This window comes from Lepidochelys olivacea, assembly GCF_965140295.1.
Source record: "Lepidochelys olivacea isolate rLepOli2 genome assembly, chromosome: 2".
Classification (NCBI taxonomy): domain Eukaryota; kingdom Metazoa; phylum Chordata; order Testudines; family Cheloniidae; genus Lepidochelys; species Lepidochelys olivacea.
Genome location: NC_140412.1, coordinates 56,247,342 through 56,477,458, shown reverse-complemented (window position 1 = coordinate 56,477,458; position 230,117 = coordinate 56,247,342). Strand labels below are relative to the sequence as shown.

At 39.9% G+C, this 230,117-nt stretch overlaps 1 protein-coding gene and 1 long non-coding RNA gene across 6 annotated transcripts; one reads left to right on the top strand and one right to left on the bottom strand.

Moving 5' to 3' along the window:
- The first annotated feature begins 14,563 nt into the window (after positions 1 to 14,563).
- HNF4G (hepatocyte nuclear factor 4 gamma) lies at positions 14,564 to 95,796 on the top strand. Of its 5 annotated transcripts, none has more exons than XM_084621303.1 (10): positions 14,564 to 14,817; positions 74,637 to 74,808; positions 77,681 to 77,775; positions 82,176 to 82,282; positions 86,380 to 86,535; positions 89,305 to 89,392; positions 91,878 to 92,030; positions 92,186 to 92,422; positions 92,888 to 93,010; positions 93,454 to 95,796. In XM_084621303.1, the coding sequence occupies exons 1-10, from the start codon at positions 14,646 to 14,648 to the stop codon at positions 93,570 to 93,572; spliced, it is 1,422 nt and encodes a 473-aa protein (XP_084477429.1). In that variant the 5' UTR covers positions 14,564 to 14,645; the 3' UTR covers positions 93,573 to 95,796. The 5 variants fall into 5 exon arrangements, with proteins under 5 accessions (XP_084477429.1, XP_084477430.1, XP_084477431.1 ...); XM_084621304.1 differs by lacking the exon at positions 14,564 to 14,817 and adding an exon at positions 72,147 to 72,369 and having other exon boundaries at positions 93,454 to 95,795; XM_084621305.1 differs by lacking the exon at positions 14,564 to 14,817 and adding an exon at positions 74,454 to 74,477.
- LOC311516902 lies at positions 86,548 to 160,045 on the bottom strand. The gene is made up of 3 exons (XR_014710527.1): positions 159,922 to 160,045; positions 154,147 to 154,267; positions 86,548 to 86,697 (listed from the first exon to the last, which is right to left on the bottom strand). It is a non-coding gene; the product is annotated as an uncharacterized lncRNA (long non-coding RNA).
- Positions 160,046 to 230,117: the final 70,072 nt, after the last annotated feature.

Here is a 230,117-nt window from a genome sequence, read left to right as displayed (position 1 = left end):
TTAAATGAAATTAAATGAAAACCCAGACAAACCCAGCAGCTGTAGCAGGATGTGGAATCCAGAGGACTATTCAAAAGGTAGTAGAAACATCTGAGGAGCTTTAGCTCATTGAGTCATCTCCCAGGTCATCACTAAATAGTGCAAAAAACATACAAAGATCACTATGCTGTCACTTCTCTGGATATGTCTACCCAGCAACTAAACGCCTGCAGCTGGCCCATGCCAGCTAACTTGGGCACACAGGGCTCCGGCTGCGGAGCTGTTTCACTGCTGTGTAGACTTCCAGGCTCAGGCTGGAGCCCAGGCTCTTGGACCCTGTGAGGTGGGAGGATCCCAGAGCTCAGGCTCCAACCTGAGCCCAGAGGTCTACATAGCAATGAAACAACCCCACAAACCAAGCCTGAGTCAGCTGGCACGGGCCAGCCATCGATGTCGAGTTGCTGTGTAGATATACCCTATGTTTTCCTGTATGTTGTTAGTTAGATGACACACTCAGCAGTGGTTAGACTTAAAAGAAAGAGGAGATAGCAACTCATGAGAATACCTTGGAGGAAATCTGTGTGACAGATATGGCAATTTCCTGCAATATCCTGAACAAACCTTATTGAATTAAATTAAACCTTATTTAATTAAGTTTAAATATCTTAGGAATTCACTGTATTAAGAATGAAAATGTGTATGTATTATTGTAGAATTATATGTAACCACTCTAGGGAGGAGACCTGACTAACGTAAACCCTGGGAAGTGTTATCATCTTTAAAAGACTAATTTAAGCAAAGTGAACTTTTTAAAGTAAAGTGGGGATGAGGAGGGGACCTTTTCTCTGCTGATCACTTGTTACATGAGGACAGATCAACGCCCCTCACCACCACTGTATAAAGAAGGAACTCACAGATTCTCTGGGAGGAGGGTGCTTGTTCTGAGCCAAAGCAGTTATGTACTTGTAACCACACAAAAATCCCTTGGTGGGATTTGAAGGACCGTTCACCTGCCAGAGCCCTTTTCAGGGTTGGGCTGATCTCTGGTAAGCTTATTAGCATGTCTATGGCTCTTCATTTTAATATGATGTCTCTGAAATGCTTTACCTTAAAAATAAATGTGCTTGCTTAGAAAGGGCTGTGTGCTAACTTATAACTGTAGTAATTATGCTGTATAGTGCCTCTGAAGAGAAGGCAAAGCAGTTCAGCTTAGAAAGTCTGTCTTGCTGGGGAATATCACAGTGTTGGAGGGGAACTGTGCAGCCTAGAAATAACACGATCAGAAGGGAGAGCTACATGTCTCCATTCAGGAGAGGTAATGGCTGGGGAACTGAAAGCCTCAGAGTGGTGTCCTTGCTGGACCACAATGAGGAAATACAGGTGGCATAGCAAAAGGTATTTCAGAAGATTGACCTAACTGGATGCACTTGATGCCTGGAGTACTAATAGCTAATGGGATAGTGACTTTAGACTATGGTGCTAGTGAGCTTTTCAGGATGTGATCAATTATCTGGGTGTATAGAAAGGTGATTTGAGGCAGAACTGGAGACATAACAATGGTTTGGTCTTCATGTGGCAGGCTGTTCTTACCTTGGATGGAAAAGTGGGTATAAGAAACGTGTATATTTTAGAGAGGACTTTCTTTACAGAGACTTTCTCCCTCTCCAAAATAGAGGTGTATGGCAAAGTGCTGGGAACCAATAGCTGAGCCACCACTCTGGTCACTTAAACACCAATTAATTCTGCACAGGGTGAACCTGACAGGGCCTGACTAGAGAATTAGAATGGGCTGGGGCAGGACTAATGAGCAAATTGTCCCATTAACAAAGGAGGTATAAGAAGACCCAGGAATAGGGTGACCATATTTCCCAAAGGGAAAAAGGGAAAACCACTTGAGGCTCACACAAGTCCCTGCCCTCCTCAGCTCAAGCTGCTTGCCCAATCCTCCCACCCTCCCATGCATGGGGCTAGCACAAGCTGTTTGCCTGAGCCCCCTCCAACATGTGAGGCTGACCTTAGGGGACCCACCCACACACCACAAGGGCTGGCCCAAGCTGCCTGGTGTCATGGTTTGCCCGAACCCCACCATGCAGAGCTGGTGCTGCCAACTCTCCCCGCTCCCGAATGGTTCTCTGTGCCCCACTAAGGGGGCATGCCCCACTTTTTTGGCAAAACTGGGCATTGCCAAAAAAAATTGGCCACCCGGGACAGAGGTTAAAAAGGGGATTGCCCCACCCTACAAAGGAAGGAAGTGCAGGGGAGAGGCAGGCAGGCTTGTAGAGCCAGAGCCAGCACAGATCTCTAGGTAGAGATAGCTCTTTCCTTTCCTCTTCTTCTCTCGGCAGAGAACCACGGTAAAACTGAAACTGTCAATAATTATGGTGTATGGTTCAATAAGGTGGTGGGAGGAGCCAGCTTAAAAAAAACTGCACTGGGGTGTCTAACAACTGAAGGTCTTTGAGTCTGTGTAGACAGAGAAGAAGATAGGAGTGTCACCCTGTCACAAGGAGGTTACATCAAAACAAAGAAAAACTGAGATTTCCAAAACCATTCAGGGGCTTTAGCTCACATCTTCCAATTGCTTTAATGAAGGATATCTGTCTAAATCCCCTAAACAGCATTGCAAATGTTAATCCCTGTTCCTGTCATTTAACTATGTACTGCCAGCACATTACAAAATATCCTGTATCAGCCATGGGAGAATGGGAGTTAACAATCTATTTGCAGATCACAAGGTCTATCTTTTTTAAAATGATTGCGAGGGGAGCATTACAAAATGCCTATGGACTTAACCCTGCTCCTATTCAAGTCTGCAACAGTTTTGTCTGGTTTTAGAGTACACTGAAATGGAAGGGGGCGCCTTCCTCGTACCAGTCAATGCAAAGGAGGACGTGTAGGGGAGCACTCTACCCAAAGCAGAGGGAGAAGGGGAAATGTATCACTGCTCCCCACTTGCTCTTGCCATTGCTTCAGTGGAAGTAGGATCAGGACCTACAGTAGTAGATCATTTACATCAAAAATCACAGTCGGAATAGGAGCCCCCCTCTAAGAAATTGCCCAACATTTTCCTGCAGCCATATTTGAAGAAGGAAGCACCCTATAAACACTTATGCTTAGGGGAATATCCAGGAACAACCGTATTTTAGGTATTTGTACAGCTCTCCTGTTACCATTGTGTCCAAGCACCTCGCAGTCTTTATCTTCAGAACACCCTTGTGACAAAAAGAAGTACTATTATCTCCCACTTGAGAGGGGGATTGAGGTACAGAGACTCTTGCCCAAGGACAGATGGCAAATCTGTGAGGGATTTAAACCCAAATCTCCGAATCATAGGCTATCCCTGGACCATCCTTCCCTCACTAGACCCACGGTGACTCCATTAGTACTGTACCATGTTGAAAAACACACACATGAAAACGTACTTGTAATATTAATAATATTATTTTTTAAGAAACTCTATTTGAACTATTCACTGAATAGTTTTTCCTCCACTTTCCATAGAAATCATAACTCTTCTAGGATCTCACTACTCTGTTAGAGGCCTCTCATTATATCATATTTACCATACAACTTCCTTAATTCTTTTGCATATTCAAGGTCCTTGTGAACTGGTATTAGTTAAACAACACTTTCTTACAAATTGTGGCTCAGGGGACTGGAAATGGGATAAAGACTCTTTCACCTCTAGGACTATGGTTCAAATATCACTTATGTCACTACTAATTAAAGGAATGTGGGAGCCTATCTAAAAGTTCTTACTTTAGTTACTAATTGACTATAGATATATCATAACAAAGATGCCAGTGATGCTTCTATGTCTTACTGAAGGAAAATGGATGGTAAACTTCATTTGCAGCCCTCTGAGACAGAGTTGGGTGGACAGCTTGGAGAATTGTGTACTACTACTGCCCAAACTTCAGTTTCCAGGGCTGTCAGTCCATCCCCTTTCAGGAGCATTACGTTCACTTAAAAAAAATAATTTTAACAGAAAAGGATGTTATTGCTTACACTGAGGTCACTGAAAAGGTGATACCGCTCTCAGTGATGCTAATGTGAAGGTATAGGAGAGACGTGAGTTAATTGTATAGTTACCACTCTATTATTGATTTATGCTTTCCTGACATTTACAGAGAAATAAAATAGAGTTTATATTATGCATACTCTATAGCAAAATACAAGATGTGAAAATTATTGCACAGTAAGTCACTTTTCATTATCAAAGCTACTGCATATAAAGGGATGGTGTTAGGAAAATGTGTATTTTTTCTTCCTGTAGTTTCTTCTACTTAAGTCCACCAAATGAACCTAGATTTAATTTTACATTTTTTGGGCAGAGAGATGAAGAGTGTCTTATCGGCTTCATTGATCAATTCCCACCAATAGTCAATGGCTTTCTGAAGTGTCCTAACTCTGTGACTATGGTCACCATTTTAGTTTAGACACACACAAGGTCCTATATATTTATTTCAAAATTTGTTCCACACATTCTCTATTATTGAAAAGTAATCAGTTATCTCAGGCAGCAGAAGATGCATGAATGATATAGCAATACTAGTCAAAAGGTACTTATTTGCATCATAAGTGACACTCTTAGGAAACCATGAATACAATTTGTCTTTCCCTCATATTTTTTCTTCCCATTTCAATATGATCAGTAACTTGTATGTCTCTTTTGTTTAGTATTTAGGACATCAGACCTTCTAAAAATAGAAAATTCCTTGAAAAGCTTAATCAAAAGTCCTTTTCACTGGATCACATCTAAGGTTTAGCTTCAGTAGCATGCAAGGCAGCTACAGTTAATGGGTCACATGCCTCACTTTTCCATTCCCTACGTTATGCAAGGCTACATGAAGTGGGGAGCCAGGAGATGATGCTGTGATATTCAGCTTTTCAAAGGGGAAGCAGGGGAAGGGAAGAATGGAATTCATTTCTTACTGCAACCTTCTGTCATTAGAGTCAGGCAGGATAACAGATGAAGAATCTGGGATTGCATTCTATTCCAGTGGGTCAGCTGTATACATACAGGTTGCACGAATAATAGGTCTCAAAAGGTCTCCATTTCAGGACCCTGAAAAGATATGTCAGGATTTATTTCCGCACACAGACCCCAACCTCAGACCCAAGTGCTTACCTACGTTCCTGGGTTAGACCTGAGGAGCAGACCATGTACCTGGGAGTGTGCTCCCCATCAATCTGTGTTAAAGAATAATATTAAACCAAGATGCTGCTGTGAAAATACTGTTCTTTCCCCTATATAGTACTGTGTTTTCCCATCCACACTAGTAATTAAAACAGTTTTATACTACTAATGGTAGCAGAAGATTATAATACTACAGAGCTTAACTGTGGGTTGTGAAATGTTGATGAACAGGTGTGGTGTGTCTTTGCTTTCTACACAACATTAAGAATATGAGGAAACCCCAGGGACAAAATTGAGTTCCAAGTAATTGTTTGCTAACTATACAAACATACAAGGCCTAGCTACATATAGGCTATGTTTACACTACGCAGCACTTACAGGGTACGTGTAGTTACATGTGGCAGTAAAAAACACACCACATCTGCACATGTCATTGAAGTGGTCTGGTGGGTGGGAAGCAGCAGGGAAAGGCTTCACGGTGGCAAGGAAAGGCTCTGCCAGGGAGCAGCAGCAGTGAAAGATTGAGTCTTTCCCTACTGCTTCCCTGCTGCCTACTCTCTACCAGGGCCTTTCCCCACTGCCAGAGTCCTTACCTCTAGATATGGGGAGCTGGCAGAGCCTTGTACTGTGGTGAGGACAGGCTCTGGTGGGAGGAAGCAGCAGGGAAAGATTAAGCCTTTTCACACTGCTTCCCTTGCTGATTGCCCCGTGCTAGAGCCTTTCCCTGCTGTCAGAGTCTTTTCCTGAGGCTGGAAAAGGCTCCAGTAGTGGGTAGGCAGTGGAACACTACACAACTAAAAGTAGCAGTGTAAACAGGGAGACGTGGCTTTGGCAACTAGAGAGCCTTGAAGGGTATACACTCATGTACATCCCCATACCTGTCAGGCGTGTCTTCACTCTACTCACCTAAATTAAGCCTCACTGTCTGTACAGCTGTTCATACGAATGCTAGGGGAGCTACACAAGTATTTGCTCTACGAAGGGCAGAAATAAATGTGCAATGTAGACATAGTCATTATATACAGTTGTTCTGTTAGGATTTGGTGGCTTCTGCAATGAGAATAGAATGGGAGGTCCACTAGAAGGCTCCAAAACTATTTAAAGGGAAACTACTCAGTTACTATGCACAACAATTTTCCTGGTCTATGTCTGCAGTTAATTCACATTCAGCACCACTGAAGCCCATCGCTGACACTCAGGCCTGATCTGTACCAAAGAACTGAACCCTTTGTAATGAAACAGGTTGTATTGAACCAGTTTAATTACAAACAGCTTAGTGCATCTGTCAAGGTTCCTTCCCCACTCTAAACTCTAGGGTACAGATGTGGGGACCTGCATGAAAACCCCCTAAGCTTATTTTACCAGCTTAGGTTAAAACTTCCCCAAGGTACAAACTATTTTACCTTTTGCCCTTGGTACTTTATTTGCTGCCACCACCAAGCGTCTAACAGATATATAACCAGGAAAGAGCCCGCTTGGAAACGTCTTTCCCCCCAAAATCCTCCCCAAACCCTACACCCCCTTTCCTGGGGAAGGCTTGATAAAAATCTTCACCAATTTGCATAGGTGAACACAGACCCAAACTCTTGGATCTTAAGAACAATGAAAAAGCAATCAGGTTCTTAAAAGAAGAATTTTAATAGAAGAAAAAGTAAAAGAATAAGCTCTGTAAAATCAGGATGGTAAATACCTTACAGGGTAATCAGATTCAAAACATAGAGAATCCCTCTAGGCAAAACCTTAAGTTACAAAAAGACACAAAATCAGGAATATCCATTCCATTCAGCACAGCTATTTTATCAGCCATTTAAACAAAACAGAATCTAACGCATATCTAGCTAGATTATTTACTAAGTTCTAAGACTCCATTCCTTTTCCGTTCCCAGCAAAAGCATCACACAGACAGAGAGAGCCTTTGTTTCTCCCCCCTCCAGCTTTGAAAATATCTTGTCTCCTCAGTGGTCATTTTGGTCAGGTGCCAGTGAGGTTATCCTAGCTTCTTAACCCTTTACAGGGGAAAGGGTTTTTCCTCTGGCCAGGAGGGATTTTAAAGGTGTTTACCCTTCCCTTTATATTTTTGACAGCATCTATGCCAGTCATGCTGAATTAGTCTGTTTTGTACCATGTCCAAACCAGTATTGTTCTAAACTGTTTCACTTGTAAAGCCAATCCCACAATTCCCAGATCAGCTCCCAGAAGCAATGCATTCTGGGAGACTTCATAATGTGCTGCGAGACAATGCTAGGGAAGACAAATTGAACTGTTTCAACTTGCAGCATCCCTATTGGCAGCAAAATGGTTCACATGAACCAGTGAAGCTTAAACTGAATGGCAGTCTGTTTTAACTGGTTACTAGACCATTTGGGCAATTTTTGTATGTTGACCCAAAATCTTCTACAAAAATTCTAGGGTCTTTCACCAGTTTAACTTCTCTAGTGTAGACAATGCTGGACTTGACTGTCAGTAAAGAGTAATTTTCTAAGGCATGTCTATGCTACATAAGGAACCATTCCTAATTGAGCCAGTGAGATGGAACCAGTTTAAGCACAAATAGTTCAGTGTGTGAACACTATCCCTGACAATATTTGTTCCAGACTGTTGCAGTTTTGCCATGCTTCTGTGCTGGTGCAGTTTTTTTTCTGGTTCAGTTGCAGTGATCTCTGGGTTGGTATTCCAGAGTTACCAGCACCACTCCTATGAGCTGGAGATCATGGGAGGTTTGAAAGGCAACCAGTGCAGAGTAGGACAGTAGTGGGGGAATTACCTGAGCCATTTCAGTCTGACTAATTTCAGTGCAATCCACGCTGGATAAACTAGGTATTTATCTATACTGAAAATAAGTCTAATCCAAAAGATATTTGGCACGCTCTTTGGATCGCTTTTGTGTGTGAGTATGTACACAAAGCTACAAGTCCTTAGACTGGCTAAACAATACATAATCTCTGGCAGATGGCATTGCCAGTGTTTTCAGAAATCAAATATTGAAGCATTTAAAATAAAGATAATTGTACAAAATTGTATGCAATTTTGCAATTTGAAAAAAAAACCTATTCAAATATTTTAATTAATATATATATATACATTTTGCTAAATGTTTTGAATTAATGTTGTGGATTTTATTGTTCACACAGCTATATAAAATACTCCATACCATTTGGTTTGTATTGACTTCCTTGGATGAAGCCACAGTATCAACAGATTATATCTAAATATTATTTGTAGTTGCTTTTATTTAAAGAATTGCTTCCACCATAGTCCTTCTCTATATAAAACTATATGGGTATGTTACTTCATTAATACTACTCCAAGGGACAGTATTTGGCATTGTGGGGCATCTAGTAAAAAAAGTGATGGATCTATTCTCCATGCAAGTACTTCACTGCTATTAATATTAATGATAGTTATGCTAGATGAGAATTTGACCCCATTATTTCCATCATCTGAAGCCACACTTTTTTTCTGGGGAAGAAATGAACAGAAGTACTGACATGGGTGCAGTTAGGCATACACTTAAATGCTTTCAGGTCTGAGGCCTCAGTCTGTTTTATAGTCTATTTATGAGAGTGTATCTAAATGACCAATAATCTGTTTCCTTCTGCAGCCCCTGGAGAATGGTGTAACTTTGTTACACTACTCCAGGGTTTTGCTTTCTTTTTTAACCGTTATAACTGCTATTACAGGAAATTACAGGATTCCGTGGTTCTATTACATTGTAGGTCATATTGTATAACCTTCCTACACACTGTGACTGTAAATTTATCCATAGATAGATATAGATAGAGTGTGACTTTGTACATTTCTATCTATATTTCTATCTGTATCTATCTCTAGAGATAGAGACCCCTCCCTTCTTCCTTTCTGCTCCCCTCACTCTCCCATGGAGAAAACTATGAACTGGGGCTTCTTCCTCTTTGTTTTTGATCCTAGAATGAAATCAATGGCAAGGTATGATAAAGATGTGCCCCTTTAAGCAGGTATTTAACTTACCTTAGACAGAACGCTATTGATGTGTGTGCCTGGAAGAGGAGCTATAGAGCAGTATCTGGGGAGCTTGAGAAAGCTGGCATATCGTTTTCTGTTGTGCCCACTAGGTGGCATGTATAGGTTTCCGAATACCTTGAAGTTTGCGTGCTCTGGCACATTTGGTTCTTTGTCACACTTTAACTAACTGCACTGCGTTGAAGTGGAGTCAATTAACTGTCTTGTGACAATTACAACTTTCAAAGTTCATAACGTTAGAAAATGGGGAGGGTGAGAAGGGAATGGCTGGTTTCCCCTCCATAGCTGTTGCTAATGCTGGAAAATAGAGATTCTAAATTAATCTTAAAAAATACGAATACCAATTACCATAAGACCTGAGACTGTTTTGTTTCGGTGTTGGTACAATAAACTCTTGTAATCTGCAGGCATTAGCATAATCTTCAAAATATGCATTTAAGATCACCAGCGTCCTTTCTTGTGAGAACAAGATCCTTGTAGTATTGTCCTATCCTTTGGGGAGTCTGTCTTTAGGCTTTGAGGGGTTCATAATCGGGGTGGGGTTTTTGTTGTTGTTGTTGTTTTTTTTTTTTTTTGGTAGAAGTGCAATAATGCAATTTCTGTATTAAAGTGGGGTGAAGGAGCACTTAAGATTTTAATACTGAAAGTTACTACACACAGCTTGTTTATTAAAGAAGGGGGGATCATATAATTCACGCTGAAGTTTCCTTTTCTTCAAATTTAATGATCTAACTTGAATTTGAAATATTCTGGGGACTGGAACTGGTTTCGAATCATTTGATTCCCTTTGCCTGAAATCTATGGCTCCATTGTGTGGCTGTCTAGGGCTCTGGAAATGAACAACCCAAACCCCAGGTAAGGTTGCAGAAGTGTTCATTGCAGAGAAGGGTGTGTTCTGCAAATACAAACAGCACCCACAGATAGTTGCCAAGGGCACCTAGTACATCTTTGCATTACACCTTGAACCAGTCTGCTCCTATCACCTGGTTTTTATTGCACGTACCATAAATGATCATAAAATCTGCAAATCTTTCATGGATCCTGGCAATTAATACTTTAGTAAGGGACCTTTACAGAAAACAGCGTTTCTAATGTAGTACTTGAAAACAGCTCAAAGTGGTTTAGGGGCTGCATAATCTTACGGTTTATATTCTAAAAAGGTTTACAGCATTTGTACAAATAGCCCAGACTTAATTTTTTTTTTCTGGGTAAGAAAACACAGAAGGGCTTGTATCAGGCTCTCAAGTGCTCTGGAATCACCAAAACTGAACGCTCCCAAAGAACCTACTAGGTTAAACAAGGGTTTCTATTTATGGTTTCAACTAACTAAACAAAAATAATTGTCTCTTTGAACCGGTTTGGTCCTGATCATTTCCTGTATTGCACTTTTCAAACCAGCAGCAATCCGTGACCCTAGGTAGCTGCGGTTCCTGTCAGCCGTTTAGATGGCACTTGGGGCTCCTTCCACAGCTCTGTGTGTTAACAAATAGTAGAGGCTCCTGTGAAGAACTCAAGGTTTTGTAAGAGAATTGCCTACGCTGAGATAAACAGTGCCCAGCCCCGATGAATGATTTCCCAGGGATGGATCGGTAACAGGAAAAAACAGCCCAGGGAAGCGGGAGGATCAGTGCACCGACAGCAGCCATTCCCATTGTTTTTTTCCAACAGAGTGATTACCTTGGAAGTTTGTATCCCCTGAAATTGTTCGATTCATTTACAGCTTCACCTGGAGGTTAATGATCCTGGAGTTAAAACACAAGAAGCGGCTAAGCACCCATGCAAAGGCTAGTCCTATAGGTGAGCAGGAGTCCTGCCCCCTTTCTGAGGAGCTCAGTAAGCTCCCCCGGTTGAGGTCACAAGCAAAATGCGAGCGCTTGTCCGGGCAGGAAAACAGCCACTTCTCGCGGCAGACCTGCGAAAATAAACGATCGTTTTAAAAAGTGGATGGCAGCCGCCCTATTAAGGGGCGATGATGGAGTGAGTTGCTGGACAGGGGATGCCGGGGAGCTGCACATTCATTCTCGGCTCGCCTACAAGTGCCTCCACCCAGATCCCCCGGCAGCAGGGCGTTTGGGGGATTCGCTAGGAAAGGGTCTAACCCAGGGGGCTGTGCTGCGAACCTGGAAAACCCTCATCAGCGTGTCTAACACCGCAAAGGGCTACTGCGGCTTGGCTCCCGACGTTCAGTCCAACCTCCCAAGCCCTCCGTACCTGGCTGGGTGATGTAGTTAGAGATAGTGGGGAGGGGAGAGGGATCATGGATTCCGCTTGAGGAGATGACAAGTCTATAGGGCCATATCGTGCCATAATCACTTTTACTCTCCTACTGCACTCACGATAGCCTCCACTCCCCACAAATTTCCCCACGATCGACATAAGTACAAGACGCAGGTGCCTGGCCTATGAGGCAAACCAAAAAGGCCGCACAGTGACGCGATCTGCTCCGGTTTCTTGGCACGGTGGCTCTTTTGCGATCACAATGATTTTATTTTGAAAGTGACACGTGAAAATAACTTAGTAAAGGTAGAATGGCCAGGGAGGCTACCATCAAGATTCCACCTCCCCCCTACAGCTTCTTAACGAAATGGCAACGAAAATAGGCAGCAGATCGTAAAACTACTCTGACAAGAAACTAAAGTAGAAATGAAAACCGTGAGTGACATTAAGTTGAAATCAAATGTGGCCTTGTGTGTCGAGAAATATTCACTGTGCACAAATATTCACAGCTTATCAAAGACATTCCATCTCATCTTCTACAAGACATTTAGTTTTGATACAAAGTAGCAGCCATTCCCATTGTTTTTTCCAACAGAGTGATTACCCTGGAAGTTTGTATCCCCTGAAATTGTTCGATTCATTTACAACTTCGTAACAATTATTAAGTCAATTTGCATCTCTATCTTGTGATAAAGATTTGCCTCTGGTGACCAAGTGGCTTCACTGTACAAATTCCGTGCTAATTTGGAGAGAAAACAAATCATGTCCGCTCCTTTTATTCATATACCATAAATGACCATTAATAACTGGCATTACACGACTGGTTTAGATTATCAGATGTGGTTTGCAGCTTTCAGTCAGTAGCAGATACTTTTCAAACTGGCCACTTGCTTCTGCAGATTACCACAAACTGCATTTAAACCAGCAGCACTTGCATTTATTTCATTGTTAATATTACCCTGGCATGCAGAATCCCTAGCATTTTGTCTGCGGCAGGATAGGGACAGCATACACCAGCCTAAAATCTTCCAGAGTGAGTTTTACTGGCCTTTTAAAAATACCCTTTAAAATGACACTCGAGTTCTTGGGAGCTATTTACATCTTCCTTGCTGCATAACTGGATAATTATATCTGGTTATTAATGAAGTTTACTAAATGGTTAAATAGCCATATAACGTCCAATGCATTCAAAGTAAAAGTCGAATGCCTCTAATACTTTGATTCAGGATTTTCATGCAGAACGCTATTAATGAATTAGTATCACAACGAGAAAAAAGGCTTGGCACGATCCGAACGGTAAGAACATGGAGCAACCTTGCCGATTTCCTCACTGTGTAAACCAATAATCCTTGATCACATTCAAATACTAGAGAAAGGGTGGAACAATGACCATATTTTCACGCTTTTACTTGAAACTGGTTGTTTTCTCTGTTGTGACAGTGCCAATAAAAAAATCACTGGTCCATTCATATTTATTGTGATGGGATACAGAAGTGCTAACAAAGACAAGCTAAAGGAAAGCCCCGAATCTTCCTTTCCTAGGAAGACCTTTTCCCCCAGGAACTCAATAAGAAGACCTCTTTCTTGCCTGGTAACAGCTTGCCATATCCTGTTTTCAGTCACACCCGTGCGACCCCACAATGAACGATGCTATAGAAAACCTTCGATATTTTGCATCAAGATGATTATGTGTATCTTCTTGATGTCAAAGCGGCCGTAACGGGTGTGACTGAAGGGAGAATTTGGTTCCATGATAGGCTAGCCGTTAATTATTATTTGAAATAAATCTGCAATTTCCCAGAACAACGTCTGTTGTTATTTAATGGCTACTTCCTTGTGCCACAGTCTCTCCGAGGTGCTCTGGGTAAGCAGCTGAAGTTCCATCTAACTAGTATCCTTGATAAAGAGAATTGAGATGTTTTAGTTATGATACTTTACTGTTGTTCAGGGTTCTTTAAGAAAAACAACTCAATTTGTTCTAAAAACGATGCATTCAAAAAGAGATTCAATGAAACGGGAAGTAAGCTGAGTAAACTTCTGATCCAAGAGAGAAAGATTCAGCCCTTTGATGTACAAGGACATTGTTACTGCAGAACAATCGGGGAGGGGAAACATTTAAGGAGATTAAATGACTGCACGGGGTTAGTAACATGTTTGACTTGTTCCGATTAATTCCGAGGATCACACTGTTATTTAGGAGTTTGTGCTTGCGTGTTTTTGTGTCTTATCTATAAAAATCACAGCGGTGGCTTGAAAGAGATCAGAGAGCATTGTAGGGAGAAACTTCACCTAGATGTCTTGGGTCCCAGTGCTAAACACTTGTGATAGTAGGAATGTTCCCCTCACACGCCAGGGTTGCTAGGCGGAATAAAAGTATTTATTTCAGTGCAAATAAACAGTCAAGGAAGAAAATATCTCGAAATGACTGATGAGTTATTTGTGTGTTGGGCTGGGGAAACAAACATCTTTCTCTTCACTGAAGTCGAGCACCTTTGTGTGTCAAACTTCCATTACCCATATAGGGATTATGAAAGTAGCAACTAGGATCCATCCCTTTTCTATATGCTAGGCAGGATGCCACTCAGCCTGCCCTGGGTCTCCAGTTTAGAGTGATCACGCTGCCATGATGGGGAGTGCTGCTCTGCCTTTGCCCTGCTAGCTCAGCAGGAAAAGCTGAAAGTACCTTCAGTACTGCTGTCTTGAATTTGTAAAGGGGATCTTATTGACTAGGTGTTGGCGGGGGCAGTGGGATAGTCCCCAGCCAGGAGGGCGGGAAAAGTGCACGCGTGCCAGGTTCGAGGCTGGCCTTTAAATCCAATCGCTTTCTAGCCCCACTGCATGGCTATGTGCCCTGTTGCCAGTGGGGCGAATGGCTCAGTTGGGGGGGGGGGTGTGCCCTCTCAGAACAATGGCGCCACTGACTCCCCACCAAGCCTGCCGGGCTACCCCTCGGTGCGGCGGGGCAAGCAGGCGCTTGGCAGGTGCACGCCCGCCACGTGAGCCAGGGAACGGGCCCAGCATGGGGTTTTCGTGCAGCGCTTCTCGCCTCGGCCTCCCGGCCAGGAGCACCCCCTGGGGCCGAGAAAGCCGCTTCCCCCGAGGCGCTGGGGCTGCCCCCGCCCGCGGAAAGGGCCCGGGCCGTGGGAGCAGCCGAGCCAGCAGGAGCCGCTTTCAGTTTTCCTTGAGGCGGCTGGTTACTGTTTAACATCCCCACCCACGTTTCAGTTTGTTTAGTAAATCGATCTGATGCTCGGGCTCAGCCTGGTGCCCTGTCGCCATTGAGCAAAGTTAATATCCCCCGCTCGAGCATATGGTAAAGGCTTTGCCAGCGAAACCAACCCAGCTCCCGCGGCCCGAGCAGGACGAGGGGCCCCCTGGGGGTTGGCGGGAGCCGTTCCCGGGGGATGCCGCCGCCGCCGCCGCCCTGACTTGCCGAGCTGCGACGCGAGAGGCAACGGAGCCGCCGCTGTGGCCAGCAGCAGGTAAGTTTCACTTGTGAGCCGGGAGTAACTGAGCGCCCCTCCCCCGCCACGCCGCTGCCCTTGCTTAGCACAGGGGCAGTCGGCTTCCCGGCCCAGCGCCCCAGGAGCCGCCGCCGCCGCCGCCGGCTTGGCTCGGGCTTCTTGGAAGCGGCGCCAAGTGCAAACGCAAAAAGTGGCTCTGGCTGCGCGAGGGAGAACAATGGTTTCCTGGGGGGGCGGGTCACGAGCCTCTGGGCGAGCTGCAGAAATCCATTTTGGGAGGGTGCCGCTGCAGGTTGCGGGGGGCTGGGCCGGGCCGCAGGCGGCCCACGAGGCGTTTAACGTGGAGGGCAGGGAGAAAGCAGGGCACTGGCATATCGAGAGAACGGCCAACGCATTCCCACGACTCTAAACTATACTTGCTCTGGTAACAAGAGAGGGGAAGCTTTGCACAGGAAATGTGTTACCTTGTTGAGTTCCGGGCCTGAACCTCGTGACCACACGTGAAGTGGGCTGGTTTGTTATTGTAGGGTTGGTGATCACAATGACACTTGGGAATTATGGAGGGCCTTATCAGGGCATGCTAAAGCGCACCGATTCTTTTTCAAAGGTAAAAACATTGTCGCATAGGCGGGGGGAAGAGCAAAGAATGATCTAGATTTCACACACAGATACCAGGTCAAGTTTTGGGGCCTACCGGTGCTTGCAAGCTAAATAACAGAAGAACAATTAATGGTGCAGTCTATGATACTGGCTTCCATTCCTGGTAGTTGGCATGAGAAATAGGTTCACATATTTTATTTAACATCTACTGTGCAGCAAAAATAACATAATTCTTCAAGTTAGTTTTCACATTTGCTATGGTCAATAATACCCCATCTCCATGCTAATGTGGGAAATTTCGTTATATAGCTATCAAACACTGTCTTTTTTGTACTGTTGAGTGCATAATATGTATTTTAGAGTTACTGTCATTTCCATCTGTATTATGAAGCTAATAAAGTATTTTAAAGTGTCATCCATATTATTAATTGAGTTTCTGAAAACTCATTGTGTGAGCCAGATTGATTGTATTAAACAGTTTTCCAGGTTCCTGAATCTCTTGATTTTAGGATTCACTTAAGAGTCATTGGAGAAAAATATAAAGCACTAAATAATTCCCATGTCCCTTAAAAGTACTATTTTGGAGCTTTTGCAACATGCCCAAGAGAAATCTGAAACATTCAATTATATCCAGGTGTTGATAGAATATCATGAACAAGATATTGTTGATTTTTCCTTTTTTATTGTGAGAGAAATGATAGAAAACCTTTAAAATGGTCTTTTGTAACAGTCTACACTTCCCATCATTTCTCTGTCTCTGAAGGTTTGACAGGAAAAAAGCATTTAAAAGGGCTATTCGTTGTCTGGTACTCAGTTCCCTGTCCCTCTCCTCCTCTCTCACTGATGCATACCAGCGGCTCACCTCATACACATAAAAAATATTAAGGTGTTGGACAAGATTGTAATGCAGTTATCTTGTTCAGAATGTTATCCTTCATTTTAGCAACTCACACGTATGGAGCATATAGTTTCCTCCATTGGCTCCTAGCACAAAGCATAACTTTACCTAAAACTTATTCTTTATAAGAAAGGGGAGATTCTGGGCCAAATTCCGCTCAGTTACACTAGTGTAAATCCAGAGTAACTAATAGACCTAATTCACTGTTTTGCTACAGCTCTTTTGTGCCACAAAGCCATCTTCCTAACTATACTTTTCAGCATAGGAGGAATCTCCAGGAAATGGGAGCCAGCATAGTAGCTCTATGCCACCCTCAAAAGGTAACCCCCAGTATAGAAGGCATGGCTGGAGAAAAGGAAGCATGATTGGGGTGTGTGTGTGTGTGTGTGTGTGACCTGGCAATCCCGAATTACCTGATCAGTCCCTTATGGATGTGCACACTCAGACATAAATTATTATCAGCCCTGAGGCTGCTCTAATCTCTACTGGGGGTTGATCTGGATCCTGACCCGGGTGAGGGTGTCTAAAGGTGATGTAAAGACATCTTTGCCCCTGTGCTTCTTCAGGTCCTATGCCTAAGAAAGGGGGTGGCATATCCTACTTGATTTCAGTTGAGTCGCTGTGCAGTTGCACCAATGTAAATGAGAATTTGAATGTCAATTTGCTTGAAGTGACTTATTCGGAATTTTGGTGAATATATTTGTTTAGCTACAAAACCAGTATCTACTTTAATCTTCTACTGACTTGCTGTATAAGAGCCTGATCCTGTAATGGTTTGAGTATACTCAGCTCCCATTGCGTCTCTCAGCAGAGACTCAGATTTTTCAATGTTGGACCTGAAAAAGAGGACCAATACATATTTTTGATGTTACATATTTATATATCCAGTATTATATGTCCTTCTACATTGTTTTTTTTTGTAGATATGGAGAAAACCAAAAATATTTCTTAAGCTTTTATTAATTCTTTTATAACATGTGAGATCACCAGTAAAATCAAACTTTTCTTTAAGGCATCCAAAATTAGTAACACAGTAACTGGCATTTTTATTAATAACACCTGCTGCAAAAAAGGTGGTTCCATCTGGGGAATTTCTGAGTAGTCAGTAAAACATTGTGATTTCTGCTTATATGAAAAAAATCTGTTATATCAAGAATAAGAATAAGTATGATATGCAGATAGTTGAGTTAAGACTCAATCACTGGTATGATGCTATCATAGAATCATAGAATATCAGGGTTGGAAGGGACCTCAGGAGGTCATCTAGTCCAACCCCCTGTTCAAAAGCAGGACCCATCCCCAATTAAATTCATTCTGAGCCAAATAGATTTTGGTTTGGACCTCTTTAAAGTAAAATGGACAAGCTGAACTCCATTTGTTAATTTCTGCACCTGTGCTCTAGATGGTATATTCCATACCCTTTTCCCCCTCTTTCACTCCCTCTTCCCATAATACCATACAGTAATATAGCCTGTGGATTGGCTATTTGATAGCTTACTGGTTAGGCTATTTAGGGATCACACATTCTTAATTTTCAATAGTAGTAAGGGCCCTTTGCTAGCTAGTTTTACAGCTTATAAGGTTTTAAAGATCCTTTGATTAATTTCTTTTCACCTGTTATTTAATTGAGCAACTCAGCTGTATGGAAGGCCATCTTTTGCTTCCTAAGTAAGTTTAAAAGCAGGTAAAGAGATCCTGTTTACAGTGACGTTAAGGAGGAAAATGTAGGCAGAGTTGTATCTTACACAGCACTGCTTCTTGTTGCTGTCTGATACATAATGTTTGATGGCTACATTGTTCCACTGTTTATATAGACTTTATTAGAAGGTAAAGGTTGATATTATTTTGTGATAAATTGTCACTTCTTATCATAGATGGTGATTTTTTATATCTGTTATAAGAAAGCATTCCATAAGCAAATTGTATTTGTAACATACTATATGTTACACTTAACAACGGTATACACATTACACAGAACTTGTTTGGTGTGCGCATCATTCTGAATCATGCCTACATGTTTTACTATTTTAAAGTATCCTGTATCATGTAAAGTTTTGGGATTATTTGCATTACGACCAGAGAGTGTGCTTAATGAGCAGCATTTTTGACACATGAGAGATGTTTTAATGCTTCCTTCAACCGCTTTGTTTCAATCAATTATTTTTCATTTCAAAATTTCAATTAAAAAAGCAACAACAAAAAATTGGGTTGGATAGCGTATATAATGTCACAGCTGAAATCTATCAAACTGAAAGGCCCAGGCTACGTTTTCAAACCTTTTTCAATTGTCAATTTAAGTAAATTGAAAATGAAAGGTCTTGGTTTCAGGATTGGGCCATTGAAACACAAGCATGCTGCTTTCATTTTGTAGAAGGGCAATCTCCCGCCACATAGGTATTTTTAAAAGGTTCATTCATAATTCTCCCTTCACTGTTCTATTGGAAATGACAGAATTCATTATTTTGAGGTCCTGAACTATTTTTCTGCAACTCGGGTGATGAATTGTATGAAATTTAGTTCACAATATGACATGGCATCCCACAAGATTTTAAAATTCTCAGGTCTAGAGCCTTCCCTCTGTGGCACACCATTGGGAAGATCTAGAGAGCCTTAGTCCAGATCCTCTGCCCCATATCTCCCATGAAGTAACAGGGAAGGATCTCTATCTAGTATTGACAGCAATTCTAAAAAGGGGGCTGGCACTCATATTTGGTAATTTACCAGAGCTTTCCAGACTGCTGTTGCCTGTGTTAGCTGTCTGGAAAGCTCTGGTAAATTACCAAATATGAGTGCCAGGGGTGCTTTCTGAATATTCAACCATATATTCCCTACTACATGGTTGCCCTGGCCAACAGGATCCCAGCAGCAGAGGACACCTGCAAATAACTTTGCTCCTACTATCTATTCCTGCTGGGGCAAAATTTGGCTCCAAACTCTGGGCTAGATTTGAACTGGTAGCCTAGAGGAAAGCCTCCATAATTCCTTACAATCACATAAATCATTTACTATCCCATTTCAGTATTGGCCATCATACTGAGTGGTTTCCTAAAATCTCTTAATGGAAATGGTCTTCCTTTTTGGAGGCTTTGGTCAGACAGACATACAATGATTCTGTTAGATTGATTTGAGATCTTTTGGGTTGGCTACCAGTTCAGTAATTTTTTACAATGTTTGTTCAGTTGCTCTTCAGTCTGCACTTTTGAGAATGTCACCAGGAAAACTGAATTAATAATCTTTTTACTTTTGAACTATGCAAATACAATGGTTGTTTTTAATTGTTGACCAGACATTGCTGATAGCTGGTGCCTATGTAATATGTATGTATATATGTTTTCTCTGTCACTATTTAGGATATCAGTTACTGGTTTCTGTTTTGGATGTTTAGATCCCAAAATGCATTGCACTCTTTCATAAAGAACTATATTTTTAAGAAGCATTCACTATCTTCCGAGTGTCTTGTCACAGTTCACTTTTAACATTTTTCTTACTCTTCTGTTGTTGCTTTTGACTTTCATATATTTTTCTATTATTCTTGCTCCTTGCTTTGAGCTTCAGTGAGTTTCTATATTAATATTAAACATATAACTGTAACATGTGGTTTAGGTGAACTTGGAGACACATTTTTTGAGTCTCAAACAGATTTGAACTGCCAGAACTTGTTCTAACATAAATTCAAACCACAGCACTAGAATATCATAACAGGAATAATTTTGGCCATGACAATGCTGTTGACAAAAGAAATAGTAAGAACAAAGACAAGAGATACAATCAGCTTCAGCATCAGATTCTGCTTATTGTTTTAGAATCCTGTAGATAAATAAATAACCCCATCACAAAGGTGTACTATAAGACTTAAATCAATACAAGGAATGACTAGTCATTATATCAAAAGGAAAAGGAATATACATAAAAATGGAACAGAAGGTCCTGTATTAGAATTTGCATAGAAGATGATACAGATGAGAGATGACTGGAAAAACAGGGGGGTGAGGGTTAAGGATGGGGTAAAGGATTTATTGATGTGAAAACGTGGAATGCCATTTGTTTACTCTACCTAGCTTCTGGACTAAAAATGATACTTTGGAGTGAACTTTTTTTATTTTTATTTTTAGTGTGGTAGAATTAGGCCCTACTCTTAAATTATTCAGAACATATTTAAAACAAACTGACTTGATATTCTGCTATCTTTTATCAATTTATTAATATTATTTAACATTGAATATAGCAACATAGATTATAAAACCACTGAGGAATAATCCAATCTAGATTAGAAACAGGAGTTGAGGGCACTCAGCACTTCATAGGATCAGACCTTATTGAGAGGATGAGCACCCCAGAGAACTACAGGGGGGTTTTTTGTTTTGTTTTTTGTTTGTTGTTGCTGGTTTCTTTGGTAAATGCTAGTATTTGTGGGGAAATGGCAAACTGGCAGCCTTGGAGAATGAGAACCTCTGTTTGTAAGGTAATACCAGCATAGGTATGAACAGTGCAAGTTCTTCATACTGCTCCAAACTATGCCTCAGTCCTCAGCTGGAAGGGCCAAGAAGGTAATTCAATCTTCATGCTGTCAGTCCTTCTTCACCCTGCTGTATCTGCCAACAAAGGAAAATGTAACAGTGCATTTTATGATTTGGACACTTGTCCACGAGAAACTTGACTGAGATCAGCAACTCAATTTAAATTTTGAACAATATGTTGGCTAATGGCAAAATTTGAGAACAAGCAATTCTACTCTAGTAATGTCTTTTTCAATAGGAAGGCAATAAAGGCCCCTTTAAAAAATTGAAGAAACATGGGAAACTTTAAATCAGTAAATTTATAGCCCAAGGACAAGGAGGTACTAAGTGGGTTACTAAAAGCAGGAAGCAGCTGAAAAAGGAATTCAAATTTTAACAAAAATTTCACCATGAGTTTTGTACGTATAAAATTTAATAAGAGTTTTTATCTCCTTTTACTCTAATAGGTCAAGTAATTTATTTCCTGAGATGTATTTGAAGTTGAAAAAAAATAAGCTCGAAAATGAAATACGCTGCCAGTACCCTGGCAAAGATCACTCTAAGTATGTATGGTATCACACAGAGTCAAATGAATGTTTTAAAATTAAGTTATATAATGTAGCAAAATCCTTGGCAGGAAGAAAATGAGCACAGCTCAGACTGGTTCGGAGAATAATAACAGCCTACTGCAGCAAATAGTTTAACCCTTGGCACTCTACACCTTTAGTTGCTTCACATTTTAGGCTAGACCCATTATTTCCCACCAAGGTAGTGGCTGATCAGGGTGCATCATATAACAGCTGTCGCCAAGTATGTGCTGAATTGTTAAAACCCTCATGACATTAAGGTGATTCAGCAATCCGTCAAGACCATGTAGGTAAATGGACATGCAAAGGCTGTTGACCATTTGGTACTAACAGGCTGGAGAAGGCCTGGAAGAGTGGCTCTGCTCTGAAGAGTGACTATAAAAATAGCATTTTCTTATTCAATAGCTGTGATCTCTGTGGGTAATCAAAGTAGTAGTTTTTATATTTTATCATCAGTCTATGGGAAAAGTCTTCTCTCACTCAGGTCAATGTGGTTGAGGGGAAAAGCCCTAATCATCTCTATGTCCGACCAAACAGTCCAATAACAAAATTCCCCGAAGGAGGGTTATGTTGTACACTTCCATATACAGACTATATCTGTAGGATTAAGCCTTGTCCCATAACTACAGTTCATTTAACTGTGGATGAGCAAAGTAGCCCTATTATCATCACCTAGCTGAAGAACCTGACTTACCCTGTAGTCCTTCAGTGAGAGAGAGGGCATTTTCTCTGGCATTGGGGAAGCTGTCTTACTTGATAATGACTTACTTTCCACAGTAACTATTCAGTTTTCAATTATGATTTCCTCCCCATTGAATGAGGATAATGGTGTCTTTAAGGGACTAAATTCTCTTGCTTCACAACTTACCTATGGTCTGATCCTATTACCATTGAAGTCCAAACTCTAAGTGACTTCAGTGGGAACAGGATTGGCCCCTAAGATGGACACATGCCCAGTGCAAGTCTTTTGTAGTCACAGTGACTATAAAGGGACTGTAGTTTGCAGAGAACAAGCATTGTCAGAGAAACTGGCTGTATATGCAGGCTCATCCTTCAGTTTTGTGAGGGAATGAGGAATTTTAAGAGACAATCCAGGCTAATGGGCCATATGAAGAAAGAAGTTACATGTATGTAGATTTTGAGAAGACCAAAGGACCTATGTGTATGTGAAAACACTAAAGGGACCATCAATGCCTGCCAGTGAGAATGCATTTTCACGAGGAAAATATGTGAGTATTTTTTGGCACTAGTGTTGGTGCACTGGTGTAGACTAGCCACAGGCATTTTTACCAGCATGTTACTGTTCCTGCACATAGGTTACAATTACATAGTTTATAGCAGTAATGTAATTCCACTGGTGCTGAAAAACAATGACAAATTTTCCTAGTGTAGATAATGTCTGAGAGACAGTGTTTGTCTGAATCCTGCATTATCCATAGCTGGGGGTAAAATTGGTGGGTAATATGAGATTGCTAGTTGCCTGTCTTCTCACACTGATACAAAACATTTAATTCTGATATTGGTATCTGACATAGATCCCTGTTGAAAATCAATAACCTGCTTACAGCAGGAACCTTACATCTTGACCTAAACCCATTTAGAACCATTTTATATGCCACATTAGTCATGTAATTTAAGGGAGGGAACCCTCTCAACAATCTACTGTTAGTGTATTCAGTTTATTTATTTTTGTTTTCCAGCCATAAGAGATGTTGATAACACTACTTGCACCTGGTAGTCTAAAAACATTTGCGTTTACATATTAAATACAGCAAAGGTTCTCAAATTGAGGTCCATGGAGCTCATGGTGGTGGTCTGCAGTGTGCTGGTGGGTAACGTACTGCCTCCTCTTCCTTAGCAGCAAGAACTAAGTTGTATTAGCAGAAGGTAAAAATAATTATTTTATTTTCCATGTAAGCAGCTACTATAGTTGTCAAAGGGATGTTACACAATTGTACATGAGAAGGTAGGTGGTCTGTATGTGTGAATAAACTATAAAGGGTGGGAAAGTCATTCACCAGACAATCTCTTTATTAAAACATAGTTCACACTATGAAAAATTTAGAACCCCCAAAGTTTACCAATTGACATGATAAAGTGCCATTGATTTTTGTTAGGTTTCAGAGTAACAGCCGTGTTAGTCTGTATTCGCAAAAAGAAAAGGAGTACTTGTGGCACCTTAGAGACTAACCAATTTATTAGAGCATGAGCTTTCGTGAGCTACAGATGCATCTGATGAAGTGAGCTGTAGCTCACGAAAGCTTATGCTCTAATAAATTGGTTAGTCTCTAAGGTGCCACAAGTCCTCCTATTGATTTTTGTGCAAAACTTCCAGTCAGTTCATTGCAAGTTCTATGCGCACAGCAATGGTAGGATAAAGTGTCTACTTTTATTCATACTTTCAATTTGTAGTGGTGGAAAATCTTTGAAATTCCTTGCCGTAACCCTGGGGAACTACACTAAATAAAATAAATGGGAAAGGTTTGATTTTGACTTTCAAGAAAGCTGAAGATAGGCATTATCTGAGTTAGAAAAGTCTTGAGTGTCACATGTAATAAGTGTGTTAAGAAATAAGGTTTAGTATGCTTAAGGTCCCCTGTTTTCGGTTTTTATTTTATTTATTTCCCCCCAGAATTTATCGGTGTTTATGACTACAACAACAAAAACAGGTGAATATCGGTGGAAAAAATATTAAATAATTTTCTGGGTAAATATTGGGGTTTATTTTGCTGGACAGAGAGACAGGAGGAAAAGTATTCAGTAGTTTAATGCTTTGATGAATGGTATTCAGTGCTGCAGAACTAAAACAGAACTCAAAATGCAGTGCCACCTCTGAGTTTAATAAAACAATATATCTGTAATCCCCAAATAAAACTTTTCATTTGAATAAACAGTTTACTGTTGTAGACTTTTAGAACTATTACCCTGTAAACATTTATATTTAGTAATTGGGCCGTGCCATTTGCAGAGCATACACTCAACAACTTCATCCTCTCTCCTGTATTTGTTTTTTTAAAACTTCTGAATACTTCCTTGTGTTCTGAAATCTATTCTGATACTAATTTTCTTTTTGTTTCCATTTTTGTGTGTCAGATTTTTAAAAACTGTAGTTATCTGTTAGCAGCTTGAAATGTGTATGTGGTGGGTGTGAGATTCATCAGTATGTTCAGAGCTTGCGTGCATCCTGTTTGTTTATTCTGTGTATCTTCTAGACCAGTGGTTCCCAAACTTGTTCCGCCGCTTGTGCAGGGAAAGCCCCTGGCAGGCTGGGCTGGTTTGTTTACCTGCCGCGTCCGCAGGTTCGGCCGATTGCGGGTCCCAGTGGACACGGTTCGCTGCTCCAGGCCAATAGGAGCTGCTGGAAGCGGCGGCCAGTACGTCCCTAGGCCCGCGCTGCTTCCAGCACCTCCCATTAGCCTGGAGCAGCGAACCACGGACACTGGGAGCCGCGATCGGCCGAACCTGCGGATGCGGCAGGTAAACAAACCAGCCCGGTCCGCCAGGGGCTTTCCCTGCACAAGCGGCGGAACAAGTTTGGGAACCACTGATCTAGACTAATACATAGCCTTACTTCAACAAGCAGATTTGCATATATACACGGGCTAATGTATTATTGTGATACATTTATCTCATGCAATGTATTGTATTTTCCTAATAAAACAAGTTATTTTTTATATATTTGAATGATAGAAAAGTAGGATGAAAATTGGAAGAAAAACAAATAATACTTTTTCTTAAAACCCAGAATTTAAACAGAAAACAAAGGGGCTTAAGTATGTTTTATAAATATGGTGATGTCTATTTTTCCAGTGTCTTGAGATTTGCAGAAATACCCAACCATATACATGAATATCTAGTTATGCTTGTAAGAAAAAAGATACAGTATTATTTTTAGTAAATGTTTGATTATTACCACAAACTTACTTAAAACTGATACATTTTTAAATTATATGCATGTCTATGCTTTACTAGAGTCAGTCAGTAAAATGCCTTGTTTTATCTTTAGGAATTTCATTTAATTCATTAAAACCCTATTTGTGTTTACTCAATTGATTTTTATTTTTAAGAATGAGTCTCTACTAAAATAACAATGGAGACAATAAAAATCTCATATTTTGGGACTTCTTAAATCGGAGTTTAAAATAAGTAAATTGGTTGAGCTAGTTGGATAATCTGGTACTTGGTAACATACCTCTCAAATTTACCTCATCTTATCATTTATTTTAATCCCAAAATGATCTATGTTCTACATAAATGAGATATCCCATGACTTTCATTGTTGACAATTATTTACATTGAGAATAAAGAATCATAAAGCTGAGATAACAGAATTATTGAAGGAACATATCCTACAGCATTTTAAATTTCCTGCCTGTTTTTGTGTTTCCTTATTTTGTCACACATTGCATCCCACATTTGGCCCTAGTACACTTGAGTGTACCAAGCAGTGTTGAGCTTTCCACAGTTCACATGCACCTCCCAAATCTACAGGGTTATAATTAAAAAAATCCCCTTAATTAATGTGATGTTAACTCTTGATTTTTCTACAAATATTTTTCCATTGACTGACATAGCTACAGTCATACCTGAATAGTCTTGTCATAGTTGACTCAAGCTGTATGTGTGTGACAGTCACTTTAGAAATTGATATTAAGAAATAGGTAAGAGGTACAGTTACTTATAGGATATTTTTTGTGTGGCATAAGCTGGTCATAGATACCTGACTGTTTTGGAGCAGTCAGCCAGCCTTTGCAGGAAAGATGGAGAAAGTAGCAACTTGTTTATGTGTTAGCAGCAGCATGCGAAACTGCAGGATGCCATGTTGTTCCTATTCTGGCTAGACTAGAACTGCTGCTAAGTGCTCCCTTTAGAAAAGGAAAGGAAGGGATCCAGGAGGAATGCTGGAGGAGAATTCTTTCCATGTTTTGTCTCCTAGTTCCAGTCACAACCTCATTCCCTACCCTTTGAATGCAAGGTCTGTTCAAGGCTACTGCCAACATTTGTTGTACCCTGTCCATAACTGGTGGGTCTGTGGCACCAACAGTACAGAAGTGAGCTGGCTAAGCAGAAGTGCATGCATTGTATCTTTTCCAAGGGTGTAGCAGGGGCCACAATGTGTCTGGGATAGTGAGAGGGGATCCAAGGAGACCAGTGGTAGACAAGTATAGGAAACAGAGAGGAATTAGAGAGAAATCAGATCAGAGTCTGGAGCGAGCCTACTGAGAGTTTTAAAAGTCAGGAAGACCCTTTTAACCTGGATCTTGAAATGAATGGGGAGCAAGTGGAGTCATTTCAGGATGGCAGTGATGTGGTTGTGATTCTTTGTTCATGTAAGAGGGTGACTAACAGCAGTCTGTTCATGCTGAAGTTGGGAAGCTTGCATTTGGAGGCCACAGAATTACAATAGTCAGGGTGAGTGGAGACGAAGGCAGAGATGTAGTCAAGGCAATTGGTGTTCAAGTGCAGTGTTCCAGGAATGGAGAAGGCAGATTTGCAACCAGAGGGATTTGGGAAGAGAAGAAAAGGTCAAACATGACACTAACATTACTGAGAGTGGAAGCAAATCAAAAAGAAGAGAAGAGAAATAAAGGAGATGAAACTGTTTTGGGACACAAACCTGATACACTTTGTCACAGGAAGCTGAAAGGAAGCCATACATTTATTTGAACTGGACAGGAAGAGGGTGAAGAGAGAAAGAGAGAAGTCCTAAAGGGTGTTAAATATTTGTACAGTTGACAGAGCAAAAGCAATGGTTAAAATTATAGGGAGAGCATTGATGGCTCCAGTTGAAATGCCCAAGAGAAGTTAGTAAGATAATGATCAGAAGAAACAAGGTACATAGGCAAAGGCAGATTACTGATTTGTGGGGCCCTGGGCAAGAGCAAGTGGGGGTCCCTCCCCACTGCTTCTGCCTGAAGTCCCCCCAACACTCCTGCCAGAGAGCTGGGTTGGGGCGCGGGGGCTTCCCCCACCCACCCAGCAGTCCTGCTGGGGAGTGGGTTTGGGGTGCGGGGACTTCCCCCCACTCCCCAACTGGAGTGGCAGGTGGAGGGGGCAGGCATTTATTTTTTGGTACTATCTGTATGTAAGGCATTTCTTACTTGCTTACCAACACAGGACCACTATTCCAGTTCTGTTTATTTTTTAAAATAAAGTCCAGTTCAACCAGTTTTGTGATATGAAATCGTTAACCTGATTTTTAAACATTGTTTCAAATGAAGGGTACCAATAATTTTGTATATCTCAGAACTGTATATCTCATTTTGTACATTAGAGATAATTCAGTTGATTTAATTTTAAAAAATAATAAAAAATCAGATGGGGTCACTCACCATTCTGTTAATGAGATATTTGTGCCTGTCTTATAGACACAAGTCTTTCAATCTTGGGATGAATGTTTCAGAAGGATACTTGGAGCGTCTTTCCAATGCTCAACCATTTGCGGTATTTTGTTTTTGTTGCAGTCATCACTGAAAATCCAATTTCAGAGAGATACGTGGAGCGGAACAGGAGCAAAGTTTTGACAGTGAGTTCACTGAGTTGCGGGTATTCACTTCTGACTTTGAGCCAGAAAATAGATAGTCACTTTGTGAAACTGTAACTTCAGACCCTCATCCCTTGACAGTTCCAGTAACTTGTCCTCCAATGATGGTGACAGAGAGGTCTCAGTTTCTAGAGAGGAGAATGGATCACAAGCCCATTGCTTTCCTTTCCATGGATCAGAGTCTGATGGGAAATAGTCCTTGAACTTTTGAAGCATTGATTTTAGATGGGATGCAATTATTTCATGTAGGAGAGGCAGATCCACATCTTTACTGTCATCAATAGCCAGAAATGCAAAAGATGGGAACGTGTCATAACAGTTGCACCCCACTCTCTCTTTCCAGACTTTGAGCTTTTTTTTTTTTAGAGGCCGTGATCTTGTCAGCCAATACAAAGACACTTGACATACTTTCCTGTATAGAGAGATTGAGCTGATTGAAGTGATCAAATATATCTGCCAAATATGCAAGCTTGCCGAGCCGTTGTAAGTCCTAAAAGTATGCTGCCGGAGGAGACTTCTTTTGAGACAGAAAGGCTTCCAGTTCACATTGCAGTTCATACACTCGATTTAATATTTTGCCATGGGATAACCACTGCACTTCAACGTGTAAGAGTAAGTAATGGTATTTGGACCCCATCTCTTCACACATTGTAGCAAAGATGTGAGAATTGAGTCAATTCGCTTTCACAAAATTCACAATTTTAACAACCATACAGAGGACGTCATTAAGCTCTTAAGACAATTTCTTGGCTGCCAAGATCTTTTGAGGAATGAAGCAGTGTTCCATCACTCTCGCCACTAAACCTGAATGTCTACGTGTCATTGCGGTCGCTCTGTCAGTGCAAATTCTAGCGCAGCAGTCCCACTGAAATCCAGGTCCTGTCACCTACTTGTTTAGGATCCAGAAGATTTCAGCACCTGTTGTGTTTTCTAGCAGTTTTTCACAACAGAGTAGATCTTTGTGAAATGTGCATTCATAGGCAACAAGAAACGCTGTGTTGGATAAGTCAATGGACTTTTCTAACTAAATTGCGAATGAGCTTGACATTCTCACCCTTTCTATCAAGTGAGCTTCGATGTCTTCTGCAATATCAGTGATTTGACATGAGACAGTATCATTTGACAGTGGAATTCAACTCACGTTTTTGGCAGCTGAATCACCCAAGACTTGGTGATGGGCATCTATTACTGAAGGCACAATTAGTTCTTCACCAACTCTAAATGACAGCTCACATTTAGCTGTGTGTAGGGACAGCAGATATGATGCTTTTAACATTCCTTCATTTGATGTTACGGCAGTGTGTAGTAGTTTCTTTTGCCCCTTCACTTCATCCCACTTCCATTGGAAGAATTCCACTGGCTTTTCTTTTAAATTTAGATGCTTTTTTTCAAGGTGTCGAATCATTTTTGAAAGTTTCATAGCACTGTTGCTCAGAGTCATGCCACATACAACACAGAGGGTTTTTACGCATTCTCCATCCTCACTTGCAACAAACCCATACTTAAGATGAATCATATCACTGACTGAAGGCCGAACGTTTCCTTTTCTTTTCTAACCCTTCTTCCTTATCATGTTTGGAGTCACTCGCATCTCTATTATGTTTTTCTGAACTTTCGTTAGTTCCAAAAAATCAATCCAGAGTTAACTGCTTTGACAATGACATTATTTGGTTTAGCTGAGGTAAAAGTTTTACTAGAACTTAAATTTCACTTTCTGTTAACTACTTCCTTCCAACAAATGCATGTGCACATGCTTTGCATATCAGCACCATGGCAACTGATGTCAACCCAGTTGGTTTGTTCATTTACTTATTTATTATTTTTTAATGTTCAGAAATAATTGAATCAATACTGTGATGAAAAATATAAGTACATGTAAGGATGGTCTGAATGAACCTTGATAGCTAGCTGGGAGGGGGAGAGACTTCAGGAGCAAACTATATTTACATGAACACACCTACTCTGCCATGATATCCGGAAGATAGAGTGGTGTTGCTCAAAGTGATCAACTTTGGCTGGTGTTGGGTTACAAATCACTTAAGTACTAAATGCCATGGTAGTGAAATGTTATCAATGTTGTTGTCTTTATTGTATGAATAAAAGGGGAACAGAACTATGTGTAACCTGTCCCAAATGAGAGGAACCACAGCTGGCAGGGTGGCCAGCCAGAGCAAGTGCTCAGATGGTGGAGCAGCAATGTGCCTTCTTCCCCAGGTGGGAAGTGAACTCACACAGATGTACCTCTGAACCCTGGGTCCTCACTGCCCAAGGACAACCACTGTGAGTGGGGTGTAGTGAGGGAGCAGGGGGAGCACAGATAAGGAATTTTTGGTGGTAGAACTCAAGAACATGGGGCAGAAGGCACTGCTCCCCACACTTTGGGGTGGGTGTCCTGCTCACAGTTTTATGATTATGAATCCTTCTTGTGGCATTTTCCCTAATTAATGTCAGGTGCCTTCCCTTCTTTCATTAAAAGTTTCTTTTCTACACTCAGACTCTGTTCTTGCGAGTGGGGATGTATTGCCTCTCAGAGGCGCCCAGGGGTGGTGTGTAATTTTCCCAGGGTACTGGGTGGGGGCTCGAGCCAGTTCTGTGTTGTATTGTTGAAAAAGAACTCCTAGATATTGAACCTAGCCCTGGTTGCTGCCGGCTCCACCTGGCTGAAGGGGTACATACAAAAATATTTTAAATATTAATATTCTGTGTCAGGGAAATATCAGGGACTGGCAAGGAGGTCCATGGAGCAGTTGTTGAGAAACGCTGGTGTAGAGTCAGCAACTTGACCTTTACTGTACTTCATGGCAGGCACCACTGTCAGATAAAATATTTACTAATTGTAATGTGGGCTTTAATGGATCCTTTGCTCAAAACTTCTTAAGCATGTACACATGCAGTGGCACACATCCAGTACATAAAAGTTTTTGGCACATAAGTGTTTTATTTTTAGTGGTTTACAGCTAACCATAAGATTCTTCTTTAAGGGAAACCCACATGAGCAAGTCCTAAGAGTGAATGCTTTTTACTGGCTTTCTGGTTACTGGAGTTGTTTTGTAGCTGATGCACTTTATAACAAACAAAACTCAGGCTAGCACAACAGGGCTCTGGACTCTCAATGTTACCATAATACAAACAATTACCACTAGTGATAATCATGGTCCAATGGCAACAGTTTTGCCAGGTGAGCAAAAGGATGCTTCCTCACCTGATCAAGTTAAAAGGACCCGTCCTATGTCTATCTCAGCTGGAAATTGCTCTTTGCAGATTTTATGACAAGCAGCATTGTTCAACTATGCCAAGTTGCAACTAGCATTGATGCCACACTGTTCCTCAGAATGTCTGGTTTTGATGAACACTTTCCCACTCAGCAATGGCAAAGATGGCATAATCCTCCTCTAGATCCCAGGATTGGTTGTGGTCCACTGTCTCATTTGTGATTTTTTCTTTTTCATTTTGTTTGAGATTGAATTTGAGAGAGAGCTTTGTTCTGGACAGCAACTTATGGCAGTGGGCTGAAGAGATGAGATTTAACTGAATCATCAAACTAATACACAAAGAAAATATGTGAAAATTGAAATGGCAAGGTAGAGTGGCTTGGTTGTTGAGGTAGATAAAATAACTAGGTTCTCAGGGAAATGAGGTAGGGATTTTTTTTTTCTGAACTAGCTTTAGCTTGAACTGCAATAGCTGATGTAGAAAGCATAAACATTATAAAACTTGATGAAAATAGAAATAAATATTTGTCACCCTTTCTTTCATTATTTTGTGCTTAAGAATCTGCAGTTTTGTGATCCTCAGCCCAATGAAAATAAAACTAGTATTCAATGTGTGTACAGACAAGTGTGTGTGTGTATGTGTATATATATATATATATATATATATATATATATATATATATTTTCTTCCTTAAATGTGTGTGTGTATATATATTTATATATATATTTTAAATATATATATTTCATTTATTTACTATGGGACTTTGCCATCAGAACAGTTTTTGATGTTGGAATGCACATAAAAATCAGGAATACACTGAGAAATCAATGTCTCTTGCTAGTTTTTTAATGAGAATAATAATGTATTTATTTTTCTTCCTTTACCCTTTGGAATCACTGAGGCAAATTGTGACTGATCTTAGCAATTTCAAGTACCTGTTTGTGACTAGAAGAATAAAGTCAGCTTGGAGTAAACATTGCTGTGCTCCAGTACTGACACCGACATACCATATTGAGCTAAAATAGCCAGAAAGGCTGACAGAGCTTGCACGTCTCAAAGTTAGCTATCTATCCCCACTCCAGTGTGACTGGGAGCAGGGGAGCTACTTAGTTGTCAGTTAGCAAGGGATTAACTTCAGTCCAACTTCCTCCTCCTCTTGCTCAAGTACTCAGGGAGAAGCTGTAAGTGTGATGGCTTGGGGACAGAGGGAGAATACCTTTGGGAATGTTGGGCTTCACCTCAGGCTCCCAAGATTGGCCTGAATCCTAAAATGGGGAGTCTTGTTTCAAGGCTTGATCCAAAGCCTACTGAAGTCCATGGAAAGATTCTCATTGACTTTGGGCTTAAGATCAGACCCATAAAGTTTAATTTTTGAGGAAAAAGACTTTGTTGATGGCAACTGTTTTTCTACTAAGTTATTCCAATGGTTTATACCCCAAAAGAGTTGTACTTTTTGATTTTGTTCTGTTTAATTTTTAAATTCACTTGTATTTCCTTCTTCAGTTCCCTATGTAACCATGTCTATGTAACCATGTTTAGGTGGGGGTGGGGGGCGGAATGAAAGCTGGAGTCCCATGGGGCGGAGGGGGACTAAAAGGCCGAGCCCTGCTCTATGGAGGGTGCATAGCCCCAGCTCTGCAGCTGCGGGACACGGGTGCTGTCACGGTTCCTCCCCCACTCTGAACTCTAGGGTACAGATGTGGGGACCTGCATGAAAAACCTCCTAAGCTTATCTTTACCAGCTTAGGTCAAAACTTCCCCAAGGTACAAAATATTACCCCCGTTATCCTTGGACTGGCTGCTACCACCACCAAACTAATACTGGTTACTGGGGAAGAGCTGTTTGGACGCGTCCTTCCCCCCAAATACTTCCCAAAACCGTGCACCCCACTTCCTGGACAAGGTTTGGTAAAAAGCCTCACCAATTTGCATAGGTGACCACAGACCCAAACCCTTGGATCTGAAAACAATGAAAAAGCATTCAGTGTTTTACAAGAAGACTTTTAATAAAAAATAGAAGTAAATAGAAATAAAGAAATCCCCCCTGTAAAATCAGGATGGTAGATATCTTACAGGGTAATTAGATTCAAAAACATAGAGAACCCCTCTAGGCAAAACCTTAAGTTACAAAAAAGATACACAGACAGAAATAGTTATTCTATTCAGCACAATTCTTTTCTCAGCCATTTAAAGAAATCATAATCTAACACATACCTAGCTAGATTACTTACTAAAAGTTCTAAGACTCCATTCCTGTTCTGTCCCTGGCCAAAACGACTACAGACAGACCCAGACCCTTTGTTTCTCTCCCTCCTCCCAGCTTTTGAAAGTATCTTGTCTCCCCATTGGTCATTTTGGTCAGGTGCCAGCGAGGTTACCTTTAGCTTCTTAACCCTTTACAGGTGAGAGGAGCTTTCCCCTGGCCAGGAGGGATTTCAAAGGGGTTTACCCTTCCCTTTATATTTATGACAGGTGCTCAACCCTGACTGCAGCTCCCGCCAAGCCCCGTCAGCAACCGGTGGGAACAGCGGTAGAGGGGTGAGGAGGGATGGCCCTGTGAAGCTGCAAGGGGGGCACACAGCTGAAGCCAAAGAAGTCACAGAAGTCTGGTAAAGTCACGGAATCCATGACTGCCATGACCTCTGTGACTAAATCATAGCCTTAGTTATGAAAGTAAAAAAATTGCTTGAGCCCCGGCACCTCTTTCATTACAAATTAAGCACCACTTACACTGGGTAATTTGACTGGACTTGACTGCTGCTTTCTCCTTCCACCATACACCAAACAGAACTTGGAGCAGCACAGAATGGGGCTGTTGTTATTATTTCTTTATTTGTTTTACACTAGTGTCTCGAGACTCCAGTCAAGAATCTATGTATACACTGAATGAAAAGGCAGTTCCTGCCTCAAAGAACTTTAGTGAGTGATGGTACTATTTGCAAAATTAAGATTTCCATTGCAAACCTGACTTTCACAGCCCCTCCCCTCCTTTATTTACCAAAAAAAAAAAAAAAAATAGAATCTGCCTCACATTTCACATTTGTGTTCTTATGCCAGAGTGGGATTGGATTTTTCAAAATCCGAGTTAACTAATGACAGTTTGGGAAATGAGAGATTTTGAAAATTGTTCTAACTCATTTGGTCACATAGCAAATCATATGGTTGGATATGAACACTCAAAATTGGGAGTTAATCTGTTGGCCATGACAAGGACAAGTGCCTCTCCTCAGGAAAAGCTGGTGCTTAGATGTTTTTTAAATATATTAGATGAGGCTTATACATATTTTTGGAGGTCTGTATACTTCAGATCTTCTGATATCGGCCTGGTCCAATGTGGCCACCACAATGTCCATAATAATTTACTGGGCGTTGCAGATTTCGGGATCTCTGGTGACTTCTTACTGAATCCTTGCTCTTTGCTGTGACAGGTACCACACGATGATCTGTTTTTCTGATTTTGATATCTGCCCACTATGTATCTGACAGGAAATGACTGTTTTGAGTCCACAATGGACACTTATTTATCTGTTGTTATAGTTAAGCAATAGATTATATATATCTGAAACATCGGTGATATTTTCATCCTCTGAACAGATGACCTAAACTCCCTCATAGATTTCCACCATAACTTCAACAACCACCATGCATCCATCCAACTCTCTCCCTAGAACACTTTCACCTGCATCAACTTCTGGGACACAACAATAAGCTTCAACAATGGACCCCTACTGACAACTATGTACCAGAAACCCCTGGATCACCACACCACCAGTAACCACCAAGAGATCTGTTATATACAGCTTGGTGCTCAGATGCCATAGAATATGTTCCAAAGAAAAAGTCTAGGATACACATCTCAACACATGGAAGACTGCCTTCAGCAAACAAGGATGCTCCACTAAAGAAATAGATTATATCATAGAATGGGCCACTTAAATACCCCAAGAGAACCTGCTTCAAGAAAAAAAATACCACAGACACCAAATACACACCACTGGTTGTCATCTACCGCCCCACACTGGAACCCATGCGTGGTATCATCAAACAATTACAATCTATACTTGATAGGAACCACATCCTGAAATAAATCTTTCCTGAACCCCCTCTTCTGGCCTTCAAACAACCCCCCTGACCCTCAGTCTCACCAAGTTCATCATCAGAAGCAAGTTCCCCACAGAGCAGAACACGCCAACTCTGAAGCAGCACCAGACCCCGCCAGAACAACAGATGCAAAACCTGCAGACATATCTTCACTGCTACAATGATCAGTACCCTCCACCTTTCAAGTTCCATGGGTCCTATACATAACTATCACAACAGGTGATTTATCTCATCGTATGACATCTTCAAAAGACAGGCCTGGGAACTTAAATTCATAACTTTGCTGGACACTAAAAAACATGGACTTTACAGATACACAGGTTTTATAGCCCATTACAAGAACCTGTAACACACCTTGCTGCCTACTAACCTTCCATTGTTCTATGACTGAGGTGCTCGCCTCCAACATTTTAAGTGGTCTTCTACAACATGTGTGAACCCTTTTTTGCTTAACAGTCAAGCTTGTATTTAGCTTGAACACTCTGGTTTCCTTCTCCAGACCTGAAGTTGAGATCTATGATGCTCGGAAGCTTGTCTCTTCCACCCACAGAAGTTGGTAAAATACAAGATATTACTTCATCCACTTTGTCTCTCGCCTATCGTTAAGCAAGACAGCCAAGTTTCTTCCTTGAAAATCATGCCATTGTAGAAGTTAATTAGATCCTGAGTTAGTTCCTGAGTATCACAACTGGGTGATGAAACATATTTAGTATGAGTGAAAGTAGTGATCATTATAGGAGATTTATAACTTGATTACGGCAGTATTTTTATTAAGCGGCTAGTGAAACACTTTGTTATTGGTATCCTGTACAAACATCAGAGACACAAACAGCCCTGATAATTTCTGTGAGTCTTTCTACTGTTATTAGGTTGTGCTGTCAAACACAAACTGCTATAGTTTAGGTTGGGTCATCCAATATTTTCTCAGTATTTTGTTAGCAACTGGTCAATTGACCATAACAATTTACTATAAACTTAGGTTTTCTTTATGAAAGTGCACTGGTTTTATTAGATATGAATAAACATTTTGAAAGCAGGATTTTACTCTATGGTTTGATAATTTTCTTTACAACTTTATCTTAAAAATGTATTTTTTTGTATTGTGGTGGCACTCACTATGCTGGCCATTATTCAAACATACAGGAAGACACAGGCTTTATCCCAAAGAGCCTTTAATATGATGAATGTTTCTCTCTTTTCAACTGACTTTAAAAGCAAAACTGTTTTCCACAGTTAGCTTGTCTTCATTCTTATCAGAACAGTGGGGCTTTCCAATGACAGGATACTTGTGTGGGTGGAAACTTCTCAGAAGAATAGAGGACTTATCAGTGTTTGCTTAGGATCTATTACATTCTCAGCCATAAAAGTAGCTATGCTGTCTAAAGCACTCATAAATCTTCAGCCAGTCAAGGCTACTGTCTCTTCCTCATGCAATCTTGAATATAAAAATACTGCATGAATTTATTACATAAAATAGTTTTAATCTCAAAATAAATCACTTTCCTTATACCAGTTTTTAAAATAAAATTATAATTCAGTCTTCAAGATTGTTATGACACTTACAAGCGCTGACACACAATCTACCTGTGCACCCTACCTTAATATTGAAACCACCTGTGATATTGTTCTGGTGTGGAGTCACCAGATGGCACTGTTACATAACATCTTACAAGTTATTTTTCTTGGGGTGCAAGCAGTGTTCAGTCTTTGAAGAAATGCTGTATTGTTGTTAGATTTGTGATGCATATTACATTAAGGGAAGCTGTTGCAAACAACGAGGTAGTTGAAACTCTGCCTTAATATCTCTAGATAAAGTCAATTTTAGGGACAGTTCCTGAGAATTGGCCTTTGCTGTTGGGGCTGAGAGGGACCATCTCTGTTCCAAGACTGCTGTGTGTATATATAAATAAATAAAATTATACTAAGAAAATACCCAGATTCCATGTAATTAATTTCTCCTCTAACAGGAAACCAGCCTGAAAACCATGAAATTGCTGCAGCTCAGCAAAGGGTCTAGAATCATAGAACTGTTGGGCTGAAAGGGATGTTCTAGTATGTCCCTCCAATACTGAGGCAGGACCATGTGTACCTCGACTATTCCTAACTGGTGTTTGTCTAACCCAGTGGTGGGCAACCTGTGGCCCATGGGCCATATGCGGCCCATCAGGGTAATCTGCTGGCGGGCCGCGAGACAATTTGTTTATATTGACCAGCCGCAGGCATGGCCGCCTGCAGCTCCTAGTGGCCACGGTTCGCCGTTCCCAGCTAATGAGAGCTGCGGGAAGTGGTGCAGGCTGCAGGGACGTGTTGGCCACTGTTTCCGTATCTCCCATTGGCCAGGAATGGTGAACCGTGTCACTGGGAGCTGTGGGCAGCCGTGCCTGCGGCTGGTCAATGTAAACAAACTGCCTTGTAGTCAGCCAGTAGAATACCCTGATGGGACGCAGTTTGTCCACCACCGAACTTTAGTCACTACTGACATGGGTTGAAATCAAACAAGTGATCCCCATACTCCATTACCAGTTCTCAGAACCAACCAACACTCCTCTGTCTTGCATATTTTTATGACTTATACGTTGCTGAAACAAATGTTTAGTTTGTGCTAATGTTGGTCTGCTATGCACTCTTGCTTGAAAACAAAAAGACAAGAAATTCAAAATTTTTGTATTTTGACAGTAAAAAGGAAAAATACCCACTGGAGACCTACATAGAAAATACAGAACTTGAGACGTATTTTGCTCAGAAAAACACAGATATTCAAGCCAGGAGACACAAGATCATGCCTAAAGGTCATAAGACTGAGATGCTCTCCAGAAAGCTGGTAGCCTGTTTACACATCAAAACATAATCTAAAGAAGTTCCCAAACTTGTTCCGCTGCTTGTGCAGGGAAAGCCCCTGGAGGGCCGTGGCGGCCAGTACGTCCCTCAGCCCGCGCCGCTTCCAGCAGCTCCCATTGGCCTGGAGCAGCGAACCGCAGCCACTGGGAGCCGCGATTGGCTGAACCTGTGGACATGACAGGTAAACCGGCCCGGCCCACCAGGGGCTTTCCCTGCACAAGTGGCGGAACAAGTTTGGGAACCACTGATCTAAAGCATTTACTTTTTTACTGTTTAGTTTTCTCACCTATCTAATTTTTGCATAATCGACACACATAAATTTGTTACCATCTGATGGCTGCTTCTTGGAGTATGTGAAATTAATTTGTTGTCTCAATCTAGTTCCTAGTGGAGAAACCACCTTTACAACTGGCATCCTTGCTCACAGCCTAATTTTATCCTCTTGCACTTACAGGAAGTGAGTTAATGCAATTGATGGTGCGTAGTGAAGAGAAGCCTGCACTGCTGCTGCCAACAAAAAAGAAAAGAAAAACATTTAAAATTTAATGGCTTTTGCAAAGAGCTAGAAAGGTCATTTTCAGCAGAGTTTCTGTTTTGCTATCATCACATACGTCTGACTGGTTTGCACAGAGAACAAAAATGTCTTCAGTGTGAAGTTAGGCAATTTTTAAGCTAGTGACGTATGAAATAATTTCAAGTTTTCTTAGCACAAGACTGAAGTCCTTCCAATTGCCTTTTTTTCTATGCAAAAATAGCAAACTAAAATTACACATCTCAACATAGCAGCTACAAACAAATGCAGGCAATTAGTGAAACACAGAAGGAGAGATACCTAGGAAGTAGACCATGGTTTGTGACCCAAACATCCAGATAAGAGGATTGTTTCTGCTTATTTTACTGGACATCTGTAACAATGGCTTTTTGGTCACATACCCACTTTCTGTTTCAAAGTTTGTTGTGCCATGGCTTGTTTGGCTGCTGAGATGGATCCATCACCAGGAGCCAAGGTTGCTGCTCTTCATGCTCTCCATTATGAGTGTTGGGTGTGTGTTACTTCTGTCATTGCAGGAATATTCTGCCCGCATTCAAGAATCAGAGAGCCAGTGTTCTCCCTGACCCCCCTGTCAGACTGTCCCTTAGGAGGTTGTGACATGCAGCCTCGGTAAAGAGGATATCGCTTATTGTTTAGTACTTTGCCAGCTACTCCGTGTGCAAGCAGGAAAAATGTTATGAGGGTATTTGGTCAGTTTTCTCACTCTAGTTCTGTTTTAAGTTCCTGGTATAACCCACTGGTCTGTACGTTTATGTGTATCCCTCTGTGCCCAATCCATAGAGGATGTAAGTCTGCTGCAGTAGCTAGACTGTCTCTCTAGCTCAAGCAGTCTCTGCTTATGCTTTTAGTTCTGGAGGTCACTGGTTCAGTCCTTGGCATTGGCCAAAATGGCTGACATTATAATTATATAGAATTCTTTTGTAACTACTTCAAGGTTAATTGTCTTTGGTTCAAGAAGCTTGTTAAATTTTAGCACTAAGGTTTTGGTTCGTCTGCCTGTACGTCTGTGAAGTGGAGAGCCTAATAAAACTGATATGTTGCAATAATCAGTGCTATATAAGAGTTATCTTAAGCATGCTAGTTCCTTTTTTATCAAGTGCTTTTCTATTTGTACTGATTCTTTTCAATTAACTCATTTGTTTATGCATAGCAAGAGCTTGATGTGGTATGCTTGAATTTCTATATAAAAGAGAATTGCTAAAATAAGTCACAAATGAATTGTGGGCCATTATCTATCGTTAACTCCTCTGGAATTCCATGGTGAACAAATGGCCTTTTACAATGTGGTATTTCCATTGCTACTTGATATGTTGTACAATAACTCAGTTTAAAAGACATATGAGCTGTAGCCCAGTAAGAAAATAAAATCTTTCCTGTTTAATTCAAATAGGTCTGAACCAGCCTTGGACCAACAGTAAATCTTTTGAATTCCCTTTCCTATATTTATTGTAAATTTATTAACTGGATACATTATCCTTGAAGGAAACATCTACGCTTGTCCAGAAAAAGATGACTGGCTCTTTTCATAGGGTATATCTACATTAGATATTTTTACATCCAGTTAATTGAGTAATGTTGTAAAGACTAGGGTGGAGGCTTCCCAAATGTTTGTTCCAGGGTGCAGATATTTATTCTTTATCCTAGACTGAGCCGTAAGGATTGTCCACACCAGCTTTTACAAATGTGTTAGTGACTTCCAGTTCATAGACATTTCTTCTCAAATTTTGGGTAGAACTTGAGTCAAATTTATGTCAAATTTCACTATTTTTATTTTTTATTATATTTCATATTTCAGTATCTATGGCTGTAGTGAGAGAATGTCCTGTATAACATGCTCCCTACCAGGCCTGCATTTCAGACATAAAGAGTACTCTTTCCGTTTCATATTAATTTTCTAAAGACTAGTCAGTGCTTTGCACAGTGGCTTCCAACAGTTTATGGTCTATTTCTATCTTGACTGAAATAACTCAGAACATAAAATTATTGCCAGTTATTTCTTTCTTCAATCTAGGCATAGTTCCCTATATTCATGGCAATAATACTTTGCTGACCAATGAAATTAGTGTTTTAAAAATTCACAGAACACTAGAGAACTTCCCTGTTACCTGCAGACTTGTATGAATAGAAAGCCCAGAAGTACATATATTAACTTTATATAACATTCTGGATATCACTCTTTTCCATTTATGCTGATAAAAACTGTGTTCTTTTAAAAAAGCATTATGCAAAAAATTTACAGCATGATTCCTTCATAAAATATTCATAAATCCAAATTGTACAACCACATAGATTGTTAAAAATAAATAGTCCTACTATAAACTTTTAAGCACTCATTCTTATATATACTTCAGTACTATTGTTTTAACTCCCATGTAAATTGCAGCACATGTAAATACATAACTTCAAATTATTATTCACAAAATTACATAGTATTTATGTGAATAAATCTGCTTACCCAAGAATCCAGTGCCAATATTTGCTGTTAAGATTAGCTGCGGTATATGTTGCCAGCATTTCATTTTAACTGTGAATGGTTTTAATAGGGCAAATATGAAGGCAAACATAAAGCTACTGTATGTATGCACACTGTCTTTTTAAAAAGAATTCCTTTTATGGTAGTGAGCTGCAAAACAAAATCATTTCATTTTTTTGTTGCCAGTCAAATTTCATTCACATTATTAACGTTATGAATACTATATTTAAGTTTAAGACTGCTTTTAATTAGGTTTTGATCAAATGTTTCAACTCCATTATCCATACACTTTGTCCTGGTTCTCCTGATTGCTCCTTAGCCACTTTAACCTGATTCTCCTGAGCAGTCTAGAATTAGAGAGGGACAAAGATGACAGAATTACACACATGATCCCACTTCAGCCTATGTGGCACATTGTGTCTGTATCTCCTGAAAGACATAGCACAGAATCTGGCCTATTGTCACAGATTTCTTTCTTTATGAAAGAAAACTAGATCCATATTTTGGATCGAACACCTGCTTGATTGTTATTTTTATTACAAAAGAGTGCAAGTTAGAGAGTAAGTCAACTGTGTCTACACAAGGAATATTGACAAAAAGAACATTGATTTTGACCAGCCCAGTGTTTCCCAAACCTTTGAAACCTGCGTTTCGGTAAAATAAAGACCAATCATACAGTGCCCCTTCAATTCTCATATTCCATCTTTCATTCTCTCCTCCTTTGAAGCACAGTGCCTCCTTGGGTGGTGTGCCAAATTATGCACAACACTTTACTCTGGGCTCTGCATGAATGACATATTCAGCTCACAGGGAGAAGTGCGGGTAGGTTTATTATGATTATTTATTTAGTATTAATTATTATTTCAACAAACCATGTTATATGCACAATAACATACTCCAGGGTAGGGCTAGTTGGAAAACTTTGAAAAGTTGAATATTTGGATGAAAAATTGACTTGATTTTTTGCAAAATAGTTTTTGACCAGCTTTGCAACACGTTGGCTGTATTACGGAACCACATGATTTCCCAAGGTGTAAGTATATTTGCTGATTAATGCTCAGCCTGTAGTGTGTCATTGCTTACCTATTAAAAGGATAAATACATGTTCACCAACTAAGATAATTAATCTGTTCTGAATACTCGTTAGGTACCAGTTGGTTTACTGCACTCAGTACAGATTGCCACATTTTGAAAGAGACAGGCATGTTTAGAGAGTTCTCAGAAAAGGAACAAAAAACCCTTGGAAGGTCCTAAGGATGACCTTTCAGGAAATGATAAGGGAACAGGACAAATTTACTCCAGAAAAGATGGAAGAGAGATGTGAAAGGTTGTTATGATGAGAACTGGGTTTAATTATGCTTATTAATCAATAAGGGAAGAACAAGTAATAATTTATTTAAAATATAGTGGGGAAAAATGTAAGTTAAAAATCAGAAGAAGGTTAACAATGGTAAACTCCAAAGCCAGTGTATCAGAAGAAATATTCAAGCACCTTTAGAATAAACATTTATCAGGAATGCTTTGGGAACGATTAAATAAAATCTTGTCACGTGCTCCAGGATGGATTTAGATGATTCAGAAGATTTAGTCTCTTCTAGCACAGGGATAGTATGAAATTATAAGCCTGAAAGTTGGTTCCAATCAAGAAACCATCTAACTTTAAAACAATCCAGGTCTGGGTGAATTGTGTGTAGTGAATATATTATTTGATTTCTTTGAAACTCTTATATATTGAGTAACATATTCAACATTTCTTTTTAGTTTAGTATTTGCCCAGCTCTAGAACTGGTCAAGATCCATTCAAGAATAAGAGTAGTATATATTGACAGAATCATAGAATCATAGAATATCAGGTTTGGAAGGGACCTCAGGAGGTCATCTAGTCCAACCCCCTGCTCAAAAGCAGGACCAATCTCCAATTAAATCATCCCAGCCAGGGCTTTGTCAAGCCTGACCTTAAAAACTTCTAAGGAAGGAGATTCCACCACCTCCCTAGGCAACGTATTCCAGTGTTTCACCACCCTCCTAGTGAAAAAGTTTTTCCTAATATCCAACCTAAACCTCCCCCACTACAACTTGAGACCATTACTCCTTGTCCTGTCCTCTTCTACCACTGAGAATAGTCTAGAACCATCCTCTCTGGAACCACGTCTCAGGTAGTTGAAAGTAGCTATCAAATCCCCCCTCATTTTTCTCTTCTGCAGACTAAACAATCCCAGTTCCCTTAGCCTCTCCTCATAAGTCATGTGTTCCAGACCCCTAATCATTTTTGTTGCCCTTCGCTGGACTCTTTCCAATTTATCCACATCCTTCTTGTAATGTGGGGCCCAAAACTGGACACAGTACTCCAGATGAGGCCTCACCAATGTCGAATAGAGGGGGACGATCACGTCCCTCGATCTGCTCGCTATGCCCCTCCTTATACATCCCAAAATGCCATTGGCCTTCTTGACAACAAGGGCACACTGCTGACTCATATCCAGCTTCTCGTCCACTGTCACCCCTAGGTCCTTTTCCGCAGAACTGCTGCCTAGCCATTCGGTCCCTAGTCTGTAGCTGTGCATTGGGTTCTTCCGTCCTAAGTGCAGGACCCTGCACTTATCCTTATTGAACCTCATCAGATTTCTTTTGTCCCAATCCTCCAATTTGTCTAGGTCCCTCTGTATCCTATCCCTGCCCTCCAGCATATCTCCCACTTCTCCCAGTTTAGTATCATCCGCAAATTTGCTGAGAGTGCAATCCATACCATCCTCCAGATCATTTATGAAGATATTGAACAAAACCGGCCCCAGGACCGACTCCTGGGGCACTCCACTTGACACCGGCTGCCAACTAGACATGGAGCCATTGATCACTACCTGTTGAGCCCAACAATCTAGCCAACTTTCTACCCACCTTATAGTGCATTCATCCAGCCTGTACTTCTTTAACTTGCTGACAAGAATACTGTGGGAGACCGTGTCAAAAGCTTTGCTAAAGTCAAGAAACAATACATCCACTGCTTTCCCTTCATCCACAGAACCAGTAATCTCATCACAGAAGGCGATTAGATTAGTCAGGCATGACCTTCCCTTGGTGAATCCATGCTGACTGTTCCTGATCACTTTCCTCTTCTCTAAGTGCTTCAGGATTGATTCTTTGAGGACCTGCTCCATGAATTTTCCGGGGACTGAGGTGAGGCTGACTGGCCTGTAGTTCCCAGGATCCTCCTTCTTCCCTTTTTTAAAGATTGGCACTACATTAGCCTTTTTCCAGTCATCTGGGACTTCCCCCGTTCGCCACGAGTTTTCAAAGACAATGACCAATGGTTCTGCAATCACAGTCGCCAGTTCCTTTAGCACTCTCGGATGCAACTCGTCCGGCCCCATGGACTTGTGCACGTCCAGCTTTTCTAAATAGTCCCTAACCACCTCTTTCTCCACAGAGGGCTGGCCATCTATTCCCCATATTGTGATGCCCAGCGCAGCAGTCTGGGAGCTGACCTTGTTAGTGAAGACAGAGGCAAAAAAAGCATTGAGTACATTAGCTTTTTCCACATCCTCTGTCACTAGGTTGCCTCCCTCATTCATTGCGGGGCCCACACTTTCCTTGGCTTTCTTCTTGTTGCCAGCATACCTGAAGAAACCCTTCTTGTTACTCTTAACATCTCTCGCTAGCTGCAGCTCCAGGTGTGATTTGGCCCTCCTGATTTCATTCCTACATGCCCGAGCAATATTTTTATACTCTTCCCTGGTCATATGTCCAACCTTACACTTCTTGTAAGCTTCTTTTTTATGTTTAAGATCCGCTAGGATTTCACCATTAAGCCAAGCTGGTCGCCTGCCATATTTACTATTCTTTCGACACATCGGGATGGTTTGTCCCTGTAACCTCAACAGGGATTCCTTGAAATACAGCCAGCTCTCCTGGACTCCTTTCCCCTTCATGTTAGTCCCCCAGGGGATCCTACCCATCCGTTCCCTGAGGGAGTCGAAGTCTGCTTTCCTGAAGTCCAGGGTCCGTATCCTGCTGCTTACCTTTCTTCCCTGTGTCAGGATCCTGAACTCAACCAACTCATGGTCACTGCCTCCCAGATTCCCATCCACTTTTGCTTCCCCTACTAATTCTTCCCGGTTTGTGAGCAGCAGGTCAAGAAAAGCTCCCCCCCTAGTTGGCTCCTCTAGCACTTGCACCAGGAAATTGTCCCCTACGCTTTCCAAAAACTTCCTGGATTGTCTATGCACCGCTGTATTGAACTCCCAGCAGATATCAGGAAAATTAAAGTCATCCATGAGAACCAGGGCGTGCGATCTAGTAGCTTCCGCGAGTTGCCGGAAGAAAGCCTCATCCACCTCATCCCCCTGGTCCGGTGGTCTATAGCAGACTCCCACCACTACAGAGTAACATGCTATTCAGCACAAGTAAGGGCAGCAGAAGCAGGCTCTTAAAACATCTGCATATCCACAAGCATCCTCTCCAGGCTTTATCCAGATCCTCTGGCCTATCTATGGGACTTTGAAAAGGTTTGTGTGTATGATAACAGGTTTTATATAAATATTGACAATTAAAGCTGCTGAAGTATGTTAGAAAGAGCAGCTTCTGGCCATCTTGGGAGTGTACATACAGCCGAGGCACAGATCTCAGGGAAATATAGTCATGCTAGAAGCCTGGGTACTCTCAGCAGCGGAGACTGCATAAAGAAGCTAGCATATGTGTGTGCTAAAAAGTGTGGACCATACCTCTTGACCACAGAACCTACTTTGGAACATATCCTTGGAAGGTTTGGCCACAGAGAACCTGTGGAGGGTAAATTCCATTTTGTGAGGAGGTGTGGGAAAAGTGGTACAAAAGTTCTGTGCCTGGTCACTCCTTTTCAGAAACACATGCAAGAGAAGGCCTGAATTCTACCTAATTCCCAAATATTGTTATATGTGTTGTTGTTGCTACTACTTTGTATTATTACAGTGGTACCTAGAGGCCCCAACTGTGCTAGGTGCTGTACAAACATATTTTAACACGGTCTCTGCTCCAAAGAGCTTACAACCTCTAAAGAGACAAGATCGACAAAAGGGATATAACATACAAGTAGAGTGAACGAGTGATGGTTTGAATTTCATGTTAGCTCCGTGATTATTTTTAATGGGGTTTTGTAAAGTGTAAATAGAAAGACAAAAGGAAGAAGAGGGGATAGGGCAGGAAAGAAAGGGAGAAGGAGATAGGGAAGGAAAGAAGGGATCATTAAGGGAAGGTGGAATGAGGTTGAAGTGAAATGATTTTGCAGGAATATTATATCATGAGTAATATTGGTGAAGAAAGACCAGATTCCAGACAAAGATGAACTAAGTTAATTTTAACTGATATGGGAAAAGAGACGAAGGCCAAAAACTGAAGCTAGAAGTATTCAAACTGGAATAAGGTGCAAGTTTTAAGTTGTGAGGGTAATAACTATTGGAGCAGCTCACCAAAGGATATAGATTTTTGGTAGATTCTCTGTCACTTGTCTTTAAATCAAGACTGGAGATCTTTCTAAAAGATATCCTGTAGTACCACCACAAGTTAATGGTCTCAACAGAGGAATTACTGGGTAAAATTATATGGCCTATTTTACACAGGAGGTCAGACTAGATTATCATAATGGTCCCTTCTGGTTTTAAAATGTATTAATCTAGGATATCAATGTCTGACAAATTGTTAAGAAAGAATTGGGAAGAAAAGAACTTTAATTTAAAGTGTCTTGGTGGATATTATAAACAGTGAAATGAAGGTAGCAAAATTGAACCTAAATAGTTAATAGGTAAATGTGGCCCTTTAAATCAGAGAGCAATGGATATTATGTTAATGATAGCTTTTGGGACAACATCGTAGTGAACATAACAGTACCGACTATTTTTGTTTAAAACTTGAATTCGACTTTCCTTAAAATATTTTGAGAAGGGAAAAACAAATTGTTCATCTGATTCAGAACTACACCTTGTGATTTGAAGTACTCCACTTACCAGTAAAAGACCTGAAGAAAAAAAAAAGAGAGAGAGAGACATAGCTCTTCAGAAAATCCGTACTGCCCGAACTTGCAAGCCCTTCCTCACACAAGTTCAGGCAATATGGATTTTCCATATAGAGCTATGTAACTCTCTCTCTTTCTCCCTCTCTCTCTCTCTTTTTCTGGTCTCTTACTGGTAAGTGGAGTACTTCACATCACAGTTATGAATCAGATGAACAATTTGTATTTCCCTTCTCAAGGTATTTTAAGGACAGTTGAATTTCAAGTTTTAAAGAAAAATAGTGGGCACTGTTTGTTGTGTTCACTGTGATATTATTCCAGAATCTATCATTAATAGAATATCTTCCTATATGTGAGTCATCTGATTTGCGTGAGTAAGGGTTTGAAGTATTGGGCTTCTAATGACATTGGAAGTCCTAGCAAAAATATTGGAATCTGAGGCAGGGGAGAATTATTAGCAGTGAAGCTGAGCTCCAGGTATCACCAGGTACGAAGGTCTCTGTCATTAAGAACCACAACTAAATAAACATGCTGAGATATGATCACTTTATTGCTGTTCATTCATTTTATGTCCTTTTATTGCCCTACTAATGGCTATAGGATTAGGTGTGTAAGAGAGTTCTCAAAATGTACAAACCAAATAGGCATGTAAAAAGTGCATGCTTCCCACAGAGATTCTAACTTCTCCTAACCATGGATGATGGAGAGACTAATTTACCTTGCATTGATAAGAGGGGGTGCAGGAAGGAGGCCCAGAGGGACTTAAAGAGCAAGTCCATTTCTGGGTTTTATCTTCGTTTTGGTACAGCTGATGATTTTTATGCGACTTTATAGTGGCTCCAGTGGGAGAGACTGTGTTATTACAACTACTGCTTTTCCCCCCCACAATTACCCAGACGGTACATGCTCTGTGTATGAAAATATGCAGCAAAGAATTAACTTTATATCTTAACTCTTAAATAAAACCCCTCTCATCTCTGATATTGCTCAAATCAATCTGGGACGTTGGTGTAGTAGCTTCACTTCTGAGGACAGAGAGCACTGATGGGGCTGATAATTTTACTGCTTTCTACTTCGCATGCAGTAAAATTTAGCAGATCAATAAAGAATATAGTTTCTCAGCGGCCCTACAATTCAGACATAAAAATATCTGTTCCTGACTGAAGTCCTGTTCTACCTAAGTAACAGGAGTTATTTTTGTCCCTGACATCCAGCTGTGATTTTCTCTGGTGTCATTGACTTCCCAGGGGGAGAGAATGATGAATGATGCATAAGATTTCTAGTGAAATAAGAAGTTTTTGAATACTTAAGGAAGGATATTGTATTAGTTGAACCTAGAGGATTGTTATTACTAGGGAAGCCCCAAACTGACTTATTCTGATTTGGTTATTAGTAGAAAGTATGATGGTTGTTTTAGTATGTAAAAGAGGATTGATTATTCAGAAATTTAGAAGTAATCTGTGTGTCCTTTGTCTCTGTTAAAAAATGCAGATAAATACACAGTACGACTGCTTCAAAATGTTTTCTCCACATAGGGCCAAGTTGTGATGCCCTTGCTCATGCTGAATATTAATTTACACCAGAAGCAGTCCCATTGAAGCCAGTGGGACTGCACAAGCTGTAAAGTATTACTCAGAGGTATCACAAACTGCCCCTTCATCTTTGAAAAGAAGGGAAATGGTTTTATGATCTACCTTGATAACTTTATAAATTTCAAAACCTCCTGTACACAATATAAATTAAACGTGTTTTTTCATTGAGTGTTTACTACTGCAAATCCTGCTTGAGAATGTAGATTACCTAGCATCTAAGCATTACAGTCTTCAAAAGAGCAAGGGTTCTTTTTTTCATATTCTCTTTTGTGTCAACAGTTCTGCGGTTTAAAAAATATTTTGCCTCTTCTTCACTACATATAATCCTTCCAGATAGTATTTCAAGGCATGGCAGAAATTCTGTACCATTTTTTCCCCAAGTGGAAGAAAATCTGACATTGTGTGATGACTTAACCATTTTCTTTAAATTTCTCTATTAATCTTCTGCATTGCCTTTATAACCTGATACCAGAGTGGAAATGCTGCATTCTTAGCTTCTGTAATCCAAATGAAATAGCAGGATTTTACATTAGCAGCATAGTTGGTCTGTCTAGCATGGAAAAATTGTAGTTTAGCATTTGTTACTATAATTGGCTACCAGTATTATCTTTCAAGGTGGGCCTTAGAAAACTATACCAGCCCTCCATAATCAGTGCATATTGAACTGAATCTAGTGCCCTCTGTCATTTTTTTCTTGAATATATGAACCCTGATTATTTGCTGTATAGCTTCAATAACCTACTTGGTTACTAGAAGCTAGACAACTTACTGTCAATCCTGCCATGGACCCACATGTGGCTCTCCCCCTGAAGATAATGAGCATTTAGTGTGAAGGCTAAAGTCAGGATGCAGTTAGGTTCACCATGTGTTCCTGAAAACCATGAATATCCCCATTTAAAGTCCTCTTACATTGTCTCAGTTTGACAGAAAATGGGTGTTTTCTCCCATATTTTTTGAAAGCTCTTGGACAAGACATGTGAAGGAGCTGCTGGTGATCTCAGCTGATGAGATTGACAACAGACTGGCTGAAGGAATATGAACTCAATTACTGTCTCCCAACAACCCTTTGCCACACAAGGGTTCCCATTGAGCATTAGTCCTTTCCTCCTCCTGCTGCCAAAATCCTCCTCCACTCCTCAGAGAAATTTCAACCCAGAAGTGATTAGCTTCTCCAAAATTCAGTCTCACTATGTATCTAGCTTTATTTAACTTGTTGCTTTTCAGTTGCTAAGGGCTTTGAAACCATGAATTGCATTGCATTTGCTCTTGTTTTCTTTAAGGACCAATCCTGAAAGGTGCTGAGTGCCTGATATTAATAGGAGTTGAGTGATCAGAATCTTGAAGGTACAGGGCCTTAAATATCCATTTATTGACATCGGCAGAGCTACACTCAGTTATGCTGGCTGTATATGTGTCTCTTAAGTATTTAGTTTGAAATATGCCAGCTTCTGTCCAAATAAGCATGTAACTTTGTGTAACTACTGTCTATTATCCTTTAACTCTGTTTGTACAACATTCTTTGGACTTGTTGCAGTTTGATTTTTCTTTTGAAGGTGGCTCTGAAGAGGAAGAAATGATTAAAGTAGGACGTGTTGGTGGTATATATTTTATTTGCATTTCTAATAAGTGTTTTTCTGAAGTTGAATTTAGAAGGAGAGTGTACTCCACTGAAGTGCACATTGCTTAACTGCAGAATCTGCTAAATATGCGTAAGAATAATGCTGCCCCTATCTAGGCTCATTAGATAGCATATCTTGCTACGCCAGTTAATTACATATCAGCTACAATAACAGCATAATTTTGGTTAATTGCAAATCAAACTGAGGTCACAATGCTGCCATTTTGTGAGTCATTCCAGATTAATTGTCAATGGGAATATTCACAAAAGATTTTATTCACTGACTATTTTTTAAAAATCAGCTTTCAACCTATATTACACAAAAATGGAAACTATCACTGGGATGTTTAAAGGTAAAATCATGGCTGTGACATTAAAGTAATCCCTTTCATGATAAAAACGTGCAACATCTTACAAACATGCAAATCTTGTGAGTGCACAACCATTCAGTCCTCCTCAATGAATAATTTTGGGTAACTACTAACATCATCATATTTCCAACTGGACAAAATATTTATCCCTGCCTCTTTGCTACCCTTTGTTGATGTTTCATGTATCTATCCTTACATCCCTGTTAATTTCTCCATCACTCCATTATTGTGATGTTTCTGACCCTGTCTCCTGTAAGTCCTGGTCATTTTACAAATTTAACTTCCTTTCCCTCCATCGCCTCCTCCCCCCACATATCTATTAACTTCCAAGTCTGGCCTTATTTCTTGCTACTTTTGGTCTGTATCCTCTTCCATCTGTGTATTATTCTTCTCTATCCTCTTCCTGTGTCTTCTGTTGTATTTTGTTGGTGTGGTTTGGTTTTGTTTTTTTTCCCCCTTCCTTCCTTCTGTGAGGTCCCTCCAGACCCCACCTCTCTGCACTCCTTTTTCCCATCCCGTATTGTGTCTTTGTTCCATCCCCACCCTTATTCTCCTATAGGCCTCTCCTCCCCATCCTTAGCTTGATCCATGTCTCCTCTCATTCTGATTCCTCTGATCAAGGCCTGCACACAGGTCTGAAGAACATCCTCTCACTGAGCTGGGAGCCATTTCTACTCTTGAGTTCCTGCTACAGGTGCAGTCTTTGCAGCTCTCTGCTGAGCTGGAAGTAGACATAACTTCCACTTCCAGCTGATTAGGCGAGAGACAGCTGACAGGCGTGAGTTGGTGGGTAAGTTGTAGTGGCTGTGTGAAGCACACACAGAAGGATTAGTGAAAGATGAAAACTATCTGAGACCCAGGACAGTCCGTCCAAATCAGGACCATCCTGATAACTTACATATGCTTACATTATGTGCATATGCTTGGAAAGTTTCACAAATAGCCAATGGAGCCATAGTCCATTCGGAGTGGGTTTGAGTGGCATGATTTTTAGAGACAAAATAGGAGGCTAGGATAGAGTTAAGAAACACGTATGTAATGCATCATCCACACCCACAGTGCCATATCTAAGCAGAAAAATTCTACATGCTTTAGCACTGTTTAATACAAATCCAACATGTTATTAGCCACCTATTTTTTTGCCATGAACACTTGATCCAGCTGGACACAGAAACCTTAGATTTGTGGATTCCAGGTGGGTGACCACCAACTTTTGGATCCATCCAAGATGTAGGAGTGATGATAGGTGCCTGGAATGACAAAAGAGACTGCTTAAATACTACCTTCAGTCTCTAAAAACTAAAATGCAGTTTCAGATCTTTTCTCTTTGATTGAGTTTGACTTTGGGATCCTGAGGAAAATGTATACACCACATGCCTTGTCAAATGAATAACTTATTTTATACCCCTGTGACATAATACAGCATGCCAACCTGACTTTTACAGGTTTCAGAGTGGAAGCTATGTTAATCTGTATCAGCAAAAACGAGTACTTGTGGCACCTTAGAGACTAACAAATTTATTTGGGCATATTCAATCTTTATTCAGGCCTAATTTGATGGTGTCCTGTTTGTGAAATAATTATATGCCATCATGTGCCAGCAATGCCCCTCTGCCATGTACACTGGCCAAACTGGACAGTCTCTACGCAAAAGAATAAATGGACACAAATCAGACGTCAAGCATTATAACATTCAAAAACCGGTCGGAGAACACTTTAACCTCCCTGGACACTCAGTTACAGACTTAAAAGTGGCAATTCTTCAACAAAAAACCTTCAAAAACAGACGCCAACGAGAAACTGTAGAACTGGAATTAATTTGCAAATTGGACACCATTAAATTAGGGCTGAATAAAGACTGGGAATGGACGAGTCATTACACAAATTAAAAATTATTTCCCCATGCTAATTTTTCCTCCTACTGTTACTCACACCTTCTTGTCAACTGTTTGAAATGGGCCGCCCTGATTACCACTTCAAAAATGATTTTTCCTCCTGCTGATAGTAGCCCACTTTAATTGAATTGTCTCGTTAAAATTGATAAGGCAACCCCCATCTTTTCATGTACTCTGTATATATATCTTCCTACTGTATTTTCCACTCCATGAATCTGATGAAGGGGTTTTAGCCCACAAAAGCTTATTCCAAAATAAATTTGTTAGTCTCTAAGGTGCCACAAGTACTCCTTGTTGTTTTTGCTGACTTTTACAGTTACTTTAAAGGCTGCCATTTTCTCCTTCTATTCAGCAACAAGCCAACAAATGGGAGGAGCCTGGGCATTCCTCAGCGCCACCCCACAATCTCTTTACTGCTTTCTTTAGTAACAAACAAAAATATTTCTCAGACTTTAAACACTTCATTAGACTTTAAGCTCTACATGGTAGGGATTGTATCTGCATGTCTTCTTACAACTTCTAGTCCAAGATCTGCTTTGTTCCGGATTGGAGCCGAATGTAATGTAAATATTTCATAAGAATAATTTAGAAATTGCCCTTAGATTATTTTTAACTTATTTTTTCTGCAGTCAGCTTCTGAATAACCACCAAAGTTGTGTATTTTTATTTCATTTTTTCTGTAGACTACTTTTCTGTGATGGTGGAAGGATCACCAAAACCAGCAGTCATGTCACAGCTTGCTGAGAGCAAAACCTGCCTTTGAATGATGCACTACAGAACCAATTAGATAAGCCAAATCTAGACTGGAGATAGCTTCAGTATTTCTTAGTTTATAAAACACATATTGTGGTGCCCCCTCCAAATTGTCCGTACGATGTCCAAAAAAACCCTCCTATAAGAAAAGAAGAAAATCCTATTTCCCCTACTTTCTCTGTCTCTCTGTCTAGCTCCAGCTTCTAAGACTATCTGAATGACTAGTGTGCTGGTTTTGTAATAAAACATCAGCATGAACTAACCCACCCAGTAGCAGGGCCGGCTCTACCTTTTGTGCCACCCCAAGCGGCGAGGCAAAGAAAAAAAAAAGTGGCCTCTGAAGAAGGAAAAAATGAAGAAGCTGCAGCTGAAGGGCTGCCAAGAATCTGAGCGCCACCCCATGAGCGGCCGGAGCACCGTCCCCCTTTCAGATTTGCCACTCCAGGCACCTGCTTCCTTAGCTGGTGCCTAGAGCCGGCCCTGCCCAGTAGTGACCCTCCTTTCACCTAACTAGGCTCAGTGATCTCAGTTTTCTTGCACTCAGGCCTACTCACTCAACTCTTCCTGATTGCTAAGCAAACAAATTAGTTTTGCTGTTCTTGCTGATGAGACCGTTATTTGCCTGTGCCCCTTTTCTTATTTTTGGAAGTTCAAACACACAATTTTTTTTTCAAAGTAGGATATTTTACAATCCCCCCAAAACAGATCTGGAGTATTTAAATGCCTGTGCATTCACAGAAGTAAATGCCCTTGATGTGTTATGTTACAATGGGTACTTGCTCAAATGTCAGGTTGAAGCTGGGTTTTGTTATTCAGAGGAAATCATAATTTGTAGTTAGAAATAGTTAAGAAGGCAGCTAGTGGACTGAGAATACAGCTTACAACAGCCCCTTCTCTTTAACTGTGTGGCCTCTATACAGCAAAGATTACTCATACGTCTTTATAGCACAGTTTCAAAAGTTGCCAAAATGTAGGGTGCTACAGTTTTTGAATGTCCAACCAGAGGCACTTTAAACTAGCTAGGTGTGATTCCCCCCCCCCCCCCCCTTTGCTACTGGTGGAAGGTACCTTTAACAGGATAGCTTTATTTTCTAGATGAAAACTGGTCCTGTTAAATACATACATCACTGTGTTCACATTTCAATCTGTGTATATCCTGTCACTTATTGTAACTACTGATGCACGTCACCTTGCTTCTCTTGGGTTTTTATTAAACTTATTCTGAGAGACATTACGCTCTGATTTTTATTACAAATCGCTTGACACAGTGTCCACTATTGGTTGAACTGAAGAACCATGTTTGTTAGGCAAACTCTTCCCAAAGCTCAGGTTTTTTTGAGCAAGTGTCTTTAGGCAGAGTGTATATTGTCAGCAGTTATGAAGTACGCAAGGAAAACTGAGGCAGGATGTTCACTAGCCTGGGACTCAGGAGACAAAGCTTCAAGTCCATGCTCTACCATAGACATCTTGTGTGACTTTGGGCAAGACACTTAATCTCTCTGTGCCTTAGTTCTCAATCCCTAATATAAGGATCATTATTCTTCCCTACCACACATGGGTATTAGAATAAAGATGGTGAGGTCCTCAAATACTATGGTAATGGGGGCCACATGAGTATCTTAGATGGAGTATGACCAAGGGGATATTGTTGTCAACATCTGGATGTGTCCCTTTCTGTTGTCCAAAACATCATACCAGATAGAAGGGTGACATGTCCCATGTAGGGGAGAATTGACCTGTTTGCCTTCACCATTGGCTATTTAAGCATGAACACAGATAGTAACTCAGTGATTAATGCTATGTTCGACCCTTTTATTGCCACATTGAAGCTTTGACAAGTTTCCCCTGAGTAGATTTTGGTTAATTTCTCTGCTCCGTTGTTCACACCACAGTTTCCACATCAGTGAAGTTCCCAGGCTTGCAGTTTAGTCTGAGATTTCTCAGCCTGTGGTTTATTAATCTGTGATGTAAGTCATCTTAATTTCTAACACATCCCTACCAACATTTAAAGAGAAACTTTTGCTGATTTTGAACTAACTAAAATGAACATTAATGTTGTTTATTGGGATCAGCTAAATTAAATGCACATTGAGATTTCTAAATATTTACATTGTAAAGTTGAGCATTATGGGTTTTGTTCTTTCTAAGTGCATGCATAACATCCATTAAAGTTAATAGGATTTCTCTGAACATTCAAGAGGATATAGATTTGCTGAGGTTACACGTCCGATAAAAACGAAAATTACTTTGTTACATATTTATTAGCTATGGGTAAATAATGTCCATTTTCTATGAAAATTAATGGGTTTTGATCTCATGGTATTTTGGGAGCCTAATTTATGATTTTTGAACATTTGAGGTTGGTAATAGTGCATTTGCTTCTTAGGGAGCACTGCAGCATTTTAAGAGCTAGATTTTCAAAAATGCTGAGCTATCATTGCACCAGAAGCTGCTTGGTTTTGCACTCTTTGAAAATCAGGCCACTGTATTTACCTGCATAACTTGAGAAATGAGCTCTTTTGAAAATCTGGGCACTTATTTAGGGTGCTTACATGGAAACTACTGGGTGGTTTTGAAAATCTGGTCCTAAACATTTATTAAATTTATGCTTGGATTATGCCTGCTTTCATGTTCCTTTGTTTAAGTGACAAACTTTTGAATTTTCTGTTCCTTTACGGTACTTTCACTTAAACTTATAGTCTCAGTAATACTGTAACTTCTCATTATTAATCTTCTTGATAATAAAAAACTAAGAGAAGTTATCCAGCTAAGGACAAGCTCTGAAATTATTGACAACTGCACTTCAGTTGGTCTTTGTAGGAGTTAAGTGGTCAGTGGTGAGATTAAATTCTTTAAGCAAGAATGTGATGAGTCAGTTCAGGCACTAGTTAAAATTTAAAAATTTTAAGCATAGTAACTGGAACTAATGGATTCTGTTGACTACTCAGTGACTCAAGCTGACTGTTCTATAAGACCCAGAGTTATATAGTTACTAACATTGAATAGAATTCTATTGAATTTGTTTTGGAACATTACTTTAAACAGATTTTAACGCATTTTGCAAAGGATGAATTACAGAACTCATACAACTTGATATGATTAATTTATTACACAGGAAAGAGAGCTTCTAGAGAGGCTAATAAAATCACCTTCCCCTGCTTTCACCTTTTTAGATCTGTGTTGTTTTGTAGAGCAAAAGCAAGTTATTTTACTTATCTATGGGGGAAAAAGGAAAATGTGTCGCATTATGATATTACATTCTTACATTGTTTTTCTCAAGGTAAATGTGGATAAGATGCATGTAAACATTATCTAGCCATGTATATAAAACATTGTTTATGAGCTGATATGAGTAAAAGCCTGCTGAGAAGGATTATTTTCAAACTACTAATTACCTAGATATTCGTAAACTAGGATTTTTTATCTTTCTTATCAATACCATGATGTAGTTGTTCTTAATCTTGCTTTTGAACTCTCTCCTCTTTTCAATCTACTCTCCAGAGTGAGTCTCTGATTAATTTTTTCAATGTGTATGAGAAAAGAATAAGTTACTTGATCTAAGCAAATAATTAACAAACTCACTAATCACATGTCATTTAACTATAACTCAGCAAATCTATCCTAGGCTCACTGCAAAATTATATCACACAAAAACTCCTTGGCTGTTTCCAGACAGAAAATACTTCATGGATTACATAAAAATAGAGATGTTAAAGGGCAGGTATTTTAATATTAGATACCAAGGCATACATAACTGTTGTCTATTACCATATGTACAGGGAAATATAACTGAGTTCCTCTAAGCACCCCTCCCCTCCAATCTATAATTATCTACCTGTGCCTGGCTCAATAGATGGGGTTAGCAAATTTATGATTGATCAGGATACACATGAGAATGAAGACTCAAGATAGAATGAAGTGACAGGGTGCAACTTTACTAACATTAACCACTAATGGGGTGGAGGGTGGGGAAATCATTTGGATCTAGGGCAAGATTAATCTGCTTAAGGTGAGATGGCCACCAGGACAGGACAGATCAGCTCATTCAGTCTAATCTACCCATACGCATACACAGGGTTAATCCCCACTGCTGAATCTAATGGCCTTTCACAGCATCCACAAAGAAAAATGTAGATATAATGGAGGGGTATGTGGTCAATCTATGTGAGAGTTAAGACCTCCTACTGCCTCCCAGTTCAGAGGCAGCTACGCCAGCTGCCTTTTGGGATTACCCAAGGAGCTGACCACCTAAAACCACTCTTAGTTGCTGTGGAGACAGGCTACAAATTGTGACCTCAGCAATATCTTCGTTTATCCTGATGCTTACCTCCTCCGGTCAGGTGTTTATTTTTTGTTTTGTTTTTAGTACCATTCAGTTCCCAAATGTTGGTATCCTTTTTGTCCTAGCAAACCTGGCCTCAGTGAACTTGTGACACAGGAAACACACACACACACACACACAATCTCGTCCACAGGGGAAAATTTCTTACTGATCCCCATAAAAAGTGATCTGGCCATCTGGAAACCCAGCCCTAAAAACTATTAGAACTTATTGGAAATGCCTGCAATGGCAGCCACATGCCTGAGATGGCCTTACGCATAGGGAGAAGGGGAAGAGGGAGCCAATTATCTGAGTCACCGCCACCACACTGGCCTGTGAGCAGCTGCAGGAGGAGAAGACTTCTGTCCTGCTTCCCCTTGCTTCTCCCCACTCCCCGTATTGACCATGTGAGTGGGACGGATGGGAGGCTGTCATCAGATGGCTATGCCCTCCTCCCTTCACAGAAAGACCCCAGGGGTGGGCATTGTCAAGCTTGTCTTGCCAAATATTGTACCTCCCCCTCTACTGCGATGGAGATGAGCATTCTCAGGTAAAAGTTTCTCAGTCTTAACCGCTGACGTGCAATTATCTCTCCTCCAATCCTTCAAATTCCCTTCTTGTCACAAACTTAAAATGTTAATATCTCATTGAGTGCTGGTTGCTGAGCTCATCAGATTCTGGTGTAGTCAATGCAATAAGGATCCACCTTCCATTATATTCAAGAAAAACTACTCCTATCTTTATGGTGATATAAACATTTAAGGGATAATTTGGTTCATAGTATATAATCTAGCTGCTAAGTGAAACACAAAAGGATGTGCTAATGTTGTAGTAAATACTTTACATAAATTTCCAAAGGAAATATCTGGTGTTCTGTGCATACTGAAGTAATGGTAATGTGCTTAGTGATTATTTGGGTTAAAATTTGAAGAGAGTATGACACCGGAGCTTACCTTGTGGTCAAGTGGTAATATAAAGGGCTTGAATGCTGAGCTCGGTCCCTCACTAGCAGTTTCTCTTAGCCCTGGTAAAGAGAGAGCACCTTGCACCCCTCTCTGACTGTTCCCCTCTTGCTAAAGCAAGGTGTGCTGTAATAGGCTCTGGTGGAAGTTGACTGAATCTTTTTGACTGAAGAGAGTCACTGAAACATGAGGGTGATAAAGGAAAGAAATAATACCTTCCTTCCCTCTTCCCCCCACCCCAGAAAATCTTCAAGACTATGGTAGGTAGTCAGGGGATGCCTCTGACCACTCCTTACCATGGAGATAGTAGAGACATCACTCCTACCATTTCATCTTAAATACAGATTGTTATAATACTACACATCTTGGTACTGTGGAAAAGAAGTTTCTGGGGAATTAAAAAAACCCACACAAGTATATTGTCCAGCAGCAGTCAGTGTTACAATGCCAAGTGTTCTGGAGTGGTTCAGGAAACTGCTAGACTATAGAATGTAGCTGGTTCACTCTTAACAGTCCACTGATTTCAGTGAAGGGTTGATGAAGGTAGGAGAGCGTATGGGTCAGTGAATGAGCAGCAGCAAAAGGGTTTATTTTCACAGCTTCGGCTTATATAGAACTTTGGGTGGATACCTTATAATGAAAACCAAAACAGTCCATAATCACAAATGATTCATACATTTAAAAAACCCAGCAAGATAGCAGCAAAAAAGGTCATGCAGTCCAAAACATGACTTGTACTTTCCAAGTTGTAGCTTAACAGACATTCTATGTACTGCTTTGTGTGTGTAAGTGATCAATAAAATCAGGTAAGACAGATAGCTTTGTTTATCTTGACCTTACCTAGCAGATGTAACATTTTCCAATATATTATATATATATACATAATAGTAACATATATAATGTTACTATTATATACTGTTGTTGCCAAAACTCTAGGTCAGTCACAAACAGTAACAAGGTAATCAATAGTTTGATATAAAATTTATAAAACTTTTACACTAAGAATATGTTGTATCTACCCAGATCTGGCCGGAAAACCCTGTGGAGCATAAAAACCTGGATCATATTCCTTTAATACAGCCTCTCAACTACACATAGGACTAGGCCCTCAGCTGGCATCAGTTGAAAATTGTAAATTGAAATTAATGGGCATTGTGTGGCCAAATCTCATAGTCAATTTTGAAAAATCTCATGGAACCTACATATATTGCCATCCCCTGAATTTAGCTGGCAACATTTTTCAGACTGCCAGCCAAATTAGTGCTCAGTAGGGCATGTCTGCAGTCTCCAAAGGGTTAACAAAATGTGACTTAGCACAGGTAATACAGATTCTTTGGTTTCCATATATTTCTATTCGTGACTCTGGAGGTTACAGTGGAAAGATCTCAAAAATTGATTTATTATTAAGCCAAAGGTAGAAATGTGAAGACAATTTCGGTGTCTAGTTCAGAAACATGCAACATTAGTCTGTTCCCAGTTACTCCAAAATGAAAAAGCTCATCATTCTGCACTAAAAGTTATTTATTTTTGTCATGTGATACAATAGAGCTTTATGTAATGAATCACCAGTTCTGATGAAAGTAGGAGTAAGTTCAACACCTGCAAGAGTCTAGCATTTGCAGAATGCATGAGGGTGGTCTAAGTGTCTAAAAATGTATGTAATGGAAATAGGCTCAGCGTAGATTTATTTCCCACAAAGATTTGTCCTTATGTTTTACCTGGCATGGTTGTTACAGCTAATCTTACTGCCTAGCTTAATAGGTGAGCTGTGAAAATATTTCATTAAATTCAGTGACTAGCTCTGATTTGTGGTGGTTTTTTTCTTTTAACTCTCCCCCTCCCCCCACCAACTTTTAGGGCAAACTCACAATGAAGATACAACATGCTTGTATGCTCTCTAAAGTAAGCTAGTGGTGGTATTATATAGAGAGGTTTGCATTGTTTTTACTACCTTTGATCAGTTTAGTCGGAGCAGTTGTTCTGTATTTAATCCCATGAGTCAAATTGTTTTGCAAATTCCTTTAACATTAACCAGCTCAGAAGCCAGCCTTGTCCTTGTTTGGCTCTAGAACATTTATTTTTGCATTATAACGTTGCAGATTTTCTGTAATGTTTCAGAACTGAGAGAAGCCTGTGGACATTTTCCTGCCATAAAAGAGAAGTCCTTACAGTAGTTTCATGCACAAGAAAAAACATTATTTTGCACAAATCTAATACATTTAATACTGTAATGTCTTGGATGTACAGCTCTTTTAAGACCTAAGAGTCAAATTTTGAAATTTGAATTATTAATTACAAAACAGGTTGTAATTCTGCATCAACTCACTGTGCTACTACAGCCAACCCTAATATGTGGTACAAATGAACAATTTTCCACCTAATCTTTTTCCCTTTGATTAATTATATAATAATTAGGGATGAACCTGAGCCACAAATCTGGATTTCAGTCACCAAAGTTCAGAAATAGCACCCGTGGTCGTGGTTCAATACATGCTAAATATAGGGCCCCATTACAAAACGTGGCTGGGAATTGGGAGTTGCAGCCTTCCCGTGCCTTCAGTGCTGGCGGATGTTGGTATCTAGAGGTATCACTCTCCTTGTCATAAACGTGAACTGTTACTCCTCATTGGGTTCTGAAGTGGCTAATTGATTTTCTCCCTATTTTATTTATAAAACAGTATCATGTTGTGATGACTATGTTTGGGGTACAAGTCCTGAGGCCAGATGTAAAGTTAATAATGGGTGGTAACAACCCCATATTTACAGTTCCATTCTAAAATGGGCTTAAAATGAGGCACAAATTCCTATTTTTCTTTTAAGTAGGTGGCCCTACTGGTGTGGAATTTCACACATTGTTAGTTTTTATGCCTGTTGAATGTGTTTGTTGGCACATGCAAGATGATTAACCTTGATGGAAACACCCTCCCTAAACATTGTAATCGGAACTTAAATGCTGGCAAAGTGGCACTGTGACATCCATGATGAAGGTCCTGTGCTGTATCCGTTTATTGCAAAACACACAGCAATAAGGAAGCTGAGTGGTCCATGGGAGGATGGGTCATGGGATGTAGAGTCTTTTACTGCTATAAGGACAGGAGTACTTGTGGCACCTTAGAGACTAACAAATTTATTAGAGCATAAGCTTTCACGGGCTACAGCCCACTTCATCGGATGCATAGAATGGAACATATAGATATAGATAGATATTACATACAGATAAGTTGGAAGTTACCATACAAACTGTGAGAGGCTAATTAGTTAAGATGAGCTATTATCAGCAGGAGAAAAAAACTTTTGTAGTGATAATCAAGATGGCCCATTTAGACAGTTGACAAGAAGGTGTGAGGATAGTTACCATAGGGAAATAGGTTCAGTATGTGTAATGACCCAGACACTCCCAGTCTCTATTCAAACCCAAGTTAATGGTATCTAGTTTGCATATTAATTCAAACTCAGCAGTTTCTCCTTGGAATCTGTTCTTGAAGCTTTTCTGTTGCAAAATTGCCACCTTTAAATCTTTTACTGAGTGGCCAGAGTTCTGCCAGTTTTTGAATGTTATGATTCCTGATGTCAGATTTGTGTCCATTTATTCTTTTGCGTAGCTATGTCACCTCTCTTAATATAGCCCAGGTCAGTTGTGGCCAAAAGACATTATCTCCCTGGCTGTTTCCCTAGGCAAAATGAGCTGGTGATTTGAATCCCGTTCCTAGTGGGAAGTGTCCACATTACCAACCATGCTGTTTGATTGTCCTTAACTAGGATCCTGTTGTCTTTCAGGTGAGAGGCAAGTAATTGCACTGGCAAAACACTGGACTTCTCTCTCCTACTGCTGATTGGGCTGTCCCTCCAAGACAGGGTTGAAACATACTGGTGGGGCGAGGAAATTTGCACTGCTTTCCGTACAGTAACTGTTAAGCAGATAAATAGCGGCACTGTGATCTGGCATCTTTCACTGAATTAATATATCCTTTTAGAACAAGTTTGTGGCCCCACTCACATGGCTGCACAAGACGTGCATAAAGCTGCTCACAGCACTGGGGAGAAAGCAGGCTGTGCAGAATCACTGTGTCCCACCCCTCACACACGTGAATGGAAAGGGGCAGAGTGAAGCATCCATCACCACCAACACACCGGGCAACAGAGGTGTGCTGCAGCATTGGCGGATGTGATACATTGGGTGTAGACCTGGTGCAGTTTATTCTCTCTCCATAGCAGCGGGGTCCAGGGGGAGGGGAGATTGTGACTCACTGCCTCTGACTAAGGGCAAATGGATAAATCACAAGCTAGCCCCAGAAATGACACTATTTTAGGGACCTAACTTCGTCAATCTGGAATATGCCTAAAAGAGGATATAATAGTGCATACACTTTTCCATCTGCAGCTTTTAAAGACATGCTTTCAGTGTCCATTGTGGTTTGATTTTAAATAACTTTGATTTTATTAGCTTGTGTTCTATTTTACACCATGATCAGAAAGAACGATTAAATCTAATATAGGCAGAAGGACAATTAAGAGGCTTAATAGTCCTACAGATAAGATAGGATTGTTTTTTCCTAGTGCCTGTGTCAGTTGATAATGAGTTCAGATTTTTTTAAAAAAATGTACTTCTTTTTTTCTTCCTTCAGAATTATGCAGAATGTTTTTTTTAATCACATTTCTTACCCTGGTTTACAGAATCACTTCTCTCAAAGCAACATTTTTTAGCTGGACTAGTCATGCCATTTTTAAACTTCTGCTTATCTGAGGTTAGTACTTCCCTGCTGTCAGGGGTACATGGCTTAGCGCAGAATGTGAAAGAACATCTCAGGCTACAAGTTGCAAGGTCATAAAGAATTTGAAAAACAATACAGGTGTCTAATAATGTGAAAAGAATATCACTGTGGCTGGGTCTGAATGGTGTTAAACTTTATTAAGCTTGGACTGACAGTGAGTTGAAGCTTGCAGTCTATCTGGAGCTATGCATCTATCCTCAGCACCTCTGGTTCCAGGTCCATATTTGAATCCAGCCCAAAACAGAGTGATTACCTTTTCACATTTTTGTAATCATAATTTTAGATTGTATTAATTGTCTGTGACAAAATTTAGTCATTTTCTGTGGCTGAAAATTTGATGACTGGATTAGAAAAAACCGAAAGTTCTTTCTGAATGAATAATTTGAGTCAATTTTGGTTGTTCTGATACAGTGTTTGGGATGACATCATGGCCAGATTTTGCCATTGTTTTGGACAATGAGTAGTGCCTTTCTCTGCAAGTAGCCCCAGTGGAGTTAATATTTTTTTTTTCAAATCAGTAGGGCTACTTACATACTAAGGACTCTGTCCTGTAAAGACTTATGCTCATACTTAATCTTAGACATTTAAGTAGTCTCATTGTGTAACTTTGAAGCCTAAGGTGCTACTCAATGTGAATATGGAATCTCACCCCATAATTTCAACCACATATATACTATGCTGTTTTCCCCCACACTTTATCACTTAACCCAGGGTGGACAGCTGAGTTCCAGCAAATGACAATGGAGGATTCATTATAAATTCCTCTCCTTAATCAGGCAGAGCTCCCAGGATCACATCCAGATTAGCTGATGAAACTAGTCAAATTACGAGAAACAAGGTAGAATTAATGCTAGCTTGCATTGATCCCATGTATGAATATATGAACCCTGGATGGGAGAATAATTTAGCCCAAATTGTATCTTGACTGTAAAGGTCATATCTCTACTAAATGTCTAAATCCACGTTTGTGTAAAATTTCATGAATATATGACTTAATTTATTGTGATTTATGTAACAAAACCATAAAAAAGGACATTATAAAAATAACTGCCCTACTTTGGGCTGTACTTTTTGTTATATAAAAGGAATCTATTTAATGGGGTTTTAAATCATCACTACAAAGCATCAAGTGCTTCCTGCTCCTCTGTAGTCAGTGAAGACTCTGATGAACCAAAATGGATGAGATTCTATTGGGGAAGGCAGGGCTTGGTCATTTTATACACCTTTCATCTTGTAGCGCTCTGTTCAGGAAGGGTTCCCTGAGCCCCTGCCTATGAGGAGGATTGTGGGAGAAAGAGCAAGGATAGAAGGAGCAGGATCTTCAGGCACGGAGAGATACTGACAATTCTCCTTGAAGAGGGCAAAAGCACCAGCTGGATGTGCAGTCCTGAGGCTTCAATAACAGATGTCATGTTGGACAATGTCATGTTTGCAATGCAAAGTAAAGCACATTGGAAACATAATCCAAATTACACATATAAAATGGTGGTGTCTAAATTAGCTGTTACCACTTAAGAAAGAGATCTTGGAGTCACTGTGGATAGTTCTCTGAAAACATCCAGTCAATGGCAGCAGTGGTCAAAAAAGTGAGCAGAATGTTGGAAATCATTAGGAAAGAGATAATAAGACAGAAAATATCAGTTCTTTTCCCTCCACGCTTTAAAGTTAAGCAGTACCCAAGTCCTTGTAGCCTGGGGCTCTGAGCGTGTACTCTAGCTGTATACAATTATTTTATGGCCAAAAACTTGCTTAGTGTTGTATCCTTTTTTGATTCTTGGGCAATTTAAAATTTTGTGTGAAAAAGCTAGTGGCCATTTCTAGAAATATTACTTCATTCGAAATCTTCTCAAAAGCTTAGGCATCAGAACTGAAAAATCATTTTAGTTAACATTCAAACCTTTATGTACTATTTAAAGTAGCATGTTTATTCTACCAGTTTGGTGAATAATTAAATTATTTGCAATTATCTCACTGCAAATGTACAACTATTGAAAATCACTTTCAAAGTGAAAAGCTTAGAAAACATCAGATTATTTTAATGCATGATGAAAACACTTCAAAGAATTTTGCTAAACAAATGTGGTATTTCAGCTACAGATTTTTTCCCTCTAAATCTTTCAAGAAAATCCTATATCTGCTTTTTAAAAAGTTGGGCTTTGTTGGAAAAGTAAGTATGGTTAAAAGCAGAAATCCAAGTACCATATCATAAATGTAGAACAGTTCTCTTAGGGTCAAATTTTTAAAGGTATTTAAGCACCTGAGATTCAGATAGGAAATTTCAATGGAAGTTAGACAGCTAGGTGCTTCAAAAACACTTACCTGTGTCTATATGCACCTAAATACCTTTAAAAATCTGACCCTTAGGAGAGAAAGTCTTTCATGTTTCTAGACACAAAACATTTTAATGCCTGGGATCCCAATCCCAAGAATTTGGTAGAATTCCCAGATATCATAATAGTCTTCTCTTCTGGTTTGTGGTGTTCAGAAAGTCATATTGATTCTTGAGTGAAAGTGGAGAAGTTAAATAAAAGGTAACACATTGTATACTTTGCCTAATATTCTGGTTTCTGGATAGATGCAATGAAGCTTTGTTTTGATTGTGATTAAAAGGCCTGATTCAAGGACTACTGAAGTCAATAGGCTTCTCTGACTTCAATAGGCTTTGGATCAGGCCCCAACAGACTACATAATGCAACTGGATTGGCCTGGTGACACTATGTAGTGCAGGGGACTCACACATTGCAGCATGGTGTTGGGTTGAGGAGCAGGATGTCTAGAAAATAGATGTCATCAGCTTCTGGGGATCAAGGACCAGCCGTGTGTGTGTGCTGTCCCATCCATGGCAGGTCACTGGTCTGAAGAGAGCCACACATGGTTCATCTAACAGAGAAGTTGCTTCAGGGCATAATCCAGCCACTAACTGCTGGTTGGGGGGAGATTTTTCCACTTTGGGCAAATTATTTCACACTTTTCCACTGTGGGGTTCTTGTGCCTTTTTCTAAAGATCTGCTGCACTGGCTGTCTTCTGAGTCAGGCTAATAGTTTAGATGTTTGATATGGAATGTTTCTATGCATACATTTTTAATATAATAGTGGGATCAGTTGTTTCGACTATGGTGTTTCACTTTCCCTGCCCATTCCTAAGAAAATACAGATCTCTCAGCAAGCTCCAGGATCCATGTAACAAGATGAAGAGGAAGAAGTGGTGGGGACAGTAGGGGACATGCATGGTGCACCTCTGCCAAATAATGCAGAGAATCTGTATAAGTAGGAAAACATCTCTAGGAGACGGATTCAAGAGGCACCCTGCTCTGTGGGATACCCTGCAATGTGATGCCATGCTTGCTGGGATCCAGACAAGAGGATTCATGGATTCCTTGGCCAGAAGGGACCATTGTGATCCTCTAATCCACTGGTTCCCAAACTTGTTCCGCCGCTTGTGCAGGGAAAGCCCCTGGCAGGCCGCACCAGTTTGTTTACCTGCCGCGTCCACAGGTTCAGCCGATCGCGGCTCCCAGTGCCCGCGGTTCACTGCTCTAGGCCAATGGGAGCTGCTAGAAGCAGCACGGGCTGAGGGACATACTGGCCGCCACTTCCAGCAGCTCCCATTGGCCTGGAGCATCGAATGACAGCCACTGGGAGCTGCAATCGGCCAAACCTGCAGATGCGGCAGGTAAACAAACCGGTGTGGCCTTCCAGGGGCTATCCCTGCACAAGCAGCGGAACAAGTGTGGGAACCACTGATCTAATCTGAGCTCCTGTAGAGAACAAGCCATATAATTTTCCCAAAGTAATTACTATAGCAAATCTTTTAGAAAAATATCCAGTCTTGATTTAAAAATTGCTCCTGATGGAGAATCTGCCATAACCCTTGGTAAATTGTTCCAGTGGTTAATTGTCCTGACTGTTAAAAATGTATGCCTTATTTTCAGTCTGAATTTGTCTAGTTTCAACTTGCAGGCATTGTCTTGTGTTATACCTTTCCCTGCGATGGGAGTCCCAGATGTACTGAGGAGACACAGGACTCTGAGTGAATAGACCAGTGCCTCTGATGTATTCATAGGACTTTGGGGTTGGATGGATGAATTTTGAGGATGTTTTGAAAGGTTCCTCCTAAGAACATAAGAATAGCTATACTGGGTCAGACCAAAGGTCCATCCAGCCCAGTATCCTGTCTACCAACAGTGGCCAATGCCAGGTGCCCCAGAGGGAGTGAATTTAACAGGTCATAATCTAGTGATCTCTCTCCTACCATCCATCTCCACCCTCTGACATACAGAGGCTAGGGACACCATTCCTTACCCATCCTGGCTAATAGCCATTAATGGACTTAACCTCCATGGATTTGTCCAGTTCTCTTTTAAACCCTGTTATAGTCCTCGCCTTCAAAACCTCCTCAGGCAAGGAGTTCCACAGGTTGACTGTGCGCTGAGTGAAGAAGAACTTCCTTTTTTTTGTTTTAAATCTACTACCCGTTAATTTCATTTGGTGGCCCCTAGTTCTTATATTATGGGAACAAGTAAATAACTTTTCCTTATTCACTTTCTCCACACCACTCATGATTTTATATACCTCTATCATATTCCCCCTTAGTCTCCTCTTTTCCAAGCTGAAAAGTCCTAGCCTCTTTAATCTCTCCTCATATGGGACCCGTTCCAAACCCATAGTCATTTAGTTGCCCTTTTTTGAACCTTTTCTAATGCCAGTATATCTTTATTGAGATGAGGAGACCACATCTGTACGCAGTATTCAAGATGTGGGCGTACCATGGATTTATATAAGGGCAATAAGATATTCTCCATCTTATTCTCTATCCCTTTTTTAATGATTCCTAACATCCCGTTTGCTTTTTTGACTGCTGCTGCACACTGAATGGACGTCTTTAGAGAACTATCTATGATGACTCCAAGATCTTTCTCCTGATTAGTTGTAGCTAAATTAGCCATCGTATTGTATGTATAGTTGGGGTTATTTTTTCCAGTGTGCATTACTTTACATTTATCCATATTAAATTTCGTTCACCATTTTGTTGCGCAATCACTTAGTTTTGTGAGATCTTTTTGAAGTTCTTCACAGTCTGCTTTGGTCTTAACTATCTTGAGCAGTTTAGTGTCATCTGCAAACTTTGCCACCTCACTGTTTACTCCTTTCTCCAGATCATTTATGAATAAGTTGAATAGGATTGGTCCTAGGATTGACCCTTGGGGAACACCATTAGTTACCCCTCTCCATTCTGAAAATTTACCATTTATTCCTACCCTTTGTTCCCTTTCTTTTAACCTGTTCTCAATCCATGAAAGGATCTTCCCTCTTATCCCACGACAACTTAATTTACATAAGATCCTTTGGTGAGGGACTTTGTCAAAGGCTTTCTGGGAATCTAAGTACACTTTGTCCACTGGATCCCCCTTGTCCACATGTTTGTTGACCCCCTCAAAGAACTCTAATAGATTAGTAAGACATGATCTCCCATTACAGAAACCCTGTTGACTTTTGCGCAACAATTTATGCTCTTCTATGTGTCTGACAATTTTATTCTTTACTGTTGTTTCAACTAATTTGCCCGGTATTGACGTCAGACTTACCGGTCTGTAATTGCCAGGATCACCTCTAGAGCCCTTCTTAAATATTGGCGTTACATTAGCTATCTTCCAGTCATTGGGTACAGAAGCTGATTTAAAGGACAGGTTACAAACCATAGTTAATAGTTCCACAGTTTCACATTTGAGTTCTTACTCTTGGGTGAATGCCATCTGGTCCCAGTGACTTGTTACTGTTAAGTTTCTCAATTAATTCCAAAACCTCCTCTAGTGACACTTCAGTCTGTGACAATTCCTCAGATTTGTCACCTACAAAAGATGGCTCAGGTTTGGGAATCTCCCTAACATCCTCATCTGTGAAGACTGAAATAAAGAATTCATTTAGTTTCTCCACGATGACTTTATCGTCTTTAAGTGTTCCTTTTGTATCTCGATCGTCCAGGGGCCCCACTGGTTGTTTAGCAGACTTCCTGCTTCTGATGTACTTAAAAACATTTTGTTATTACCTTTTGAGTTTTTGGCTAGCTGTTCTTCAAACTCCTTTTTGGCTTTTCTTATTACATTTTTACACTTAATTTGGCAGTGTTTATGCTCCTTTCTATTTACCTCATTAGGATTTGACTTCCACTTTTTAAAAGATGCCTTTTTATCTCTCACTGCTTCTTTTACATGGTTGTTAAGTCACAGTGGGTCTTTTTTTAGTTCTTTTACTGTGTTTTTTAATTTGGGGTATACGTTTAAGTTGAGCCTCTATTATGGTGTCTTTGAAAAGTGTCCAAGCAGCTTGCAGGGATTTCACTCTAGTCACTGTACCTTTTAATTTCTGTTTAACTAACCTCCTCATTTTTGCATAGTTCTCCTTTCTGAAATTAAATGCCACAGTGTTGGACTGTTGGGGTGTTCTTCCCACCACAGGAATGTTAAATGTTATTATATTATGGTCACTATTTCCAAGCGGTCCTGTTATAGTTACCTCTTGGACCAGATCCTGCTCTCCACTCAGGACTAGATTGAGAGTTGCTTCTCCCCTTGTGGGTTCCTGTACCAGCTGCTCCAAGAAGCAGTCATTTAAAGTATCGAGAAATTTTGTCTCTGCATTTCATCCTGAGGTGACATGTATCCAGTCAATATGGGGATAATTGAAATCCCCCACTATTATTGAATTTTTTATTTTGATAGCCTCTCTAATCTCCCTTAGCATTTCATCATCACTATCACTGTCCTGGTCAAGTGGTCGATAATAGATCCCTACTGTTATATTCTTATTAGAGCATGGAATTACTATCCATAGAGATTCAATGAAACATGTGGATTCATTTAAGATTTTTATTTCATTTGATTCTGCATTTTCTTTCACATATAGTGCCACTCCCCTCCCCCCACCCCGCATGACTTGTTGTTGTAATTAAAGGGGCTTTTAAAGGAATTGTTTGATGGCTATTTTTGCAAGAACAGCCACCTCCAAATAGCTTTTCATTTTTATTATACTGTGAATGGTAGATCTTACTGCTGTAGTGTCTCTGGCATCAGGTAGTGCTGTTGCAGGAAACTTCACCTCTTGTACCCCAAGTAGCCATTTCCATGGCCCTGTTGGCCTGTGTGTGTTTGAGTTTTCCATGGCTTCATCCTCTGTCCAGGTCACCTAAGGTTCAATCCTCTGCCAGGATAACAAAAAGTCCATCTGAAATTCCAAATAAACATCTAAAGAAATGATTCTTCTGCCCATCTTGGGCCACGCTGAAGTTATCTGCTTCTTGGTCCCCACTTCTGGTCCCTGTAGAGTGTTCCCCTATGTTGGTTTTTCCCAGCAGGGTTTTCCCTCTACAGTAGAACCTTAGAGTTATGAACACTTTGGGAATGGGTTCGTAACCCTGAAATATTTGTAACTCTGAACAAAGCATTATGGTTGTTCTTTCAAAAGTTTACAACTGGACATTGACTTAAGACAGCTTTGAAACTTTATTATGCAGAAGAAAAATGCTGCTTTTAACCATCTTAATTTAAATGAAACAAGCACAGAAACAGTTTCTTGACCTTGTCAAATCTTTTTTTTAAACTTTACCTTTTTTTAGTAGTTTACATTTAACACAGCACTGTACTGCATTCACTTTTTTTTTGGTCTCTGCTGCCTGATTGAATACTTCCAATTCAGGATGAGGTGTGTGGTTGACCAGTTAGTTCATAACTCTGGTGTTCATATCCCTGGGGTTCTATTGTACTTCCCGTGTTAGGGACTCTGGCAGCTTTCCTCAGGGACCGTCCTTGTTCCTTATAGGCCCTTTTTTAGAGCCCTCTGCCATAGGAGCCTGACCTGCTCTCTGTGGGTCTCATCAAACCTGACTTCCCCAATCCTTTCCCAGAAGGGAACTCCCCTTGCTCCTCTTTTCTGGGTCTCCTCTCTTAGACTGAGTTCCCAATTTTGTTTAAGAAGTGCTCTCCCTGATTTCCCATAGCTGGGTCACCATTATAATTAGGTTTCCATCACACTCAGCAGCGGATAATTCTTTGATCACAGGCTACACTGAGCTTGACTTGCCTTAGAGGGCCAACCTGTGATAGATAGTATATAACCAGTCATTGAATGTAGCTAATTAAACACCTGCTAGTTAGTTTTACAGTTCTCTGCTGGAAATCTTTAATGTAACTGTATTGTACAAAGAGTGGGTTTTCATAATTAACTCCTGGGATCTTCATAAATGTATGGAATCCTGCAAAACAGCATTTAAGAGCAGCATGTGTATGGACCAAATTCTGCTGCCCTCCTTCCTCACTGCAAAACCTGCATACAGTGGCTTTACATCGGGGTTGAGGAGAAGGAATCTTCCCTTTAACATAGTGGCTTGGTGTAGCACTCTATGCAGCCAGTTCACTACCACTTGTGCAGGACATTGGTTTTGAGAGCAATTGGGAATGCGAGTATGAAGTCTTTCTACTCTGTGGTTCTGCATGTGTTTAAGGCCTTCCATGCTCACAGAGACTGTGTAGCAGGGATCCAGGGACTGGGCAGCATTTGGCACTATGTTGTTAAAATGAGCAGAATCAGCTGCTGGACAACCTTTTTAGTTTCCTTCAGAATTCAAGCCAATATGACTTCTGATAAGACTTGTCTATGGAACATTCTAAGATTATCACAAGAATTGCTTTGGTGTGCCATAAAAGAAAAAAGATATAGGCAGAATATGACATGCAGAAGCAGTTTTACAGCTCCTCCCATCGCTGCACATAAGTGGCACCGTTTACAGTTAACTTTGGATTATCAATCACTGATTGCCAGCAAAACAGAGTAGATCTCATCATACCGCATTTGTACTCTTGAGTAGCTTTCTTTTACTGTTTTCCCATTCAATGATGAGGCTGTCGGAACCAGTATTGGACATGGACATGGCAAACTACAGTGAAGTCTTAGATCCAACTTATACTACTTTGGAGTTTGAAACTATGCAGATTCTGTATAATGGCAATGGTGAGTTCTCATCTGCTCAGTAATGCAAAATCAAGCTGTGGGTTAATGAGAAAAAGTAAAACTGAGTAATGCTGTAAGGTGCTAGTTAAGTGTTTTATGAATAGAGCATTTGGGCAGGGGGGGTTATGGCAAGAAATCTGCTCTTTTACACTTCATCACTAAATCTAAGTTAATAAAATAACTTTTTTATGTTAAAGAAAATATAATACCAGTTATGTGTAAGAAAGTAAGTGAACTCCACTGTCATCAGTCAATTAATCAAAGGAAGAAAAGAGTGCTTTCAGCAGTTGTTTTATTTACTGTAAAACAAATGAATAACTAGTATTGACAGTTTGGGCATGAAGGTAGATTTTGTACATAACATTTAAAATGACAGAACAAAATTATCCAGAGGTTTGGGAAATTTTACTGATTATGGAGAAAATGATCTCCTTGCTCTTGCTGCCTAGTTTCTAATTGATTGGCTCATATTTTATTTGTATAATGTAATCCAGTCTTTCCAAATTATATATATGTGAACCAGAGAGAGTTTGTAATCACATTGACTTCTACAGGCTAATGTTTAGCTGGGAGAGGCGTTCGGTATTTGATGAGTGTAACATTTTAACTTAGGTTAGAATTGTTTATGATATGGGTTGTTATGCTATGGGTTTTTGTGACATTCAATTCATAAAAATATTGCCTCAACATGTAGCATGCTGTATTTAACTTTACCATAACTGAATATTCTACCACAGACATAAAGGAAATTTTAGTCTTTGTTTTAATTTCAAGGAATTACTTTAAAGTTTAGAACTGAAATTCATTAAGGATAAAGAAAGTATATTTAGCACTAGCTCAACAATTATTTTTATCTACTCTCAACCTGTAGACCCATTGCTGCTGTCTGTAGTTTGTTTTTTAAAAGGCAGAGCAAATATTTCAGCATTTGTGGAAAAGTTCATTTGTACTTGTATTTTGTTCCATATAACTGAAAAGTGTTCATTCTGCATATCTCACAATATAGAGCTTAAGTGGGCCTGTATAGGTGTGTCTTGAAACATTTGTTTCGATTTCTGATGCTTCGATTTCAATTTCTTTACAGCCAGAATAGTGAACAGAAATGTAGATTTAATTATTGATTCTGCCTAGAAGAAGAAAAAATAACATTTGTCATGAAAGAAAAATTTCCTCTTCTTAAGTGATTCTGAGGCTTTAAACATTCGTTATTTGAGCTTTAGACGGTTTCTCCACTTATTTGGTTTAAGAAAGGGGATTTCCTTGGTAATTAGTTATTTTTGCTTAAAATAACTCTTACGGATCTGTTAAAGGTATACACACACACATATATACACAGGGAAAGGGAAGTTAGGCAAGAGAAGTTTATATTGGTAATGCAGATGGTTGAATTATTAAGTGAAAATGATGAGTTGGCAACTTTTAATTCATATATTTATTAAATGTAATCTTATTCTGGTTGCAATTCATTTATGAGCTTATCTTAAGTAACTGTAAGAATCAGTCTACAAGGATGGTCTTACGGTTAATGCACTGATGGGGACTCAGGAGATCTGATTTCAATTCGCAGCTCTGCTATGTATTTCCTCTGTGAACTTGAGCAAGTATCTTAATCAGAGCTGGTCAGAGAAGCTTCACCAGAACCACAAAATTGAGTTGATTTCACCAGAATTTTATTTCAGATGAAAGCCACCGGGAGCGGTGGGGGGGAAATAACACTACGCCAACCCTCTTCACTAATTTTTTCATAAAATTTAATTCAGAACTTTTTAAAAAATACCTATGCCAATAATAACTGAGATTCTTTTCAGGAAAGCAATGATAATAGCCAACTATTGCTATGTCATGTGAACTAATTTATGGATGTTTTACCAGCTGACCGAAAAATGTTGTTTTGTACCAACGTCCCTCTTAATGATTTCTGTTAGCAAGGATGTTTAAATAGTTACACACAAATAGAAAGTTAGGTATTTCATGTACACTTTAACTTTCAAACCACATCTTTGAATCTGCAATAGTTTGGACAAAAAGTATTTCTTGTTATGAGCATCATACATTCTGATAACCAGACGTGATGGGTTTGAAAGGATTCATTAGAATAACAACCAGATGTAATTAGACATGCTGTCTTTGTATGATCTCTAAACGGAAAATGCTAATTAAAAGAGAAAAGGCCAGTTAAATCTCCATGTGAGTGTAAATTAGTCATGGTGGTGTGTTTGTTGAAGGTTTTAACCATAACTACATATGTTGTTCTTGTTCCTCATCAGACAGTTCTTCAGCAGAACCACTCAACATGAACACTGCAGACAATGGAGTCAGTGGACTTTGTGCAATATGTGGCGATAGAGCAACTGGCAAACATTATGGCGCCTCCAGTTGTGATGGGTGCAAGGGCTTCTTTAGACGCAGCATACGGAAGAGTCATGTTTATACCTGCAGGTATTTGAAATGTTCAGCTTGAAGAACTTAATTCATGAAGCTGGTGGCAAATCACTTTCGGATGTAATTTATACAGTGGATATTTTCTTTCTTTTTCAAACAGAATAAACAACACAGTGGACAAAACGTATGATTGTTGGTTTGTTAACATAATTGGAAAAAAATCACTTTCCTACAAATCACTGAAAAGAATTGTCTACACCCAACACCCCCCCCCCCAAACATAATAAATTAAAAATTAATGTTTACCTGTCTCTCATGAGGGAAGTCATACTCATTGCTATGAAACTCTTTGGTACATTTAAATGATGTGTAGGTGTTATACCAATAAAATAAAAACCAGCAGGATCTTATTAAAGGGGAAAAGGCAAAATGCCACATTTATTGTGAATACAGAAAGGATCATAGTAAGCAGTTAGTTATAGCTATAACATTCCATTCAATTTCATATTTATTCACACATTCATTCATACACGCACACATACACAGAGGTTCTGCAAGGTTGTTATCATCGTTACCAGCCTTAGAGTTGCTCATGCCAAGGCACTGGCCTGGTGGCCTGGACATGAGGAGGGAGCAGGGCCTTGTCAGATGCTCATCTGATGCTCCTGGAACTTGGTTTGCAGAATCAGACCCCAAATTTCTCACTTCCTAGAGTCCATTTTTATAGGAATTTCGTCCTATGCCAGTCTATGGGAATTGCTTCATCATGCTGTTGCTGAGTCAATCAGCAGATGGCACATTCCTGACAGCTCTGTGCTGCCAGATGTTCTCTTGTTCGTTGGTTCTCCCATCTTTGAGGCTGTTGGGTGGATTCCAGTCTGCCCTCCGGGGGTCCTCTGGTTATTTCCACTTGACGCCTTCTTCAGCCGATGGACACTGGATTCTTAGGCTGGCACCTCCCTGATCATTCAGTTATTATCCACACCAAGCATCCATCCACATATATCCTCTATCTCTATTTTAATCACAATTGTTAACAAAGCAAGATGAATACAACAAAAGCGCGGGGAGTCTCTGGGTGCTATTTCTGTTGTTACAGAGTATTGCTTTGAGTCTCTCTCTCTATGTGAGAAGTTGTTGTTACAAAGAATTGCTTTGAGAATAGACTCTGTCTTAGAATGTACTAACACAATTAACAGCTTGCAAGTTTCACACAGAGAGGGAGAGAAACAGCACCAAAAACCAAGAGACCTCTTAATTAGTAATACCCTGGAATTTAAACTATGGGGAATCAAACTTATTTGTGATTTTAATACAGAACTTCTTTAATATGATCCAACATAGGAAAAACAATAAAAATAAATATTACAAGTATTTAATAAGCATCTAGATAATCACATTTAAGATAGTATCTTTTAGAACGACCTACCTTGATTCTCCACTAGATACAGGTTTTATCATGATTACTTTTTGCTATTGATTGTTTCAGGTACCAGCACCAGGTGAAATACACCAGGACAGATCCTCAGGTGGATGACATTGGGATAGATCTGTTAAAGTCGTTAGTGCTAGATTAATTTACACCAGCTAAGGAACTGGCTCGCCATTTTTTGTATGTGAACATATCGAGAATTTCCTAAAAAAAAAAAATGTTTTGCTGGGTTTTTGATAAGCAAAATTTTGGAGATTTCTCACTAAACATTTGTTTTTCTATGATGAAAGAGAGTTTCTAAAAAGTGCTTAAGACCCATAAACCCTGATCCGAAGAACATACAAGAGATAACTTATCTGTAAGGAGAAAAGGAGTACTTGTGGCACCTTAGAGACTAACCAATTTATTTGAGCATAAGCTTTCGTGAGCTACAGCTCACTTCATTGGATGCATCCAATGAAGTGAGCTGTAGCTCACGAAAGCTTATGCTCAAATAAATTGGTTAGTCTCTAAGGTGCCACAAGTACTCCTTTTCTTTTTGCGAATACCGACTAACACGGCTGTTACTCTGAAACTTATCTGTAAGGAGCTTTGTGCTGTAAGGAGCTTTGTGGTGTTCTACTGTTCTTCTAATCACACTGTACCTTTCCTTTGTGGTGTGCCATAATGTATATAGACTAATAGGGAGACCTCCTCTGACCTTTACTTGGGCGGTCATCTGCACAGTACTTAGTTGAACTACACCTTCCAGCAGTCCTGGACTTTTGAAATTCTGGGACCAAAAATTTCTGTGTCCATTTGCAATGACAGCAGCTTGGTTCTTGTTCTGCAAATATTGCTTTCCAAAATTATTTTGTCCTGTCCTGAGGACCATCAGACTTTAATTATATATATATATATATATGCTTCCAGGTCCCTCATTGACTTTATGCTCCCCGTTTTAGTCATAGTTCCCCACTGTTATTTTTAAAGGGCTGCCAGATCTTTATTATTGACTGCCCTCTGGCACTTTTCTTTTCTTTTCTTCTTTTCTTTTCTTTCTTTCTTTATCCTTAACAAGGCTGCCTAGAACCCCTCTCCAGGTTATAGAGATCTCTGCTACTCATGCTATCATTTGGTTTAAGCCCTTTTTATCAACGTCTTGTGTCCTAAGGCTTCTGGCATAAATTATGTTTGTTTGTTTTTTATTTAAACCAAATATTGACATTAAAAACTATTTTTCATACAAAATATTAGCTGTGATGATGAAAAGACTAATGATATCTTGCCCATTAGAAGTTAGTCTTGCCAGATGTACAGATGGAAAACATTTTTCAAGGCTGAATTAAAGATAAAGATCAGCGAAGGCTGATAGTTGGAGACATTGTTTTGACAGGCCACATTAATTGTTGTCCTGCTTGCTAATCAGGACTGTGCTTTATTATTAATATTTATTTTATTATTATTATTTATAAATATTTATTATTTAATATATTTACCCTTTCTTATATCTGATAGATTCAACCGACAGTGTATTGTTGACAAGGACAAGAGGAATCAATGCAGATACTGTCGTTTAAAAAAGTGTTTTCGAGCAGGAATGAAAAAAGAAGGTAATAGATTGATTTATTACTTAACGTACAAAGAAAAATAAATACTTAATCTGAATGAGTGTTAAAACTTAGTATAAAACTAAAAGAATGTCACATTAGAATAACTCAATGAATAGGTAACTCGAGTGCCTTCACAAAGGAAGAGTGATTTTACTATTATATACTTCATTTAATTTTTGAAGTTCGTTAAGTTTTGAAGTTATAGTATTTTGTGCCTATAACAAATTAACAGATTCAGAATTGAGTTTGCAGCTTGAATATATCTTTGTAGTATGTGAATCCTAACTTCAAGTCCCAACACTTCAAACATTGTGAAAATCTGAAATCAGACCTAAGTTTGGAATCCATAAATTTAGGAATGTTCAGATTTGGAGTTTTGGTTCTACTCGTTTATAAAGATATGAAATTTGTGTCTAGGGTTTTGGTTGGTGACTACCTCTAGTAATAATTTTCAGTGTCAATCTGTTAACTCTTTAATTTAATTTAAAACTTGGAGGTGCATAAATCAGAAAAAGGTGTGTGGGGTGTGTGTGTGTGTGTGTGTAGTTCTCTGGTTATTAAGGTGACAACAATTTTTTGCAGTTATTAAAGACACACTTCGGCTATTCAATGAGAGATAAAATTATATACATTAAAAGTTCATGATATCTGTTTATCCAAGATACCAAATATGCTCTAACAACAGATGGCTAAACTACACAGATTTTTTTTTTTTTCAAAATAGACCTGTTTAAATTTGTGAAATGTTGGTGAAATTCAAGCAATTTACTGACTGCAAAAAATGTTGCTGCCCAGATTTTCACATTTCAAAGTTGGTTGCTTGTTATTGCTCACACAAGTTAAGTGATACTGATTATGGGCTCTGAGTCTACCCCATGTGGTCAAGGGGATTGACAGAAGCTCTTTGTGACTCCTTTTCTCAGATGGGGTGGCTGCAGTTTCTGTGCTTTTACTGAGGCAGTCAGATAATAAAGTTCTGGCAGCAGCAGCAGCGAGTAATTCAAGGCTACTCTCCTATGTAGTGGGAGTGTGGGATTGTCCCTTACAGACCATCAAGGAACTGATGGGGTACAGTGACCCTATGGGGCAGTTTCCAAGCTGGAGAGGTGAACGGTCCTTCTATCAAAGTGGGGTGCCATGGGAGAGTCTATCTCAGGCCTCGTTGGGGAGGGATCATTGTGTGAGGACAAAAGAGTATATGGCTTGGTTGGCATCCTGTCTATGTTCAAATAAGCAGCTAAAAATGGAGCCTTTTGTGGTTCCCATATTACTAGACTTATGTTTATTGTTTTACAACTTGTTCTGGCATGTTATCCATGTTTGGCATCCATCATAAGGCCAGTTTACAGCACGACTCTGTAACTTTACTGTAGTGAAGTGGGTTTACAGTGTGCTTCTGCAAGTACCTTATTAGGATAAGAATGGTTTATTGTGTAGTCTTATATGTTGTTTGGCTTTGCTAATAGCAAACATTTTTGTAGGAGAGGATTAAATGTATTTTCTTCTTGCAGTCACATAGTGAAATTCTGCTCTTATTTAGACTTGTAAATCTAAAATAACTCCATTAAGTCTCTGGAGTTGCTCTGCATTTACACTGGTATAATGGTGCAGAACTTGGCCTCTAGCATTCAGACCATTAAAATCCATAGTGATTTGAATACACTGCAGGATCCTTGTAAGAAAAATGTTGAATCATCTGTTGTGGCCCTCAACATTTTGCAAAAGTCAGAATTTCAAGGACACTCAAACCTTATAAAATGAATAGATAAAAAATGTGCATAACTTTTTTTACCAATTTTACACCATTTTTCCTATAAAACATATTGTCCTGGTTCTCCACTACATCTGAGCTATGCTGATTCAGAGCTGCCCAACTGCAGCATAAATCAGAATTGGAGGGATCCTATTCTAAATGACACTGTGTGTGCTGATGGTATATGGTCCCGCATATCATGGGAGGATTGAACAGAACAGAGATCAGTTTAGTCACATCCCCAGCCTGCCTTCAACATGTCACCTTCCCCTCATTATGACAGAGGTGGGAAAAATCAGCTGATGGAGGCTATGCCAGTCCTACACCATTAAAGATTTCCCTTACAGAGAGTGAATTTTCTGTTGGGAATCTCCATCCTGCTTAAGGATGCTTTAGCCTAAGTAAGCAAAGAACTCTATTGGACTGGTGAATCCAGTCCATTGAATCCTGTACATATGCAGTAAAAAGGTATTTCCTTTTGATTCTGTAAGTGGCCCTGTCACCCCGTGACTGGCCCCTGCAAGAGGAGATGGGGCCAGTCATACTTGTGCTATAATTAATTTGCTGCTTCCCAGCCTGGGGGGGCAGGACAGGACAGCCAGGTGATACTTTAATGGACACCTGGGCCTTATAAAAGGACAAAGAGAGATCCATTACGGTGTTAGTACCACAGGGAGTGTGAAGGCTCTTGTGGAAGGTCCTTACCCAGCGTCTGCAGGAGACTGGGTACTGCAGGGGAACCAGCCTTGGGGGCTGGTGAGTGCTATATAGCGGAGTGGGGAAAGATTCAAAAGTAGCTTAGGCCTGGTCTACACTGGGGGGGATCGATCTAAGATACGCTACTTCAGCTATGAGAATAGCGTAGCTGAAGTCGACATAGCTTAGATCGAATTAAAATCACTTACTTCGCGTCCTCGCGGCGCGGGATCTACGGCCGCCGCTCCCCCGTTGACTCCGCTTCCGCCTCTAGCCCTGGTGGAGTTCCAGAGTCAACAGCAGAGCGATCGGGGATTGATTTATCGCATCTACACTAGGCACGATAAATCGATCCCTGATAGATCGATCACTACCCGCCAATCTGGCGGGTAGTGTAGACGTGGCCTTAGAAAGGGGCTGAAAAGAGGGCCCAAAGGGCAGGCTGAAGTGAAGCCCTGGAGGGCAGAGAAACCATTTTGGTTTGTTTAGGACTTTTTCGTTCGCACTTTTGCTACCATTGAAGGGGTTATATTTATTTGTGACTTGGGTGAAGAGGTAACTCCAACACAGACTAGTGTGGGGACGCTGAGGAGACCCATCTTGGGGAAGGAAACCGAGGCAGGGAGTACTGGCAATTCGATGCTCAGCCAGCAGATGGTATGCCAACATTTAACTTTAGTATTTGACCATCAGTGTCTTGCTTCTTCTGGTCGCATGTAATGTTGACATTATTTTAATTAATTTTGTATTTAGTACCCTACTTTTTGAGCTACTAAATGAATGGGCATTTTGTTTCTCCACTTTAAAAAAAAAACACACATCATATTTCATCTCTACATGAACATATAACACTTAGTGTTTAACACTGCAAGACATTTCTTATTATGACTTAATAAGAGGCACATCAGTAAATGTCCTTGGCAAAAAAGCTAGTGTATCTCTGGAATAAAGTGTGTTCATTCATCATAGAAACTAAAGAATATTGTGCAGTGTAGCGAAAGAATATTTTACTGAAGCCTTTCATGCTACAACTGAACCAATGTAACGCAGAATCCTCCCCCTCAAAATAATAAACACATGATTGGAAATAAAACTGGTACTCTTAAAAGATGATGAGACTCCTAGTGCAATAAAGAAAGATGTTGATTAACACAATGCTTGTTTTCTCCTTGGCCTAACCTTGGATACGATTGAGATTTTAAGAAATCTGATTGATAGTTTTATTTATTCTCTTCTTTCCTGAATTAAAAAGTAAGCCTTTTTACTTAATAAGCCCTGTCTGTGCTCATTAAGGTTCCTTATCCAAAGCCCTTTATACCACCTTTCCTGGGCCTCATGAGACACAACCCACCTGCTTGGAATATTTTTGCTTAGTTAATGTTCTATAAACTGGCAGGAATTAACGTCTCTAAGGAGGAGCCCAATATTGCAGGCTCAAAATTACCTTACAAATGGATTAAGTTCATTATTCACTCTTGTTTCAGTGTTTCTCACAGGAAAGCATGAACAGAGGTATCAGAATTTCTGTGACTCAGACATTCTGTCAGTGATTGTTCTGTACACCCCTTGACCTAACTCAACAGGACTGGGATTTCTATATCATTAGGCTTCATTAATTAAGGATGGAAGAGAGGCCAGCCAATCAAATTACAGAGTATTGTTGAGTTCAAAGTAGAAAGTATGCAAATCTACTGTAATAAAGCCGATCATAAAAATGCTGTGTCTAACAACAATTAGAAATGAATAATTTTTAGTGACAAACAATATTATATGAATAAGAAATGTACAAGATTTCTTGTCACTCTTTCTCATGACTCTCTCAGAGCTGAAACTTCAAGGTCCTCTTTGGATGTCATACCTTGTGATTCATATAGTTATATAACAGCCCTCTGAAATTATGTTCAACCGCACTGCCTACAAGCAAATAAATGACATGATTATTCTTTTCTAGCTGTACAAAATGAACGGGACAGGATAAGCACAAGAAGGAGCACATTTGATGGCAGCAACATCCCCTCTATTAACACATTGTCACAAGCTGAGGCTCTTTCTCGGCAGGTACAGTGATCTACATGAAGTTATTTAACACCCTTTTAGATTATTTCATAGTTAAATATTCCCTATTTCTCATTATATAAAGCATAATTATTGAGAATACCAATGTTCTATCTGCTTCCAAAAATGAAATCCAGCTGCTTCTTCCTAATGTAAGACTCAATAATAAAGAACATACATCTATTTCTGATGGCGAAGCCAGTAAAGAAGGTCACTTAAGAAAATTCATCTTGTGTTAGGTACAATATGTCCCAGTTTTCTTCCTTAATATTGCTTTATGATCCCCTTACTTTCAAATTAAGTACTTCTCAAGCAGTTAGTGGCATCTGTCTGGTCCTTGAGGCTGGATTTTCAATGGAGCTTAGCAGAGATAAATGTCTGACATCCAGTAAATGTCAATGGGTGCCTAACTCCCTTAGTTAGGCTCCTTTTAAAATCACAACTTTAATGTTTGGATTTTATAAACCGTATTAAGGTTAACAAAAGGGGTCCAAATGCTGAACCTATTCACATCCTGGTTTTGAACTCTCTTTGTCTGGTTTGAACTACATTTTCCTCTGATTTCTTTTTTATCTAATCAGTTGTTGAGTAGAACAGTATCTGCTGCTTTCCTGTAACTCAAATAAATCATAATAATTGATTTCACACTCCCTTACCTCTTCATAACTTACTCGGAGGGCAACTGCTGCCATCTTTACTTCATGATTTCATGCTGACTGTTTTATACTGAGTGATACATCCCCAAAAGTTTTGTAATCTTGTCCTTTGTCAGAAGCTTTCATATGATGGAACTGTCTCTAAGAAATACCCATAAGCTGTAAAATTTCTTGGATCCTTCTTTGTTCCTTACTTAAATAAAATAATTCAATTAGCCACTTAATATTGCTAGGCTGGTACGAATGGGCGACCTGGTACTTTGGTACTACATCTGACTCTAGTAGTCAATGAAAAAGCCTCTTCAAAGGTATTTGAATTTCCCTTATTATATTTTAGAATGTTAGGCTTTAGGTAACTTTTAGCCAGGTCTGGTGATTTGTTGTTTATCTATTGTACAAATTAATTCATATTTCATATTTCAAACTCATGTTTACAAACAAATAAACTAATATTTCACCTCGGGCTCATGCTCAGAAGCCACAGTGATGGACACCTTAAAAATACATAGGCAAACAAACAAGTAAACAAAGATAAATATTTAAGGATAATGCCTTCTCCTTCTCTGGTAGATGCTAAGATGAATAATTACAGACAGGCCTGAAGGAAGTATGTTAACAACCCCAAACTCAAGGAAAAGTTCTCATCTTTATCTAACCCATACTTCGTGGCTTCTCCTTTCTCCATAATGTCCTAAATAAAAGCCCTAAATCCAAATACCCTTCACTTTGGAAAGTTTGGGTCCAAATTTCCATAGCATCTAGAGGTCCCAAGAAGAATCAGCTCCATAGTGTGCTAAGCACATTTGAAGACACAGTCCTGCCCCAAAGAGCTAAAAAGTGAAACACATAAGGTGTGACAATAAAGTGCCAGATAGCATCATGTGACCCTCAGTCAAACATGTGGCAAATTTAATATGGGCTTCAGAGAGAGATTTGAAGGAGAAGAGAGTAGGATAACAGGTCGGTTCAGGGAGAGTTTTCACATGTAAGAAGCAATGAGGAAGGGACAAAGATGTTTTAATCCTTCTCCTTTTAACTTTAGTGATTCCATTATTTATACAATAAATGATTCCAGGAGGAGCAGAGAAGAGCATGGTCTCCTTTGCCCCAATCCTGTAAGAGCTCCTCTGCCCCAAATCTGCAGGGTTAAAGCTACACCATTGTGGAAGGGCCAGGTAGGAGTGAGACTCAGTAGCATCTGCCTTCCCTCTAACTATCAGGGACACAGTACCACAAGATAATTCTCACCCTGTCAGCATGATTTTCCCTACTTACCCTTCCATGCTGTATGCTAAAAGAGAGGGAGGGTGGGACAGTGGACAATGGAGAGAGGGAAGGTCATGGTAGCATAGCCAGGAGCTGTGAAACCTCTGGGAGCGCAAAGATTCATATACTTTAAGGCCATAAGTAACCACTGTGATCATCTGATCTGACTTCCAGCATAACACAGGTCTTAGAACTTGACCCAGTAATTTCTGCAGCAAGCCCATAACTTCTCTTTGAGCTATAGCATATGATTTAGACAGACATCCAGTCTTGATTTAAAGATGTAGAGTGATGGAGAATGTACTATGTACTATGTCCCTAAATAAATTATTTTGACTATTAATTATCCTCACTTAAAAATCTGCAGTTTATTTCTAGTCTGAATTTCTAGTCTAGCTTCAGCATCCAACCATTGGGTCTTGCTAATGCCTTTTCCTGCTAGATTAAAGAGCCATCTTCTGCTGGAAGTCTCTTCCCCATTTACCTGTTTGGAGACCATTATCAAAACACTTCTTAACCTTCTCTTGGACAAACTAAATAGATCGAGCTTCTTAAATCTCTCACTATAAAGTATGTTTTCCAGAGTTTGCAACCTTCTTGTGGCTCTTTTCTGAACCCTTTCCAATTTTTCAACATTCTTTTTGAAGTTAGGACACCAAAACTAGACTCAGTATTCCAGCAATGGTCTCACTAAGGCCATATGCAGAGGTTACCGTTCTACTCCTAATTGATATTCCCCAGAATATTCCCCCAAGAATTGTATTCACCCCCTTAGCTACAGCATTGGACTGGGAGCTGATATGCAGCTGGTTATCTATAGGCTTGACAGAATTCATTTAAAAAAATGCAATAGAATATTGATGTTTATTTTTCACCATTCTTTCCATTTTTATTGATTTACAGTTGCAGGAAATTTTGGAGGAGTCAGATATTGGGGGGCAGGGAGGGTACCACCAATAATTATTGAATATCAGTAGACACTGAGATTCAAAAAGTTAAAGCTTTATAACTGTTAAAACACAAATTGTCAACACCACATGTCAAAATATTCAAAGTAAATATCCTTAAATCAAACCCTAATACAGTAAGTTCTCAAGCAGCTTTTTTCTTACTTTGTCTATCTGTAAATTTTACTTATTATCAATGGAAATATTTTTTTGTGTGTGTGGTGAAATCAAAGTTTACTGACATTAACAAATAAAAATCTTGTGAGCTCTGCAACATAGTGGGATTTCATGATGGGGTTTGGTAGTTGCAGTGTTAGAGACCCAATTCCTTTACTCCCTCCTTGGTAGTGAAACCACACTGTCCCCAATTTCCAAAGGGGGAGAGTAACGGGAGACTCTGTGTTTTGAAACTCAGTTGCCTAGTTCTTGTGCGGGTTTTTCTAGCGTGATGGATGCCATAGGTCTAAGTGAGATATTTTTCCTAGTTCAGCCTTACTTTTGTCTTCAGTCATCTTGCCTGTATTGCTTAATGGCAAGTTTAGTATTGTTCCTTTCCTTAGAAAGTCATTAAGAATTTGGCTCAGCAATCATACAAAAGCTTTCTAGCACCAGGCCCAGAAAGATTCCTCTCTCTCTGTTTCACAGAACACTGTGCACTGCAGGTGGTCTTATATACACTCCTATTAGTACATTTTCTGAAACATCCCCAGCTTCTATCCATACTGGTTCTCATCGTTACAAATCTTTCTGCTTTAGGCATTTAAAAATCCTGTTTCATCTTCTAGAGTTAATGATACTTATCTTTTCACTGAAAATACATATTTCCCTCTTATCTTTGTGTGCCTAGAACTTTATTACATTCCCTTCCCATTCCTTTCTTTCTAAAGTGAGGTAAATGTCATCCATTTTAAAGGCAAAAAAAATTTAAAATTAAAAATGTTACAAATAATAGTCATCTCTTGAAATGAGAAGATCTTGTAAAAATATAATAATAAAAATCCCACTATCATGGTAAAGTACACCATACTAGTAACAATGAGGGACAAACATTATCATTTACATGCATATTGGTCATCTATATATTGTCGGGGAGTTCGGCACGAATGTGCATGCTTACTTCCATGTGTTTTGGTTAAATATACTCCTCACCAGTGGAAACAGTAACAAATATGGAATACTAACAGGCTGTATTTTTTTTGTTTTGTTTTTTGTTTTTGCTTAACATGGCTAGATCCCTGTCTCGAGTCCTGGTGCTAGTACTGACATAAATGTAAAGAAACTTGCCAGTATTAGCGATGTCTGTGAATCTATGAAGCAACAGCTCTTGGTCCTTGTAGAGTGGGCTAAATATATTCCAGCCTTCTGTGAACTACCATTGGACGATCAGGTACAAAGCAAATGAACTGGAGAATAATGATTATTCTCCTTTTACAGTCATGTAGAAATATTGTGCAACAATTCATTGTCTGCCCTGTATGCTAGATCTCAGCTTTGAAGCAGATCTTGAGACATCACACAAAGAGATAGTAGAGGTTGAAGTGTGTTTCAGCTGTTGGAAAAAAGAGTAAAGATTCACAAACTGGAAATTTCAGAAACAATGTTTTGCAACTTTCATGTTCTGTTGGAACCAGAAACTTTAAAGGCATGCCAAAATTAATAATAACGGTTAAAAAAAACATCCAAACTCCTTTGAACCTTTCAGAACATTTGGTTCATGTTCACTTGCAACTGTTTGTGAAGACTGAGGTGGCTTGTTATTTAATTTGAACCAGTTTTCTTATCCTTGCAAGAAATATAAGTATGACAGTCTTGAGAAGAAATCAAACCTATATTGATCCCAAACCATAGAAAATAATTTGCTGTTGAATATAATATAATAAAAGATCCAAAATTTCATTTATAATGTGCTTATGTAAATTTTATTCTAAATTGACATGTCAACGGTGCTTGAGTTCTCTTTAGGGACAAAATAACTTTGAGTGAGATGTCTAAAGCTAATTCAAATGCCAGGTCTTCATGTTGTAATAGACATTACCAGGGGAGTAGGTAGGAATTTAAATTTGACCGCTCTTGGAGGGGCATGTTAAACACACATATATTATACAGATTAATATCAACACATGCACATATATCATACGCATAGATATAAACAGCAGTACACTCACCATTTCAACATGGCTCCGGGGCTGGAGGAGCTGTCAGCTCCTGCCATGGCCTCAGAGCCAGAGGAGCTCTCTCTCTGGCCCAACCCCCCCCGCCTTGTGCATGCCTCTGCACATTACTGTCACCAAGCAACTGATTGGGAGGTTAACTCGCTGCTCAGAGGGTCCTGATTTTGGTCTTTTAAATTGTAGTTCTACTCTGAAAGTGACCCTATAAAAATGTCATTGTGGAATTCCTCTGTACTGTCTCCTCAGTGTCAAACATTCTCTGTTTGTAGTAAAAAGACATGAAGGGTTCTCTCAGCACTGCAAACCCAGCCTTGTATCTGAGAGTGAAGCTGGGGACATTCCTCCTCCTGCATCTTTCCAGTAGTAAAGCTGTTTCAGGCCAAAGCATGCCCTTTCAAATTATTGCTTCCGTGATACCTGTGCTTACACTGGGTTTGCACAAATGTAGCAAACAATTCCGTTGACGATATTGAAGGAAGAATGGAATCAAATCGGTCTTTAGTTGTGTTGGTACTGTAGGGGCCACAGATGTAAGATGCAATAAAACTTGCTTTCATCACTTAAGCTGATATGATGGAACAGGAAAAAGAACAGACCTGCTGATTAAGAACATACCAACTTTACACTTTTCTGAATATAAGTGCACTTTAGAGGGTCACTAGCCAATAATTTTATGCTGAAAATTTGACCTACAGTACTTAGAACATAAAGTGAGAAATACTCCTCAAACTCCAAGGAAAACCCGATGCTTTGTTACTGAGAAGTTAAAAGTAATGGCTACTACTTTTGTATGATAACCTCTTGCTAATTGGCAACTAGCATTTACTTATCAAATAAGCTTCCTCGTTTTGTACACTTTCTTCCTGACCTCGGAGTCAACCTGGTTTATGAACAACAAGGTAAACAAAAAAATGTGTTAGCTCTGTTAAGGCTGAGATTCTGAAAGCTTTCTAATTTGGTTGCTCAGTTCTCTTAGCTGGCTTTGAAAATCCCAGCATAAAAATCACAAGAGAAAAATTCGTGTTTGCACAATGGAAACAAACAAAAGCCCCAAGAAAATAGATTTCATTGCCAAGCTTCTAAGAGGGCATTATAAACAATGGAATGTAAATAAAAAATGTAAAATGATAAACTAGTGAGTAAATTGTTTAACTGCTTTCCTGGTATGAATCAGGTTTCTTCTTTATTGACTATCATAAAGAGACCTTGTTCTATATATTTTGCAAGGATATCATTGTCTGTATTTCATAGTGAAACTGCCTGTTTGACAGCAAAATGGAGTACTTCTCTGTTATTTTTATTTTCAATTTTGTGCATGGTGTTTTTTCTTTTATTTCACTTATTAGAAGAGAGGTATTTTTAAAAAAAATGGTTGAATTACTCAGTAACATACTGTCTTCTGAAAGCTAATAGGTGGGCCTGGTATGGCACTAGGAAAATTTGTTCTAAGCCAAAAAAAAATCAACAATGTCCAGAAGGTTGGCTTTGTGGGGGAAAGAGACATCTCAAATATCTTTGTGTTTTACTGGATCAGGCTGAACAAAATACTGTACTGGATATTGCAAAATTCACGATAATAAGTTATGATAGCCTTCCTGCCACCGGTTCCTTCCATGTTGACTTAAAATCCAAGAACAAACTTTATGTAAAAGGAATTGGAAACTATGAAGTGCACATAAATATATTCAATGATAAACTATTTGTGAAATCATATTATGTTCAAAATTCAGTTTGTTCATATTGCTAAGTGATAACCGTGACAAAGTGACATAGTTTAACTCAACTACATTGAAATAGTAAGATATTATTATAAAATGGAACCATGTACCTTAAAAATTACTTGTGGTAGTCTGACTGGTGTAATTGCAAGCAACAGCACTCTGATGCCTGCTGCCGCTGATTCATTTTGTCCCCTACAGATAATCACATATTTGTGTTGATGTTATAATTCATGTTGTTAGTTTATGGGGGTTCCTGTTTTTAAGGTTGCCCTGCTAAGAGCGCATGCTGGGGAACACCTCTTGCTTGGAGCAGCAAAACGGTCCATGGCGTATAAGGACATTTTACTTTTAGGTAAACATTTATTTTGTTTTAATTAATAATTGCCATGTTATAGTTCACTAACAACCATATAATCAGCATCCTGATAAACAGTGCCCTCATTTAACTGGGACAATTGCCACAGCACAATGAGTGCAATGCACTCCACTGTCTTTTTAAACACTGCACTAATGGCATACCTAACACTGTACTTATGGTATGCCTACCTTATTGTCACGTGCCAGGTTTCAGCAAAAGCAGATGTACAGTCCCTTGCAAATTAAAATGGCTCCAGTTCTACTGACACCATAAACCTAAACCCACATAGGAAGTCCTTGCCAAATGGATCTACATACTTTGGTACCCTGTGTGGCAACATTGACTCATGTCACAACCCACCAGTGGGTTCCATCTGTGCCGGTACTTTTGCCTTCTTGCAAGGAACTGTCTCGGTGTCCCTGGACAGAAGCACCTAATGCAAGCCAGGGGTATAAAGTGTGTAAGGTCTAGGGGCAGTCCATCAGCCTTTCTTTATCAACTTTGTGCCATCATGTTTAGGGGACTTTCCACGGCCTGCTATGCTCATACTTGGGCTCTGGCTATCTGTGGTCCAATATGATTCATTCTGAATGTTATTGTACCAACCCTAGCATCCAGGGAATGGAGAGCGCTTGCTCTAGAGATGCTACTCACATTAGAGGCTCTTTCCTGTTTCTGGTCCAATTTTTTTCCTGAGTGCAATTTTACTGGAATAAACTGCCTAGTGAAGTGTAAAACTGACTCATCATACCCATTAAATTACTAAAGATATAAGTATTTGCTGTATTCTTGGGACACTTAGGTAATGAGCAGAACTGGTGTAAATGAAAGTGGTGGTTAGCATGACAAAGGTAAGTATATCCCACAGAAAGGACCAATTTAGGACCAGCTACTCTAGCTCTCTGAGGAAGAATTCTGTATAGCTGATGATTCATTGACCTAGTGGGAAATTATCATCATCTTTTGTCATGACAAAATTCTTACCCTTGTATATTATTCTCACAGGTCATTTTAATATACAGATAACTTTTGGCCAGAAGTTAAAGTAAGGTAGATTGCCGGTGTAGGCAGCTCCTCTGTCTCTGCTAAAAGCAGATGGAGAGCTTCCCCTTCTCTCTCTTGTTTAGAGGAGGCTTTCTCTGCTTCTCGTCAGCTGGTGAGTTGAGGACTTGTCAGGCAAGATGTATCAGAAGTGGAAGCCATGGAAGAAGTTGTTTCTTGGATGGGAAGTTTCTGGGTTTTGCCACTACTAGATGTAGCCGAAGCACTGGCTTCCCAGTAAAGAGTACCTCCATCAACCTTCTCTGAAGGAAGATATACTTTCCCTCTACTGATGATTCTGACAATCTAGCCCAGAATATGGCACTTGTTGGGGAGTTGACCCCATTTAATACCTTATAAATTTTCTTTATAAACATAATCCCCCTACTTACTCCAAATATTCTGCCTGGCAAGCCTCCAAAGAATTCCCTGCTTGGGTAAAATGATGGAAAGAAATATTAATTTTGTGTAAATTATATGAATATCTAAAATATCTTAGCCAACAAAATGGATCTGTTATTCCTTTAAATCAATGTGTACTGCATACTACCCCATATAATATAACACAAGCATCTGCTATTACATTACTTCATCGTTCTAAAGCTACATCTTATTTTGTTTCTATTCAACCATTTATTCCTATTAACTTCAGTGGGGCAATGATTTCACCTATTAACTTTTTCTTACTAGAATAAGCTCAATAGCATCTGTAGTGACTGAGCCAGTTGAAAATTGTAAATTCTTCAGGGCAGAGACTATATCTTTGTCCTGTGTTTATATAGTGCTTTGCACAGTGGCGTCATGGTCCATGAGTAGGATTCCCAGGGTTTATGGTAGTACATATATATATAATAAAGTACATAAGATTATGCTACCATAAATAGTAGCAGTCTGTTAGGAAGTTACATTTTGTTCCTCTCTTTCTCTTAGACAGGTTTAGAATTCTAAACCAAATAAATTAGAAATGGGGACTTATATTTTTTACACTCAATTTAAATAATTATGAGGACCACATTTTCAAAGTGGCCTCTTTCTAGCCTCTAAAACAGAACACTGACTTTTCCTAAGATTAATTGCCCGTGCCAAATCTAATGTGTCAAAATGGACTTGTGGGCCCAAACTATATAGTTAGATGGCTAATTGGATAACTCCCCAGTTTGTGCACACAAAAGGCCTTGAACCTGCAGCCATACTAATCAGTAACTATGCATATGGGAATACTTATATGCCTAAGTACTTACAGGATCAGAACTTTGTTTTGCACATATGCTTTCCTTGTAAAGAAACTTAGTTTTGCAGGAGGGAATGTTACTGTATGAAAAATTCAACATGCAAAAATCTGATTATGCAAAATTAAAAATGGTTTGGTTCACCTGGATCTGTAAATTTAAACCTTTGTGTAACATCAGTCCATATTCTGTTTTTTTTTCTCCTCAAGGTAACGATTATATCATCCATCGCAACAGTTCTGAAGTCGAGATCAGCCGAGTGGCAAACCGGATTCTAGATGAGCTAGTCCGACCATTCCAGGAAATTCAAATAGATGACAATGAGTATGCTTGCTTGAAAGCAATTGTGTTTTTTGATCCAGGTACATTTTCCAAAAAGTCTTTCAGATTTACTGTATGAATACACTGAAATTCACCTTTTGTGATGTAGCATTCATTAACAGTCTACATATTTGAACAAAGAATTTTTCACTGAAAGAATATGCTTTGACTTGAAGTATTTTTTCATTTTTTCAAGATGCAAAGGGATTGAGTGACCCATTAAAGATTAAGAACATGCGGTTCCAAGTCCAAATCAGTTTAGAGGATTACATTAATGACCGTCAGTATGACTCCAGGGGGAGGTTTGGAGAACTTCTGCTTCTATTGCCTACGCTCCAGAGCATCACTTGGCAAATGATTGAGCAAATACAGTTGGTCAAACTGTTTGGAATGGTTAAAATTGACAGTTTGCTTCAGGAAATGTTACTAGGGGGTAAGTGTCATTCTTTTTCTGTGATTTTCCACCATATCAACTTGATAAGCACTTTGGAAAAAAATGTTCTCCTCCCCCCGTTACCAGGGGACAGTGCCAATTTGGGGGGAGTGTTAAAGTCATGATAACATGGCTACTGTCCTGTCCCCCCACCTCCAATGTGTACTGTATGGTCCACAGCCATAGCTGAGTACCTGGACATAGAATTCCCCAAAGAGACAGACAGGGGAACCCTTATAGATATTGTAAGGATGAAATCCATTGTTAATGCAACCCAAGCAGTGAAAACAAATGTCATACTTATTATGGTTGAAGTCTTGTTAAATTGTTTAATGAATATGCAAAAGGAAATTATTCAAATTGCCAATCAAAATATTTGCTCTAAGGGAATGTAATTATTGCTGTGTAAATTGCTAGTAGCAACATGTTCATTTGAATTGATATGTGCTCTTCTAATTTTTGCAGGTACGTCTAATGATGCCAGTCATCTTCATCATCCAGTACATCCTCATTTAGCTCAGGATCCATTAACTGGCCAAACTATTCTCATAAGTTCAATGTCTGCTCCTGTACATACAGAACAGATCTGTAAGCAATTGCACATTACCTTTCTATCATAACATCTGACTGTTATGTTTAGTTAATTGGCAAATTCATTAAAATGGTGACCTATCAAAGTTAGTGTATACTTCTTTCATCATAATTTCTGAGATTTAAATAGTCATGCACTTAAAATAAATAAATAACTAAATAAATAAAAACACCACACACAGAAACAACCTCCTAAACAATACATTCTGGTTTGACATGAATTGAAAACACATGACACTGTTTTGATATTACCATTGGTTACAAATGTGGGTTTTTAAAAGTGAACAATACACAGGGCTTCTGATATTTAAAAATTAATATTTACCTTTAGCTGCTAACGCAGCTACTTTTTTAGGATACAGTAGTATGTATATCATCAATATGTATTTAGATTGGTCAAGAACATAATAATACATAGTTTCCCCTTAATTCTTTTTCAGCAACTCCAGAAACTCCATTACCTTCCCCTCCGCAAGGCTCTGGACAAGACTACAAAATGTCTACAAACCAGGCTACAGTCATAACACAGCAATCAATTTTAAAACAAAAACCATTGTGATAATTTTTTTTTTATTTTTATTTTTGTTTTCTTTTCTTTTACATGCACTGTATAAATTGTTAGGACACCTGGATGGTGGAAACCTCAGGATAGCAAATAAGGCCACCCCTTGACCCAAGGAAGTACAGGGGGCTGTTCTTATAATTCTTCTGTTTCAAAACTCAGAAAGCAAGGTACACTATTATGAATGATGAATTTGCCGTACACTTGGGGATACTGGTAGTCTTACAGCATGTGTATATTTTGGTAATGCCTTTGGATCATTGAATTGAACAGGTTCATTTTTATTTCCCATTTGTAGTTGTCATCTTAATATTGTTTATTTTAGATCTGTAAGTAATTTCTTCATTGAAATGTCACTTGGAACTAATTGTGCTTGTTTAGCTATGAATGGTGAACTTAAGACATGGATTAACACGAGCCAAGAGTTCATAAATAATAAAAGAGGAGGTTGTTAAATAAAACAGACGTATTACATTTAGAGTGAAAATACATAATGGATAGGAGGGTCTGTTTCATTAAAATAAATCCTAATGTGGGGATACCATGATCTGGAAGTATGACTATACCAGAAGAGTTAAGCGTGTAGAATGATAGCTGTCATGTTTACCTATCAGTTTATGTGAATACGGTAAAATGAGAGAACCCGCAACATGCAGCTGTGTGTTAAAAATGAAACATGAGTATAGGGAATGACTTTGATCATGCACACACACTGTGTTTGCTCACAGTTGGAATTTGTTATGATGATCTATTTACTGACTCAGAGAGAGGTTTTCATGCTATGCTTTCATTCATGAATTATTGACATCACAAGAAAATTTCTACTTCGCACAGTCTGGTTGTTCATAAGAGGAATGATTTTTCCTTTAATGGAGACTTTCTCCCCAAAAGCTGTTAAAAAGTGCCAAATAATGTGGTCTCTTGGGTTATTTTAATGAAATAACACATTGGAGTCAGAGATTCAGCAAAGAGATGTGACCTGGCCCAAATACCTTGGTTTATTATAACATCATAAGTTCATACAATCATCACAGGCAGCTAACTCCCTGACTCTTAAAGTGGTATACACACAACTGTAAGAACTTTTTGTCCTTTTTTGCAAACATAAAGCCACAAAACCATGTAAAACAATTAGAAAAAGTTTGAGTGCTGACTTGTAAACTCAGAATGCTTTAATGAGAATTCACATAACACCGAGCAGTATGTGTGTTCCTTTAGGGTATTCTGCAATAGTTGTATTTGTGGTTAAATCTGCATACAATAGCTCTTAATGTTCATCTTTTGCTTTTTAAAAAGTGTTTTCCTTTTTATTGGTCATTTTGTATTTTTTATGAATAAGCATATATTGCATTACTCTGTGGAGCAATAATGTCTCCTTTCTCATCTCCTTTATGATATGTATGATTCACTTTTTGATGATCTTGATCATACTCTCTTTGATGCCTAGGGGAGGTTTGCAATTAATTTCAGTGAAAGCAGGGATGTATCCCTTGTATGCAAATTGGACCATAGGCGCCGATTCTGTGGGTGCTCCAGGGCTGGAGCACCCACAGAAAAAAATAGTGGGTGCTCAGCACCCACCAACAGCCCCGCAGATCAGCTCCTACCTTTTCCCCCTCAGTGCCTCCTGCCTGCCAGTGATCAACTGTTCAGCAGCATGGAGGAGGAGGAGGAGCAGGGGCAGGATCTGGGGTGGAGTGGGGGTCCAGCACTCCTGGGGAAATCACGAAGTCGGCACCTCTGTATGGAACTGAGTCTTTTTTGAAACTACAATGTAGCTTTTAGGTGCTGAGCACATGCAACTCCCATTTAAGTGACTATACCTATTCCTACTCCTACTGAAGTCCATGGCAGAGCTCCATTGACTTCAGTGGGACCAGGTTCGGGCCTACTGACTTGAATGCACCAAATACTTCATGACTGAGGTCTCACCCTGTTTGGGTTCATTCTGTAATTTTCCCAGGTACGCTTTGTGAATGCCTCTATAACTGACGCAGAGCACAGCTTATTGTATTTGGTTCTTACACTGTATTTTAGACAGAGAATGTACAACAGAATGTTTTCACAAACTGCCAGAATGTACTGGATAAAATCATATACTGTAGTATGATATCTTGCTAAAGGATGTTATCTGTTTTATACAGTACATTGCATTTTTTTCAAATAAGGAAAACACTACTGTAATTTATTGGGATATGCTGATTTATTTTATAAACGTAACATTATTTTTGTAAACTTAATTATGCAAAAATAAAAAATGATTCGCTTTGTTAAACCTTAAATTATATTAAAATGAAATCTATATGTCTGAACTGTGATGTCATGTTTGTATGTCGAGCATTCAAGATAAAAATGGTTGCTGGAAATAACCATCAATCATCATAATTATCAATGCTCAATAAACAGATATATAAACTATGTGTATGTCAAATACGCTCTGTGGTAACTTTTTGGCCATTTACATAATTGCATGAAAAGACTGATGTAATTTTATATTGTCATATAAATAAGTACAAAAAAGTTACAAATCTGCATCTTCACTATATTAAAATCATATGGAAAATGTATGATAGCAACACATTACTTGCCATTCTGTAGCATTGTTTTAGTATTATATAGCAACAGTTTTCAGTTTTTGATCCTGACCCAGAAAATCATTCAAACACACACTTAGCTCAGTCCCTACTGAGGAAATCACTTAAACCCAGGCTTAACTTTAAGTCTGTGCTTAATATTAAGCATGTAAGTAACTACTGTTCTTGGATTGGGATAGTTTCCTGAATCATGGCCTTTGAAATTCTGTAGATTTCAAATTATTTAAACAGTTTAATTTAGTTGAAACTTGGTAATACTTGAATGTTTAGAAGTAGATTTCTTTCTTTCTTTCTTTCTTTTTTCCCCTTAAGATTCCTTGCAATGTATTTTATCATATTATCAGCATCTGTTCTGCCTTGGGCCAAATGTTCAACTGTTTGTCTCTTTATAAGGTGGGTGGGTGTTGACTGATGTTGATGTTGAAGATTTTTTAGGCCTTTTGAGCAACCTTTGTCTGCAATTGATGATTCCAGTTTAGGAATCTCTGAGCCCTTTACTTGCAATGCTGAATTGGATGCAAGGAGGGGGTAATTTGGACAAGAGAGATGTTCTCCCTTTTTTAGCTGGAAACACTACAGTAAGGCCTGATCCAAAATCCAAACTGAAGTTAATGTAATGCTAACAGACCCTGGTCATCCACAGCCAGGATCAAACCTGGGATCCCTGGAGCTTAATGCATGAGCCACTACTGCACGAGCTAAAAGACACACTTCTCTCTTAGCTAAGGCTGTAGCAGGCTTATCAATCTCTACCTGGTCTAGCCACCACTAGAGGGGAACAGAGCACCATACCAAGCAGGCGTGGGTTACATACTTCCTCTAGCTGAGGAGGCACATCCTGAGATTCAGAGACTTCCCAGTTGATATCCCAGATGAACCCCCACTTGTAATGCTGACAGATTCCGGCAGCCAGGATCAAACCGGGGATGCATGAGCCACTGCTGCATGAACTAAAAGACACATCTCTCTTAGCCAAAGCTGTAGCAAGCTCATCGATCACTAGCATTCTGACCACCACTAGAGGGGGACAGAGTGACACCCCAAGCAGACATGGGTTGGGTTACATCAATAAAAAGCATCCCATTGACTTTAATGGCCTTTCAGTCAGGCTCCTGTAGGGTTCTGTTATATTAATTTAAAGGAATAAATGGACCAAAAGAATCAAAGGTGTTAACATGACCCTGAAACTTTCCTACATACGTTTAAACAAACTTCAGGGTTTGGTATACAGTGACCTCATCCTTTTAATACCATGGCAAACACACCATAAACATTCTTTTTAACCTTTTATTAAAGATACAGAAAAATAAGGAAAGACAGTAAAAACACTTGAAATGTAAAGTGTTAAATAAGGGTTTCATTTTAACCACATCCCTTGTTCCCTTTCCCTTTAGCTGGAGAGAGCTTTTGGAAAGAAACTGCCTGAACTGACAGTCTCTTAGATGGTATTAAAGATCATAATAGCTGTCTTTTGGGGGAGACAAAAGAAGTCAGTTGAGATGTGCTGGAAAGATTGTTTTCACTGTTGTTAAAGTCTGATCCCGTTTCCTAGACCGTGAAACAAGACAAAGACACACAAAAAGAGAAAGAAAAGAACAGCAAATACAGAAAATGCAGCGTCTCTCTGGTGTTGACTCTCACTTGCAACCTCACTGCTAGAAAATCTAAGGCACAGGACATAGACTTATCAGGCAACCCAAGTCCTGGCAAACATTGGGCTATTCAAGGCATTGCTTTTTGCTGCCTCTTTCTGGTCACAGGCTCAAAGAAAAGTTGCAAAATGTGCAGTCTTGGTAAGCTAACCCAGACTCTTACTAGACAGAAGGAAAAAAGAGAAGAGATAGGAAAGAAAAGAAATAGGGTAGAGAAGGAAAAGGACACATGAAGAGGGGGACAAAGTCTCACACCCCAGGTGGGTGTTCAGGATTCAGCTGGAGCCAATGAAGATGGCAGTGTCATCAGGGTCCCTCTGTCTGACCCAGTCTGGTCAAGACATATCTCAGGATCAGGATGATGAAGGCACAGTGGTGGCAGGCTGGATCCTGGGTTACGAAAAGATGGTGAGGATGGTAGCCATGATGGTGAAGCCTGCTTCTTCTCTTTCTTTCATCTTTCAGTCAGCCAGCTTTTATGTTTCCCTCTGTCTGATAATTTTTACCCTCTTGAGCAGTGGTTCTCAAACTTTTTTTCTTCACAGACCACTTGAAGATTTCTGAGGGTCTCGGTGGACGACTTAATGATCTTTCCAAATGTTGTTTGTACCGTTAGCTAACTATTGTAAAGCACTTTGGATAAAAACGCTATATATAAAAAAGTAATAATAATTAACTATTTTTTGTTCTACAAATAAAAGCACACAACTCATATTTTAATATCAGTAGTCTTACCTTTCTAATGCGATGGATGTGCTCTCTTTTAGAATCATAGAATATCAGAGTTGGAAGGGACCTCTGGAGGTCATCTAGTCCAACCCCCTGCCCAGAGCAGGACCAATCCCAACAAAATCATCCCAGCCAGCGCTTTGTCAAGCCTGACCTTAAAAACTTCTAAGGAAGGGGATTCCACCACCTCCCTAGGTAACGCATTCCAGTGTTTCACCACCCTCCTAGTGAAAAAGTTTTTCCTAATATCCAACCTAAATCTCCCACACTGCAGCTTGAGACCATTACTCCTTATCCTGTCATCTGCTATGACTGAGAATAGTCTTCTCCCACTGCAGCAGCCCCTGAGCTAGGGCTGGGAAGGAAGGGGGTCTCTTCACCATCACAGCAGCCACAGAGCGAGGCTGGGAAGGAGGGCCATCTCTCCCCAACAGCCACAGCCCTGGAGCTGGGGAAAGTCACCTCTTTCTCTGGCCACCACAGCTCTGCAAGTCCCAAATTCCCCACACCCTGTCTTCTCATCCCACTGCCCCTCCCACCTACCCCCTGTGTGACTGCACTAATTAGGTGGGTGGCCCTTCATTCTGTCATGTGCGACCGCCCAGCCATGCACCTTAGAGGGAACTATCCACAGACCACCTGAATGGACCTTGCAGACCACTGGTGGTCTGCAGACCAGTTTGAGAATCTCTGCTCTACATCCTCTTCTTGAGGACCCCAATGCGGAGCGATAGGTGGAATAGCCCATCTCCTCTTTATTTTTACAACGAATTAGGCCTAATTTTCAACACACGAATCTTGGTTCATTGATTTCCAGTCTCATACTTCTCTTGTTTACCAAACATCATGAAGTTCGATAAAGACAAGTGCAAAATACTGCACTTAGGAAGGAAAAATCAAATGCACAACTACAAAATGGGAACTAACTGGTTAGGTGGTAATACAGCTGAAAAGGACCTGGGGTTTTTGGTGGATCACAAATTGAGTATGAGTCAATTATATGATGCAGTGGTGAAAAAAAGGTAATATTCAGGGGTGTATTATCAAGAGTGTTGTATGTAAGACACAGGAGATAATTGTCCTGCTCCACTCCGCCCTGGTGAGGCCTCAGCTGGAGTTCTGTGTCTAATTCTGAGCACCAGAACTAGGAGAGATGTGTATACATTGGAGATAGGCCCGAGGACAGGAACAAAAATGATAAAAAGTTTTGAAAACCTGGCCTGTGAGGAAAGGTTTAAAAAACTGGGCATATTTAGTCTCCAGAAAGGAAGACTGAGAGGGGACCTGATAACAGCCTTCAAATATGTTCTGAGCTGTTATAAAGAGGATGGTATTCAATTGTTTTCCATGTCCACTGAAGGCGGGACAAAAAGCAATGGGCTGAATAGCTAACGCTTACTGCAAATTAGGAAAAGCTTTCTAGCTATAGTAGTAGTTAAATTTTTGAATAGGCTTTCAAAGAAGGCTGTGGAATCCCCATCTTTGGAGGTTTTTAAGAACAGGTTGAACACGCACATGTCAGGGATGGTCTAGATTTACTTGGTGTTGCCTCAGTGCAGGAGGCTGGACTTAACGACATCCTGAGGTCCCTTTCAGCCTTCAGTTCTATGATTACATGTAGAGGTGCACTACATCCAGTTACAACAACGGGTGTTCTACTATATTTTTCCTCATCCACTTTTATCAGGACTGGGTCTTCTGGTTTAAGCTTGTGCCAGTTTCCAGCTGTGTTCTGACTTATAAGGAAGAAAGCCTAGACCTTCTAATTTTTGACATCCCTTGGGATTACAGCATTTAAGCAGGGTCATGTAGGGTGAAATTTTATCTCTTAGGGTATGTCTTCACTGCAGAGTTAAGTAGAGGTTTGTACACTTGAGTTACTTCTCTTGAGTTAGCCTAGCTCAAGTGAGAGGAGCCACCTTGTAAAATCACACCCAAGCTGCTGTGTCCACACTGGCACTCCATTCACTTGTGTGTGGAACTGTGACTTTTGAGATGTAGATCTCCTATTTCTTTGTGCTGCATTAAGCTGAGCCTCTCTTTGAATTCTTTCCCAGTGATTGTGGGAGCGCTTGACTGTCCTTTCTGGGCACACGCGGGGAATTGTGGAAAGGTGTTGGAGGACTAGAGGCTCTCAAGTGGAGTTTGCCTGAGTCCACACTGCAGAGTGGTCATGTCAGCAGCTGATGAGCTGTGCTTGCTCCAACTTTAGCCTATACCTCTAGCGGGACAGCCAACCCGAGTTAAAAAGCAGCACTATGCTCCAGCTGAGAGTTTTTGTGTATGGATGGGACTCAACTTAGGGGCAATGCAGAGAAGCCCTAAGGTTGGCACTGTTATGACCTATCAACCCAAAAAACAATATTAGCAATAGTTAAGTACATTTTTATTTAATGTTGTGGAACACTGCTGTCTTCCTTTATAATGCCCCCTTTTTTTTCTTGTTTGAATAACATAACTAAAAAGGAAAGGGTTATCACTGAAATCCAACTAGACATTTTTTAAAATATATAGAAAGCCTTCAGCTTTTAGAACATTTCAAGGCATTTCTTTAATTTAGCCCATGCACCTTACTGCATGAATAGAATGTTGCAGCCTATGCTGATATTTTAACAGCATGCAGTTTTTCTTCCTTTCTATTTCGTTGACCCCCTTCACAGTTGAATGCATTTTCATGGAAATGACTGTCCAACAAAGAATTCCATTTTTCTGATGCCTGCCTTTTTGTAATTTAAATAATATGAGCATCTGAACATAGAGATTTTGCATTAGGAGGCAATGGCAGTCTTTCCAACAGAGTTTATTCAATATATTTCCAACATCATCTATTCGAAGATATACTTAAGATGACCGTAGTCAGAGACTAATTTGCTGTGGTTTCCAAAAGTGGAGTGGATAGCAATAGTAAGAGTTGATAAAGAATTGCCATATAGAATTTTTCATTGTTTTATTAAAATTTTGTAATGAAATTAGTCTTGATCTGAAATGCAGTATAAAGAACAGTAATCTAAAATATGCAGACAGATGTACTATAAAATAAGCCATACTTATATGCTTAATTTATATACTTTGGAGTAGATTTTTCTCTTGCAATATGCAAATTAACAATCTATATTTTATCTCAGTAGCAAAATTATAATTTAACCTACTTCATAATCTGGGTTCCCTGTTAACCCCCTTTTTTTTGCATCTTGGTTAAATTACATCATATAACTAAATAAATTGAACCAGATACTCCATTATATATATCAGTTATATACCTAAAGGAGGAGGATCTGAGCAATCTTACTTAAACGAAGGTTGCAGGATTGCTCTCCCAAACTGAAAATCCAATGTACAGGCCAAATCTCAGGCTTAATGTTGTGTAAAGGTACGGCTAGAACTTCAGGTAGCAACTTTTCATAGTTCAGCTGTGGAAACATTTCTGGCACATACAGTTGGGACCCTTTTAGACCTCCTGGAATGTGCCTATTGATAAGAATCCTTGTGAGTTCACAGCAAGAGACTATGCAGAGGAATCCACTTGGACAATATCTGAATAGTGTCCACATCTACTACAGATAGTCTAGGTGGGTTTATAGAATGGCTGTTTCGAGAGTAATTTAGTACCCTTTTAACGTCTCAAGAGTGTAGCTTAGCGTCTTCTGGTAATGAATAGGTCTTGGGGGATAATACAGGCAGGTTAGTGTTATAAGTGAAAATCATAGATCAACTTTAATAAGAATTTGAGATATCACCTGAGCTTTATGAAACATGATGTGCCATTAACAGGGCCCTGTACATTCCACGATTCTGCATGTCTGAATTTGCCTTGAAATAAACAGCCAGTTGTCAAAATAAAGAATGCCCAGTCTTCTCTTTTGGGGCTGCAAAGAGTTCAAATGGCAGAACCTAGTGCTGATAGTTTTGGTCTCACATACAGACTCTGAGGAATATGCAGTGAACCCCTCCTGGAGACACAGAAGTGATTATGGTTGCTGATATCACCATATGAAATTTTAACGCACTAATAGATTTGGTCAGATGTCTGTGATCCATTATGCAATGTAACCACCTTTTCTTTTTAATTTGAGAAAGTAGCATGAGAAGAGACCTTTCCTGCTGTATCTATGTGGAACCTTTTCTATGATTCTTGTTTGGAGGAGGGATAAAATGTCATCTATGAGCAGTTTCTCATCAGAGGGGTCCCTGAAGAGGAAAGGTGAAGTGGGAGGTTAGGGGGCGGGCAGCACAGAGTGAAATTTGGAGGGAATTACCCTTTTTTACTATAGGGTTGTAGAGCTAGATATATAAACCCCTACAGACTCCTTAAAAAGATGAAATTGACGATGGAACATTATTAAACAATCAGAAGAAAATATTTTAATGTTACAAAACTCATGTAGCTCTGAAAGCTACACAGAAAAAGAAAGAAGAAATGTTAATAAACTGCCAATTGAAAAAGACTGAGACTCTATACACAAATCAATTAAGTAGATTACAAAAGGCTAATTTGGCAGATGACTGTACCTGTAGCGTTCAAGGTGAGAAAAGGTTGATTCAGATAACAAACAAAAATAAGTCTATTCATGGATAATTAGTCAAATAAATTGTTGCTGTAAATAGTGCAGCCATATCTAGTAGTGATCCTGTAGCTAGGAAGGGTAGAGAAGTTTACTTGGGGGAATTCTTGTTAGAAGTTTAATTTAGATTCTGTCCTTTTCACAGAAATAAATCTCCTTAATTGACATGTGGGGCCTTTAGAAAAGTGGAAGTGGTGCAGTTCTGATGCACAGGGAGACAAGATGCCAGGAGCATGTGAAGGGAATTTAGACACTTTCTACCCCTCAATGGCAGATATGTATTTCAAGGGTCTCCCTTTTTGGTATTTCCATAAAGGGATAATATGTAAGGTGAAGGTGACCATAAGGTGAGTTCCTAGATATCTCAGTGATGGCTGACTTAGAAATACTCTAATATACCCTTAAAGGACCATTACTACCTCTGCTCTGCCCACCTGGGAGATGGATTCATCCTCCAAAGAGGATGGATCTAGACTATTCTCAATGGTAGCAGATGACAGGACAAGGAGTAATGGTCTCAAGTTGCAGTGGGGGAGGTTTAGGTTGGCTGTTAGGAAAAACTTTTTCACTAGGAGGGTGGTGAAACACTGGAATGCATTACCTAGGGAGGTGGTGAAATCTCCTTCCTTAGAAGTTTTTAAGGTCAGGCTTGACAAAGCCCTGGCTGGGATGATTTAATTGGGGATCGGTCCTGTTTTGAGCAGGGGGTTGGACTAGATGACCTCCTGAGGTCCCTTCCAACCCTGATATTCTATGATTCTATGAGAGGCTGCAGCACTGGGAACTGTCAGAGATTGACAGCTGAGTCCCTTTCCCTCAGCCAAACAAATCATTTTGAGGGTGGAACTAGTGACAGGAGCCGTTTTGGAAGGCAGGAGTGTGAAGCAGCATCTCTCTGGTCCTGTGGGGAGAAGGGGAGCTCCAAGAATCTAGCCCTAGGATGGAAAAGCCTGAGTAAAGAACTTTTCACTTTGAAAACGGGGCCAAGAATAAAGGAAAAACTGCTTGAAAGGGGAGCATTGCAAGAAAGTCTCCTGAAAACCCTATTATCAGCTAGAGATAGCCAAGAGGCCAGGTGGGTGCTCAAGAAGGTTTTGGGGGGGTTAGTGGGGGGCCAAGGAGTGAAGATTCACCCAAGAGACTGTTGCAGAAATGATGCTATCTCTTGTGATTTTATTGTGAGTCTTGTGATGTTTTTCTTAAAGCCCCACTTTCTGGAGTCATGTGATTATGTGAGAATCTCAACTTTCATTTTTTAAAATAGGTAAGTTTCTAGCATTCACAACTATTGTTGTTATGTCCTAAAAATGTCATTTACTATTTTTTAATGTTGTTTAGTGTAACCTCTTTAATGGAACTACCCTGTATTCTCTCTCAGCTATGTCTTACCTTATCTCTCCTAGACTGAGAGTAAATGGGTCTGTTTATTTTGTGACCCCTGCGTATGAGCTGCCAGCACTAACCAATTTCTTGCACCACTGTTCACACAGGCTGAGGCTCAGGCCTGCTAGGGCAAGACAGGATTGGCGACAATAGCTGGAAAGATCATCAGGGTAAGGTAAGAGAGAAGGGCAGTGGATATGCAACTATGCAGCTTTCCCTGTAATTTCTGATACTTGCTGCTGAACACTGGCTACAGGGACTATTGCAGCTTTGGGAGCATGGTAGCAGCTACCAGGTGGGTCTTTGTGTTGCAAGGACTACTGTCACCTCACCAGTGCAAAGACCATGGATTCAGGTTTGACGGGGGAAGTGGGATTTTACCATATGTATAATTCATCTTTGCAAGCGGATAATTATCACAGTCTTTCGAGAGAACTATTTGTTTTAAAACTAGAAATGAATTAATTAACCTATATCTCTTGTACATTCATTGAATTTATAAATGTATCTGCTAAAATATTGATGAAAAATATTGTCTGTGGGTCACATCCTCAGCTGATGTAAATCAACATCTGACCCTATAAAACCACATTTATTAAACAGAGGTTTGATCCAGTAGTACCATGCCATTTTATTATCAGATGACCTCTTGTTTTAATTTATGAAGGTGATATTCGATTATGTCATGGTCAAGTGGAATGGAAACCCTGCAATAATGGTATCATTAGAAGACAAACAAGTATAACTACAACCCATCACCGTTCTTGTCTGAAGTTGTATAAAGGTTTATTTTGGTGCACTGTGTATTACAGGTTAATCCACAGTATACACAAACCAATGCACCACTTTAAACTCCATTATTTCATGGCACAGAGAGTTACACTACAACAAGAGCAAGAGACAAAGCTGTGCCCTGTCTCTAATATAATTTTCTTTCTGGGTAGAACCCATTGAGAGTTATTTGTTGACCTTTAAAATAGAATGTCAAGTTCCTTTAATATTTTTTAGATTAAGATGTTCAGGGATTCAAGTAAGAATGCTCAGAGAGTCCCCTTGCTGTCCTGTGTGGCACTCAGACTAAGCAGAGTCTGTGACTCTGGCTGTAGGGAAGGAGAATATATAGTAGGAGTGAAACACCGCCTCAGACATTCTATTATTGCTAGTGAGTGGCTAATTCACCCTCACAATCACCTAAATAGGTTTACTTTCTCCTACTTAGCTGAAGAACTCAGCAGATTGTGGAGCCCAGCACGCACTAGGCAACTTTCCCATAGATATGTCCCATTTACAAATTAGACATTAATTTACATGAGAGAGAGAGAGAGAAAATTATTTGGGGGAGAAAAACTGCTATGGAAAGATATACGTCTTGTGGGGTTAAATTAAATTCTGCAATGTCATAAGCAAAAATGGAGGAAAGAAGTAAGGGCCCTTTTATCCCTGCATGTATAGTAAGGATGGATCACTGCATAGTTCACAGAAGTGCACTAGGAGTTATGCCTAGGTAATGCGTAGGGTGAACAACACATCCCAAAGGAAATAGGCCTGTTGGGTATAAGTTGGGGCTACCCCCCAGGCTGACTAACACATTTGGGTCTCATATCCTGCCAAGTGTTGAACACTCTGACTCTGACTCCAATAGAGCATTTAAGCACATGCTTAAATTTAAGAACATGAATAGTCCCATTGATTTCTTTATTGGACTGGATCAAAGTAAGATTATTCACCAACTTGCAGAATGGAGCTCACAGTACCATTGGTTGCACTAACTACACTTCAGAAGAATCCATGCATAAATTGTTCTCTTCTCAAAATAAACAGACAAAAACCAGCATAACAACTTCCATGCATTGCAGTTGTCCACTCTGAGCCATCCTGCCTTGCTATGCTGGTAATATTTCCACTACTATCACCATGACTCCTTTGACTGTTGCCTCAGAATTTAGCCCTTTGATGTTTCCTTCATATCTACCCAGTTTTGGTTTTTGTTCATAATATATACATATTCAAGCTTAAAATGTACTGGAAATAAACCGAATACTAAATATACAGCCTATAAAGTAAAATAGTAAGGCTATGTTTTGATGCTCTAATTGATGTAGGTTACAAGAAGGAATATTTTGATAACAAGGTATCCATGCGTAATGACAGCTAGAAATACAGAATATTGGGAAAATCTGAAAAATAGTTTTGATGCATTCACTGTCTCTTATGTTTATTGACATATCACAAATGTGAGAAACCCTAGCTGTGTGGCTCGGGTGACTGGCAATAGCATATAGAGCCTTTCAACCCCAGGTCACCATTCACCATTTCAAATAGAGAACTGGTTAGTGGTGGTGAGAGGGTTTTTTGTTTTGGTTTTTTTCCTTATGTGAAATTCTTAGTGAATAGCCATCATGCACCCATCTCAAACTGGCATTGATCTGACATCCTCTCAGTGAGGCCAAGGACTCAATGGAGAATGGAAACTAAACTATGCCCTCATACTTTGGGCATAGTCCCTCTCAAAACAGACCACACTAATGAGAACTTCGCACTGCCACTACTTTTACTATACCTGTTTTGCGGATAAGTACTTTGTTCCCAGGAGCTGCCAACATTCACAAGCTCTGCATTTACTTTAAAAGTGTATGAGGGACAAACGAAGGAAAATATTAATTAACACTGGCAAAGCAAAGCGACAGTTTGTACTGACCGAAAAAAACCAAAAAACCCCCCAAGAATGAATAAAGGATTTAATGGCTTGTGTTCTAATGGAAAATATAACTTACTTCATGAGACTGTCATATCTGAAAAAAATGTGTCTACCATTTATAGTTTGTATATGGACAAAAAAAGGTTCATACAGTGGCAGTTATAAATCATTGAAAAGAGTAAGTTGAAATCTTTATAGTAGTAATGATATATTTTCCAGAAAAAAAAATGGAATTTTTTTTTCTTTTCCTTTCCTTGATTCCACATCACATCTAATATTTACTAGGTGATATTAACACACAGTCTACATTATTTTTATAATAGGTGTGTGTGTGTATATATATATATATAAAACCAGTTCTGGATATATATAAATATACCCAGAACTGGAAACAATACTTCAATTGAGGCCTAATCAGCGCAGAGTAGAGTGGAAGATTTACTTCTCTTGTCTTGCTTACAACACTCCTGCTAATACCTCCCAGAATGATGCACACTTATTTTGCAACAGTGTTACACTATTGACTCATATTTAGCTTGTGATCCACTGTGACTCCCAGATCCCTTTCCTCAGTACTCGCCATTCATTTCCCATGTTGTATGTGTGCAATTGATTGTTCCTTCCTAAGTGGAGTATTTTGCATTTGTCATTATTGAATTTCATCTATTTACTTCAGACCATTTCTCCGGTTTGTTCAAATCATTTTGAATTATAATCCTATCCTCCAAAGCACTTGGAACCCCACCCAGCTTAGTATCATCCACAAACTTTATAAGTGTGCTCTCTATGTCATTATCTAAATCACTGAAGATATTGAACAGGACCAGACCTAGAACTGATCCTTGTGGGATCCCACTTGATATGACCTTCCAGCTTGACTGTGAGCCCCAATAATTACTCCCTGGGAATAGCTTTCCAACCTGTTATGCACCCACCTTATAAAAGCTCCATCTAGGTTGTATTTCCCTAGTTTGTTTATGAGAAGGTCATGTGAGACAGTATCAAAAGTCTTACTAAAGTCAAGATATCTATATGATTCTATATTTCGAGTGCATTAGACTTAAACAACTGGGAGGCTAAGCATCGGTATCGGTATCTATGTGGATCAGATCCTCTAGTGTGGCTAGTGCAAGTTGGAGTGGAGGGAATACAAAGGTACTCCCCAAGCCCTCCCCTGATCCTAGGGTTATTGTGTGTAGAGCCAGCCCTCAGGCATAGGTTAAAGCAGACCTAAAACTACCTAGCTAAGCAGATAGATCCTTCTGCAAATCCAAAATTATTTCCAGCAGAATGTTGTAGGACAGTGGGGTGGGAGGAGGTATTGTTTCATATTCTCTGTGTGTATATAAAGTCTGCTGCAGTTTCCACGGTATGCATCCGATGAAGTGAGCTGTAGCTCACGAAAGCTCATGCTCAAATAAATTGGTTAGTTTCTAAGGTGCCACAAGTACTCCTTTTCTATTAGCCATGTAATTGACAATCTCCTCCCCAACCCTGATAGTGAGTACTTGTGGCACCTTAGAGACTAACCAATTTATGTGAGCATGAGCTTTCGTGAGCTACAGCTCACTTCTCACGAAAGCTCATGCTCAAATAAATTTGTTAGTCTCTAAGGTGCCACAAGTACTCCTTTTCTTTTTGCGAATACAGACTAACACGGCTGCTACTCTGAAACTTGTTCAATTTGGTTTCAGATTATTAGTGTCTTAATTGAGCTTCAGCCACTTGCCAGCAGAAATATAATTTTGTCCTCCATGTCAGGGATTACAACCCCATGCAGTCTCCTGCATAATTGTCAGGCACACTAACAAGAAGCTAGTGACTCCAAAACAGGTTCAGCTGATTGAATTTGCTATGGTGAAGTGAACAGGTAAATAGAGCACCGTAGTTGGTCCTTTCAAGTGACAGAACTAAGAGATGCTGCAGGGCACCAATGCAAATAAGCAGAAATCAGGACCTAGCACAATCTATTCTGGAAACAATGCTCCTCAGTGGGTTGCACGTTCAAATGCCCTGGCTCATGCTAGTAATGAAAAAGTAACAGGACAAAAACTATAGTCTCCTTCACAATGATTTACTAAAACCCAAAATGCCTTAAAGGTGAGTTAACAAAGCAACAGGGGATTGATTTAAAGGGACACGGTGAAGGCTTGTAGGACTTAATGAAAACCCAGTCCACTAGTCGGTTTACTTTTCCATTGCCTATGTTGATATTCTTACTGGAAGTATCCATCCTTTCCTGTTGCTGATTTTTTATTCGGAGTCTTAAATAAGCTGGGTACTTGCATTTTTAAAACCATATTTCTTTGAGTCATAGTGTGGACTGACCCATTAAGGGAGCTGGCATCAGGAAATGCCCTGTGCCTAATTATCCACCTCCCAGATTTATGTCTGGACTGTTACCTGGGTCAGGTGATAAAGCATCACATGATAGTACACTGGGTGCCATGCTTCCTGTAAGACGGAGTCTGCCATGGCACTTATATAATAAAGGATAGCTTGATAGGGAGGAAGAAAAACTTGCTGCAGTGGAGACAGATGGGTAATTGTAAAGAACTGTTAGGAGATTCTCTGCGGTGGGCTAGGCAGAAGGCCTAAAAAAATGGCCAAAAAGGGCTTAAAAGGGCTGGGGGAGGTCTTTCCAGAGAGGCCAGGGGTCTGGAGTGGGACTGGAAAAATTTCCCAGCTCAGAGGGAGCTGAGAGAAAGTTGGTGCTGGAAGCTCAGATACAAGAGTAATTGGGAATCCCTGAGTAAGGGATTTATTGGACTGTGAAACCTTGATGATTGGGAAGCTTGGAGGAGAAATAAAACCTGTGAATCTCGAGCTGGGGATGAAGAGTTGAAAATATTTTGTTGGACGTTTCCTTGCCCTGGGAAAGGGGGTAGCCTATACGGGTTATGTGGGCTAATCTATCTTTAGTTGGCCTGTAACTAGCCCATCAAAGAATGGGAGACTGAAGTCTGGTGCTGGAAGAGGGAAACTGAGGAAAAGAGCACCTCATACCCAGGTAATCCAGTCATATGTGGCAATAAAAATTTGCAGAGTGAGGAAGTTACCTGTGGGGCAGATTATGCCCAAAGTTCTGGGCATTAAGGAAGCCTCCTGAAAGTGGATGTCTTCAGCACCATCAAAATTGCTTCTATACCTAAGAGGCACTCCATGTTGTACCTATGTTTAAAAAAAGATGTGTAAGCTCTGTGGCTAGACTCCCTAGAGGCTAAGGAGCTTGCTGCTCCCATCTGTTGGTGAAAAGGGGGAACTTATGGTTACGGAGAGCTTCATTTGCATAACCTTTCTACTCAGACTTCTTTCAGAGACACTTTGGGAGTCACCATAACTTTTTCACAAGTCAGAATTGGTTGGGTAGTGGAACTGAAGCAAGAGGGGAAATAGGGAGGAGTGTATCCCTGCTCAAGGGTATTTTATGCTGCTGGTTCCCCAGTGCTGAGAATGCTGTGCTGTTGGAAGGGCTTTTTGATGGGAGACAAAGCAGAGGACAGTAGCAGAGCTGAATGAAGCCTGGTGAGGCCTTCTCCAACTCAGCCACTAAACAAATCTAAAATCATTATAGCTGAGTTAGGTGGTGGAGCCTCAGAACAGGACCAAGCAGCATTTCCCAGAGGACTGGAGAGAGGCCTGCCTGATTGCACTTCAGGACTCTTGGACTGTGCTACCTATGGACACCAAACCATGAGTGGGATTTAGTGGATGGACAAAGGGGAAGTGATGTGGTAAAGGAACACTTGCCTATTTGTGGGTGGGGAGCTACGTTAATGGATGCTATAAAAGTTAGCACAGGGGAGTGTTTTGTTTATCATTCATAGAGATAGATTATTGCTGGGTTATCCCAAGTTGACGCTGCGTTTCCGTTTTCCCCAAAAAACTTTCCTTGTTTCATACACAGATTCCATTCTTGGAAGTGGGGGAGTACTGCCTATTAAGTGTGCCCAGGGAGGTATTTAGGCATCACAGAAATTCTGGGTGGGGCTAGAGGTGTTTGTTACTTTTAAGAAGGACCCTGAGCTAATTGAACCTGGCCTTTGCCAGAAACTCCTGATAGAAGATTTAGATGTGGGGGACTTGTTCAAGATAGTCTGGGTTAGTACCCATTGCAAGTATATCCTGAGTAAACTATTAATTTGGGAAAGCAACATATTTTGGAAAAATATAATTTGAAAAATGTCAATAAATGTGTTGGAGGATTGGTGCACAAAATGCATATAGCCCCCAATAAATTGCTTTTAATTACAGGGATATCTGAGGCATACTATGAGGGCTCAAGCAAAACTGCGTGGAATGCATGAGCAGGTGCCAGACATGGGAGCTTGTGTTTAGGAGAGAGAACGATGCCTATGCAGCATTGTGGGTGCTGCTAGTTGCAACAAAGCCTCAGAAGTTATAAATGAAATAGCGGTGCAAGGTGGCTTGTGCAAACTGTTTGCCTCTGGAAGCCAACCCTACACCTGCACCAAATGATGAATTTTTAGAAAAGATGCAAGCCTTTTTGGTGAAAAAGGGAAAGACTATGGCTGACATGCCAACATGATTAGTTCCTAACCTGCAATCCCCACCCATTGGTGCTGCTGTGTTGCTTTATGTGGGCCAGGGCCCTGTCCATCAGTAAAGAAGGCTGTACAGCCCCATCCTAAATCAGCCTCCGATTGAAAGTTAAGGAGTATTATCTGGGATGAGGTCACAATACCTGGTGAAGAGGGTTTTGGATCATGGTTAGAACATGAAATAGCTCTGTTTCATACACAGACTACGTGTTTGCAAGTTGGGAGGGGGCTGGAGGAATTTGTTAGTTTTAATGCTATTTGTTATCTACTGGCAAAAGGATTATAGATGCTAGGAGTGATCCAGGCCAATTAGAATTACTGGGCTAATTGGATAAAACAATTATTAAAAACAGAATTATAAACAATCTAGATGAACATTGCATTACAAGGATAAATCAGCATAGCTTCTTGAAAAGGAAATCATGCCTTACTAAAGACCCTACTCAATGATGCACTTAAGTATGTGCTTCAGTGGGATTTAAACATGTGCTTAAGTGCTCCGCTGAACTGGGGCCTACTCTACTAGAATTCTCTTGAGCATGTCAACAAAGTAGTAGTAAAAGGGATGTAGCCTGATGCTGCTTTCTGATGAGACTATGACTTTGCACAATTCACTAGCTTAGTGTCACTTGCAGAGGGAAAAAAACCCTTGATGATCTCCACTTCTTTTCACTTTTTATGTCTAAAACAGAGTGAAGAGGGAGGCTTTTGTATGTTAACGTTCCTGAAGGGTGGCTTTGGTACATTGAATTTCCCATCACATGATTCAGATTGGATATTCATAATCTATTTGCAAACCTTAATACTTCCACTGACTGGAGAGTTGCATAAAAATATTAATTGAGCATTAGTCTTATCTTATTTCTCATACATAAAACTCTCCCATCTACACAAAAAGTGCCCCACAGCCCATACCCATTTTAGGGGAGGCCAAAACAAACTAAGAGGGAAATAAAAGCCACTTCACATTTACTTGGAAGAATATTACAGATGAACTATGGAATATGTTGATATGCAGAGCATTCCGAATTACAGCCCCTTCATGGAAAAAGTTCTGCTGAAGGAGAGGTGTACATTTGAGTCTATGTGTGTGTATATTCTTCACATGAGCTCTTAACAGGCTCTCCCTCCCATTCTCTCTGGATAAACATGGACATTTAGCACTTCCGACTATGCTGCTATCAAATTCTGTAAGAAGGCAGTGGAGCAGATCTTCCCTTATCCAAAGTAGGTTCTGTGGTCTGTTCCTGCACCCTTTGAACTCAATGTCAAAACTCCCATTGACTTTAATAGGAGAAGGATTTGGCCCTTACTTAGTAATTATACAATAAACAGGTAGCACACAGTGGAACATCCTCCTAATTTATTGGTTTAACTAGACTTGACATGTAAAGATAGTTCTAAGGAATCCTTGAAATGACACTCCAATAGATATTTCTGGCCAAGCTAACAGGATGCAATGGCAGATTCACTTTTATTTCTGTAATAAATTTCACCATAAATACTGGTATTAAAGGACAATATTTTCAAAAGAGTATATTAAAAATGGACAAAGATCCTGGTTATTTGACCTTACACACTTTAATTAGAATAGTCACATTCTCTGTGAATATCTAACTATCCATATTACAATTCACTCGTGCAGCTGAATAAAAACTAGATGACAAGGTATATTAGAATAGTAGCCACACACCACTCTGAATAATTGCTTTTTTTAGTATCGTTGAGTTTTGCAGCCAGTGGACACAGATCCAAGTTCTAGATTTTGAGGAGCAATTTGAATATTGAACGTTCAGAGAACCAGGGGAAGCTTTAAGATCTCCTGGAAAAAAATCTGATGTAGAAGAGAGAGCACATAAATGCAATATGGATGAAAAGTTACTTTTGTAGAAATTGTCATAAATAACAAAAAAAAAAAACCACCTTTCTGTGCACAAATGGTAACATCCCAAACAAATTCAATTCACTTGGATTTTGCTCAGAGCTGCAGCTGAATTTCCTTGAGATATTTCCTCTTTTCATATCTTTTGAGAAACATCTATCCCTCCACCCTGATGTTAGGTCAGGCATGTAAGGTTTGTTAGTGGTACCACACAAACCAGCACAACCGACTACAAATCGGCTGCTTGGTAACTAAACTGGGAACCCCACCACTCACCAAGTAGTTGCGGCTATGCCAGTTACTCCTTTGTGGATATTTTTTCATTCCAATGGGTAATGCTATTTGTTGCTACTGCTTTCCAGCCATTTCTTGGTTGAACAAAGGCTAGGGGAGAAAACCCTTAACCAAATGCACTGCAGAGAAAGCATTAGGCAGTTGGCATTGCAACTCATTCTTGATCCTCCAAGCCTTGGACCCAGTCAGTACCAATGAGAGGGGGGCTTTGGTCCTAAGGCAAGCCTCTGTCTCTTTATTTTTCCTCCTAGGTGTATGTGCTGAAGATTTGGATACAATAGTCATACGGTGCATGCTGGGAGCCTGGCGGCAGCCCGAGTGACCAAGCAGCCCTGTCAGGCTTGAAATTAACCATCTTTAAATGTGCTTGTAGGAATGTGAGTACAACGTGTGTGGGTATATCAAACAATCTCGAGGAGGTCAATGGCCCTAGAAAGACTGTCGTCATTGATAGAGTTGGAGAATATGGACACAAGAACAAATGGATATAAACTAGTCAATGGGAAGTTTAGACTTGAAATTAGACGAAGGTTTCTAACCATCAGAGGAGTGAAGTTTTGGAATAGCCTTCCAAGGGAAGCAGTGGGGGCAAAAGACCTATCTTGCTTTAAGATTAAACTCGATAAGTTTATGGAGGAGATGGTATGATGGGATAACATGATTTTGGCAATTAATTGATCTATAAATATTCATGGTAAATAGGCCCAATGGCCTGTGATGGGATGTTAGATGGGGTGGGATCTGAGTTACTACAGAAAATTCTTTCCTGGGTATCTGGCTGGTGAATCTTGCCCATATGCTCAGGGTTTAGCTGATCACCATATTTGGGGTTGGAAGGAATTTTCCTCCAGGGCAGATTGGAAGAGGCCCTGGAGGTTTTTCACCTTCCTCTGTAGCATTGGGCACGGGTCACTTGCTGGAGGATTCTCTGCTCCTTGAAGTTTTTAAACCACGATTTGAGGACTTCAATAACTCAGACATAGGTGAGAGGTTTTTCGCAGGAGTGCGTGGGTGAGATTTTGTGGCCTGCATTGTGCAGGAGGTCGGACTAGATGCTCATAATGGTCCCTTCTGACCTTAATATCTATGAATCAACGTAGGAGCCCTCTCTGAAAGCAGATTAGTTGACAGAGTCTCTCTACAAGAGATGCATCATACCTTCTCCTGGCATGGAAAAAGAAAACCGGACCACTGCAAACATGGGTTGAGTTTAGCAGTCAAACTTTCATTAGCATCCACAGCTGAATGTCCCATTCCAACATCAGAACCATCATTGAAAATATCTACCACAGGTGTCTTTGCTACACGTGCTGCAACATTTCCCTCTACTTATGAAGTGAAGGAATTGTTCTATCAGCAACTCAACAGCATCATCAGCAAGCTACCACCGGGTGAGCAACTCTATATATACAGGAGACTTCAACATAAGAGTTGGCTCAGATTATGAGATGTGACTGCTAGGTTTTGGCTACCATGAAGTGGGGAAAAATGAATGGCAAAGGGCAAAGACTGCTGGAGCTCTGCAGCAACCAGGTGGATTACCAATACCTACTTCCAAGGTGGTCACCACCTGAAGGTCTCATGAACGCACTCCAGGTCTGTACACTGGCACCAACTGGATTTATTTGTCACTCAGAGAAAACATCTATAGGATGTATTCCATTTTCACAGTGCAGTGTCACAGAGACCTTGTGCTTGAATGCTGCAAAATAAAGATTTTACTAGAGAAATTCCATCATACCAAACAAAGCTGTTGCCCATTCACTAAGATCAACAATTCAAAAGACCCAAGGAAGGTGTCTCCAATTCACTGCAAATCTCAGGAAAGCTATGTCATCCATTGCACCTCTCCTGAAGGCTGATGCAGCATGGAACACACTCATAATAAATATCCACATAGCTGCCACCTTAGCTTTTTGGTGAAAGACAGTATAAGGTAAAGACTGGTTTGCAGAATATTCCGAAGAAATGCTTCCAGTTACTGAAGCAAACACACAGCACATCTCTACCAGAACATGAACCTCTCTCCTGAAACATTTGCTATCCTCAGAGTTGCCAAGAGTTCATCGCAATGAACAACAAGGCAACGTGCTCAGTCATATTGGCTTGATCTGTGCAGGAAGACATAAATGACTTTTGAAAATGGATATCTAATATATATATATGATGGAATCAAGAAACTAATAGGTCCTTCAGCCAAGAGGATTCCCCTATTCAAATCTCTCAATGGAGACAATCATCACTAACAGAAGGAAACAGATGCATCTCTGGGTAGAATACTATCACAAATTCTATTTACATGAAACCATTGTTTTTGAAGTAGTGCTAATTCGATACCCAGACTCCAGACCATCAAAGTCTTGATATAGAACCTTCTATAAATGAGCTTGAAAAGGCAATCAAACCCCTAGCACCAGGAAAGACTGCAGGAAAAGATGGAATTCGAGCGGAAGTACTGAAACAATGACATGCTGTGCTTAAACATCTGCACAATGTCATACTTACCTCCTGGAGGGATGGAGGGATACCATGAAACATGAAGGATACCAACATCATAACTTGTACAAAAGCAAAGGAGATCTGAGTGATTGCAACAACTACAGACGAATTTCCATCCTTTGAGTTGCTGGCAAGGCATTCACATGTCATTCTCAAAAGACTGTATGTTCTTGTTGAACGTGTACATCCAGAGAGTCAGTGGGACTTCCATGCCAGTAGATCAACTATTTATGTGGACTTCATACTAAGGCAACTACTGGAAAAGTGTCAAGAGCAAGGAAAATCTCTCTACATGGCCTTCATGGATCACACAAAGGCTTTTGACCTGGTCAGCAGAATGGGCCTTTTCCGAGTGTTAGAAAGAATTGTGTACTCCACAATTCTCCTCAGTCTCATTCAATCTGTCCATGATGACATGAAGGCTACAATCCAGTGGTGTCAAACAGAGATGTGTTTTGGTGCCTACACTATTCTCTCTGTATATTATTCTCTCTCCATGTCATCATGCTTTCTCATCTAGCACCAAAGGTATACACCTCCAAATGAGATCAGATTGAAAACTTTCACCATTGCACATCTAAGAGCAAAAAGCAAAGTCAAGCACCTCTGGTTTTCTGAGTCAGTAGCACTATGTAAAATATGTAAATATTCTGTTTGTTGGAATGTAACAGCAACATGCACACAATGAAGCACTGCTTCAGCAATTTTACAATAGCTTTGCACTAGATTGTGATAAATTTGAACTAACACTTCGTCTAAAGAAGACAATGATTATAGCACAAGGTGTGTTGACTATGCCTGAATTTTCAATAGTTAATATTATGCTAGAAGTTGTGCACAAGTTGGGACATCTAGGATCAACTGTAGTGGATATCTTCTCTCTAGATCAATGGTCCCCAAATTTTTGATCACCCACCGGGGGGGCACGACAGGGGAGGAGGAGCTGTGATCTGGGGGTGGGGGTTAGTGGGACAGGACAGCAGAGCTGTGGGTACTTTTCTCCGCTGGAGCCATTGTTGAGTGCTCATCGGGGCTTCCGCAGCAGCTGCTGCTCTTCCCACCCCCCGGTGGCAGAGGCCGGTTACTGTGGGTAACCTGGCAACCCTAAACTGTGGCCAGGTGGGGAGTGGCAGCTGAGACTGGGGCTGGGTTAGGGCCGGAATGGAGCTGAGAGCAGAGCGGAACTGGGTGGCACTCCTTCCCTGTCTCCCCACCCCCAAGGGGGCTGACCTGGCCCTGCCGCGCCACCCGGGATGTTCCTCTGCACCCCCCTGTGGGAGTGCACCCCACAGTTTGGGGACTACTGCTCTAGATGATGAGCTTAATAATCACAATGGAAAGGCAGCTAACACTTTAGGTCAACTGAACAAGTGTGTGTGCAATAACAGGAAACTAATAAGACTCTGAACACCAAGGTATGGGTCTACCAAATGTGTGTCCTGAGCTCACTGCTGCATGGTGGTGAGACCTAGGCCACCTACAGCAAGCATAAGAGAAGGCTAAACAACTTCCACCCTCGCTGTCCTCACCATATTCTAAATATCAAGCAGGAAACGAAAGTTTCTGACACTGAAGTACTTGAGAAAGCAAAACTGCCAAATCTAATCACTGTTCTCAAGAACAGACATCTCCATTGGCTTGATCATCTGCACTGAAGATTCAAAAGGCTCTCCTGTATGGAAAACTTACGGATGTTCCAAAGCCACTAGACTGACCTTGGCTCAGATTCAAGGATGTATTCAAAAGCGATTTGAAAACTTTTACCATTGACACTAGAAGCTGGAAAGGTGCAGCTATCAACAGGCCACAACAAAGGGCTGCACCAGAGAGTCAAAGAGGCTGAAGAGAGGTGTTTGAGAAAGAAGAAAGTGAAGAGGAAAGTGCAGCAGGCCTCAAGTGACAGTAGTGCACCAGCTTCATCCTCTGGTTCTGTGCAATACTTCAGGGCTATTTGTGGTAAGGAGGGTTGCTCAAGAATTGTACTTCCTTGCCTCTCACAATGTGGAAGCATGACGCACAGTAACTGAACTGCTTTGACGCTTACACCATTGTGTTTCAAGATGAATGGCTACTATATTCCTCCCCCCTCCAACCAAACCCAATGAAAACAGCAGCTACTCTGAACCTCTAAAAATAAAGGTGACTGTATCTCAGGTAGAATCCCCACAAATGGAGGCAAACAAAATCAGAGGATGCTTCTGAAAATTTAACTTCCAGTGCATTGGGCAAGGCCATGACAGTGATTCAGTGTTTATATAAAACAGTAATAAATACCAGCATTTATATAACACTTTTACTATTCCATGATTGAAACACTGATGATGTTCAAACATTGCATACATAAATATTCCAACATGAAATAATTGATTCGCCCAATATCCCTGACAAGTAAGTATTTATTAGATTTACTTTATGGCTTAAGAAATTGAGGCAATTTTTATGGTAAAAGTTGATCCAACATTCATATCTTCACATCTTAATGAAACAATGCTGCGTTCCATGTCCTGGCAAGTACTGCACATTACGTGATAACTATTACCTTTGGCATGCTTTCATTACGATCGTGCTAGCCTGTTATTACTTTTAAACATAATAGAACACAGTAAAAGCAGGGTGTTGTTGATTTGATTCAATATTTCTTACTCCCAGTATTGGACCTCAGATAACTATAGGCTGAGTATTTCTTCTAGAAGTTACCCCCAGTAGTAGAATTGTTCTGAAAGCAGTTAATGTGGTCAGGATCACAGTATCCAGGATATAGGTCATAAGGAATCTCTGGAGGATTATTTAAAACCCTATCGCCACCTAATAAGAAACCTTACACTGCAGGAAGGCTATATAAAGCTCCTTTTGGAATGCTGCTTCCAAACTAGATGGTAGGGTTTTTTATTCAAGTGAGGCTGCAGGAACTGAACACAGTACATACGATGGGCCTCACACAGATGAGGATCAAAGAACCAGATTTGGTCTATGAACTTAGTAAACGTGGTACACTACCAGTTAGCATGCTCTTTTATTTACACATTTTTTATTTTCTGAAAAGGACAAGAAACTGTATAAAGAGGTAATGAAATCTGGAGCCATTCATTTCTAGGTCACTGGTTTGAACCTGGCCTGAGCTGTTAGTGACCGAACTTCATTACCTCAGATTGCTGTCTGATATGTGAAATGAGTTAGTGGTGGTCTCAGTCCAGTTCTGTCTAGGTACTTATAGCTCAGCACCAGTTCTAGTTATTCACACCTGAAAACCCATTGATATAGCTAGCAAAAACTGATATCCTTGTTCGCAGGATCAGTGAAGAACAAGGACTGAATGAACGTGGTGATTTTCTCACCTATAAAAGCAATCAGGGTCACAGCTGAGGTGTATTGTACAGTGAAAACTTTCTGATATATTTCTTCCATGTATTGCAAAGGTTCTGATTTTTAGTGCTCTCTGGTACCTTTCATGAACATTCATCATTCTTCTTTTTTAAAATAAGAAAAAAAGAAAAGATGTTTACTGCTCTTAAAGGAGTAGTTTTGGAGAACTTCCATAGGCATTTGGACAAATATACACATATGATGCTTATTGGGTGGCCAACTTACTATTTTCCCCATTTGAGGGGTTCTATTTTCTGTAACACGTGATAAACACTTTATTGAAGAATGACCCAAACAGCAGCTGAGACTAAACTGCAACATTTTATAAAATATGCATATTGATTTTAACAAATGCAAGCTTTTCAGATAAAAACTCTTTGAATTGTATTCAGTGTACCAAAAACGAACTTTCCTGACTTTGATCATAAAAGGCGCAGAAGATCTTGTCAGAGATGAAATGCAGCAGTGAAGAGAGGTGAAATATGAATGAAGTGACACAGCACTAGTTGAGCTTTGTTATCCTGGCTGGAAACAAGCACTTCTTGCTAATGTGATGGAACAGCTCAACAATTTTCAAGCACAAAGACTTCTTGAGGGAAAATTCAATAAGTAAGTTAACAATACCAAACAGTAATCAGGCCTTGGGGAAGCAACAGTATTGAAACACAACTTTTTTGACAGTTTTGAGTGTAGCTCTGGTGGTCTGTTTCAAAATCTGTCAAAAAGATGATAACTGGACTTAGGAGTCTAGTGTGGTTCTTAAACCAAATAATCTGGCTGCCTCTTTGGTATTAGTGCCTTTAGCAATTTAGAAAACTCTGCTTTTTGGAACAGAAGAGATGTTAAAGTAGAAATATGACTATGGTAAATGTAGACTAAAATTTTATGATGCTTTATCACATCCTCACTGAAATAGGATAATTAAAGCATCTACACTAAAATCAACAGAACTTGACTCCCTATAGCAATGAACAAGCATCAGAAATTTTTGCATTAACACTGATGTGAAAATTAGCAAATCCCATTCCTATCATTAGATATTAATTAGGGTTTTTTAAACCATAAACCTGCACCTCCACTACTCCAAAATAAAACATAAGCAATTTGGTGTACTTCCCGCCTCCAGCCTAAGTTATTGTACATTACAGATGGGCTCTGATAGGAAAGTGAATCATGGCTAAGTGAATCAATGGACCATAACAGACTATTAGGAAGGATGTTGTGGTCCATAGCATCAAATGTGTAGCCAAACAGCCTAGTGAAATACAAAATGTTGTGATCTGACTTGTCTCATTCTTGCAGTAAAACCCATGGGAGAGTTTCTGGGTGGATGGAAACTGTAAGTTTCCCCATCAGCAATTCCTTCATCCAGAGGTCAAGGTTTGCTTCACCTTCCTACAGGGTTCAGCCCCCAAATTCTTTGGATCCTGGAGTCCATCAGAAGTCAGGGCTACCTGTAACACATCTGCAGCTCTTCCCACTACTGCAGAGTTCAACTGAAGTCAGGCTGCCACAGGGATCTCCCCAGGAGGGTGTTGATTGTGAGACTGGGGGGAGGCGGGTGTCTGCAGGAAAGGTAATTAAGTCTTGGGTGGGGGCAGGCTATGGAAAAAAGGTAATGCAGCCTGGAGTTTGCGATCTGCTAATTAGATTTGCAATTCTGAGTCCTGTCAGATTCTTTTGCTGTTCCTGGATTTCTAGGCAGAAGTGGTAGTCAAGAATGTTCTTTTTCCAGCTTCATTTTGCAAGGATGTTGTGTTCTTTCCCTTTAGATGTGAGCCTCACCACTGTCATCCAGGCCTTTCTCACCAACAGGTATGGATTGCTGCAATGCGCTCTACATAGGACTACCCTTGAAGGCCATTCAGAAACTTCAGCTAGTGCAGCATGCAATTGCCAGTGACCCAAGAGCATTTCTTGCAAGTTACACCTAGAATTCTCTGGATGCAGATTAGTTTCCAGATATATTTTTAAAGTGTTGATATTTCAAAAATTAGTTACTTTTGCTACATGACAGTTACCGATCACATCATTTAGGGCACATAAACACTTAAAGTCAAGGACCTAAGTGTTGCACTGCCACCATATTAATAAACCATGTTTCTTTTCAAGTATAGAGAAATGCGGATTTCATCATAACACAACAACCTAATCTCTGATCCACTGATTGTTGCTGGGTTTTACTGTATTATTTTTGTTAGCTTGACTTTATTATTTAAAATGGGGTCTTTTTAGGGATGCTGTTAAATGGGACATATGTTATTTAATATATTTACCACCACCACACTAGAACCATGATTCTCTACCTCCAAAATCACAGGCCTCAACTGCCTGAGCTTAAAGCAGATCTCTGTTGGCTATCCAAAAATAACCCTAACATTCTAAGCTGCAACCAGTCACTAGAGATCAACATGCTTGTATGAGCATTCTCCGTCGTGGACACATATTTTATTTTATTCATTTATCTGTTAAGAACATATGCATATTCCTATCATGGGAGCTAGGTACCCTGACCACTGATTTAAAAAAAATTGAGGACAAAAATAATTAACAAACCACAAGAGCAGCACGTTTTTGGCTGGAAAGTTGACAGAAAAGGAACTATTTTGATCCATGGAAGATCATGAGTCAAGAAGTCCTTGCTATGGCTTTAGGAAAGCTTCAGGGGTTCTGGGAAACACTTGAACACACACTTAGCTTTAAGCATGTGTTTAAAGCACACTGAAGTCAATGCTGCTCCCTTGGGGTCTGATCCAGCACCCACTGAAGTCCAACAAATGCTCCTGTTGCTTTAAAGGGGATTAAGCAGAATCTTAAAGCTAAGCATGAGCTAAATGCTTTCCTGAATCAGGGCCAGAAATCATCCTTGCCAGAACCTCTCTTTCTTACATATCATGGGCCTGATGCAGCTCCACTGAAGTCAGTGAGTATGTCTACACAGCAAAGAAAAATCTGTGACTGGCTCATGCTAGCTGACTCAAGCTAGCGGGGCTTGGGCTGCGGGTTTGGGCTGGAGCCTGAGCTCTGGGACCCTCCCACCTCGCAGATCCTAGAGCCTGGGCTCCTGCCTGAGCCCATATGTCTACACAGCAATGAAACAGCCCCGCAGCCCGAACCCTGCCAGACCAAGTCAGCTGGCTCAGACCAACTGTGGATGCATAGTTGATGCATAGACATACTCAGTGGGAGCTTTTCTACTGATGTCAGTGGGTAGTGGATCAGGCTCCAAGTGCAGATTGAGCAGTTCTGCTGATCTATGCCGCAGCAGTATGGTAGAAGGGTTCCAGGCTGTTTAAGGTACCCTACAGGAGAGACCCTGCTCCTGCTGAAGTCAATGGGATCTTGATTGGGCCCCAAAACTAACCATAACAAAAATAACTAATCATTTTTCTCAAATACAAAATATTTTCTTCAAAAATATAAATATTGAACAACCTGAAAATGTGAAAGTGTGATAACAAGACAATTTTTTTTGAATTAGAGGCAGTCAAACTCCATTATGATTAATGAAAACGAATACCATAACATTTTCTCTTCCCCTCCTTTCTCTAGTGAGCAAAGATGGTTCTGTGGTTAGGACACTAGTTTATGAGTTGGGAGATCTGTGTTCAACTTCCTGCTCTGTGACAGGATTCCTGGATGACCTTGGGCAAGTTAGTGTGTCTCTCTGTGCTTCAATTCCCACTGGATATAATGGGGATAATAATGCTGCCTTACTTCAGAAGGCATCAGGGGACAAATACAATAAAGACTGTGAGGTACTCATGTTCTATGCTAAAGTGGTCCATCTAAATACAATAGATAGCTATCTAATACCACAGCAATTGGTGTGGTAGCTATGCACATGGGAAACCATTCTCATCTTTGATTAGCCATTCACAGAGACAGAGCTGCTAAATTAGATCAAGGAACTCAACTGAAATCTGCTGTAAGATGTTGTTTTCTTGCCCACCACTTTTCTGGAGGGTCTAGGCCTCCAACACAAGCCTAACCCTAAGCCATAAGTGAGATGCTATTGAATGTCTTTTCCCATACCTAAGTGGATAAAGGAACTGTGAAAAAACAATTCAATATGAGGTGGTATAATTACGGCATAAGACTATTGCTAATCTCCATCTTTCAGGTAATTAAAAGGCACTGCATACTCTTAATATTATGGCAAGAAAATATTTTTACGTCTGTATTGTCACAAAACATTTTCGCACTTGCAGTCAAATAAGCGTTTATATGCAAGGTGTTATTGTGCCTAAATAAAAAGGTGCAGCTGCACTGACTCAAACTTGCAGATCTATCTGTGAGACTTCTCAGGAGAATACCTTCCATTTTAATCGTATTATATGCATTATTCCCTTTCCCCCATCTCTTCTCTACGTTTTAATTCACTTTGTTGCTTTCTCTTCATCACATGGGTCTTTGTTTTCAAAATAAGCCGTTTGTGTGGTACCTTTTCAAATGCCTTTGGAAAATTTAAATATATAATGCAGCTACATTCGCTTTATATGTCATGCTAGCAATATCTTCAAAAAGTCTAGTGTATTTGTAAAGCAAGAGCAGCTCTTCTAGAATCCTTTCTGCATCTTGTTAACTAATCCCCTTGTCACCACCTCACTTTCACTTTCTTCTGTCACAAATTAATCCATCAACAATCTTGTAATTCGAATGATCTGGTTTCTCCCTTTTTTCATGAAGTGGCATTAACTCGTATTTGAGTTGTAAGCAGGCTGCATACTTCTCAGTGAACAAAATATAATCAAATCTTACTTCTCCAGGGTTTTACTGTGCAATGCCCTGTGGGGTGTTTAAGAGCCCAGACTGAGGTAACAAACAATGTGGCTGATCCAAAGCCCCTTGGAGTCAATGGAAAGATTCCCATTGCCTTTACTGAGTACTTCATCAGACTCTAGCGCCAGAGACCTTTCCTCCTCCATTGCTGTTGAATGGGATTGAGATACTAGAAGATGACCTGACATATGAGAAGGAGGGGGCAGTGGGGTTCCTTGACAGTCTGTTGAAAAGAGCATATGAGGGAGAGGCCAACCCTCTCGTGCTGTGCCCAAAAAGTCATCTAGAGTGAGGCATTATGGCTGCCCTCTCCAGAGTGACCCCAAAACAAAAATAAGGTGAGGGGATCTGTGGGCCTATTGGTGGAGATGGAATCTCATAAGAGGAATGTGGTGGTAAACACACTGCTTTTGTAATTAAACTGGTGAGATTTTTTGGCATGGTACAAACTGGAAATACCAAGTGCTTGTATCAGAGGCCTGGTATGAGGCCTGAGGCCTGGACTAAAGTAGTGGTCAAAACTTTGCTGATACAAAGCAAAGTAAAGTGGTGAGCAAGAGGCAGGCCCTGCTCACAGAATTTGGCAAGAACAGGGCTGATATTGCAAAAACACACACTCGTAAGAGGTTATAGTTTGATCTATAGATTATGAATAAAAATTCCCAGTTATCGCTTTGAGGGTTCCTTGCATTACTGCTGAATATAATAAAGCAGAATAAAATGAAAAGCAGAGAATAGAATAGAGGTAAGCAAACCCACTGGGCTACAAGGTGCTAAGCACAAAGCACTCACCAAACACATTCCAGATGGTGGGGCCAGAAAACCTCAATACCAACACATCCCCCAAAGATAACAGGAACATGCTGGCCCATCCTAAAGATAAGGTCAGGATGACAGCATAATGGATAGAGCTGTTTTGATCGAACCAACATATACAAGGTAATGGGTGGCACCTAGATATGTCAGAGGGGCAATACATAACTAGTTTGTATCGGTGTATAAAAAGTAGAGCTGTCAGTTAATTGCAGTTAACTCACATGATTAACTCACAAAAATTAATCACAATTAAAAATATTATGATTAATCGCTGTTTTAATCGCACTGTTAAACAATAGAATACCAATTGAAATTTATTAAATATTTTGGATGTTTTTCTACATTTTCAAATATTTGATTTCAATTTACAATACAGAATACAACGTGTATAGAGCTCACCTTATATTATTATTTTTTATTACAAATATTTGCACTGTAAAAATTATAAACAAAAGAAATAGTATTTTTCAATTCACCTCATACAATACCATAATGCAACCTTTATCATGAAAAAGGCAACTTACAAGTGTAGATTTTTTGTTACATAACTGCACTCAAAAACGAAACAATGTAAAAGTTTAGAGCCTACAAGTCCACTCGGGCCTACTTCTTTTTTCAGCCAATAACGAAGACAAACAAGTTTGTTTACATATATGGGAGATGATGCTGCCCGCTTCTTATTTACAATGTCACCTGAAAATGAGAACAGGCATTCGCATGGCACTGTGGTAGCCGGCATTGCTAGGTATCTACGTGCCAGATATACTAAACATTTGTACGTGCCTTCATGCTTTGACTACCATTCCAGAGGACATGCTTCCATGCTGATGACGCTCATTAAAAAATAATTAGTTAATTAAATTTGTGACTGAACTCCTTGGGGGAGAATTGTATGTCTCCTGCTCTGTTTTACCTTCATTCTGCCATATATTTCATGTTATAGCTGTCTCAGATGACAACCTAGCACATGTTGTTTGATTTAAGAACACTTTCATTGCAATAAAAAATGCAAGAAGGTACCAATGTGAGATTTCTAAAGATAGCTACAGCACTGGACCCAAGGTTTAAGAATCTGAAGTGCCTTCCAAAATCTGAGAGGGATGAGGTGTGGAGCAAGTTTTCAGAAGTCTTAAAAGAGCAACAGTCCGATGAGGAAACTACGGAACCCAAACCACCAAAAAAGAAAATCAACCTTTTGTTGGTGGCATTGGACTCAGATAATGAAAATGAACATGCATCGGTCCGCACTGCTTTCGACTGTTATCAAGCAAAACTCATCATCAGCATGGACGCATGTCCTCTGGAATGGTGGTTGAAGCATGAAGGGACATATGAATCTTTAGTGCATCTTCTGACACAGTCTACAACAGTGCAATGTGAATGCGTGTTCTCACTTTCATGTGACATTGTAAATAAAAAGCTAGCAGCATTATCTCCTGCAAATGTAAACAAACTTGCTTGTCTGAGTGATTGGCTGTAGTAGGACTGAGTGGACTTGGAGGCTCTAAAGTTTTACATTGTTTTATTTTTGAGTGCAGTTATTTTTTTGTACATTATTCTACATTTGTAAGTTCAACTTTCATGATAAAAAGATTGCACTACAGTACTTGTATTAGGTGAACTGAAAAATACTATTTCTTTTTTCTTTTTTACAGTAAAAATATTTGTAATAAAAATAAATATAAAGTGAGCACTGTACACTTCATATTCTGTGTTGTAATTGAAATCAATGTATTTGAAAATGTAGAAAACGTCCAAAATATTTAAATAAATGGTATTCTGTTATTGTTTAACAGCACAATTAATCGCATGATTAATCGTGATTAATTTGTTTAATTTCACAATTAATCACAATTAATTTTTTAATCACTTGACAGCCCTACTAAAAAGATACCTCAGAGGGAGTGTCTTTGGCTGGCACAGGGGATAATGGAAAGTCTCACCATTAACTGAGCTAGTCCATTGCACCAGGTATACATGTGTTAGTGTACCTGTAACTATTGACAACGATGACAAGTGCCTTCGCTACGAACTGAGTCTGTGGTTATTGGGCAGTTTGATTGATGTCTGCTGTACCAACTATCTGCAGAGAGTTGGAACATCACACAGAGAATACATACACACACACACACACACGCAGCCAACATCTAACAACATCTATCAACACTACTAAGAGGTAGAAGCAATGCAAACCAAAACCACTAGGTTTTGCACAGCTGTAGTCAGGCACCATTGACTAGAATCATAGAATATCAGGGTTGGAAGGGACCTCAGGTCGTCATCTAGTCCAACCCCCTGCTCAAAGCAGGACCGATCCCCAATTAAATCATCCCAGCCAGGGCTTTGTCAAGCCTAACCTTAAAAACTTCTAAGGAAGGAGATTCCACCACCTCCCTAGGTAACGCATTCCAGTGTTACACCACCCTCCTAGTGAAAAAGTTTTTCCTAACATCCAACCTAAACCTTCCCCACTGCAACTTGAGACCATTACTCCTTGTCCTGTCATCCGCTATCACTGAGAATAGTCTAGATCCATCCTCTTTGGAACCATCTTTCCGGTAGTTGAAAGCAGTTATCAAATCTTCCCTCATTCTTCTCTTCTGTAGACTAAACAGTCCCAGTTCCCTCAGTCTCTCCTCATAAGTCATGTGTTTCAGTCCCCTAATCATTTTTGTTGTCCTCCGTTGGACTCTCTCCAATTTTTCCACATCCTTATAATGTGGGGCCCAAAACTGGACACAGTACTCCAGATGAGGCCTCACCAATGTTGAATAGAGGGGAACGATCATGTCCCTCGATCTGCTGGCAATGCCCCTACTTATACGTCCCAAAATGCCACTGGCCTTCTTGGCTACAAGGGCACACTGTTGACTCATATCCAGCTTCTCGTCCACTGTAACCTCTAGGTCCTTTTTTGCAGAACTGCTGCCTAGCCATTCGGTCCCTAGTCTGTAGCGGTGCATTGGATTCTTCCATCCTAAGTGCAGGACTCTGCACTTGTCCTTGTTGATTTCTCATCAGATTTCTTTTGGCCCAATCCTCCAATTTGTCTAGGAGTAATTGATCAAGAAAGGAAAGGAGGATGGAAACAATAACACAAAGAAGTGTAGTTATACTGGGCAATCACTTTTCTTGAGTGGCTCTAGTCACTTGACCTTTGGCCTCATCTTCCACAGTGGGCCCAAAGTAGATGAATATTTGGAATCACCAGGCACTTGGTCATCTGGTGTTACATATGGAAAGAGCCATCCTTATTCTTTGTTGTGGTGCATCTTGTGCAGATATTTACACAACTGCAAAGTGAGTGTCACATTGATTTAGTAGCATTTTACACTCATTTTGCATCCACTTTGCACTGGTTTAAGTGATCACACAAAGTGTAGGGCAATGGAAAATCAGGCTCAAACAGATTAGGCAGAAGTAGCAATTTTAGCAGCAAGCTCTCCAAGACTGTGTACAAACAGGAAAATATTTATTAAAGTAAAGAGATCACAGCCATAAACTAGGGAAAGCACAGCAACAGAACATAATATACAAACAGAGTAAAATACACCCCCCCAACACATACACTTCTGGTAACTTTGGTTGTAGTTAGTCTATTTTCCTGCTGTGGGTGGGAATGTTCCACAGGTAATATACCCTTAGCCGCAAGGGTATATTACCTCACTCATCCACCAAACCCCACTTGTGGGTTGAACCAGTGAGTAGGAGTAGTCCAAGGGTCAGATTCACAAAGGCATTTAGGTGCCTAACTGTCTCTTTAGGCACGTAAATCCATCATTTAGGCATCATTGACATTCTCAAAACCACCACTAAGCTGCCACCTTACCCCAGGCAAAAGCTGCCTAAATCTTGATGTTGCCCCACAGCTAATGAGCTACTTGGAGCCCCAGAACAAGCCCTGGCAGCCCTGTAAAAGGTGGCCCCTAAGAAACAGCTTTGGCTGCTGTGATATGTATTCCCCTGCTAGTCTTTGCTGTGAGGCCCAATGGCCTGGTGGTTAAGCTGCTCATGTAAGAGATCTAGGTTTGACTCTCCATTCTGCCTAATTTAGAGCAGGAATTTACACCCTGTGGTGTATCCTAAACCCCTGGGTATTCTGAGGTGGCTCTTTCTTAGCTTATCTTGTTGGAGTTGTTCTTCTTGTATAAATAATTAAGTATTCATTGTGCGAGCGAGAGATTGGCTGTATAACTCAGTGTTTAGGGCAATCCCCTAGGAGACTTGGGTTCAAGTCTCTGCTCCAAATGAGGCAGAGCAGAAATTTGAATCTGGGTCTCCCATTTACCACACACGTGGCTCTAACTGCTGGGCTGTTGGCATGGGTCTCTCCACAAGAGAGGATTGATCTGTCCTAGGTGCGAATCTCAGGCTAAGTGCCTCCCTTTGGCCCAACAATCAGGTGCCTGAGGCCCTGTTCAGTGGGAGTTAGATACCTAAATATTTTGGGAATTTGGGCATAAGCTCCGCACCTTTTCTCTGCATTTCACTCCTGGCTAGTGTACGTGGGTCTCTGCTTAGCTTGCTAGATTCTGAGAGTCCCTTTCTTAGGAGCCTAACTTTAGGCTGAGAATTCCATTAGGCATCCAGGTTGCAATGCCTAAATACCTTTGCGAATCTAGCCCTTGCCCACTCTGGGCCTCAGTTTCCCCATTTGCAAAGTGAGAACCATAATATTTTCCCATTTTGTAGAGTACATTCAGAGAGCTGAATATAAAACACTGTTTGAGAGCAAAAGACTATTAATAATTATAGTTGTTAGAACTAGGTTGTAGACACTGCATGGACTGGCTCCAAAAACATGTTTGGGCACAGAATGAGATTTGTAGAGACAGAATTGGCACAGAGAGGCCAGACAGTCACAGCAGGACCCCACTGTTTATTATTGTTATTTTTCTGCTTTTATAGCTTTGTTTTTTATTTCAAGCACTAGGCATTGGATGCAAAGGCAATTATTGCCCCTGCATGGAAGTTGTGCTTTTTCATTTCCATCTCTTTTATTCTGGCAATTGAATTCTCATAGCTGACCCATCTTCCTTCTTATCCCTATAGGATATAGGCTTTTTCACTTCTCTCCCTTGCTCCACTCTATTGATCAGGTAATTTACATCCCTCCCCTTACTGCCATTTCCAAACTTCCCTCTGTCTAGCCTCCCATCTCTGCCAGGCAAACATTTAGTGGATACAGTCTTCTCCCAGAGAGTATGGCATTATTTCTGTATTTAAATACTGCCTTATATTAATAAATGGATGCATGATATGCAGAATTTTTGAAAAAATTCCCCATAGCTTATGATCTCACATGTAATATGAAGCTGGTTTTTATTATAAAAGTACATGGGATAAAAGCAGGGTTTGAGAAGTAGAAAATAAACAGATATGATAAACTGAGGGACGTTCATAGGCCAACTCCTAACAATGGTTTCCTTAAGAAATTAGACCAATAATAAAAGGATCCTGGAAAAAATACCTGCCCTTTTATATAAAGAGACAAGTTAATTGAAATCCCTCTTACAGAGTCCTAGGAGTCTGATTCTGATCTCACTTGCACCAGCTTCACACTGATGTAACTCAATTGATTTCAGGAGAGAGAGTCTTGATTTGAACCAGTGATCTGAGATCAGCGCCCAACCCCTAAAGCCCTAGAGCATTTCCCCTGTGTTCACTTTTACTTTAGCACTTCCTCCAATCAGGTACAAGCTGCTGTCTACTTAAACCAAGTCATCTGGTGACAGTAAGGAGCCACCCAAGGAAGCTCCAGAGAAAGACAAATCTCTTAAACAAGTGAGTAGATTCAGGTCCTACAAATGAAAAGCCTCATAAATATTCAAAGAGAATTTAAAACTGCAAAAAGAAGAATTAAAATCCTGAGGAGGAATAAAAAGTATGTTTGCTAAAAAGAATGACTCCAAATTCTGGCAAACTAATGAGGCCCTGGTTCCCACTGTAGAAAGCACCAAACTCTAAGTGAAAAGAGGCTGCCTAGCCTTCAGAAAGGGAAGCACAAAACAGAAGCTGTCCTTAATCAAAAGGACTAGAATACAAAAAGGTTGTGGCTTCACGTCTGTCACTGTTAAATTCCAACAAACAAAATATTTACCTATTTTACACAGTGCTACTGCCTCAAAAAACAAGAGGAGTGTTTGAACTCTGCTTGTTTTGGTATTAGTCCTTCCTTTGGTCCCAATCCTACAACTGGATCATACAAGCAGACCACAAGCTTCAGTAGGTCTGCCTGGAGGCACAGATCTCCTTGCAGAGATACATTTGCAGGATTGGGACATTCAGTGAGCGGCTGCATAGTTAACTGGAGCAAAAGAGCTTGCTGATTATTGCTTTGTTGGCCAAAGCAGCTGTTCTGAGTCTAATGTTGTTCCACAAATTCCCACCATACTATCCAGTCTTGAATTTAAGGATTTGGCATATGGTGTTGAAATAAAATCTGTCCTTAGGCCTTTAAAAGCAGGCCTTTGCACTCATACAGCACTTTGCGCCCTTTTAAATTTGCACCAGAACCAGATTAGTGAAAATACACCGAGTAGTGCCCTACTTCCATTTGATGTGGTAGATCACTGATAAGGTGCTCTCATAAACAAAGAGCTGCAGGCTATGTCATTGTCCCTTTTTTCCTTCATATCCTCAGCTCAGTTAAGAAGTAACGTGTTTTTCTTCATTCTGTCCTTTTATCTTCTATACGTTTCATGTGTCTAGGCACGCTCCCCTCCTTCTCCCTCCCCCCCATCGCTATGTTATTGTATGGGTGCTGAATGTTGATGACACGGTACCTAGTCTGGTCCTGTACAGTTATTTTTCTGGAAGCTTCAACTATGGGAATACCTGATCCATATATTTAGGAGTACTAGGTAGCTTAGATTACTGGAATACTCGTGGGTATTTTGGTGGTGTCCTATAAAGCTGTGCAAAACAAGGAAGAGGATTAAGTGAAACCGTTGAAAGGTGTTGTCACGGTTCCTCCCCCACTCTGAACTCTAGGGTACAGATGTGGGGACCTGCATGAAAAACCTCCTAAGCTTATCTTTACCAGCTTAGGTCAAAACTTCCCCAAGGTACAAAATATTACACCTTGGACTGGCCGCTACCACCACCAAACTAATACTGGTTACTGGGGAAGAGCTGTTTGGACGCGTCCTTCCCCCCAAAATACTTCCCAAAACCTTGCACCCCACTTCCTGGACAAGGTTTGGTAAAAAGCCTCACCAATTTGCATAGGTGACCACAGACCCAAACCCTTGGATCTGAGAACAATGAAAAAGCATTCAGTGTTTTACAAGAAGACTTTTAATAAAAAATAGAAGTTAATAGAAATAAAGAAATCCCCCCTGTAAAATCAGGATGGTAGATATCTTACAGGGTAATTAGATTCAAAAACATAGAGAACCCCTCTAGGCAAAACCTTAAGTTACAAAAAAGATACACAGACAGAAATAGTTATTCTATTCAGCACAATTCTTTTCTCAGCCATTTAAAGAAATCATAATCTAACACATACCTAGCTAGATTACTTACTAAAAGTTCTAAGACTCCATTCCTGTTCTGTCCCCGGCCAAAACGACTACAGACAGACACAGACCCTTTGTTTCTCTCCCTCCTCCCAGCTTTTGAAAGTATCTTGTCTCCTCATTGGTCATTTTGGTCAGGTGCCAGCGAGGTTACCTTTAGCTTCTTAACCCTTTACAGGTGAGAGGAGCTTTCCCCTGGCCAGGAGGGATTTCAAAGGGGTTTACCCTTCCCTTTATATTTATGACAGGTGTATTTTGTTGCATCCTGCAAAAGTACAAAACAATCTGTGTGGTTTTTTGCTCAGTGTCATTTTGTGAGCAAAGAAATCACAGCAGTGCATCAAAAGGAGGGGTGAGAAGGTAAAAGTTCAAAGCTAGTTTTCCGTGCAGGTGTGTTTCATTTGCGCAGAGTGAAGCAGAATGCAGGTTAAGTTGAACAAGCGAAACTTTATTAAACCCTGTGCACTGTTCTGTCCACATGGCTGCCTTGCTTTCACCTTAAGTACCTGATTTCCCTGTTTTCCTGATGTCTTGTCAATAACAGAACCTCAAGGGAAACTGGGCCCTCTGACTACACTGATCATGATACAAGTAGGCCCCAAAATGTTTACTTAATTTTACAGCTGGAGCCCTGATTCCTAACACAGAGGTGGTGGTGGGGTTATTGTCTATTCCTCTTTCCCTGCAATTGAGTAGCACTTTCTCCCTGAGCTCCCATGATATCCATCCCACCCAATCACTATCTCTCTAATAAACCAAAGTAAAAGAGGTACATGGCTTCCTCTGGTGCGTTTGTTTTAAGTTTGCCTGAATAGAATGTGACAAACAGCTCTATTTAAGAATTGCAAAGTATGTGTTAGAAATACACAGAAATCACCCATCTCTTTGCTAGTCTACAGTTGTTTGACTAGAGTAGGGCTTTAACGAAAAATGAAAGGCACAGACTATTTCCCCCATGTTGTGATTGTGGGTGATTAGGCTGGTATGTGAATGAGAGTTTTTCATCATCTTGTGTGCAGCAGAGGGGAAAATATTAAAATAAACCCTGTAAAATGAGGGGCAAACAGTGCAGCTTGCCAAAAATCTGCTGGGAGAAGAAAATGCTTAGATCAAGGAATGGGGTGGAACTCAGCCCTCCTGCAGCAGGATGTGGGATTTGGTTACCTTGGGTCTTGCACTCCCCTTGTTTACTCATATTTTTCATTCTCTGACCTTCTAGCACTACAAGTGAGCGTTACAGTCACACCAAGAGGGTTTGTCCATTTTTCGTGCCAGTGTAACCACACTGATGCAGTTGCACAATGCAAACCCCTAATGTGGACACACTGTAATCATGAGAAAAATGCCTTGCACAAGTGCGATTTACCTGAAGCTGGGATGAGCTACACTGGTGCAAAGCATCTACATTATTAATTTTCACTGCAGATAGATTGGGGTTGCTTCACCAGTGCAAACAATATAATCCAGTGGTGGGCAACCTGCGGCCCACAGACCACATGTGGCCCATCAGGGTAATCCGCTGGCAGGCCACCAGACTGTTTGTTTACATTTGCACAGCCACAGCTCCCATTGGCCGGGAATAGTGAACCGCGAGAGCTGCGGGCGGCTATGCAAATGTAAACAAATGGTCTGATTACCCTGATGGCCTGCAGGTTGCTCACCACTGATCTAATTGAATCTCTCACCTCACCCGCCCTTCCCTTTCCTGCCTGTATGGACATTTTAAGCATATGCCCAACTAAAAGTTCATGAGAGTACCGTGACTTGAATGAAACTACTGATCTAAAGTTAGGTACATGCTTTAAGCCCCACTTCATAAAAATACTCAACTCCCTGTCTAGTTCTAACCCAAGCACCTCTGGCCTGTCAGCCCAATAGCAAAGCAAAATATTTCTTAGTTTTTGTTGATTTTGATAGAATTTGGGAAATTTCCTCTCATCGTTTTGTGGAAAATTTGCATTGAGATTACACTCAAGATTTTAACTGCACATTGTTACATTTCTGCCATAGAAATAATAAAAAATAAATAAATTAAATAAATCCAAGTTTGGTGAAAGCATTAAAAAATATAAAGCAGACATTTCCCACAATTCTAGAGGGCAAGATCCTGTTGCAAACCTATATGTCCCCCTAGAATTCATTCACAGGGAATTTCAGGATTGGGACCAATCTTCTCAGGCAAGTTGGCTAATGCAGTAGTATAGAGAATCATCTCTACGCCTTAGCAATGGTAGCTTACAGTTTCTTGGTAAATAAGTTTCATGGTCATATTCAATACTTCAACCATCTGTATTCTACAGTTATATGTGGCAGGAGACAATAAGCATGTTTCTCAGTAGAAGAGTGTGAAAACATAGTGATCTATTTTACCATTAAAATCCCCACTATTCCTCAGTCACATTCCTAACGATCTTGACAGGGCAATAAATGTAAAAATATTTTAAAAGCAAGTGAAAAACCTACAATTTTTTTACATCTGGAGACTTAAGCAAACATATTTTAGTAAGTGGCAAACACATATTTGCATTGTTTTCAAAGACCTGAGTGTGTGTTTCATTAAATTCTCCTTTTTGGTATCCGTGCTTCAGATTTCATTTTATCTGTGAGAAATGTGAAGCTAGGATTTAATAATTATTTTACCTGGAAAGGTATGAAGTGAATTCCAGTGCCTTTTGTCTGATTAAAATCTTCCCTGCTTCTTTCATTAAAAATGTCAATATGACAAGAAAATAAAGTTTTGTGGGTTTTGTTGGGGGGGGGAGGGGAGAGGAGCGTATTGTATTTTCTTGTAAACAGTGAATCTTCCTAGCTGTAAAATTTAAATGCTTCATGCAAATGAAAAATGCAGACTCAGGTCAGCTATAGACAAATGTCAGTAGACTGGATGCAAAATGCACTGCAGGCAGCAAAGATGACATTTATCAGTCATCCATACATCAGTAACTAAAACAATTTTAGGGTTGTCTAGACAGGCATCTATTATTTCTTAAATTTAAAAGCTTTAGTAGAAAGACGAGTGAATGCTCTCTTTATATTTAGGTTTTTGTTTTGTTTTTCAGAAGAGACAAGACAGGGAAAGGAAAAATGATAGTTTTCAAAATGAAAAGTTCAAACTTGCTGATTTTTAGAAATATTTTCAGAGCACTGTATGTGTAAAGGAGATTTTGCTGATATATGCTTAAGGCAGTTTAACTGAATTATCAGTGTGTGCATGCAACATTGGCTGTAATCATTACAGTACAGCCCTGTAACAGTGAGCTTAATTATCATGTACAGTATTTAGTCTTTATGTTTGCTGCTTAATTTACTGTGTATAGTTAACACAAATTTAGTTGCAACCATTATGTCCTTTCATATCTTCTCCTTGTGAAATATGTTTACAAGTCAATAAGAAACAAACTCAAATATATCTCTCTCTCTAAACAAAATATCACAATTGATTATTCCAACAGGCTTCCCCTTGCCAGTTTCATCCACCAACCCTGGCTCCTGGAAACATTTATGCACATAGTTAATTTTTAAGCATGTGTGTTGTCTCATTGACGGCAACAGGACTGCTCACGTGTTTAAATTTAAGCACATTAGTAAATGTTTGCAGAACTGGGCTTTTCATGGTAAATTCCTTGTGGCAGGGTCTTTTGTCAGAATATCAAGCTCATTGTTGCTACTTACACTATATACAGAATTAAAATTATTTATGTAACGTTTCGTGCTATCAGAAATATATATATATATATATCTATATATATATCTCACAGCCAGCCTTAAGAATAAGCAGTGTAAGAAGCAGCCCTCTTCTTTCAGGAGGTCTGTCATCCCATAAAATCTCTATCTGTCTTTCATATCTCCTTCACCAGCAGGAGGAAACAACTCAGTGTCAGACTACTTATCTGGCAGCACGAAAATAAGTGCTGGAACTACTGGTGCTGGGGGTGCTGCAGCACCCCCTGGCTTGAAGTGGTTGCCATCATATACAGGGTTTACAGTTTTCAGTGGCTCTCAGCACCCCCACTATAAAAATTATTCCAGCACCCCTGAGCAGGACTGGAAGTTAGGTAACTCCAGGCCTGGTTTTTAGCTCCAGAAGCTTAGAGCCTTTCAAATTGTGAGTTCGGCCAGCACTCTTATATGAATAGCAGACATTTGGGTAGTGGAGAAACTCACTGAAAACAGATAACAAGGCAAATTATGCAGCTTCTTCTACTATGGGTTTTTAAAGATTGATCTGAATTAAAAAAGGGACGGAGGAGAGGCCAAGATGGAATATTGTTTGTGAACTAAGCATTTTTGGGTGTATTTAAAATACAAAAGCAGATCAAATAAGGTAAAGGTAAAGTCATCAGCTGAGACTGTTCCATATCGTTTTCTTCCGTTCAGCACTAGCAAAACTACTGTAGAAAACACAATGCCTATATACACGCTAAGGATTCCTTCTGTCAACAGCCCGTCTCGTCCCCAAAGTCTACCATGCCACCATCAGGAGAGAAAGGTTAGACAGAAGATCAAGGTTCTGTTCCCATTCTCTCATTGACATCTTGTGTCACCTTGGGAATTTGCTGAGCTCCTTCTGTGCCTCAGTTTCCCCATCTGTAAAATGGGGATGGTACAGAGGCTAAATTAATAAATATTAAGAACTCCTTGGCCCTTAGATGTACAATAGATTTGCAAATTACTGTTAACATTATGCTTTAACTTGGTCTGAAGTTATGGAAAAATTTATAGTTTTATTTTAAAAATAAAACCAAACTTATACTTTTTTGAGTACAAATGTTTAACAGTGTCTACCTTTTGCAAAGTTGTCTCCCAAGATTTTGGCAAACATTCATGGCTGTTAATTTCTTTGAGCAAATATTGTATGCACAGTAAAAAAAAAATCAATCTCCATTTCACAGAGTGTTACAAAAGACAAATCTATGATTCATACTGATGAGAAAAGTGCTTGAGGGTCGGAGGTTGGAATTCAGTAGTATGTATAACATTAGGTACTGAATACAAACATGAGGTTGAGGGTTCATCTCTGTTGTCCCTTTGGAGCTGTAAACAAAGTAGAGTTCATTTCCAAGATTTACAAAGTCTGGGCCCTTCTTCATTGATATTTATCAGAAAGGGCTGAGCTCCGGAGACTTTAATTTCATGTTGTAATTCTCCCAATTGTCCACTAGGTGGAGCTGCAACAATATTTTTTCTATGGTTATGATAACATGAAAATAGTTATGAAACAATCTGAAAGGCAATGTTCATCTTAACAATTCAAATGTATTCTTATTAATTTGTATTTGATAAAGGTTCAGAAGTCTTTTGTTGTATGTCTAGTTAGCCTGCATGTTACATTTAGAACACTTTCAAATTTCCTGTTTGATTGTGTCTTACTGTGAATTTTTATGTGGATATATTTACATTTGTGTTTATTTGTGTACATCTCTCTGAATGTATACATTAAAAACAAAGGATCAGCTATCTTCTTTGCATTTGCTATTCTCCTGAATAGATTGAAATGGTACCATGCAGTGCTCTGCCTAGTGCACGTGAAATACCATGCATTATTCAGCCACTGGCCAAGACTGTGTACTTGAATGATTTCCTACATAAAGCCCACTGTTCAGTATCCAAAACAGAGACATTGGGGACAGTGCTAACCATTAAGGAAGCTCCTATTCCATGTGTATACCTCCTGCTTAGCTTATTTTCAGTAGGAACTCCGCAATACCCATGTGTCACTGTATAGTTCCTAGTTAACATTTTTCATTTATGATCTTTAAGGGGGTAAGATGCTCCCCATGGTAAATGTTTCTAACACTGTGAGTAAAACATAGGGTAGATATACAAGTGTGCTCTCACTCTCGTGGTTGAGTATATTATAGACTCAGAACGGCCATTATCTAAGTCAGAGTGTCTGTTTTATTTAAATTCTCAACCTAAAGGTCCTGTAGATCTTTGGCTGCTTCTGGATGATCAGTAGACAAGAGTATTTATTCCGGTCTTTGCTTGGCAAGGAGGTTGCAAAATTTTCTTTCAGACTCTGGACCTTGTCACAGTTACCTAAGTTTTTGTCATCTCTGGATTGCATGGCTGCAGAGTGCTCTGCTTGGGCAATGCCTGTAGACCTCTTGGAGTTCTGTCAATGCAGCATGTGATGGCATGTTTACTTAGTGGTGGAAGCAATGTATACGTGTTCTCCAAAGATTGTGCTGGCCTCAGATTTGCTTCCAGTTTAAAGTTAATATGTTGGTTTGATTTATAAAGCGCTTTGTTAGTTAGATCCTTTGTAAATTAGATTACCTCTCTCTTGAGCGCAGGCTCAAACTTTTAGGCCTTATGGTTGAAATTTTGAAAGCTGTCTAGGGGACTTAGACACATATTTGGAATCCTGCTTGGAAAATCTCAACCTGTATGCATACATCTAGGGCAGGAACCATCTCCATCTGTGTTGTAGAGGTCCCAGCACAATGGATTCTGCCATCTTGACTGGGGCCTTTGTGTGTTACTGTATATAACAGTAGCAACCTGGGTTCAAAGTATTCTCCATGGAGAGCCCTACAGGCTGGAATTCACTTCTTCCTCAGTCTGATGTAGCCAAGTTTGACTTTCAGGGCAGAGCTCAAGGTGTTTCTGATAACCTGTTTATCTGAGCGGTTGTGTATGTATGTGGGGAAAGTTGAGTGAAAGGCATGGAGAGAGGAAAGGAGGATTGGCTAATGATGGTTGTCTGTCATGGTGTCTTGTCACTTTTCTTGCAGTCTGATGGGTGCATCTTGGATAAATGGAATAAATAATTTATGTCTCCTAATTACATATCTTCTCACCTGCATAGGGCCCAAGCCTGCTTTTTTTTTCGGCCCAAGACAAAAGCTCAGTAAGGACTGTGAGATTTTTATTGTCAGAGGTGCCCTGTCTCTGTCTTCTATGTGCACCATATCCCACCAGAATTGCAAGAAGAATGCAACACCATTGACTGTAATCACAAAACCTTCTTCTGAGATTCACTAGTTCTTCCTAGTAAAATGCAAATCTCAAATGTTTCAGAGATTTCATTGACAGATAAGTATCCATTGGGCTGGAAATCCTTCAAGATCATGTTTTTCTCCTGGCACTGCCAGTATGTCCTTGTTTCAGAAATACTGCATCTCATGGTGTTCAAATGCCTCCACTTCTGGAGATAACCAAAACCAAGAAATGTAGATGTAGGTAAACATACAAAAGAACAAGTGTGGTCAAAGTTTGGGCCTGAGTTTTTGGTGAAGGTTTCAGGTTTCCTTCGTATGAACCAAATGGCAATCCCTAGCGTAGTTACCACACTGCAAATGGGAGTCTGCATTGTACCTTTGTCCCAGTGTATGGCAATTATAGCAAGAATTGGGGCTTAAAATGTCTTTGTGCTGATCCTCTATGAAAATTCCTAGTGATCCATTTAGACCTTTCTCTTCCTGTTTAAAATAAACTCGAGGCTCAAGGCAGATGAACTGATGCACATGGGGCTGGTTCTAGGGGTGGGTGAGCAGGGCAGTTGCCTGTGCCAGTCACCTCTTTTTGGCTGAACTGCTTAGGGCTGGGGGAGAGGAGAAGACACCAAAAGAGTTTTCAGCCCTAAGCTGCTTCTGGCTGCATATCAGGCTACAATAGAAAGCAGAGAAGGATTCTGATTAAAGAGCTAACATGACTTTCTCATAACAGTAGAGATTGTCTACCTCCACACACCTTCTGTTTTACTTGAAACTCCATTTCTTAATTTATGTTTAAAGAAAGTGAAGCCGGTTTCTAAGCTGCTGCTCTTATCATGATGACAGAAAATGGGAGGAAAACCTCAGAAGTGTCAACTGAGCCCACAAAAAATGACCAAGAAAAATAGAAATCTGTTTGTGAATCTTAGACTCTTACACTGGAACTAAGCACATTACCAATAAGACTGGTGCAGGCTATATGAACAGTTTAAAATATGGTTGTCGTGGGTGCCGTATACATAATATCCAAGGGGTGTATAGATTAACTATTAACTTTAGAGATATTCAAGCAGGTGACCATCTGTAGGTAAAACATAATAAAAAGGGAAGAGTTAGCGATGAGAGAGAGTGCGAGATGGGACAACATGAATGATGAGACACTAATTCTGAGTAACAGTGGTGAACTTTGTAGGATGTATATAAATGTAATGCTAGTATTTTTTTTTAAGGTGGGGCTAGCCCTAGGCAAGGGCAACTGCTTCTAGCACCATAAATTAGAAGTCTCCTCTGATATCAGGTACTTGCAACTGAGCAACCCCTTAGAGTCCCTTAGGGCTTCTGAAGACCTTGCCTTGAACTGATGTATACATTTGAGGATCGGGCCCCATTTTAAGGCCCCAATCCTGCAGGTTACTTTGCTCAAGCGCAGGAGTCTGCTCCTGTGGAAGCTCCTTGCAGAACTGGAGCCTAAATTCTCTGACAGACTGGAGTGGATTGGGAATGGACAGCAGACTGACAGGAGAGAGAGAGACTGATAGGGCCCCACATATTACTTCACACAGAGTCCTGTAAAATCTATAATCAGGACTATTTGAAAGTTAGCAAGTTTGTATTAATGGCTTTCTCCATAACATAGGGAGATTATTCTGTAAATCTAAATTCCTTACTTAGTAATCAGCTCTATGTGGTGAGTGAGCTAGTAAAATACGCTTGAAGAAAGCAAACATCCAGATTTTCCAAAACAGCTAATCTAATTTCTCACTATAGAGCATGATAATCTAACACAGTAAATGGTCACTTTCAGACTGTGGCAGTTATTACTGTAAAGACCACTGTTATGGCTAAAATGAATTATTACTAAATATTATTACTCCAAAATTATTAATCGAGTGCAATAGTTAAAATAGGTTTCAGAGTAGCAGCCGTGTGAGTCTGTCTTCGCAAAAAGAAAAGGAGTCCTTGTGGCCCCTTAGAGACGAACCAATTTATCTGAGCATGAGCTTTCGTGAGCTACAGCTCACTGCATCGGCTGTAGCTCACGAACGCTCACGCTCAGATAAATTGGTTCGTCTCTAAGGGGCCACAAGTCCTCCTGTTCTTTTGATAGTTAAAATAGAGATTTTTAATTGGAATGACAATTTAGGTAAGTTAAAATCACTCATTTACAGTAAGACCTAGTAGTACTGGCCGTCTTTCAAACGTTTAGTCTCACAGGGAATACTCAGTGTGTATTATCTACTTTGGATAGAATACTGCAGAGGATAATACAGTATGGTATCTACAAGGCTATCGCAATTCATTAGCGTTCAGATGTGCAGCTTATACCAAACTGTATCAACATCATAAAATTCTGTTGCAGGCCCACAAATGTGTGACACCCCAGCATTAAGACTATAGGGTCCTATACATAACTCATGCTTATAACTGTTTTGGGTACAGGGCCAAAAACCAATGCATTACCTTGGAGACTGTAAGTGCTGCAATGCATCTTGGGGGCACAAGTGGGAAGGTTAAAGATGGAAGAACAACTTTGGCTCCTAACATCCTTGATTTCTGAAGTCACAAGTAAACAATGCCTCTTAATATATATCCATGCATACTGTCATATTTTCCTTTGAATAAATAATTTAAAGTAATTTGGAAAGGCAATATAGTACACAGTGGGTCTGATTTCCTGCACCCTTTACACAATGTGAATCAGGAGCGACTCCACGACCATAAATAAAGTTACACCATTGTAGGTAAGAAGAGATTCAGGCCCAATACACTGGAATGACTTAATATAGTATGAATATAGAAGGGAGCTGTTGATCCTCCGATCATTGCTATGATATATTGTAATGGTGCCTTTGACACCTTTGTCTTTTATTTCATCTCTGTATAGTACATGACACTTTTTTGTGCCTGTGAAAGGTGCTGAACTGACAGGCCTGGAGACCGACGTCTTCTGTTTAAATACATAACAGATAACATATAGAAAGACACAGTGAAAGCTTCATCACTTCCCTGCCACCCCCCCGCCACCCCCACTGTCTCTCAAACTCCTTTCCACTGAGCACCTGCAGGGCTCATAGGTTGTTTCAGTCTCCACTGTCATTCACTACTTGGCCTCACCACTAACGTTACCAGAAAGGACACCAGTTTGGTGGTGGTTTTATGTGGCCTCCTGCTTACTATGAATTTAGATAACAGCAGCTCATTTAATTTAGGTCACAAAATAGCCATTAGACGGTAATGTCTTTAGGTTACCAAATGACCTGAACCAGACTTGACCTGGAGATCTATAGCAGAGGTAATAGGCTCCATATCCTATATGCATTCCTGCTAATGTATGAATTTGTTCACTGTATGGTTAATGATGCATACAGGAAGAAAATGTTGCTCTCAGAGACACAGCAGGTCTCTATTCCTGCGCTCCCTCATATGTGTGGAACGCACAGTGGAAGTTAGGAATAAGTAGAGGGGAGAACATAGTACTAACACATAGTGGGTGCATGATAAAAATTATTATTGCATAGTATTAGCAAAATTCTTCTCTTGATTCACATACCACAGAATTCCCACTGGGAATATTGGAGTCAAGATCCACCAGGCAGACCAGAAAGCAGATTTCTAGCTTGTGTATGGAGTTTTAATAGTTTTACCACTCTTAATTTGAAAGCAGACAACTTTTTTTCCAAGTAGAATAATGTGACCATTTAGAAAGACACGGATTACCAAAACAGACCACGTTCTGGGCGTATGGCTTGCAAAATTTCATTTTAAAAATGTCTAGCTATTCTGAGGTTAGAGCACAAAACTCCCCCAAAGGTGGTCGTATTCATTTTAACACTTTCCCATGCCTGATTGCAAAATAATAGTCAAACCAATTTAAATACATTTTTGCTATCTAACTTCTCCTCCCCATTCCTCCCAAAACCTTCAGGGCTGGCTATTCTGTGTCAAGCTTCAAAGTGAAAAATAATTTTATGGTTAAGTTACTTGGCCCTGAAAAGGGAACCTGCTGAGAAAAATTTTGGGCAGAAACTATGTCTACATGTGTTTTATATGTTACCTAGTAAAATGAGGCCCCAATCTTGACTGGAACCTATGGATGCTATGGTAATATAAATATTAAATAATAGTACAGCATCATATGAATTGTGCAGCTGTACTATGCAAATTCTTCACAAATTTTTATCTTTGCACCTTTTCAAAGACGTGCATTCACCTATGGTAGTCATGGTTGAACTATTTTATTAAAGGTAAAGAATGCTATAAACTTAGATTTCCTATGTCTTCCACCAAATGTTACTAATTTTATTTTTTCAGATGTGAAGTGTCAAAGTGCCACTCTCACTGTACAGTTTATGTATACTATCTATATTCTACAAGAAAACCAATAATTTAAATAATATTTTATTGCAAAAATATGAATGTTTGTTTAGCAGAGACAAGAGTAATTAGCTTTTGGTAATCTCTAAATCTACAATAAGATATTCTGATGAGGTTAATATTCTTAGTAGTAGCATCATATTTCCCCTCTACTTATTCATGGAAGGTATTATATGAACATAGACTTAGAATAAATTATTTCCATCAGGACTGTGTTCAACTTAAGTATCTGTTTTGTGATTAAGGCCAAAACCTGCCCCGTATCATTTTTCACACTTGCATCTACTCATACTTTCAGACTTGTCTCAGCTAGATCAACTAAATTTTCCCTGAAAGATTGAAAACGTATCCGGCCACAGTCAGTCACAGTCCAGAAGGAATTCAGTTATTTCAAGAAGTCTCATTACACAAGATCCTTCTATTGCCTCTTGTTGTTTATCTTTCAGTACTATCACCTTTTACTACCCCTTCTTCTTTCTTAATTCAAATTAATAAAGTCCTGCAGTGAATGATTCTTCAGTTCCTTTGAAATTTCTTTTGAAAGAGTGAGAAGTCCTCAAAAATCACAATACTCGTAAAATGGTTGAGGGGGAAAAAAAACCTTTATTCTTTCCCATAGACTCAGTGACACTCTGAAGTTTCACATAATTTGCAGACTGCATCTCATAAAATACTGGCAAAATTTATTCAATTCAAATTAAATAGATGTAGCACAGAGTAATCTTTCTCTATTAAATATGTCACTTTTTGCAATTGTTTCTTAATATCCCTCACAGCTTCCATCTAAGATTAGCACTTTCTTTGCTGCCACAGTTTCACTAACCTACTGAATTATTCACTGAAGCATAACCTTCAGATATCAGGTTAGAAAGACCTTGATTATGGCAGGAAGTGAACTGTATAAACCATTTTTCTTTAAAAGAAAATTTCTCACTATAGAAAAGTCTGAAATGAGATAAGTATTAAATGTGTGTAAAAATTAAGTTCATAATTGATAGGAATTTACTCAACTGTGACATTCCTGTTATTTTGTTTATGATAAATTACAATAATATTTTTGCTACCCTAAAACAGTATAAAAACATGGATTTCATGGTGCTTATTTAAACTTAAGAAAGTGTATGCTAGGATATGCATTTTAGTTTTAGCTTTAGCATAGAACTTCATTGTGTATATTGTAGATTGACATTGCTTTAATATATACAGGCCAAAGATTATTTACATCCACCCTCTGATTTTTGCCCCATTTGCTGCAATTTATTTTTATGGGCTTCTCAGCACTGGAACTATGGTGACAGAATGGAAGGCTTCCCTACAGCAAACCACTGTTATTGACCATTATTTTGTAACAGCCCAGTGCTGAAAGGTCATTTGAACACCTATCAAGGAGACAACAGCTTCAAGAACACTTCCTTTTCTAGTGTTGAAATCCAGAAACTCACCACTCACAAGTCTGCTATTTCATGACCTGTCCAATGGCACCCAGGAGTTGAAATGTCCTGAAGTTTAGCAGGCTACAGTCTCTAGCCCTTAAAATGGTAGCTAGTAAAATGCCAGGAGAAACAACATGCTACACTTATTCTGCTAGTCATGAGTAGAAATTTTCAGGACTTTACCTAAAATAAAAATGAAATATTTTTCTTAACATAGGTGCTAATTGTACAATTAAGCAACTAATGCTAGTAATAACATTGCCCTTGTATTCCTTTTGCAGATGTCAGAGACATGGTACAGGAGGAAACTGAAGAAAATCAATGGCAAGACTTTGGACTATCAAATATCAGTAAGCTTGATATAGGATTTTCTGCATAGATTTGTCGACCATGGTTTGAAGAAGCAGAATATAAAACACGTTCTTCAAGGAATCAACTGCTTAGGTTTCGATGGGGCATAAGCAAATTTTCCTCTTTGCAAGGAAATATTTAGTTCATAAGATGTTTAAATCTTTTCCTCTCTTCCCCCAGCCCCTCTTTTTCAAAGTTAATTCTTGTGGTTTGTAGACCTTTTCAGAGAATTTAAAAGTGCCAGACATTGGTAGCTAACGCTGTTAGTTGCAACAGATAACGAAGTACAGTGACAAGATGTGCAGAGGATTCTATAAAATAAAGAAAATAACAACATACAGACAATTAAGCAGATAATTGTGAAAATGCCTTTTCTTTCAGAAGTGGATATTTATATATTGTTTTCCAAAGAAATATGAAAAAGGATGTTTGTGAGAAGCTTGAGATTTTGTTTAGTAGAAAACAGAAGTGAATCCAATCTAAGTTCATTTATTAAATATCAACATGTAAATGCTTTTTGTCCTAATGCTTTTACATGAGATATTTGTCTTATTAACAAACATTTTTAGCCACTGAATTCATCCTGTATTCATGTATCTTCACATACAATTATTTGGTATTTCACCTCTATATTTCTCCTGTGTTTATAATCACTTTACAAATAACATTAGTGTGTCTGGTGTTGAATTGTGGATAAAATATAAATGTGAAGAAATTAAGATTCTTGTGTGAGAGAGGAGGGTAAAATGTGTACTTACAGAAACTGAACATACTATTTATATATCTATAGGGCTAAAATCACTATTGGCATGATCTGGTGAACATTGTTCATTTTAATTTAGCTGTACCGACTAAAGCTATTGGTGAATTAGACCCAGAGTGTTAACAACTTAATTTTGCATTCTTGTCTCTTACTGACACTGGTTGGAAATCTAACAGGGTTTAGAGTAATTTGAACCAAATTAGAAGACTGTTATTTAAAAAAACAAATTGTGATAAATTAGTGTTGGTTGTTCATCCCAATAAATTGGACACAAATATTATTTTACTGTGTGCCTAAAGTGATTATATAATCCTGAGGCCTGATCAGAAGGAGTAGGTCTTTTCCATTTAATTGGAATTTCTTCAGAGATTTATTGTTTTGTCATCAAACTTGCAAGATTTTCTTAGGGAGGCCGTGTGGGCTGGGGCAAGCCATTTTTAAATGCTTTTGTTTACCCATCTCTAAAATGGATAAAATACTTTCCCACCTCAGAGGGATGTTGTAAAACTTCATTGTTCATTAACATTTGGAGGGCCTCAGGTGAATGGAGTGCCAATATTATATGAAGGGACATATAGACTTACACAGTTGTATTTGGATGATACATGTATTGGGAGTTTTCATCTTTGATTCAAAATATTTACCATTACACAGTGGTTTTATATTTAGAGTTAATGGGAAATCTTCATGTCATGAGAAATGAAAATGCAGGGGATACATATCATACATAAAGGAATTTGCAGTTAATCATTGTAGGACTTTTGGGCAATTGATGGATAAATATGGAATTTAGAGAATTGTGCTTTTTCAGATTTGTAGGCATTTGGAAGGTTAATAGCAGACATATATTATAGTGGTCACCAATAGCAACTGCTGTAGTTAAAGTAGAATTCAAACATCCATTCTAGCCACAATTCATTAGCTTAGAAGATGCTCAAGCAAATTCCTTTTGTGATGAAATTTTACGTGCTTGTGTGACAATCCTATATGTATTTATCTAGATGCTTGTATTGCTCCAATCACCACAGTATCCAAGCTCTTCACAAACATTAATGCACATAGTGTCAAAACACAGTTGTGAACTAAGGGAGTATTATTTTCCCCATTTAACAGATGGGGAGAGATTAAGACTTGTCAAAAGTCACACAGAAGGTATTTTTACACCAGGAAGCTCTTTACACCAATATTCCACACAAGGATGGACTACAAGCTGTCAGGAACAGTATCCCTGATGAGGCCATGGCACACCTGGCAGCTGAGCTTTGCGACTTTGTCCTCACCCACAACCATTTCAGATCTGGGGACAACTTATACCTTCAAGTCAGTGGCACTATATGGGTACCTGCATGGCCCCACAGTATGCCTGACTTAGAACAATGCTTCCTCAGCTCTTGTCCCCTAGTACCCCTCCTCTACTTGTGCTATACTGATGACATCTTCATCATATGGACCCATGGGAAGGAGGCCCTTGAAGAATTCCACCGTGATTTCAACAATTTCCATCCCACCATCAACCTCAGCCTGGACCAGTCCACACAAGAGATCCACTTTCTGGACACTACAGTGCAAATAAGGGATTGTCACATAAACACCACCGTATACCGGAAACCTACTGACCGCTATACTTACCTACATGCCTCCAGCTTCCATCCAGGACACATTACATGATCCATTGTCTACAGCCAAGCCCAAAGATACAACTGCATTTGTATCCCTCAGACAGAGACAAACAACTACAAGATCTTTATCAAGCATTCTTAAAACTACAATACCCACCTGGGGAAGTGAGGAAACAGAATGACAGTGAAATGGGTATCCAGAAGTCACCCTCTACAGGACAGGCCCAACAAGGAAAATAACAGAACACAACTGGCCATCATGTACAGCCCCCAGCTAAAACCTCTCCAGCGCATCATCAACTATCTACAACCTATCCTGGAAAACAATCCCTCCCTCTCACAGACCTTGGGAGGCAGGCCAGGCCTTGCTTACAGACAGCCCCCAAACCTGAAGCAACTACTCACCAGCAACTACACACCACACCACAGAAACACAAACCCAGGAACCAATCCCTGTTGCCTACTCTGTCCCCATATCTACTCTAGTGACAACATCAGAGGACCCAACCACATCAGCCACACCATCAGGGGCTCATTCACCTGCATGTCTACTAATGTTATATATGCCATCATGTGCCATCAATGCCCCTCTGCCATGTATGTTGGCCAAACCAGACAGTCTCTACTTAAAAGAATAAATGGACACAAATCGGACATCAGGAATGGTAACATACAAAAGCCAGTAGAACAATCTCCAATCTTCAATCTCCCTGGACATTCAATAACAGATTTAAAAGTAGCCATCCCTTCAACAAAAAAACTTCAAAGAGAAACTGAAGAGCTACAATTCATTTGCAAATTTAACACCATTAATTTGGGCTTGAATAGGGACTGGGAGTGGCTGGCTCACTGCAAAAGCAATTTTCCCTCTCTTGGTATTGACACCTCCTCATCAATCATTGGGAGTGGCCCACATCCACCCTAACTGAATTGGCCCTGTCAACACTGGTTCTCCACTTGTAAGGTAACTCCCTTCTCTTCATGTGCCTGTATCTGTAATTTTCACTCCATGCATCTGAAGAAGTGGGTTTTTTACCCATGAAAGCTTATGCCCAAATAAATCTGTTAGTCTTTAAGGTGCCACCGGACTCCTGGTTTTTGTTTTTTTTACGGAAGTTATGTGTCAGTGCTGGGTATTGGAGGTAGATTGCCTGAATTCCTGTCCAGTGTCTTGCTTGCAAGACCATTGTTTTTATCTTGTAAAGAGATATGTGTATACCCTCACTGACAGATCCCTTTGGCTTGATACAACTGTACCCATGCAGTGGGGACAATGTGGTTTCATGAGTGTAACTGGGAGAAGGATTTGGAATCTTACCATTGGATATTACTTGACTTCGGACAGGTTAATTTCTCAATATTAAATTAATGCTTGTTTTTGTATAGAGTAATTTAGATTTGCTTTTTATAATTGTCACTGCTGTGCTATCATTCTGTTCCACTCGAGAAATTAGGGTTGTCAGGTGTCAGGTTTTCGACCGGAATGCCCGGTCAAAAAGTGATCCTGGCAGTTCTACTCAATACTGCTGACTGGGCCATTAAAAGTCTGGTCAGTGGCGCAGTGGGGCTAAGCAGGCTCCCGGGCTGCCATGGCTCCACATGGCTCCAGTAAGCAGCAGCATGTCGCCCCTCCAGCTCCCAGATGTAGCGGGAGCCAGGGGGCTCTGCATGCTGCTCCTGCCACAGGCGCTGGCTCGGCAGCTCCCATTGGTTGTGAACTGCAGCCAATGGGAGCTGAAGGGGGGTGGCACCTGTGGACGGGGCAGCATGCAGAGCTGCCTGGCTGCGCCTCTGCATAGGAGCCTGAGGCGGGGGGGGGGGGACATGCCACTGCTTCCAGGAGCTACTTGAGGTAAGCGCTGCCCAGAGCCTTCACCCTGACCCTCTCCTGCATGCCCCAGCTCTGATCCCCTCGTTCCCAGTCCAGATCACCCACCTACACCCCAAACCCCTCATCCCAAGCCCCAACCCAGAGTATGCAGCCCCAGCCAGATCCCTCCCCCTCCCCCCCACACCCCAACCTTCTGTACCAGACTGGATTCCCCTCCCACACTTTGAACCCCTTATCCCCAGCCCTACACCAGAGCTTGCATCCCCAGCCGGAGCCCTCACCCCCCTGCCCAGAGCCCCCTTCTGCACCCCAAACCCTTCATCACTGACCCCACCCTGGAGCCCGCACTGTCAACCAGAGCCCTCACCCCCTCCCACACCCCAAGCCCCTGAGCTAGCCAGTTGAAAATGAGCAAGTGAGTGAGGATGGGGACAGTGAGCAACAGAGGGAGGGGGGAATGGAGTGAGGCCTCCGGGGCGAGGTTTCACAGGAAGGGCGGGAGAGGGGTGGAGCAAGGGTGTTTGGTTTTGTGTGAATAGAAAGTTGGCAACCCTATTCGAGATTGTTTTTAATACTATGCACATAGTTTTGTTTTATTATCTGATGATGTGAATGCTGCCTTGAAATCCTCAAAGGCTATGGCTATATAGCACAAACTATTCCAATATGTGTATTTGCGTACAGTACTATGTTCAGGAAGAAACAATACATAAACTACATCAATCAGAAATACACATTTGTGGGATGCAGGAGGGCTGAGAGAATAAACCACTGAACATGTTTTAAGTCCACTCTTATACAAGGTCAGTGTTTTGGACTTAATGTACGTTCACAGGTCTTCCCCTCCCCTTGTGCCTCACCTGCCCTCTCTGAAGGTTGAGTGCGTTGCTACATTATACGGTGGCCAAAAAGCAAGGAAATATGAAGGTACGTGAGGCTGCATTTTGCTAATGTTTTTCAATACATTTATACAGTAAAGCTCATTTATACAGTAAAGCTTAAGCTTGGTGGAATGTACTTCTTAGTGAGAACCGACATTTTACTTCCCCCCACAACTGGACCGAGACATTTGGGTGGTCTATGATTTGCCTATTGCACTCACATTTTCCTCCATTCAATGGAGCAGCAAAAGTCATTTTATACAATCAACGTGCTGCATGGTACTCTGCCATGTACAGGAGAGGCACATGCTCCAACAAGAGGCAATACACGGCAACTGTTCTAGTTCCTAGAAATGGGTGGTGCACTACTGATTTGTGGCATACCCTTGCAGAGGCTCCTAATAATGCCTCTTCCGATGCCCCAGATTTACTGCTATTCACAACGCATCATGTGCTCCAGTGCAGACTTTTGGAGATGAAATGTTGGGGATGCTTGACATTCACTTGCTCCAGAGCTCTACAAAGCGCAAGATGGCCGAAGTAACAGGGAGGGAACCTTTCGACCTCCCTGACACTTAGGGGCAGCCCCAGACTTGATGCGAGGACAGTCAGCTTTCAGTTCCACCACTGATGCAGTACCCTTTTCCCGGTGTCACTCCCTACTCCAGGCGAGATGGGAGAGAGAAGGAGCTGAAACACTGACTTAGATTTTTTGTCCAGCAGATCTTTCCCCCACACCAAGAGAATTTCTCTGCTGGGTATTTGTGACTAGGTTACGATCTCTTTACTCCTATCTGAGCAACATGAAAAGCTCTATAAAATCACTAGACAATCTGGCCCAAGATCCAAAATCACTGAAGGGAACAAAGGGATCTCAAACATTAATATTAAGTTAACATTTACCATGCAAAGGCCGCCAATAAATTGTAGTTCAAGAATTAACATCGTGGAAATAGAACATGCATGTCTCAGGTAAAGAAAAATCTCTTTGCACATCAAAGAATCAAGAAAAGTAGTTCCTGCTTTGGAGATGTGATCCTTGTGATGCTAGCAAGGTCAGAGGGGACCTGCTGTGTTGTGATAATTACACAAGACAAAATTTGCCTGTACATTTGACCCAAACTAACACCTATTTTTTAAATGAAGGGAATGCTTTGTGGCAGGATTAGCTCAGATATTGCTTCTCCTTTCTCTGCTTTATTGGCCAGGGTCCCCTGTAACTTCTTTCCCAGTGCTACATATCATTCCTTTTTAGGTGATGCAAAGTTTGTCATTTTTATTCACCTGTTGTAATCTTACATGTATAGGAACCAATATCAAATGCCATTCGATAGAAAAGGAAAAAAATCCCATGGTAATATGTTTGGTTTGGTGCCAAAAAAACACTTCAAGGCTGTTATAAGTGGGATTGCTTTCTCTGCAATGCAGTTCAGTTATAATTCCATTATAATTTTGGATGCTCCTTGATCCTACTTCAGACTGGTCTGTAGTATTGCCCCTCGACCACTATTGAAGGAGTCAGGCCTGACTCTGGTACCTGAGCCTAGACATCATGGGTGGTCGATCTCTCCCTCACCCCATCCATGACTGCTGGTCAGAGTCTGAGTAGGGGTTGAGCTCTAGTCATTGTGTGGCTGCTCCTGGGCACCGGCTGCTGTTCAGCCATCATCTGTACAGTGAGAATGGAATTCAGCAGGCGTGAGATGCCTAAGACACGGCAGAGTACTGCTGTTAGACAGGCTGCAGTCAGGACTGTGAGCGGCTCTACATGCACTCCACTGAATCCTGTTAAGGGGGAGGAGAGTCAGTGGAGGTGTGTGTCTGCCAGTGGAAACATCATGGGGAGAGATACTTGAGAGAATGGGGGAGGAGATCAGAAGGGAGGAGGATGGCAGGTGAGGGGAGAGACAAGAGGCGAACTTGGAAAAGGAAAGAGGGGCTAGTGGTTAGAGTGCTAGCCTATGACTTAGAAGACCTAGGTTCAAGTCCCTGCTCTACCACAGATCTCCTCTGTGACCTTGGACATGTCAGCCACTGTGCCTCAATTCCCCCATCTGTAAAATAAGGATAATAATGCTTCCCTACCTCAGAGCAAGAAGAAAGTGTGTGTGTGTAGGGGGTGAATGATTGAACAAGAAAGGGAAGCACATTGAGATAGTTTTTGGGGTTATTGGTGGGCTGGGGTGGGGAGACAAGAAAAAGTAATTTGAAGAGAAAAGACACCAAAGGGATTGTGAAAAGGAAAGTGCTAGATAGGAGAGAGAGAGAAAAAAATAGATTGGAGGGAGAATAGAAAAGAGTGAACCAAAAATAAGGGAGACAATGGGCTTAGTTAATTGCCCCTCAACACGGTCTCCCTTTCGCACTTGGTTCCAGTGGTAATTCTCCATTTTGATTACACGGAATGTCTCTCAGAACAGTAGAATGTTTCAAAACAGACGAAACTTTTTAAGTCTGACCACTCTAAATACAACTGCCATGTTACAGACTCAGCACACACATCCATTTTAATGGTATTTTATGAATTTTGAGCAATACTATGAGGCATGCCCAGCTGGCATCTTATTGTATTTGCCATGTATGATGCCTCTCTGAAAGGTTAAAATTACAGAAAAAGCTTTCTCTTTCTGAGCTTCACAGAAGGGGTTTGGGCCTGTTGCTCCTTTTTCTCATTAATGTAATAAAATTCATTTTGGTTTTACTTGTTGGCATTTTCAGTAAATCTTGTCCTGTACCTGATATCTCATCATAGGTTGTTCCCCCCCTCCATTTTCATATATATTGTGACAATTACATCTTTAAGGAAATCCTGGCCCTATTTAAATCAATGGCGAAAACCCCATTGACTTCAGTGGGGCAAAGTTTTTCACCCTTTATACCTAAATACATTAGAGTTCCTGGATCTATTTTCCTTTTCTGGGGTTTCCATAGAAACCCCCCCCAAATGTGTCTGAGAGTGCATGCCTCTAAATCCTTGGATGCCTTACAATATGATCTTTACTCCTTGTGTTAGACTCTAAGTACAGCAGCATCAGCTTCACTTACCCACTTTCAGTTGGTACTAGGTCGTCATTGTATTGCTGTATCATGTTTTCTGGGAGTGGCTCCAACATCTTGTTTGGGGCCTTGTAAGTCTTGGCAGCAGCTCTGCTTACACAGTAAAGATCTAGTGACAAAATGTAAAAATGACAGAGGCAGATCAGTTTAGAGGGTGGCTGTTTTATAGGTCACATGGAAAGATGTATTTCAAGCACAAAATAATATTTCATGCCACAAACTACAAAGTTTAGGGTCTGATTCAGAAAACCCTTACTGATATGGGGTTTAATTCTGCCACACTTACGCCTCCATCTTGCATCCCCAGTCAGACCTTGGCATAGCCTTATTGACTTAAATGTGTCTCCAGCTCTGCATAAGCACAGCGGTCCTCCTCCAGGAATTTGATTGCAGAATTGAGCCATGAATCCCACAGAGTAGTACATTACTCACATGAGTCACCCACAGGTATGGTATTACTCAGTGTGAGGAAGGATGGATGAGTGGGGACCATTGACTTCAATGGGATTACTCACAGTAAGGTTTGCAGGATCAGGCTCTTAGATTTTAAAAGAAGTCATTCATTTTTCAAAAATTACACAATAAAAGTTAATAGTACTGAATTATACTGGGCTTCTCAAACACAAAATTACTCACAAACTCACCCCCTCCTTTCAAATTGTACACACACACACATGTACACACACATGCACATTTAGTGTGTAGGGGTTTTTTTGTTCAAAATGACATTAAAAAGAGGGAATGTCAGTGTGAGAATAGGTGGACTTAATGGGTTAAAAACTGTGTAAATGTTACTCTAGTTAAATTACAGCTTGTTGTTCAGATGAATACTCTCCACTTCTCATATAGCTTTAAATTATGGACAAATGCTTGCAATTGTGAACTACCTACATTGTGGCTGCCTGTTCCCAGGCTTCATCAACCCTAGCTGTCCAATGGGATTACTGTAAGCTTTCACGGCAGTCTGCCAGCCACTGATCAGAAATTCATATCCCTGGATGTTAGATTGCTCTCTTTATTCCATCCTTGTGATGGCTGTGATTGCTGTCATGGTGTTAGGTTAGAAATTAGCATTTTGTGGCCCAAATTTTGCCATCCAGAACATAATCAGAAAAGAGAGAGAGAGAGAAATCAAAGAATAGTAATTTCATCTGTCAAAGAAGGGAAATGCAGTGCTACCATGATACAGATGTCTACGAAACTTAGGTCAGGAAATGTTGTGGTATTTATGGTCCTATTTGGCAAATGCTGAGGCAGGTGGTGCTTTTCTATTACCGCAGACCTCAGTTCATAGATTAATGGTTTTCCTCTGATAAAAAAATAGATAAAAATATCCATCGGTGAAACTATAGGTGGGCTTCAGAAACTCTTAAATTAAAAAAACAAAACAAAACAAAAAAACAAGGATCTCTAGCAGATACTTTCAAGGACATGCTGAATTAATCACAAGAGGCTGGTTAGCAGGAGGTCAGAGAGAGACTTCTTAGCATCATTTTGGGTCATATGTCTAGAGGCGATGGCAGTATGTATGTGCTGTATTGTAATATCCCCTTTCTAGTTTACTTGTCTAAGCCAAAAAGGATGAACGCATATTGCATAGGGCTGTTGAAAGGAAAGACACACTGGTAAATATCAATAGTTTTGGTTTTTTTTGCTGTTCTTTTAAAACAATCATATCTGACAAAGAAATAAAAATATTGCATTGTTTTTCACCAGTTTTATGCTATACTCACTAGTCCTTTTATTCCTTACATTTTTGTCTTTAAATGTGTAAGATTGGTGATACAAGCGTGCTTATTAAACAGCAGAGTAATATTCACTGATCAAATGGCTTTAGATGAGCATATCTTATTGTTCTAAACAAAGATCTTGTCTATTTACAAAACAATCAGGGCTTAATTACAGAAAATTATTGAAAGTATTTAAAATTTAGGGTAGATATATGGTAGGTCCTTTAAAGATAACTTGTTATTCTTTTTAGGCGATTCACAGACATGCTAATTTTTCCTGTCATTAACACTGAGCAAGCTGGAAGGATTCTGACATGCTAGGTGCACAGATTCTGTTAGAAGCCTTGATTTTTATCCACCCAAGCTTATCCGTCATCTTTAATCATGCAAAAAGCAGGATTACTTAATCATTTCATTTTATTGCGAAGAAAAAGAAAGCTTTACATTAAAATGATGACATGCAGGAAAAAAATAAATTGAAAATGATTATGAAGAGAATGTAATGTGGAGACTAAAGCTCCATTGGTTTTGTGATGCTCATTTAAAACAATGATCTAGCAAAGCCAAGATATAAAAGTAATGATGATGTTAGCTGTTGAAATAGAACCATCTTATCTTTGCATTTTAACATGCATCCTAACATGGTGTATCTAGCCAATTATAGAGAATAACCAAGAAAAAGACTTTCTATTTTTTCACCGACAAAGTACTCTTTTTGTGTATTAAATTCTACCTTTGTCTGATGTATGTGTATTTTAACATGCAAAATGTCGACATTCAAAACATGCTAGTGTTCAATATACATATATGTATTATTTGTTAATCTTGTAGACTAGGCCAAAGTGCACTCGACTACTGAAAATATGTTGTTCTAAATATAAATATGTTACATTTTTAGAAACTAGGAAAATTAAGAAATTATTCATGCACTGTACTATATATCTTTGATTTTTCATGTTTTTCATCCCAAGTCTATTTTGGAATTTATGCTCTTTAAATTATTGTTTAATAAGTATGCTTCATATTATGCTGTGTTTTCACTACCCATTTCTTTATTTTCAGATGAGTTTGGCATTTGAATTTATGCATTTTCAAAGATCTTAAATGGCTACCATGATTATGTATATTATAATTTAAGTTATTTACAGGAGTAGTAAAGGTGACATCAGAAGTTTGTAGCAACAAATCATTTGAGAAGGAAGAGGATTATAGCTTCATGAAGAAAGTTTGTTTCTTAAACTAGCAAACGATGAGACTTTTCTTTCTGTATTTCTAACAAGTGACTTTTTCATCAAAGAATATTTTATTCCACTGTGGTTCTCCATTTACAAACCCCTAGATTTTTAGGTCCTGGTCTGATATTTACATAAACTGGTGCATTAAATAAATAATTACATTACAAATCACTGTTTACCAATTAGGTCATTAATAATTTATCCTACTGTACTAAGCGGAGCAAATTTAAGGTTGAACACGCTAATGCCAAATTGTTTTAAGTACATTAATGTTTAATGTAATCTGAAAAATATCCTTCTTTCTTCTAATATTTAATACTGTATGTTTTTAGGTATCATGTATTCAATTTATTTAAAAAATATTCAATGTATGGTCATTTTCTCTACCCACACAATATAAACCTATACGTTATAATACAGAAAAAGGTTAAAAATAGTATATATCTATTGCTTTTCTAAAACCAGTAGTTGTGGAGCTAACCACAAACACATTGCTGCATTGTAACTGTATAATACTTGGCTTTGATAGGTGACTGCCTTTCATAAGTAACCTGGTAGCAGTGAAACAGTTAAAAGAGCAACAGAATAAATATGTACAAATTAAAGAGATTTTTGAGCGATCCCTAAACTTCCAGGGTTATCCTGTAATAGCTGTATATTATTTGCAGTAATTTTAATTTTGCAGAAGGGTATACATACAAGATAGGTTATGACATCTCAACACCTATGGATTTCTTGTGCCTGTCTTACCAAAACTGCTTTATAAACTCAGTTTCCTTGTGCTATTTTGAAGGTTATAATTACTTTTTGAAAGTAACTTTATAGCATTGTATGTACTAAAAAGCTATTTTAAACTGTTTCTTTTAAATAAATCCCATTTTTACTCATCGGGTTGGATGCTCTGATCTGCCTAGTGTGCCACCAATCTTTGAAATATAACTAGAATCATAAATTGAAAAATTAAAGAAAAATATGATTTAACATTCAACACTTAGATGACCTTGAACATTTTTAGGCACACTCACCGTTATTTCTTAGACTTTAACATAACAGTAATAAGAGAACTGCACGGCATACTGTCCTGTGTCTAGTTACTATCCCTGTGGTGGGTGAGGTAAAGTAAACTTATATTACACCTACCCTTTTTAGAAATATAAAACTAATCTGACTATTTCTCTGGACACAATAAACATTTCAGTACATTTTATTTTTAAGGTTTTGCAGGTGTTTCTATTCATCCTGCAATGAATGTAGATGGTACTTTATAGTACATAAATACATATAACACATATTTGATATTAAAGAAATTATGTACTGATACCTCAGGATAAATATTTAAGGAAAGTGAGATTATATAATTTTCTACCTTTTTTTAAAAATAAATCAATGGAAATATTTCTCTCTCTTTTTATGCCAGCTAAAGTTATGGTGTTGGTGTAATTTTTTGCTTAGATGTAAAACTGGTGATTTGCTGCAGGCTGTCATAAAACACTACAATTATTTACTAAAAAGACTTGGCCCCAGTCCTGCAATGACTGACTTAAATGACATTATTTGTGTCTGTGAAATAGTTGCAGGGATGGGTCCCTAGTTTGAACATAAGGTAGGACCTGAAAAACTGAAATAAAAAAATCTCCTAATGTCTGGATAGCATAGGGTGTTTTCAGTTTTGCTATTTTAAAATGTAGACTTCTGATTTGATGTGTTATATTCTGATGTATCTCTTATAATTTTTCTGGAAAGATAATGTTTTAAATTTAAAAAAGTACTCATTCAAATAATTTTACTTTTAGACTTCAAGGTCATTGACATGATCAAGTTGTTAGGTAAATTATGGCTCAGCTACTCTATAGTAGTAATTACATCTTTACACATCTTTGAACATGGAAAACAGAGATGATGATCAGAAACCATACAAGTATAGTCAGAGCAGTACGGATGAGTTACAAAAAATAGCAACAAATATAGGTACTATAATATTTAAGCAATAGGTGGCAGTGTTACCTAAATGCTCTTTTCTTTGAATTTAAAAAGGATGGGAGTACTTAAGAGGAACATGACATGTGTTTTACTTGTGCATAATTGCAGATATGTATAAACAAATTTAACACAGTACAGGATGTTTGAGAAAACTTTTCCTAACAAAGTTTAATTTAAGTATCCATCCTTTACATTACCTTAATTGTTTTGGTTCTACAGTGGTTATTAATTAAAATATTATATTGGAGTCCAAAATATTTACCTTATAGCTGTAAAATAAGTGAACAACATTTTCTATAGCATACTTTATTCAAAAGTGACATCATTTTCAACTTCATTAACTATGGTAGTAAACAACTACAATATTATAAAGTATGTGAAATAAATTATTTTTCTGGACATTTCCAATTTAAAAATGTAGAATCTATTTAATACAAGATCTAGTGTATAGCACTTCCATAGAACTTACTATGCACACCTTAAGAGTTTGTTTAGTATGTACAGAACAGTATCACCGGTATATGCTTAGAACTAGTCCACAAATCTTATTTCCCCACTGCATACAAGAATGCTTCCTATGCACATCTTCCAGAAAGGGATACAGAAACCAAAATAGGAGTGGCATCTCTTAGAAAAACAGATATATAAACAGACATTTTCAAATATACCAATATGCTTATTAATTTGAAACATAAAAGATTTCAGAAAAGGCAAAAATATATAGCACAAATTAAGAATATTTTAATTAGTTAAATTGTTTTTGTAATGTTTATTCATATGCCCATTTCATCATATAATAATTAAAATACCATACTGACCAATGCAGCTGCCATATTCCATACCATGTGCTATACTTCTAGGATACAGCTTTCATATAGCACTGCTCCAAGAAACACGTTCGTCAGTGTGTGCTAGCAACACCATTCTGTACTTTTTGCAGTTTTTTTTAAAGACGATGGATTTGCTATAGGATTTGTTTGATAATGAACCATTAACTATTTCTTATTGTATACCCCTTTTTAATCTAAAAAATAGCATGTTACTTGTAAGAAGAAGAAAGGTAAATGATAATCATGCTGGGGAAAGAAGATCGTGATGGATAGAAGCAATGATGAAATGTGTCTGATAGGGTAGTTTTCTTCTTTACCACCATTTCGTTGCTGCTCTGGGATTACAGCAAAATGGTGGCTACTTATATTTTATGGAAAATGTAAATTTTATAGTAACCTTTCTATAGAATCTAAATTGCTGCCTCCCTACACCCCTTTTATATTTCCGTGTAGAAATGAGTGTGTCAGATTTTCCTTCTGAAACTAGCAATAATGTGAATAAAGGTAAAAGCTCAGTAGCAAAATTATATGAGAATTCCCATGTACATATCCAATAATAAGACAAAAATGAATCCGATTGGAAGATGTTTTCTTATTGAAAATAAAGCAGAAGATTTTCATTAAGTGAGTAACTAAATTTCAGAGTTCTTTTCTCATCTTGCACAGCAGAAACCTATAGTAGCTGGTTGCAAACATTTCTGGTATTTGCTATGTATAACCTAAAGTCTTTATTTTCAAGGAAGTCTAATTAGTGGTAAAACTCAAGAAGAATTTAAGAGAGAGAGTTCCCAAACTTAGCTTTCTGCTACTATTGTTCTTACTGTCCCACAGTTGACAGATACATAGCGTGACAACAGCATTGTCCCCTTATCTATCTTCCTGGTTAGAGGGTATGGTGCTGTGGGCATTATGAGCATAGTAGCCACTCACCTTGTCATGGCTTGTGGTAATACTAATTGTTTTTCATAGACCTACTTTATTAAATGGAAGGGAGCTAGAATCTGTGACTAATACAACTGATTTAGTAACCACATATATTAAAAAAAGAACACTGGTAAACAAAAAGTAAAGGAGAAAGGAATAAATCAAGAGGTGATATGTTCTGGACACTCTGAAGGGTAATATACAGAATGTTTTATTTTTGTAATTAAAATGGAGTAGGTAGCTGGTATTGTCAAATATTTTTAAAATATGTTTTAAATTAAGCTTAATTTCATCTATATATAATTTTGATGTAATTGGCATTTAAAAGAAATATATATATATACAAACATCTAAAATGTTTCTACACAAATTTTATGTTCATATATATTACCAATTTTATATTAAGTTAGAATAAGTGCCATTTTAAATTCTGGACAATGAAAATTAATATGCAATTTCCAGGAATTATACTGATACTTTATTGTACAAATGCAGGAAGATGTCAATGGAAAATAGGTATACTTTGATATGATACTTTGATGTAAAGCAGGATATAGGGTAGTATATATATTAATACTACTTAGTCTTAGAAAATGGAAGTTTTCAACTTTAGGTAACAGGTACCACACTTGAAATGTTTGTATATTCTGTAGAATTTGGTATTCAGATGACATAAGCAGCAGAATACATAAAAGAACTGTTTTATCTCCAGAGGTGATGTTAACAATATTCAGAAAGAGTAAAGATGAATATTGAAATTTCCTTGCAGGCATGCACAGTATATGTTGGCTAGCAAACAATGCCAGCTGGAGCCCGAAGTGGTACTATGTTTCAAGGATCCCCTTAACTTCCACTTCGCCCTAAATACTTTTACACAAGTGAATCAATTGACTTTCCTATCAGTAAATGTTGACTGATAGTAATATGTAAAAACAACATTGCATTGGCTCATCACAAATGATTGGCTAAAATGAGATTATTTCATTAATTGTGTTTGGTTTATTCTAAAGTGTTCAAGCAGCAGTGAGGAAGCATATAATGGATTATTTCTTTGTTGTATTACCTTAAAGTAGTTTACATGTGAGACAGCCATAATCTTATATGTACTATAGGAATATATATATTCTGGAGGTGGGTATTTTTTGTAGTTTTTATATTACAGCTGTGCAATTGGCAGGTGTGTTGGTGATGATGCTGTAAGAAAAAGAAATTCTATTTAATATCGAGCATAAGAATGTACTGATGTTAAACTATGCAATCTGTTTTAAATCTACATTGGTCTTTTTAATATTTACAATACCTTTGCTTATTATATCAGCATGTTTATATATCATGCTGCTAAATACTTCACAATTCCATGTTACACATAATTTCGTCATAAGATGTAAAAAACATAGTAGTTATTCTGTTTTCAAGGTAAAAAGGAAATTGATGCACATCACACTATTGTTTCAGAAAAGAAATCATGGTCTTGTAAAAATCTGTGGCCAGTAAATTAATCCTCTCAGGAAAGGTATCAAAATCTTAAATGTAAAAATTGCATATGTTAAAATTAAATTTAGAACAGTCATACTAATGGCCCTACTATTCACAACATAATACATGTTGTTGTAGCACCAGAGTCTGATTATACTTCATTTTCTTAGGAATTTTACTATCATGTGACTTATAAAGTTGACTATTATGGCATACAAACATACCTTTAGCTTCTTATTAGCTTCAGCACATATCACAATATCATAAACATTTATAATACGCAGCAAGGAAAATTTTTCACATCAGCCTATCAAACCAGCAATATAGTCACGTCAAGCCAAAAGTTACACTGCTTTGGCCAAAACAATGTAAACTGAATCATATTAAATCCTATACATTTACAGTGATGCATGATACTGCTACTATAGACAGGGCCTGTCAGAGCTACCATTGGAAACCCCTTTTTTCAGAGGTTTGTAACTTTGCTGTTTCAGTTCGGATCAGGCTGAAATTTGACACAGAGATCATCAACATTGGTACAGTTTAGAAACAAACAAAATCAAATCAGTTCAGCCTTTTTTTTTTCTCCACAGATTTGCAACAATAATTATTTGTGGAGTTTTGTATAGTTGTGCATCTATTGGTGAAAAATGACTTAATTTTAAAAATGGAAAGAAAGAATTAGTATAAGTCCAGAATGTAGTATGAACTATTGAAATGTTTTTAAAAGCAAACCAATGGCTAAACGATTTTTAAAACCACTTCTGACAATGTTTTAGAATGTGCACACATTGGAAATAATTTTTGCTGTATACTACTATATTTCTTACTTTGGAAATTCACACTGATTTTAACAAGTATTAGGAGGTAGCTGTGTTAGTCTGCACTCACAAAAACAATGAGGAGTCCGATGGCACCTTAAAGGCTAACAGATTTATTTGAGCATAAGCTTTCATGGGTAAAAAACCCACTTCTTCAGATGCATGGAGTGGACCATGCATCTGAAGAAGTGGGCTTTTTTACCTACAAAACCTATGCCCAAATAAATCCGTTAGTCTTGAAGGTGCCATCGGACTCCTCACTGATTTTAACACAAGTCTGTGTACTATGCAGAGGACTGATTTTTTTGTTTTGTTTTTGTTTTAACTATGTTTTAGTGAATAAAGTTTCTAGTTGCTATGGTAGCCAACTTTTTATTCTACATGTTCAATGAAACCTGCATTACAGACTACCTCAAGTAAGCTATCCACTGTATTAACCAATCATTAAATATTCCTAAAGTTTCTTGTATGGTTTTATTTAACCCTTAGTTAAAGGCCCACCTAAAGGAGACAACTCTGGTCCCTTTTGATGAGCAAGTTTTGGTATCTTATAGAAGATTCTCTGTGTTTGTTTGATATTTGTGAACTAGCTTTAACTGGAACATAAAGAATATATAAAAACAGATTCCAATATTATTTACAAAAATGCAAAACTAATAAGTTAAGGCTGCTAGTTCTTTCTAAGTCACTTTTTTTTTTGGTACCAATATTTTAGTTCATACATTTTCCTATTAACATTTCCTATTAAAGGGTAGCCTTACATCAAATTTGATGGGGTGCAAGTTTGGTTCTGAACATGCTTAGTATTTATTTTTTGTCATGTCTTTAATGTTTGCATTTAAGAGCACTTTAATTTCCTTTTTCTTTATTTGATCAAGTTGTATGTTTGATATTGCATTTAAAAAGCTTTAATAGGGCTCATTTTTCAATATTTTTAAACTTTGTTTAGATGCTGGAACTTTTTTGCCATATTATTAACCTTTGCTGTGTTTTCTGTCCGTGAACAGATTATTATTAAACACTTTTAAATATAATTAATCATCCAGAGCAACAAAATAATTGTAAGTGAAAAAAGGAATACTTTCCTAGTGATACTGGCAAAGAGAAAAGCAGCACCATCTCCTTAGAGCAGCCATCATTCTGAATATCAGCCCATTTGTCGATCTACTTGTTCACTTCCATAAAATCTAGAGGTGGAAAAGACTAAAAGGTCATCTAGTTCCCCACTCTCTGCTAATGCTGAATTGTTTCCCCACTATATATTTGCTAATGTTTTGTTCCAGCTTTTAAATGTGCCTTGCAGTGTGTCGTTCTCTGATTCCCCAGGGAGATTATTCTACTGCCTAATAGATCTCACTGTCAAGGTTTTGTTTCCCCCACTGATATTTAGCCCAAATATTCCCTTTATGAATTTTGTCCCATTACTCCTAGTTATACCCCTTTTTACTATGCTAAATAATTCCTTTTTATCTATTTATGTGTTATCACAATGTAAGGTTGCTGTTTTGCTTTTTATGGAAATGGTCTCAAACTGGCAAGACCTAAAATATGCTGAATTAAATCTGCTATAAAAGTATTTAAAGACAATCACTATAACTTAAACATAGTGCTGTACTAGTAAGCTAAAATAAAACTGAAGTTTGAATAATTTTTGTTAGCTGAACTAAGAAATCCCTTAAAGGTAACATTGCATTTCTGAGCTATAACTCACAGTGATGTGATAGGGCCCAACTGTCCAACATGGAAGCCTACACTGAGCTTCAGAAACTGTGCACCTTGAACTGAGCATAACCAGTGCATTTGTTGTGGGTACACTTGGAGCCCACTTGTGGAAATCCGGTAATTGGACACTACAATAGTGAGCCCCATAAAAAACGTGCAAAATTTATAAAAGGTCTAATGAGCCAATATCCTTGAGCCAAATCAGCAGAGCTGAAAGTAAGCCAGTACAATGTACCGATAAGAAAGCCGCTGCCAGTACAGGCTGGTACACAGTCGATGGTAAAGCGCTGCCACGGCTCCTCCACATTAATAGGCTGCCATGGAGACTGAAACAATATCTGACCTAGTTAGAGCAGCCCCACGGGTGCTTTAACTAACAGCAGCCTCCCCAGGGCTGCCTATGGGTTTCACTGTATCACAGAATCTCTGTAGTGCTGAAAGCTCTGGCCAACCCCTCCCCAGTCTGCTTCCTCCTCTAACGCCTGTGTCAAGGTTCCTCCCCCACTCTGAACTCTAGGGTACAGATGTGGGGACCTGCATGAAAAACCTCCTAAGCTTATCTTTACCAGCTTAGGTCAAAACTTCCCCAAGGTACAAAATATTCCACCTGTTGTCCTTGGACTGGCCGCTACCACCACCAAACTAATACTGGTTACTGGGGAAGGGCTGTTTGGACGCGTCCTTCCCCCCAAAATACTTCCCAAAACCTTGCACCCCACTTCCTGGACAAGGTTTGGTAAAAAGCCTCACCAATTTGCCTAGGTGACTACAGACCCAGACCCTTGGATCTTAAGAACAATGAACAATCCTCCCAACACTTGCACCCCCCCTTTCCTGGGAAATGTTGGATAAAAAGCCTCACCAATTTGCATAGGTGACCACAGACCCAAACCCTTGGATCTGAGAACAATGAAAAAGCATTCAGTTTCTTACAAGAAGACTTTTAATAAAAATAGAAGTAAATAGAAATGAAGAAATCCCCCCTGTAAAATCAGGATGGTAGATATCTTACAGGGTAATTAGATTCAAAAACATAGAGAACCCCTCTAGGCAAAACCTTAAGTTACAAAAAAGATACACAGACAGAAATAGTTATTCTATTCAGCACAATTCTTTTCTCAGCCATTTAAAGAAATCATAATCTAACACATACCTAGCTAGATTACTTACTAAAAGTTCTAAGACTCCATTCCTGGTCTATCCCCGACAAAGACCAGCATATAGACAGACCCACAGACCCTTTGTTTCTCTCCCTCCTCCCAGCTTTTGAAAGTATCTTGTCTCCTCATTGGTCATTTTAGTCAGGTGCCAGCGAGGTTACCTTTAGCTTCTTAACCCTTTACAGGTGAGAGGAGCTTTCCCCTGGCCAGGAGGGATTTCAAAGGGGTTTATCCTTCCCTTTATATTTATGACAGCCTGTAACAGCATTGGGCTGTTTACATTGGCCTTGTGCTAGTCCTCTATAGGAGCAATGCTCCCCTGGTACCTTTTGATCTTATAGACACCCTGAGCACCATATAGGAGTTGGAGTGGTGGTCAGAATCAGCCCCTCCATGTGAACACGTGTCTTTTGTTAATAAAAATTCATTTTTTCAGGGTTTCAGCTATCCCAGCTGCAGGGGGCAGGAAGGGATTCCCCTCCTCTTCCCCTGGCAATGTATTCTAATTTTTGTTGTTGTTGTTTTTAATCTCCTGTCTCTGAAGTATCGGGGATGGTCATGCCTGGGGATGGAGAGGGGCAGAACTCTGAGGTGGCCTCGAGCATTCTCTCTCTTGGGTGCTTGGCCAACTGGTTCTTGCTCCCATGCATATGGTCTACCTGATTGCCATATGTGGGGTCTAGAAGGAATTTTTCCCCAAATCAGATCAGCAGGGACCTTAGGGTTTTTTTACCTTCTTCTGCAGCATGTGGGTGTATCTCATTTGCCAGGATTATCTGGGTATATCTCACTTAACCATCTCCCTGCCATGGCAAGGGCCTCAGATACTGGTTCACATTGGTCCCTCTATTCATTGCCTGTGGCACATAATTGTCAAGTCTTCTGGTCTAATTTTGCTTGTTAAGCATAGTGTGAGGGCCCTGGGTGGTGCGGGTGATCTGTGATATACAGGAAGTCAGATGAGATGATCTGGTGGTCCCTTCTGGCCTTAAACTCTATGACTCTAACATTCTGAAATCAGAGCTCTCATAAAGTTTGGGTGGGACATCAAGGAGGGAACTCATTATCACAGGGTACACTATTTCCTTAGAAGTCCACACAGAGTTTGGCAGGCTTTGAATCTGAAGGTGATGCTATTAGAGCAGCAACAACTTCACGTCTATATCAGGTATGGCCCAGTTATGGACAGGGGAGCCAATTACAGCACAGCTCCTAAAACAGTTATGCTGCCTGGAGACTGGTCAGTTATGAGTTTGAATATATGCACAGAAGCTCTTAGATCTATGAGGAAGGAACCAGATTTCCCTCTGAATCTCAGGGCATCTGCAAGAGACCAAATCCTTCCCACTGAAGGGTAAATCAGATGAACCGTGTACAATTTTCAAAGTTGTTTTTCTTCTACTCTGATTTTTCCAAAGTTGTCTATATTTTTATTGAAACAACTGCTGTGAGTGTCAGCAGCTTGAGGTTGAAAACTGCTGTTGAAAGTATTACACTGATGCATTGTACCTTCACTGTTACCTTTGGAATATTAGCCATTGTTTAACACATGATGTTCACAACATTGATAATTACCCATTTGAATCGGGTCTGATTCTGCAAGGTATTGAGTAACCTAAACTCCCAGTGAAATTAATAGAAACTGGCTTCTCAGCATCCTTAAAACTCATGACACATCTTGTTTTAAAATTTACCAGTAAATGTGTATATAGAGATTTAGGCATATCACATTAGTCACTCATGCTTGAAGAATTATAATTGTAATACCATTTTATTTAAACTATATAAACTGATGGGAAAGTTGTACAAAGCTTTTGCTGTATAGTTTTCTATTCTAAGTTATATGTATTGTCTAAGTCATACAAGTAGCATAAAAATTAAGGCTAAGGAAAATTGTTAATTTACAGAATTAAAAATTACTTTTCTGGCATATTTATTATTTTATTTTATTTTATTTATTATGTCACTTTGGGGATATGTGGTTAAAAAGAACAGATAATGTAAATGAAATCTTAGAAGCAGTGCTACATGCTTTACTTCACAATATTGTGTTCGTAGAACCCTTTCAGGGAATATTGTTTTTTGACAAAATATACTTAAAACTCTTCTGTGATCCCTTCAAACGCATAAAAGGTGCTCCTTGTAAACAGGTCCCTCTGCCCTTGTTCTTCAGACTGAAGTGAGGCTGTTGAAAGGTTTCTGAGTGATGGTGCAATGTTTTAAATTAAATATAGATTTGGGGTTCTGAGCCTGCTGAGTTGAGTGCTGTAAACATTGTAGGACCAATCAAAACAAACACGAGTGACACAAGTGATCTTCACTGAATCATTTGGCGTTGCTCTTGACTCTTTTATGGATGAACATCTTTTGTTTCCTGTCACAGAATATTGTTTATAAATTAAAAATCTGACTAGATACAAAGAGAGTTTATCACAGGATAAATAGCAGACTTTTAGCTCAAGCAGCTTTTGTACAAGTTAAAAAGTAAGCTCTACACAGCATGTAAGCAAGGAAGCTTTAGTATTTGGTACCATTGGATTTTCTTCGTGTGATTAAACATTTGCCGTACTTACTCAACCTATATATTCTCTCTATTTACAGTACACCATTTCCATCACATGCAGTCAAGTGTAACTTCCAAAATAAGTTTGCTGCAGCTGAAGAGTAGTACTAAGCATCTCAGGTGTGTGTTTGTGTTGGCATTTGTGGTGGCAGGTGTTAGATTCTTTGTTTGCATGGTGTGAATACATTTTGCATTGGTGGATAGCATCAAGAAATCCTACATTGTAATCTTTTGGAAATAGTAACTTAACATTATTCATGTTACTTAGCAAGAGAAATTTAAAAGGGACCACGCAGGCCAAAGCACCTTTCCCTTCCTAACAGCTGCAAAATGTTGTTCAGCTAGGTTATGGGACCATTTGCTAAAATGATTTGCAGCATTCTTTGACCAGAAAACATTTGCTTTGCTGGAGGAGGGAGACAGGATGGGAAGAATCTCCTTTCCGTTCTTCCTCAGCTCATCTTACCTGTCAGGTCTGGGGTGGAAGAGAACCTTTCCATATGACTCCAGATGGGAGATAAGACTGACCATGCACTACTGATTCCCAGGCAACTTGAAGGGTATGATCGTCTTGCTGATGTGGTTTCAAAAGGGGTTGTGGTAAGACAGGATTCAGCATAAAGGAGTCACAGTGCAGAAAGGGCACAGCGCTCCTGTAAAGGACCTCTGTAACTTCATGCCATATAGTGATTTTTTTTTCTTATTGCTGTTGCATAACAGCTGGTCCTCTCTCCTGCATTGGTCTGGTCATTCTCTTCCTAGTCCTCTTTGTCTTTATTTCATCCTGAGTCATTTTCCTTATTTAAGAGAATATTTATGTATGGAGAATTGTCTCCTTTGTCAGAAAAGGTTGTGTTCCTTTGTAATAAGAGATACTGATATAGGCAAAACAAATCTTAGGCCTGCTTGTGTGTGCATAGTATAAGCCCAAACTGCATGATTGAAACACACAGTGATAATGAGCAATCCATGCAGATGTGACTTTAGTCCAAAGAAACAGAGGGAAGAGATCTTAAAAACAAACAAAATAAACAATACTTTGTTTTCTATTAATCACAACTCTCATCAATATGTATCTTCCCCTTTAAGGGGCAACATAGCACACCCAGAATGTCTCATTCTGGATAAGAGAAAACAGACTAGTTAGTTAGTGGCCAAGAACACCCTGATGTTCTTTATTACAAATTGAAAGTGAAGGTTACTTTCTTGTAGACTTTATCTTAAAGCAGTAAAACAGGTAGCTGCAGCTACAACTGAAAGTATTGATTTTGTAATTTCAGCAAATTAAGAACAAGACAGGAAACCTATTAAACCTTTCCACTGATTGCCAGGACACTTTTTGGAGATGCTAGTGTTGACATTAAAATTGCATACGCCTGTCTCTTTAAAGCTAAACATATACATTTTATGGAAGATAGTGCCAGTTAACATGCTGAATCAGACTCTTTATAAATCTGTGTAATTTTGCATTTCAGATGTGAAACTTTTGAAGCCCAGTGACATGAATGTCAAGCAGCACATCTAAAATTTTCATAAATTATGGTTCGTGTTAGATGTGCTTTTATTACATTTTGATAAATTAAAATTTTACAAAGCCAGAAGATTTTTGTAATAATAGCAAAGATAGTAACACTAGTAATAGCATTATCTGTCAGAACATTATGAGTAATGATTATGTAAAAATCTATATAACAAAGGCTAACAGAAGAAATGATCAAATTATATTCTTCTATAGCCATGTTTAAAACAAGTTATTTTATTACTATAGAGAAAACTTCTCTTAAAGCAATTATAAAATTAGTTTTAAAAAAATCAGTGTAATTAAATTCACATGAATCACAATATTTAGGATCACGTGTTTCATAAAGATTAATTTTAACGCTTTTTTCATTATTGAGTATAAATTAAAATGTTTCCCTTTTTGCACATAGGATATTTCTCATAAAAACATAAAAATGGCCATACTGGGTCAGACCAATGGTCCATTTAGCCCAGTATCCTGTCTGCCGACAGTGGCTGGTTGCCAGATGCTTCAAAGGGAATGAAGAGACCAGAGCAATCATCAAGTAGTCCATCCAGTCACAGATTTAGGAACACCCAGAGCATGAGATTGCATCCCTGACCATCTTGGCTAATAGCCATTGATGGACCTATCCTCTGTTAATTTATCTAGCTCCAGTTATACTTTTGGCCTTCACAACAAACCCGGCAATGAGTTCCACAGGTTAACTGGGCGTTGTGCGAAGAAGTACTTCCTTTTGTTTGTTTTAAACCTGCTGCCTATTTTTTTTCATTGCGTGACCCACTCCTTCTTGTGTTATGTGGAGGGGAAAATAACACTTTCACTTTCTCCACACCAGTCATGATTTTATAGACTTCTTTCACATCCCCCTTCAGCTGTCCTTTTTCCAAGCTGAATAGTCCCAGTCTTTTTAATCTCTCCTTACATGGAAGTTGTTCCATATCCTTAATCATTTTTGTTGCCCTTCTCTGTACCTGTTCCATTTCTAATATATCTTTTTTGCGGTAGTCCTTAATAAGAAAATTGCCCCCCACCCCCTGAAAAAGGGTCTGTGGAATTATATCTGGATTCCATAGTGAAGACACCCTGTGTCTGTGAGGATGTGAATTCTACTGTTTGTCCAATTCAAAAACGTTTTGTTTCATTAGAACGGGCATTTGGCACCATTCCAGAGTGTAAATAAGCATGGGTTTTACACACCCACATCTAATTTACAGGCAAGTCATCATGTACATTTACTGTAGTAGCCAACAATTTGCCAGTTGCTCACAACAGAAACAAGCAGCAGTAGAGGAGGAATCAGCGTACATGCAAACTTTAAAAGAGAATTTGGATTTGAAGCACCAAAGGCAATCACACAGAGCAGGAAGAGGCAAACTTCAGAGACAGCGTGTGAGTGAACACAGTCCTCCTGCTTGAACTTCAGGAATTTGGTGCAGGTTCACATTCATTCTTAAACATGTGTATGAGAATGTGATGATAGTGTTAAGTAGCAGAGCCATGTTTGGAAATGGGTTGGGACAACTCTAAAGATAAGGGCTTAGTGGACAGATGAACTGTGAAGGCCCACCACCATTGATGGTAGGGGAGATCTGGAACAACCAGAGAGTCAGATTGGAACCAGGTGTAGCTCTCTGGACGATACAGTTACAGAAGAAACTCAGCTGGGGGTTCCTTCAGTTCATATGACCATCCTACCCAATTAGCTAGGGGCTATATTGCCCATTTACAAGTAGTTTGGTCAGCCCATATTCAAGCATAAGTCTCCCCAGCTTACAGAAGTGTATGTGTATTACAGGATTGCAGCCTTGAGCACTATAGCCCTTTGTTTACACAGTGGAAGCCACGGCTAGTTATCTGCTACCCTGGCTGCTCACTACATGATTGTTGTTGTTTTAGATACATATTATTTCTATTGAGGTAATACCTATGGACCCCCAAAGAAGGATTAGGCCTTCTTGTGCTAAGCACTATATATACAAAACCCACAAACGTGTCCCACGCCAGAGAGCTCACAATCTAGGATTTTAGACAATGCACGTTAGGTGAATAAACAGAAGTGCGGAGGAAGAGGAGAGAAGTAACAAGAGTCAGGCGCATGTGCATAATAGTCATAATGGTCTAAGTAGTAAGATATGGCTGCTAGTCTAACCAATGACAGATGGTAGTAATTTGTAGGACTAGAGGCAAAACGTAGGTTTTAAGCAGACTGTTAAGGAGATAAAGATCAGCCCCTGTGTGTGAGTGCATACTTTATTTGGCTGGTATAGCTTCAGTCATCTGAGCACAAGAACTTTAACTTGTCCTGACAGAGTTTTGGGGGGGTCATTTGACAATGCTGAGATTTCATTAAATCTAGTATGATCTTGGGGTTTTTAGATTTCCTTTTTCTTTTCTTCCTATTAAATCTTTATTTCACTCCTTTCCTTCCACCTTAGACACACGCATTTGCCAGTCTCTTTCATATCTGTAATCTTGCCAGAATAAACTTCAGAACTGTATAGCAGTCTCCACCCCTTGAGAGAATGAAGCATCACTTTTGTGATACCCACACCCACCCTGAAAGGTATTAATTATAATTGGAGTGTGACCTTTGCCTTGAAGCAGATCCTCAAGTGCACCATGGTTATCCACCTGGTTGACCAAAGAGGCTTTTAAACATCAACGCCAAACTGAATCAACAAGTGGGAAAAAGGTTTGCAGTAAGGCAGTAACATGCTGATTTGCAGAAGTGCAATTTTGGACATGAGTGGCTCTGCATTTGCTGGACTTATTGTAAATAGCCTCAAATAAATCTGCAGCAAAGATATTTGAATAATCCAGATAAGAAGTGATGTACTACTATGAAAATTATGAATTAGCTAGAAGATTTGAGCCTACTGGTGTTCTTGAGATATTAACATTAAGTTCTCAAGAGGCACTTTATGCCTACTGATAATCAACTAAAGTGAAAATAACTCCTAGGTATCTGATGGGAGAACAAAGTTAACAAGAGTCCTTGATAAGAGGATTGTGGCAAATGAAACATTACTAAGTACTGTAGGTGCTTGTACTAAGTAGCACCATTTTCGATTTATTTGAATCACAAGCAAGTGTAAGCCTGCACATCACAAGTATATTATGTAAAGAAAAAAACACAGTAGAATGCCAAGGAATGTAAACTTAGCAAGGAGTAACAAATTTAAGCATCATCATAGCTAAATGGTTAAAGGACTAAAGCATTGGTTTCAGAAGGTATCATCAAGCTGATCCAGATAAATACAGGGCAGTTCAAGGTCTAATGTCATTACCTAACATGTTCTTTACCAGGGGAGGACAGTAATATTTTGAGGCAATAAAACAGAATTTTATTGCAAATGTTGATGAAGGCAGGAAATAATAATAATTAATAACAAAGTTTCTTATAGGCAAACAAGGGGAGTCAATCAATGCTTATTCTAATCAGTGTGTGCACAATTGATAAATGTCCCAAAGGAATCTTTCTGAGAGAATCTTTTTACCTAAGTAAACTGAGCTGGTAGGAAGAAAGCATTCCTTTAAGATGAATTGACATTTTGAAACAAAAGTGGAACACCTGAAAAATCACTAAAGGCTGTGGGGTTTTTTTGGTGTTTTTTATTTTTTGATGGCCTGACTAAAGAAAAGTGGTTGTTGGGGTAAAGGGAGAGAAATCTTATGGTACTAAAAGGATATCCTCCCTCGCACCCCAAAATAATTCTGCAAGTATTTGTTGTATTTGAAGTTCAGTGGTTTCAAATTCATAAGGGGAATATTTGTTTATCTTATATCCATTTACTTTTCTACGCACCTAGTGTATGTTTATACTACTTATTCAGTGTTTCCAATGGGACAAAATCATGAAAATTAATGATTTGCCTTGTGGTGACTGATTACTAGAGCTGTGTTTAAAGGCAGAAACATTAAATTGTTGCCTTGAATCATAGCTGGAAATACTAAAAAAAAAAAAGATTAGTTTTGCTTGTCAATCCTTTATAATTTCCCCTTCTCTGCACCATACCGTAAGTAATAGGAAATAGGTCTGAACTTTGGATTTGGATGCTTCTCTCAACTCACTGTGATCTTTCCATCTCTAGCATCTTCTAACTTTTCCATGTTGCTTTCTCCAACCCCAAACAGATACATGCTTAGTAAGAGATGGTCCTTGCCACAAGGCACTTAGTCTAAGACGTTAAACCGAAGGGATGGGAGGGAAACTGAATTATGTAAAATTTTTTATCCATATATACTTTTTTTTAGTCTGTTACAATAGATGAAGCAACTGTTATTCCATCTGGCTTTCATTAAGGAGTCAATTTCTTTGAGGCATGACCGCAGAGGTGGGTCTTGATGAGGGATTTGAAGAAAGAGAATGTAATAAACTTATAGATCATGTGCGGAAAGGCATTCCGTGTGTAAAGAATAGTCATGGAAAATGAAAGCATGAGCCAAGACAGCATGGGGAGGATTATGCATAGGTGCAACCACGCAAAACATTGGGCCGGGACCTGGAAGTTGCAAGGGATAAAGAGCTGGCTTCACTGATGACCACAGTTCCCCTCCTCCCCCCAAAGCTTCGACTAACACCATTTATATGTAAAATTGTAATTGTCTGGGTATACCGCAAGAAGGACAGGAGACTTGTTATGGGTTTTAATCAGGCCACAACTTTATTATACAGATGTCTGGGACTACCCGGCAGATAAAGTGTACAGTGCAGGCAAATCCATGCTTATTCAAATCAATTTTCTGAGGCTTTCACCAGCCCGCCTTTGTTTAATCCATGCTTATTCAAATCATCTTTCTGGGGCTTTCACAAGCCCCCCTTTGTTTCTATCAAGGTCCCCCAGCTGACCCATGGCTTGGACCGTACCATCCACCAGCCTCATAAGAGGGTTAAGGAGGGCTTAATGGAGGGGGGTTGGCTCCCTGCCATACAAATCATAGGAGTCCCCGAACCCCCTCTCCAGTTCTGTTCCTTTATCCAGGACCTCCTTTTAAGTCCTTTACCAGGCCATTTATCTGGTCACTGGTTGCCCTCCCTATGGAGTACCTGCACTGGACATCCACCCAATATTACACAATAAGTTGCGACATATGGCCTACCACCTTTTCTATTCACCAGAAAAGGTGCATCCTCACACCCGCTGTGAGGAAGGCAAAAAAACCACACTCCACCGAAGCCAATTCTGGTCATGCGAAAAAAATTCCTTCCCAGCCCCCCTTTAAAAGGGGCAACTAGCGTAATGCCCACAGCAGGTCCTAACTCAGCCTGCCATTCGCCTCCACTAGGGGAGGGAGAGTGGGTGCTGGCTTCCTCGCTGCTTGGACATAGAGACTTGCCCCACCCAGATTTCGTACCTTTATGCACATTCCTGGGGGGGGGCGCAAGTCATTGCTGCAAAGCACCTTTTGCAGCAGTTTCTGACCTTCCTCCTCTTCCCCCCGCCCCAGCCACAAAGCAGAGCTGCCTTTCTTTGGGTAAGCCCAGACAAATTCTGCCCCACCTTTAGTTGTGGTGCAGTCAATGTGGGTGACTGTGCCTGTGTGTACTGCTCTGTGTTCCTTCAGTACTGTGTCCTCCAGCTCTGTCTCCCCTCCCAAACCAACGCTGTTCCTCTGTGACTTTCCACTGCCACTGCCCCTATGTACCATATCCTTCCCTCTCCCCCCGCCCCGGACCTGGGGTCCAGCCTCCCTATTTGGGGATTTCCTTCTAGCAATATCCATTGGAAGGGAAGGCTGCACATGAGAGTGAGATCTAGGCTAAGGAATTTTTTTCCAAAGGGAAGTGTTAGAAACCCTATAGCCTGGAACACTTAAAATTAGACTCTTTGAAGCCTTAGGAAACTTATTCCGAGGAACTATACTCGTAAGCTGGGGGATCTACTAAATGATATAGAAAGTCACTTCTATGAGTCACTGAAGTTCTGTTTATCCTCGAGATAGGAGTAAATTCATCTCCCTTCCAAAGCACAGGAGGGTGCAATAAGGGAGAGACTGTCACAGAAAGTTTGGGGACCTGCCCCTATTTCTTGACAAAAGAAAGATGCCTTTGGTGAGTTTTACAATATTCCCAACCGGAAGCATTCAAAACTCATCAGTCAGGCCATAAAAATTACAAGATTTGCTTTAAAATTATGAGATATTTTAAAAAATAATAATAAATGTGGGGGTTCTTTTTATTTGCCTTCTGGTTTTGAGCCTTTACAATCACTTCACTTTTTCTAGCCTTTCATTGCAGCTATGAGAACTAAAAACTTTCATTTAAAAAAAGGTTTTGCACCTTTTGATTCCAGTAGCTGGGACTCTGAGAAAACACCAAGTATTGCAAGACTCACAATAAAATCGCAAGAGTTGGCAGACCAGGTTTGACCAAGTTGTCTGACTGAGAAAGGGCGCAGCTAGCCAAGGTGGTTTGTGAAAGGCAGTATTCTGAGGTCATTAAGTCTTTGAAAGATGGCCATTATTCATCATTAGGGGTTTTCTTTTCCTCTCTCAGAAGGTGGAGAATGAAAATGTTTTACCAACCCCTATTGTGTCCTTTTCTTCAGAAAGCTCTTTGGTAAAACTGGCTGAGGGGATTTGATGTGCATGTCTGAGGGGAGGACAAGGGAGGAGCTGGTATGTGGATAGCAAGGAGGGCTGCCAGTCTGACCAGTGGGGGGAGAGAGGGGGATTGCTTTCAAGAGCTGTTCATCTTTCCCTTTTTTCCATTTCCCTGTATTTAAGCTGAGAATGCCTTATCTAGTTTTGTTTGAGAAATGCAGATCTAGGTATGTTAATCAAAACATTTATTTTGATTTAATTCCACTTTCTCTGAATTTTAATGCATCTTATTTTTAAGATTATTGTTGTATGGATAATTTTACGCAGACATCCCTGAAGAGAAAAGAACACTTTCACTTCTAGGGAGAGATTCTGGAAGGTAAAAATTTCCTGGAAACTACACACCTTTCCCCCCACACCCAATCTCAGTCAAGGGGCACAGTCAGAGGTGTCCGCTCTAAGCAAGTGGTATTATCATCTGGCTGCAGTGAGCAAACACAGTTTGTAAAAGTCAAAAAGACCAAGTAAATGAGATATGGAAGAGCATGCAGAGTCCCAGTACAGCTCTGCTGAATGGGGGTGGTGGGTGGATATGCTTTTATGGGGGGCTTTGTGGAGGGAGTGAGTAGGTCTGAATCCTGCAGAGCAGTGTTCCGTGAGGGCTTTATCATGCACCAAGAAAGGGCTGAAGCAAGGCTGATCGATCTGAAGCTAGACAGATACACCAGCAAAAAAATCCCCTTTTACTCCTCATGGGGTGCATATGCAGCAGCTGCAGAAGATTACTACATAAGAACATAAGAATGGCCATACTGTGTCAGACCAAAGGTCCCTCCAGCCCAGTATCCTCTCTACCGACAGTATCCAGTGCAGGTGCCCCAGAGGGAGTGAACCTAACAGTAATCAAGTGATCTCTCTCCTGCCATCCATCTCCACCCTCTGACAAACAGGGGCTAGGGACACCATTCCTTACTCATCCTGGCTAATAGCCATTAATGGACTTAACCTCCATGAATTTATCTAGTTCTCTTTTAAACCCTGTTCTAGTCCTAGCCTTCACAAACTCCTCAGGCAAGGAGTTCCACAGGTTGAGTGTGTGCTGTGTGAAGAAGAACTTCCTTTTATTTATTTTAAACCTGCTGCCCATTAATTTCATTTGGTGGCCCCTAGTTCTTATATTGTGGGAACAAGTGAATAACTTTTCCTTATTCACTTTCTCCACACCGCTCAGATTGTATATACCTCTATCATATCCCCCTTTAGTCTCCTCTTTTCCAAGCTGAAAAGTCCTAGCCTCTTTAATCTCTCCTCATATGGGACCCATTCCAAATCCCTAATCATTTTAATTGCCCTTCTCTGAACCTTTTCGAATGCCGGTATATCTTTTTTGAGATAAGGAGACTACATCTGTACACAGTATTCAAGATGTGGGCGTACCATGGATTTATATAAGGGCAATAAGATATTCTCCATCTTATTTGCTATCCCTTTTTTAATGATTCCTAACATCTCCTTTGCTTTTTTGACTGCTGCTGCACACTGCGTGGACGTCTTCAGAGAAATATCCACGATGACGCCAAGATCTCTTTCCTGATTAGTTGGAGCTAAATTATCCCCCATCATATTTTATGTATAGTTGGGGTTATTTTTCCAATGTGCATTACTTTACATGTATCCACATTAAATTTCATTTGCGATTTTGCTGCCCAGTCACTTAGTTTTGTGAGATCTTTTTGAAGTTCTTCACAGTCTGCTTTGGTTTTAACTATCTTGAGCAGTTTAGTATCATCTGCAAATTTGCCACCTCACTGTTTACCCCTTTCTCCAGATCATTTATGAATAAGTTAAATAGGATTGGTTCTAGGACTGACCCTTGGAGCACACCACTAGTTACCCCTCTCCATTGTGAAAATGTATACAGCCTTGAGTTGTCTGTGTGAACTTCCACCAATCTCTGTTGTTTACGGTCCAGGATTTAGACTGTAGAGTTCCACCCATTGGGGGCTGAGACAACTGAGGCTGCAGGTTTCTGCATGGTGGCAGTTATACCCTTGGAATGGGATTGCTGCTGGCCAGAAGGGAGCAGACATGAGTGCCCTCAAATGTGCTGATTCAGCACATCTACAAGTATGGCTTACTTGGGGATTGCAGCCCCCAGCACAGCTCCTCTGATGGAGCCTCAGGCATAAAGTTAAGCTCCCCTTTCCCAGCAGAATGAGACAGCACAGTTCCTGTACTGCCATCTGCCTTTCCCTGAGGCAGGGTGCTTCCACCAGCATAGCTGCCTCAGTGGATACAGAGGGGCGTAAGTTGCAGCCTCATAGGGTTATAACTGGCCTGCTATAAGGAATACTACTGTTTTCTTTTCAATACATCCAATTTGGTGAGATTTCATGGACTCATGGACTTTAAGGCCAGAAGGAGCCATCATGATCGTCTAGTCTGACCTCTTGCACATTGCAGGCCACAGAACCTCGCCCACCCATTCCTGTAACAGACCCATAACAGATGTATGTCTGGCTGAGTTACTGAAGTCCTTAAATTATGATTTAAAGACGTTTAACTTTAACAGCCTTGAGACTTACTGCCGGACTGGAGGGAAGGCTTTTCAATCTGTCTTCTAGCAACTTAGCAGCAGAAGCGGGGAGGTTCAGTTACTGAGGGAAAAGGTCAGACTGTTTGTCCACTGAACAGGTACAGCAGAGGTGGAGAAAGTTGGCGTTTCCCTTGCTGTGGGAAGTTTCCCTCTTAGTATGTGAGTTTCCATTCTCATTGAATACTTGGTATCTCTGCTGAGACTGCCAACAAAGTGATAATTCCCATAGTGGTTTTGTGAGGTAGATGTGTCCCCTAAGAGCTGAAATATGGTAACCACCATTTCACAGAGGTTAGAGAGCAATCGTTGGACACGACTTAGAATCATAGAATCATAGAATATCAGGGTTGGAAGGGACCCCTGAAGGTCATCTAGTCCAACCCCCTGCTCGAAGCAGGACCAATTCCCAGTTAAATCATCCCAGCCAGGGCTTTGTCAAGCCTGACCTTAAAAACCTCTAAGGAAGGAGATTCTACCACCTCCCTAGGTAATGCATTCCAGTGTTTCACCACCCTCTTAGTGAAAAAGTTTTTCCTAATATCCAATCTAAACCTCCCCCACTGCAACTTGAGACCATTACTCCTCGTTCTGTCATCTGCTACCATTGAGAACAGTCTAGAGCCATCCTCTTTGGAACCCCCTTTCAGGTAGTTGAAAGCAGCTATCAAATTCCCCCTCATTCTTCTCTTCTGCAGGCTAAACAATCCCAGTTCCCTCAGCCTCTCCTCATAAGTCATGTGTTCTAGACCCCTAATCATTTTTGTTGCCCTTCGCTGGACTCTCTCCAATCATGGGAAGGATGAGTCCACTCTTCGCTGGACTTGTGGTGGTTATTGACCATGGTCAAATGTGAACCAATCATCTGAAGGCAAAAAACTTTCTAAAGCATACTGCCTCCCTCTGCAACACTTAGGAGATGTAGGGTGCATTGTTTCTCCACTGTCCTTTCACTGACTGTCCTGTTTCAAGAACCATAATTTGGCACTAAATTTCTCATGTGCTTTGCACACCACCTAACATACAGTACTGGAGGAGTACAAGTCACATAATATGTCTACACTAAGTATTTAAGGGTATTTTTTCCTATAACTAAAGAACCAAAACTAAATAGTGTAGTGTTTGAGTCACAATTTCTTTTCATTGCATAAACAACACTGATGCTGCTAGAATTTTGATTAAGTCTAATAAGGGAAGGTCTAATGTATTCATTCTTTCTGCCCTGGCTTCTTGAACAGATTAGCTGCAAAATTTCCCCTTCTTCATGCTTGCAAAACATAAACATAGCTAAAAGAAATTCATAATGATACTTGATGTAAAACTAGTGCCTAATCTTTAATTGTTAAAGAATAAAATTTAATAAATCAATAATAAATTAAGCATACTGAAACTCAGTTCATTGACATTAATGGTTAATCAACCACAGTGTAAAACCTACACATAACAAGAGCTACTTTGTATCTGGACGGTAGGAGGTGATAACATTCTATTCAACCAAGCCATATTTGTGTCTATCATAGAATTGTGTGACAAGTGTCAAATGGTTCTCAAAGAAACTGGCAGACGGAAACCCTAGCTTGGGTAAGATTTGAGTTAATAACTTAATAAAAGAAAGGAGAAAAGAAACCTGAATGTTCTTCAATAATTTTGTCAAGTTTAGAATTACATACCATTCACCTGTATGATGTATGTCTGTGTGTTTGTAAATACACACACTTACTTGCATAAACACACAGATAGGCTGTAGATAGCTGTTATCACTTGTTAGGATAACTTAATTAAACTTGCTTATTAAAACCCTTTAATATGATAGTGATAAAATCTTGATTAGTACGTTTTCCTGCTAGGTGACCTTCTAATTTAATAGAAAATGAATTTTTAAATGGAGAAAAATGCCTGTGGCAGAGATTTTGTGCAAGTGAATGGAGTTTGTAATACACATAGGGATATAATCGAGCCTAATTAGTGAGGGTGCAAATGAATTTTTATTTCATACATCAGAAGTGTCATTGATGAACCATGGTGCAGAGTTTGAAATGCATTCAGATTGGCAGTGTGGGACTCAAGTCTGTGAGAAAATCACAAGCTAATTCATTGATTGCCCCTTGGAAATTACTGCTGTTAATTGTTAGGTAATTAACATGGAGCTACAATTATATTGGCCTTAGGGGGTGATTAATGTTTCAACATGTCACATTAGCAGCGGCTAGATTTTAAAAGCTTTTTCTTTTCACATGGTTTAGATACAGATGGTATATTGTCAGTGGAAATAGTTTTTCTTTTTTTTTTTAACTAAAGTTTATACTGAAACTACGTGTGTGTGTGTGTGTGTGCTTGTGCACGTGTATACATATATGTGTGTGTATAATATATATATTTGCTCCATCTTATTTTATATGGCTGAATTTTAAGCATCTTGGTCTGATGCCTTCTTGAGAAACAATGTTTTATTTGCTAAAAATAATCTCCATTGGATCTACCATAAGTGCATAAAATATGTATTTTAAAAAGGAAATATCTAGTTCTTATTTTGCATGTACAATCAAAATTGTATTGGATTTTAAGAGGTGGCCTTTTCTTTATGGCAGCCCTTACATTATTTAGTTTTAGTACGAAGAAAGGGATTGCACAACACCATGTTCATTGTGATCAATATAATTTAAGCAGGAACCAAAAAAACTCATGTTGAACAAATGCATTTTGTAACACTAATATAGAGTACACTAATATCTCCACACTTCTGCATTACACTTTATTCGGAGTCAAAGCCCAGGTTTTTGACATGTTTAAAGATTAAAGTTAATGTCGATCATATAGGCATGGACTTGTTGGAATTGTATCCTGAGCCTCACTACAACACTAGTTAATCAATAGGATATAATTGGTAATATTCTTAAAATGTTGTCTCATATCAGCAGCTGCTACTGTTTATGAAGATTATGTTAAGATGATGCTGTGATAACTGCTAGGTTTTTGTTTCCTTGCAATGCTGTATGGTTGCTTTTCAAACTGGTGTGTTCTTACTTGTCACTGGGGTTTGTGTAAAGGTATCCTTAATGCCACTTTACAGATATATCCCACCTGTTCCTATTTGCAAACCATTTGCTGCAGAAGTCAAAAGTTTTGGAAGTGTTCTAATTCTTTTTATCACAATTCAGTATGGTATTAAATCCAATGAAAAGGTATATTTAAATGTTAAACCTGAAATAATTTTGAAAAAATCTTAAGGGTTGTAAGACTTTTTCCCCCCTGTATCCAATTAAGGCACATTATCCAAGAGGTGTAACGGACTCGTAGCAGTTCAAAGGATCAGTTGCTATTATAGAATTTTTTTTGTGATAATTCAAGATATCATCTTAATGGTAGCCCCATACTGTGGTCTTTGTTATGACTCCAGTCACTAGCTTTTATATTGATTGTTCCACTTCAACAAATGACTGACATCTTTATTATCTGCAGCCAGGCCAGGTATTAACTTTTAATTTCCATTAAAACAGCTAAATTTGGGAGAGAGGTTAGTGCTTTAAATTTAGCTTTTTAGAATAAAAAGCAAAGAAATTTAGCATTATGGATAGAAATCTGAATCTGTAATATTTCGTAACTTATGCTTTTGTACTTTTTTCCCCTATAAAACAGTGTGCAGAGCACTATGAATTAAAGCTTCATTGCAAAACCAAAGTTATACTCTTAACTGAATTTCCTTGTTTTTTGTGGTTTTACATTAGACCTTTAACTTTACCTAAATTCTGTATAGTTTTTTTGAGGGGGAGGGAGAAGTACAGTTTCATATAGAACTTCATGAAGTTTGGTGGTGAAATAATGAGGATAATTGGAATAAGAGAGATTATTTGATCATACACAGTCCTCCAGGATTCCCAGTTGTTCTTTTTTGAATGATTAGGGCCTGGAGATGATTAAACCTTCCAAATTTAGATGAACTATTCTGACCACCTCCTTTAAAATATATCAGTAATGAGTTGACTTAAGCTCTGGTCCAGCAGAGCCCTTAAGCACATGCTTAACTTTAACATTGACACCAAAGTTAAGCCTCCGTTTAAGTGTTTTTTTAGATTTGGATCTTAGCGCTGAAAGCATCTACAGAGAAGAACATGCCAACATGTCTAACTGACCATTTTGTGTCACAAATGTTCTGTAGAGATGCAGCTCGGAGTATATTTTTCTGTTCAAAAATAAAATGTTCCTTGCCAAAAAAAAAACAAAAAAACCCCTCACATAACACATTGGTAAATCTAAGATCTGATTCTCATTTATGCTAAGGTCACTTTATACTTCTCTAGTGATCTAAAAGGGCTTAAATAGTATTTACTCCCACTTTAGGGTCTCTTTACATTTCCCAAGCTGTGTAAGTGGCCTTAATGTGAATGAGAATCAGGCCCTATGGGGTCGACTTATCTCTAGCAAGGACTTGTCTCAGTAACAGTGTTCTAGAAGTATTTCTGTGCATTTACATTTGTTGACTTCTTGGATACTTTGTTTTGATCTTTTTGTATTTCCATTTAAGGAGGCTGCACCAGTTCCTGTATTTTATTAAAACTGTACCTTTCCTTGACCTTTTCTAAAACATTCAGGGCTGTATAGCTGTTGGCTCTTAGGTGAGTGCTCAGGGAATAGGAGAAGGACAGAAGGAGCCTGCCTCCCTGTGTAAGGGGATTAGATTTTTTCCCCTCAAGAGATAGGGCTTTAGCTGGGGCTATGCCCTAAGAAGCTCCATGTGGGGTGGTTTCTGCACCACATTGAGCTCTCTCAGTGAATTTGTGATTTGCTGCCTGCCCCACATGCCAGCCTCCTGAGCAACCAATCAGAGCTGCTACAGGAAGAGCGTGTGCTTTCTCTCTCCCTCCTCCTCCTCCCCGCAGCAACTCCAAGCCATTCTCACAGACGGGAAATGTGAAGACGGGTGCTGAAGAGTCTAAGCTCAGGGTGGCTCCACTCTCTCCCTCCACCTTTCCTATGAGCAACAGAAAGAGACTCTGATCCTTCCCTCATACCCTCTGCATCCACCAGGCTGGGATGGGATAGTGGGGGGATGGAGAGCCCTTCAAAGTACCCCTACAGCCTGGAAAGGGGAGAGGGGACCACTCAGCAACAGCCTGGAAGAAGGTTTGAAGAATCCCAGGCAGAGCAGATGTGAGGCTGAGGAGCTGAACTGAAGAGAGGTGGGGTGCTGAATTGAGGAGCAGGGGCTGAACAGATGTTGAACTGGGAACAGGATTTATTTGGAGGCTGGGGATAAAATAAATTGTTGGGCAAGGGATGGGCAAATGTGGAGGTGAGAGCTTCTGCAGCAGGGTCAAAGTAACCTTACTCACTACATTTGGGAGAGTGGGAAATGCTAATCCTCACCCACACACACTAGGGATCGACAGGGAAAGTTCAAAAATCAAAAGACAAACTAAAAAAAAATCACAATATAATCTGGGCCAAAAAACATAAAATTCTTGATTTTGGGGGTCAGTTTCATAATTTGAGATCTCTTGAGGGGGAACAACTTGTTGCTTTTAAACTCTTGAGGCTGGCAGTACAGTATTTTGTCCGGGATGTTGTCTTTTGAGTCCCCTTGTAAATCCTCTCAAATCTGGTACAGTTACAAGTTTCTGAAAAATCTCAGTTTGCACACGTTCAGTAGAGACTTGTTAGAGTTTGGCAGATAAATTCTCTGAGGATCTCATCTGCACTGAGCATGTTCAGTCTGGCTCTGCAGGGGCTGACCATGATTTCCCCTGTGATTGCCCCTCCTAGCAGGGAGGGGCCACTGTGGACACTCTCTCCTGCTCCTCCCATGCAGTGAGGAGGAGGAGGAAAGCAACTTGATGTGCTTGCAGAGGGGTAAGGGCTGGAGGTGTGGTGAGTGGAGAGACTGGGGAAGGTGCATGTGATGAAGATGGGACAAGGAGTAGGAGTGATTGAAGGGGATGATGGAAGACTTGCATCCCTAGGGAGCAGAGGCATCTGTGGTTTTGTATCAAGCATGTTGTGTGTGTAGCATCCTGAACTGCCTCAGGGTGAAGTTTTTTGTGTCTTAATTTCCAAGGTTTTTGTGGTGCTTAGATGGGGGTGGGCACTGGATGAAGAGAAATGGAAATTGACTTGTGTGTATAGAAGTTCAGTGGGAAAATATTTCCTCGCTCACCAGCTGTGTGTAAACATGTTTCTGTTTTAACAGAAGATCATGATTCATAACAAAGAAGGTTTTAGGTGTACCCAGTCCCCATGAATCAAGTTTGTGGCCAGCCCTACCCTCCTTCCCATCAATCAAGCTTCTGTATTCTCTGCCCCCCTGCCCCCAATCAGCCAGTCAAGCTTCTAAGTACCCATTTTCTTTCTCTGTATCATCCAAATCAGGCTTTCTCTCCTGCCCCAGTGAATTGTTCAGATTTGTGTGCACAGCACATACACTTCCAGTTAAAGCATGAAAAATGCCTAAAAATGACCCTAAATCCACTATCAAAAACAAAACAAAACTCCCCATTCTTCCAGTTTTTCTCAGGGTTCACCTTTACACTAAGTTTTAAGTAGACAGACAATCTTTTAAAAGAGATATCAGTCAACAGCCAAAAGTAGGACTGCCAAAGACAAATGTCAGCAAGAGCCCAAATTCAAAGACTTCTTACTAAAAATGTATGAAGGAAAACCAAACAAAAACTATATGGAATATTCAGAGGACATAAAAACTGCCTCTGTGTGAAGCTTCAAACCCAATGGGCAACTTAGTTGGAGAGAAACGCAGGAATTTATGCCCCATTTTTAAGTCTATTTTAGAATGCAGTCCCAATGATGGAGTCCCTACCAGGTACCTACATAATGATGTGTGTGCTTAAGGAGAGTTTTCTCAGTCCAATTACATTTGGGAAAAAATTGAAGGGATAGTCAAACTAAAAACTTTGAAATGAAAAACTGTTAAGATAAGTAAAGTTTTAGGAATACAAACTTTGAGAGAATTCTTTTAAATCCCTCATTTTGGCCTCTCTTTGTATTAACTTCCCTCTCATTTATTAGCAATCATCTCTCCTAAATAAGTCTTTCTTTGCTAGACAGCCTTCCAAAAATGAACTATTCCTTTTTTAGCTCTAACATTTTAACCATTTGTGATAAATGAAGGGGGGGGGGTGGGAGGTAGCTCCCTTTTATGGACTCAGCCAGCCAGTTAGCTATAAAATCCTTCTTAGTAGTTGTTCTCTACTTGCTTTACCTGTAAAGGGTTAAAAATTCTCCCTGCATTGGTAAAAGGAAGGAAGGGGGCACCTGACCAAAAGAGCCAATGGAAAGGCTAGAACTTTTTAAAATTGGGAAAAAAACTTCCCCTTTGTCTGTCGGGTTGTTCTCCCGGAGAGAAGGGACAGAACAGCTATACTGTAAGAGCTGGGGCCAGGCATGAAAAATCGTCAAATCATACCTAAAAACTACTAATTTAAAACCCCAGATATGTAAGTAGATCAGGAAATGTCTAGGAAGATATGATTAGGTTTATCTCTGTTTATTTCTTTATGGTTTGTGGAATCCTCTGTGCTAACCCCAAATGCTTTTATTTTGCTTGTAACGTTTAAGCTGGACCTCAATAAGATTATTCTTGATGCTGCCTTTTTGTAAGTGGGTTTTTTTAAATCTAGCAATAGCCTGAGTTTCAGATGTATTTTCTTTCTTTTTGTTTTTAATAAAATTTACCCTTTTTAAAGATAGGATTGGATTTTGTGTCCTAAGAGGTTTGTGCACATGTTGTTTAATTAGCTGGTGGCAACAGCTAATTTCCTTTGTTTTCTTTCTCAGCTCAACCTCTCCCTGGGGTTTGTATGTGAAAGGACTTGAGGGTATCCCACAGGAAGGAATTTCCGAGTGCACCTTCCTGGGTTTTCAAAGGCATTTTTGTACTTGGGTGGTGGCAGCATCTACCCATCCAAGGTCAGAGAAAAACTGTAACCTTGGGAGTTTAATACAAGCCTGGAATGGCCAGTATTAATTTTTAGAATCCTTGCAGGCACCCACCTTCTGCACTCAAAGTGCCAGAGCGGGGAATCGGCCTTGACACCATTTCTTTCAAACTTGTATTTAATTTTCCTGCTCCTCCAGTTGACAATATACCTGTATCTCTTACTATTGATCCTCAGTGTCTATTTTAGAAATCTCCTCTTCATAATAAATCCTCTGACCTTCTCTTTCTAATGTCTAATGACCACAACAGGCTCCTCGTCAGCTCTCACTAGTAATCTTATATTTTCTGTCATCAACTGTATAAATCTACTTCTGCCACAGGCAAACTGACTTAGTCTTGTTCTTTGAATACTTGCTACAGAAGTCTCTGGCTTTGTATCTGTCAATAGAATTTCCAATACAATATTGTCCAGCTTCTTCACTCTGCTCTTCAAACACTTCAATGCTTTACACTGTATTGGACTTTTCCACAGGTTGAAGCTGTTCATGTCTTTACTTAGTCAGGTAGAGCAGTTTTAGACTAATCTTTGAATTTTGCTTACTCACTGTCATCAGTATAACTCTGTATTTCTTGCTGTGCCTTTCATCCACTCATTAAAATGAGGAGTTAACATATATTAGTAATTTAATTCTGTATACTGATTTTTTTTATTTGTTCATTTCTAGTTTAAAATTGGTCATTTTTGTTTTCCTAGTTTACTAATTTGTATATACTATGAGAGATTGGCCAAAGTTTTGGTTCTTGATTGGACCCACAATCTCCAGGGGCCAGTTGTCTAGCTTTGTAGCTGAAAAGCAGCTCCTCCTCTGACTCTTTGTATGTGTCTTTGCTTTCAGCAACTTGTGCGTCCCTTGTGTGCTTGGGTAGAAAACTCCTCAACCCAGAGTCATTGTTCTAAATGCTGAGCACAGGCTAGTTCAGGTGAGCCGGAGCATTAAACCCCACTTGAGTTCTTTCTACTAAATTCAAGAGCCTTATGAAAGCAGAACTCTGAGGAATTGGGGAAAGTGGGTGAGACCCAGGGAAATAAGATGTATGAAAACTTTTGTATTCACTGAAGCAAGACAATATTACATGTACTGCATATACTCAGAAAATATTTACAATGTATAAACTAACTCTACTGCAGCCTTCAGAGATTTAACTTAATTTCAGTTCTTCCAGTTAATGGCATCAGAGGACATTTTATTTTTAAATTTGCATTTTTCTGTTAAGTATAACAGCTGGCATTTCCCAGAATCTTTGCCATAATTCTATGTACATTTAAAATGTTGTTTTTCTAATCATTTTAGTTTTTAAAAAGGATTTTAATGTGGTCCCATTCTACAAAAAATTGAGAATAAATCAAAATATGTAGTAGGGATTAATACAAATGTGTATTAGAAGAGCAAAGAAATCACTGAGACAAGACTAATCATCATTTAGATTATCAGTAGAAGATGATTAAAAAACAAAGGATTGTATGACAAGTTATGTTGATACCATGTTTGTGTGGCCAAATGTTTTAGCTTTATAAATGAAAAAGCCTAAGCAGCTTATAGTGAGACAAAGTAATCATTCAAATTACAAATTTAAGAATTTCAAATTACATACTTCATCAAGTTGAGTCAATTTTAACTTAAAATACACAAGTGAATGATTCGGTTCAGTTGAAAAACAGTGTCTAATGTTTCTGCAGAAAGGAAACCACTGTTTAGTTTTCAAAGTTGCAAAAATGTTAAAATATATAAACATAAGTATCTTTCTCTGATATTGAATATACAGCACTGTTTATAATCCAATGGCTAGTAAAATATTTTTTCATACATAAATGAAAATTGTTTTGTTTATTGAAAACATCATAGCCACACTTGATCCTTTTGGCCGTTTGTTTTTATGTTAAAATGAGCAGATGTTTTGGATTAAGAGCACAATCATGCTAATTACTAGCGACCATAGTTCTTACTACTGTTAGTGCATCCAGTGGCATCAATGGGAATACTCATGATAGTAAGTACCATGCTCAATGGTAAGCATTGCTGGGTCTGCCCTCACCAGTGTAGTTTGTTTTCTGGAGAGGTACATATTCAGCCAATGTTACAATTACGTTGTTGAAGAGCAGAACTTGGCTAATAATTCATAATGAATTGTTTGACAATTGTTACCTCATTTTCTCTTTGAAAATTTTCCATGAAGAACTCATAGTTGTCTTTGCATGTGCTTCATGTGCACCTGCTCAGGAGCGGTCCTGTGTGAGTGCTGAGATGTTCAACTGCTCAGCTTTTACTTGGTGTCCCTTGCGTCTTTCCTCTGCATCATTTCAATAGAATTTATCAGATATTGACTAAAATGGCTGTCTTCCAATAACTATCAATTCCTCACTGGAAAATCAGCAAACACCAAAAATGATTCTGCAATGCAGCCTTCCAAGACTGCTAACTTTTGTTCTCAAATTCGACACATACAGTTCTGCATTTTGGTATCTGAGGGCCACATCTCTCTAATCTGTTTCTCTATTTGTTTTGTCTCGCATTAATCACAGTTGCCTCCACTACTACTGAACTATGCACCCATCACTGTTGACGCTGGTGTGATGCCCCGAATGCCTTGGCAATTGTTTCCAATCTGCTCCAGCAGTTTTCACTTGGTTCTTACAAGCACTTTCTTTAGCAAATAGTGGGACTCTGCCCTGCAGGGATGGTTTGAACTGAAGAGTGCCACATGTGTTAAGATCTTGCCTCTTGTTCTTGGGCCATAAATATTTTCTAAGCTAAGCATATTCATCCACTGTCTTTAAGGGTATTCGATCCTACGAATGACCAGGGTTTTCTAACAGTGCTTCACTTTGCTTGTTTAAGATAGGTTTTCTTTTGTTTTGCTTGTCTAAGATATGCAGACATAAAATATATAACATTGGGTGTAACTGGTCTAGTCCACAGCCTGCCTTCTGTAATGAGTGACATGCTGCTAGTCGTCATTATCTTCCCTAGTTTACTTATAACACCATGAACCTTATTGCTTATGTTATGTTAATTAATGAGACCTAAGCTTGTGGCCTGCTACTGACGCATAAGCATTGAGGTATCGTCTCAGTGTCTGTTTTTGTTAGAAGCAGCACACCAATATTGGGTCAGAAACTCTGATTTCATTAACACTTTTTCTATTACATATTTATTAAATTACAGATTGCCTATAACAGTTTAACTGGGCCCTTTCCAGTAATATTAAAAACATAAAAATAGCATTAATAAAATACTGAACCAGTAATATCTAGCCAAGTCCTTCCTTCTCCACTAGTGGTGTGTGTGCTGAAACAATAGCTATATTAAAAATTCAATCAAAAACCTGTCCCACTTAAAAAGCTCGGAGCCTCACCTGAAGTTCTCAGTTGCATTTGGAATCAAATATATTGCCAGTGTATATTGCAGAGCCATAGGTGTTATGTGCTTTTAATGACACTTTACCCAGAAGGTGGGCCACTGCATTCTGTACGAGCTGAAGTTTCTCTGTGCTCCTTTGGAGCAGCTCCAGCTTACTGCAGTCATAAATTCAGGCATGATAAAGGACAGCCCTCACGAGCAGTCCACCATGCTTCCTAATATCTCTCAGCTGTCTTGCACATACATTGAGTGGCAACGGGTAATGCTCTCAAAGCCTGTGGCATCCAGGGGCGCTCTCAGAATTCAGGCATGCCTCTTAGTGAGCAATACCACTGGTCAAGACTCAAGTGTGCTGTGATGGAGTTCTATAATCTTTTGGCTTCCGTCTCATGGCACTGGACCATAAAACCTTTCTTTGCTGTATCTGATCTGAGTTCTGTGCCTGATTCTCTCATCTCCCCGACTCCCTCCTCACTGGAGAAGTAGCTGCCAATTTGTAACAAAATTTAAAAATATAATCTTGAGGGAGTTTTAAAACAGTCTCAGCATAATAATGCTACTGCCATAAAACTGAAGAAAGAGCAATGAGACATGAGTTTTAGATGATTTATACATTATTAAAGAATTGTTTACTTGCATTTATGTCAATGAATTTAATTCTTTTTAATTTTAGATGCTGTCATTTTGTGCAATGTAAGTGTGTGTAGTAATTTGGTAGCTGATCATTACTCCGTTAAGGAAAAGTGTGCCTTCTAATTAGTTCAGAGATTGGATTTATTTCTGTTCTTTAGCAAATCAGAAACCATGATGGTAAACAGCACTGTTTTTCTGACAGCTGGGTGGTGGGGTCCTTTCTGTAGTTTTTTTTTAATAAGCTATTTTATGATTGGTTAATTCTGCTTTCTGTGCCAGCTTTACTAGGGGATATTTATCAGCTATTCAGGAAGCTGATTGCCTAACAGAACCTTCTTAAACACAAAATTGTTGATATCATCACTCATTTTATTTGGGCTATCTTTATAATTACACTCGTGAGCATTATGAAGCTGAAAGTGGTGATGGGTTTGTATCTGCTTTTACTCTTCCTTTTCTCAAATACTATTTAAGAAAATAAAATGTTAGTAAAAGGGAGTCATGTATCTCTAGCTTTTTTTTTTCTTTTCAAAACTTCCCTGAAAGATATCTCGTGTTTGATTTTTATTTTCTTCCTGGCAGCCATTACAAAACTACATCTAAACATAATATTAGACTCATTTCAAGTCAAGCTAGCCAATACTTTTAAATAATAATTTCATTATATTCTACAAATGAAAATTAAACAAAAAAGTCTGACAATACAAATAATATATACATATATTGTAGTATATAAACAAACATGCCTCATTGGGAGCTTAAGAAACAATATTTTTAGTTGAGGAAACCAAAGCAACTGAGCAAGAGGGAAGGTGTGCGATAAGTAATCCTAGAGGTATTAGACTTACCAAGCCAATAAGTTAGCATGTGTCTGCATCCTATTAAATAGTGATGTCTGGATATTGTCTTGGAAAACACAATAAAGGCATTTCATAGCTTAGTCAACTGGCCAGACAACTAAATAGTTTCAGTGTAAATACTTGGATTGCTGTAGTATTCCCAACTTCCATCTTGAGACTATCTGTAAGCTTTGCAGCAACTCAAACTGAGGCAATTCAGCATTTCAGAGAGACTTTGCTGATATTTCTGTGTACAAATTAATCTATTAGACTGTTGCATTTTAGGGATTTTGAGACTTCATATTCTGCTGATATCATCACAAATACTGAATCTTTTTTCACTCATTGAAAACCTCAAGTTGTTCTTGATCAGTTCAGTTCCAAAACCTATGTTCTACAAAGGTAATAGGGACTGTCAAGAAAATATACAGTATAACACACTAATCTTGAGGTTTCAGAGTAGCAGACGTGTTAGTCTGTATTCGCAAAAAGAAAAGGAGTACTTGTGGCACCTTAGAGACTAACAAATTTATTTGAGCATAAGCTTTCGTGAGCTACAGCTCACTTCATGAATTTTGTGACCTTAGAGTGTCACAAGTACTCCTTTTCTTTTTACACTAATCTTCGTAACAAAATTAAGGTTTTCTAGTTCTGATGAAGATGTAGTCTGTACAATTTCTGCAAGATTTTGCAAGCCCTCCATCTAATCGTATTTAGCAAATTCATAATGATTGTTTTGTTTGTTAGTAATGCTTTGAAGGTTGCACACCAAAGCCTATGGGACTTGACCGAAGACACAACGGGAACCTGTGTCAGAGCGATGCATCACTTTTTCGTAGTCCATTAGACCATGCCATCCCTCCCGGTGGCCAATGTACACACTGGTTGCTTAGTGGAGGAACTGGCTCAGTCATGGGCAGCCAGCTGGTAGGAATCTTGCAATTAATAGTGGCCTGATTAGAAGCTTAGCACTTCCTTCAGCTGTGAACTGATCTGAGTCTTCCCACAAGTGAAGGCTGCTCTATCTGTTTGGTTACTTCAGTGTTGTGTGGCAGTGGTGGGGCTGTGAATAACCTGTGACTTTAGTAAAAGTGTCAAACTTTCAACCCATGTGATCGGTTTGCATCAGTTTACATTTTCTAAGCTATCTTCACAAAGAGGAGGACTAGAAGCTTAAAAATTATTCTCTTTTACAGTCTGTCCTCCATATTGGTCTTTTGGTGCCAACAAAGAGACCCTGCTATGTAACTTGTAACAGCTACAGTATTAACTACTAAATAATTCTCGGTTAGGATCCTACCCAATTCTACAGATGCCATGAGGAAAAACAAACTAGTGAGACAATGTCTTCAAAAATGCTCGTAGACTATAACATTGCAGTTTCAACATCTTTTGCATTATTTGGGCTATCTTGTGGTGTAAATCTCTTCTTAAGCTTTATTGGTTTGTCAAAGGAGTTAGGCCATAGTTTTTGTTATTTTTTGTCCTCTGGATATATGAAATAATTGATGTCTGATCCCTGCCTGCTACTTCAGGAAAGCATATGGGGATGGGATGTTGCATTCCTCATTGTGAATAAGGCAGCTGATCAGTGTTAATTCTTAATTACATTCAGTGAGTGGACTCCTGCCTCATTCACTACACATCATCCACCCTGTATACTGAAAGAGGGTTGGGGTGGAGGGAAGAGTTCTACTTATTTGATATTCAGTCTGTCTTTTCCATTGGTTTTGAAAGCAGTAGCAATAGTAGAAAGCAGTAGAAGAAAGAGAAAAGAAAAGGAAATCTTCCCCAAATTTTGGAAAAACTTCAGCAACTACAATATCTACACACTTTGATAGAAAATCCTACATATTTGTGTCACTGGGCATGATACCTTTTTTTCCTAATTTATGCCATTTAGTCTTGATTAAATCTGAAGTTTCTTCAAGTTGTTCCACATTAGTATTTTTAGTCTCATTTCTGCTCATGCATAACTTGGTTACATTAAATTCCCATAGTTCCTGGATCATCCAAGATCCTTTCTTAAATATACTGTAAATTATGTAAAATAACTTTCTTGTTTCCAAAGAGGTTAAAAATATTGTGCAAAGAGGTTTTTAAATAATTGCAAAAGTTCCCCTTGTTTGTTTTGGCACTTTCTCCACAATCTCATCTGGCCACAGAGTTTGATTCATCTTCCAACTTGGTGACTTATTTATTGTAGGCCATTATTGTGCTCAGTACTGTACAAATATGGATTCTGCTCCCAGGAGCTTTCATTCTAAATCAGATACAAACAATACAATTCAACACAATAGTGTACCATTGCCTGATCATCTGGCTTTGTGTGATCAAGATTTCTTTCATTATTTTTTCTTCCTCCCTCAGGAAATGCAAAATGTGTGTCTGTTTTCTAGTACTCATTCCGTATCCTATTTTCGGAACACTTATATGAAGATTTGTTTAAACTGATAGCAATAACTGCCTCGTCTGTGAATAAATTACACTTCCCATTTCTTAGAGGTCCTACTCTATTCCTTCTTGCTGACCTCCTCTTCTCCGTGGACTTGAAAAAAATTCTGATTTATCTCAAACTCTTGTGCAATCTGCTTTTCATTTTCTACCCTTAATTTTCTTATCATTTTTGCACTCTTTCTTAATGTCATTCTGTAATCTTCTAAATACTGCCCTGTAGCTGATGTTTTATGTCATGTATTTCCTTCTTCCTTACCTTTGATTACATTTTGGACTTTCCTGCTCATCCCCATTGACTCTTCTACTCCTCATATATGTATTACTAGATTGGATACACAACCTATGACTGTACATTAATTTAACTTTTTACAGTTTACTTTTTCCCTTTTCTCAGTTTTGTCCCTTTTTTTACTCTTTTAATCATGTTAATTTTCATCTAACACGTTTCATTTTGCTTAAAATTTTTAACTTCTTTAATTGTCACCAGCTTGATTTTTTTCTGTAACCTTAGTCACAAGTAAACTCGTTCTTCAGTGGATCCATCTACCTTCACACATATTATTTGCATCTCAAAACCTGTTAAAATTATTCCTTTATTTGTTCTCTTTTATATATGTTGTGAAAGGATTGTAAGCTTCTCTTGGAGCAGGGGCAGTCTTCATTTTGTATCTTGTATGGTACCAAACACATTGTTGATTTTTAATGGCAACAATGATTTAGCAACTATGCCGGTTCCATGCCAGCCAGTGATTCTCCTATGCTAGAGGAATCCTCAGATACCTGTTGTAGCAGCTATATGTCCCCTTGGTATCTACTGTGTCTCTTTCGAAACTTATGGATATACTTTATGCCTAGCAGGCAGGCTGTCAGTGGGTTCGTGAGGGGATGAGGTTGCCAGCTGTGAGGATAAGGATATTGGAGGAGCCCTTATGGTAGTAAGAATGTTAAATTGATAGGTACCCATGAGTCAGGATATGTTAGGAGGAATCCACAGTAAGAGTACTGGAAGAGGAGGAACAAATGCCTTAATACTATGCAAAGGTAATGGGCACCCTTGAAGAGTGCCCATTTTCCTTTTCAGAAGGGGTTGGTAATATATGTGTGGTCCTGGAGAGACAGCATTCCATTGGCTTAGGTGGATTCATGAGCCTTTATCAACTAAATATGCAATGATTAACCAGTGGGTAGGCAGGTACCAGCATTAATCAGTCTGAATTCATGGATGTTTTTTAAACTGGTTTAAAATGAAGTTGTGGCCAGAGGCCTTTGGCTTTTACCATATATCAGTGTCAGTGTATTATCTCAGGTCAGTGAGAAAGGAGTGGAGGTGGCAGTTGGCAATGAATATCTGTACTGATTGCAACAGGATACAATGCCAGGTCAAGCATTTCTCGGGCAGGCTTCTGTCAGATGGAAGACAATCCAAATTTGCCCTATTGTGTGAGATGCACATTCTGAGTAGATTTTACTCCTAAGTACTAACCAGATTTTCAGCAAATTGATTTGAGTGAACTGTATAAATAAATGAGGGTTATGAGTTTTGGATCATATTTGTACTTGTATTATAGCTTCAAATGGCTTCAGTATGCAAAACTGTAATTTTACAGGTGGTTAATCTATAACAAGGTGTGATGGTCCTCATTCAGGGGTTGGCTGATAGGGTAGTGTTTCTGGTAGTGGTCAGGACTTAGGCTCGTGATCTGAGGGAGGGTGATGGGGAGCCCAGGCCCTCCCACTTCATCTGGCTCTGATTCAGGGCCCTTTGAGGGCTATCTGACAGCTGAGGATGCTTAAGGCTACCCACCCTGGGCCACTTCCTATCCCTCCCCACATCAAAATAAATGGGATTCAGAAAGTCAGGGGTTCGTATGAGAGGAAGAGGGGAATGCTTCCCTCTCAGGCTGTCTCTGTAGTAGGTCCTCTCTTCCCTCAGTGAGGAACCTTTGGGCAGTTGTCATAGGGAAAGATTCTGCCTTCCCCTCAGCTCTCTTCTTCTGGAGCTTGCAGGGTCTGTTCTTTCATAAGGGTGGAAGGGCAGGGTGGGTGAGGCTGGCTGAGCCCAGAGCGGTTCCATAAAACCTTGTTACTAAACATGGGGGTTGTATACATACAGATGGACTAAGATTTTATTGCATGAAAATTAAAACCGAGGGATATCAAATACTGAAGTTGATGTCACATGTGAATTACAGCTGGTTATAAATAAAGATTAAATGTCGATCTGATCTAAACATCAACAATATTACCCAAACTAAGACAATGGCAAGAAAACTTCTTCTGAAATGTAGCATTCCAAAAAAAAAAAAAAAAAGGGAATACAAAATTGTCAAGCTAGAAATGCACAAAAATGAGGAAAGGAACAAAATGGACCCCATAGTGCCAAACAGCACAGATTGGAGACTTAGGATGAATAAGAAGAAACCAAAAGCTATTAATCGAAGCTCAACACCTCCAGGGACAAATGATTCTTATGCTTGAAATAGATTTAACTCTCCCCAAACAGTAATCTCACTCTTGCACAGGAAATGAAAATAAAAGCAAGCTACCTACCAGGCAGGAACAGTTCCCATTTTCTGAGTACTGCAGTCACTCAAGAGCTGAAAAATTTGTAACTCTGTAGGTCCCATGCAACTATAAAAACATCCAAATGTGAATGGTTGCATAATAATTTTAAAATCTATAATGATTTAAAAGAGAGTCTTTCTGAATTCTATCTTTTCTTGTATTTTTGTCATTGATGCTTCACTGGAAATTACCATTTAAATGTGACATAGTTTTCTGTGATGGGTTGTGCTTAGAATAATTTTTAATATGTTCATGTTACCACTTAAAAACTGCCATCCCAAAGACCAGTGAGAGTCATCATTTCAGTTTTGACATTACAATCTGCAATCATATTATTTTAAAAGTTTCAGATCTTTTAGAAAGTATCTCTAAGAATCAGATTGAAGAAACCTATGATATGGCTCCCTGGTTTTGTAATTTAGTAAAACAGAATAAACCCTACATTTAAAAGAAATAGTATTCCTCCTTTCTGAGGTTTTTAGAAGCAATCACATTGGCCTAAATCTGTTCCCCTTGAAGTCAATGGGAAAACTTACGTTGGGAGAAGAGTTAGGTCAATGCTGAGAGCTTCAAAAAGGCCCACCCTGAACCACCACCCTTCCTTAAGACCTTAGATCTGGTTTCTTCTGATATTAGGTTTCTCTTCTCTAGACTTGACTTTTGGCAGCCCCAATCAACAGCCTTCCCTCAGATGGTTAATCTACCATCCATATTCCTAGATATCTTTGCATTTTTCTGGCAAAACTCCTATTGACTTCACCGTGGGCAGGATTTCACTCATTATTTCATGCTCCTAAAGTCAGGATGTATCTTCTTTGGCTGAAGCTACTGTACTCAAGGACCAGCCTGGTTTTCCTCTTTCTTTTCTTCCATTTACTCAATTGAACATGTAAAAACATTTAATGACTTCTACCACTCTGTATAATAGTGATAGGCTCAGACTAGCGCCCTAGTTCTGATTACCTGAGAACTTTGGGAGGGTTGTGTTGAGTTTCCATTTCTAGTTGTTTTAATGAATATGCCATAGACTAGGACTGCATGGAAATTGAGCAAGCCATCTAATTAAAGGAAAAATTCTCCATGGGGAAAGCCAAGTGCCTGGTGAACAGCAGAGTCTAGTACTTCTAAGACATGCCCCTGCATGTTGAAGAACTTCCTCAGATAGTGGTCCACAGGAACCAGGACTGCCATTTCCACATCTTTGGAATGTTTTGGAATAGCAGGCTTCACGGAAGGTCTTAAAGTCTGTGCTTTCCTGATTAATTCCTCTGCTTCTACTTTGGTTCCTGTTCCTATGTTAAAAGACTGTTTTGTTCTGTTATTGCAGAGACTATTGCAGTAGAATTTATCTCTTGTCTTGAAGGTGCCTTCTTGAAGCTGTCTTTTGATCCCTTGGAAGCTGTTATCCTTCAAAACAGTTGAGAAGTTTATCTTCTTTTCTCCCCTCTGAAGGATGCTGCCTTGTACTCTTCTGTCTTTCTCAGTTCCCTCTTTCCTGATCACTCTTGAAAGACTTTTAGCCCTGGTCTACACTACAAGTTTAGGTCGAATTTAGCAGCATTAGATCGATTTAACCCTGCACCCGTCCACACAACGAAGCCATTTTTGTCGACTTAATGGGCTCTTAAAATCAATTTTTGTACTCCTCCCCGATGAGGGGATTAGTGCTGAAATCGACATCGCTGGATCGAATTTGGGGTAGCGTGGATGCAATGACGGTATTGGCCTCCGGGAGCTATCCCAGAGTGCTCCATTGTGACTGCTCTAGACAGCACTCTCAAGTCGGATGCACTGGCCAGGTGGACAGGAAAAGCCCTGCAAACTTTTGAATTTCATTTCCTGTTTGGCCACTCATCAGCACAGGTGACCATGGAGTCCCAGAATCACAAAAGAGCTCCAGCTTGGACCGAACAGGAGGTACTGGATCTGATCACTGTATGGGGAGACGAAGCCGTGGTATCAGAACTCCGTTCGAAAAGACGAAATGCCAAAATATTTGAAATTTCCAAGAGCATGAAGGACAGAGGCTATAACAGGGACCCGCAGCAGTGTCGCGTGAAACTTAAGGAGCTCAGGCAAGCCTACCAAAAAACCACAGAGGCAAATGCCCGCTTGGGGTCAGAGCCCCAGACATGCCACTTCTATGATGAGCTGCATGCAATTTTAGGGGGTGCCCCTACAACTATCCCACACCTGTACATGGACTCCTGCAAGGGAGTCTCACGCAACAGTGATGAAGCTTTTGGGGATGAAGAAGATAGTGCACACCAGGCAAGTGCATACCGTTCTCCCCGACAGCCAGGAACTGTTTATCACTCTGGAGCCAATACCCTCCCAACCCGGGCTCCCAGACCTTGAAGGTGGAGAAGGCACCTCTGGTGAGTGTACCTTTGTATATATAATACACGGTTTAAAAGCAAGCATGTTTAATGATTAATTTGCCCTGAATACTTGGGATGCATTCACGGCCAGTATAGCTACTGGAAAAGTCTGTTAATGTGTCTGGGGATGGAGCAGAAATTCTCCAGGGATATCTCAATGAAGCTCTCCTGGAGGTACTCCCAAAGCCTTTGCAAAAGGTTGGGGAGGGCAGCCTTATTCCGTCCTCCACGGTAGGACCTTTTACTACGCCAGGCCAGTAGCACGTAGTCTGGAATCATTGCATAAGAAAGCATGGCAGTGTGTGGTCCTGGTGTTTGTTGGCATTCAAGCAACACCTGTTCTTTATCTCTCTGTGTTATCTTCGGGAGAGTGATATCATTCATGGTCACTTGGTTGAAATAGGGGAATTTTATTAAGGGGACATTCAGAGGTGGCCGTTCTGGCTGGGCTGTTTGTCTGTGGCTGAAAAGAAATCATCCCTGCTGTTAGCCACGCAGTGTGGGGAGGGGTGAAGCGATCATCCCAGAGAATTGAGTGAGGTGTGGGGGTTAGTTGAGTTTGTGCTGCACGTTGACCCCAAAACATCAACCCCTCCTTTTAAATGACCAATACATCTTTTTCAATTTTACTCTCCCTTTTTTTCCTCCCACAGCTGCAAATGTTTCAACGCTGCCACCAGTAGCTCTGTCCCAGAGGCTAGTGCAGACAAGAAGGTGAAAAAACGCACTCGCAATGAAATGTTCTCTGAACTCATTCACTCCTCCTGCACTAAAAGAGCCCAGCAGAATGCGTGGAGGCAGACAATATCAGAGTCCAGGAAAGCACAAAAAGAACGCGAGGACAGGAGTCTGGAGCAACAGGAGAGGTGGCGGCAGTGTGATGAGAGGAGGCAGGATGCAATGCTGAGGCTACTGGAGGATCAAATTGACATGCTCTGGTGTACGGTTGAGGTGCAGGAAAGGCACAGATCACCACTGCAGCCCCTGTGTAATCAACCGCCCTCCTCCCCAAGTTCCATAGCGTCCTCACCCAGACACCCAAGAATGCTCTCCGGACACCCAACCACTCCACCCCAGAGGACTGCCCAAGCAACCGAAGGCTGGCATTCAATAAGTTTTGAAATGCAGTGTGGCCTTGTCCTTTCCTTCCTCCCCCACCCCACCCGGTGCTTCCCCCCTCCCCCGCCCCTCCCAGACTACCTTGGCAGTTATCCCCCTATTTTTGTGACAAATTAATAAAGAATGCATGAATTTGAAACAACAATGATTTTATTGCCTCTGCAAGCGGTGATCAAAGGGGGGAGGTTGGTTGGCTTACAGGGAAGTAGAGTGAACCAAGGGGGCAGGTTTTCATCAAGGAGAAACAAACAGAACTGTCACACCATAGCCTGGTCAGCCACGAAACTGATTTTCAAAGCTTCTCTGATGTGCAGCGTGCCCTGCTGTGCTCTTCTAATCGCCCTGGTGTCTGGCTGCATGTAATCAGCAGCCAGGCGATTTGCCTCAACTTCCCACCCTGCCATAAACGTCTCCCCCTTACTCTCACAGATATTGTGGAGCAAGCAGTAAAAAGAATGGGAATATTGGTTTCACTGAGGTCTAACCGAGTCAGTAAACTGTGCCAGCATGCTTTTAAATATCCAAATGCACATTGTACCACCATTCTGCACTTGCTCAGCCCATAGCTGAACAGCTCCTGATTACTGCCCAGGGTGTCTGTGTATGGCTTCATGAGCCATGGCATTAAGGGGTAGGCTGGGTCCCCAAGGATAACTACAGGCATTTCAACATCCCCAATGGTTTATTTTCTGGTCTGGAAAGTAGGTCCCTTGCTGCAGCTGTTCATACAGACCAGAGTTCCTGAAGATGTGAGCATCATGTACCTTTCTCGGCCATCCCACGTTGATGTTGGTGAAACGTCCCTTGTGATCCACCAGTGCTTGCAGCACCATTGAAAAGTACCCCTTGTGGTTTATGTACTCGCTGCTTTGGTGCTCCAGTCTCAAGATAGGGATATGCATTCCATTTATTGTCCCACTACAGTTAGGGAATCCCATTGCAGCAAAGCCATCCACTATAACCTGCACATTTCCCAGAGTCACTGCTCTGGATAGCAGCAGCTCAGTGATTGCGTTGGCTACTTGGATCACAGCAGCCCCCACAGTAGATTTGCCCACTCCAAATTGATTCCCGACTGACCGGTAGCTGTCTGGCATTGCAAGCTTCCACAGGGCTATCGCCACTCGCTTGTGAACTGTGAGGGCTGCTCTCATCTTGGTATTCTTGCGCTTCAGGGCAGGGGAAAGCAAGTCACAAAGCTCCATGAAAGTGCCCTTACGCATGCGAAAGTTTTGCAGCCACTGTGAATCATCCCATATCTGCAACACTGTGTGGTCCCACCAGTCTGTGCTTGTTTCCTGGGCCCAGAATTGGCATTCCATGGCATGAGCCTGCCACCAGGATGGCCAAATTGCTGGGGCTCGTGCTTTGGGAGAAGTCTGTGTCCATGTCCTCATCACTCTCATCACTGTGCTGCCATCGCCTCCTCACCTGCTTTTGCAGGTTCAGGTTCTGCATATACTGCATGACGATGTGCGAGGTGTTTACAATGCTCATAACTGCCACAGTGATCTGAGCAGTCTCCATGCTTGCCGTGGTTTGGCATCTGCAGAAGAGCAGAATTGCAGGGGAAGCGGTGGTTGGATGACCAGTTTTGCAGACCTACTGCACCGTCTGCTGCCAGGACACAACAGCTGAGCGGGCTGCATGCTTGCCATGGTATGGCGAGACAAGAGCAGCCAAGCAGAGTTGCAGCAGAAGCAGCGGATGACGACGGTAATATAGAGGACCTGTGAGACCAGCAGGAGAGCAGAGTGGCAGCGGAAGCGGTCGTTCGATGATGACGGTTTGCAGACCTACTGCACCATCCGCTGAAAGCAGTATGGCGCCTGCACGGAAAAAAGGCGCAAAACGATTGTCTGCAGTTGCTTTCACAGAGGGAGGGACGACTGACAACATGTACCCAAAACCACCTGCAACAATGGCATTGGGAGCTCAACCTAGAATTCCAGTGGAGACTGCGGGAACTGTGGGATAGTTACCCTCAGTGCAAAGCTCCGAAAGTCAACGCTAGCCTCGGTACTGTGGATGCACTCCACCAACTTAATGCGCTTAGTGGGGACACACAATATTGACTGTATAAAATCACTTTCTAAAAAATCGACTTCTATAAATTCCACCTAATTTCATAGTGTAGACATACCCTTAGTGGAGGTGAAGGTATGAGTTTAGGAGCTATACAATAGATAAAGGCTGGAGCTCACAATTTGTTCATCTCCTTGCTGCTCGATAGGTGGCACCATTATACTGATGTTCTTTTACTGTGTCCCTGTTAGGGTGGAGGAACAAAAGACTTCAATAAACAGAATACTGGTGATTTCTATTCCCTTTTCACTCAAGAATTAACATGACTATGTCTCTCATCCATAATCAGCTAAATTACTTTCAATGATGATGGTATGTATCAACTTCAGTTTTCTTCCTTTGGTTATTTGAAGATAGCTTTCTCAGTGGAACAAAGAAGTTTCTTCAGTTTTTCTCTCAACTGTTGTTTGACCTAATGTTTTCTATGCTCACACATTGTATGCATGTTCTGGAACATTCAGGGGAAGAGCATTAATGCCTTAATTTGTGCTGATTTCTTGGCCTTTCTTTTGTTCTGCTCACCTTTAGACCTTTTGTACAGATATTGTCAAATATCCTCTCATGCACAGTTTGTATGTCTATATTCAGATGAGGTGCGTTTAGTATTTACACACTTGCTATTATTCTTTCTGCATGTGTGCTATTGTCCTGTTTTGTTTTGTTTTTTACTGTCATTGTTACATCAAATTCTAATTCTCTATTTAATACATTACTAGGCCCTGAGCCTATGAACAAACACATGCTTAACTTTAGTGTTGGGAATAGCCCCATTTATTTCAATGGAACTGCTCATAATAGTTAAGCACATGTATATGTGTTTGCAGGATTGGGGCCCTAGTGTTTATGATATCAAGAATCAGAATAACCAAAGCTAGTGAAACCTAAAGTCTGAGTCAGAAAGATGAATGAGGATGTAGAATCAGTTGGGACAACTTGGAGACTGTTGAGAGATGATGAAACTAGGGGGAGTGATCGTTACTGAAGAGAGGGAAAGAGGGGCCAGCAGAGAGAAGAATGGGGGTAAGAAGAGAAGGGTTGGAAATGGGTAAAAGAACACTTAGAGTGCTTTGGATTGCATGGTTTCAGGTATGCATCCAAACTTTTCAGGTCTTGTGTGAACTCAAGCAAACGTTATAATCCACCACAAAAGTCTTCCTCTTATATTGAGTCCCAGCACTCTCAGGTGCACTCACCCACCACTTGTCAAAAAGGCACTAATACTACAGATAGGAGACCCAAACATTCTCATATTTTGAAAAGTGACATGTCACAAGGCAGTCTTCCTTAAGAGGAGCAATTTTATATCCTCTGCTATACAATAATAGCAGAGCAGCACTGCTATGACACTATATGATTGTTGAATAATTATCTTGGCAATAAATGGTGTAAAAGTGTAGTTCAGCGCTATGATGTCCTTCTAAGCAAAACTGCATGCAACCTTTTGCATCTTGCGAGGTTTGAAAGCATGTAAAGATTCACAAATCTTACATAATCCTTGGCAGCAGTTTTAAGGGAATTAAAACATACATTTAATTTAATTCAACTACAATGTGTAAAAACTGCTAGATTATGGTAGTAGTTTAAAAGTCCAGAAAAAAAGTAATGTAAATCTATGTAAAACACATTGCTGCTTAATCCATGATGTGGTATTGGAATTCAGACATTTTCTGCTTTGAATAAATGTGATGTTCTTGTTGCATTAAGCTGCAAGCACATGTGAATTTTAATTTAAACATAAATGAAACCATTTGCATGACACTGATGGCAAAGACAGAAAGTCTTAGCTGTCAGAAAATGAAATAGCAAGGGCTACTAGAGAATGTGCAACAAATTCTTCAAGTTTGTATTAGGAGGTCAGAATTTTTCTGGACAGCCTGGTGTAAGAGTAGTGTGCTTTCAATAATTAGTACCCTGAACAGCTCAGAGATGATTGTAGAGCCAGCTGTTGTTGTTGAAGGTAGCAGACACATCAATGGCAAGGCAGTAGATATTGATTTGTGCAGTGACATCCTTCTAGCTATGTCATCTGAGTGAAAGAAGCTCCCAAATTAACCAATAATAAAGTGTTAGAAGTTGTAGTAGCTGCCTCTTGGGACTTGTTCCAGTTGAGGATAGATACCCCTCCTCTTCCCACAGCCATCAATCTTCCTTGGAGGACTGTGTGTGGCTCTAAATTGGCCAAAAACCCATTATCTGGCTGTTCTGAAGAAGGACTGGAGACACTTGATATGGATTTTAATTAGGCCGCAACTTTATTATATAGATGTCTGGGACTACCCGGCGGATAAAGTGTACAGTGCAGGCAAATCCATGTTTGTTCAAATAATTACCTGGGGTCTCCCCCAGCCCCCACTTCATTTTCCATCCAGGTCCCCCTGCCAACCCATGGCTTGGACCTTACCATCCACCTGCCTCATAGGAGGGTTAAGATGGGCTATAAGAATGGGGAGGGGTTGGCTCCCTGCAGTGCCAATCAGAGAAGTCCCCAATACCCCTCCCCTGTTCTGTTTCTTTATCCAGCACCTCCTTTTAGGTCCTTTACCAGGCCCTTTATCTGGTCACTGGATGCCTTTCCTATGGAGCACCTGCACTGGACATCTGCCACAAGCAGGTGCCAGCAATTAGCTTGGGTGCCTCCCCAGCTGCTGATCTCCTGCCTCCCAAACTTGAGCCCATACTGGGCCTACCCTGTCACCCTGTCCAGACCCCTTACCCATAGATGCCTGAAGTTGTTGCAACAACTGCAAATTAGCTTGGAGCAGCTATGTAACACCATTAGTGTCCCCCACTAGCAGACGGGTCTGCTATGGCTTCTGAGACTCCCACTCCTAGGCCCAGACTATTTATTACCCACCAGGCCCACTCCCGTCCCCACCAAGTAAATTCAGAGGGACAATTTGAACCCAGACCGCACACCTCGCTGAGGCCCCTGCAAGTGGTCCACTTGCTGCACTGCACTGCTGACTGTCCCACTAGCAAACATAGCCTGCCCACCTGCATGCGTGGATGCTTCTCCATGAGCATCCCTATCCCTCAGCCCATGAGGTGCCTTGGAGTATCCGACACGCTCTGGGCTCCACCAAACCCCATCCTGGTAACAACCCCTTGCCCCTGCTGCAATAATCCTAGCCCCCCTCTAGCCCTTGATCTCCATTTGGACTGCCCTGTGCAGCATTTGCTTCTGTCCCTCCCAGTGAAGGTGCGTTCCCCCCAGCCCTAATTTGCTCATAGCAGGAAAAAAGTGAAACTCGATCCCCCATACCTCTGCTCACAGCATGGCTGCCACCTGAGAGAGTTAAGCCTCCTCGCTTCCCCCTTCCCCTCTCAATGCCTGGCGACTGTATCAGATGCTGAGCAATTTCACTTGCTGACTCACCCTCCCTGTTTCCTGCTTGTACTTTCACTCTGCCTGTTCTTCCCTGTACCTGGGGTAGAGGGATGTTAGCGGCCCTTCTCCCTCTTCTCACCCTCCTGCATGCACCTGGAGCCATGCTGCCTAAAAAGCCTAGATCCTCTGCCCCCTGCAGCTGCTGCTGCCTTGCCTGTTTTGTGGGAAAAGGGCTTCCAAAGCTCAGGCCTTGCACCTTTATAGCCTTCTGACATCACATTCCCGGGGAGTGAGTCAGTGCCACAAAGCTGACACTCACCTTTTGCAGCAGTTTCTGACCTCCTTTCTCTGCCCAGCCATAAAGCACAGCTGCCTACCTTCAGCAAGCCCAGACAACATTCCCCCTGCTTTAGGTGTGGTAAATCCAAATGGATGTAAAGTATCAGACTCTCAAATTTTATTATACATAGAATCCCCCTACAAAATTTAGAATAAACTAGAACTGTAAATATTAAAAATGCAAGCTAATAATTTCTTTATGTATTTTTAAATCAGATTTTTTAAGAGTGTAGTCACCTCTCCATCAAAATCAGATATGTCAGAATTTGTTAGCTGTATCCAGTTGATTTTCTTACTGTTCTGATTGTATAGTCCAGTTTTGTCATGGACCACTGGCTATATAGTGCATCAGTTGACTGTATGTAATAAAGAGTAATGGGCTTGGATGATGGTGATGTTACAACACTAAAAAACAGTGACCATAAATACTTAATCCACAATAAACATCAATGAGCATGTATGAATGTATTTTAACTAATAATCATATAACATGTAAAATGTTAATCAAAAGACTTTAGCTCTAATTTAGACTTAAACCTTCCAGCATTGTGGTGGGATTTTTTGTTTTGTTTGTTTGGCAATATAAAACCTGCTTGTAATCAAAATTTTTACAATTCTTGGATTACCTTTTTATATTGGTTGTATATTTACAGAACACAACATGACTGCATTTGTTCTCTCATTCTGCTTTCAAGCAGATGTTTTGAAAATATGTTATTGATACATAAACTAAATTTTACACAAGCAAGCAGTTGAATTAAATTTGAAAAGGCAGATTTATATTGCTGGAACATTTGAGCTGCACGTATCATTGTGGAATGAACTTTAATTAAAAAAAATCAAGGGTCCTTTTCATATTTCACTGCAGCCTTTTTTGTTTGTAAGCAAATATGTTTCAGTATGATATAGATTATAGACTTGTTTCCAAAAACATAACTTTACAAATATGGTTCATATAAAACAGGTGTCAGACCAATATCTATCTTCTTGCTCATACAATTCTGATGAATTAATATTTGCATTTATAGCACATGTAGATTGACACTGCAAAAGAAATGAGTTTCATTTTTTTCCACTAATGTTTTAAAGCAAAGGTATAAACAATAGAGAGTATCATAATTTATTAACTAGAATTTTCAACTAATCTTTCTGTGTTTGCTACTACATGGTGGGGTTAGACTCTGAGAGCCAAATGAAGGTAAAATGTGGACAGTATAGAGGAAGTGAAGCTCTATTAAACTGAGGTTCCATTTTCACCTGACATGTAGCCTAAGGAGCCTTCAGCAAGTTTGGTCTTGCTTCGCAATTGGTTCATCTATTTCCTGCATCCAATAGGCATCCTTGTTTGACCTAGCATGACCATTGAGAACACGGAGCAAAGCTATTACAAGTCATAGTATCTTTGAGTTCCTCTGAGTGGATGAAAGAGCAGAGATCACCGCCTGATACAAGTTTGTAATAGGTTGCCTCTCTCTTGGACTAGAGAAGATTTAGCATCCAGCCTATCACATCTACTTTCAATTCCAGAAAATCCAGATGAGGAGAAGGAGTTAGAAAAAAGTATTTTATATTTACAAAAAAAAACCCCAAGGCCTTTACTAGATGTATTGAGGCTGAGATACGCAGTTTTAGGATCTTTTTTCTGTAATCAAGATATCCTAAATAAGTATTTTCATGTCAAGAGATCTTAGTGGATGAAACTGGTCCTTGTTAACATAGTAAACAATTGTGAGGCAACACACAGGCCAAATATCATTATTTATTACAGAGACACTGTTCATTTCAAGGATGCATGAGAATGCTGAGAGAGGCTTTACTTGGTCTCATTTTGCATGGAAATCTCCTTTGTAAACAGTTACATTTAAGTCTTTGAGATTGTCCCTGTAAAACTGCTAAGCAGTCATGAAGAGATATAGGGATTTCAGATTTAAGACCTAGTGGTAACTCTTAGTGGGGTTGGAGACTCTGCGTATGGAGCTTTATTTATCCCCTTTGTATATGTCCGTTCATTACCAGTCCTAAATAAGACCTGACTTTTACTCTTCTAGAGCTAGGGCCTGTATTAGTCTCTGACTGTGGAACTCCTTGTATTGGGTGAGACCTTAAGTACATTTTGTAGTGTTTCGGAGACCCAATTTAGAAAAGGCAGCTGAGATTTTAGTCTATCCAAGATCTGAACCTTTTTGGAAAAGTATTATGGACTGTCATAGACCATTATAATTTTTGTCTAGGGTTTTTAGACCATCCTGTACAATTAGAAAATTATGTGTCTGTTATAGAATTCTATTGGATGACTGAAAAAAACACCTATGGAAAATTTAACATTCTTAAATTCAGTTCTATAGGTTTTGCAGAGTAATATTTTTAGAACCATCTCAATTTTTTTTATAAAATCCTGCTAACACTTTTTAAATTCTATATGACTTTCCAAGAGGGAACGTAGAACAGTAGCTAGTTTGTTGTTCCTATGGATTTGTTTGGCAGGTGCAGATTCACTATCATTGACAGGGAATATAGAGTTAATTAGTTAGCCCTATGGTAAATGAGTTGTTTTTACAGTTGCAGCCCCTGATATTTAACTTTATTATTAAAGGCTACATTATGTAAACTGTGGATGTCAGGAACACAGTGAGAAAGCTGCATCCAAACCCTCCAAAAACAAAACAGAGTGCAAGTTATGTGCTTACACAGCATATCACATCCTGTGCTTTGGTGAATCTTAGTAAGCTGTTTGCCTTGAAAACGTTCTTGTGGCAATGAGGTGCACACATTTGATTTTATGTTGCATAAAAATGTCCTCTTATCTGTTTTAAATTTCTTGCTCTGATTTCTTTGTGTGCCCTGTTGCATGAAGAAAGTGAAATCCACATGCCTACAGTGGTAGCAGCTAATATTGGATGTGTCTTTTACTGCTAGCTGTTACAAAAATCAATACGAAAAACTTATGAGCATTCTCAGTACCCAATTCAATAGAAAATATGTCCCATTTCTACAGCTTTTGCAACATTGTTTGAGCTTCCAGGGCATAGAAGTCTGGACATACTTTTTATTGAATCAGGTCTGCAGTAATGTCTTCATATATTTTTAAAAGAAAACTCAGAAGCTACCCATTGAGATAAACAGTGGAACACACACAGTGTCAATGGCTGGGCTGGAAAGCGTGCATCAGGCTGTGAGGAGTGAAATCTGGTTGGCTAGAAGCAGGCTTTTCTGCAAAAAGCTCTTAATTTTAATCTGAGGCCTGCTATATATTGTCTTGCTGCAACTGCTTCAAAGACCTTGTGCACAATGCACTTGGCCCAGCTTAAAATTAACAAAAACAAAATAAAACAGAAACAATCCTCTGTTAAACCATCAAGCATTAAGACATCTTTCTAAAAGGATATTTATTTTATGGATGTAAGACTAAATAGAAATCAACAGCGTATAGTCCAAAGTTTTATACTGCCAATGTGCTTTTCTTGAATGTTTTCCTCTTTCTCTTTTGCTACATTTTTAAATATTAAAAATATGGCTTTACATGTGTGACGAGTTGGGAGTTCTGTCTTACCACTTCCAAATTGTGAATGACTTTATGAAATAATATCATGAAATTATTGGGTCATGGAACGCCTATATGTATGTGCACCCCCCATGAGTTAGCAGGGTTGTGTCATGTCTCTGCCTAGCAGAGACAATGGTGAGTGATCAGCACTTGAGGATGGTTTATTCAAAGTAAAACATCTTGGGGTAATGGGTATGCTGAAGCTGGGAGAAGACACTTCCTCCTCTTGTCTGAAGGGATGGGGGTTTGGGAGTAGTGGACAGTTACCAAAATACATAACAAAAGAAACAGGTGACCCCAGCAGGAGTCTATAAAGGGATTCACAGAGTGGGAGTTGGGGGAAGAGTTATTTTGCAACAGATTAAGAAAAGGAAGGCTGCTTCAGGGGCAGGGTAGCCAAGAGGGCAGGGGACTCTGCCTGATGGAACTCACATGATCTCCTCAAGGACTCCCAAGCCTGGGAATCCAGAACAGCAGAGTTTTGGATTCCCCTCACAGTGGTCCTAATGGTAGCCAGGACGGGGTGCTCTCTAGGATCTGTGACAACATCTTCTTAGTTTAAAAAGAAATTGTCACTTCAAAATTTCACGGACATCAAGTTGTGCTGGTGCTTGAAAGACCTAACCAGCTGGCTCACACTGAATGTGAGAATGGTGGAAGTGATGCTCCTATGCAGAGAGAATGTTCTGGAGTGATGACCTCTGCATCGATTGGAGGCACCAAAACTTTAAAGTAGTATGAAACCTGTGGGTCCACTTGGTGTTCTTGCTGAGCCTGGACACACAGTTCATATACTTGGTGAGTAGTGCTTTGAGAGAAATTGTCTTCTCCTGTCTCCTTAGCTGCGGGGACCAGATGGTAAAAATGCAACATCACCAGTGGATGGGCAGGAAGAGCATAGGATTTAAGATGCCTCAACCAGGCAAAGTAGGTTATGGAGCCAGTTGGTGTAATGTGTGTGACCAGTCAATTTATGGCTGATTCTAGAGGCCTATAACTGTAGTTGGCTGACTTGAGATTTGATAGATTCTTTAATAAAATTGTGTTTGGCCTCAGTAATAGTGGCAGACAAGCAGAAGAAGCCTTATCTTTATCTGTCTGCCTCTTATGTACATACCCCAATCAACAGCCCTGCCACTCAGGACCAGTTTAGAGGAATTTGTTAATCTTGGCCTGCACCTGTCCAGGATTTGTCCTGGATCCCCATTTTCTGGTTGCCAGGAACAGCAAGTAACTCATCCTAGTGACCCCCTACCAAAGTCACTCCAGCTTGAAGAGCTAGAATGATTTTTTTAACCATACTGTGAAGCACTTAGTAAGTGTTACTTCATTTGTTGACATCTCTGGGCTTGATTGTAATTGTATTAACAATAATGTCAATAATAATGTGAATTGAAGACATCTTTTAAATTGGCTGTTAACTTCTCAGGGAAGATCTAAGTGACCACTATTGAAAATTTTCCATAAAATTAACACATTGTAGACTTGAAGGGTTTCTTTAACAGAGGATGCTGTATAGTGAAATATCAAGAACTTTAAGGAAGTACTAAATATGTTCTCTCCATGTTGTGGTGTTTCACTGTATTCAACAAATCTCAGAACCTGATCGGTTTCTGTGCACAAGTAATTTCTTATTTTTGGTTATGCCATTTCCCCCTCTTCCCCCCCCCCCCCCCCCCCGCCGTCTTGTTGAGATACTGAATCACTTATGCAAGGAAGACATTTTCATGTACAGTCTGAAAAGAAATATCAATACAAAACAAACAGCACACATTCCAATATAACAGCACACATTCCAATATATTGCAATCAGAATACAAAGAATATACCTTGAATGTTTTCATGATTTCATAGTACTTGGATCTCCACATTATGTATTGCTGAATAAAATAATGATTCAAAGATACTGTAGTATAACTTAAAATTACAGAAGTAGTAACTTAATTTATGTCTAAAACATATTTAATAATTTTGGAAAAAAAGCTATGATTTAAAGATTATGCATGACAGGTTATGTTTCCCCTGCAGTATATTTTCTGAAAGTGAATTTATTTTATTTTAATAATTATAAACAAAAAGTATCTATAATTGTATTACCAATGGTCAAGAATTTAAAAAAAATCCAACTTTAAGAGGCTATTTTTAGAATCTCAGCTTCCATTACTGATCATTTAAAGACTTAAATATTAAATTAAGCTTTTTTGTTAGACCCACTGAGTTAGGATTTTGCGGAATCAAGACCTTTGCATCGCTCCATGATTTTGTGCGTATGTATGTGTACGCCTAGGTAATACATCATAAAATGTGTTCATGCACAGAATAGGCAATATTTAGTTTTTCACCAGTGACAGGTTTTAGATTCAATATACTGAGTGTAGAGGTAGGTGAGTTATTCACAGTGAAGAGTGTGTGTGTCAAATTTATCTCTTTTATTTCTGTTAGTGATTTGTCAGTGATATTTGTTTGAAATTATTCAGCTAATGTTTTCCGTGAATATATTCTGGCCTCTGGATTGTTTGTGAACTGATTGCTCTAATTATCACATGAAATATGAGAAATTTGAGTTGTTTTGCTTGAATACATAGGTCATTTTGTGTGTTTCTGTGAACTGACTAGATGAGTAAAACTTTTAGATTGCTGTTTCTGTTCAAAATGCTTATGGTAATGAATTCAGAAGTCCTGAGCATCTAGCTGCACTCAGCTCCACTGCAAATCAGGCCACTTATTTAGGTGGCTAAACCTGGATTTAGGAGCCTAACTACAGGCATTCATTTTTGAAAAGCTTATCCTTTCTTAATCACAAACATATTGTAAAATATAACAACATAGCTGCACAAATAATTATGCATTTAAATAAACCTATTCGATTTGACACGGAAAATCCATTGTGTCATTGCATGATATTAAATGTCTGCAATTTTCAAAAACAAGGAAGAAAACAAACACTACATAACCATAGCCACTGCATTTTACGTGCCCCGTCTTATAAAATCAGTAGGGAGTCCATCCCTCTCGTTGCAGTCAGAACCCTACTAAGCATATTGATGTGTGACTGATAGCAGAAAGTTTTGCTCCAACTTGCTGAGAATTTTTTAAAAAATGTTTAGTTTGGCAGATCAGAAGCCTAGCTAGGAGATCTCTCTCTCTTTTTTTTTTCCTACCATGGGGTATGTGTGCGTGTTGTTATGCCTGAAGTAACTTGTAGGGTGCATGCAACAGTACTGCAGAGACCTGAAAAATCAAAATTAGTGGAGTGTAAGAGACAAACTGCCTACTTTTCCTCCTAGTCAGCTTCGCAACTTATTCCTGAGGGTTGATTTTGTTCGGGGGAAATTTTTGCACCTTGCCTTTTGCGCAAGCTACCCTTTCTGTTGAACAGGCCGGTCTGCCACATTGCCGTTGATGACAGCCTTTCGGTTTTTCACATCTTGGAAGACTGAAGATATTATTGGACAAAGCATCTACTTTTGTTTAGGTCCAACAGTGTTAGCTCATTGATATAACAGCATGACAAAGAATAGCATTTACTGCACAAATCTCTAACTTATTAAAGCTAAACACCAAAAAGGCGAGACAACTGCGATGTGATCTATTGTATTTGAACATCAGAAATCATATTGCTTTTGTTTGGTTAAGCTGAAAGAACCACCTTCAAGAACAGACTGTGCAATCAAGTTGCCTAACTGATTTGAGAATTTTTCATTTCAATAACGACCTTGAAGTCAGTGATGCCTGGAATGCCCCCTAGACCATGTCATGGGTGCTCTAGTAAAGATCTATCGTCAGATCAATTACTAAAAGCAATGGAACATCTGATCCTACCCTTGAAATTAACCAGGAAAAGTAGGTCAACACACCTTCAGCTGACACAATGAAGTATTATGCTCTCAATGACCCAGGAAGGAAAGCACTACTGATTGATGGGAAGAGATATTTAAATGAGAAAGTTGAAGCACAGTAAAATTAAGCATGTAGGAATGATCAAGCAACCCTAGACAGCCAAGTGACGTTAAAGAACAGTGATATCAGCCAAAGCTTATGTGAATTTATACCCCAACCAGGGTTATATTTATCACCAATTGAAAAAGGATTCAGGTTTCAAAGATCCAACAGTTGTTTAACTGGTAGCCATCTCTTCCCTCGTTGTTGTTTGCTTTTTATTAATACTGTTTCACTTCGGTTCGCTATCGTGGTCTTGCAGCATGCTGAACAAAGGACTGGGCCATCTCTTTTGAGCAGTTAAAACTATTTAAAAAAATGTGAGAATAAATTCGAAAGGTCATCAAAGTCACAAGGTTTAAGACAACTGCTTCTTAACTATGCTGATAGAGGCTTTACTCTTTTTCTGACTAAAAAACAGATGCGGAAAATTAGCATAAAATGTCTGTGGTAATACAGGAATATCAGAACAATATGCAAGTATTTTTAAATTGTTCTATGGACAAGAGCTCAGCTATATTTAGAAAGCACTGAGAACAGCTGATTTGGTTATATGTCGGCAGCAGCATAACCAAAGAATTTTTTAAAAGATTGAATCACAGAAATTTTGCACATTGTTTTTTCTTTCATTTCAATCAATTGTAAATTAAAATGGATCACACTTGTTAGAAATAGAATTCCTAGGAAAATACTACAGTTCAAATGATTGTTCAAAGACTGTAAAAACGGCTTGTTTGTGGTGTCAGGAAGATTTCGTGGTCGCTTTTTAGACCACTAGTGAGATAAAAGGTATGTTTTTTCCTGAAGTGTGTAATAGATTATGCAATGCCTACCTTGATCTTTCTAGGACAGCAACACAATCAAAGAAAGGGTGAAAGATCTTGGCAGACTTTGACCATGTTGATGACAGTGCTCTGTTTGACAAATATGAAAATGAAATTAAATTTGCACTTGCATCTTCCACCACAATTGTCAAAAGTCATTCAAAGACTTAGCTGTCAAAGGTCCAAGAAATACTACTTTGAATCTGAATGACCAAGGTTTTTAAGTAGTTAATATGTTTACAAATTTGGGCTCAATTATTTTCAACTCCAGTGACCTAGATTCTGAACTCAACAATTAAAGACACATCTGCCATGGGACATCTGTAATTTACAGCATGAAGTTCACTACATCAACTATTTCTTGGCCTACTCGAAAGAGAATTTACAATGTGCTGTTTTTCAAAATAATTCTGTAGTGAGGAAAACATAGCCTACTTCAGTGAACATTTAAAAGGTGTACATGTAGAAAATTTGAAGCACCTGCACAAGATAATACACTCTCACATGTATGAATTCAACTGATTGTTGTAAGAGCTGACTGTCAAATTTCCCTCAAAATGTATAAAGTTGATGGTAGTTCTCTTGAGCAGGTTGAGGAATTACCCTTGTTCAAATTTGTCTTAACAACAAGAAGAGTGGGTTCTTCAAAGTGGCACCAAGACAGTTAACAAAACCATTTTTTTATTTTGTTAAAAGTAAGCAAATTTGGTTGAGTGCAGTTTATTAGCCTTTAGTGTCTTAGTACTGGTCTTGTCTATGCCTTGAGTAGCATCCAAAGGCAAATCTCTAGTATGGAAAGTGGCTGGAGCAGCTGGTTAACTAGACCTGTCAAACCCTATAAACTGCAAGATCAAGAATAAATTGCTTTTATAGACTAACATCAGGCTCTGCCAGGTAAACTTCCTAAGATTCTACCACTTTGGTCCCATTAAATTTGGCAGTGATGCCCAGCTCTCTGACCCATACAGAATACAAAGAATCTCAGGAATGTTCTTTCTTGTATCACTAAATGTACCAGGACTGTGGACAACACATTCCATTTAGGACTGCAGGGCAACTCAGAAGTCAGTGGTGACCATTCTTTATGACCATGAACTTTCATATCTTGATTATTATGATTTCACATTCTACGCATGGTTGGACTACCATGCTTGGTCCCTTTTTCCTCACTTCCTGGTCAGAACATGCAAATCTCTTACTATCTGAACCCAACCTCCCTGTTTACAGAGGATATGAGGGGAAATGTCAAGGTTCCTCCCCCACTCTGAACTCTAGGGTACAGATGTGGGGACCTGCATGAAAACCTCCTAAGCTTACTTTCACCAGCTTAGGTTAAAACTTCCCCAAGGTACAAATTAATTTTATCTTTTGTCCTTGGAATAACCACTGCCACCACCAAACTCTAACTGGGTTTACTAGGAAACGTAGTTTGGACACGTTTTTCCCCCCAAAATCCTCCCAACCCTTGCACCCCACTTCCTGGGAAAGGTTTGGTAAAAATCCTCACCAATTTGCATAGGTGACCACAGACCCAAACCCTTGGATCTGAGAACAATAGAAAAGCATTCAGTTTTCTTACAAGAAGACTTTTAATAGAAATAGAAGTAAATAGGAGTAAAGGAATCACCCCTGTAAAATCAGGATGGTAGGTACCTTACAGGGTAATTAGATTCAAAACATAGAGAATCCCTCTAGGCAAAACCTTAAGTTACAAAAAAGACACACAGACAGAAATAGTCATTCTATTCAGCACAATTCTTTTCTCAGCCATTAAAAGAAATCATAATCTAACGCATACCTAGCTAGATTACTTACTAAAAGTTCTAAGACTCCATTCCTGGTCTATCCCCGGCAAAATAGCATACCAACAGATACAGACCCTTTGTTTCTCTCCCTCTTCCCAGCTTTTGAAAGTATCTTGTCTCCTCATTGGTCATTTTGGTCAGGTGCCAGCGAGGTTACCTTTAGCTTCTTAACCCTTTACAGGTGAGAGGATTTTTCCTCTGGCCAGGAGGATTTTAAAGGGGTTTACCCTTCCCTTTACATTTATGACAGGAAGATTATTTTTTTCTGAGTTGGTCACCTACATCTTATTTTTGTATCACTAGTCTTAAATAAGAATGAAGAGATGTTGCATGGGGTTGTACTAGACTGTCACATTTAGAGAAATGTATTTAATGAGCTGGCATACCTAATCCCAAGAAGCATATAATGCTGTGTAAGAACAGCTCTATATAAATCAGAAATTATATACAGCATACTTGAAATGTTTGGTCTCAACCTATTTCCTAGGCCATGGGTTCTCATCCTTTTTCTTTAACACTCCTGCGATGTACTATAAAAACTCCATAGCCCAGCCTGTGCCACAAGAACTGTTTTCCTGCATATCCAGTAGATTAAAAGCCAGGGCTGGCATTAGGAGGTAGCAAACAAACAATTATCCAGGGCCCAATGCCACAGAGGGCTCCACAAAATTAAGTTGCCCAGGCTTGGACTTTGGCCATTTGAGGTGGCCCAGCTCTCTGATTTAATTTGGTGGACCTCCCTGCAACCTACTTGCACCCCACCCCACCCGCCCCTGCAGGATTTCCATTTGAGAACCGCTTTCCTAGTCAACACTGCTCCATATAATTAAATATAAACCATTTAATTTTGTACAAATAAGTTCCTGCTCAGAGGAGACCTAGGACTGGAATAGTTGGGGCTACATAGGTCAGAACTGAGAAGTCTTGCTAGAGCATTTTAAGTAAGGTGGCATTACTCTAGCTAGTGCTGTCAATCCCTTGCTTTTGAGACACCTAAATTCATCCAGAAATATTCATAAGTAGTACAGGAAGTAGCTTTCTATGTAATTTTTATTTTTAAGAACCCCATACCCAAGAGATTGTGACAATATAACTGTGACACTACACCCCATGTTCTTCCTGGTGATATTGATATGATATAATTATGATGTATTTTATGCAAGATAAGGCATGTGAGATGTCATTGGGAAGGTTATGGTTTGCTGAATCTGATTATCCTATTTGTATGCATGTATTTTTTTATCCAAAGTTATGAATATTGACTATGTATCTATTTCACATGTAGCTATTCCTGGGCAATGCCCACTAGACAAAATGCTCTGTCTAGATGGCTGGCTGTGAACGGACCATTCAGGTTAATGAGCCATTAGGAAGAAACAATAGGCTCTAGGAGAGACTTATCTCCCACCTGGTGAGCCTTCCTGTAAATGCTCCAGCCAGCCCATGGAGGATGGCTGCTGTGACTCTACAGGGACATTTGACCAGATCTCCTGATGCTGGACTCCATCTTGGGATGTCAGTATTTTTCCATTGACTGGCTTAGGAACCAAGCTTTGATACAAAGTGTTCCCACCATATACAAAAGCTATATAAGACAGGGAGTGACATCATCTTGGTTCTTCACTGAATCCCCACCCAAGAATCATAGAATCATAGAATCATAGAATATCAGGGTTGGAAGGGACCTCAGGAGGTCATCTAGTCCAACCCCCTGCTCAAAAGCAGGACCCATCCCCAATTAAATCATCCCAGCCAGGGCTTTGTCAAGCCTGACCTTAAAAACTTCTAAGGAAGGAGATTCCACCACCTCCCTAGGCAACGCATTCCAGTGTTTCACCACCCTTCTAGTGAAAAAATTTTTCCTAATATCCAACCTAAACCTCCCCCACTGCAACTTGAGACCATTACTCCTTGTCCTGTCCTCTTCCACCACTGAGAATAGTCTAGAACCATCCTCTCTGGAACTACCTCTCAGGTAGTTGAAAGCAGCTATCAAATCCCCCCTCATTCTTCTCTTCTGCAGACTAAACAATCCCAGTTCCCTCAGCCTCTCCTCATAAGTCATGTGTTCCAGACCCCTAATCATTTTTGTTGCCCTTCGCTGGACTCTCTCCAATTTATCCACATCCTTCTTGTAGTGTGGGGCCCAAAACTGGACACAGTACTCCAGATGAGGCCTCACGAATGTTGAATAGAGGGGGACGATCACGTCCCTCGATCTGCTCGCTATGCCTCTACTTATACATCCCAAAATGCCATTGGCCTTCTTGGCAACAAGGGCACACTGCTGACTCATATCCAGCTTCTCGTCCACTGTCACCCCTAGGTCCTTTTCCGCAGAACTGCTGCCTAGCCATTCGGTCCCTAGTCTGTAGCTGTGCATTGGGTTCTTCCGTCCTAAGTGCAGGACTCTGCACTTATCCTTATTGAACCTCATCAGATTTCTTTTGGTCCAATCCTCCAATTTGTCTAGGTCCCTCTGTATCCTATCCCTGCCCTCCAGCATATCTACCTCTCCTCCCAGTTTAGTATCATCCGCAAAGATTCCTGGAAACACCTGAGGAACAAAGACTGAACTGGAGAAGTGATGGATACAAGGTAGAAGGATTTTTAGCCTGTAAATGGAACACCAGGGGATTCCAAGCTGTAAACAAGTGCAGCTTGCACCTTAAGAATCTGCAGCCTGCTTGTATCATCACTTAGGGTGAGAATCTGCTACTCATATCCAATCTATTTAGTATATTAAGCTTAGTTTGCATTTTTTATTTATTTGCTAGGTAATCGGCTTTGATCTGTTTGCTATCCTTTATCACTTAAAATCTGTCTTTTGTAGTTAATCAACTTATTTTTGCTAAACCAGCATATGAGAATCATAACTCGGGACAAAAGGCTGTTGCATATTCCTCTCCACATAAATGCAGGAGGTGAATTTTAGGAGCTTACGCTGTACAGTTCCCTATGCAGCGCAAGACGGTATAATTTTGGGTTTACACTCCAGAGGGGGTGAATGCCTAAGGAGCTGGGAGGTGCCTTAGCTGAAGCCTTGCCAGGCAGTGGCTGGTCAAAGACTCTACCTACATGTAACTGCAGCTGGGTGTGTCCCTACCTGTATGAATACTGGTGAAAGTGCAGGCTAGTGAGGGCTTTGTAGCTTGTCACAGCAGTACAGTGTAAAAGGGAGCCCAGGCTGGTGGATTAGGGAGGCTCAGTGATACCCTAGTTCCAGGTGGCACCCCAGGGGGAACACGTCACAATACCAGAAAAATGAATTTCAAAAAGGGCAATGTATTCCATTAATAAACACATTCACTGGCATGAGAAATTGTGTTAAGCTAAGTGTGATATATAATATTACTGATCAAGAGGCAGAAATGTAGCTCAAAAATATCCAGGGGTAGTGACTTCAGGACTTTAGGACTTATTCCTAATTACCATGACTTTTGAATGCAACTCAGAATATGCTTCTGCTTGAAGAAGTTGTGTGTTAGAGTTAGAAAAGAGCAAGCTCGCTGAAGTTTCATTTTAAAAAGACTACAAGAAATACACCTGTGCTGGAACATGTGCATTCCAGTTATTGGGATTTGGTGCACTATATTATACTTTCATTATGTAGAATGTGTGGTAGAACTAAAACTAATCTCTTGGCTGTGTTTTTGATTATTGCAGCTTTATCATATTTGTTTCTAAGAACAAAAAATAGTAAACAAATATTGTAATCACATTGTAATTGGGAATGGCATGTTTGGAATACTGATTAATTTCAGGTAATGATTTTTCAGTGTGTGCACAGTTTTTAATATAATTAGACTTTGAATGCCAAGGTCATGATCAATATGAGTTGAAATACCATTGGTAAAAGCTATATTTTGGAAAGTTAACAATCAGATTTTTTTCTTTAAATATGTCAAAGCCTAGTGTTTAAAAAAAATAATCTGTTGGAATTCTTTGCTAATACCACCATAAGTTGTACTTTTGTTTCTCATTTTATCGGACAAGGAGAAATTACTTTAATTTTCAATGCAAAACAAAGATTGTTTGGATTTAGTTTGGCAAGTGTCAGTTTTATTAATAATCAACCAAATGACATTCTAGATTTGCTTCAGATAGCAGTTCAATGTCTTATATTGATTTTGTATTATTGGACTAGATGTTGTCATCATTATTACTGTCTGGCATGCTTCAGGGAGATTTTGAATTAACTATTAGCATGCAAGTGTAGAATTTTTTTTGTTTTGCCTTTTAGCATCGAAATTGTGTTATGGTTCAACTATGAGCTAAAATATTGTGCACCCTTTGTAAAAGATGTATGAAATGTCAAAATGTGTTCAAACTAAAATGCCTCCAAATATTTATTTGGTTTATGTACCACACTTTTTTTCTTAAAGCATTGCAGCTGGTGAGCCCCTTGAGAATCTGATACTAATATAGTTTAAACTAGTATATTAACAATATGGTTGGATTAGATAGTTGTTTTCTTTTTCTGTACAGAATAAATGATGTACTGTTCTAGACTACCTCTGAACCTGCAGGGGCAAATTCTGCCCCACTGAGTTCCATGGCATAGTGTTGGCAGGAAATCAGACGCAACACAGCATGTGTGGAGGACTGAGGGGAAACTTTCTCCTCAGCACCAAGAGCTTCCGTGTAGCTGCTACACAGCAGCTAGTCCTTGGCCTCATAAAGATCCACTTCCCTCACCAGGTTTGAGACCCCAGGCTCCAGCCCAAGCGGGAATGTCCACACTGCTAATTGTAGTCCCCTACTGTGAGCCCCATGAGAACAAGTCAGTTGACCCAGGCTCTGAGACTTGCTGCCAGTGTGTGTGTGTGTGTGTGTGTGTGTGGTTTTTTTTAAACTATATTGTAGAAGTATCCACTGGAACTGGCAAACCTCTTGGCATGGCAAGAGCCTCTCTAATACAGAGAGGGGTATGGAATGTATTCAAACTGGGGGGTATGGAATGTATTCTGGGAGGGTGTGTGAAGCTTTGGGGAAAAAAATGTACTCCACACATTCTACCCACAGCAAAGAATAGGGGTCTACTTAAATTGTGGTGAAATCGCACATTTTTCATAGGTTAGTCAGGGCACAAAGAACAAATTTTGCGGATGTGTCCATACCGTTGTATATTCCATGTCACCCTTACTTCTTGCTGCTGCTGGCGGCGGCACTGCCTTCAGAGCTGGGTGCCCAGCTGGAGCCGCCGCTCTCTGCTGTGCCTTCAGAGCTCTGGCTGTCAATTGCCGGGGAGTATCCAGTGTTATCTGACGCTGCAATTAATATCTTAATTCCTTTTGCATCTACCTGCTTATGCGAAACAGCCTCTTCTGCCCTAGTTTACATCAAAAACAAACAACGATCTCTAATTCAGGTAGAAGGGGATTTCTGGATAGCTGTCTCAAGCATCCAACCCAGGCTGGAATTACTTTGCTCCAAAACACAGGCGCACCCATCATGCTAGTAACAACAGTGTGATGCCAGTAAGCAGTATCTCACTTAAAATGTACATTACTGTATACTTAAATGGCTTTGTTTGAATCAATGCTTTGCTGTTTTTAATATTTAGTGAGAGTTACATGTTTTGTTTTTTTCTTGGTACATGTACTTGTGTGGCAGAGGGGGTAAACTACTATAGACACAAAGAAGTGGGGGGCGTGATCAAGTAAGTTTGAGAACCACTGCTCTAATAGAGCTAAGCTCGGGGCAAGTATAGAGACCTGCAGCGGGACCAGGATCCCATGGGTCCTGCAGGACCCAATGCCATAATAATGGGAGTGGGTGGGATTAGGATTAGAAACAGTTCCATGCAAGGCTCTACTCTCTAACTTCAAGAAGATGAACTCCAGTTATTGTGAGTCTTTCACAGCGGTCACTGATTCCATGACTTTCTGGGACCTCCGATTATTTGGAGGTCCTTAGAGAAGCCATGCAGTACAAAACAGCAGGCCTGGCTGAAGATCCCCTCTCATAAAAGCATCAGCTGATGTTGGTGAGGAAGGTCATGGAATGCATAGCTCTCCCCAGACTTCCTACCCACAGGAAAGTGTTTTTCCTCAATCCTAGCACCCTTATTTGCACTGACCATTTTGCAAGAGTTCCTCAAGCCTCAGAGCTGCAGTAGCCTCTAATTGCGGGTAGAGGGTGGCAGAAATATTCAAAGACAATCCTCAGAAGGAGCTCCTGTGTTCCCATTCTACAGGATGGAGCTCCTGTAAGCCATAGTAAGGAACTTGGAGACACACACATTTTCAGCAGGGTTAGAATTAGGCCCAGTGTACTTAGACTCAGCTCTGCAAAGGGTCTATAAGAGTCTAGTGAGATACAGAGCTGAAGCTGCCTCCTATTCTTAGGAAGTGTTAGTCCCTCACCATTCTATTGAACTCATTTGAGATGGTGGGGGAGAACCCTAGCTAAATTTCATTCTGATGAGAAGAAAAAGGAAGGAGTTGTTACTATGGCACAGCTCTTGTGATCTGCATGGACTCAGCAGCAGGAGTAAAGAGAGAAATTATAGGTAAGGCTGCGATTTAAGAGTCATGGGTATTTTTAGTAAAAGCCATGGACAGGTTACAGGCAAGAAACAAAAAGTCATGGCCCGTGACTTGTCCATGACTTGTGCTATATAAATACCCCTGATGAAAACATAGGTGCTCTAGGGGCTAGGGGGACTCCGGTGGATGCTGCTGTTGCTCTGGGGGGCAGGAGGGGGGGACCCCTCTGGCGTGCCACCATTGTTGTTGTGGAGCGGGGCACCTGAGGCTGCCTGAGAGCAACCAGTGCAGCTGTTCCCGGGGCCGCCCTAGCGGCCTTGGGGTCAGCTGTACTGGCCACTGCAGAAGTCATGGAGGTCCCGGAAAGTCACAAAATCTGTGACTTCCATGACCTCCGCGAAAGACTCACAGCCTTAATTATGGGAAATTACATAGAATGGAAAGTGGGGAGGTTATTTGCATGAACTTCCTACTCCAACTCATCTTGTTGCAGAGAATAAGTTTATTTATGTTGGTAGAGTGCTCTGTGCATCTCGGTCAGCCTGCCATACAAATTTCTTGGTTTGGAAGTCGGTGGATCATTTCAGCTGTGTAGGTAATCTATCCTAAACACAAGATATAGCCATTCTTTGCAGTTTTATTACATAGCAAAAATAAATAATCAAACACCTGTTTTAAAAAATAAATGAAGTAAAATTATCATTTAAAAATGCATTATCTCTTTTAAGGACTTTTTTTAAACAAACTTTTTGTTTCTTTTGAATTTCCCAGATTTGACACCTCATTTTGATACTTCTGGTTGTGTCAACATGTCACATTATGCAACATTAATGGAACATGATGTACTGATGTATCTGAGTAAGATGAGTCATCTTGACAGCATGTCAAATCTGGCATACTCCAACTCACCAGATTTACTTAAACCTGTGATTGTTTAGGACTTTTTAAAAAAAGCTTTTTCCCTGCTTATTTTTATTTGTTATCTGTGCATTTGCCTTTAATAGCACAGTTCTTTCCATTAGGTAAAATTGAGTGTTTCACTATCTGCATTTCTCCACTCACTCCCTGCAAGTCAACACACAGGACAAATCGGGGTACAAACCCATTGGGATACAATAGGAAACAAAAAAGTCTTGCTTCACCTGATGTATCCAGTACTGAAAATTAAATTATCTTTAGATATACAGTGAGTGTTTCTCTATTATTATTCATGCTTATGTGATCTTGCACTGCTAGGTTTCAGGCAGTAAGACAGGTAGTTGCAGAAATTTCACACAGGAGAACGTTGTACTGAAACTTGGAGAATAATGATGTTGGGATAAGCATCTAGATGTTTACTTAGTGTAAGAGATATGGAGCCTATCCTGTAGTATAGTCCCATTTATTTTAGCAACTCAGCTCCAGTGCGTAAGAGCAGAAGGATCAAATCAAGTATTCCTGTTGTTCTTGTAATTAAGTGTTCCTGTAATTAAGAACAATAAATGGCTTAATATTACATTTATAATGAAGACTAAGTCTTCCAACAGTTTGTTAAAATAGGCCCCACAAATGTGTGTGTATAAGATATTTTTTCTCTTTTTCTCCCAGTTTTGCTATGTTATATCTTGAGGCTGCCATCAATGTGCTTTATGTCAAATTGAATATTTAAAACATAATATAGTTACATCAAAGAAAAAATCCATTATTAATTAATGTTAATATTAGATAGGGAACATGTGTAAAGATGCATTTTTCTTTCCCAAACCACTATTGTTACTAAGTAACAATTGGGATGCACATTTCTCCACCCTTGGGAATTCTGTTGGAACCCTGATGTACTGCCATTTTCACCCATGTTAAGCCTAGGGTCATGGTCATCATTCTTTTCTCCAAGGTTAGCAGGGACTCCATTTGGAAGCTGCCCCTGCTACTGTTTCATTGGCTAGAAGAGTTATGTCTCAGTGCAGAATAAAGTTAAGTTTAAAATAAAGTTGCTAGAATGGCAACATAAACCAGTGGTACTTCACTAGCAGTTCAGCTGCCTGTTCCACTCTTGAAGCATGTGCGTAACTCCTATTACTAGGAATGGGTGTTAAGTACACAGACTAGGAGAACAGTGTGTCACTGAATGTGAGAACATTAAGCTACAGAGAGGTTGGTTAAATAAAATGTTACTGGGGATAGGTACAATGAGAACATACACAAGATTATTTAGAAAGTGATCCAAGGCCACAACTTTATTGTATCAAACTTAAACAAAATAACTTCTTGGGGGGCAATAATAAGACCAGATGCTGACTGGAAGAGGCAGAAATGAGGGCAACTCCTGTGATTGGTTTCTCCCGCCTTTCAGTTGTCCAGCTATACTGGAAGAAGGACTGGAGAAACTGGATGTGGTTTAATTAGACTGCAACTTGTCCTACTGACAAACGTAAGTGCCAATAGATAACTGGCGATAGTTGCGGACACCAGTCGTTGTGTTACTAATGACACCATGTACTGCAACACACATTCCTCTGTAATAGACCATATCAGTGACTGGGCTTCTAGATCCTGAAATTGCACAAAATCATTAAATATTTGTACATAGCTCCACAATGTTTATGGAGCCACCAACCTCTGTAATACACTGGCAACAATCATACGCCAAGTTTCCATAGTGTTAGCATCTGCTCAGGTTTCTTGGAGTCTCCTGGTGCCAGCTCCCAAAATCTGTCTGTACCACCCCCTATCCATCTGGTTACCTTCTTTAGTGCCAGTCTGCTTATGGGTTTTGATGTACAGGCCTGGGTGCTTCTGGATCCCACCTCCCGCTCAGCCGTGTGTAATTTCCTTATTTTCTTCCCATATGAATTTATTTAGTGGTGCCGCCACCCTCTCACTCAAGGAATCCCTGTTGAGGTTACAGGGACAAACCATCCCGATGAGTCGAAAGAATAGTAAATATGGCAGGCGACCAGCTTGGCTTAACGGAGAAATCCTAGCGGATCTTAAACATAAAAAAGAAGCTTACAAGAAGTGGAAGGTTGGACATATGACCAGGGAACAGTATAAAAATATTGCTCGGGCATGTAGGAATGAAATCAGGAGGGCCAAATCGCACCTGGAGCTGTAGCTAGCAAGAGATGTCAAGAGTAACAAGAAGGGTTTCTTCAGGTATGTTGGCAACAAGAAGAAAGCCAAGGAAAGTGTGGGCCCCTTAATGAATGAGGGAGGCAACCTAGTGACAGAGGATGTGGAAAAAGCTAATGTACTCAATGCTTTTTTTGCCTCTGTCTTCACTAACAAGGTCAGCTACCTGACTGCTGTGCTGGGCATCACAACATGGGGAGTAGATGGCCAGCCCTCTGTGGAGAAAGAGGTGGTTAGGGACTATTTAGAAAAGCTGGACGTGCACAAGTCCATGGGGCCGGACGAGTTGCATCCGAGAGTGCTAAAGGAATTGGCGGCTGTGATTGCAGAGCCATTGGCCATTATCTTTGAAAACTCGTGGCGAACGGGGGAAGTCCTGGATGACTGGAAAAAGGCTAATGTAGTGCCAATCTTTAAAAAGGGGAAGAAGGAGGATCCTGGGAACTATAGGCCGGTCAGCCTCACCTCAGTCCCCGGAAAAATCATGGAGCAGGTCCTCAAAGAATCAATCCTGAAGCACTTACATGAGAGGAAAGTGATCAGGAACAGTCAGCATAGATTCACCAAAAAAAAAAAAAAAAAAAAAGGTCATGCCTGACTAATCTAATCGCCTTCTATGATGAGATTACTGGTTCTGTGGATGAAGGGAAAGCAGTGGATGTATTGTTTCTTGATTTTAGCAAAGCTTTTGACACGGTCCCCCACAGTATTCTTGTCAGCAAGTTAAAGAAGTATGGGCTGGATGAATGCACTATAAGGTGGGTAGACAGTTGGCTTGATTGTTGGGCTCAACGGGTAGTGATCAATGGCTCCATGTCTAGTTGGCAGCCGGTGTCAAGTAGGGTCAACTAGGACCGGGGTCGGTCCTGGGGCCGGTTTTGATCAATATCTTCATAAATGATCTGGAGGATGGTGTGGATTCCACTCTCAGCAAATTTGCGGATGATACTAAACTAGGAGGAGTGGTAGATATGCTGGAGGGCAGGGATAGGATACAGAGGGACCTAGACAAATTGGAGGATTGGGCCAAAAGAAATCTGATGAGTTTCAATAAGGATAAGTGCAGGGTCCTGCACTTAGGACGGAAGAACTCAATGCACCACTATAGACTAGGGACCGAATGGCTAGGCAGCAGTTCTGCAGAAAAGGACCTAGGGGTGACAGTGGACGAGAAGCTGGATATGAGTCAGCAGTGTGCCCTTGTTGCCAAGAAGGCCAATGGCATTTTGGGATGTATAAGTAGGGGCATAGCGAGCAGATCGAGGGACGTGATCGTTCCCCTCTATTCGACATTGGTGAGGCCTCATCTGGAGTACGGTGTCCAGTTTTGGGCCCCACACTACAAGAAGGATGTGGATAAATTGGAGAGAGTCCAGCAAAGGGCAACAAAAATGGTTAGAGGTCTGGAACACATGACTTATGAGGAGAGGCTGAGGGAACTGGGATTGTTTAGTCTGCAGAAGAGAAGAATGAGGGGGGATTTGATAGCTGCTTTCAACTGAGAGGTGGTTCCAGAGAGGATGGTTCTAGACTACTCTCAGTGGTAGAAGAGGACAGGACAAGGAGTAATGGTCTCAAGTTGCAGTGCGGGAGGTTTAGGTTGGATATTAGGAAAAACTTTTTCACTAGGAGGGTGGTGAAACACTGGAATGCGTTACCTAGGGAGGTGGTAGAATTTCCTTCCTTAGAAGTTTTTAGGTCAGGCTTGACAAAGGCCTGGCCGGGATGATTTAATTGTGGATTGGTCCTGCTTTGAGCAGGGGGTTGGACTAGATGACCTCCTGAGGTCCCTTCCAACCCTGATATTCTATGATTCTATGATTCCCCTTGCTGCTGCCACTCCCGTTGTTGCTTCCTGGTAGGGTTACCAGGGCACCTTGGGAGGAAAATTCTAACCACAGGGTAACCCCCCACTTACTTGCCAGATAGTTGGGGACTCCCAAGAAATAACACAAACACATACAATATATTCAACACAGTAATTATATTAAAGAGAGAATAAATATAATATTTGAAGTTAGAACACCATTCTATGGGTCACCCATGGCCATGCTGAGAATACCTGTGAATTCCCTCAGTCACATGACCTGCTATAGTAAATGTAAAAAATGAGTGTCCCGTTGGTACATGCACTTTGTATGGGCCATTGATGACCACAATATCTTCTGTGCAGCAGTTAGCAACTTGGCTGATTGGGCTCAGTACATCTCAGAAGACTCACAGGAAGATGGTACGTCCCCCCACTGGTTTAATAGGCTGCAGGTAATAAAATTCCCAAATCCTTACTCCCAGCTGAGGGAGTAGAGAGTCTCCCAAACAATTCCCCTGACTATCTAATTAAAGGATCATGCACTCACAACTCCACAACAGATGCTCAGGCTCAGAGAAGATTCTGGACTCCTCAGTCACTGCAGAGGAGCTGACCTCCTCATGCAGGAGTCAGGCTGCTTCTAGTACCAGGACTTTCTCTCACCACAAGCGGGTGCCACGCTCAAGGTGCAAGTTACAAAACTCTATTAAAAATCGTAACTTTAGTCTTCTACACCACATCGGGCAGAAGCCCTGAATTTGCAGCCAGAACAGAGCTTGCCATGTGGTGACTGATTTCACCGCGGGAGCTGAAGGGCTAATTCTGCCTGGCTGGAAAAAAAATACAGGGTGCTCAGCACCCACTGACAGCCCCCTGATCAGCTCCTCCCCCTCCCTATCAGCGCCTCTTGCCTGCCAGGGATCAGCTGTTCTGGAGGTGCTGGGGGGGAGGGGAAGGAACAAGGACAAGGCGTACTATCGGGAGGCAGCGGAGTGGGGTAGGAAGTGGTGGGGTGGGGGCTTGGGAGAAGGGGTGGAGTGCGGTGGGGATGGGACCCAGGGCAGAATGGGGGTCGAGCACACCCCGGCAACTGAGAAAGATGGTGCCTCTGCTGGGAGTCACCTTCTAGAGAGAAAGGGCCAAGATGAGAGATGTTGTTTCCAGGGCCCCAGAGGTCAGTTCTCAGGGGGAGACCTGAATGCAGACCTGGGGCTCCCCATTTCCCCACAGCCAGTCCTGCCCTTTCCCTGGCTGGCTCCAGACTCTCCAAAGTGGTTTCTTCCCCCTCCAAGGCTGCCAGGGGAGGGCATCTCACTCTCTATTAGTCAGGCTAGCTCTTCTTCCCAGGCTTTCATTTGTCAATCGTTTGACTCTGCCCCATCCTCTGAGTAGGTCGCCTGCTACCCGTCCACAAGCCAGGGCCTCGTCTCGCTAAATAGTGTCTGTCCTCTATCCCTCTGGGTTGCCTAGCCAACTCTGAGTCTGCTCTTGGCTCCCTTTCCTACCAGGGACAGCGTGCCTCTCCGAGTTACACGCACACAAAACCCCAGGAACCTAAGAGAGCTGCTTGCGGGTTACATGTCCATCTGAAAATGAGACAATATATCTGTTATGCCTTTATCAACCTGGGCAAAGGTTTGGAAAAGAAACAAATGGTAAGACCTAAACATTGTAGCACAGATGCCCTTACCAACCTCATGACTCTGTGTGATCTGGAGGACTGATGATGGATAACATGTATCACCGCAATGTTGTTGCATTAGAAACACACCCTTTTATTAGCAAACTCCCCAAATGACCACTGCAACCAAAATGGGAAAAAAATCCAGAAATATAATGTCCCACGTTAATCTTTTTTGCATCCAGATGGAGGGCCGTGGCTGGGTGCACCACCTGCCTTGGTAAAATTCCCCAAACCCAAAGCTCCTGGTGCATCCAAGTGGATTTTAAAATGAGCCTCCAGTAACCATTCCTTTCTATAATGACACACCATTAAAATGGCTCAGATACAGTTCCCACACCTCCAAATTCTCCTTTATCTCTCTAGTGTCTCTAGTAAAATGGTGAGATCTTGTTATACCCTTGGTGGCTGCTGCCAGCTGGATGCAGACTGCCTGCCCTGGGGCTACCACCTGGCAGGTGAAGTTAAGGTGCCCAACAGTAGATTGCAGCTCGTGGAGTGTAACTTTCTTGGCTCCTATTCCTCTCCTAAGCAAGCCCTGTAGCTCCTGAAGCTTAAGCAGAGGGAGTTGCTATATTGCCAGCTCTTTGTCTAACTCA

Bases quoted from the DNA above. Each gene is read 5' to 3' on its own strand.
- HNF4G (XM_084621303.1), top strand. From the start codon at position 14,646: ATGGTAAAGGCTTTGCCAGCGAAACCAACCCAGCTCCCGCGGCCCGAG. The intron at 86,536-89,304 runs GTACAAAGCAAA...CCTGTTTTTAAG, and splicing joins AACTACCATTGGACGATCAG to GTTGCCCTGCTAAGAGCGCA. The intron at 92,031-92,185 runs GTACATTTTCCA...CATTTTTTCAAG, and splicing joins AATTGTGTTTTTTGATCCAG to ATGCAAAGGGATTGAGTGAC.